Source organism: Amphiprion ocellaris, chromosome 18 (assembly GCF_022539595.1).
Source record: "Amphiprion ocellaris isolate individual 3 ecotype Okinawa chromosome 18, ASM2253959v1, whole genome shotgun sequence".
NCBI classification, from domain to species: Eukaryota; Metazoa; Chordata; class Actinopteri; family Pomacentridae; genus Amphiprion; species Amphiprion ocellaris.
The window spans coordinates 27,413,986-27,646,166 of NC_072783.1; the positions used below are offsets into that span (position 1 = coordinate 27,413,986).

The 232,181-nt window shown below is 39.4% G+C and overlaps 1 protein-coding gene across 5 annotated transcripts; it reads left to right on the forward strand.

Moving 5' to 3' along the window:
• Positions 1-3,034: 3,034 nt before the first annotated feature.
• pcdh15b (protocadherin-related 15b) lies at positions 3,035-224,271 on the forward strand. Of its 5 annotated transcripts, XM_055004449.1 has the most exons (43): positions 3,035-3,105; positions 3,265-3,547; positions 3,734-3,850; positions 7,469-7,589; positions 47,728-47,878; positions 65,681-65,695; positions 66,218-66,283; positions 79,662-79,822; positions 80,330-80,485; positions 84,715-84,834; positions 85,585-85,695; positions 89,640-89,810; positions 99,457-99,565; positions 101,773-101,885; positions 104,380-104,586; positions 107,162-107,296; positions 110,500-110,649; positions 110,805-110,896; positions 111,586-111,687; positions 118,213-118,345; positions 119,667-119,746; positions 122,201-122,294; positions 130,368-130,496; positions 142,273-142,392; positions 142,546-142,731; positions 144,473-144,709; positions 147,142-147,258; positions 150,701-150,841; positions 153,995-154,107; positions 174,283-174,392; positions 174,672-174,812; positions 178,105-178,232; positions 187,256-187,486; positions 187,794-187,882; positions 189,529-189,705; positions 190,522-190,740; positions 193,610-193,720; positions 209,916-209,937; positions 210,607-210,645; positions 210,789-210,862; positions 217,366-217,495; positions 218,625-220,279; positions 222,883-223,020. In XM_055004449.1, the coding sequence occupies exons 5-42, from the start codon at positions 47,746-47,748 to the stop codon at positions 220,227-220,229; spliced, it is 6,267 nt and encodes a 2,088-aa protein (XP_054860424.1). In that variant the 5' UTR covers positions 3,035-3,105; positions 3,265-3,547; positions 3,734-3,850; positions 7,469-7,589; positions 47,728-47,745; the 3' UTR covers positions 220,230-220,279; positions 222,883-223,020. The 5 variants fall into 5 exon arrangements, with proteins under 5 accessions (XP_054860424.1, XP_054860423.1, XP_054860425.1 ...); XM_055004448.1 differs by lacking the exons at positions 3,035-3,105; positions 3,265-3,547; positions 3,734-3,850; positions 7,469-7,589 and adding an exon at positions 11,460-12,077; XM_055004450.1 differs by lacking the exons at positions 3,035-3,105; positions 3,265-3,547; positions 3,734-3,850; positions 7,469-7,589; positions 210,607-210,645 and adding an exon at positions 11,460-12,077.
• Positions 224,272-232,181: the final 7,910 nt, after the last annotated feature.

Consider the following 232,181-nt stretch of genomic DNA (forward strand, 5'->3'; position numbering starts at 1 on the left):
AATGCTTGCTCATATGTCACAAATACCATGTTATATGTTCAGTTTACATTGTAAACAACTGTGGGTCTCTGCTATAGTGCCTAGTCTTGTTATAGAAGAAATGTGCACCATATATCAGCCGCAGTGTTGATTTAACTGGCTGTCATCCAGGCTGTGTTTGGTGCAGAATCAGTGTATTTGTGTATCTACCTCAAAACTCTTTAGAAGATTGGAGGGAATGTCCCTGAATCAGCATACAGACCACATGACACAAAAGCTGACCACTCAAACCAATGCTAATTCAATCATTTGCTAGATAATTTAGACCTTCTGGAACTAAACACTGAAACTGGTACTTGTGTGAAGAAATGCTGCATGGCAGAATTTTGACCTTGGTTTCCTTTGAAACCTGCACTTGCATGGTTCTTTTGAAACAGCTTTTAGACCATGTGTCAAACTGTGCAGTGAAGCCAATATAAATGAATATCTTTCAGTCAGGATGGCAGCTGCTCTCAGCAGGATGGTCTGCTTTGCACAGTGCTTGAGGAAGCACTTGCATGCACTTTGGAGATTTCAACCTCTGATTATCTACTGTACATGTGCTTTAGTTGTTTTTTCATGTGTCAGAATGGCTGTGTATAGTAGAATACATGGTATATTGCGAGGTAGCAGTAATATGAACCTCTAGGTTCTGAATGAGTTGACATACACAGCTGTAATTTTGCTGTTTAAAACTAGATGGGCCATTTGTATTTCTTTTTATTTCACTGTACACTGTATCACAGTATTATGCCTTAGACGACCAATGCAACCTTTTACTTTCACTTAGCTTAATAGTTAATGTCTACGAGTGCTGATCACAAAGTTTGAAGACAGTACATGTGCAAAGAACACACATGAAACACGTGAGTAGTAACTGTAATGATTTAGAATGTCACATGACACCATGCTATGAACAGTGGGACATGCGTTACACTTATTTTTATGTAATATGTCAAGCACCATCTGTGATTAGACTTGAATCTCTAAAATCTCTCTATCTAATTTTAGGGAGGAAGAAGTCATCACAGGGAGCCAAATTTTGGATGTAGCACAGGTGGGTAGCAACAATTGCATTGCTGTGGTTACAAAAACAATGCATTATCACTGTGCTGTGGCCAAACAGCACAATGAAGTGCCCACATGCCATCTTTTGCACCAAAGGTTCTCCCTCAAACACCTCAGGGTGTTACAGTAAAACTCTGCCCTGACAGTCCGACCCTGGGGAAATCATTACGGTTGTCCGGTTTTGGAAACTGCAGGCTCTTCTACTTTGAAACCTGCTGTGTCTTCTCTCAGGTTTAACTGCACACTCACCTTTCATCACCAGTGATGATCCTTGACATGAAGGTTGGCTCGTCGCTAGTTCATGACAGACACAAGATGCGAAGTCTTTTCTGCTCAAGTTTGAGATCCGTAGAGAAATTACTGCATGACTTATGACAGTTACTGCTTGGACATGTTGCATATGCGCTCAGTTTACATGCACCCTGGTCAGTCCTGGAATGTTTTTGATCAGCCCTTTTAAAATAGTGTTTTAGCCATAGGGTTAACTTATCTCCAGGAAAGTAAAGAAAGAGGCAGCCTAGAGACACTTGCATCACACATGCGTCTCCCTGTGGCCTGTGGCATTTTTTTAGTGCTTGAAATTGTGAACCTCTGGAGCGCTTAGTGAACCAGAATCTCAAGCAGCTGTTTAAGCTGCTTTTATCTACTTATTGTGCTGTCAGTCAACCTGATAAAGAAACTTTGTCCAGGTTCTCTGCTCTCAGCTCTTCTGTGCTGCTGACTGACAGCTGGTTCTGAGGACCGAAGTGCCAAATGGAGGTCAAAGTTGCCATGGATTGAATGAATTGAACGAACTGAATGCTTGAGTGGTGCTTACATGCTCACTTCTAAGGTGGTTCCCCAGCTTGCCTGCAGACTACTTTCCAAAGTAGTGTTGTTAAATCTGCACTGTTTAGCTCAGGTTTTCATTCACAGGAGAGGACAGACAGCCCCTGGCAAAATTAACATTACCTTAGTGAAGAATGGGCTGTATTTTGTTTTATGAGGGACAAAGATCTAACTGTATGTAATATTCACATGGGCCCATTCTAAAGGTCAATACCCTGCTCACATTTAAACAGATAGCCTGAGGCCTAACGTCTGCAGTGGTTTTGTTAAATCTGCCTGGACGAACTTTTTTCCAGCGAAGAAGATCTGCTTTTGGCTAAAGTTAAACTTAGCCTACCTCATGGTATGTTACCTTTTGTTTTGTATCAGAGATAGAGAGGAATCTGGCTGACTGTGAGGTGCAGTTTTTTGATTGGAAAACACTTAAAATCACACGTTTAAGCCTCACTTGTTTTCATTGTTATTTTTTTGCATATTTCCTTGTATATCATTCAGACTATACATAAATATGGCATAACAGTTCTATCATTTTAACAACATCATTTACAGATGAATGGTTTCCCTTTAAAAGGAGCTCATTTGAGGATTTTTTCAAAATACTTCAGTTTGTGTGTGTCATATCAGAAAAAAAGAATGTCAGACATAAGGCATTTAGAGAAGTAAGTGAATTGCCTGACAGCTTGTAGAGTACAGTTTGAATGTCAGTTTTTTTTTTCTTCTTCTTCATACACATGAATTAAACAGAAGAACAGTAGACTTACAAGGTGCACCCTGATGACAGTTTTGCCAGTTTTAATTGAATTATTTGCAGTACTGCTAAGCTAAGCTGATGCTGTCGCAGGCGGTGAAGCAAACCAGTTATGATACAGATTCCTGTTAAATAGAAGGCTTCAGTTTAATTTTATCATGGAAAACAGCTCAGATAACTACTGCAATACATCACTGGGACGTTGGTGATATCATCAGACTAGAATCAGGGTAAGAATGTTGATCATTTAAAAAGAAATTTTGCAGTCATGAGGTGGTTTCTTATGTCTGTTTCCCCAACTGCAGCAGAAGTACAATGATCAACCACTACATTATTATTACCTGCCAAACATTGTCTTATTTGTGTTGCAGAAACAGCTCTGACCTGTTGAGACGCGCACTCCGCAGACCACTGAAGGTGTCTGTGGCATCAAGCACCAAAACGTGAGCATCAGATCCTTTAAGTCCTGGAGGTTGCAAGATGGAGCCTCTGAGATTTACTTTTTTTCCAGCACATCCCACATACATTCAATCTGAGTCAACACCTTGAATTTTTTGTGATGTTGCTCAATCCATTTCTGAACAATTTTTGTTGTGTTGCAGGGCGCATTGTCCTGCTGAAAGACGGCACTGCAATCAGTGAAGGTCATGAAGGGATGTATGTCGTCTATAGAAATGTTTACCTTTGTGGTTGTGTCAAAATAACAGCCACAAAAGCGTCACGCTGCCTCCGGTTTGCATTCTTCCCATAGTGCATCTTATACGCTATGGGAAGAATGAATCAACAAAGAAACCATGATTAGCCACACCAGGCCTCCTCCTCTCGTTGATCCATGGTCCAGGTCTGACGCTCCTGTGTCCATTGTACTGGGAGTGAAGGACAGAGGTCAGTATGGGCACACGGTGCAATGTACTGTGTGTTCTGACACTTTTCTATCTTAGATAACATCAAGGTTTTCAGTAATTTGTGCTCCAGTAGCTTTTTCTGATTGATCAGACCTCACAGGTCAGCCTTCACTCCCTACTCACATCAATAAGTCGTGGACACCCATGACTCTATGTCGGTTCACAGGTTGTCCTTGCTTGGTGGTGACTAATTACTGCACAGAGTGAACAACCCACAAGACCTGCAGTTGTGGAGATGCTCAGACCCAGTCGTCTGGCTGTCACCATTTGGCCCTAGGAAAAGGTATTTAGATCTTTGGGATTGCATATCTATCCTGCTTCTAATATCTCAACTTCACAAACTGTCTGTTCACATGTCTAATGTATTCCACTCTTTCTCAGGTGTCATTGTTATTCATTTTACCTGTCAGTGGTGCAAAGGTTGAACCTGAAGGACTACAAATACAGCATATAGAACACTACAGTTAACTTTTAGCAATAAAGTTTACTTACTATTTTCTATAACTTTCTGACTAACATGTTAAAGTTAAAGAAACACAATAGGCAGTAAAAAGGCAGATGGTTAAATGTCATAAGAAGGACAGAACGGTTTAAAATAAAGGTTTGGACAGACATTGTTTTGAGAACATAGCCAAAGAAAACGCAATTTTTTCTATTAATTGGCAAATGTCAAACAATTGTATGATGACACCTGAGTGGACTGTTTCACCACTGCTACGTGCAAAGCGAGAATAGCATGATGACACAGGTCACAACATATTTTAGCAAAAAAAAATCAGCAGGAGTGCAGCAGCTGCTGTTAGCCACAGCCAATCAAATTACCTGCATTCCTCTCTGGTCTAAAAAACACTGTGTGCCATGGCAGTATGACAGCTTTGTAGTGCAAATAAAAGAGCCAATAAAGTCTAGCAAAAACCTAATATCCTTGTCCTGGAACTGCAAAAATAGCTACAACAACAAATACACGGCGCCTAAAACTGAATTCAACATGTAGCCTCCCCTGTCCAGGAGCAACTCATCGCCCAGTGTGGGAAACAGCTCGTGGAAATCAGGCAAACAGGAGTTGTAAGCGCTGGGAGAAAGGTGGCCACTTGTCAGCCTGTGATAATGTATAAACTAATTGACCACACATCACCCTCCAGGCTCAGTTCATCCACTCTCACAGCAGCCACATATAGTGTGGGATGAAAAGGTGTGTCTTCTTTCCTCCTGTGTGAGGGGAAATATCAAAGTCAGTGCTATCATCCCTGAAAGGCCAGAGCGGAGCTGCACCTAGCGCCATGTGGCTTTGATGTGGTCTGAGCAGGCAGGCGACATGCACAAATCCCAGTAATCCTCGACACTAAAACTGTACTGCATTGCTTGATCGTTGCTGACACACCTCCCGCTGGGCCTCTCCGCCCACTAGGTGCTGTTGTTCGCTGCTCCCTTCTGACGATATGACATCACTCCAGGACACAGACAGTATTTATAAGAGATTCAGTTTGTGAAAAGCTCAAGCTGCACCAGACAGTTAGATTTTCAGGGCTGGGAGGGAATCCAGCGAGGGAGCCATAAAGGACAGAGTCCGGAGAGTGTTATTTTATGGGCCCAGATGTGTTTAATAAATCATTTTCCTCCAGACCTAATTAAACACTTACTGCCTAGCCCTGTTAAGCTATTAACATCTGCTGTACCAAATGAACTAGGAAGAGCTCCAGCACTAGATGGATTTAGTGGTGGCAGGCAGAATAAATATAGTGTTCTTTTATGTTGATCTTCCGTTTGCCATTTCCTCTGCTTCTCCCTCATTTCACTGCGTTCATTCCTCTCTTTCTGTCTTAGCATCTGCTGCTATTGCTTCACATTTTTAAGTTTTAAAAGCTATGATGGATTTTGTTTCCTCTGGTTTTTTTTTACAGACATTCAATGTTAGTCTTTTAAAATCCATGTAAAGTCGTCATAAATGTGTTCTGCGTTTGTCACCAAGAAAGTCGTTATTAACCACAGCCAAATTTGAATGATTTTTAAAAAATATTGGCAAGTGTATAAAATTAGGTTTCAAGTTTATGAAACAAATCTGCGATATTCTGTACTCTGAAATGGTGGGGGTGTGTCCACTGAAGGCACCGGTTGAGAGCATTCATAATAACTCAAATGAACCCTGAACACACCAAATCATGAACGCAGACTGTACAGAGTGAATATTTGTGAGCTAAGCTACTTCTCCTGTAATAAACCAACCGAACATGTGCTGCTCATGACTCCACCAGATGTAGGTGTGATGGGAGGAATGAGTACCAGAGAGACAGATTCACCAGTAATTGATTATTCATGAATCTCACTTGTGTGTGATGAAGTTTCTAAAAGTATTGGGCATAAAATGGTCACTGCAGAGGCGTGTGTTGGTGGTGGTTCTCTGTTGTACATCAGAAAATCATCTGAGTTGCAGAGAATTAAGAGAACCACTGAAGCCAATGTACTCTTGTTTGTATATCAGCATAGTATTAGGGTAAGAGGTCGTGCTAATGGAGTCTTGGCACACAAAATTCATAAAAAAAAGACAACTGAACAGTCTCAACTTCACAATTAAGCGCTGTACAGTTCAGTCTTTTCCATTTTTCAGTGTTCTTTTCTTACAGGGGTTTTAAATGGTTCATCAGAGGTTCGGCTAAGAAGAAATAATGATATTCAATAATTATTCTTTGAATTGGGGCTGCTATTACTTTGGGTCATGATACCTCTTGCCCTGAACACCCACATAGAACATGAGGGCCTCATTTACATGAATCATTCCAAACACTTTTGTGAAATTAAACACAAATCAGTCCTAGGATTAGTTACTTCTACCCAACCATATTATTTGGAAAAGCTTCGGAGCTTCTGCTACTCACCCCAATATGCACAATTTTGCAACATCCCAAAACGGAATATGCACAAATTTAAACCGACGAACAACAAAATCCCTTTTCAGACTATTTTTTAGTTCCGAAGCCTTAAATGTGGGTGTCTGTGCCGTAAATACTCACCAAAGACATTTAAGTGTTTGTCGTGTTTCTTGCCACACCAAACTTTTAAGGCCATTTTCTTGATATTTTAAATCAAACATTGTTTCTATCCAGCCTTCCTTCTTCTTCATTGCCTTTGCAGCAACATCAGTATGTGTCTTTGTGAGTTATTACATCAAACTGTTGATCTGCCAAATTTGTATTCACTCTCTGTAGTTGTCTCGTATTTGTGCACAGTCCAAACAAAAGGGGGAGACAGTGCTGCCGGTGGTCAAATCCTCCACTGGGTGCCTTTAAGTGCACTCTACAACCAAGAGGCAGAAGTGACAGAAAGTTTAATTGGAACTGATTGAAAGATTTTTCAGTGTTCACGTTATTTTTAACCTTTGACTTGCATTAGTATTAGTGCAGACGATAGCACATCCACAAATTAAGTTACTGTCATGTCACATTAATTTAAAGTAATATGAATAAGTAAAAATTTGACCCAACAGACTGAATAAAATGTTTTTTCTGAGGAAAAAAAGGCTGATATTCTGAAAGTGATAAATCTGTGTAAATATATTAAAAGAGCACAGGATTAAATTAAGAACCAGCTTTTTTTCCCGGATGAATTTATAAGTTACATCTTTCTATCTGTTTGTAATTCTACGCTACAGCGACTTTGCTTTCCAGAGACTAACAAGTGGAAACAGAATTTCACCTTTCTGGATCAGTAATATATAATCAGCTATGTGATGGTATCTTTATCCAGCTGGCTCTCCTGCTTTGCTGCACCACCCCTTTAGTTCCATAATGGTGTTATCACATATTCAGCATGACATCTACTAATTGTACCGACTCAGATAAGCATTAATAATCTCTGAATGATAATTCCTGTTTTTTTTTTTTTAATCCATCTTGTGCTTTTAAAGTTCTCTCGTGCTGCTGGTTTGTCATGATTGGTTCGGGCCTGCTGATCTTGGCTGCCGTCCCCTGAGCTCAATAGGATTTGGTGTAATCCCGCAGAGCAGAGCAGAGCAGATGGACACACAGGTAAGATCACAGTGGTATAGGGGCTATAATTGGCCTGGCTCCCTGCCTGGAAACCCCCCTTTTACTGGTAGTAATTTCAGTCTCTTAATTATGTCATCAGATTCCAACTCTGACTGTTTATCATTGACTTGATCAGTTTTTTTGAATGTCGTTTGGGAATCCTTTCCCTCCGAGCTGCTGCAGTCATTGTTGGATGGTGGATCAGTGACTGTGTACAGATACAGTCACTATACTGTAATCCTGCAGGGCAGATGGACAGTCGGTCAGTTGCACAGGAGCACAATCAGGTCGGTCGCATCTATCATAACTGGACTTTGACATCAAATTAAAAAAAAATAGAAGTAATTACTGGATGCACCGTAACATAATTGAGCAGATGGCTGTATTGTGGCTATCACTCTTCCTATCACGTAGTTTTGTTAGCAAAATATGAAGCAATGAATCAGATCAGTTGTGGTTGAGCTGCTCTGTTGTAGGTACAATGGATTGCTGCACGCCTCCTGCACAGCACTTTGAAATACATTTTGAATTTGTAGTAATGAGATTGTCCTTTTTTCTTTTTCCTATATGCAGGTGAAACCATTAAAAATGAGAAGAGGCAGCAGCATTGTGTCACAAATGTAGCCTCCTTAAACCAGATCAAGTTGGTTCCAAGCCTGGAGCAACAACATTCGACTTTTATATTGAACATAAAACACAAACCTAACTTAAGCTTTTGTCTTTACTCTTCCAGATTGCTGAGTAAATGAGGATGAAGATTTAAGAAAGATACATTAAAGTTATTTGTTGACAGGAATAGCCAATTGTAATTAGTTTAAATTCTTACTGCAGCTAGATTTGTCTTACACAAGGTGTCATTTGTATTTTTTTTTGTTTACAGTTTGCTCACAGTTAACCCTAAACCCTAAATACTTCAGATTTATACAATCAAATAGATTTTTCACTAAAGGAAGATTACATGGTTGTAACAAAAGGGGAAGAGGATTGCTCAATTTAAGATCCCTTTCCTTTAAATTACTATATTTTCCCAACCAGATGAGCTACCACACTTGAGTAAATTAAGTCAGTGTTACGCGTTCTTGTTGTCTTGTAGCTTATTTCTGCTGCTACATTGTTATGTTTCCTTTTATAAGTGCCAGTGTGTAGTTTGGGATAGTAGAATGACTCATGAAATAAATAACCCTTTGCAATTGCCTAGAAAGTAATCTCTTTTCAAAAACAAACAGTAAACAGATCAGCAGGCTGAGTAAAAAAAACAAACGCTCACAGAAGGATGTTGGAAACTGCTGAGCGGGGGACTGAAAAAGTTTTCTACAGAGACTTTACAGATTGATTAAATCACAAAGAAGATGCATTATTAAGTGTTTACAGATATTTTTGCAGGAGCTCAGCTTTGTTCTCTTAAATCTGCATATTCAAAGTAATTATTTTTAAAAGGCGCAAGCTGTGAAGCTTCTTTACCCAGCGTGTGTGCTGCATTTCCCCCTGTGCAAATAGACTGACTCCAACTTAAAACTTATTTGTTGAAATGCTTAATGTTATGTAATATTGTTAAGGAAGTTACAAACATTTTTATCCAGAATAATTATTCCAAAAATGTAGTACTAGGTGTGGTAGTTTATGGATGCTGTTACCCTCACTGGCTCTTAAAAGTTCTACAGCCTGCAGTGGAAAGTGAATGTGTTTACTCAGGCGTTGTAATTAAAGGTGAGCTCCACAAATTTTAACCATAAAAGTGTGTTTACAGGTCCTGGGAAGCACATGTGGAAAAAAGCTGCATGAAGCCGTTTATGGCTCTAGAGTGAGCTGCACAAAATGCTTCAAGGGGTGAGGCTGGAGACTGCAAGTTTGAAAGTGGAGGGGAAAAAAAGTGAGGGTCTGGGTGAAGAAATAAGATTACAAGACCTTTGCAGCTTTTCTCCTCACCTCTGCTTGGAGCTAGTAGCTTTAGGCTGCACCTTAAGCCCCTTTCAGACGCTCCTTTACGTTAATCCCACGGCAGCAGAACTCATGTTTGAATGAGCATCACGCTAATTTATCCATAAATGTCACAGTCTTTCTAGGATGGACTTTATTTTCAGCGTTGCATAAGTCTGAACTGCCTGCCATCGCATTACTAGATAAAAACGTTGTGCTTCCAGCTAGTTTTAGGAGTCTTTCCTCTGAGTTTATTGCATACGTGTTGATTCAAACTGGACTCATATAACCGTCTCTCAAGGAAACCCAGTTCTGCATATTTATTCATGTGGAACAACAGAAGCAGCTTCATTAATTAGCTGTTATTATCAAATATTGCTGACATGGAGACAGCTTTGTTCAGAATCTAATGATAAGTCACTTTGTGTACTTTTCTTTCTTCTTCATCAGGCAAATGAAACAGCCACATGTATCAGCTTTAGCCAGATTATTTGTTACACAGCAGATTTAGGTTCGGCCTTTTGTTTGTTTGTACATTATTATGTATAACATCTCAATGCGCTGTCTAGTCAGTCCAGTCTGTGAAGAACAATAACATTAAGGCAACTGATGTCCGAATGATAGAATGCCGTCACTTTAACAGAGTTGCAAAGCAGAAATGTTAAATATTCCATGTCTGCAAAGGACTATAAATTGTATATATATTCTATGTTCTGCATCAGCTGCTAGTAGTATAATACATGTGAATCTGTGACCAAACTGTGGGTGGCCAAGTTGCATTATGGGTAAACTAACTGGCAGGTTTTGACAAAGAGGAATGCATGGAATATAAAAGATGCATCTCTGATTCTGCTGCATCAGTCTTGACCTCTTCACACCTGTACATCATAGTCTGGCTGTGTTAAAGAAATGCAGTGCTTTACTGCATTTTATTCACTTTTACTGAATATTTACATTGTATGATTTTACACATTAAATATATGATAATTTCATAATAAATAGTGCGTTTTTGCCTTAAGTTAGACCACAATTACATAGACTGATAGTTAGAATTACCCCAAGCACTACAAAATAAGCTCCTATATCTAGAATTCTGGCACCATGTAATGTCTGCATAATGAATATTTAGAATTCTGAATTTTCAAGTACATTTAGCTGATCTGCACTTTATTTTACATGATTGAGGCTATAAATTTTACATTCTTTTTTGTCGCTGGCTGTTTTAAAGATCAGAGTTCCTCTTTCACCATTGACAGCTGGGATTTCCTCCAGACTCCCACCCCTGGACAGTCTTCACTCTCATGTGAATCCACTGACCTTTTAGCTTCTCACACATCCCACATCACAGTAAACCTCTAACAGCCACCACCACTGCAGGTTTTTATAGCCCATTTATAATCTCCCCCCTTTTATTCATTAGAGCTTTAGGTTCCTAAATGTATTACAGGGTTACTATTTTAAAGTGCTGCCATTAAGATACCTGAAGTATCTCAGTCTCATGTCCACTTTTGGCAGTTAAAGGGAGAAGTATGAGGAGACGTATCAGGTTTCTGGCAAAGAGGCTGATGGTCTTGAAAATATTGCGAGGAGCTCGCATGAGCAGTTAATCCCAAATAAATAGGGGGGATACTTTGCAGCTCCAAAGAAGCATGAAATCCGAGTATTAACTGCACACTGGCTTCTTTGACAATTAAAATTCACCTGGCCGTGCACCTTTCTGCAGCTGAATGGTGCACTTGTAGCAGAATCCTGGCCACAACTGCATAGAAAATACCCCTTTGTGCCATTTGTCATTGTGCATTCTGATCTTTTACGCAAAGAAAAGACAGTTTGATTTTATTTTAGTTTTGTAAGTGTGGGGGGGGGACACTGAAGAGTTAAAAAAAATTTGATAACACGGTGCTCCTGTGCGTTGCCTCTCCGCCATGGGGCGCAAAGACCAGAGCAGGAGCGCAACAGAGCGGAGCAGCCAGCCGGTAATCCGTGCGCCTTTTTGCCGTGGACATAATTAGATTACGGGGCACCGACATAGTCTGCGGGCACCGATCTCTGCTGCTCGCTCCTCCTGCGGTAAATGCGCAGCTACCTTGAGACAAAACCTCCTTTTTTCTGACTCTGCGTCGCCTCTTCCTCTCTCTCTCTCCCTCTGTCTCCCCCCTCCCTCCCTCTCCGTCTCTCTCTCTGGTTGAGAAAGCAAAGAGGGGGGAACACTAGAGCACATATACTGTTACTCTCCTACAGAGCTCGTAGTTCCTCTTTGCAAGTCCCACACTGGAGACTCCAACTAAAGAAGACAAGGGGAGATTTTTTTTTTCTGCCTCTTGGTGACTTCCTCGTCTTGAAGGCAGCGGAATTTCCTGCCTTCCCTCTTCCTTTCTCCCCTAAAAGAACCCCCAAAAAAGTGGGGTCGGTCCTTTTTTGTTGTTTTTTAAGCGGGTGGATGAGTTGTGTGGATGTTATTTCGTGGATTTCCACCCCGGGCTGTGTCTTCCATCGGCCCCGGAGACAGCAACAGTGTGTGGAAAAGTAGATTTGTTCGTTAAAACATATGGCTTCAACGAGGATAACGCGGTGAGTTGCACAATGTCGCTCTATTTCCTCACTGAAACATCTCCATTTCTCACTTTAGTGACCCAAAGCCACCTTTATATTCGTTCCATATCTTTCTTTCAGCTCATATCCACATCCCGTCCCCCCTTTTGGCACAAATTACTCGTGTGTGGAGGAAAAAACTCATTATTTCAGTCTGGACAGCAGCACTTTGGATAGTTTGTCGCTGTCCGTGGTGCTGAAACCGGCTCATGTGATTATTGCTTTGCTGGTTGTAGGAAAACTGGCGTCGACTTGCATGAATCCAAGTCAGCGCATTTATATTCAATGCGCAGGCTTTATTTATTTTTTCATTTATTTCTTTATTTGGTAGGGACAGTGCACATTATTGAATTTAATTTACCCCTCTAGCTGTTGATTATCACTGATGCTGCCTGATCGCAGCCATACAAGGTTCGATCATACCTAAACTTCACCTCTTTTGCTCTGCAACCTGCACCATCCTTACCTTGATATGCGGATTTTTATCTAAATTTAGTTGCATTTCTGTCAAATCCACGTGGTTTCCAAGTCTTCTAAGTGATCATGGGAAGCTGCAAAGGATTTATTTTCAACAAGTAGACAGTCCGAGCCTTCTTGCTCCACTATGTGGTCCCGTCAGAAGCAGGTTACCTCACAGCAGCCTCGGATTATCAAGAGAGAGAGTCATCCGATTACTTTAATTTACGGCAAGCTGTCGCCTCCTTCAACACAGAGCAGAAATCCAGGGGGAGAAAGTCAGAGGTGAAGTCAGGAGGAGGGGGTGAAATATGGGTAACAGGTTAAAGATGGTGCATTTTTCTAGCATTTTTCTTGCTTCTGATGCTCCTATAACAGCCCGTGTTTGTTATGAGATTAGCCTTGGACTGGGTTGTCCACATAGGAGGCTTCATATGAAGCTGCTCAGTCATGTGTGAAAGTGGCTTGTAACTATAAAGTGCTAAATAATCAGTAATGACTGAAGCTATATGTTGCAGCCCTGGCGCCTTATGGTGAGGCACAGTGTCCAAGTACCCAGTGGATTATGTGGCAATGCTTTCTACCTGTGTGTGGGCGGGTAGGATTGTGTGTGTGGGCTTCTGCACATGCAAGCTTGTGTGTGTGTGTGTGTGTGTGTGTGTGTGTGTGTGTGTGTGTGTGTGTGTGTGTGTGTGTGTGTGTGTGTGTGTGTGTGTGTGTGTGTGTGTGTGTGTGTGTGTGCGTTTGTATTTATATCTCGATGGGGTCCACAACCTGACAAATCACTCACGCCGTGGGGTCCAATTTTTCCCGTGGGGCCCAAAACCGGGGCCCCACAGGCACAAGCATTGCAATCAATAGAAAATGGCCTCCTGACATGCCTGGTGCAATTTTCTTGAAAAAAAAAAATGGACCCCATGGAGTCTGACTTCACACAAAGTGTGTGTCGGACAGCGTCCCCAGTGGTCATTGGTGGGTACTGCAGTGTGTAAATTTGCATCCGTGGGGTCCATTAACGGAGAGTGTGTGTAAGTGTGTGTGAAGAAAAAATTCATATTTCATACAGATTTATGCATTTTCAAGTGATTAAACTCGAATGTTATTGAATTACTTTGCCTAAAATCAATTCAGGAATCAATTTAATCACTATAGCATCCTGTCATAGCAGTCAATTCGTTTTATTTGCAGTATGTATATGTAAATATAAATACATATTTTCATATAAATATTGTCATAGTGATTTTAGGATCTTCTCACTATCCAATGTTAGGATGGTTGTTGTGCTGTTCCACTGCAATGTGTTCGGTCAGAAACACGAGGAGATGCCACTGTAGTTTGACGTCTTTATCGAGCACTGCCTCACATATAACACATTCCATGCATATTCTGTGCAGCTCTGTATCTCCCACAGCTTCAGTCTCCTCTCCACTACAGTCAGATACACTACCAATAGCCGTAACATCCTATTGGCTGTTGGCTGAGGTGACATGAGGGGTGAGCATGTCACTCACATGGGAGAGAGGATGCAACCTGGCTCACAAGAACTGCAATGAATCCTTTTTACAAATATAATGAATGTACTAGTTAAAGGCAAACTGTGAATGTCATACCTCAAGAAAGTCCTGAGGGAATTTCTTCACATTTATGCCACACCTCAAGAATTTAAACATCCACTTAGACTTGGACATTAACTGATTCGATTTTGAAGGTCAAAGGTCAAATGATGTCAAAACATGTTTTTGTCTATGACTCAAGAATTCACATTAATTATGACAAAGCGTTAAACAAAACCAACTGAGATAAAATTATTAAGTGATGACATGTATCCAAGGTATAACACTGAAGGTCAAAGGTCAGGCTCATTCCTAATAGTCAGATATTTCAAGAAAGGCTTGAGAGAATTCTTTCAAATTTGGCATAAATGTTGACATAGACTCAAGGATGAACTGAGTAGATTTTGATGGTCAAAGGTCAAGGTCACTGTGACCTAACAAAACATGTTTTTGGCTTTGTTTTATGAGATCACGTCAAATTAATTTGTTAATGATGACAAAACACACAAATGTCTGAAAGATTAAAGGTCAACAACAGAACACTGTCTCACAAAAATGCTATTTATGTCAGTTTATGGCCAACATCTCTCATGTTCCTATATCAGTTGACATGAGTGATGTCTATTTCTAAGCCTGTTCTCTTGGTTGTCCATCCTGGCTAATGCCTGATCTTCAGCTGACAGTGCCTGCTAACATGCTCCTGACACACCTGCAGCTCATCCTCACTAACTGCCACTCCCAACACCTGCAGTTTAAAGACCAATCTCTCCCTCCGCTCTCCACCAGTTTATTGTAAATCCACTCATGCTATCTGTTCAGTTTCTTTTCCTCGTGTGTTTCTTTCTGCTTGTAGCCCTGCTATTACCTCCAGTTCTGTAAATCCTCACTCAGACTGCTTCCCCATCACACCCCAGTGTTAGGATGACTGTTTTACAGTTGGATAAAACAGGAGGCTTGAGGCGAGATAAGATGCAGGTCAACCTGGCATTTGTTCACCAACATTCACATTAAAAGAACACAAATAGCAAAGGTGGTTAACTGGTGTGTTGTGTCGCTCCTTTCCTCTCTCCTCGCTCTCACTCAACTGCCAGTCTTTTATAGGCATCCCCCTAATCAGCCCCTCAGGCCTACCAACATAAGGGTTAACCAAAATAATCAAACACAAGAGTTTCCCAAAAACGCAATGTCTTTAATTTTAACTATAATAACAAACATTAAAACTGGATATCCATTTCCGAAAAACGACTACCAACATCCTCATCAAGCAATACATTTATTTTATCACCTGAAGAGATTTCTTCTCACCCTCTCCTCACCTACACTTGGTTCCTCCCGGAACCTTTAAAAAGATGTTCCAGCCCATGGGGACTCTTTGGCTGGAACACCTGCAGTGACAAAAGACAGGTGAGTCATGTCACACTTTTCAATTTATGCATTATCAAAACAATGCCCCACACCCACTTCTACAGGCATTCAGTTATAAATGAAGTCCAATCAATTAATCCTTGTACTCAAACTGTTGCTTTCTGCCTTGTAGGCCTCAGCAGGGTTTTCACCCAATGTTGCAAGGAGAAGCCACCAAACAGCACATGGCTGCACATGACAGCACATGCCAGCCTCAAACCCACACTCATTAAATCCATAAGACACAGTCATTGTTTTGTGTCTTATTGTATCTTGAATGTGAATTCCATATAGGTAATGAAGCTACCTTCATTAGACCCAGTTTTCCTCCCTGGATTTTGCCCACTTCCCCATCTCCTACTAAGCTCTGCTTTCCCTCAGTTATAGTTTTTGGTTTTTGTAATTAACTCTAAACCTGCATCCGTCTCTGTGTCTCCTTTGGGAATACATAATATCAATATCTACAAACTGAATTCGCAGTAAACAGAACATCTGCCCTCTGTGCCCTTCTCCTCCCTGACTGAGTATTCAGTATTTGTACAATGTCACTGCTTGTCTGTCAACAATAGTCACCTACAGTGTATATCAAAGTACGTCAAAGGAAAAGGTGAATCACTCAAAAAACTAAGCTGGGAGATTTAAAAAAGCAATTGGATATATCCTGGCCTTTTCCTTTACTTATTTTTAAACTTTTACACTGATTCATTAACTGTACCACTTTAACAGGGCTCTGCTTGAGTCACACTTGTAACTGTCTGAACAACAGCAATGATTCTGTTGCCTTTTGACCAATTTCTTAGTCTGATGTGATGTTGGAGGCCATAGTTATGCCCTGTTTCCCACATATTTCCTATATGTTTGCAGACTGACTCAGACTCAGTCCCATCCTTCATTTCTATCACAGCTGATCATCATCTGATTAACCATGCCAGGATATCAGTCACTAACAGTGTTTCAGTGTGCTGTTTCAGCAGTGGAGGGACTTGAGGGCATCACATTTCTAACCATTAGCATGAGGGTCTTCTGGCTCACTTCAAGTCAGCTACCAACCTCAATTGCATGTAGCATTTACCTGTCCTTTCCTGTGCAGTAAGCGTTATGCAAGGAACCCTGAAGCATGAACATTTTTTGAGTTGTTTCTGAATTTTGCTACCAACCTAGCATAGCCTTCATCTGCCAGCTGTGGTTGCAATGGTAACTTTGCTAATGTTTACCGAAATCTGGTGTGAAGTCTTTGGTTCCTATAAAATATTGTCTAATTATGGAACATAGTGGTGGGACCTCTGCATCTTACTCACTCCATTAGATTGGGATGCTGAGCCAAACTGAAGAAATCTATTTGAAATGGCAAGATGTGCTACTTTAGCTTGAGCAGAAGCAAACTCCACAAGGACAGGGCCTAGCTGTTCAAACAGGAGTGTGGGTCATAATGTTATGGGTATGAGCATGTCAGACAATTAGGACAACCAGGAAGAAGAGCATTTCAGATTTTGAATACAATGCTCTGGTAAAAATTAACCTTGATTACAGCTAGAGTACATGACCAACTACAGACCTCTCAAAAAGGCTCCTTAAACACAAATGTGGGTTTGTTATGGAAGTTGAAATTATACGCTCACACACATATGCACTGCTTGAATTTTATTTACCAGCTATATACGTTGTATATTTAATGCCAAAGTCATACATCATAACAGTAAACTATGAATCAATTTCAATGCTAGCTTGTACCTTGTATGTATCATCTAGCTATTCATACATGTATCCAACTGTATGTTATATGTTCCTTGTTCCCCTCCCCCCCTTCTCCCCTTTCCTCTCCCTCTCTGCCTCTCTTCCTCTACCTCTACCTCTCCACCTCTACCTCTCTCTCTCTACCTCTACCTCTCCCTCTCTACCTCTACCCCTCTACCTCTCTACCTCTCTACATCTACCTCTCTACATCTACCTCTCCCTCTCTCCCTCTACCCCTCTACCTCGCTTCCTCTACCTCTTCTGTCCCCCTCAACCCGTCCGGCCAGCAGCAGATGGGTCCCCCCACATAAAGAGCCGGGTTCTGCTCAAGGTTTTTTTCCCTGTTAAAAGGGAGTTTTTTCTTGCCACTGCCCCATTAGGACTGCTCTGGGGGTTCAGGCATATGGTTTCTGTAAAGCGTCTTGATACAATTTGACCTGTAATTTGCGCTATATGAATAAAACTGAATTGAAGTGAATTGAAATGGTTACGCTAATGGAGAATGACACTTTCATATCAAACACTTACTAAAAACAAGTACGCAGTCAACTAGTCTATTAAAAATACAAATGGACACACAAGCTGGGCATATTGATGAAGGTTATAGAAGTAAGAAATCTTTTCTCCAACCACAAATATGAAAATGGCAAATAGTAGAACATGTCCTTTACCAAAGAGACAATAAGCAGTGTACTGGTGTACTCCATTTGATTGCGAGATTTAAATGAAGCAACCAGAAAATTAGTTTGCACAATAGTTAGCAGGTCTTCAATCAAAAGACAAACAGAACAATCATTCTGGGAATGGCAGTGTATTGTTGTTAATTTGGGGGATTATGAACAAAGTGATGGTGTGGTGAAGAAGAACCACAAGAGGTTTATATTTTCAATAGGCCAGCTTTAACAGTTTACACTGTAAGTCAAGATGAATATCATGTAAACAAGGAGAGTCCTGACATGCCACTGGCAGAAGGGCATTCAGACATGGTAAAAAGATTGACTGGTTAATAAATTTCATCCACACCAAGTCATACATCATGCATTTACTGACATGAAAAGCCACATTAACTTTGAAGTTATGGCTATGGTTTTTACCTTTGACTGTCTTGCACAACTGGAGAAGTATAGCTTCTGTGCTGAAGTATATCTCCACTCATATTTTCAGAAAATGTTTGCATTAATCCTTCCTCTTGCAATGTTTTAAACAATGAGGTGCTTTGTGTACTGCCTTTTTGGCCAGTTGTTCGTTTTTCCACTCCATGTATGGCCATTTAATAAGTCCTGTTTGACGCGTTGAAAATACTGGTCACGTTCTGTGTGAATCTGCTTAATGCATCTCTTCATCTAACAGCTCATCCCCACTGCACTATGATCTCCTGCAATATTTAACTTGATCTGCAGATTAAACAACAGAAAATGGCCAAAAACTACATAACTAGACCCATTTTAACGTAAGTAAAGCACCAGTAATGAAGCTTTGCTAAGTTAGTGTCATAAACATCACATTTCCTGTTGCTTTCTTCATAACTGAAGTATCCCACTTGTTCCCTGATGGATCACTTTTATTGTGAAGGAATACCAACAGGAAATGTTAAGTTTTCCTTAACAGCAACTTAACACAGCTTTGCCATGTCATTACTGAGTGGAGGATGATATAGTCACCATGGGGACCACTAGACAGTAAAGGTGTGTACCAGCACCAAGTCAGAGGTAAGGGAGAAACACACACCTATAGCGGGCCCCACGCCGACCATGCCCATCCCCCATAGTCGGCATGGGGCCCGCTATAGGTGTGTGTTTCTCCCTTACCTCTGACTCGGTGCCGCAAAAGTCAGGAAGTGTGTACCAGCATCCACTCAGACATCAACTCCGCTCTGCTGTCTCTCCTCTCTGCTGTCTCTCCTCTCTGTCCTTTCCGCTGTCTCACCTCTCTGCTGTCTCTCCTCTCCGCTGTCCCTGTTGTCTCTTCTCTCTGCTGTCTCTCCTCTTCTCTGTCTCTCCTCTCATCTGTCTCTCTTCTCTGTCTCTCCTCTCTGCTGTCTCTCCTCTTCTCTGTCTCTCCTCTCTGCTGTCTCTCCTCTTCTCTGTCTCTCCTCTCCACTGTCCCTGTCGTCTCTCCTCTCTACTGTCTCGCCTCTCTGCGGTCTGTTCTCTCTGCTGTCTCTCCTCTGTCCTTTCCGCTGTCTCACCTCTCTGCTGTCTCTCCTTTTCTCTGTCTCTCCTCTCTGTTGTCTCTCCTCTCATCTGTCTCTCTTCTCTGTCTCTACTTTCTGCTGTCTCTCCTCTCTACTGTCTCTCCTCTCTGCTGTCTCTGCTGTCTCTCCTCTCTACTCTCTGCTGTTTGTCCTCTCCACTGTCTCACCTCTCCACTGTCTGTCCTCTCTCCTCTCTGCTGTCTGTCCTCTCTCCTCTCTCCTGTCTCTCCTCTCTACTGTCTCTCCTCTCTGCTGTCTCTGCTGTCTCTCCTCTCTACTCTCTCTGCTGTCTGTCCTCTCTGCTGTCTGTCCTCTCCACTGTCTCACCTCTCCGCTGTCTGGCCTCTCTCCTCTCCACTGTCTGTCCTCTCTCCTCTCTGCTGTCTGTCCTCTCTCCTCTCTCCTGTCTCTCCTCTCTACTGTCTCTCCTTTTTTCTCCTGTCTCTCCCTCTCTCCTCTCTGCTGTCTCTCCTCTTCTCCTGTCTCTCCTCTCTGCTGTCTCTCCTCTAAACCTCTGTCTCTCCTCTCTGCTGTCTCTCCTCTCTGCTGTCTCTCCTCTTCTCCTCTGTCTCTCCGCTCTACGTCTCTCCTCTTCTCCTCTCTCTCCTCTTTCTCTCCTCCTCCTCTGTCTCTCCTCTCTGCTGTCTCCTCCTGTCTCTCCTCTCTGCTGTCTCTTCTCTGTCTTTACTCTCTGCTGTCTCTCCTCTCCGCTGTCCCTGTTGTCTCACCTCTCTGCTGTCTCTCCTCTTCTCTGTCTCTCCTCTCTGTTGTCTCTCCTCTCATCTGTCTCTTCTCTGTCTCTCCTTTCTGCTGTCTCTCCTCTCTACTGTCTCTCCTCTCTGCTGTCTCTCCTCTCTACTCTCTCTGCTGTCTCTCCTCTCTGCTGTCTCTTCTGTCTGCTGTCTGTCCTCTCCGCTGTCTCTCCTCTTTGCTGTCTCTCCTCTTCTCCTCTGTCTCTCCTCTCTGCTGTCTCTCCTTTTCTCTGTCTCTCCTCTCTGTTGTCTCTCCTCTCATCTGTCTCTCTTCTTTGTCTCTACTTTCTGCTGTTTCTCCTCTCTACTGTCTCTCCTCTCTGCTGTCTCTGCTGTCTCTTCTCTCTACTCTCTCTGCTGTCTGTCCTCTCTGCTGTCTGTCCTCTCCGCTGTCTCACCTCTCCGCTGTCTGTCCTCTCTCCTCTCTGTCCTCTCTGCTGTCTCTGCTGTCTCTCCTCTCTGCTGTCTCCCCTCTCTCTCTCTTCTGTCTCTCCTCTCCTCTGTTTCTCTTCTCTGTCTCTCCTCTCCTGTCTCTCTTCTCTGTCTCTCCTCCCTGCTGTTTCTGCTGTCTGTCCTCTCCACTGTCTCACCTCTCCACTGTCTCTCCTCTCTGCTGTCTCTCCTCTCTGCTGCCTCTTCTCTCTGCTGTCTGTCCTCTCCGCTGTCTCTCCTCTCCGCTGTCTGTCCTCTCTGCTGTCTCTCCTCTCTCTCCTTTCTGTTCTTTCCTCTCCTCTGTCTCTCTTCTCTGTCTCTCCTCTCTGCTGTCTCTCCTCTCTGCTGTCTCTCCTCTTCTCCTCTGTCTCTCCTCTTTCTCTCCTCTTCTCCTGTCTCTCCTCTCTACTGTCTCTCCTTTTTTCTCCTGTCTCTCCTCTCTACTGTCTCTCCTTTTTTCTCCTGTCTCTCCCTCTCTCCTCCTGTCTCTCCTCTCTGCTGTCTCTCCTCTCTGCCGTCTCTCCTCTTCTCCTCTGTCTCTCCTCTCTACGTCTCTCCTCTTCTCCTCTCTCTCCTCTTTCTCTCCTTCTCCTCTGTCTTTACTCTCTGCTGTCTCTCTTCTCCGATATCCCTGTTGTCTCACCTCTCTGCTGTCTCTCCTCTTCTCTGTCTCTCCTCTCTGTTGTCTCTCCTCTCATCTGTCTCTTCTCTGTCTCTCCTTTCTGCTGTCTCTCCTCTCTACTGTCTCTTCTCTCTGCTGTCTCTCCTCTCTACTCTTTCTACTGTCTGTCCTCTCTACTGTCTGTCCTCTCTGCTATCTGTCCTCTCCGCTGTCTCACCTCTCCGCTGTCTGTCCTCTCTCCTCTCTGCTGTCTCTCCTCTCTGCTGTCTGTCCTTTCCGCTGTCTCTCCTCTCTGCTGTCTCTCCTCTTCTCCTCTGTCTCTCTGCTGTCTCCTCCTCTGTCTCTCCTCTGCTGTCTCTTCTCCTCTGTCTTTACTCTCTGCTGTCTCTCCTCTCTGCTGTCTCTCCTCTCTCTTTTCTCTGTCTCTCTTCTCCTCTGTTTCTCTTCTCTGTCTCTCCTCTCCTGTCTCTCTTCTCTGTCTCTCCTCCCTGCTGTTTCTGCTGTCTGTCCTCTCCACTGTCTCACCTCTCCACTGTCTGTCCTCTCTCCTCTCTACAGTTCTGTGTAGCTCTGTATGCACTGATTGTGCATGTTTGGTTGACATGTTGAGGACTGAAGAGATGTTGTTACAGTACTGTAAAGCTCTGTATGGACATATATAGTACTTAAACCATCTAGTGTTGTTAAAGTACCTTTCAGTTCAGCTGTTGTTGTGAAATGGCTGACTTATCACCATGGTTACTTATGAGTAACATGGGGGACAAAATAAAATCATAGCAGATTGATTTCAGAAGCCTGTCTTTTGTTCAGTAACACTTCCTTACAGAGAAGAATGATCCTTCTAATGGTCACAGGAGATGCTGTTCTCTCTGGTTCCATCAGTGGAGACCTGAAGAACTGCTTCTCTCTGCTTCTGTGAGGCTAACAGACGTAACATGACTGAGTGGTGGTGGTGGAGTTACTAGTCCCCATGGGGGGCTACAAATCTGACTGAGGTGACTGGACCCCAGAGGGGACAAAATTTCAGGTCTAAAATTTTTGTGAGAGTGTTTGAAGTTTCAAGTGATTTTCAACCTCACAGGAATTTTTAAAAAATTTAGGAGTTAAAATGGTGTCTCTAGACCATTCAGAAAGGGTGGATCCCATGAGGAGGGTCCTGGTCAGGGGGTCTCACGGGGAAAGAAATACAAGTATGTGTGTGTGTGTGTGTGTGTGTGTGTGTGTGTGTGTGTGTGTGTGTGTGTGTGTGTGTGCGCAGAAGGGGGGTCAGACAGGCAGAATGTGTTTTGTGAACCTGGGACCTGTCCATTCCTCACCATGTCAAATCCTGTTAGTCACGCTGGATGACAGAGGCACCAGCACTTCGATTTAAATAACTGCGGCTAAGTCCCTGCCTTTCAATGGGAGCTTTTCTATGAAGTCATGTTTCACTGTGCTTACATTTTCTTTTTTTTTTAAATTTTTTTACATAGTTATTAGTCTAGAGGAAGTGCCATTTACCCTTTTCTTATACTTGTTTAATTATGTACCTTGGTTTAATGGGCTAATTTTCCATTATTGTACCAACTGTAATTACCCAGGTAGAATCAACAAAAAATCATGAAAAACAACAACATTTTAAGGGTTACGAAAGGTTTCTCCAGCTTCTTTAAAGACTCTGAGTTCAGCTAATTCAATTCAGCACTCAATTAATTTGAAAAAACCATCATGTAATGAGTTTTTGATGTGTGGAAGTTTCAAAGTAACCTGGAGTAGTTGTGCAATTTCACCGAGAGAAACTCTTCCTATACTTCTACACTAAAAAAAAATGATGTCTGGGCTTAACAAAAACAACAAAAGAATAACACAAAGGTTTGCATCAATCTGTTTGTATCGTGACGACTTCTAATGAAGTTATGCTCAAATAACAAACTATATTAAATTAGAGAAATTAGCGTTTTCTTTATAACCCGAGGGATTTTGATAAACCAGGCTTAACTGTCTGTCCAGGCATGTTGATAGAGGAGAGGAGTGAACTTAAGGTGAAGAAAAATCAAGTTATCAAGCTAATTTTATTAAGTTACCTCAACTTCATTTTATCTTTAATTTAACTAATGGAGAAATTGGATTTTAAATTACACATAATATCAAGTTAATGCAATTACCAACATTATTATGGAAACACAAACCTTCACCATATTATTAGCCACTGAGAAGGTTTATCTAAATCTGTAAAATGTTATTGTTTTAAATCTTGCATTCATTTATTTAAAGACATAATGGGAAAAGTTCCCTTGAGTTACTTTTTAGAATATATGTTTCAACCAGACGGAGCGCTGCTTAGTAAAGGATTATCATCCTGCATGAGACAATAATTCATTGATAACTGTTGTTGCTCCTTGAGTAAATTTAAGCCGACTACCTGGCAGAGTAACGCCAGCTAATATGGCTCCTAAAATCCACTATAAGGAAACAATGCTTTTTCTGTGGTGTTTTATTTTGAAATTTATCCAAGTTTTATCTACTGTAAGAGCATCACAATGCTTTTAGACTGTCTCTCTTGTGGTTACATTTCTTCCAAAGTTTTTTCCTCAGTTTTTGACAATATAATACATTACAATAAATAAAACAACCCACGCTATTACAAATGCATTAAATGTCAAAGGTTTGCGTGTAGCTATTAGAAAATCAATATATGTTTCCTACTGTGCCCAGATGTGTTTTTCCCAAGTGAAGGAGCAGAAAACATAGTAGAAACAAATGGATCTTGAAAACATGGAGGGATACAGTTTCACATTTTAAGCAAAATGTTTGGTTCCGTTTGGGCCAACCAAACTTTGTAAAGCCTTCTAGCCTCGGTGCTAATTTACAAGCAATGAAAAATAGTCCTAACTGGCTATTTATTGCTAAATTCAGATGTCTTTGTAGCTAAAATAAGATCATTTGACAGTATTTGTTGCTTGGCTGGGGTTAGGATTATGCAGTGCTGCACCATGTGTTGCACAAGGAGGAAACTGTAGCATTGGAATGGTTCTTTTACTGTCAGTGAACTCTCATCTTCAAAGTAACAAACGTTAGCCATACAATTCAAGAAAGTTTACAGCCTCGGTTTATTAATGTCAGCCGGCCGTATTGCCTTGATTTTCCCTTTCTAGCAGCTGTGAGTGCTGTAGCTTCCTCTCAGGCAGAGTTACTGATTAGCCGGGTTTCCACAGAACTTGGCATAGCTGCTGGAGTCGTGCTCAGATTCCATTGCAGTCACCTGGAGCCGCCCCGCTGACAGTGGTGGAAATCTGTGACAATGATGGCACACACATTCAAAAATACTCTCACCTCCTTGGCAGCTGTCTGAAATTTCCTCCTCAGCTGTAGCTGCGGTCAAAAGTTGAAGAATAGTGCCTCAAAGTTCCTGTGATGATACAGTAAAAAGGCTTCAGCATTGGAACATTTTGACCTTGTGTGACTTAAGAACATGTAGACCATAATTATGCGGAGTTTGATGGATTGAACTGTTAGATTTGCGTTGAAAGACAGTAGCAGCTTTGTTTCTCTTCCCAATGCTGGGAGAAAATTTTTCTGTACGTCCAAAGCATGTTTGTTTGTCTCTGAAGTGTTTATTTCTGAGACGTGCCTTAAAATCTTATTTTTCACTTCAGTTATTAAAGTTTAACAGCTTTCTGCTTGTAATTACTAACACAAAAAACTCACAGATAGCCTTAAAAGGTAAAGGTTAAGACAGGTTTTTTTACTTTTTATTTTAACATTGAAAGCGATTGCAGTGAGCGGTGACACTGAGTTTTTGTACCCATTTCAAACAATCTGCAAACTAGATGCTAATTCTTATATGAATACATCTATTCGTCTCAGCAGAGACAGGGCTATTGTGTGAGACAGTTGCTGTCACTGCATCATGATTTGTGCCTCTCTTTGATCGTAACTGACATAGATTCCGGTGTGACATAACATCTGGTTCAGCTCTGATTTCCATACAGATTGTCTTTGGTTTGTTGTTGTTTTATCTTCATTATTAGTGAATATTTGAAGGTCCAGAGGATTTCTTCTTCTTTTACTGCCTCCTCTTCTTCTTTTAATCCCACCAACAGATCCTACTGGACTTATTACGAAGCAGATGCCATTATTGCAGCTTTATTTACCTTTGCCTCCCTCACACCTGTGATATTTTCTGCATCTGTTCCTGTCTCCTTCAGTAGCCAGACCACCTATTAGAAAGATGTCATATTGAATTAGCCACACTCACGTAAGCACCGCTAACTATTCTTATTGCTGAGTTCTTCAGTTTTCTATCTGAGTGCAGAAATATGTTCCGTCCTCGGAGGTTTGGGCCAATTCTGGGAGCATGAGCAGCATATGTTCTCTATCTGATCTTATTAAGCTTTTTGCAAATGGGCTTTCTCCAACCTGTGTGCATTTACAGTAGACCGGGGCCTATTTTACATCTACAAATTCCTGGTTTTCCTATATCTTTTGTTTCTGTTGCTCGACAGAACTCATAATTCTGAATAATTCCGTCTACCTTTTCCAACTAAAGCTTTGCTGGAAGGTGTATATGTTATGGCTTAAAGCTCACAACAAACAGCCTTACAGATATTCCATTGAGTTCGCTAGATCATAACAAAAAACATATTATTTGGTGTTATGAGCAGGTTTTAGTGGTTTTTATGTTGTATTTGTACATATCTAGAAAGGGAGTTGCTAATTTAAAGGTTCCTTAGTGGACAGCCAAACTACAACATACTTTTTTTCAGCAAACTGGAAACAGCTGTTCATAATTTCATATCTTCTAACAGATCTGCAAGCATTAATAGGTGTTTGTGTCGTTATTACGGTGTGCAACTTATGTAGAAAACTGCACACTGCAGTAGGTTAATGAGGAAATCCAACCTGGTGCCCAACATGATAAAATGTGTATTAGATTCCAGTCTTCTCTGTGATTGTTTTCTTTCCTCACAGCAATAAAGACGGAGATGGGAGGGAGAGTTTGCTTTGGTATATTTACTTTATTTTTCCGTGCTCAATTCACTCGGGGTGAAGTTTTGGATGACTAACAGTTCAGAAGTGACACTTTGTGCAGTTTTTGAATGCTTCTGTGTGAGGGATTGAGTTTACATTCAACAATACAACCGAGTTAATTGTTCCTAACGAGATTATCTGCCTGCTGGCCAAAACGCTGCCTGAAATCTGCATATCTGGCAACCCAGGCAGGAGGAAACAAAGAAGGCAAATTAGCAAAAGCTGCCTAACTTACTTTCTTTGTGACCATTTTTTTTTTCTGTTCATCATTTCTGAAAGGCATTAGGAATTGTATTGAACTGGGAGTAAACACTTTATATAATTCCAACAGGCAAACCTGAAGTAAACACTGAAGAAGGCAAACAGGTGAAAAGTAAAAGAAACTAGACTGAGCACTTTGTTGTTATACTCTCCTTAATGAACCACCCTAGATTTGAATTCAACCTGCGGTTCCTAAAACTGGGTTGAAAATGAGTTTTTGGTTGTTTATGGTGGATCCTCATACAAGGAGAAGTTTACTAGTGTGTCCCAGGGTGAGATTAAATGAACTCAATTTTAATCCTGTGTGGTAAAAGTTCTGAGAACCCCCTGCCCCAGTTTAATACCTTAAGTAGCTTTCTATCTGATCAGAGGCTCCTAAACCTCTTCAGTCCTGGACCAGTATGAGAAAGAATTAGTCAATGAGCCTTAGACATAGTAGAACCATGTAGATTCATCGTCTCCACTGTGGATGCTTACTCATAATTTGACATATTGAGGTAATGACACATGGCCAACGATGGTTAGTTCAATGACAATCTGTTTAGTGTGACTGGGATTGTGAAAGTGGGACATAACCAATGGGTACTGAGCTAATGAAGTTGCAGGCTTTCAGCCATGTTGCAGCCACATAAGACATCCTTTTTTTTTTTTTTTTTTTTTTTTGCCACTAAACACAGCTGCAGCGTTATTTAGGGCCAGAAACTGCTTTAATTTCCATCTACAATCGCCATGATAGGAATAAGATTACATTTTTATTGTAACTGGAGGTTATTTCGACTGAAGTGGACATCGGGTGGACACGATTGCGTAGTTAAATAAAATCAATGGTCACGGATCTATTCAGCTTTGAATTAACTAGTTGTTTTGATTTTTCACACTTTTCATTTGCATCGTGGTTCAGTTTCACCCACAACAGCTCTAGCAGCAGCGGATAGCAGTTTTTGGTTAATGAATTATTAACAGAAGCTGTCATTTATACTCGGCACCGCAAGGCAGGAAGATTCCCTTACCAGGTAAACAGAGTGAAGCATTTGCTAATGAGCCAGGTGTTTTTCTCAGAAGCTGGTGGAGACAAAAAGTGAGCTGAAATGAAATTTACGATTTAAATTTGACACATTGCCTGAGCTATAACTGCAATTTTAAAGCTTCTGTGTCTGCTGGATATTTTTTTAAAAATGCATCACCCATTCACTTTAAAAGCCCATAATATATCAAATTATTGGTGGTTTTGGAATATTGTAAAGAAAAAAATAAACTGCAATAAATATTTTTTTTTCATCTCTGCCTGTCAGGAGAAACCAGTTTTACCCTTTAGGTAAAGTCCCCCTTCGTCACGCCACAGTTATTTACACATCCAGCAGTTACAGAGCAACATGAGGAGAAGACCTGATTTGGCTCTATGTTTGGTCTCCCCCACCTCCTGAGGGAAATATCTAGCTGTTTAGCTGTTAAATGCTCCGCTGTGTTCACCAGCTAATTACCAACTGTGTCTGTCTGCCATTTGGTGCTGAGCAGGTTTTTCAAAGGTTCACACTGAAAGCATCTGTGTGCCGCAGCTGAAAATAACACTACAAGGCTGCTGACAGTAACAGTAGAGTCAGACGGTTAAACAGTGATGCGTTAAATATTGTCTTTTGGCATAAGCAGCATTTGCTTTTTTACCTTTAAGTGCAATGTGGCCATAAAATCCTGAATATATTGAGATAAATAATGCATCAACTGTGCATTGCTGTCAAAAATATGTGCATCCTATAACATTTCAGCTGTTATTGAGTGATGGGCAGGAGACACAATTATCATGAATGTGAGTTTTTGCAGGAAAGCGTCTTTTTTTTGTTAAGATACAGTATGTCTTATTACTATTTTTGCTTGTTATCTGTCTCAAAGTGAGCACTTTACTCAAACTTTATGTAACACCTGGCTATAAAATGGAATTTGGAACATTTTTTGGAGTCACAGATGACTGTGCCTGGAAGTTAACATGTCTGATTCAAGACCTGAGGATGCTCTGACACTTTTAACTAAACACACATGCACTCACACATAGCTGTCAGCAAAAATTTCCATTACAAATGGCCTTAAAAAAAAAGAAAAGCGAGTAAGAGTGAGCATTATTATTGTGTTTGGGATAATTTGTTGTTTCCTGTGCACGGGGCACAAGATGCACCTAACAATGCAGGGATATTTGTGTGTTTATGTGTGTGTGTGTGTGTTAGCGGCCACATGCTAAGCCGCATAAGGTTGCCAGTGTGAAGTCTTGCCTCTGGCTCAGTGTGTGGGTGAAAGAGGGAGGGAGAGGGAGGGAGATTACGGTGGCTATTGCCAACTTCAAAGTGTCTGCTGGTGTTGTGCCAGGTCAGCATGTTTACACAGGAGAATTGGTGTTGGGACACACACACTCATAGCTGCACACACACCCTCCTGCATGCACATGTGTAGACACACCTTATCGCCTGTTTGGGCTACTGGACATAGGCCACATACACACAGTGCCCGGAGTGCATCGGTCTTATCAGTGGTCCCTGTGAGTTCAGGGAGGCATTTAATCAGGGCCAACGTGCAGCTCTTGGCATCAGACTGATTCCACCATCTCTTCCCCACTCTCTCTCTCCCTCCATGTCTTTCTTTCACTCGCTTTCCCTCCACACTGAGAAGTCTGGTCGGCTAAATATTGCCCAGCAACAAAATTTTGTTCCAGAAAAGTTACAACTGGATCACTGCAGGCTTAAAATAGTTTCACACTCATAGATTTAGTTTCATAGATTAACTTTCTCCAGCTACTTTTGGGATGGAGTGCACAAGTGTCGCCAGCTCTGCAGTGTAAGTCACTGATTTGGAGCCTTGAGGTAAATGTGGTTTCAGTGGCAGTTAAAGGACCAGTGTGGAGGACTAATGGAATGGAATGGAGGCTTCATAATTGCCTTTTAATTGGCGTATAATCATCTGTAACCATGAGCTGTTGTGTTTTTGTTGGCTTACACAGGGCTCGTCATGTCAGGTCACCGTGTATCTCCAGTAGCCCAGGATGGACAAACCAAACACTGGCTCTAGAGAGTTTTTTAGTCTGTGCTTTTACACTAAAGTGGCAGCATAGACTCTCCTACATGACTGGAAAAGGACATGTGAGGAAGAGCTAGTCAACTGGTCGCAACCTCCAACCTCACTGCTAGATGTTGCTAAATTTTGCGTACTTTCACGGCCTTTAACAAGTAGTCTGACATTCAGGAAATGCATACATTTGATAAGATAGAGATTGTTTAGCTGAGATTAACACAACAACGGGACACAAGTAGCCAGGATCTGTTCAACAGTTACAGAACCGCTGAACAGCACCTCTAAAACGCTCTCTAAATTAAAATACTATATCATTTTTAATCATATCAGTGTAAAAACAACATTCTTTGTTAATTTCATATTCTATACCAAGAAGTAAATAGACATGTATCCTAAAATGTCCAGTTAACCAAAATGTTGGGTTCCAAGGTTGTTGGTTTATGTGTATAATATGATGTAAAGATGCTGTATGCAACATTCAGATGAAGTAGCTGTCGCTAGAACACCAGCATCTCGGTCACACTTCTGCACTCCTTTTGCATTTCATCTACAACTAGAAAAGCTGTGTACACAAGAGCTAGCAAAGATGATCTATCCACAACCATTAGCCCATGATAGCACTGTAAAATACGCTGTTGTCAGCTCCAGTAATGTCATCTTTTCTTGACCTGGCTCTACTTCACTTTTTTGTATCCAGTCCATGTTTTAACTGTGAGTCTGTGGCACAGCAGGTGAAACAGACATACACAGACTGGAGCAGAACAGATGAAACAGAGTGACGGTGATACGGAGAACAGCAGTAAGACAGGTTAAAAGAATGACAGAAAATCAATGTAGAAATCTACATTTTTATTATTGTATCTGGCAGCAGACACAATCCAGACAGCTGCTGACAGTGAAACGCTCGTGTCACTTGAGTTTTATATTATTCTCTAATCATAAAACCTTGTGTCCGATATGTTAGGATTAATATTATGACACAGTATGTGTTATATCGTTTTTTTAAAAAAAATCTCTTTAAATTCATCACAGCAGAGCAAATCAAGGTTTGTTATATAAACCCAGCAGCTCGTTTTTGCTAAAAGAAGTCCTTTGGTGTTATTTCATTAACTCGGGGATACAGTTTTGAATGTATGAGAGGTAACACATGAGTAAATAAACTGATGGGGACATAGTAGCAACTAGAAGCTGCAATACTAATGTTAACCACTTTTCTAACCCTATAGAACTCTGGTATGTGTTTATCTTAATAATATACACTATGTTAAACATGGTTGCACTGTAAACAGCATGTAAAACCACAACAGGTATCAAAGCAGCCTTAAGAATCAGTGGTACGGAGAATGAAATAAAAAAACTGGACAAGGAGGAGCTTCAGTATTTGGAGTTCTGTTGGCGACCATGTGGATTTCCACCCACGTATTGAGGTTGAGGATTTTTGTTGGCCACTGATCGACCTTTAGAGGGGGAAAGACAAAGCTTAGAGTCCCCTGATTAGACTTATCCCATCCTTACGAGAAAAGTGTTTAAGTCCTCTTTAGATGTCAGTTATAGTGACACTTTTTTCCCCCTCCTTGTAACATTTTGCCCGAGTTAAATGTGAAGCAACATCTAAAAAATGTGCAGTTTCAAGATTGCAGAAGATGTGGTTTTTGCTAGCAGCGTGGCTTTAGGGAAGCGATATCAGCCGAAGATGCCTCCTTTAGATTTTAATTATCTGTACATAGTAATGTAATAAGCAGCTCCGACTGGGATTAGCTCAGACTTTTCTTGAAAGAAAATGTAGCACAACCGGAATCCTTGACAAGCAGCACGATTTTAGTGGGATCAGTAGACTGTTATCTGAACTGTGTTGTCAGCTGTGTCATGTCAAAGTAGGCCAATGCTGGCTTTGTTTTCATGGTGGTTCATGATATAAGAACATAGTAGATTTATTTTTTTTTTTTAGGGCACGAAGAACTCAATGTTCTCTGATGCACACAAGTTGATGTATGTTTTATGACCATGCTGAGACTATGGCTAACTGAAAACACAACCATTCGTTATGTCATCTATTTATCATAATCCTCAACTTTCTCTTCTCTCGTCTGTTTTCTTCTCCTCTGCGTGTCTCCAGCTCCCTTCCCACAATGTAAAAACCGCCTTTAAAACTTTACGTCCAATTATTTTCACCGCTTCGCCGCAATCTTCTCCTCCTGTCCGTTCTTCGGTCTCCTCGCTGCTGTTAATGTTTAACAAAGCTGCCAGTTTTGAGGTTATTGAAGATGGTAAGTGTTTCTCTGTTGCTGTTTTTCATGATACCCACGGTTTTGGATGTCTAGGGAAGGTTCATTCAAGATAGCGTGTTTCTCGGTAATGCTTTTGGAGTTATGAAAAAGAAATTTCCCAATATGTAGAATGTTGAGGGTATTCTCATATTTATTTAATATCTTGGCTCCAAGGTGGAAAAAAGTGCTTCTGAATCTTCTCCTAACACTTACTCTGATCCAAGCGGTGCGGTTTTTGGCTTTGTTTAGACATTCTGTAATTCATTTGGTAATTTATGCAATCAATGCTTTGCTGGTTTTATCAAATAACAGCTGCGATCTTTAAAGAGGAGCTTTGTGCAGAAGCCCTGTGCTTGCTGAGCGGTGCTCTGCAGATCATTGGATCAGCAGCTTTGCAGCCAGACTCCGATGATGGCATTTAAGCAGCGTTGGCAGCTGTGAGCTGCATGCAAACCCTGCTGCCTGTTCCAGGGCAGTATGTCAGGCCTGCAGAGTGAGCGTAGGAATTAGTTCACTAGAGTGGCAGAAGCAAGTTTTATAAGTCTGACATTTTTATGCAGAGAATTCATTGAGAGCGGAGGCTGCTGGTTGGAGCTGGTAGCGTTAGATTCGGCTGTCAGGTACATGCAAAGAAAATGTGTTAGAAATGTGTAGTTGTGTCAATGTCGGATTTTACCAGATTGGCCCAAATTAACCTCAGTTTGAATGGTTTGAATTTGCAGGAAAATTTGGGGTTTGCTTTATAATTTTTCTTTGCTCGCAAAGAAACTCCAGCCCACAGTTTTTCTTCCCTCACTGCCATCTGTCATGACCTGCTAGACATTTGCTGGGAACAGATGTCACTCCGATGTGCACCCTGCAATAAATGAGTGGCAGTAGGTTCCTTCCCTTAGACATTAAAATATCGCTCCACAACTAGCCTGAATGAATGTGTTTGGGTTTCTTGCCAATTTTCAAGCAAGAAAAATATGGTGGGAGTTCAGAAAATGTCAATTTTCTCCCAAACTCTTTACCATAATCCATTTCTGAATACACTTCAGGCATGAGAAATTACACACAGGTGCAATCTCATACTTTGAGTAAATCTATATGGTACGATCTCCATAGTTTACAGACTGACAATCTGTTTGGTTCATACAGTTTGTTTGTTTTTTGCAACTTGAATCTCATTGCAGAAACAGATCTCCTGTGATGCAGTTTAGCCGTGCAAGAATAGAATAAACCGGATATTCATTTAGATATGGAAATCAGAAACATCTGCAATGCCTTTCCTCTATCAGCATTCTGACTAGGAGCAACAACACATGCAAAAAAAAGCTGCAGTAGATGGAGCTTTTCTGAATATTGGACGCCTCATTTTGGAACACGTTTCTCCATTCAGACTAAAACAGAAGAGCTAGTGCTTGTCCATGTGTGGCTTCTGTTGGAGAGTCTTTGGGGCCAAAATGTTGACAGCTGACTGCTACAAGCTCACTTATTGTTAGCTGGACCTTTTCCACAGAAAAAAAAAGAGAAAAAAAAGTATCAGACGAATTGAAATTGGAGCTGTCATGACATTAGAGGTGAAACCAAGCGCATGAAATGAGATGTGAGATTTATTGCCATCCATGCAGTTATGTGACTGTGAAATAATTGAGGCGCAGAGGGGTGAAGGCTATCTGACTGATCAGCCGTGGTCACCACTGGCAGCACAATCTGTCATAGTTAACACCTACTTACAACATGTTAACCGCTGGGCCTGCCTCATTATTCACTCCGCCACGTATGAATGGAAACATGTGACTACCGCGGCTAATCTGCGCTTCACGTACACATCCATACCGACCCGGCTCCATTGTGTGAGAGGCTGAATATCTCTCTGATGTTGTGACACCTGCCAGCGGAGCGATGTGCTCCGGAAGAGGATGGGAAATGAGTCATCGGGGCTTAATGGAGGACAGGAAATAGATGGTCAGAGCTTAACTGTGTTATCCTGGCTCGTTAACTACAAAGTGAGTGAAATGGGCTATGAGTTCACCTGGGTGTGCTGCTTCGTAAACTGACCTCGACCAGGAGAAAGTGTTCTTTTTTGTTTTGTTTTTTTAAAGCTGGATTTCTAATATGCAGAAAATACACCTCAACTGTTAACTTTATATGCTAGCTTTTGTATTCCCTCTCCTCACACTGTAACTTCTAACATGTGGCTGAGTCACCAAACCGAGTGTTTTTCTGTTGGATATGCTGCTACAATATACAAATGAAGGTGTGGTTAATATTAGGAAGAGATTGTTGTGTTCTTAAAAAAAAGAAGGCACAATGTTGATCTGTTGGTCTTAAAGTTAAAGAATTACGAGTGGGTGGATTTCCAGCTAGAATGAAATGGAACAAAATCCAGGCTTTTGGTGTCTTTGCTCTGCAGTAACTTTATACTCTGCAATTTGGGGCAGTTGCTTATTTGGATATTTTTTTATTCAATTTGCATTGCATTTACTTTTCACCCTTATCTCCACAAAATTATGTTTTGGAGGAAATGTATTTTCCGCTGGATTATGCTTATTTCTAACATACTGCAAATAAGTTTTTAATCAACATACCTATTTTATTGCTTCACTGTTGCTCCTATTCAAATATTAGATGGGTGGGAGTCATCATTGTTAACCAGAAAATTGAGGAAAAGCTTCAAACATGTTATGAAAGTGTCATATTTGCACCCAAAGCAGGATATTTTCCATCACAGAGCGTGAGCCCTGGTCTCCTGGGAGAAAGTTCTGTAGCAACGTACACCTCCAGCATCCCCTCCTACCTCCTTAAGCAGACTTTGAACATAAATGAAAATGCCCTTTAGTTGTATAGGCTTGTGATTTTGTGCAGACAGGGTTGCTAACAGATCAGTCCAGTATTCATTCATGATTCATTTTAGCTGTGATCTGGTTTCTGCCAACTCCCGAGGGATACATTTGTCACTTTGCAGCTAAGTGCTCCACTACGATACCTGGCTGCTGGTCGCTGTTTGGTGCTGTGCAGGTGGTGCAGTCAGTTTATCTGAGCTTTTCTGAACAAAGTTGCTCCTGGCTGTGAAAATTAGGGTGATTAGAGTGGTGAGGGAGGAAAACGGCAACATTGCGAGTTGAAGAGAGAACTGCAAAGTCAGGTGTAACTGTTTTCATGATAACGTAGACATCCACACATACAAAGTCTTTTGATCCATTTGTTGCCCTCTGGACATGAAAACCTCCTGAAGGAAATGCATGCTGTCTTTTTTAAAGATAAAATGACACTATTATCAAAGCCAAAACTTTGAAAACCAGTAAAATATTGTTGGATTTTCAACTTTCTGACTGTCCTTAAACTACTTGCGTTGACTGTGACACACATCTGCATCAAAAAAAAAATTAAAAATCACTGATCTAAGCTTTAAATAGTGATATTTCATCAAATTCACTTTATTTTGCATATCTTCTTTAAACTCTTGCCAAAAATTCTGTGAGTCTTTGGGCATTTGTGAAGTAATTAGTGGTTCAGCTGTTACTAAAAGTCACAAGACAAACGTTTAGGGACTTTTCAACTGAACTGCAGGCAGTGTTTAGGAGACATGTAAGCACACTAATTAAAAATGTCATCAGTATAATATCTGTAGTATGTAGAGTGACCATTTTTCCAGTATTAGTAACATCTGTGGGCACATGTAGCACATCTTAATTCCATTGTTCGGTTTGACAAATAATCTTGCTGTTTTGCCGTTTCCGTAAAGGGACCTTATGTTGCAGTGAAAAAAGAGCCCACAGGGAGCAATAATGTAACAAGCGCAAATGAACACACAGAAACTGGTTAAGGTACAGATCGTTGATATAAAGAAACATTGCCTACAGCAGCTTTAGACCTGTTCTTTTAAAAATCTGAATGCACAGGTGGCACAGAGTCGTCGCTCTTCATGACTGTTCCACCTTCCCGAAGACGTGACTTTATTTGGAAGCTGGGTTGTACCTCGAGCATTTCATTTCTCCTGGAGAGGTTGTCCAAATTGTCCTGTCACAGCAGGAAAATCCCATTACTATGGGCCGCTACCCTAAATACCAAACCATCACAACAGCTTGCAGTGCTCGCATTAATTAATCAAAAAGGTATTGCACCTGGTCGTCCTCAGCACCTTTACTTCCCACCAGGATGTCTGGAGAAAGATAGTTTCCTTCTTGGGTATTTATCAAGCATTAATGTTTGTCATTGTCAGCCCTGACGTCCTCAAGATTATTCATTTTTATACCAAGTAAACTTTGAATTAAGTTTTTGTACATCCAGCCAGCCTTGAGATGCTTCCCTATTCAAATAAAAAATGCACTGAAGGAGTTCATATGATTAAAAGGCCTTAAATGAAGCTAGACCTTCAAGTCTTTGACAAATATACTTGGCAGATTCTCAGAATAGGAATAAATACATTCAAAATGCTGCTAAATTGTTCTCAACTGACCCAACGTCATGTCTTTGTTTGTCTTCATTTCTGTTCATTTAAATCTCTCTTGCTTCCTCAGTCCTGCTTTGAATTTAAATCCTTTATTAGTATGACTGTTATACAAAGCAACATTGCTGTAAAAAAAAATAAGAAAAAGTGTAAATAAAACAAACAGTCATATTATGCCCCAGTGCTTTTATTTTTTTCACCCAGAATAGCAAAACTCTATGCTGTGATATTTATACTGTCTTTTACCATAACTTTCATTCTCTGTGTTCCTCCAACCATTCTTCATTATTTACTTTGCCATCAGTCCTTCCTTTTTTTCTCAAGTCCTTTCTGTGTTTTCCTTTTCTTCTCTTTCCTCTTCCTGTCTCACTCTGGTTTAGCTATTTTGGTGTGTGTTTCCAAAATGTCTCATATCCTTCTTTTTGCTTTTGGCGTGATGCAAGCGATCAATAAGATGTGCTTCCCAAATTTCGTCTTGTTGAACCCTCCATCGGCTCAGTAATAAAAATAGAGTGATTCCATTTTGGGAAAATTGAAGCCCTCTGAGGCAGATGTGAGCAAATCCCACAAATTGCTGCATTTATTTGGGAGCACTTGATGTAACGTACTCAGTGTCAGTTTTGTTGACATGACTGCATGGCGGCATAATGTTGCTACTTAGTATTCTGGCTTTAATCCTGCTTTCGAGTGGCGGGTGAAAATATTAAAATTTTGACTTGGGTGCAATTGCATGACTTAATGATGAGATGTTGTAGTCAGAGTGGGATTGTTCTCTAACAATGCTCAAGATGCTCCGACGTGGCACTAAGAGGGCATGAAGACATCTCCCTGCTATACTGACAATTAAATCCCTTCGCTTTGATCCATCTGCTCCTTTTGTTATTTTTTTCACTTTTCTGACATTCTTTTAGTAACTGCTGGTGGCCGTGAGAGTGTTCTTATGGAAATGACTGAACAATGGCCAATTGGCAGAAGGAACAAAATTATCAGGAGCGCCGAGTGGCAGCAGACGTGCCTCTAGAAACTTTTCAAAGGAAGGGTGGCCAGATGGGCCACTGAAGATCTTTGGGTGGCAAAACAAAGCTGAAAGCCTTAATTGAATTTCAGTAATTTGAATGAGACTGAAGAAAATCCAATACTGGTAGAAGAAGAGGTCCTTAGCAAGACACTGAACCCCGAGTTGCTCTCAAATGGCACCTTGCTTCGCCACTGGGGCGCATGTGTGAATGGGAAACAAAGTGAAGTGCTGAGGTACAAGATCATTTTGATATTTACCAAAAAAGTTCACCCATAGGCAAAACATCTGTTGTTATTTTTGATTTCAACACTGACAATTCTGCCAATGTGTGACAGCAAATGTGTTGTCATTTTACTTTATTGATTAGAAAATTCAAATCCGTCCGACATTCTGCTGTCAAAAATCTCAGTAATGATACAATAAATGGAAAAAATTAAATCTTTCTTCAGTACATGGATCACATGTTTACTGTTACATAATATTAACTGTGAACAGGACACAACATAATTTACTGTTAGATTGTGAGTCACCTCGTCTCCATGGCAGGGATAATTTGCAACTATAAGCATTTAATGCAGTTATCAATGTGTTGTGTTTAAACAAGGTCCCTTTTGGAGATCTGCAGATGGATCCTGCTGCTGTGTGACGCTGCAGGTATTCAGTTAACTCAGAGGAAGAACTCCTACAAACAAAAATTTGAGTTCTGTTTGTCCATCAAGATCAGGCTCTCACAGGCTGTTACAGTTACCTCGTGGTGCTTTCACTTACACTTGACACCACAGTTACATTCTTTGAAATGTGGACATCAGTAAATGAACTTGACCAGTGAGATTTCAGGGGTGGTGATTCTGTCCCCTCATACGTCACTGTGGAGGTGCCTCCTGAGGGCAGTTTGGTTAGACTAGTGCACAATATGTCACATTTTGAATTTATGTGTCACTTTCTTAAATTAAGCTCTATCTCTAGTTGTCAAGTTTTCACGTCAAGTCGGCAGCAAGAGAAGTGTGTATCAGGCCAGTTGTGGTTGGCTGTTCTAGTTTTATCGCTACTATCTTTTTTTTCTTACAATCTGTTCCTGTTTCTTTCCTCCTGCCTTTTTAAAAAAGTTTCTGCTTCAGAACCTGCTTCGTTTTTTTTTCTCCCTGTTTTTGAAAAATTTGTGGTCTGAGATGCAGAACTCGAGCATTAAGACCTGAGGCTGGAAAAACTCTTTCATGATTTATGCTTACTTCCCATCCCTCGCCTACTGTCTTTCTCTATGTGTGTGTTTCTGTTTTCCCTTCTGTTCAGTACTTGTGTGCAATCAGGGAAATTGTGTGGTTTCAGATGCTTCCTCTTCACACTCCTAGGTGCTGACTGTCTCTGTGACACTCAGTGAGATTGGCACAACCAGATGAGAAAAAGTGGCCCCACCATTAGCTTATTGGGCAGCGTGGTCAACACAACTGTGCGGGCAGACGAGTGCGTTTGTGCTTTTTGATGCTGCCAAGTGGAGGCAATTTTGTCCTCAATCAGCATGTCGCAAACCTATTCAAACTGGTTTAAAGTGTATTCATACAGAAACTTCAAGTGCAGCGGTATGTAAATCAGCAAATACAGTTCGCTCTAACCTGAATGCATCACGTAATTCATTTTGACAGCATTTTGTGAGCTGTTTGTCACATTAAGGCGCACAAAGCCGACTGAAAATGTTTAGACACTCGTCTGCTTGTACTTGACTGTTTGCACCCGTTGCTGCATTTTGTGCTTCAAAGGCTGCTCACCTTGAATTAGAATTTCTAAGAAAATGAAAAGGTGAGATTCTCAGGGAAATTGGGAAATAAGTGGATGATACCGAGAGTCCGTTTTTCTGTCAGCGTGGCTCCATTACAGATTGTCCTGTATGAAAGGAGACACTTCACGTTGCTCTCTGTCCTGGCAAAACCCACTCGAACAAGACAATGAACCTAAGTTGCTCTGCATAAAGCTGTCAGCCATCTGTCTGAAATTAAAAAAAAGGATAAAATTTCCAGTCTTGTTTTGGCAGCTGAGCAGCTCTGAAAGATACAAAGCAGACAGACACTGACAAACAAGCAGACAGACAGACACAAAGGCAACGCAAACAGACGGACTGACAGGGAAGAAATAGACAGATGTCGGCTGTGACAGTACAAGGAATAATAATAAAAAAAGAGGATATATTTGTTGTATTTTCCTGCACACATGCATAACACAGTCGGTTTGAGTTACAGTTACAAGGTCTTATCAGTCACATGCAATGACAGGGAGCTGATCACAAACAGCCAAAGAAGTGAACAACTTAGAACAACATGTCAGCGTCTCTCACTTCCACTTAAATCTCCACGTTGTTACCGAGCCTCTTTATTTCACTATTTTTAACACACGCAGACACATATTCTCTATCAATATCTCATCTATTTAAAGGTCAAAGTTTGGTTGCTTTCCAAAGCTGCTCGTCTGATTTGTTTGTTTTTCTCGAGTGCCCTTCTCTTACTTTTCAATCTGTTCTCTCTTTGGCAGTTTGTTTCCTTTCTGTCCCATCCTCATGTGGCCTTTCCTCAATTTCCTCCTTGCGACTGTACATCAATGAAAGGTTGCTGATGCCTAATAAAACCAGTGGCCTGTGCAGGTCACAAACTCTGCCTCTGTCTGTCTGGAATTTTCTCGTCTCATTCTTTGGTTTCTCCTTTTTTCTACTCTCTTGTTGTCGTTTTTTTTTTACCTTCCACCTGTCTCTCCTCTTGTTCCCTGTTCTCCATCCTTTTCTCTGTTTCCACTCTTCTTCTGTTTCCACTGCATTTCCATGTTTCTCTAACTCTCTCCTCCTCATTTCCTTTATGTGAGCGTCTCTCTCTCTTTCTCCCTGTCGAGTGTATTTCCACTCCTCTCTGGAGGAATGAAACTTTTTGAAGTTCTACCAGAGGAGAAGCGCCTTCAGCCCTAATACACTTCATCCTGGTTACTGACACTTACAGCATGGCCTACTATTGTCTGCCACAGCGCTCTGTCAACTTTAACAGGGAATTAAACATGAGGCGGCAGCTCTGCCCAACTCAGTCTGAGAGCTGTGACCCAGAACTGGTTCTGACTGGGACCAGTTCACTAACGATAACAACAGGGGATTCTTGGGAAGTCATGTTTATTGATACATTACTCTTGACTTCCTGAGATTCTATATTGCTGCTGGCCGGCGTCAGATAGCGCAATAATACTGAAATGTCCAATTATACCAAAGGCAGAAGTATTATTGAACTCTATATTGTTTGATTTTCTCTCTGCTTTAGATAATTAATGAAAAAGTGTCTAGTTGTCTGGTGACGAATGCTATCTGCAGCTATTTTGGTTGCAATAATAATGTTTGTTTTGAGACACATTTCCCTAATTTACTGCTACTGTCTCTTACTCTTAAATCTTTAATTACATCAGTTTTCACATCACTGGCAGCTCCCAACTAAGGACCACACAAGCACAAAATGAGCTTCCAGCTACGTGTTAAAGCTGCCTCTCATGACTATTTTTCTATCGATTAATCTTTTAAATATTTTTGCTGTTTATTTAGTTAGTCAAAGTGAATTATTTTCCTCCAAAAAAGCAAAACTGCCTTTTATTCACGTTCATTTAATTTTGACAAACTGTATGCTAACAATGTCGACAGCGATTTATACAATGAAGTGCAAAACTGTGGGATTAAGCTTACTGGTAAGACATGATAAAAATACATTTAAAACAAAGAGGGCTTATTATTTCAGTCAGGAGTGTAACTCCAAGCTCTGTAGACATAATAAAGTGCAACATGAAAATAGTAAAAATGGATGAGCATGAAGCAGCTAAAGTGAATCCTTTTCTCGCTTTTGTGTTATTGTTATCTGTCTTTGGTAGGAGCCTCCAAATCTATGAAAATGTCCAGAAATTCACAGCAGTTGTTGTATTGAACTCGTGTGTGGTGAGTTTGTCAGAAAACATTGCGGTTTTAGCAGTGCAGACCAGCAAATTGGAAGTGACTACTGGTTCAGATTTCCTCCACTTTTCAGTCTCTACTTTATACTCACTGAAAATGATGTGAATGAGAACCGCTTTATTGGGAATTTGGCTGCATAAAAACACAGTATATGTGAGCACAGAGGGCAGGAGAGAAGCTAACAGATAGAAATCCTTCGAGTAACAACTGTATGTTTCTCTTCAGATGTTTGTGCATTGTGCTGGTGTTACTGTGGTCTGCCATCCAACTTGACACAAATCACTTTTTTGTTCTGCGATCATTTGAAGTATCCCCATTGTTTCAAAGCTTTGAGTCTTTGAAAACTTTTACACTGAACCGAGTCGGGCTTTAATGCAGCCGCTATATACTGAATCAACTAAGCTAAAAAATAAAAAATAAAATAAAATATATATATATATATATATATTTATATAGACAGTGATATGTTTTCAGTGGCTACATCATCGATTATGCCAACTAAGTGCGGCAGCTCCACCATGTGTGATTCAACATATACATGTATGTTCGTGTATATGTTGTATTTTTAAAAAATTACCGCACTTTTGGTCGAGTGACCAATTAATTCAAGTGTGGTGTTTGGAGTAGACAGCAGCCCTAGTATTTAAAATTGCAGCTATGCTTGGTAAAATGAAATTGTGATGTGAAAATACTTTCAGTAGTGGTTATCTGGTCATGCAAGATGGTAATAAAAAATAAAAACAAATGGTAGAATTTGACATAGGTATGCAATAGGTAGAACTCATGTAGAACAAGATACTATAGTAGCTGTAGATTCCAGTGTAATTTTATTTTATTTTATTATCAGAAAAGTTTTGCAGACGTTAAAATTCCGTTTTACAAGAGTGTCTTAGTGCAGATAGACAGCATATGGACAAACAAAATAACACAGATAATATGAAATATGCCTCATAATGAGGTTGACCAGACATGTTTGTGTTATCGTTTAAATCTCCAGAATTAGCTTTTGGCAGCAGCTTGCATGGACATAAATGCCAGTTTTGCCAGCAGAGTGCAAAACATACATGTTACCTCCTTAAATGTAGAAGCTGAACTATACACAATATGTGGGACACATTAACTTTATCAACATTATGAAGACATTGCTTTATAATGACTTGCAGCCCTATTTTCAGCCCCTCAATTTTCTCCAGCTTAATAATTCTAATGTACTATAATGGTCTGACTTCCCTTTATCTGCATTTCCCCCCTGTGATTGGTCTACATTTAATAAGAATAATCAGTAATCTGGGGTCACACAGTTTGGCAGAAGCAAACTACAGTAAGAGGAATATTAATTTACTGAGCCAAGCTTGCATTCAGGGACTCATCTTGGTATGTAGATAAACATCAGTGGATGCCTTTAGGCAAATCATATAAGGTTTAGAGAGCAGACAGCGAGAGTCTGCAAAAATTCTACTTCAGATCAATGTATTTTTTGCACGTAGTCTCATAATTCAAGGATGCTTTGCTTTCCCATTTAAGCAAAACATATCTGGCAGTATAATTTGGTAATAAAGGGAGCTCTCAGTTTTTGATACAATAAAACACTTTTGATTTCTGCTCCAAGGTCAGTTGTGAGCAGAGGTGCACATACCTGTCGTTTTTCTGTTCATCGCTGTCAAAAATCAATCTGGCTTTGTGTCGGCTCGTTACAACAGGCTACTGAGCCCCACTGAGATCAGGTCATTGCCTGAAAGAAGTCTGTTTTGGATTTGCTGTCATTGGTTTGACAAATTCTGATTATGAAAAAAGAGAAGTTCAACCCTTGAGGGAGTTTCACAGTTTGAGTCAGTGGGTTTGAACAGAATGTATGTTGAGTGGGCACGTATTTAACAAAGGGGAAAGCCTTCACCCTGCTGGTTTTTGTCGAGCTGAAATTGCTTTTATTGTAACAGTCATGCTACATTTCATTCTATACTTGTTGTTGAATGTTTGCAATATGTTCCAGTTTAAAGATGCAGCATTATTGCAAATATACAGTTGTATTGTATCTGCAAAAATCATTCATCCATGTTGGAAATGTTCCCCTTATATTGCTTTTCAACATTGAATCATGGTCAGTTTAATTGTGCTTGTTTGACAGGAGATTGCAACAACAACAACAACAACAACAAAAAATTATTTAATGTCAAAATGAAACATTTCTTCAAAGCATTGTCAATTAATTCTAATATATAAAAATATAAAACTTAAAATAAGTGACTGTTCAAATATTCCCCCTTTTCAAGTCAGTGGTTCATAGATGTACCTTTTAGAAAACACAATTAAAGCACTTCTCCATTGGATGGGAATGTGGGCTGCCACTGCAGAACATTCACCTGGTTGTGTTTAAACCATCTCTGTGTAGCTTTGGCTGTATGTCTCAGGTCAGCGGGCATTTTTCTACTGCTGATGAGACACATCACCATATCATGCTGCTGCTACCACCATGCTTCACATCATGATGCTGCCACCACCATGCTTCACAGTGGGGATGGTGTGTTTGTGATGATGTGCAGTGTTTGGGGTCCACCAAACATAGGCGTCTAGTCTGATGGTCAAAAACGCTCAGTTTTGGTCTCATCAGACCAAACAACTTTCCAGTTGACTTCAGAGATCTTTTGGTCAGCTGTAGTTGTGATTATATGTAGTTTTTTTTTTTCTTCAGCAGTGGCTTTCCCGTTGCCACTCTCCCATAAAGCGTTGACTGGTGAAGAAGCTGGGCAATAGTTGTTGTATGCTTACTTTCTCCTATCTCAGCTGCTTCTCCTTCAGAAGAATCATAGAAGTCTTGGTGGCCTCCCTCACTTTTCTCTTTCTTTTGTGATCACTCTTTTTAATGATGGATTTAATTGTACTCCAAAGGGTATTCAGCAACTTGGAAACTTTTCTTGTACTCATCCCCTGGCTTATACTGTTCAAAAACATCTTCACAAAGTTGCTTGGTGTGTTGTTTTGTCTTCATGGTTTAGTTAAATCCAGGATTACTGATTCACCAGTGACTGTATCCTCCAGATGCATGTTTATTCATACTACAGTCGCATTCACTGCACTCAGATGATCTCCATTTCAGTAATTGTGTAACTTTTAGCACCAATTGGTTGCGCCTGCGTTCAATTAGGCGAGTCACTTTAAAGGAGGTGAATACATATGCAATGACTTATTTCATCTTTTATATTCTCAGTAATTTACATTACTTTGTAGAAATCTGTTTTCACTTTGACATGAGTCTTTTGTTTTCCTGCAAAAAAGTCAAAAAAGCAAAAATTATTTGACATTGATTCAATGTTAGAAAGCAACAAAAGGGGGAAACTTCTAAGGGGTTGGGTTGATACTTTTTATAGTCACTGTTTATGTATATTCTTTTATTTAGAAAAATGTTTTGATGTTTGGAATTTGAAAATCAATGATAATAAAAATTTTAGCAAGGTTGTAATCTCTCTAATTGCGATTTGCCCCTGGTCCATCTTTTCTAATCAAATTGACAGGAATCAAACAGTTTTAAAAACAATAAAAAAATAATTTCTGTGTGTGTTATCCAAGATTTATTTTCAAGTTAGAATCACAGTAACATCACAGTCTGAATACAAAGCTAATGCTTAAGGACCACGTTTTAATTAATCAAAATGACTTGTGAGGTATCCTTCCCCTGGAGACTTTTCTTTGTAAAGGAAGATGTCCTTCTACAGGATTTTCACTTTAGTTTTTTTTAAAACAAAGTTGCAGTCAGCTATAATTTAATTACTCTCTAAAGCTGTTCACTTAAGCATAGCTCTTGCCTACGTAGAATATTGATATTCAATATACGCATATATTTTTTTCAAAAACAGACCTTGTTTTTAGAGTGTCTTACCCCAGTTAACACTATATTCATATTCCTGGCCTTGCAACATTGCTGCTCACATAATAAAGTTTTAAAGTTTGACACACTGTAACTGCATTTGGAGCTTCTAATGTAATTTTAAATACACTGATGAGCCAACATATGTGCCCGTGGTGCAAACTCAGCCTCGTGTGTCCATCAGTTTCTTGACTAGCAAGGGTTCCACACTGAGATTAGTTGCCTGGGGACTCAGCCTTATTTAAAAAAAAAAACCTACCAGAATTATTTATAAAACTCATCAACGGGACTGGCAGAACTGGAAGTTTTGAATTCATAAACATTTAGTGTCCCTGGTGATTCATAAAAATCAGCGCCACTGAAAAAACCCATCTGCTTCCCTGTTGAGACGGAGTATCTCTGCAATGTCAGCGGTGTTATCAGTTTCCCCTGCAGGCTTCCTCTGACACTCTACATCTTGATTACTGTCCACCACATGCACACCGTTATGAATAGATAGCAAGTTTAATATGTTAGACCCGGTTAAAAGCACGGTGCCATTGTGAGTCTAAAGAGTGTCCTTCCAATGAAGCCGCTCCTGGTTCAAGTCCCCGTGACTGTTGGATTTCACCTCTGGGGTTTGGTTGAATATCACAATTACATTTTCATTATCAGCCAGCTTCATCTCCATTCAGAGGGTAGGGCAATAGTAATCTGACTCTGTCACAGTAATCTCTGCCACAGGAGCTTCATAAATCAGTCCTAATTAAACAGGCAGCAGATTTTCCGTGACGGGAAGCAGTTAATGTTGTCCTTACTGAATAAGCCTAGCTGAGTTTAGTCTCAGTTAAAGTCCTACTAAGGATAATCTTTTGTTTAGGGTAAATAATATTCTCAGCATTACCGTGGAAATGAGCTAATGAGGACTGGAACAAACCAGTTGTCAAGGGGTTAAGGTGTCTGCATACCATGGTGCTGTATCTTGAATAATTCAGGTAATTGAATTTAAAGAAGAATTTCTTTTGGATATTAATAACATAAAAGTCAAAACAGTCTCCAAAATGCTGAAATGTATTCTTGAAGCTTACTTTCAATGTGGCAAATCATCATCCACTGCAGAAGTAGTGAGTAAATAAATAAAACCTTCATGATTTGAATGATTATTTATGAGTGTAGAAATCACTACAGCTGCCATGAATAAACTACAAGCACAGCAGACCAGTTTCTTGATTTAATTTTGTCCACAGCCATAAAACTCACCAATGCTCTCTTCTAAAATCACTTTCCAAACTTTATTGGACAGCCTCCCCTTTGGTCTGGCTGTGACATTTAGCCTACAAATGTCTGGGCAGGGGTTCTCAAACTTATTACTCCGAGGTCCACATCTGATTTTTATTTTAAGTCAGTGGTTTGGAATGAATGGTAATTGCCAAAGGACAAGTTCAAGACACACAAAACAGTCAAAACACATTCAAGTCCAGTGTTTACCTGCAATCCGTGGCATCAGTGTGACCTCTGATCTACATAGATGAATGAAAAAAAAAACCTGTAAAACATACATTAACATCCCCTTTGAGTGTGTAAGACCAAAAGATGTTCTCTCGTACTTTGTTTGAACTTTAAATTTGATGTTTCTTCTGAGTAAATGTGGAATATTGATGCTCTATGAGTTGTAACTCAACTACAAAGCAATGAAAGACCAAATTATAAACATGTACACAAAGGTTCAGACAGTAGACTATGTTTCTGTAACTTTAACTTCAAAGAAAACCTCTTCTCCCTTTAGCTGCATGTTCTCCCTATAACATGTAATTAATCTCATCTTAAGCGACATGCACATGGAGAAGCTACACACACACACACAAACAAACAGACATGCACATCAGCTTAATGTATTTTTCTCACTCTCTCTCTTCTGTATAGCATTTCAAATGTGGCAAATTTTCCACTGCAAGATCTGAGATGTTGTTGGCACCGCTGGCGTTTTACATTGCACAAAATATTTCCTTCTCTATCATCATCCGCAGGTTTCTATATTTTACATTGAGTCGGCAATCCCCGTGAAACAATCATTTACTTTGATGCATGAGCACAAAGATTGATCAAACATTTTAGATTGCAGCGGAGTAGCTGTGAGGTGCAGCCACAAAATGAATATTAAATGCCATCTGAGCTTTAGACTGTGAGGGCATCTCACCGTGGGGATGTATTTGCACTGTCAATATGGAAAACATCTTTTCATTCAAGGGTTTCTTCTGTGGAGATGGTGAGTGCAGATTTTGGGTCAAGTTAAGTGTGTTCTTCCTTACCTTAATCTGAACCCAACTAGTTCTCGCTGCTTCCCTGAATGTTCACCAAACCCTCTATGGCTGCTATCTGTCAGTAGCAGATGTCATTTTGTATGTTAGCATCTACTTCCACATCATGTTCAGTAAAAGCCTCGGCACAGGTGACGGCAGAGCCTCCAATACTGCACTTCAGTTTATTATGTTTTCTATTAGTGGACATTGCCGAACGAGGCCACCAGATGTTTTTGTCCTGCTGCTTTCACCGTTGCACGCTGCTCTACTGAATATGAGGTTAATGATTGTAACTAACCTGCGTTCCTGTGTTCCCTTCTCCCTCTCTGTCCTCGCAGCTGGATGCTTGGTGAAGCATGGTGGTGAAGATGGTTAGAATGCGCTTAATGGGACTGTTGTCATGGGACCGGGTCAAATGGCCAAATGTAATGGGAGCGGGAGTCCTTTGTCTGCTGCTGCTGTCAACTTGTCTCGGCCAAGACACAGAAGGTAAAGGAAGTCTTTCATTGTGTTTCCTCCTTCCTCTCCACTTTGTCTACATCTTTTTTTTTTTTTTTTTGCTCTGTCTCATAATTCAGAGGCGTATCAAGGATGCTCAGCAGGGATTTAATATCAGAATTGTGCACGTAGTGTCTTCTTGACTTGGGGCTTATCTCAGATAGTAAGCTGCAGTATGTTCCAGGATTTTTCTGCTTCATAATTGAACTGTGTGATATCTAAGATGAATAGTAAATTGTCTTGCAAGATATATTGTCAGAGCCTGTTGAGCACTAGCATCAGGTTTACTTTTTATTATACCATTTACAACAGACTTTTACGTTTTGTTCCTTTCCACATCCTTTTTCCCCCAAACATTTTACCATTTAAACTTGCTGCTTGAGCCACATTTACTAAATAAGTGATTCTAATTCTAGTAACTTGACTACATGGTACATGCAGTGTACCATGTAGTCCTCACTGTTCATTAACAAATACGTTTTCTCTCTGTTCTGCATAGTCTATAGTAAGTTACTAAGGCTAGAAAGTGGAGCTCGACTGATACTGGATTTTTTTCTGTCCCATACTAATTTTAAAGAGAAAAGAAACTGTGATATTGTTTATATACGCTACCAGTCAAAAGTCTGCACACATCATATCATTCAGTGTTTTTTATTTATTTCTATTATTTTCTACATTGTAGATTAATACTGAAGATTAACACTTTTTTTGTTTACAACATAATTCCATACGTATTCTTTTATAGTTTCAGTGTATTCAATGTTAATCTACAATGTACAAAATAATTAAATAAAAACCATTGAATGAGAAGGTGTGTCCAAACTTCTGACTGGTACTGGTACTGTATATATACATATAGTATGTTTGAGACATACTCAAAAGGGAAATTGGTAGGATTATTGTGTTGTATGAATGTCGCAGCAATGTATTTTATGAACTAGTTAGCATCTTACCATGAAGACTAAGCTTGACTCCGCACCGCCGTCTGCTCACCTGCATACTCTGCTACATGTGCTGCAGACAGTGCTGACAGTATTGTAAACGATGGACTTGGAGCTGCTCTAATGAACAAACCATGTGATAGTGTCGTTTCTGCATTACCTGGAGCATTTTCTCTGCTTTATGTTTTGTAATAGAAAGATACAACTGCTCAGTATAATATATATAATATAAAATAATCTAAATCCTCCTGTAGATTGGTTGCTCTTTAACAGTAAGATCTGTAGTGTCAGTGTCTGTGCAGATTCTTAGTCATCAAGGTCATGGTAATCTTGAGTAATTCAGTTGGCATTTTTAGCTACATCAGCTCCAGGGCTCAAGCAATGTCAGTGTTTGTCCAGATCTTTGACCCAGATTGAGATCTAAGCTGTTGAAGACATTACAGTGCTGTGTTTGAGGCACTAAAGGTATGCCGAGAATAGTTGTTACAGTATTTATCGGTTACCTTGATAGAATTAAAAAAAGAAAAATCACGTGGTGTGTGTTTAAGTACGCTCGCATGCAGGTGTTCAAAGCACATGGCAGGTAAACAAATACTTTGTGGAAGTTGTCACAGTTTGTTTGTTGCTTCAATCCATTCATTCAGTCCCAGTCTGACTTGATGAAGCTGAGATCAGGACTCTGTGGGGGACCTTTCCATCTGTTGCAGGACTCCCCTTTGTCTCTGAAGATAATTCTGTGTGGCCCCAGCTGCATGTGTGGGGCCGTTGTCATGCTGCAGAATATGAATTTGGGACTGATCAGACACTTTCCTGGTGGTATTGCATGATGGATAAGAATCTAAAAGTTCCTTTACCACAGTACTGTACCTCTAAGCACCACTGTGCCAGTGTGCAGCCTCACATAGCTGCTGGAAACGCTGGAGACTCTTAGTCTTGTTACCCTGACCTGACAAACCAGACAAACTTGTGCACCAAATTATAGTGAGATTAATGAAAGGATGTGCCTCCTTTAATGAATGTTGTGTCTTTTTTATATTTAAACTCTAACACACAATTAGAACATAATATATTAGTCATACAAGTCTGCTTAACTCATGGTTTGATGATCAGTTCAATATAAATGTTTAGGTCGATGTCACCATGGTGAAATCTGCAGTTTTAGCCTTCTCTCTCTCTTCACAACATTTGACAGTCGCAATAATTGATGGGAAAAAGATGTGGTGAAGATATTTCTATGTTGAAAAAACATCCACGTCCATATATCCCTGAACTGGGGGCAAACTGAGGCAAGGTAAAACAGAAATGAAGTCATCACCGATGGGAGAGCTCAGCGTAATACTCTCTTGACTTTCTGCTCGATTTATCAGAATATTAATATTCCATTTAACTCTTAGTCCTTGAGATTTATCCGGTTGGCATTTAGCTGACGGGGGGATGTAGCCAGAGGTGAACGCCCGCGAGTGTGTAGTCGTCTTAGCAGAGCTAGAAGCGGATCACACGTTAGCAAATCTGTAAGTGGGAACATGTAGGTGCTTTGTGAATTCAGTCAACTATGCATTTCTAAACAACCCTTTAATTCAGATCTCCTTGAGGCCATTTCTTTGTCCTCATCACATGCATTCACTTTCACCTGTGCTACCACTGGCAGGGTCTTGCAAACAGGATTGCAGGCATTACTCTGGTGGATCTGCACATAACAAGAATAGCATATTTTAATGAGCCTGGCTTTCCACTTGACAGACAATGTTTTACTCAGTTTTGGTCCCCTCATGACATGAGTGCTGGTGTGTTTTTAATGAGCTCTAGTCCCAGGACTAGCAGTTGATTTTACTTGTTTGGACCCCTGCGTGACAGGGCTACTAGTATGTTTTAATTAGCCTGGCTCCTTCGGTAAGACTGTATTTGCTCACTTTTGGTTTCCCACGTGAGAAGCCTATTAATATATTTTTAATGAGGCTCAATCCCAGGGTGAAAGAACGCACAATGTGTCAAATCAGGCTTTTGGGTATAAAATTTAACAGCTCCAAAACCTTTTTTTTTTTTTTTTTTTTTTTTTTTTTTAAATTTACACCTGTTTGTTTTCTTCCCTAGAAACTTGTGATGACTTCTGATTAAGATCATACTGTTTTAATACTCATTACTGGAATTAATTTGTGCTTGGAGGATAGAAATAGTTTCCTTTAGCTGCTGTCATCACATTCATACTTAACGTTTCTCAGTGTGACAGAGCCGAGTGAAAAACAGCAAGCTGAAATGCAAACCCTGAGCTCTGCTGAATTTCTGTACTTGAGTTGACTCTGATTATGAATAAAGCTGAAGCCAGTACTGTGTGTAGGTTGTGCTTCACTGGTTGTTTTAATTGAATGTGACTTATCTGTGGATGTGAACAAGACACAACAGAAGGGATGGAAAGAGTTCTGCTTGAGTTGTCATAGATTGAGTGTTATGTGTGTGGATCTCTGTGTTCTGGATGCTCTTTTCTAAAGCCTAAATGCTGGTGAGTGTAGTTATTGTCTATGTGAGTTCCTGTATGACAGTAAAGCTGCCAGATTGTGGATATGTGTGAATATACGCCTCTGGTTCTGTGACGCACAATTTTAAATGAGTGACTTTCTTCCCTTTTTTTCTCCGTCCTGTCATCTAATTGTAACTTTCTCTGGCCAGCCCGCTTTCGACAAGATGTCCTAGAGAAAGAACGAGACACTGTGTAAATGTCAGTAGAATGGTGATGGCCCTTTCCCAAACTAATTCTCCTTCACTAAACCTTCACCGCTCTGAATGGACACACAATTTCATGGTTGCTACCAAGGACATCTATACTGTACTATACTGTACATACTGAAAAACAATATTCAGCCTGCTCTGCATCGACTATTGTTTTATATCATGGCCATAACATTCAGCATACGCCATGAAATGGACAGTTCCTTATACCTACCTGCATGAGGATGCAGTTTGAATACCTTTACTTCCTCATGAATAACTTGCAAAGCTTTTACTAAATTGTTCATGAATGTGTTAACTAGCTAGCTCTTCTTAGCTGCACTTTGTTAGCGTGTTGCTAATTTTCTCAGAAGATGGCCACCCATGAATTGGCATGACACCTCACCTCACCTGTGTGACATCATTGTGGGTCCGCTAATGAATAACAAGCTGTAAATGAAATGGAACGGGCTCATTAAAACTTTGCTCAATAGCACTGCTAGCGAGGGAAAACGTGCTAGGGTACCTTTAATTAATTTTGGTTAAAAAAAGAGCCTTTAATGTGATGAGGCCACCACAGGAATGGGAAAACAGAAGCGGCAGGGGAGGGAGGTATTGGAGCCAGACTGGCACTAAGCCTATGGTGTATGGATTGCTTGTCCATCATTTGCTATATGGCACTAAACCAAATTATATTTTCCTACAAAAACCCTGTCCTGCATGATTCCAGGCGCCTGAACCCACATCCTTTTTTGTGCTAATTAAATGGAAAAAACTAAATCCAGAATGTTGCAATTATAATTTTATAGACCACCTAATAATATCTATTTAATGCTTGAAAGTTCTTTCGTTTTTCTGGCTGCCATTTCAGCAGCTTCTATCATTTTGTCATGTCTGTATCACATTGCATAGGTGTTGGTGACATTGAGTCCATCAAGAATATTTACAACTTTCCCAACAGTTCCTGAACACTTGGATCCACTTTTCTTTTCAATTCCCCAAATTTTTCTTCTTTTTTTTCCCCTCTTGGTAAGCAACTGGTTTTGTTTTTGGCTTCCTCTACTCTGTTAATTAAAGCTATGCATAACGTAGCAACATGATGCAGCCTAATTTGTTCGCTCCAAAGCCATTAATAGAAACAAGCTTGATTTTCATTTTCTTTTTTGCAACATTTCAAAGTTTCCCTTTAAATTTGTTTGCCAGTTGTATAGAGGCACCACTAGTGTGGTGGACTGCAACTTCAGATTCATTGCATATTTTGTGCCAGTATGTGTCAGTGTGGGTGAAAGAGAGGTTTCCAACGTGATTTAAAAATGTGTTAGTGCTTCTCTTTGTTATTAGATGTTTCATCTGAAAAGAATGTCTCTCACGGGTATGTGCTAGCTTCTTTTCTCTGTTCTTGTCCATCTTGCCCTTTTCCCCACCATTTCTTCTTATCCGTCCTTGTCATCCCTCCCATCTCGAAACTCGACTGTTTGCTTCTGGAACCCACCTCAGTCACTTTCTCTCCATCCCTGTAAATTCTTTCACACCAACTCACGTTCTATTCATTGAAACTAACTTTTACCAGTGCTTTTGCTTTTAATGCACACCTACTGTGCCTCAGAGTAACTCAGTCTGGTTAAACAGTGTACTACTGAAGGACACAGTCCTTTTCCTGCTGAATAGGAAGAGATCAAAGTTCAGATGAAATGGCTAAGAATGAAATCAACACAGCAAACAGGGCAGAGGAAAAGCTGAAAGATGATAAATGGTTTCAAAGAGATCATTTTTCTTTTGGTAAATACAGGAATTTATTTTCAAGGGTGTTGTTACATTACAGTTTTTCTCAATTGATAAGACACTGTTCCTGAAAAATAGCACACATTTCCCAACACACTGCACACTATTTTCTTTATTTGAACACAATTCACAAAGCACTGCACACTTGTGTCAAAAGCGCACTTTATTGTCAAAATTTGAACTTTGTTTTCAAAATGAAGACACACGAAGCAAAAGTAGGACACTGCACTGCTAAATACAAAACACTCTTCTCTCTGTGTTTCACAAGAAGTATAAAAAAATGATACAGTCCTCAAAAATGACAACTTAAACACAAATGCATCCTATAAATGAATCAGAGGGACCATTGCAGTGCCTGACTGTACATTACAAAATAAAAATAATGTTAGACAAAAAATACAGCACTGTATTGTACAGTATGCAGATATTTACAGCACGTCTGCATCAATTCTTTCAGCCTGGTCAGACCACAGGACCTCATCAACATCATAAGCTATGTTTTCTCTGGAAAGAAAGATCTAGTGTGTCTGATCCATCCCTGACATGCATCAGCAGAAACATCACCACATGCCAAGACCCCTGATTGATAGAGATTGTCCCAAATGTATGGCTGCTGCTCATATACCTTCCACCTCTATGTAGAGAAGAATTCTTCTATAGGATTCAGAAAGGGAGAATATGGCGGCAGAAAAACCACAATAACTTGAGGATTCATATTGAATCATTCCAGAATCAATAGTCCTCTATGAAAACTAACATTGTTCCAGACAACAACAAAAACTGTGTCTTCTTGCCAAACATCCTGCTGCATCCATGTCAGTCGGCCCTCACCAAGTCCATCTAGGAAAGTCAACAAATGCTGGGTGTTCTATGGGCCCAGAACTGCATGATGGTCAATTACTCCCAGATTACTTATTGCAGCACAGAGAGTTACGTTGCCTCCACGCTGACCTGGACGTTGACTTTAGCCCGTTGTCCAATGATGTTTCTCCCTCTTCTCCTCCTCTTGGCCAGGTTGAAACCAGCCTCATCCACATAGATTTATTCATGTATATCATCAGAATCCAACTGAAAAACTCTCTGGAACAAACACACACCAAACAGAGAAAAAGTCAGTCATGTACACTTTCTGTAATTTTACCAGCACTTGTGAAGCAGAATTATGCATTAGATTTTTTACAGTATTTCAGAATATTTCTGACTGCTTGTATTGTTCCAGTATAGACATGGCACTGAAGTGACAAACAACATTTACATACATGTAAAGTGGTCCAGGACCAGGTGCATGGGCAGGTCCAGGTCCAGGTCCAGGTTCTGGTTCTGGTTCTGGCTGTGGTCTGGGTCGTCCACGTCCTCTTCTTCCAACATGACCTCTTGCTCCTCTGACATCCATTCTGAACAGCTAATTCTGTTTCCCAGTAGGTTTTATAGTGTTCAGTTCATTGGCAAAAGTGTTTTCAGTTTTGACCTGTTGTGTATTAATTGTGACAGCAGTGTTGGAACAGTGTCCCAATTCTGCTTCCTAGTGTTCACTTTTTGAAAAATGTGTGCTATGAGTGAAAAAGTGTGTTCAAATGAGCAAAAAACATATTCAGTCTTTTGCAAAAAGAGTGCAAGAGTTTTGGAAACTGTGTGTAAACCATGAATAGTGTTCAAAATTTTGACAGCAGAGTCCTGTTTTTGAGAAATGTGTGCAGTCAGTTGGTGGCTGTATGCAGTGAATGGAATTTAGTGTCTTATCAATTGAGAAAAACTGTAAGTGCAGAGCTGGTGTCAGGAAGTATTTAGCCTGGCTTAGCATTAGCACCTAATACTGTCTTATTTACAGAATATATCTTTCTTCACAGTTTGGGTCGACCAGTACTTCCCACATCTGGCCAGTTTGTACAATCTGCCACTCTTATAAACACTGAACCTGTGCTTGTATTGTTGTTCCTTGTCACCATTTCAACTGTGTCACACAGCCAAAAAAAGAATGTTCTACTCATATGGAGATTTTCTTCCCACTTGGGGTCACTCAGCCTCATCATGACCACCCTATCCTACCAATCATGGCTGTGTATCTTCATCCACCACTATTTCCTGTCACTCTCATCTCCCTATAAGGAAATGGATAAGCCAAAGCCACAGTGCAATGTTTATATTTAATAGGGCTAATCCTGCTATAAGCCAGAGTGGCCTCATTTTCAATAACCACAGTCAAATTAATTTTAAGTTTGGCTTACAGTTGCAGGAAGATCAGATTAAATTGCTGGCTTGTGTTCTAAACATCAAAGGCATCTGAGCAAAAAGCACACAGCAATCACCATACCAGTATTTATCATGTATAAGGGATGTGAATGACTAGATTTCACCCTATAAATGCCATATTCTGAATATGATCAAAGCTGTGATGAGTCTAAAAAGTGGGATACTAGTTCACATGTCAACACAATCACTGATATAACAAGATTTTGGAAGTTTTTCCATAGTCACTGTGTGAACAGCTGTGATAGAGCCCTCATGCTAAGCAAGCTTAAACACATCCAGACTGTAGATAGACAAAGGTTTACCTTCAAATAGAAAAAACAAAACAAAATGACATTCATATTTGCTGTTTCTCACTAAATACAGAAGTTAATTGGAAATATCTATTGCATCACTCATAATATTTAATAGGCACTTGGGCACTGAACTGTAGCAACAACTGTACAGTAGTAGTGGCAGCCAGTGATACTTAAAATAGGATATATCAAATTAGTGTAGCCCAGTGAAAAATATTAATAAATATTTGTTCATGCAAAATAGGTAAATGAATAAATAGAGTCAAAAAGTGTATTAAAAAGTGATTAAATACATATTTTTGGTTTGTTAAAATTGTGTGTATAAAAGTTCATAAGAATGTTTAAAATGGTTAAATGTATTTTATTTCATTTATTTTGGAAAAGGAAATGCTAAATCTTTCTAGAGAAACGTATGTCGTCACGAACGCACTTAACTTTCGGTTAATTGGTTCACGTGAAGGGCATGCAGTGAGGGCGTGTGCGTGCATGAGGGGTGTGCGTGCGCATGTGGACGAGAGAGGAGCGGAGCCTGCAGAAGTGGATCGTCTTAGCGAAGTTTTCCAGAAGTTTTGCACTAAAGTGTAGTAACGTGAGTCTCCAGATTATTAGTAATGTAACCTGCAAAACCCGGAACTTTTGTACAGCTTTTGTACCGTTTTTGGGATTGTTTTCGGCCTGAAAACAAGAAGCAGCTGCCAGATAGCGCTCTGAGCTCCTCTGGAGACCTGCTGGACGTCACACCTTCACCTTCACCTGCATCCTGCTTCCTGCTTCTCTGCTCCCATCTGATGCTCTCTGGACCACACACTCACGCACATCTGGAGAGGTACTACCTGGATTTTTGTTGTTTTCACTCGTTGGAGGAGAAGTGAGTACTGATTTCAACGAACTAAAGTGAAACAGGCCTGCAACGGTTTATTTTATTTCAGTGTTATTTATTCTGCCGGCTTAGTGTAGAGTGTTGTGTTTATTGTTTAAAAGGTTAAAGTGTGAGGTGATTTGGATACATTTGAAAAGAAAATTGAAAGGAAATATTTTTATTTTTTATTAAAGTAAGGAATTATTTGTGTACTCTAATACTGTTTATGTATGTTGTTGTTTATAGAGAAATGGTGCAAGGTTTAAAGGTCCTTAAAAATAATGATAAACAATACAAAATAGATAAAGTTGTTTCTTGTGTTTACAGTTACTTTACCTACCTAAAATTAATGCTACATTGAATTAACCTGAGTTGCTCTATAAAAGTAAATATTGTTAAAGAACTCAGGGCCCCTTTCTACCTATTTAACTGGTAGACGGGCTACATTAGAATTAAAAATTAAAAATGGAATATGCTGAGAAAAGAATAAAGTAAAACATTGTGTTGACAACAAATAATGCACATATGGTGCCTTTAACGTAAACATAAAATTGAGATCCATCCACTACTTTTAATTTTTTCAAAAAGTTTCCCAAAATCTTGAACTAGTCCTTTAACCCTTTAGGCGCCACAGTTTTTTCAATAAAATATTCAGTTTTGATATCACTTTTTCAAAAGGTTGTGACTTGAAAATGATTAGAGATAAAGGCATACTGTAAATGAGTAAAATCATCAGTATGACCCAAAGTTTGTGATGGGAGTAAGTTCACTCATCTAATTTGCATATTATGACGTCACCAGGCGGCGGACATATGGATTACATAACTTTCACAGATGTTTATCGATCAAGATGGCATTGCTTGGCTCAGAATTTGTCAGATTCCTGTCTCCACGATACCCAGCAGGCTCATCTAAATGTCTGATCCACTTGTAATACTGTTCTTCATCTCTCAAGCAAACCCAGCAATCATCATCGTCATTTACGGCGGGGCCGTGAACGCCACTGCGGCCTCCGCCGCTATTATCAGTGCATTTTCTCCCGCGTCTGCCTCTATTTCCGCGGTTTTTTCCATCCCCGCTACCCACCTCACTATTAGCGGTGTTTTGACCACCCCTGCTACACCCACCACGCCACCCTGGACACGGTGAAGCAAAGCATCGGCTCCAGTATGTGCTGCTTGTGGACTGTCATGGCGCACGGACTCGCTGCCGTTACGCACAGACGCAGCGTTACTTTCTGTCTCACTGGACGACTGAACATCTTCATCAGAGGGTGAATATTCCTCTTCAGAATCTGAGTCAGCCATTACTTGACGAAGTACTTTGTCAACAGTGAACAAACCTCTCAGAATGGTCAGTTTTCTCACGCTGTCTTGCGCTCTGCTGCGCTCCGACTACGACCCTCGTCTCCTCGACCGGGAGGCGGTTTTCAAACTCTATAAACTCCAAAACTTTGAATGAAAACACGCCCACAAATGATGCTCAGATTGAAGTTCCAGATGTCGGCCATCTCCTCGTGTAAAGTAGTAACCATATGAGGCACCATATTTGCAGCTATAGCTTGTTATGTTCAGCAATGTTGCTTGTCGCAATATTGCGACTTTGGCACTTAAAGGGTTAAGCCTTCGCTGAGTCCACTCCTCCTTCTAGAACAGTCAACATCCAGACTAAACCCTCACACAGCACTCTGGATGCTACAGTTGCAGGCCACCACAGGAGCATCTGAGGTTACTCTACTGGATTGGTGTTTATGTATTTCCACCATGTGTCTCCTGAACAACTGCTGCCTGATTACCACCACTACTGCTGTCAGCTGTGCTCAGCCTTGCACCGTCTGGGAACAGACCCGACATACTGAGGCAGAGAGAGGGAGAGAGTCCGGATAATGGATAAGCCAGCACAGTGACAAAGTGGTGATCCCTACAGCATTGAGCCCGGGTGTACATCAATCTAACACAAGGTCACACTGTCTCTCTTCGACAATCCTCTCCTTTTACTCCTCTCCTCTTCCTCTCCTCTCATCATAACTCCCCATCCATCCGCTCATCACAACTCCGCTCCACCCCCCCCCACCCCCCTCCACCACCACCCTCTCCTCTTCCTCCCTCATTTCAATCTGTCCTTCTCTGCCGACTTTCCCCTCGGTTTCTCTCCTCTATTCCCCTCAAACTGTCTCCTCTCTCCTCACCAGTTTCGTCCCCTCTGTTCCTTCTCCGTCCTCCATGGATGACTGGATCGGAGGAGAGGATGGATGGATAGATGAACGGGTGATGGATGAATGGCTGGGCAGTGGGGTAGGGGAGGGAAGACAGAGAGGAATTGGACCCCTGGGAGATGTGTAGATTGGTGTACCTGCTGATGGAAGCTTTAAAAAGGACATGACACATGAGAACTTTTAGGGGGAAAAACACTCTTTCTCCACTCTGTCTTTCCCTGTATTTCAGCCTTTCACTACCATGTCTCTCAATTCACTTGTTTGAAAGATTGTGCGGTGTATTTTTAGAAGTCAAGCCTGTCAGCCATCCACTCTGTTCCGTAGCAATATTTGATGTATGTCTTGAGCTGTGCTGCAGACCAGAAACCAGGACATCAGATAGAAAAAAATTAAGAAAATTACTTCTGTAGCTTCACTTTTAACATTTTCAGTTTAAATAATGTGCTTTTAATAATTAAATTAACTTGAAATGGCACTCCGCATGTTAAGTAAGGTATATCAAAAATGCCCAATATGTAATTAACTTACAAACCCTGTGGAACTATTAATGGCTAAACGCCTACACACTCAGTGGGATTGCTGCACACATACGATATTGCTCAAAATATTAATTCACTGAGCTGCCATTAATCCTCATTAATTCCATTGTGTGCTTTTATTAGAGAAACCAATATGATATTTTTCCTTCAGATTTTGTTACAGCTTTTTAAAGGCTGTTCTAAAAGTTTAAATGACGTCTTCAGATATCACTTGATGCAGCTCCACACTGAAAACCACACTTTTCCATGTCATCTCGTTACATTCTCCATTTCACTTGAGTTTTGCTCATCAGAGTGGACAGTTTCATCATAAAATGTTTACTTTGCCATTTTTTGAGTGTGCCAGATCCAAATTATGTAGCCATCAATCAAACCGTGGGAGAGGAAGAAAAAAAAGCTTTTTTCAACCTCCTCTCTCTGCTTTAAGAGATAAATCCGATACCGAGACAGGCATCTCTTGAGATAGTGCCCGTTTATTTCCGCAGTGTGCTCACATATAACACTCCAGCATATTTTGGAGTTCACCATCATTGGGTTTTCCCTTTCGCGATCTAGACTCCAGGCAAAGTAGCCAAGCAAATATGTAACAGATGGTAACAAGCAGAATGCAGTCAAGTACAACTTGCTCAAATGAGCTCAAATTTTTCACAATATGGCACTGTAAAAAAGACTGATTAAAAAGCTCTGGAAACTTTTTTGAACTCAGGAAGAAAATGTTTAGCCTGAAATCAGAAAGTTAATAGCTGCTGTGCTGCTCTTCAGATATAATCTTTTTTTTTGCCATTAATCTGACGCATGTGTTTGTTTAACATTCTTGCTGGATATTGTGTCAGTATAAATTACTGTTCAAATGTTTGGGGTCACCCAGGCAAATTCATGTTTTCTATGAAATTGCACACTTTTAATCATATGCTAACATAATTGGACAAGGGTTTTCTAAGCATCAATTAGCCTTTCAACACCATTAGCTAACACAATGTAGCATTAGAACACAGGAGTGGCCTCTGTACCCCATGTAGATATTCCATTAAAAAAATGAGCCGTTTCCAGCTAGATTAGTCATTTACCACATTGGGAATGTCTAGACTGTATCTGTGATTAATTTAATGTAGTCTTAATTTTAAAAAAAAAATTTTCTTTCAAAAATAAGGACGTTTCTGGACAACTGTATAGCTCAATGAGTTAAGTGGACGACTCCTATCCAGGGGCTGGTCCTCGACGCAGCGGCTCAGGTTCGATTCTCCCTCGCGACCCTTTGCTGCATGTCTTCCCCCGACTCTTCTCCCCCGTTTCCTCTCTGTCTCTCACTGTGCCTATTGAATAAGGCCAAAAAATAACTTTTAAAAAAAAAGGACATTTCTAAGTGAACCCAAACTTTTGACTTTTGAACGGTAGTGTACATTATTAGGTATTAAATGCCAGAATATATTTTACCATGACTAACCTAATATAATAACTACTGAGCTTGGTGCTGGTAGGTGAACTTGGTATCTTGGGACAGATCTAGACCACCTGTTTTCCTTTCCTTTACTAAGCTAAGCTAACTTCTGATAGTCCTCATAAGACCGCCTGCTACTTTTCGCCTCCTTTAAAATATGACTCACTATGCATCACTCCTAGTCCTAATCTGAACCGTCATCTGATGAAATGAGTCAATTATTTCAGTGGAAGCAGGCCAGGGTGACGGCTCCAAAGGATCAGCGATGCCTGTGGTGTTCTTCACCGTCATTTGGGAAGAAAGCATCCTTGGCTGGGCAATCCGTCATGCTAGTCTGTGCCAGATTGTTGTGCCATTAGAGGATATGTCTACTGCTAATTTCTCATTGGATTATATGTACTCAAGCTATGATTAGTTTTCTGGTTTTCTTTCCAACATTTCCTCAGCATGTCCCATTGCTGCACTACACATGCGTTACTTGACTCTTCCTAAATATACGATATTTATTCAGAAACACTTGTTTTTTTGGAATTAGCATGGATTTCCTTTGTTGCAAATTGAAGGTCAAACTTTTGCATGGTTTGCCACCTCTGCAAGTGCTGTATGATAAGACTTTAGTGAATGAAATTACACAAAGACTCCTATTTTTTTTCCAAAATTTGAAGTGATGACGTATCCCACCCTCATGGTTCTGCTAGTATCAGATTCCAGATAACATCCCCTACACATTTATGAAAAGATGCCTTTATTAGCAGCATTTTATAGTTAGTTACATGTAAAACAAAACAAAACAAAACAAAAAAAACAAAAAATGAACAAAAAAAAAACAGAATGCCATTATATGTGACATTTGCTTTCCTTGTCACGAAAGCTAATGGAAAGAAAATGCAAATATTATATCAAGTGATGGAAGATATGGATAGCATAGAAAATATGATTTGTAGAGCTTGTATGACTAGATCTGGTAATGACCAAGATAACAGCTTGAACACAGAGGGAGTGAAATTACCTTGAAAACAATGTTATAGCGTTAAGAAATGTCAAACTATTCCTTTAATTTGGTCAAATTAACGCAACATTATAGACTGTATAGACCTGTTCTCTGTGTGGAGTGTGACTCATTCCTGCCTCAATATACACACAAGTTCACCATTGACCAGGTGCCCCATTGAGTCACAGCCCAGTCATGTATATTTGATGGTAACTTTAGCATGTGTGAGCCTGCGAGGGCAGACATGCATATGGGCTCCACTGTGTAAACTGTGAAGTGGTGTGAATGTGCACATGGAGTTGTGTGAAATGGCACCTAAGCACTGTGCATATATGTGTGTATCTAGGAGATAGTTGCTAAGCTGTGTGTTCTGAAACAGCACAGGGTTTGTTTTCCATGAGCTAGAACCTGTTTGGATTCTCCGGTGACTGTTATTGTCTGCAGTCAAAGTCACTTCTCTCCCTCTTTCTCTTCTTCCTCAGCTCTGTTTTTAATGGGAACATTTTTATTCCTGGCATCATTGGCAACCCGTACCTGCTTACTCCTGCTGCCAAATTTAGATGGACCGAATTTGAATAGTAAATAAAGAAGTTATTGATTGAAACACTCCTGGTTTAAATAAAGAGCCGTTGGAAGGATGATAAATCTGAAATGGAGCAAGCTTTCTTCATTCACTGCCTGTGATATTGTCTGAATGAAGAGGTCTATTATAAAGCCTTAAGTATATTTTTCTTGCTTTTTTTTTTTTGAACTCCACATCTTGAATGCTTCACCCTCATTCTCCTCACACAGCTCTCCGTGGAGCCTTTCATCAGCTCGACAGAAACCTGGCATTAGATGGATTTATTCACTTGCTCATTCGCAAAGTCATTTCAGTGATTATTTTTCCTCCAAAAACTTTGAAAGAAGCAAGTGTATGCTTAACGGAGTGAGTGCTTACGGGAAGACAAGCACTTAATGAAGGAAGAAATCCACAAGTAAACTTTTAAAGGTGAACATGACACTTAAGGGGCATAAGCACCTGCATAGAAGAGAACGCTAACTGTGCTATAAAGACCCCTTTATTGGGTGAAGAAACAAGCCTGTGACTTAGTGATAGAGCAGCAGAGAATTTGCATTTCTATGCAATTAACTCTTCATCCTGAATTGCTCCGTGTCTTGCAGGGAGAAAGAATTACTCTATCACATGATTAAATTTAGGAACTGCTAACAGCATCGCGACGGAATTGATTTCATCTGCACTTTCCGCAAATACTTGGAAGCATTAGTTTTAATCAGAATTTAACTTGAAAGAAATGTCTCTGCAATTTCTCCAAATTTCCCATAGACACACAGAGACAGACTTTAAATTACCTGTCTTTCTTTTTTTTTTTTTCTCCAACAGATTTAGTTCATTCCACTTGGAAATCACACCGTGCTCATGTGCCACTTTAAGTTACAACCTGGGCTGTTTACTGTTTCATACAATTTAATTTTCATTATTTGAGGGAGAAAATCAGACTGACAGGTAGAGAAGAGAGGCACAGGGGAGGGAAAAAACTGAAGGGGAGGGAGAGAGAAGCCCCACAGAGAACAAATGGCTGGTTAGTAATATATGAGGGGCATCAGCTTACACTGAAGGATAAAAAGGCAGTCAAGCAGGGGATACACATCTGTCATCTGCTGTTCACACACACACACACAGGCCAGCTGGTAGTGAGTGATGTAACTAGTGACTATTGTTCCATGGCTCATGCATCTTTCTAGATTGCTAACCTGAGATGCACCCTTGGAAAAGCTTCACTGGGGTTATGGGGTCAAATTTTGGCCCGTCAACTTTCTGACAAACAACATCAACAAAAATTCTGAATGCATCCGCTTTGTGAAAGTAGAATTTCTGGCAGAGCTGTTGTGCTGTATTGCATTAGAGTGCTCACTGAGTGCATATCTCATATACATATCATACAAAATGCTAGTTGTATTTTTGCAATGGAATGAGGAGACACCGTGTCTGCAAAACGCTCTGGCAATTAAAGCATAAATAGCATTTTTGTGAATATGTTTAGACAACTGAAATCACTTGGGTGGAGAGAGAGATTGTTGTCTTGGTTAAGTATTAAAATATTAAAAGCCTGACATGAGGCAAAAATGTGAATAGCTTGACACCCAGTGTATATTCCAAGGGTTGCATGAGTGGATCAGAACATATCATGTTTAGAGCTTTGCTAAACCTTTAGACTAAAGAAAAAAAAATAGCAGTACTGGCAAATGAGTGTTTTTACCAGAATGCCTACATATTCTTTTAATATTTAACCAAATTATCTTTTTTTTTTAAAGCAATTATTAGACTATACATAGCAACATTTGAGGTGCAGAAGGTAAATATTTGATGACCCCTGTGCTTTCTATGTCCAACCATCCACCCCAGTAGCCTCACTATGACTTTAATTTATTGCAGTTCATAGCTAAAGGCTCTGCTTCCCATTCTACTTTTAGAAACTGCTGGAACCATAAGTTCTTATTGGAAAGTTAAGTCCTCCATTAGGCTAATAGGTTGTATTTTGGTGCAGTAAAAGATTGTCAAATGCCCTGTGAAGAAACTGTGACGAAAGCAGTTGAGGTAGTGGTTATCAAAAAGGTATTTCACAAAGCAAACTGGAAACAAAACATTTAATATAGAAGATTGGGTTGACGAGAAACAAGAACGACAATGTGCTGGGTATTTTGATGAAAATTGGATTAGTTTTGTGATTTTAATTATTAAAAATTGTGTTAAAAATATGAATGTTGAAGGCATTATTGAATAAACTAGTTTTAGCTACAGTTTTAAGTTATTTATTTATCCTGTGGTGCTATCAGAGCAAATATCTCAGAATGCTAGGTAGAACAACAGTTTTCTAGCCTATTAATGTTCAACCTGGGGACAAACTAACAAGGAGCTAGTTCTACTACTGTGAAAGTAGGTATTGTTTCAGCAGATTTGCCACCAAATATCCTATACATTTAAGAGAGTAAAAGGTAAACTGAAATGGTTTTATGTGTGAACAAGGAGCATGTCTCCTTAGAAAACCAATCATTTTCAGCACTAAAATAAGCTCATCTGTGGGTCTCGGACAGTTTAACCTGTATTTGAGGACTTTCTCTACCATCTTCTACTAAAAAAGAGGTACCAACGAATCTGGAGATAATCTGTAATGTCACACAGCTGTAATGCTTTATCATGGAGTGGAAGACAGAGAGATACAGACTGGCAGAGGGAGAAAGTGTGATCATTGTTCCATGAAGTCTATTTTCTAGGTGAGCAGATATATCTTTCAGCCTTCCTCTGGGATTTTCCCAACCATCCTCGAGAGCTGTACAATAACGTTGGCCTGCGAATGTGGGTGTTCTTGTTTTCCTGTGTCCTGGCAAGGACAGAGGGATGAAAGAAAATGCTTGAATGTCTGTGGTGGTGTTTTTTTCTGGCTGAATAGGACCATTTTAAGCCTCCAGACGGGGTTAAAATACTTTCTCCTCATAGTAACACAGAAAGTGTGGGTGGCGGATGTGAACGAAGGTGGAAAAGCTTGTCGAGATTAATACACTTGTGTACTGAGCGTCCAAATGATACTCATAGTCGCCTATCTTTTTCAAAACTTGAAAATCTGCTTACTGCATTTCAAGTTTGACTCCTCTTTCTGCTGGTTGCTCTGGTGGTTCTTTCATGGCTATTCTTTCTTCTGCTTTTTCCTTCTTCCTATCCTTTCTTGATTGCTACCCTCTGCCCTCCTTCCTGGTGGGTTGCGGCTGTCTTCTTTCTGCAGATTGGCAGTACGAGGGTAAGAACAATCTCATTTTTCTTTCTCTTTTAACTGTGTTCAGTCACTGTGTTAGTGTATTAACCCTCCTGCTGGCCCTAGGGAGGTGGTTGTATTGGGTTATGTTTGTCGTTTAAAAAATGGGCATTAGCTTCTCTTCTCTGCCAGCTCTTCCCTCCCTTACCTCACTTCTTTTTCTACTACATTTCCTTCCAATAATTCGTCTGCTCTTTTGCTACGCAGTCCATTTCCTCTCACCACAGAGTGAAGAATGAAGTTTCTGAGCTATAGGCTAGATCATGTCTGCCAAGCTTATCCTTTATTTATCTCCACACATTTATTGCACTTGTATTTCCAGCATTTCTTAGTCATGGCACCAAAACTCATATGAAGGCACTGGAAATACTACTATTTTTGAAGTGATCACTCACAGGCTTCAGAGTAAAGATTCATATTTCAAGATTTTCAAAAATGGATGTGTGCAACCCTGAATGAATCAATGCCAACTTTATGTTTTTTTCTTTTTCTCTTTCGCCTCTCCAGAATGTAAACTCTCCCGGTCGGGTCCTCCTGCTACCATCGTTGCCATAGATGAAGAAAGCCCCAATGGTAAAGTATTCACCTTTTGCCTTCTTCATTCTAAGATTTAAACAAAGTTCTGTACTCAAGATGGGACAAGCCAGCTCTTCGTTAAAATTCACATTTGTAATACAATCATCACGTTTTACCATATGACAAACAAACACTGTTAGATGATCTTGACCTTTTAGCAGAGGCTGATTGGCATGGCATGTAGCCTACACTCATTAATATTCAGTATATCTGTGCCAACTGTGTCATAGCTGAAGTCTGATCTCTGTTGCAGAAGATTAGGACATTAGGTCATTGGGTTTGAGGTGAATTACTGAGCACGAGCTTCAGCCTCAAAAAAAACATGAATGTCATTGCATCTTTCCATGTGTACAGGGATTATGGGCTGTTTTCTGGTAAGGCACAATGACTTCCTGGCATCTCTGCTAGTTGCCAGGCAACTTCACGGTGTCAACAAGACCTTGGTTTTTGAGTTGTAGTGTGTTAATTATTGAACTTTGGAGGTGCTGGCTGGTGGATTTTGTTTCCAGACCTTATGTCATGCTAAGCTAGCAGCTGCTGGCTGTAGTGTCACGTTAAATGGATTGATATTTATGAGGTACATCTTCTCTCAGCAAATAAACATATTTCCCATGAAGTTTACTTTAATATAAATTGCAACAATAACTATTTTTTTTTTGGATTCAGTTCAGTCATCTTGTTCTCCCAGATGTGAAATTGGCTTGCAATCAGAAGCACAAGTTAAAAAAGATATCACCACAAATAGAAGAAGACAAACATTCCAAAACATAAAGTACAGAATGTTTCCCCGTGACTTACAGAGAACAACAATACAACAAAACATTTTCAAAAAATTACATGCAGGGCTATGCACTCCTTGAACCAGGGTGCTCTGAAGCTCCAGCCTGAAAGAAGAGCTGCAAACTCAAGGAAACAAAGTTTATTCATACAGGCTGACATAGATCTGACCTTTTAGAGAATCTGCTGGTCAATGAAAAGAGAATAGACGAGTAATTAGGCTTGAAATGGGCTTTACTGAGGGTTTTAAGCTGTGTTTTGATGCCTGGTTGTGATGATTTTGTCAGTCATTTTTTCAGTGATACGTGGTTTAAATCCAAGTTAATAGTTATTTTTATAGAAATGTATAAGTAATTGGTTTCTCAGACCCTGATGCTTTGTGTTTTTCTCTTCTCTTCTCTTCTCCTCTCTTCACGTTGCTTTCAAAAACCTTTTTATCTGAACACCAAAGGAGATATCTTCAATGTGTTTTTTTTGTCTCCAGCCTGAGCTCAATGTTTTTAAGACCTTCTTACCTCATTAGTGGCTCCTGGTTTGATCCCAGGGCCGTTTAGACTTTACAGAGGCGTATCAACAAACGCCAAAGTCTACTTCAGGGTTTGTTTCATCGCAGGCTTGTGTGTCTTCTGTGTCTATATTAACATCATTTTTGTGTAAAGAGGAGGTGGTTACTTGTGGATGGATTTCATTTTAGTTGGTTATTTTAATCCCTATGTTGATTTTGAGTTAATTAAGGCCTGTGCTGGCCTGAAAGAAGGATCGCGATTTTTTAGAAGGAAGGGTGTAGACAGACAAGTACAGTGGTGGAAAAAAAGTTTTTGGACACCCTTAAAATTTTACACAATCTCAAACATTATCATGAAATATTTTTGGAAAAATCCAATGCCTCAGTTCAGTCCTTTGCCTCGTCGATTACCTCTGCTTGTGTCTGTAATGTTCTGTTGATTTTTTTTGGCATTTCTGTTGATTAGATAAAGTTTATGTAGAATTCCGATTGTTTGATAGCCTGTTTAGTTTTGTTCTTCCCCGCTGCTCAAATTTCCTTATCTGCTTTTGTTCTCGTGAGTAAAATAAAACTAGTATTGCCTATTTCCCTCGTGCCTGCCAGTTTCTGTGCCTGCATTTGGGTTCTCAGACTGCCCCACATAACAGACACGAAGCACGGCAAAAAAAATGATGTCTTTTAATAAAAAGCACAACCTTCATCAGTGGATCACTGGTACCAAAATGACCCAATACTCAAAATTTGTCATGTATTTTTAAGGAACCAATCAATTTTAAGTTTTAATGGCTTTTTCAGATTTGTTTAGTGTTTTGGCTGTGACTGTACTAAAAGAAATTGCACTTGAAGACCTAAGAGTGATTCTTAATGCAATATTTCACAAATGTGTGGGGTGTCCGAAAACTTCTTTCCACCAATGTTTGTCTGCAAGCTTAAATCACTCTCTTATCTCCAGCCTATAGATTACCGCTCAAAGACCTGTCATAGTGTTTGCCATGTCCGCTTTTCCACCAAGTTTTTAAATGGTGAGACCTGATCACAGTAATCCTAACTGACATAAATAGAGATTAGCATAGCAACACCAGACGGAGAAGAGAGCTGGCATGTCTGTATTTGCTGATGGCTTAATGCATCCTTCAAAGCTATCTATCCTCTTATTTCTAATATTTCCTTTTTACTGTGTTCTTCTGATCTTAAGCGAGTGTTTGCGCACATCAGCCTTGAAGTAGTAATTACATCTTGGGCTTTGATTTGCATTTCCTGCTTGCCACCATTGTTGGCATTCAATGACAATACCAAGAAGATTCATTAATTACTTACAGTGCTTACAATAGGATGTGAAGAGCTCAAGGACGCCTCAAATTAAATTACTTATAAAAATGCCACATGAATATTATACGCAATATTACACCTCTCCTTCACTCATTTAACATTGACACAAGGGTGAAGTTTGCTTGCGTACTTGCGGGAGACATTAAATAGCAGAAAAATCCCTATTTTAAACCCTCTGAGCCCCAAAACCTGAACAGATTTGACAGCTATGTCTTTCAAAAAAAATGCCAAAATTACACCATTTATCAGAGCTGGAATCTGTGAAAACATGAGGATGATCAGATTTTCAATTTTCTAACAGTTCTGAAACCAATCTGTTGCGAAAATTAATCAAAACTAGACATAAAAAATGTAATATCTCATTCAAATCACTTCATTCTATGTCTCCAAGCCATTTGCAAAATAATTTAACTAAATACTCTAAGCAGGTTCTGTGAAAACCTAAAAAATCTGCACTTCCCAGTGCAATTGAAAAGCTATCACTGATTCAGCTTGCAACCTACAGTCATGTAACAAACATTCAGGCACTATTAAACTGAAATTCAAATTTTTATAAAAGAAGTAATAAAATACAATTATGAAATTTGTATTATCTAAAATTTATGGCATGTCATACTACACAGTTGACATTTAAGTTCTGTCTATTTCTAGTTATGGTCTGCTGTTTCTATGAAGGTGCAGGACTTTGTATTGCATTGAAAAAATGAATCCATGGTTAGTAAAAGTGTAACAGGAGCAAAAATCCCAGAAACTGCTTGGAGTTTAAAAGGTTTAAAAAGGGGGTTAAATTATGAAAAAAATGCATCTTAATTCCAACATGTTAAATATTTATACCTATAGATGACTCTTTATAACACAGCTCCTGATTTAATGTGTATTTTTTTTTTTTTGTATAAATCATGTGGCAGTTACATACTTCTCTGTTGGTAAATTGAATGTAAGAAAATGTATGTGGAACAAGGAGTTATTTTAGATGAAAGTAGAAAGAAATAATACATTTTCCAAAGTATTTTGTACATAGGTCTCCATGGAGCACAGTGTTGGGAGATAAAACCGAGGTTCGTAATAACAGCAGTGATAATTTACAGAATACATAAAGCAATAATGTGGTTGTTAGCGCTGTTGTCTCATAGGGGGCTCAGGGGGCTGGAATCTTTCTTTGCTGAGTTTGCAGGCCTGTATGGCTTTTCTCTGAGTGCACAGTCCAAAGACATGCACATTAGGTTGACTGGTGACTCTAAACTTACTGTGTAGCTCTTAATGTGAGACACAGGAGGCAGCAGTTGTTTCTTGTTGGAGTCACCATCGTTTCTTTTAATAATTACTGTAACCATGACAATGAAGAGCCGCAGTGTATATACTGATAGATGCCCATCTGTATCACGCAATAGAAAAATCCATAGAGAATTAGTCGGATCTATGAATAGGAGCAAAATGTATGACGTATTCACAGTTTATTATTAAAAATATGCATACTGTGTTATGTGTTTGATGCAAAGGGAAATTTTAAATCCAAACTGCAGCAGAGGAATATACATCAAACGGAGAATCGACTACATATTATGATGTTTGTGTGTCTCAAAGTCGATGCTGTGACAATACAGCAAGAAAAGTGTATGATTTTATGCACACTTCCGTAAGCAATTTAAATGGGGGAAAATATATTTAGTATACAGACTCCCTTTATATGTTGACATATATGTGTAACCTGAGCATCTTAAACCCAAACCATGATCTTTCCTTCAACCTAACCAAGTTGTTTTTGCGGGAAAGTCTGACCAAACCTTTTCCACAAAACTGTCTCACCCTAAAAGAGTGAATTATTTTCTTTTCAGTGATTTTCAACAGTTCATTAGTGAAATAACACCTTCCACTGGTACATTCCAGTGGGTGTTATCAGAAGGTCAGAACAGCTTTCACAACACTAAGTACATTGTCGTATACTATGAACGACAGTCTTTCGTTATTCAAAGATTTGACCTCATTTTCTTTGTGCCTCGTACTGCAAAAGTACATCACTATACTGTGCCATTGGTGGGTTTTCAGTCATCTTTTCGTGAACTCATAGCCCATATATTTTATGTGTTCTTTAATAATATGAGATTTTGTTCTTGTCAGATTCATACCACAAAATATTACAGTGTGACGTAGTAATATTGATCTAAACAACTTAGTATTATTGAATTTGTCATCAGCATGAAAGACATGAAAGTATATGCTGATACATAAAGATGATGCTGTAGGGTTGGAGTTTAGGTGTAGGTGGTGCTTAATGAAAATGAAGTAGTTGTATAGAAACTCAGATGTGAAATAATGGTACAAGGGTGTATGAAGACAGGGATGAGTGGTGTGTTGAGTGTTCTGGCCTTAGGTTGTTTAATTTGCGCAATTACTGTGCTCATCCGACTGCAGATATTCATGCCTGTGGTGATGGGAAGGTTTCAGCTCACCCTTACAAAGCTAATCAGCAGGAGCCGTGTTTCATAGTGCTGCTCAGTCCCGTCTTTCACTGCAGCTGTTAGCTTTTCCATATTTTCATGGTCTGATAACAGGTGGTCAGGTAAAATGTAACTTTCCGGTTTAGTGAGATCTCATTTTTCGGTGAATATTAAAGATGTTATTAGAAAGTTTTTATGGGTGGTTTTCACAGAGCCGGGCGCAGCTAGATGGATAGTGCAATTGAAAATGCTGAGGCCAGAGACCAGTGAGAGCTTCTTGATGACGTCTGAGTAGAATGTGTGTGATTGCAAGCTCTTTTTTTTTTTTCTCTTGGAAAGCTGGAAATAACAGTGGTATGGTGTTGATTGTGAACATGGGATTGCGTTAAAGTGGTTTTAGAGTGGCTTTCTACCATGCTAGCAGGATTGTTCTCACAGTTTGATTTTTGAAGTACTGATGTGTTTTTATAGTTTCATCAATAAGTACTAAGTCTTAAAGTGTGAGTGGTGAGGAACTGGGGAGTTTCCGTATGGTGTTTCCAATAGAATGCTGTGATTAACCTGTCGGAATTCGGGATCATTCCGAAGAAATAAACCCATTCTGGCTGTATGGACAATTTAATGGAGACAGTGCTGGATTGCTCCATCCATTTAGACGGTCTTCAATATTTCTCAAAACACTGGCAAAGGTTTGAAATTGAGAGATAGAAGATCTTAGAGATTCGATGAGACATGAACACCTAAATATTTAATTCAATTGGTGAATTTAAAAGTAGGCTTTCTGTTCCCAGCATCTGAAAGGGAACTCTTTGGAGGCAGAAGTTGTGATTTAGTCCGACTCATGTAGTATCCTCAGATTTTGGTATTTGACAGACTGTGGACACAACATAGCAAATGTTGTGGATCTGTACGGTTCAGCAGGATGTCATGTATGAGTTTTGAAATCAAGGATGCTGCCTGCAAGTAGATATATATAAACTGTTCAAATATCAGAATTGAGCATGCACAGCCTTGTCTAGTGCTTCAGGAATAGAGAAGGAAGTGAAATTTGACCGTTAATTATTGATTAGGCTGCCAGCCACTTATCAAACCCCTTCTTGCAGTCAGAGTAATTGCACAAACACTGTCAGGATCATGACATGCATCATCGCTGTTAAACGCTTTGTTTTGGAGACTGAAATATTGATCCTCACAAACTTTTCTTGGATGCTCTTTGGGTTTTGCCACCATTCACTCTGCCACTATGGCTGGCCACCTTTCCATCTCTAGCAAACAAACCACTTCTGGATAACGGTGGGCATTGATTGAAAACTTCGGCCTACTCCTAACTACATGCTAATAGGCCTAATCAGCACTGTGTCTACTCATTTGGGCAAGGCTTGAATGTAACAGACATTTATATGTAAAAGTCCTGCAGCGTCGCTTTAAGGATTTTATAATATGAGCCGAAATTGGGTCCAATAACAAGCTGCTTTTATACTGCAAGAAGATATGTTCAATTTCCCCCATTTATCACTTTCTTTCATTCAGGAATACTGAATACCAAGAGATGGTGCAGTATTTAGCTTTTGCATGAAAATGAATAGTCTATATGTGTTTTCTAAAAATTGCTTCACCATAATGAATCCATTTTGCTAAAAATGTTTCAAGTGCTGAATGATGGTTTTTTAGCCTAAGTGAAAGGGACTTGCTCACACTTTCAATATTTGCATTCAAGTTATGAATAATAATGAGATGTAATTAGCACATTTTGTTGGTTCTTTGTCAGGCTATAATTTGACAGAAGCTAAATTAGTATACAAGTGTTTAGGCTTTATTAAATACATTATGTCGCATTCTAAAGAATAAAAGCCCAGAATTATTTTGAATATTTAGCTGTGAATCCATGTTATGCTTAATATTTGACTTGTGTGCAATTGTAGTATTTGTTAGATAAGAATTAAGTGTAAAAACTGGAGATACAGTCATTGTAGCTTTCAGGCCGCAGGTACAACTTCCACTTATCAGAGGTTCAGACAGTATATAATCTGTACTGTAAGTGGCCTGAGAGGTGAAACAGTGGACAAAATATTTCCTGCACATTATTCACTGCTGCTCATTCAGCTTATTGCTGTAGGGGAACATAACGTAAGGCTACTTATATGAACAAATCTACCTTTTTATTGCCACTCATCTCAATTTCCACTGGACAGGATTTTGAAGTAAGATCCCTTGTGGTGATTAAATTTAGTGGTACCAGCTGAAAAGGTAGAAGTGGGGGGATTTTGAAAAATGAGGGGTAATCCTAAATTGCAGCTTTCCCTCACTGCATTGTCTTTAAACAATGCAGTTTAAGATATAGAGTTTGTGCGACATACAGTTTTTGGCCATTTGAGTCATTAAAGATGTAGATTTGATTCTTATAGTGTTTTATCAGAGTTTTGTACAATTGAGCAATATTACATTACCAACAAAGGCAGCTACAATGTGTGTAAGGACACGTGTATATCTTTGTACACACTGTACATGAGCGTTTGTGTCGTCATCATATTGTGTAGCAACAATGTGTGTGACTCACAACTCATCCCTCCTTGTGTACGTACCATATATACAAGTGTGTGTCTCCGCTTGTTTGTGCAGTAATCTTCCTAACAGGGCTGTCGAAGAATAATTTAGTCTTGAAATCGTTTGTATGCATAATGCCTTGTATTGCTGTATGGCTGTGAAATAGTGTTACGGATTTAATAGAGATTCTAGCTTTAGGGTGATTATCTTGGGCTGTTGTTAGCAGAAGGGATAGAAACTCAAGGAAAGACAAGAGAGGGAGAGGAACAAGATGCAAGTTGAAGAATATTTTACCCAGAGAAATATCATGAAAGAAAGAAATACTGAAATTTGGAGCATGGTTTTATTAATATCTAATACAATAGTGATTAGAATAGATGGGGTTTGAACAGTCAGACACACACTTGTATATCACATGTACATGCACAGAAAAATGCACACATTTAACGCAGGCTTCCTCACAATAATGTATATCCACAGTAATGTTTCTGTGATGCATTAAATGTATCATTTAGCCAATAATTCAAGCTGCATCAGTATACAAATTGCAAGTAACAATATATAATCGTCTTTTCTCACTGCTCTAATATTATTAGTGTGCTGCTGTAAATATCCTCAGCTTTGCTAATCTAGCTTGACCAGTTATAATGCTTTAGCTGTAAGAGAAATAAAATAATTATTTCATACAATACATGAGTAGCAGCCAAATATAACAGCTTATGGTTTGACGAAGGTTCTGTTACAGTTAGTTTCCGACAGCCTCGCTGGGGTAAAGGTAATCTTGGAAATACTTTTTAAGGAAAGCATCAGTGTCGGCATCACCAAAGGCAACAAAAGTATGATAAATAAATAATAAATTAAAAATGCCTCCACTTTCTCTGGGGGAAAAAAAAAACACTTGAGGTCTCTTCTTTACACCTTTCAGTTAATTAAACAAATAGTGAAAAGCCCTTGAGCCACAATGTATCACTACTGCTACTTGTGTTTACTTTCACCTATGCAGCATAAAATAGACATTTATAATGCCAGTGTGTAGTAACAAGACGAGTGCCTCTCATATGGGTTATCAATGGCAAGCACTCAGAGTATGAGCCATTTATTGACTTCTTTGTCCTTCATCTCCAGACTGCAAATGCAGCATGACACAAAGGTCCAAACCAAGTGATGTGACCGTAAATTAAACCAGAATAATATACAAATCTACACTGACAGGCCCGGTTTTATTGGGGCGCAGAAGAATGCATTTTTGCACCCTCAGTTGAAATTTGAATAATAAATGTCTCGTCATTTATTTGTGGGTGGTGAGTAGGACGAAGCATCTTGCAATGCAATCCTGTCTCAGTAATGTTACATTCCCTTTACAGCTACACTGCATTCTCAATTCTGGTTTTGGGGAAGCATAGTTTTGTCTTGAGCCAAATGTATTTCCTCACCTGCAACGTTGTAAGAAAGGTTTCGGCACCAAAAGTATGTAGTTAGATTTAGGAATATATCACACTTTGGGTAACGCTTTCATAACGACAACTACACCTTGGACGTTTTTTTGTAGGTTTTAGCACCAAAAATCCTCGGTTAGGTTTACAAACGTAGGATGGTCTTGGGTAAAATATGACCCTCTCAATACAAGTGTCAAGCCCCTAATCCATTTTCCGGGTTGCCATGGTGATAATTGGTTGGCAAACAAAAAGCAACAGTAAAGCAATACAATAAATGGCAAAGATATGATGATTAGGAATAGATTCGTTATATGTCACTAACAAACATAATCCAGCAGAAAATGTATTTCAATCAAAATAAATCTGTGGATGTTCTCAGTCATCCAGGTCATGATAAGTCTCAAGCAAGCATAAGTTATGGCAACTGGACTAACCTCGTGTGAGTCGAAAACGTTTCACCTCTCATCCAAGAGGCTTCTTCAGTTCTGAAAGCCTGGTGGGGAGTACCAGATATTTATCCACCAGGAGGGTGGTGGTGGTGGTCCACTTGTTTTTTACCACCACCCTCCTGGTGGATAAATATCTGGTACTCCCCACCAGGCTTTCAGAACTGAAGAAGCCTCTTGGATGAGAGGTGAAACGTTTTCGACTCACACGAGGTTAGTCCAGTTGCCATAACTTATGCTTGCTTGAGACTTCAATCAAAATGTAATTGAGAATTTAATATTGTGGAGATGGTTGTGTTCTGCACAATGTAAAATGCGAATAGAAATTGTGTAGCTCTGCTGCATCATGTTGGTCTACACAACTGTGATTTCCGTTCACCCATATTCTACAGAAACACTAGGAGAGGTTTCCGAGTATTTGTCCAAATATCGTTAGATGGTTCTTCAAAAATGGTTGGAAAGGTTGAAGTTGAACACCGACAACAGTAACATTACCAGCAGCAAAGTTATTAGAAAGACTCGTCCATGTGCCTCAGATTTACTCTTATTACCACTAGCTCACTCCCACCACATGATTTGCCTCACACTTTGGGCTGCAACTTGAACAAGACAACTCAGTAAATAAAAATCTGTGCAGGTGTGTCTAAAAACATACCAAACTTACCTCTACAATGAGGTAAGGTGTTCATTTTGTAACTCATAGTTTAAAAAACTAGACTAGAATATTCCTGCAAAGACACTGTCATACTTTGCTTTCTGAAATTAGCCATGATCTCTCTCGGACTTTAAGGATGACATTCTTACTCATAAAATAAACTATTGCTGAAATGGAACAACACAATTTACTCACTTACTACTCTTTAAAACTTTTCCAGCTTTGTTCCAATATAATCTCTTCATTGGGGACCATGCTTTGTGCCTATAACACACTATTTTTTTATTACTGTCACCACTGCTATTTTATACACAATAACCCATTTGGAAGCTAAACAAGTATATTTTACGTATCAAAACATATACACACTGGAAACAAACAATGCAATAGTATTGCCTCTCATCAAATAAATGCCATTCATGACTACAATATAAACTAAGCATTTCTTTAATTTGTTTCTTTGGTTACAAGAAATGTTAAAGGTTAATTAAAACATACCTTTGCTATTGATGGATCGTTGATGGAGATAAAGATGTGTGCATTTGCATGTTATGGTTGATTCAAACTGCAGAAGTATCTAAACTGGGCGATAATCAGTCACAACAATCCTTTTAAAGTGTCCTTAATAGTATGCATAATGTTCAGATGTACTCTAAGTATTTTGTTCAGGAACCAGGCCTGTGCACTGCAGTAAGCAAGTCAACACAGAAGAGTATAGCCAACTTTTAAGCTCTTAGAAATTGTACTGCATATTCTCTGTCCTTCATCAGAGTATCTCAGGTTAAATGGTAGATAAAACAGAGTTTATCTCGAATTACATTCATTTCTTCTGTGGTCCCATCTATCTACTGCTATTTGTCTTGAATCCCTCTTTCCTCCCCCACCAAGAGCTGAAGGAGGAGGCAGATGTGATGATTACTTTTCACTCCAGGCCTTGTACCTGGATGGCACTTCAGCAGTGTAGCCGTATTCAGTTAAGCTAATGTCCTGTAAAAATTCTATTAATGCACTGCCACAATGCTCATTTTCTCTCCATTTTCTCCTAATATTCTCTTTATTCTTTATTTTTATCACCCTCTCATTCAACCCAATCTTTTCTTGCCTCTCTTTTTCTTCTGCTCTCTCCCTCTCGTAGTTCTCTAATTGCCCTTTGTGCCTCTTTTTCTTGGACAATTCCTTCGGTCTCTCTCTGTGTTGCTACACACTCAGCTTCATGTGGTTCTGCCTGTATGCTTTAACACATGGGTCAATTTAATCAGGTGCTGCTGAGTGCAGTATTCAGTCACACATCCTATAAAGTGAGGTCACAGTGAAAAGAGCCCATTTATATTAGATGGTCTGCTGTATTAAATTAGACACAGTTACTGTGTAGGCACTATCTGTCTCTTTCTTCTTTGCCCGTGCTTGTGTTTTTTCTGTTCATTTTGCAAGACAGAAGCAAAAAAAATCAGAAGAGAGATAGCCATAAGATGGTAAGGAATGAAACTCCCCTAATGAATTCCATTTTCTATCCCATTTCCCATATAAAGAAACCAATTTCATTGAATTTCCTCATTTATTTAAAATCAGCAAATCACAGCAAAGCATTTGTCATGGTTTCCATGGCAGCACAGAAGGCCATGACCCAATTTTATGTCTGGCAGATCAGATATGAGACCATTCAGTGCGCGTGTGTTTATATTGTTGGACGTGCTCAGATGCTGGTGTGCACATGGACGGTAAATGTGAAGTTTTCTAGATGTCCACACACACATATAAGCAAACCAACACAATCCTCCCTGCTTCTCAACTTGTCTCCCCATCTGGATCTCTGTCTTTATGTCACATTTCTAAGTTTTCAAATTTTGCGTCCGTTCCTTTTTCTCTTACATACACACAACCTAGTAGTATTATGCAGGTGTTCTGATTTTTATGCATTATTGTGTGTTAAAGGTCAGATGTCCTTTGGTCTTTATTCACTAATCTATTCAGTCTACACATGTACACCCCCAGAAAACTGTGCCTGCAGACCAAGAGCCTGCAATGTTCAATAATGTGCTCAAGGATGGGACACAATAGTGTTTTTGATTAATAATGCATTGTGTAGGGCCTGGTAATGGGTCTCTTGTGATTTGGAGCTGTACAGAGTCAAGTAGTTACACTTTTTGCTTTTCTACAGATATTTTCCTTCTACATCCCTTCCTATCCAGTTATAATAGTGAGAAAACAAGTTTTAAAAATCACCCTTGATGGGTAATGGCTGTATATTTTCGCACCAATGAGCTTGAAAGCTTCAACAAGTACATATAAAAATACATTAAGACTAACTCTAAATTTGTGCTTGAAATCCTGAAGTATGTTTAACCCCATTATGGACCTGTGATGGAGTTTTAATAATGCAGCTACTAATGCAAACAATTTGAAAACTGTGTAAAGATTAACAGCCTGTTTGGTTTTTACTAATAATGTCAAATTAATAATTAAGTCAGGACATTTCTGTGATGATCTGCTTTCATCTGTTCTATACCTTTTCCTGGCGTTGTGCTGATTGAGAGACGATATGCCTAAAACCATCCAGCTCACTGCTACCATTCAAACTGTCTTGTTTCCTCAGTTTGTATTTCTATGACTCTGCCTTTGTCTTGAAATATTCCACTCAGTCCCAAATCGCTTCACTGCCCACAGTTGACTGTCTTAAATGAATCAAGTTTTATTCCATCTGCTCCATCTGTCTTATTAAAGTGTTTATTTTTCATTTATTCTGAGGGTGTTTTATTAAATCCATGCAGATGAAAGCACCAAAGCCATTAGAACATGTGTTGTTTTCTGGCAGACTGTTTCTCTCTTTCTCATATTTTTTTTCATTTATCTTGTGTTCCAGTTGGTCTTAAGCGTTCCAGGTACTGGTGTAGCAAAAGCAAACCAAGTTACCCCAGTATCCACTCTGCCTCACGTCAATAAATCTTACTGATTTCCATGTGCTTTTTACTCTCTCTGTCCCTTTGCCCTTGACTTTGGCATAACCTACATATAGATTGCAGGTGTATAATTAATTGAGAACATGAAGACAAACGGAGGACTCTGCTTGAATTGTCCCTGTTTCCTTTTCTTTTATTAATAAGTGTAGGTCTAGGACCAAACCACTTCTCTGTCTGCTTCAATTTAGCCACAGAAGTTAATTGAATCATACTCTACTTCCAGGAACTCTGTGCCTGTGCCTCTGTCCGTTCAGTTATTACACTTATTTTTTTCCTATTTTCTTCCAGGAACATTGTTGGTAGAGAACATGCAGATAAATGGAGTGGCTGAGGGCCCGAATCGTACCATCTCTCTCTCTCTAAGGGACAACCACAACTACTGGGTGATCCTTGACTCTTCCAAACAAGCCCTTTACCTAAACAGCACCGGACGGGTTCTGGATAGAGATGTAAGGCAACTGGACCATTTAATTTTAGCCTTGTTTGTGCTCACAGGATGCTTTTTTGACATTGACAGAAGTGTCTTAAGACTTCGCACTTTACTGGACCAGGTAGTAGCACCCTCTTTCCAATTAAGAGTGCACTGATTCAAGAGTATATTTTCAGCAGATGTTGTTTTTGGTTCCATATTTTTTCTTTTTCCACTCGACAACAAAGAATACACACAATAGAATTACAGTTTCATGATTTTTCTCACTCTTACCAGTGTTTACTGTTGCATGAAACCCAGAAAGTTTTAGCTCCATTCAGCAGTCCTGCTGTTTTGTTTTGTAAAGTAATCCATTGCCGCTTTTTGAAAGTCTGATTTGGCACGAAAAGTAAGTCTTTTGCTAGTTTTCTCTGCAGCAGAGTATAATTTTTCTTTTTCTTTTACGGTTAATGATTCATTTGCTTCTGTACAATTGTACCATTTCTCATTCTAACAATCTGTCTATTCCTTTGTTTCTCTTTTCCAGCCTCCATCGTATATTCAGTCCATTGTGGTTCAGGTTCAGTGCACCAACGAGCTGATCGGCCACGTGATTTTGCATGAGGTGCGCATTGTTGTTCGAGATCGCAATGACAATGCGCCGCGTTTCCAACAGCCGAGATACTACGTCGCCATCAGTGAGGTAAAGCACTCACATATGCACACAGTGTCATGCACAGAGACATGCACAACCCCTGACTGCCACAAGATAAAGCAAAGTCAGAAATATTCCATGAAACTCAGCTAGGTGGACTTACTTTACTGTCTTTCTCCGAGATCAAAAGCCATTTATTGGCCTTCTCCTGCAGTGCTGCTGTCTATCATGATGGCAGGTACTGGACTCTGTTGGGCGGCTGGAGGCCATAGAGAGTTACAGTTCAGTCCAGCATGAGTGCAGTAGATCAACTGCACTGTACCAAGAGTTCCTGTGGGTCATGTGTCAACGTTAAAGAAAATGTAGCCTGTCATAGGTGCATACTGCAATGCATTTAAAATAAAAACCTCCGCTAGTCTTGTGTGGGTTTTTGGTGTCAGACTAAAGTTACCAGGGGTGGAAAAAGCAGAGGTTTTGGGGCAGCCACAGCAAGGATTTAAATCTGTTATTCTGAGGCTTCCAGAATAATCTTTAAGATGCCAATCCCGCAGTTAGTTTGTCCTCCGGAGTCAGGGGAAGCAGAATTTAACTAGAGGAGGTTCAAACTTAAACTGGACAAGGATACATGTAGCTTGCTGCCAGCACAGACCGAGGCAGAACCAGCAGAAGATCTCATTATACAGTCTTCCACAGTCTGTCCAACTCTGTCTTCTCAACCTCTTTCTTTCTCTCTCTTGGCCTTTCTTGTGTTTTTGCAGCACTCCTCTTCCTCCCTCACACCGACACACTTATGCCCCCACACCACTCCCAGCTCTTCATTATGTCACCTTTTCTAAACCTCTCCACCTTTCCTCTGCCACACTCCATATATTTCTGGTTGCCTTTTCCTCCTCCTCCTCCTCCTCCTCATCCAACCCCGCCACCTCTCACACCTCTCCAGTTTCTCATTACTCCCACTAAAATAATTTACTCCATTCAATAACAGCGACCACCGTACCATTTGGAAGATGCATCGTTAAAAATATGACTCCTGTGCCAGGCCAAGGTAAACTGAGTCAGTTTGGTGGTGGTAATTTTTTTTTTTTAAAAATGGACACATTTATTCAAATGCAGGCAATAATTCAAAAGCAGGGCCAGATTTATTCAGGTTTGAGTGCAAGTCTGCTCATTAGGTGGACAGCTATTGTCTAATTCACTTCTATTGCCCCCAGAACTCCAACCACTCTAATGCAATACATTTAATATAGAGAAGAGTTCATTCAGCTGCATCTGCACTAAAAGCTGGTATAATGTAACCTGCTCTTAGTTGTCTAATGCTAAAATATATTGACTTCAAGAAACTGAAGCAGAAAGAAAGCGCACACAGAGACACTATGGTTATTTATAAGAATGTCTAGGACACAATTTATGAGCTCACTGTGAAAGTTTTTCAGTACAAGGTGAACCCTGTGGCTGATTTCATGAGTTGGTGCCGGTGCCCAAGTCTGGAGTTGTTTCATTAGAGCTGTATCCGAAAATGGGCAAAGTGACAGCATGAGACGTTCTGAAGACCATTGTTCGATCTGTGGGAGGCAGAGATAACCCTGTTGCGGGAAATGATGTAACAAATCATTGGTGCCGCAGCTAAATTAAACTTAATCGCAAATGTTTCTCGTGCTGTCTGGAGATTAGACTTCTGTTTTGACACCTAATCACAGATCCCTAGGCACATGGCTGGAAAAATATAGCACGGCAATTTATTGTTGGCAAACTTCTCGCCTTTCATGTGCTGTGGCAAGTGTTCAGCTCTCATGTTAAGAATTTCTCTCAGAAAAATTTGAATCAAACAGAATATCTTTCTGGATATCTGTCATCTCCTTTCTCTGCTAAAAAGAGAGTTATCTTGTTCTACAAGTGCAGGGAGAGGGAAATTAAATGAAAAATGGATTGAAAAATATTTCCCTTGGTTCATAAATCACACATTATCCTAGAGGCCAATATTCAGTTTATTCACGTCATGTACAGTAGGTATCCTATATCGTGCATACTATATATACACATGGCTACATTGGTTGAGATTTTTTAATGTGTTTCCTACCAGCTTTCAAATTCTAAAGTTGGAAATAATAACAATGACAGTAGTAATAACAATAAACATTATTTATATAGGATTTTTCAAAGCAGTTGTTACAAAGCGCTTCACACTTGCAGCAAATGAATCATTAAGTTTAAAGGCCAGAAAAAAACTGATTTGCATAAAAAACAGTGCAAAGTATGAAAGATAGAAAGATAATAACATAAAAAAACACGATCAAATACATTTCCAGGGTAGGGTGGTAAAAAGATTAAATGAACAAAATAAAAGACAGTTCAAGAAAATTAAAATGCATGAAAAGGCTCTCTTTAAATATGTTTAAAGAAGGGATTTAAAAGACATCACTGACTTGGCTGACCTGATGTCCTCGGGCAGATCATTTCATAGAAATAACATTAGATCATTAGTTCTTTTAGTATCTGTTTGATTTAACCTAAAATCAACATGGGATTTAACCACAGTCCATGTCTGAATACTGTCTGCAGCTAGAACAACACTGCTTAGCTGAACAACTGTGCAAATAAGTAGATTGTTTTTATGAGTGTACCTTGTAGTCGTGATAGGACAGATTAAATGCCATTTTCGTATAACTGCATTGATCACCTATTATTTCAGGAGGCCAGTAGACTAAAATGAGGCGTCTGCAGCAGAAGCAGCCTTGTCACTGTGGTGCTGTTAAAACAGTAGGAAACATGCTGTTACCTGAGAAACAAAACACTGGCATATACAGTTCATTCAAAGTTCAATACATTTATTTCTCCACTCTTAATTACATTTACCTTCTGTATAATTAGATTAGCTGTCATTTTTTTTCGTGCAAAACATTACATTAGTTGGGAATTGTCATGTACAAACTGTCAACCAGCTACAATAGGTTGCAGGGTTCGAAAAACTATTGTATGGGCATCCACCTGTACTCTCCAGGACTATTCGATTTGTCATCTGGGATGGTTGTAGGACGACAAGTGTAACTTTGAACCTCAGATCACATAAACATTCACATATCTCTTCCTTATTAGCATTACTGGGGATTGGTTCATATGTTGCTATACTGTAATATATTGTAGCTGCTATAAACCAACAGCAACATGATATCAGCACCATATATTGGCCATTGGCCCACCAGCTGTCAAAGTAATTGGAAAACCCCATATCATTTGGCCACTTTCTTTATGCTACTGTTACATTGTTTAGCTACAACTTAGTGATTACAAGAATGATGCTGACAAGTAAAAATGACATATTAAATTAAAAGACTCTTCCTGTAGCCCATATGTTAGATTAGTTAGAAGTGAATAAGAACATTGGTTAGCAATAATTGGCATGAGCATTGTGAAAAAGAATAATATTAATTTGAAAGCTGCTTGCGTAGCTGGCATACCGTTCATACGCTGGTTGCAACAGTTGGCTGCAAAGTCTGCTGCTTTTGAAATGCCTTTATTACTCAAAATACATGTACTGAAGCCAATTTTTAAAAAATGTATTCATGTATTTCAAAGCCAAAATAACATTTATGTCAAAGTAACAAAGAAACAGGAGGTTCAATAACACACTGTAGCATATTGGATTCAATTGTTTGTAGTTTGCTCATTAATTTTATTAATTGTATACTGTGAAAGGAGTAGGTGTAATAAGCTTTGAGTTCTGCCTACATCTTTCTTGGTCAGTGTTGTAATCTGCTTTGACACTGACTCATTATTTTGTAACTGTGAGCATTTGGATCACCCAATTTTCTACAGTTTTTTGAGATGGAATGATGAGTTGCAGCAAATATTCCCACCAGTGACAAAGACTGAGGCGCAGACTCCAGACAGACAGAACATTGTGTTAAACTGCGCTGCCTGTGTTTCATTTATTTCCAGTGTAACTGAAGGCACACAACCAGCTGCCAGCTCATCTTCCTCCTCAAGCCCCATCTGAGAACAATAAAGCTAAAACTGCAAGTCATTTTCTGTTTGTTTTGTGGAGACGGTGGGGCAGCGAGATCCCTTATAGCCAGATGCGTGTTCACTTTTTAATGCGTTAGTTGCTTCATCTCTGCACACAGCAGATGTTTGCATGGCGCTGTCAGGAAGACGAGACTCGGAGTACAGGATAGAAGCTGTTTAATGTCAGTGGTACAGTGAGTTTGAAAGTGTTTGACATCATGTGCTGTGAGATTGCAGACAAATACGCTGAAGACGTTCTCTGTTGTGTTTTTCAGCTGACACCAGTCGGAACTACCATCTTCTCTGGTTTCTCGGGGAACAATGGGGCAGCAGACATTGATGACGGACCCAACGGACAGATAGAGTATACCATCCAGTACAACCCAAAAGACCCGGTAGGTTATCCATCTACCTGTTTTATCTCTGTCAAGATACTCTAGCCAGAATATAAACTCATTATGTAGGCTAGTGGTTTAAGCCCAATCCTATGACAGTTAATCAGAATTCAGTTTCAGTAGTAGAAATAGGCAACTTTTGATTAGGATTTTGACTCTAATTAGAATACTGATCTCATTTCGTATCATTCCAGAGCTTCGGTTTCTCCACAAAAATATTGCAAAACATATGAAGGTTTGGACTCTTTGCATAAGTTACATCTGACCTCAGGAACAGACGGACTAGGCCTTTATTGTTCAAGGATTAGTTAATTATTAGCAACATTTGCATAATTTACTTTTTTCACAAGATCAGATCCAAGACACTTTCTCTAATCTATCATTCTCTGTGTTCCCAAGAAGTTTTAATGACACGAGAAGACCTTGAATAATTGTGAGAGCACATAGCAGTCTGTTAGTTTGAATCTCAGCTCTCACTTCTTTTTCTTTTGACTCCATTTTACAGTTTGTCTATATTTCTTTGTACTACATTTCGTTTGTTCTACTATCACTCTGCTAATCACTCCATCAATCTTTAGATAAAGAAATTGTCTATTTACTGTAATTTAATGCACTTACAGTCACTTCTACAGTGATACTGCTGTAATTTCTATACTTATTGCACATCTAGAACTCTAAAAATGTGTAAAAACAAGATGATTGCTCTGGAGACGTCTGATTGTGTTTGTAATGTGTCTGTATGTGTTTCAGACAGCCAACAGAACCTTTGACATCCCGCTGACATTGTTTGGCTCCGTAGTTCTCAGAGAAAGACTCAACTACGAGGAGATAACACGATACCTGGTCATCATACAAGCAAATGTAAGTGGCTTGTTTTTTATATCCCTGCCTTTGTATTCATGCACCTCTCTGTGCAGCAATTGGAGGAAAGGGAGGCTTTTCTTCTCAGACCTGTTATAAAGGACGGCTGCAGAAAATAAACCCTCTCCTGACTGAGTGGGAATATAGTCTGCAGCCCAGAGTGTTGTTACTTTTATGTAGATTTTTATCATCGTGGTGACTTTAATGTCCCTCAGCCTTTCTGACTATTTCTGCCGTATTGGGTCAGCCTTAAGGGATCTGTAAGAGCATCCTCAATTATTACTAATGTTTTTTTTGTTCGTTTTTAATGTAATTGTTTTCCTTCTATTTCCCAGCACTCTGTATTTTTTATTTATAAAAGTGGTTTATAATATGGTTAATTTCACTCAAAAGGCGAGGCGCACTCATGGGGACGCTGGTAAAGTTTGAAGGGTCTAAAACTGAGGAATGACAGAAAATTGTTTGCGTTGCCAATTGCGCCATTAAGGCTTTTTTGTTTTGACAGGAAAACCTTGCTTACAAAAGCTTTAGTTCTCAACAAAAGATTCTGCCAAATATTCATATGTCTCAAGGCCCATTTACCCTAAAAGCATTATTACAAGTCAACAGTACACTGAAAGATTAATGTGTTTCTGGATGCTTGAAAGGCTGACATATTCACTGTTCATCTGAATACAATATTAAGAGTGTTTGAGTGGCTGGGAATTTGCTGAATATTTATTCTCACCGAGGAGTTTGGCTTACAGACCATGTGCAACCAGTGAAAAAAACAAAACACTGGAATACATATGGCTGACCTTTTAGCTTCACTTTTACAGGAGGCAAATAAATGAAAACAGACATTAGTTGAGCTACGTAAACTTGTGTCCTTAAATAATTTATCTAAATGACAAAATCTGTTTAAATTTTTACTATTAGGTATTTCATCATGTGCCAAATGTTTTACAGCTTTAAATGCAAATGCTAATGATTAGAAGAGAAATAAATGCGTCAGTGTTTTGGGAAATATGCTGCTACAAAGCTAACGAGCAGCTGGACAATCTGGTTTAGCCTGGAAGTGAAGTGCTGCTAGTGAAGTGACGTGTTGCTGTTGTTGTTCTGTTTAAAGCTAACAAAATCTGTTTATCAATACTTCAAATGCTCCTTATTTAACAGAATCTATTCCGATGTTTATGCTAAGCTTGGCTAACAGAGTTAAGTTGTAGATTTGCATTGGACAGATGTGAAATTAGTATATCTAATCCTCAGCGATAAAAACAATAAATCCCCAAATGTCAAGCTGAAGTCAAATCAAAAAATGCTGAACTGTTTATTTTCTTTCTGTGACAAACAACATATGTGGTGATGAAATAATCTAAAGCTTGCAGTTTGGGTTTAGTTTGAATGAGGCTGTTTCTTTACTGTGAAGACTTTGACTTTCTAGTTAACATTTCCCCAATTATACTGCAGTACGTGGGGTATATAATTAGATTATTTATGGTTTTAGTTGCTGCTTGGGATTAACTGCTGTCCTGCATGGTTGTGAAAGATGCCCTACAAAAACATCCTGCAATAAAACGAGTGATGTCGCATGTTTTAAAGAGATTTCACTGTCAGGTGAGCATAATGTAATGCAGTGATGTGATATCACCATATGAGCGTTTCTTAGGTGTAATTAAATAACAGTAAATCAGGCACTTCAGGAAAATGTAGTTAAGATTTTATTCTTATCTTTTTTGGCCGTTGTTAAAGTTTGTGAAACCTTAGAAAGAGTTGTAGAAAGCTCTTTTTATCTGAAGAGGAACAAGCACTACCTGATATGCAGAGACACACACATCTAGACGACTTACACAAACGTGAAATAGCAGATATTATCTGCAGAGGGTTTTCTTCCTCTAAAGTAAAGCAAGTAAAGGGGTGGATATGTGATGGTTCCATTGACTATTCAGCTGTAGAGAGTTTGAGATTCCTATAGTTTCCCTGATTTGGCTATTTTGTTTAGAGAACTTTACAAAATGAAAAGTGTTTATTGTATATCTTAATTATCTTTAAATAAACAAACAAAACTGAAAACACAGCACTTCTATCGACCTTTCAGATGAATAGGCCTTTTAACTGTTTCCTGTGAATTTGCTGAACAGCTCCCTTTGTAATTGGACGCCGGATACTTCACCACAAACAGATCAACAAGTAAACAGCAGCACTGGGTTTAAAAATGTGTGCACACACAAAAAAAGATGATGGCACTTGGCCTAAGGAGAAACAAAAGTTTGGGAGAAGCTTTACTTGCAGTGTCTGAACAGGACTCTGTGCTTCTTATGAACTAGGTATATTGATATTTTATAAGGGCCTCGCTGAAGTCCAGCTATTTCTGCTTCAGGTCTGTTGAAGGTCTTCTTCTGAGTAAAAGCTTTAGTGTGTGAGGATATCCATTTTGTACGTAACAAGGTCATAAATTTTGGTTTAGTGTTTTTTCTCAAGCTTTAAATTGCTATACAATGCACATTTACAGCTGCACCGCTTATTCAGAGGAAATGACAGGAGCTGTATGTACATATTTGTTCAAAAAATCCATTATTCATGCAGTTTTTAACCAATATCTACATGATACAAATATTTTGATTGTATTGTGTAACTTTGATGGAGACTTCTGTGTGCCAACAATACAAATAAGAGCACTGCAAATGAAATTGACTAATAACCCCTCGAATAAACACAGTTTACAGTTCAAGCTATCATAGGATTTTGAAACTGACAGTTTGGAAAATGAGGGCAGAGTGGTGTAAAGAAGAGAGTCAACCCTTGCACTGTGTGGTTTCGGGTCAAAGCAAAACTGGCTTCGGTTTCAAGATAATTAACTGGCGATGTCAGAAGGTCATTAAAAAATTCCACTGTTCAAACAATATTTTCAGAATCCTCAAAGTCTCTCCCACCCATCCGGATGAAAAAATAATTTCAAGCATTGCTGGTTAATTAGCCTTGAGAGAAAACAGTGGTTTTACTTTTGAAATGTATGCTTATACCTGAGGGTATTCCATATAGGCGCACAAGGAAAACAAACACAAACCATAATTTTACCGCCATATAGAAGCTTTCAGTTAGAACAACATTATATTTGAACAAGAAAAGTTAGTTTTAGTAAGATAAAGTGAAATGTTTCTTATAAAATAAGGTATTATAAAAGAAAATATCTGGAAAAATACTATGAAAAGAGCTTAAGTATTTAATTTGGCATGATTTGGTTATCAGTATGTAATCAACAGGTGTGAGAATACAAAAATATCTGATACAACAATTATAATAAAACATTATTTTTGTGGCTTGCACAGAAAATCTGTTTTTTAAAATCAGATAATTAGTATATTTGTTTGATTTTAAAATCCGGCTGTTGAAGTTTTGGGGACTTTTCAAATCGTATATCGCACTGCAATACAAGAAAAATGGTTCATCATCATCTATTTAATATCTATCTAAGCCCTGTAAGCCTGGAACACCTGAAAGGGGTTAAATATTATTTGCTAATCATTATTGTTTTTTGAATTATTTTAGCCCTCACAAACAGCGACAGATGGGAGTGGGAGCTCTGTTATGTTATGCTTCCAAATTGTTATTCAAATTTTATACTTTAATTTGAATTTATTTAATCTGCTGTTTCACTGTCTGTTTTTCTTGAGTTTGGCTCATGCCAGTTTAAAAGATATAATGGAGTCCATTACAGTGTATTAGTAGAGTTACTCATCATCATTGCTTTGCTCTTGATGAGCTGTAAATGGAGATGAATGTGGTACATATTCAAATAGCCATCAGCTTTTTTAAAGCTCAGAGTTCCCTCACACTCTGTTCATTTGACTTTCTGAAACTGCTCCAAGGTTGTGGTCACTTTCTTTTCCAGGCGCAATTCAAGTGTCCAAATAAGAACGTGCAGTCTCAGCCAAAAATACAACAAAAGTTCTCTCTCTGTCTAGGATCGAGCTCCGTATCCAAGTGAGCGCCGCACAGCCACCACCACCCTCACTGTGGATGTTCTGGATGGGGATGACTTGGGTCCCATGTTTCTACCGTGTACGCTTGTGGGAAACACCCGTGACTGTAGTCCTATCACGTACAGAGCTAATGTGCTCGAGCTGACAGACCCGGTAAGTGTGTGCCTCTTATGTGCTCATGTTATATATTGTATTGGAGTTGTGCATATGGTGCAGAGGGCAGATTTCTATGTGTGTTTTGCTGCATTACTCTTTTACCTTCAGTGGAGTGTGCAGCATGCATGCTACTCTCGATTCTACATTTTTGCACTTTTGTGACATGGAATAGTTTCAGCGCTCTTCACAATTTTAAGCTTAGATGAGGGTTGACAGTCAGACCTCCTCTCATAGGAATCATCCTTACAATTTTGCTCTTGTCTGCCAGTTTATGCATATCAATATTTAACTGTTCAGAATTTCAAGACCACAAAGAAGTGATGCTTCTCCCGTATATCCACTCACTTTAGTAATATTTCATGTTATTTGTCAGCCGCTTGAAATCCAATGAAATTGAATTCTCTTGGCAGTTTGCAAATGGATTAGAAACTTCGGGGAAATCATCCAACTTTATTCTGGCAACTCTCATATTGCTCGACTGCGTCACCGTGGATATCTGCCTTTTTAAATCTCTGAGCTTTCAAGCAAGGTACAACAGTTAAGATAGCAATATGAAACCTTTGTTTTAAGACGCAGCTAAGTAATGAGAACAGAGGCTAAAATTATCTGTGTGGCCTAAAAAAATATGCATTGCTGTGTGTGTGAACTCTGGCAGAAACTGTTATGTTTTCACAAGCAATTTATTCAATTTTATTTATATTTCATTGATAACAACTGAACTTGTCTCAAGATGCTTGTCTTAGAAGGAAGCAGATGATCTACATACATCAAAATAACACATTACCATACATGCAGCGTATATACAAAGTGTATACTAGATGACATTATGCATACAGATGGTGCATGATGCATGCAAGATGGATGAAATAAAGGAGGTAGCATTCGAAAAAGGAATTGTACACCAGCTTAGTGGGTATACAGAGCACTCATGAGGTTACTGATATGAAGATAAGCAGAGCAATGAGGCAGAAAACGATGTCAATGATAATTGTTGTTTATATTACCATTCGGTGGCCTGGCACACAGTACGTATATGAGATGTATCATAAGCAGAGAACAGATTGTGCAGAACGGTTTGGTTGGAATAGGCAGCGGTGGATTTTTGCAAGTGGATCAGATGAAGCAGCAGCATCCCACTGTGGATATATACTGGAGTAGGAGGAGAAGAAAGCAGACAGAGAGAGTGGACAGAGCTAAGCTGACTGATGTGTAATGATAGGTTGGTGTGAGTTAGCAAAGGTCATACTGAGTGGCAGAGAACAAAGACAGTTTAATATACGGCATGGTAACAGACAAATAAAAAGCCTAACATGCATATCTCAGTATCTGAACACATCATTATCCAGATGTCTCACTTGATACAGACAGAAAAAAGAGGTTAAGGGTTGACTGGCATGTTGTGTGGGAGTTACAGTGCTTCAGGCGTGGGATCTTGATTTTTTAACTATAGGATGCACACAAAAGGAGTATTTTTAAATGGCTTGATAGTTCATCCACTTTTATGATTTTTACAAGAAGATTTTTCCACAGGATGAGAGCTCTGTCGCCTGTTGCGATTTATAGCGTCATTTGAAACAAAAACACGGATATTTTAATGATAGGAACATTTTAGTAGTCACATAATGTGGCCTGTGGATTGATGAACTTCATAAGAAAGATTTTATTGTGTCTGTACAAGTGAGCAATGGAAAGTGTTTTTTTTATTGTCTTGAAAATGTCTTGTTTTGGCTTCTGAGATAACACTTTCTGCTCATGTAACATTTTTACTCATCTCTAGAGAGAACTGAAAATGTCTTTCTTTGCCGTGTAACAAGCCTATAATGCCATGCATCACTTTTAATGATTAACAATTTTACAAAAATGGGGAGAAAAATGCAATTCACATGTTCAACATTTTTTCCAAGTGCCCACAGGTGTTACCAATACTGGAGAAAATGGTTGCTTTACATGCCGTATGAGATACTACTTAGATTTTTAAATGAGTTTCGTCCGTGTTTCCTCTCTGCATTGTGTAAACACAGCCTGCAGTTCAACGCAGTTCAGCCATAAAGTCCCACAAGTTTTGTCACATTACTGTCATTGAATGCTGAGTTACTAATTACTTCATGGTTGCGCTGAGCAGTGCATAAGATTTTGTTCGGTAAAGAATCTGGTTAGATCAAATGGTTTATTTTTGGTGATTTTTTAAAAATGAAACATGTAGAATAAAGTGATTTTGATGAAAAATCTCATTTTTAAGCTATGACTTGGTTACGTTTTTGATGAAACAGCTTGTCACACAAGAGTAGCTTAGGGACTAATGGAATGTTGGAAATCTGCAATTCTTTGGTGTTTTAATAGTTTCTTTCTCTGACTAATGGTGTAATTTTTAGCAACTTTTTAAAGAATACGATGTCTTTCGAACCCGCAAGTGAGTTTTGCACTTCAGGGGGTATAATGTCCTTCTGGTAAAATTCTGTGTTGCATATTTGACAGATCGAGTTGTAAATCTCTTGTGTATGAACAAGTGTCATAAGATCGAGTCGGCAACCCTGTGGTACATGTTTATGCTTACGCAGCTCTATGTACTTTTGCATTTGTATCTTTGGCATTTAGCTGATGCTGTTATCCACAGCAACTTACAACGCCACTTTGTCAACAAGACAAAGTTGCTGCAGGGAAAATCCTCAACTCTGACAAGTCAGCAGTGCATTCATCCCTTACCACACACAGACACACATGCACACACACCCTTGATGGTGACAAGCCGGCAGTGCGCTCATGCCTTAACACCCCCCATCCTTTTACACACACACACACACAGACACGCACACACCCGCAACAGTGTCAACCAAGCAGAGCAGTCATGCCTAACTGGACATTGTCTACTTCATCTCTTTATTTATACTGAGATCTTTGTCACATGCACACACACACACACATATGCTCACTTTACTCCCGACACACTGCCTTCAGACCTTTTTTTTTTCCATCTTCTCTCACTCACACATTCAGTCTTACAGTCATTCACACACACAGTCCCAGGCAAGAGAGACATGCTGAGGAACAACAGGAGTAAATCAACTTTACACCTCGTGGTTTTGAGAAGGAGCAAGTGTGCGCAGACAAGGACAGGCTTTAAAATGGAGAGGTAGTGAGAGGGGATGATATGGAGGGGTGAGGTAGAGGTGGTGGTGGGGGGGGTCAAACATGGAGAAAGATAGCGGGGAGGCAGACTCACAGAAAAAGGTTGTGCTGGGAAAATTCTTGAGGGGCTTTAAAAATCTGAAGTGATGTATAAAACACGCTGCATCAAACACAAAGATTCTCTCTCGCTTGTCAATTTGCTCCCAATACAGAACTGCTGCTGACTCCAGCTACTTCTCCGATTTCAGCTTTTATGATCTCACACCATCACAGCAATAGAAAAAATAAATAATAAAAAAAAAGTGGAGTCATACAGACAAAGAGCGGTTGCTGCCCTCTACTTTCTGTATGTTCAGTTTTCAGTGGCTAATGATGATTTTCACACTGATCTCTGTTCACTTTAGAGGCCAATATCTGTGCAGATGTAATATTAATGCTCATATACAGGAATCCATTTTCTTAATAGATCTTTTGATATAGCAGGAAAATACAAATGTAAAAAGAAAGACTAGATCCCATGCAGCTCTGCTAGTTCCACAATCCTCGTATGTCGACTCACTGGTTAGGTTTACCAATCCCTTAAATGGCCATTATTTTAAATCACTGCTTAAACCCAATCTGACAAGCTTGCTTTTATGTGATGTCATCTATTTATTTTTTCTTATAATTTTTTTATTGTGTAATTGTTTTTTAACTTTATATTTTCGATTTTTCATTTTCTTCTCTTTTACAGTTTATTTATCTACATATCTATTTTACTTAGATACTATTACTACTATTATAATTTTTATCATTGTGTTTATGGTTTTACCCTCTCTTTTTCCTTTGTTTTACTTGGATGTGGCATTCTATTATCTGGCGCTGTACTAATTTATTTTGAAAATCTTTTGCCATGCTTGGACTGACTAGTCTTCTCTTGCTAAATGTTCTTCCTGAATATCTTTCTTTTCTTCTTTGCTTGCTCTATAAAGCACTTTGTAAACTCTGTTTTTAAAAGGCGTTACATAAATAAAATTATTATACTGCCTGTCCAAAAAAATAAAAAATAAAAATTGCACACTCTAATATTTTGTTGGACTTTTACCATAGTTTTTTTTTTTTTTTAGTTTTTTCTTTCAAACGTAGCTTAATTTTTTTAAACTTAAATTTTGATGCTTTTCATAGTATTATTATTAGTAGAGATCTATACACAAACTTGTGTCAATGAGGTCCACAGCTCAATGATGCAACTTACATTTTTCATTACATATCTACAGTAGAATTCTCAAAACGTGTGATTCTTTTCATACCAAGTATCTCCGAACCCCTGCACCATTTCTTCATGCTTGCCTTCTTGTTTTCTGTTAAGAAAACTTTTACAAGATATCTTGCTCATACTGTACATTATTATGCATCACATTTCCTAAATATAGCACCACACAGGACCAGGGTAATACACAGCCTAATATCATTGTCAATTCTGCCCATGAATCATCCTAATATTTTCTCATTTTCTAACATTCCCAGAATACATGAGAGTGATCTACATTTTTCTCACCACGCGTCCCCCAGCGTGACAGTTGTGTAGATGAATATCTACTCTCTACTCTTAGGACTAATGAAAAATCTGACAATATTTTTCCAACGTAATTCCTTCCATAGCCTGGAGCTGGTGCTTGTTTGCTGTACCTTACATACACTGAGCCAGTCATCTGCAGATATTCTGAGTTCTATTTCCTATTTATCTCTAATGCGCAGTGTCGAGGTTCTTCTTATCAATTCTAACGCTGAGCAAAACACTGCAATCAACTCTACCAGCAGTGTTCTTGTATGCTTTGCACAGTGTCACAATCGCCAGCTTAATTTCATTATTTCTCTTGAAAGTTCACGTCAGCAGTAATTGCCTTCTCCACAGTGCTGCACCATATGCAGTACTAAACATGGAATGCACATTTGCACAGACTTGAGTCATAAAAAGTAGAGTGACTCCACATTTCCCCATCCCCCCCGCGGCCCCGTGATTCGCTTACTGCCAATGTAGAGTTCTCATTAGAATGAATGAGTTGGCTGTGTGTTTTGAGGGCGGTAATTGGTGTGCACAGCTCTATAGGAGGTAGCTGCAGTTTGAATGGTATCACAAGTCCAAGAACTAAAAAGCTGGAATATGCAGCACTAGCATATCCATCAAGAGAAGAAAAAGCACTCTCTCAAAAGGAAAGAACTGGCTGTGCTGATTGTGAAACGCACCACAAAAAAGTATTTTCTTGAACAATCATTTCAGGTCATTTAAGTAAATGTATCTTACGCCAACAGCATGAGCTCCTCTGTTATGTTTGCCTGAATGCACACTCATCTATTCAAAGCAGCTGTCTCTCATTTTGATTGATTAGGCTATTTTGAAGATGTCCAACATGAGCTAGACACACAGATAGGAAGGTAGATAAATGGGAGAGATAGAAATATGGCTTGAATGGAGAGGACAGCAAGGAGCTGCTGTTCTTGTCGTATGAGAAAGATGGGGAGGTGAAGTGAGGAGAGGAACGAGCAAGGAGGAGAGTCAAGGCACTATAATAGCTTGAGTCCTAATCAGACTGATAAGATATGACAACCTCAGAGCCTTAGAGCCAACGTAACTGTTCTCCCTCTGTGTCTCGCTGCCTCACATACACACCAAGCTGCTGGTCGTTTATGCCGAGGAGTCGGCTGTCAGGCCATGTTCACACATGCGCTTCAACAAACGCTGCTGCCTCTGCAACTCCGAAATTTATAGCAGTAAGAGAAAAACGGATTATTGAGCAGCACCGTAAACAACTCGCCCAGGACCTGACCAGTCATTTAGTTTATCATTACGTAATACTGGCAGCTGATTGGCTACAAGTAGCAAGTAGTAACAAAGCATCAAAGACCACAACTTTATTTTGCTGCTCTTTTCTGCACTCACTACAACTTTCCACTGCGGTGCACTACCTTGTGTAACAGCCATCTGTTATTTTTTCATGGGATAGGGGAGCGTTGTATCTCTGTTGCACTCATGAATGTCTTGCCATGCACTTTTGTGGAGCCCTGCACTTGACATGAGGGCTCACCTGACCAAATAACCTCTGGGGTTTTTGTCTCCTCTATTGATCTCCTCGCTGCTCCTGGGATCAGCCACCTGCTGGCACAGCTGCTGCTCATTTGCTCATTAGTTCCTCCACTATATATAAAAGGCAGTTTGTCAGCCAGTGTTGCACAGTTGTTGCAGTGTCTGAACCATTAATGTCTTCTTGATACCTGTAGATGCTAGTTTTAATGCTGATTCTGCAGCATTTGCTTGCTTGATTGTGTCGCCTGCATGATACCAAGAGTAAACCTTTGAAAGTCCAGCATATCAAAAGCCTTTCAGTGTTACCAGCCCTAGTTGCTGCGTCATCTCAGGGACCTGCATACTCAGCTTGAATCATTATATGAGTTCAGCTATATCATCTTCTCCTTGACTGATCTGGTTTTACTACACCAAAGATGGAGAGATAGAAAGATAGATAGAAAGCAAGCTTGGTAGATGATGATCTTCAAGAGTTTGCTTACTTGAACCCCTGTTGTGACCATGAAAGAAGCTGAAAACTACAATATAAAAACCGAAATTTTAAGCTAAAACAGGCCATTAGAATATACAACCCGTCTTTGGCAATTAAATTTCTGCAGAAAATGTGTGTAATCATTAGCTGCACTCCTGAGTCAAGTAGGACACATCAGTGAGTACAACACTAGCGCTCTGTCAAAGTTAAATGCACTCCAGTCAAAATAGCCTTTGTGCCGTCTCTTATAATGAATAGCCATGAGCTATACAGCACAAAGTAATGCAATTACTGCTTGCATAGCTGTAGATGAAAACTGGAGTTAGTACAATGTGTACCCAATCTAAAGGTTGTCTAAAAGTTCATTAAACATGATGAGAAATTTATGACTGAAGTGCTATATGTCTATATAGTCAAAGCCCTCTTTGAAATCGACTTCACAGTGTGAAGTACTTTGCTTTTAGTGCTTTCTGAAAAAGAGCATAAGCATATTTTCTCCACAAAGGTTGAATCATTCAAAATAGTTACAAGTGTCAAGGAGCCTCATTTACATTGTTTTTTAGCAGTAAGGAAGGTTAAACTCCTACTGGACTGGATAATGAAGGATCAAAATAGTTGAGTGGATGGCAAGCTTATGAAGAAATGTGTTATATTTAAGTCTTTTCTCTTGGCCAACTTTGTCAACAAATTTTTTCTTTACCAAAGGCTACCACAGTTAACGTGACAGAAGCATTTCACCCTTTTCAAATATTTTATTGTCCTTCAAACTTGACCCAAGAAATTTCTGGGTTTTCCTTGCCCCTGTCATATTTTCCTTCACTGAAATCTTTTATTTTTTACTGCAATATAAGTCCTGCACCTATGTGGAAACAGTGGAACCGTGACTAGAAGTAGAGAAAAATGTCTTCTGTGGAGCATGACACAGTTAGGATGTCATAAGATTCCAAAATACAAAAAAACTAAGTTGAATTCATGTTTTTAGTAATTTTCAGAAAAATGTTTAAAACCTGAAATTAACATCATTTATCTATATGCCCACATATGTTACCAATGCAAAAAAATATGTGACTGTACATACGATAGATATTATATAACTACTTTGTTCAAATTATTTCCACCCTTGTCTTTGCTTTGCGGAAACGAAGCCTGCAGTTCAACCCAGTCTAGCAGAAAAGTCACAGAATTTTTGTCATGTGACTCCAGTAGTAGCTTCCTAGTCTTCAGTTTGCACAACATTTTATTTTTTGTTTGTTTGTAGGGGATCTGATAGTAAAAATGGCAATACATCTATCTATCTATCTGAAATATAACTATCTTAGGCTGACATATGGTTATTTTTCCTGAGAAATTCAGAAGTCACACATGATTAATTCCAGTTAAAGTTGAAAACCTCCTGATTCTTTGTGTTTTCACAGTTCCTAGTTCTCATAAATGGTGTAATTTTTAAAATTTGACTCCATAAAGCCTTTGGAATTCAGAGGGTTAGAGAACTGTTGTTGATCCATCTTGAAAAAGCGAATAGCGGTTGTCAGAAACAGAGGTACTATCACTTTTACTATCACTTGCAAATTGCATTTTCCTGACTCTTACACTGCTTTTGTGCCACTACGTTGTTGTCATTGCTTTTCTTTTTTATCTATCTTGAGGCGTAGTGTACAATGTTGTCAATAACAGAAAGTGTAGTGATACTATCGCAGTGTTCTCAGTGACCCAACTGTCTTTCTCAAACACCCCCCTTTCTTCTCTGCTGCATTTACATCTCTCTCTCCTCCTTGTTTGCCCTCAACTCCTGGCAGATTCATCTCCTTTCTATATATTTACATCCTCTTTTACTGCACTTCATTACTGGCCATAACGTCGGCTCTGTCTCCCCCCTCCCCTCCCCTCCCCTCTCCTCCCTCACTGGCAGGCAGCAGGAGAGATAGCTTAGTGATGTCTTGTAGATTGTAGAAGTGTGAAGTATTGCAGCGTAGCAGGTGTAGGAGCGTACAGTCGTGTACAGATGCATACGTGTCTCAAGGGGGGATTGCTCAATGCTGTTGTGTACAATTTGAAGCCGGTGCTGTCTCGCTGCTCGTGCTTCGTTCTACATTTTATATGTTTACCGACTACTTTTTTTTATCCTATAGATATTTTTCTCTTGCCATTATACAGGCCACAGCATATTGCACTGTTGTAAGTCAACATTATAGCCTGACCGCTTCGCATACAGATGGAGCCCCACTTGCAAGCTGTGTGTGTGTGTGTGTGTGTGTGTGTGTGCAGTAGATACACATACAAACAGGTACAATATGCTGAATATGCACAATAGAAATAGATCCTAATTTTTATTGTGGGCGATGACTTTTTAATTACTGCGATAATTCCTCTTCTTTCCGGCGTAGATGTGCATGTGAGCCCTTCATGTGATTTAAAGTGTACTAGAGTGTGTTTTTGCTCACAATTGATTTTCCTGTTTTGCTGTTGAACTCTTGCTTGCTTTGCTGGCATGCTCACAGCTTGTTGTTACATCAATAAATAGCAAAGCTTTTTTTTTTTCCTTTATACCTTAGAACAACTGAGTTGGACAGACAACCTAGAATAATCTTTTAAATTTTTATATGTACCTTTTATATTCCTTCCTGTTTTAGCCGTCAGTTTAAGCAGCGGCTGCTTTTGTTGCAGTTGTTTGTTTTAAACTAAGATTAGGATCTCTTATCCCACAAATTAAAGCTGGCAGTGTATGGTAGGAAGTTGAAAGTGTTCCAAGTTTGCTTGTTTGTCTTGTTTTTGCTTCTGTCCTTTCTTGTTTTTTACACAGGAAATGGAGATACACATAAAACGAACACACTGTCATTTTGATGTCAGTTGTTAAGAACTGCATCCCATTGTTCCCAGTGGTTTATTACAACTACTCTGGTTTGTCATATTTGCAGGATATGATTCTGACCAAATGGTTATAAGCTGTTCATCTCTAATGTTCTAACTGGTTTTGTCTCCAGATTAAGGTGAATCCCCTCAATGTGACTCCAACCATACAAGCTGTGGACCAAGACCGAAACATACAACCTCCTTCTGACAGACCAGGGATCTTATACTCCATCCTCATTGGTAGGTCAAAAAATTTGGGGTTTTCAATTTTTTTGCCAGTCAAACATTATATACAGGAAGATGCTATACATTTGTCTGCCAGCTATAGAATTAATTGATTTATTGCATGGATGCAAAACCCGAAATGGTTTCTGTCAGTGATCATGACTATGGTCATGAAGTAGAGAGAAATGCCATAATCATGAAAAAAATAAATAAAAACTGAAATTGAACCTGTATATGTAGATATTATAGATATTTTACTACTTATATTTTAAGTTTGTTTCCATACCTGTCCGCTATTTGCTCTATGAAAACACAGGCTGCAGTTCAGTCAAAAAACGTCTTAATTTTTATCAGGTGACTGTTTGTCCCACCTGAGTCACTCATGACTTCACAATTGCAGTGGGGAACACAGATTTTTAGTTGATACAAACTGTTTGTTTTGGCAAAATTCTGAAAGAGACAACTATGATAAAGTGAATTTGATTTGTTTGGAGCCAAAACCAGATCTTCCTCTTTTTTTTTTCTTTTTTTTTTTTTTTTTTTTACGAACCATAAGACATTTTTAATTGATTTGTCCACAAATGTATAATATTGCAATAAAATGACATGGATTTTTAAAATGCATTCATTTACCTGATCACTATTACAGAAACATACACATTCTCCTTGTACTGTTTCATTTAATTAATTTTAACAAGAAACAGGCAAAATCTTTGTTTAAAAAAAAAAAATAAATAAATTGAAATACTTGTATTTGAATGTTTAAAAACAGAGAAACAAAAGTAAAACAGAGTCCCAAGTTCTGTCTCTTTAATTTAAGTCTGATTTGTAACTCAATAAATAAAACATTATTTTTTAACAGATTGTTTACAAAGAGCAATAAAACAAATTCTGTTCTGCACCAGCAGCAAGGTCTATATGTGTTCATATAGACCTTCATGGAATCAGATTTTGTCAAATGCAGGTCTGTGGTCTAACTGTTAATTGTTCGAATAGGTTTCTAAGGCTTGTTATGGAGCCACTTAAATGTGTTGGTGTAGGATCAGCTCGTCAGATTAAAATGTGAAGCAATTAACAGGATAGTAGTCGCCAGTTTGCAAAGAATAAGATGCTACAAAAATTACAGAGATGGAATTATCTGTGCATTAATGCCTTTTAAGTACTTAAGTTGAAAGGGGTTTATAAGGACAGTAGCTGCTACAAGACGTCTTGATTACTATTGGATGCAGAGTCACAGAATGTGTATAGTCTGTAGAAATCTACTGACATGACTTGGCACAGGCTTGATTGCATTTCCTAGACTCCCCCTGTAAAACTAATCTCCGTCTGAGTAAGGAATATTAGTATGACAAATGCCAAAAAAAAATCTGTTAGAACTTTGCATCTCATACAGTGTTTCTGATTATAAAATGAGTAAATGAATAAAAATAGCAAAACCCTTGATGGTCAGTTGAGGAAGATTTAATGTGAAATGCAGTGGTATTAGTTCCACTTCATCAGACTGTTGAGACGACAAAATATTCTTTAGACAGCGAATTATCCCATTATTTTAGACTGCTGGGATGCCCCAGTTGCCTAAAGGTCACAGTAGAAACCATTTAGCTGCAATTACCATGTTTGACCTTTAGTAGCACATCATGCCCAACTCACTCTCTCTGCATTTCCTCTCTACCTGTATTACCACGATCAATAAAGGCACAAATGACAAATAAAATAGCATTAAAAAAAGGCCTAAAGTTTCAGCCACCAGTTCGTGGAAGAATGTGAACAAACATCGGTAACCACACCAATCCTCAGTAGGAGCCGACAAATCAATACAAGCTATAGGAATGTTGCACACATACACAAAAATGCACACTTGAGACATGTGATTGTGCACATGTGTCTGTGCTGCTGCTTCTCTCACCAGAACTTGATTTCCCCTCTGAACAATGCAGCATGTCACAGTATCATATATACATGCATGTGTGGTACGTATGTGTGTGCGTCACTGTTTGTCAAAAGCTGTGGTGAGAAATCTGGGAGCATTAGCCATACCTTTTCCCCTCCTCACTTCCGTTTTTTTCTTTCTCCCATGACGTACACCAAACAAACATATATTGATTCTAAAACCAGTTACCGATGTTTCCACCTCTGTCTCTCACACGCAAGCTGGTTTAGTTTTTCGTAAGTGTTTTGTTTTTGCTTTGTTCTTACTATTTGTTGCCTGCGTTCTCTCTCAGGCAAACCAGACTCCTATGCAGAATATTTCAGCTTGAACAGAACCACAGCGGAGCTCCTGCTACTAAAGCCCATCGACAGAGAACTCTACCGTAGATTTGATCTGGTTATCAAGGTGAGAAACACTGCAGCTGCAAACACGACAGTTTTAACGCGATTTTCTTCCAAGAATGTTTCTCGTAGAAACACAGAAGCAACCTGTCACACCACTGCGCCACTCTTAAAAAACAAAAAAGAAAAAACAGCAGTCTTTAACCCTCAGACATCCATGAAGCTGTAAAACAAATCTGTAAGCGTAAATGAAGACTGAGTGTTCCTCTTTAGCTTATTTATTTGTTGCTACCTGGTATTCGTCAATTACAAGTAGCCTGCCCTGAACATATTAAAAGGCACTAATTGTGAAGCATTAGAACTACCCCATGCGTTAGGTGTTTTTGTCTCAGTTAGGCCAGTTAATGGAATTACACCACCAAACCTACATTAGGTTCCGCTCTACTGAAAATGAAAATGGAATTTCTCCTCTGTAGGATGTTTCTTGCTCTATTTGTTAACGTCGAGTGTTGTACTGATCCATCCATCCACCCCAACCTATGCGATTTTGTGGCCTTATACCTGCACTCACTGGCCACTTTGTTAGGTCCACCTATGAAATCTAATGCAATGCAAGGCAACAGCTCAGCCTTTAATCATGACTGTTCAAAGCTTCTACACCTTTAAGTTTGCTGACATCATCCTAAAGGGGTTAACTCTGCTTTTTGTTTATTTAGCTCATAGTAGATGGTGGTGGCGAACTGGATTGCTGTGCATTTTTTTTTCCCCACTCCATTAACATACACGATACAGACAGAATTCATGGCAGAGCTGTTGTATTGGACCACATTCAATTTTACAGGTGCACCTAAAAAAGTGTCTATTGATGTGCACGTCAAATCATCTGCTTCTCTACTTCCCATTGTGATTATTACAGCCACTAGAGGGCACTGTCTGGGTGAAATGTGTATAGATCTGGAAAAGCTGCTAACACCAGTGAGTTAGGGGTGTATTTTTTTGTGTGTGTGTGTTGTCACGTTTTTCAGATTACACACAGGGAGGTTGGGAAATAAAATATTCACTGTGTTTGTAATAGGCACGGACATTCCTCAGAACAAAGCTGAAAGAGAAAGCCAAAAGCCTCCCCGAGGCTTAGAGGGAGAGACATGACGCAAAAATACTGCGTGATGTATTTCAGTCAAAAATCATTCTCCTTTTCAAAGTGAAAACTCAGTCAAATCTGGGCCCATGGACATGAAACGTTTAATGACTTCATTCTGTGTGACTCACAGATACCATTATTTCAGCTGTCCATTACAAATAAATGTCCGTAAATCTACCTGGACATCGTGGGAAGATGTCACTCCAGAATTTCATGTTTTTAAGTTTTCAACGTCAAAATATGAAATAATAAGTGTCTGTATGAGATGCGATCAAAAAGTTGAGAGACAAAACTGTACCTGATTTAAATTTCAAAGTTGTTACTCTGTGCAGCATCTGCCCACTCCCAGCACTTCTGCCACGCTTGAAAATCTCCCTGGAAGTCCCTCTTTGTAAGTGTGTTAAGCAACATCTGTGACGCGCAATGGATCTTCTCCACTGTGTCTAAACGGCAGTCGCAGTGAGCCACATTCGGCAAGTAATGTGGCTCAGGGAGCGGCAATAGTGTTGGTGCATGCAAAAAAAAAAAAAATGTTTTCAATCTCCCATGAGCATTGTCATGATGGAGCACCCAACTGCCATCACACCACAGTTCAGGCTGTTTGCACCAAATGTTCTCCTTCAGACCCCTCAAGACATTGCAGTAGAACTCAGCCAGTCACAGCCAGGCAGATGAATTCATGGTGCACAACTCTGTGAATGTCGAAGAAAACAACAAGCATGTTCTTGGTGTACTCCATTATTCAGTCGTGGAGTCTGCAGGGTCTTTTGCCTGCCTGTTGATGGGTCTCTGGGTTGGAGCCATAGATCAAGTCTCGTCACCTGTGATGATCCTCAAAATAAAGGCTGGTTCAATCTGGGTCTGTTGACAGAGATTCTCCCAGACTTCAACATAGTGCTGCTGTTAGAAGTGGCCAGATATTTGCTGTGTAACATTCTGTAGAATCCTGCATGCGCTCTATTCCTGAACACTACATACATCAGTGGCTACACTGCAAATAGAAACTGTTAATGGCGTATGACGCTGATCAGTCTACCAGGATCTCAACACATATAGCCTGAATAAACAGGGCTGAAATTAGAATTTGCACAGTTGTGAAACTTGAGAAGACCTATGATCTCTATTTTTGGCTCAATGTATAAGCAACTGATCATAAACAGAAGATTAACAGATGATTGAGATATAAACATATGATAACCTAAGCTTATGATTGATTTTATTTTCCCAACACATATTTGTTTTATTATGCCCAAGATGTCTAACTGGCACGTATGCATACTGTCAGCATCTGCTCCATCTCAGTGTATTTTTTTTGTGAAGCATTGTAAAGAAATACCACCTTAGCAACAAGATCTGTGGCTGGTAAACTACAAAAGGTCCCCAGCTAAAATTAACAAATATTTTCTCCCCCCATTAGGCAGAACAGGACAACGGCCACCCCCTGCCGACTTTTGCCGACCTCCAAATCGAAGTTCTGGATGAAAACAACCAGGCACCCTACTTCCTGGAGACCAGTTACCATGGCTACATCAGTGAGGCCTCACCAGTCGGAACCACCATAGCGACCAGCACTAGCCTGTCTGCACCACTGGCCATCGTAGCTCTGGATAACGATGTGGAGGAGGTGAGAATAAATGCATACAGAGGTAGGATTCACAATAACAGGGTATGAGCTGCTGAATGCTCATGTTACTGGCAAATCAAGCTGCCGCAAAAACCAGATTAACATCGCAGAAGTTGCCTTTTGCAACATTTTTACAGTATTATTTACCATAGTTTATGGCTTTGTTACTCACAGTATTTGAATTTTTTTGCATCTACCTCCATTATAGCTGACATCTGGTGATACACCTGTAGGTATCAGCTGACTTCATTCCTTCCGTCTTTACCTCTATTTCTTGAATTCTCTAAATCTTGAGCTGCTTGATATTAACAAGGTCTGTGCTGCTGACAAGAAACACACAAATCAATTTAGTACAGATATTAATACTCACCGGTTAGTGTTTGATGGCCGTGCAACAATCTACTGTAAGAATTGTAAATTGACTCTAATTGACTTGACTGTTGATAGGCCTGTGAAGCTTTGCGTTCTCACATGTCACGTATGCAGTTTGCAATATTTGATGCTCAGAAATAATATCAGCTGTTAGATTGGTCTGGGATTGATTTTAGAAAGTAGTCAAGAAAACTAGGGTTCTTTCATCTAGAACATTGCAACTGTAGCTGGCAGCTTTTGACTGTTTCTTTGCTCCTGTTGCATTTCAAGTCCCTTAATTATTGCCACATGACTGTCGATTACTCGCTCATAGATTCTTGGTTATACCAAAGAGCACAAAATCTGGCTAAAGTAAAGGGATTTTTAACTGAGACATGTTGAGTGAAGTGCATAAAGTGTGATGAAATATCATGATTTTCAGCTTACATTTGGTTAAGTGTTCAGACCGAACTAACACGGGAGTAGTTTCAGGACTGTTGGAAAGCTCAAAATCCAGCTGTTATGCCGCTAAAGGACAGTGTAAATTTGGTGCTTTTTTGCCAAGACAACGTGTTTCAAACCTGCCAATGGACTTTAGGGTTCAGAGTGTTTAAAAACATGATCCTTTAAGTTCTGTGGCTGTCCTGTACTGTCCTGTACTGCTTGACAGACCTATCTTAGAGTTCCAAAGCTGACTGGACAATCGGTGGTTAGAGGAGGCTTTAAGCTCCCGACACACTGTGCTGGTACATCCATATTTTCTGGCTTAATAGGAAGAAACAGTTTTGCTCCCTGCTTTACTTTAGCAATATAAAATCCAGGTCTCAGTTGTGTAAATGGCCCAGCTCTCGCTTCAAAACAAAATTAAACCATCACATCAACAAAGCTAGCAGCATGGTGACAGTATTTAAACATACCATACAGAAATGAGGGATCGGTCAATCCAAGTGTCCATTTCCATCCTCCTTTTCGCTCTGCTGAATCTCTTCTTTGTGCCTTGCTTGCAGTGTGTGAAGTGCCCTATCTAATTTCCCTGGGAATCTGTATAGTAAAACCATTTCCCTCTTAAATTGCCTCTCAGTAATAATGTAAGAATTTACAGCGCTGCAACATTGTTATCGCCGATGCATTCCTGAGAGCTTAGTTTGTTTAAGATGTAGCTTAGGCATTTTGACAAAAACAAGCTTTGGTTCATTGCTTTCTAAAAGACGCCAACAGCGGGGAATGGGTTTAGGGTGGATAATGTGTGTGTGTTCTGTGTATGGTTCTAAGTCTTTGCATTTGTGGCGGTTGATATACATTGAGCTATTTTTAATATTGCCAACCCTGGTCTTTCCTCCAGCATTAAGCAGTGACAATTATGATTAGTCCTAATTGCTTTTATGTGCCGTCCATCACTTTTATTTATGTGTGTGCATCTGATTGTGTCTCTGCCTCTGGTGTGTGTGTGTGTGTGTGTGTGTGTGTGTGTGTGTGTATGTACATGCTTATTTATGACTCAATATCCACACCGGCTACTTCGACAATATTATCAGCCCTCCTACCCTGCTGAGCCAGCCTTATCTGGAATGAGAGCTCCCTCACACACCACACACACACAAGCGCGCACACACACATACACACAGATGTACACAACGCACGCACACTCACAGAAGAGATGACTGTGTAGGTAATGTAAGAGGAGGACTTGGATGAGGATTGCCTCTCCATCACTACACACATACATGGACACACACTAACATACAAATACGGTGCCCTGTTTGAAGAATTTTTATGTCCAGAAAACATGAGATGTTTTTCATTCATGTTCTCTTGTCCAAGCAGTTCTCTGATCTCAGCTGTTCTGCTTATGAAGGCTTTGCAATGTTTCACCACTGATTTATTACACACACACACACCCCCCACCCCCCCACCCCCGAAATTTGTATATAAATTTGTAATATATAATACTTTGAAAATGATGAAATATTGACACGGGAGAAGAAGTTAAACACCTGATTCTTCCCTACTTTCATTCATTCATCAAGGACTCCAAACACTGTGTATTCATTTAACAGATGCATTTTTACAGATTTAAATCCGTTGCAGCTAAATTAATGCGCATGTCACTGGTAGCTGAGTAAAATTATTCCTCCAGTGAGTAATTTAATAAAAAAAAAAAAAGAAATTGTGACTGTTGTAGCGCCTTCTTCTTAACCTCTCGATGTTTCTATCTCTTCATCAGACCCGGGATCCTCAGCTCCTCTTCTCACTGGACAGTTACTCTCATGTTTTCTCTGTATCTGCCACCGGAATCAGAAGATATCTCACCCTGGTGCAGCCACTGGACAGAGAGATGCAAGACTCCTACACATTCACGGTACTCCAGAGCCTTGATATTTTGTGCATATTATATACAAAATGTTTGCACAAGAGGCGGATGGTGATAGATGTGAATGCATTTGAATAACGCCTCTCTAGACCACTGATAAAACCAGTAGTATTGAAAAATGACTTTTATCTAAAGAAGAGATGAATACTAGAAGCAAAAGGGGAGCAGAAAATTAAAAAGGCAAGGCAAGAGAGAGATATAAAAGAGAGAATTGTGAGCATTATAACCTTATACCCAAGGTTGACTTTATTCTACCTTTTACCAGTAAGAAGGAAGGAGAAGTGAGACTAAAGTGAAGTGTGGATGTGAGTAAAGGGGAAGCAGGGAAAACAGATTCAGAAATAACAGCACAGGAAGTTACAGAGAGCACATACAATAGATAGACTGAAGATTGAGGAAGAAAAGGGAGACAAACAAGGAGAAAAGAAGAAAGAACAAAGATTGGATGACCTGTGCATTGTATTTGTGTACTTTTTATAAACACGTAGAGTCCAAGATTTCACTTACCTCCTCTGCTTTTCAATATTGGATTGAATTTTATGCCATCACAGTAAATTAGTTTGGCATGACAAGCAGCGCCTTCATTAATGATTGGATTGTTCTCAGCATTCAAGCCATTGCTCACTGCAGAAATAGACACTGAAAACAAGACTTATTACAGTGTCCTGCTGTACCTCCATCAGTTATTCTGCTTCTGTCTGACTCATTTCTTCACTCTCATTGTACACTTTCTCTCTTTCTATTCTTTTCTAGTTGTTCTCTCTGCCTTTGTCCCTCTTTGATTCTCTATCTTAGCTTCTTTATTGGTTGGGCACAGTGAGGCTGCCCATTGCCAAGCACATTATCTCAATTGGTGCGCCGCTTCACCACATGATGTACAGCAATGTTTGCTCCATACAGCATTCTGTTATCTGACATGTTCAACCTGGCAACACTGGCCCTGTGTGTGTTTGTGCAACATAATGTGGTTTGGTGTGTCCTTGAGTATGCGTTCGGCAATTTGGAAGTTAAAGATAAATAAAAGTAGAAGGTCTGCTGTATTGATTGAAAGCAGAGGTGTACAGTAATCATCATGAAAGCCTTGAAGGTGAAATTAAACTCGATGATAAAAGTGAGAGGGAGCGATGAGAAATGGAGAGGGATTTTCATTTGGTGGAGTCAGTCAGCGCCATGGCAGATGGTTTTGTGGAGAGGATTGGTATCAGTGAAGAAGCTTCTTTTCTCTTGATTCTTGAGTCACTGTGTTTGAAATCCGAAGCAAGGAACAATACATGCTTTTGTTAATTTTGGCAGTATAAAGTCATTCGTGGGAGACTGGAAGCAGCTGTTGGAAGAGATGGAAAAGAATGCAGGCACAGAAGTCACAAAGCAAAATATGATAAGCACAATAGCCTGCTCTACTAACATATTAAACCTCTGAAGGACAACTTTTGTTTCAGTAACATTTTTTGCTCACTGTGGGCTTGTTTTTCCAATGCAATACAAACTCCTGCACCTCAACTGGAACATCACAACTATAGCTAGAAGTTCACAAACTCAAATGACTTCTGTGTGACCAAAATATTGTTTACATAGTATAGATGCTTAATTATTAACATTTTACATTTTATTCTGTAATAGTTTCCTATCCGCTCTATGCAAAGGTGGCCAGCAGTTTAGCTGAAAAGTTTGTGAATTTTTGTCACGACTGTTGGTCCCAGAAGAGTTACTAATAGCTTCACAGTCACGCCGAGGACTTTATAATTCTAGCTTTTTACAAAATGTGGTCAGAGCAAGCCGAGTTACAAACCTAAGTGGAATTTTTCTAAAAGCCCAAATTGCATTCTTCATAAAGCCAAGTTTTCAAAAGCCCTCAAAAAGCCCAAAAACAAAACTCAAACTAAACCAAAAAATTAGGTTGCATTCCAGTGACTTTCCTCTATATAGAAAGCTTTGGAGCCAAATGCAAATCAGCATCTAACCAATCATGGATGTGTTCTTTTCAAGTTGTGGTGTTAAGCTTCACTGTCCAGGAGAGATCAGAGGCCAAATACCTTTAAAACTTACTCTTAGTTCATTTCTTAAATGTACAAATCCAATTGTTCAATATTTATGATGATCACAGATCTGAAATAACACTAATAACACTAATAAATGATTAAAATGACACCAAACACAACATGTTTATCTCATGTGGTTCCTGAGATTAGAATAAAATGTGTAAACATAAGAATAAACTTACAAATTGTAGTCTTTAGGTTACATGAAGGTAAATTTATAACATGGTTAAACATAAAAGCATATACATTCACTAATAATAAGAAAAAGAAGACATAGGGAGAATATATGCTTAGAGTGCCAAGTCTCTCTGTGTCTTTTATGGCTGTGGTGTGTGACAGACAGAGAGAGGAGGGGGTGTTTGTGTATCATATGTGTGCATCTTGCACAAACACCTCAGATTTGATGTGTTCTTCTTCCATGCTGGTCCTGATCAACCTGGTATCAGAAAGATTGTCACTCCGGTGATGCTGTATTTCTTTAATGTTCTAATTAATTCCTGCATACCAAGTTCTGTGTGTTAGGTATTGAGAGATTAGAAGGTCAGAATGCCAATCCTCTTCTGCAGAGGTGTGGTTTTCCTCACAGTTGACACTTTATGACCCCTATCAGATTCTAGTGGAAGCAGGAGGAATCCTGAACCATGAGTGGTCCTTTAGTAGTAAACATCCGATCAGCAGATGTTCCATTTGGAGGTAAATTTTGGGTTAGCTGTCTCCTGAAGTGGTGTCTTACCTAATTTACAGCTTTGGGAGAGGGTCTTTGGATCTTTGTGTGTTGCTCTGGAATGTTCTGCTCCTTAGTACGCTACAATATTTAGTGTATGGAGTGATATCAGTGTTCTTTGTGAGAAAGCAAATAGGCATATTTCCAAATGTTAATGTTAACTAAAGAGCTTTCAGTTGCTCCCACAAAAACACATAAGTAAACCCCAGAACTCGGATTTTGGGTGAAAAAGCACAAAGCTGTTGTATCTCAAAAGAAACAAGGAAACAGACAATATCAAGATGTCAAGAACGTATTCAGTACACAGTCCGCCCACCTTTCCCCCACAACCCCACCAGGATGCTCTAAATCATTGTACAAGATAGAACATTTTATGTCTTTGCTTTGTTTACATTGTTCTTTTTTCCTTTCTGTGTGTGTCTCTTCAGCTTTTAGCATCAGACGGCGTCCAGCAGAGCCTCCCCGTCACCGTGACGATAACAGTGTTGGATGCTAATGACAACACTCCAACTTTTCCCAATGTCTCTTATAATGTCAACCTGTTCACTGATATGATGCCTGGAGAAACTGTGTTACAGGTAAACACTGTCAAACACACAGGTTACTAACACAATTCAGGTAGTAGCAGCAACTTACTTGACTAAAGCATGTATAGGCATATTTGTGCAAATATTTGGACTCATGGAGCTTTTGTCTGCGTGTTTTTTTTTTTTTTTTTTTTTTTACTCCCTAGCTGTCAGCAGTTGATTCTGATGCCGGTCCAAATGGTCAGGTCTCCTATCGGATCTTAGCTGGTGACCAGGCACAATTTCTTATAAACAACAGGTAAATGGATCACTGACATTTGGCATTGTTTGGATTTTTTTATTGCAATGTTTAAAGAATAATTTGACATTTGGGAATTACACTTGAGTTACAGAAAAACACATACTACAGTCAGTAGCCAGTTAGCTCAGCATGAAGACTGTAAACAGGGAACAGCTTGACTGCCTTCATTTAATGGTTAAAAAAAAGGGGGGTGTCAAAGTGTAAAAGTGGCAATTTGTGGTTTTACAGGGGAGTTATGTAAAAGACTATTTCTCTGTCACCTCCTGGAGTCTTGTCTTGACCTTAAGGTTGCCAGGCAACCGGCGGAGACCGACTCCCGGCAAGAAAGTGCATAAGCATATTTGTTAAAATGTCAGACTATTTCCTAAACTAATTTTACAAATCCACTTGCAAAACTACACAAAGTGCCTCAGGTAAATGGATACAATGATTGTGTGGGCATGTGGGTGTGTGTGTATGGGTGTGTTTGGGCATGTTATTGTAGAAACACCCATATAGGTTTGTTATTTTGTTCAGACTATCATGTTAATTAATTGCCATATTTGAAAAGGGCATTCATGAGATAGTTGTTGGTCTATATAGTGGCAGGTTTTTGTGAAGAAGCCAAGGTGATGAGAAAACAAACAAGTTGTAGTGTGAAAGTATGGTGAGTGTTCATAATCATGTAAAATTACCTGTTTTCACAGCACCGGGGTTATTACTGTGGCGCCGGGTGTTGAGCTCACGGTTGGACGCAGCTATGCTTTGACTATAGAAGCCATGGACAATGGGCCTGTACTTCACAGAAGGTAGGAAGCTTTTCACTCCGTCTGCTTCGTCTGTCTTTTTGCTCTCGTCTGTCTGGAGCTGAGGCTTGAAAGGTCATCATCTTTACAGCTCTCACACTCTGTCAGACACACCACAGCACTGTCTATCACCCCCTCTTCGTTACTCCTTCCTTGCTACTCTCTCCATCTGTTTGCCATTTTCAGGTGAGTCGTTTTCTTTTTTTTTTTTTTTCTTTTTGGAAAATATGAATTCTGGCTTAAAAAAATGGAAAGTGGCTGTACAGGAGTCTTAGAGGAAAATGGATAGAGGTGTGACTGTAACGGAAGAAGTCAGACAGAGTGACATAAAAGTTTGCCTTGAATCAGATACCCTCCTCTTGAGAGCAGAAAGAAAAGTATACATCTGTATTTCAGAAAAGGGACAAATGCAGACACATGTAGTATCAAAATAAAACACCATAGAGAGTAAAAGCAACACAATGCACTGTGGCCTGTTGTATTGTCAAGAATAAAAAGGACTGATTTGACAAGGTGACATTTCATTTATTTTTTGTTTTCCCCTGCCTCCTGTCTACTGCTGTCTGCCCCTCTATCTCGACTTCATGAATTAAATCAATAAGGAGCCGTAACTTTGAGCGTCTCGCAATTTCCCCCTGCTCCCCCAACTCGTGTTATTTCATGCAAAAAGCAACTGCCCCGACTATTTTTGTAAACTCTCTGTGTATTGATTTGGTTGCAAAAGTCTGGGCACAGAGCACATTTCAGTTTTTAGGAGTAGCCATGCGATATTTGAGAACAGAAGCGTATCCAGCAATCGAACCCACAGAAACACGGTCAGCCTACATTGTGTCACAGATTGATGTAGCAGCTGCACTAGTGAAGACTGATTCCTTGGGTGTTTTTTTCCACAGCACCAGGCCTCAAGTTGACTCGAAAGACATCATAGAAAAGGGACTCACTGGGGACAAACCGTGAGCTTCTGCAGGTTGCAGTCCAGCTGACAGCTTTTGATGCATGTTGTTCCATTCTCTGCTTTCTGTTGTCTTGTCTTGTTGTATATCATCAAACACTGAAGCACCATGAAGAAAACATGTGAGAAACCGGCATCGGTGGGAAAACCAGCCTGAGCAGCAGCCTGTTGTTTTCCGATACTCGAAGCACACTTGGGGTGTTGCGTCTTTGTGTTTTGCACTCGGGAACAGCTCAACAAAAAGGATAAATTAACACTGCAACGTCCTTGCAGAAAGGACAAACAAGCTAAACAAGTCCTTGCTTCACAAACAAGACGCACAGAACAAAAGCGGCGTTCGGTTACAGACACACAAGCACATTTAATCAAGCTTTTTTTTTTTTTTTATTTAAAAGAGTCTGAGAAAAAGACACAGCATAGTACTGAGGTGATGGCCGCTTGCTAGGTAGGTCTGTGTGAAAGGAAGCCAATTTTATAAGTTGATATAGACCGAGCGGGTCAGTGGGGAGTATTTCTTCATCACCCTGTCATTATATTGAAATACACTATATAATATACTCGAGGATGTCACTGAGCAGTTAATTTGAGCTGTCAGTGGCCAGTGTTGAAGGTTTCTCTTCTGTTCAGTGTACTGACAAAAATGTAATCAGATTTAATATACTCCCTTGACACCTGATTAAATGTTGGAATATATATATTTTAAAAAAGCATGAACATTTTGCATGTGGCAGAGAAACGTCGGACTCTCTGGATAAGTTTCGAGATGTAAATACGAAACTCTTACAGCAGGCTTTACTCATTCATGCTGGACATTAAGAAATGCCAGCTTCATGCCGTTTCAACGAAATTGTTGAGAGACCCGCAGTTCTCATTCTGTGCAAATAAACAGTGCATTTTAAAGTTTATCTGAAGTTAATACAAAGCTGCGGCAGTCAGAGTTAGATAGTTCAAATGGGTAACTTCCAAAGCAATAGTTTTTTCGGTGTTTCCACAATGACTTGTGGTGGAGGAGCAGCAACACAGAGAGGGATTTATGTTCTGCACAAATACATTTTACCAGACGTATAGATTTGAGCTATGGGGCTGAAAAATAATTTAATGCCTGGAAATCTGCTCAATTACTCTGAATGTAGGCAAGGGATATGATTTAAGATGCGTTTCTCAAAGTTGCAGCTGGCGCTTTCATGAGTTCCGTTCGCTGGTGTCATCAGTCCCTGCTCATTTGCACTATGCAAAGGTGGAAGTGAAAAAGTAAAGGGAGGCTGCACTAATTGGGTGACTAAATTTGTTGCCAAACAAACAGTTTAAAAGCTGACTGCTTTTACCCTAATTCAGCATTTTAATTTAACAAATAGCCAGCAGTAAATGCCCACAGGGCTGGTCTCAAAAGCTAGCGTGGATTTTCAGACATGGAAACTGGCAGCACTGGTCAGTGGTCAACTCAGTATGTCTTTAGTGCTTAAATGTCAAATTTAAACTGATTTTTAATTGGGTACATTTTGCTTCGTGTTTAAAGGTATTTTATCAGTAGTTATGAAATCTAATCATTAAACGTTCTGAAACTCTCCAGCGTCTCAGGCAATCAAATGTCCAAACTTTATGAAGCAACACAAATAAATTTTTCTGTAATAGTTGATGCACGTACTGTCCTCAAATGTACCCAAATTAAATCAACATTCACTGTCTAATAAATTAATCTATTTAATTTAACAACACAGATAGCATCTTATCTGTGGAGCAAATGTTCATTGCTTACATTCAACTCTTCAAATTGTAAAATATATATTTATAGTGATCATTATTGCACTAGATTGCTTTTTCCAACAGTATGTGTCCGTCATCACAAAAACTAGAATCCTCTCTCCACCTGCGCTTGGTTCCAGCAATGTAGCTGCCAAATCAATACAGAATGTGAACCACTACAGATTGAGGTGGTTCCAGTGATTGGCTCACAGATTGTCCCCAAATTTCCCCAGACCCTCTGTTTATCTCAGCTGAAAACATAACCTGGATAACAAATCGATATCCATCTTTGCTACCTGATTTATTAAAACCATGGGTCAGTACCACAAATGAGCTGTGTCCCTCTTCTGGAGGGCACCAACAAAGCATAACAGACAGCATATTTTTTTAATGAACTTGAATTTGCACTTTTGACTATTACATCTATATGTTCGGGGGGTCTGGGACTTTCCATGAACCCTTGATATACATGTATCGTTCAGCTTCCAAGCGCTTCTGCATGGCCAAGATAGATGCACCCCCTAATACTGACAACAGCTTATGCTCAGGGGTCTCATTTATACTTTCATCAAAGTGGAGGGTAAGAGAGAAAAGAGGGCGCCACCAGAGAGGAGAGATAAGATGTTAGATAAGTAGCCAGATGGCGGAAAGAAAGTAAATCATTTTCACGCCACCATACAAGGCTTGTAGTGAACGGAGGTGTTTCAAAGTCGCGGTTTGAGAAAAATATAATGAATTGCTTTATGTTACTTTACTTTCGTTACTTGGCCAGGCAGAGGACAATATTTTTTTCCTTTTGCTATAGAGGCTTCTGCACCTACAAGCCAGCACATCCATGAATAATGTGTTCACTTAATGTAGTAATGAAGGATTACTGGGATCAGTAACTGTAATATCACTACTGAATTTCAAACTGTATTTTCCTAAGCTGGGCAGACACAGTATGGATCAGTGTTGACTTTAACTCTTAGTTTATCTTAGAATTTGATCTAATTTGAGTTGAAGTTAAAAACCATATGTTTTAATTCTACATGGCTGCATATTAACAGCCCAGTAATCTTCACTGCATTTTTGTGCATAGATTGAAAGGAAAAATACTTGAAAAGTAGCTTTAGGCAGATGTAGATGAATTTTTTGATTGAAATTTATATGTATGTTTGTCAGGCAGTCATTAGAAAAATGTCTGATAAACACAGCTTGAAAGCATCTAGGGGAAATCAGGAATCTTTGACAATGTGAAGAGCAGCACTTTAATGCAGAGAGTTCAGAAAAAACCTAAATATCACAGTAAAGTGCACTCAGCATCAAAGCCTTTTCACCTACCACTCACCTAACCCAATGATAAATTTTCTTGACCACCAAATAACTTTAAAAGACTGAGGAGAAGCCGGTTATTTATGCATGTGAGTGGTGGCTCAGGGTTGAAGTGAACAGCAGATGCTCACAAATGCAAGTCTGTTGGACTTTTGACTAGACAGCTTCATTCTTTCTAAGTTTGTCTCTACAAGAATTTGACATACAGATACATGATTGTATGTACAGCTTTTGTGAGTTTCTGTTTGCATGCATGTACTGTACAAGGAGGAACAGCTGCACACAACCATGTCTGTGAGACTGATAATAAATATTAAATAAGAAACACATGAGAGTGTTTTTAGAGAAACAGAAGGAGAAATAGGCTCCAGCTGCAGTAAAAACCACGACTGAATAATCTCCAGTCAATCGGTTTTCATCAATAATGCCATCTGAATTGTTTTAATAGAACACTGGCTTTCACTCTCTCCGGCGGCTTACATTTTTCCAGCCTTTATCTGTTTGTTTATTTATTTATTGTTGTGCACATAAACAGATTTTATGGGCTATTGTTTAGACCCGAGGTTCTTTGGCTTTTTCAGTCGATGATCCAGTTTGAGTGGAGTTAATCTCTCCCTTCTCGCTCTCCCCCTGCTGAAGCTCAGCACTCTCACCAAAGCAGGAACACAAAGCGAAATCCCTGCAGTTTCATACACTGGAATCCCTGCTGTATAAAACTTTTTTTTTTTCATCAAAACTATCAAATGGGAATAATCAAGCTTTTCCCAACCAGTTGACGAAAAGCTAATAATAACCTTCTGTAAGCCACGTTTGACACTGGGCCTGTCAATGCCAACTCATGATGTGCAGCTAAAAACTGTCCAATCTCAAACTAGGAATCAGAAAATTTTTCTAAGATTCTAAATTTGACTGAGGTTTGGGAAACATAAGATGCTCAGAATTTTTGATGGCTGTTGATGTCTTTAAAAAAGGTAACACTATAAAGCCTCATGTGAGAGTCTTATATAACTACTGAATAAGATTTTTCCAATTTTAAAACTAATTAAGAAGAAATTTGATAAAATAATATTAATATTCAATAAAGACTTGGTGTTTTGATGGAAAAAGTGCAACATTTTTCACAGGTCTGAGTGCATATCTGCTGATTTTTATTTATCCTAATTCATTTCAGTTCTCTTTCCTTTTACCAAAGCAAATTTGTGTACCATCCCCTCTCTTAATTGCTCTACCTTCCCTTGTTAATTGGTTCCTGTTTGTTGAATAATTCATACAGGTATCTACTAAACCAGAAAAACAGACACACAGCAAACTGATCGCTCATGAAATGAAGAAAAAGGAAAGCAGAGGGGAAAAAACTACACACTAATTATCAATGCTGTTATAGGAGTAGTGTAATATGTGAAACGTGACGCAAGGACACAAGCTGTTTTCTAGGAGTGTGAATAAACATCTCTGTCTATCGTAGGTCATTACTGTGGCGTACTGTCTTGTGACTGAAAAATGTGTGAATGCAGCTTATTGAACACCAAATGCTGTTTACCAGAGAGGACATAAACAATATGTAATTAAAACTTAATTTTATAAAGCGAAACAATCTACATTCAGACGCTACTCTCTGTGCTTTATAAATTACAAACTCAAAGTAGTTCACTGTTTTTTTTCCTTCCCTTAATTTTCTTTTCAGCCTGTTTGCTATATTTTATTCATAACATTTTCTATTCAGCCCTTATTTATGGAATTCGTTCTTCAGGCATTGTAATTAAGTTTGTACAGTTAGTTTAACTAACCTTGTTATACATGTGTGTCACCGTTCCATTTATTTTTGAATACAGTTCACAAAATGCAAAACAATAAAACCTTAACAACATAAATTCTGTTGGTATATTAAAGTTATATGTGTTTGAGTGCAGGAGGTTTAGTTTTAAGTAACATTTGAGATTCTGAAGGTCAGATATGCCACAGTGCATAATAAGGTACATTATACTGCATAATAAAGGGCACAGTAAAGGATGATCTAATATTGCCCTAATAAGATAGTGTCACCCTGGGCAGACGTACTTTTATTAAAATGAATGCGGTGAAAAATAAGCAGTTTCTCTCAGGAAAGTGCAGCCACCCTCGACGTGAACGAACCCAGTTAGTTTGTCAGAATCCACAATGGAAACCTTGAGCCCAGCAGAAAGACTGCTGTAAAAGCCCTGCAGCAGACTGACTATCTGCTGTCTTTGTCACTCAGACAGTTGTTGACTTTATGCTCATATTGATTAGTTAAACATGGCATGAAGTGCAAAGAAACAAACATCGGCCAGCCACTTTTAGCTTAAATAAAAAGCCCATTCACCCTCACGGACACACATCTCCTCCATCCTCACGTGCCTCCTTCTAGCTACCCTCTTCTTCCTTTTCTCCTCCACAACATTCCTCTGCTGCTTTATCTGCTTCTACGTTACCGACTGTTTCGCTGTCTGTCCGAGCTGCTTCATTCTGTTCTCTTTTGCCTTCCCTCTCTCTCTCTTTAGGTCATCCATTACTACAGTCTATATTGAAGTTTTGCCCCCAAACAACCAGAGCCCTCCCCGTTTCCAACGGCAACAATACAACCTGGAGATCAGTGAAGCTGTGAGGACTGGAGCTACACTGCTTAATCTGCAGGTTCAGACACGCACACACACACACACACACGCGATCTACTGTATACTGGTGGTTATCAACCTGTTTTGTCAGCCGTTATCACTGCAGCCCCTTGAAGATAAACTCAAGTAACTGCCTCTTCATCAGCACCACCAGTTAGGTTCAAATTGTGTAACCAGCTAATTATAGAAAGCCTTGTGTGGTCTCTCTTAGTAATTAACTGTTACACTTTCAATGTCCAGGTAGCAGAAAATGGATGTTTTAAATGTTCAATCACGACACTAAGGCCACATTTTCATTTTTTTCATTACTTTTTGCTATTGTGACCATTTCGACATTGCTAAATGGTTCCTCCACTACTTTAAACTTCTCGATCATTTTTTAAATTACTCTTAGCGAATAAATTCAACATGTTATCCGTTACTTTTAACTAACTAGTTGAAGGGTTTGTTCAGTTTAGCTCATTGTTCAAACTTAAAGATTTCAGAAAGTTATACAGCTCATTGTTTCAGTTAAAGTGCCAACAATGTCCCATTCAGACATGTACCCAAAGAAAACACTCAACCATATTAATCCAACCTCAAGTGTTCACTTCTAGCAAGACACAAGTACCATCAGAAATGTGAATCTTCAACTGAGTAAGTTATAATTTATTCATTATTAAATTAGATACTAAAATGCTTAAGTGAAAACACTACTGCCAAGAATATAAAATTACCATAAATGACAAAAACAGGACAAAAGAACATATTTCTAAATGGACAAACTATTAACCCACCCAAAGACAAACTACTTCAGAGCTGGGATCACACAATGCATAATACCCTGATGATACAGTACACAGAAAGCCCACTTCAAGCTAATGAATGCGAAGGTGAACACCTAAAAGCCACTTATTATACTGTAGTACAATAGCTGTAGTCACCCTGATGTGGGAGTTTCACAGTTTACACTAATATTACCTGGTTAATAGTCCTCCCAAACAAGTCGTACTATTAAAATCTAATGATAAATCAAAATAAAAGATTAACAGGTTCCCTAAATAAGAAAATTAGCAGCAGTCCAACTATAAAAATAAGAATAAAGCCATAACCAGGCAGAGCAGCACTGGCAGTCTTTGCTCTGAGGTGTACACAACACTCCTGTCCTTTGTCTGGAATGTCTTTTTCAAATTTATTGAGCTACTCTTTCCACATGCCCTAAGGACACTGCAGATATCCAGAACTGCTTATATCCTTGGTTTGGAATCACCACTGTACACTTCATATCTACAAGGAGATTTGTTAATGGAAAATAAAGGTATATGTGAGTGAATGTAGGTGTCTTTCTCTCTATTTTTAAGGCAGTGGATCGTGAGAGGGACCCAATAACCTACAAAATCTACAGCGGAGACGTCCAGGGACATTTTGCACTTCAGCAGAAGTAAGTTTGCACAAAATTCTGACATCATCATGTTTGATCAAAATTATGGAGCTTGTTGAAGTTAATATTTACCGAAATTAAAGCCATAAACTTTTTCTTACTAGTGTAAATATCTTAAATATATGTATATGTTTGTATATAAAATTATAATATATGAAATCCCCTTGTATGCTCGCTGTACATAGAAATATGTAGGTATAGTTTGTGTGTAGGGGAGGGATTGCACTTGAAAGCAGTCTAAATTATATCTTTCAAGGCTTGGACGTGTCTGCACTGAGGGGAGTCACATCCATACTCTTTCCCACATGCACCACATTCACCGCACACATACATACTGACTCTGAGGGCTTTTGTTGTATTTATTCATTTATTGCTCATTAAAAATGCATTTCTGTGCTGGAGTAAGATCCTATCTACATTTCTACAGGGAGGAAGAGAGAGAGAGAGTAACAAAGGGAAAGTATAGTGAAAGACTGCAAGAGAAGGGGGCAGCATTATAGGGACGGGGAAGAAAGGAGGTAGAGGATGAGAGTGAAGGCTTGCAAAAGAAAGAGATAAGAGAGCAGAGCAGGGACACTGTTAGAGAGAGCTGGGAAGGAAACAATGAACAAGGGCAACAGACAAATGAGGATTTCAAAACACACACTAAAAGGAGTAAAGTGAAGGAGCCATAGAAATCCATAGTAGCACCTATTAGAACCAACTGAAGGGCTTTTTATTTGTGCATTCTAGGAATATTTGATGGGTTGTGTGTGACATTGTAAAATCATCCAATACGTGCCAAAGTATTTCAGGGCCCCAGCTGTGTTTTCTGCATTATGGCACTGTAGCGACAAGCCAAGTTGTTCTCTTTCCACTACACAAATGCAACATGCCATGCTGCTTGCATTGGCACAAGATGAAGAGTTTCTTTTCCATTGCTTTTGTGCAGAATTTGGCTCAGTGTTGCAGCATTAGAGCACCAAAACAGACATAATTTGCAAAGTGTCTGGCATTGATGAAACACACACTTATGGTCAAATTACAATACAGAAATAAAAGGTCCAGCATTTGTTCAGAATGCATAAAATAAACTTTGAGGAGGCTTATTAGTGGTGCTTTTTGGATAATTTGGGTCATCTTCAGTTCACCCTGCACACTGGGATTTGCTGTAGGTCCTAGATACAAGTCATAGCAGAAGTTTGTTTCGAGAGCAGTAAGCATGTGAAGATAATGTGTCAAATTTGTGGCATAAATTAGAAAATAATTATGTGTCTGTGCATGTCCGCATGAGCACGGATCATCTTTTAGTTTGTTTAAAACAGCTTCACATCTTTCACTCCGTGGGCCACTTAACATCTGTGCACAGACAGACAGGTTTTTTTTTTGTACATCAGCACTCACATCCTTTCACACAGTCGATAGATGAAGAATATGGGCATCTCAGATGGTTTCTAATTTGTGAAAGTAGTTTAAATTAAAAACACTTCAATCATTATGCAAATCGTCACTGGAAAATAAAAAAGCTGTAGTCAATCAAGGCTAACATCAAAGATTTTAGTTTTAATTGGTCAAAAGTCCCAGACAGGCTGTACTGAAGCTGTTGATCTTCTCGACTACATTTTTACTGATGCTATAACTGTTTGCCCTTTAATTACACATTTCTCTTTGCTTCTGGTTGGTCATTTTGATTATTGAATTGTGTTCAATGAGTAGCTTGAGTTTGAGCTTATAAACCATTTAAAAAATTCATATCCTGTGCTCTAATGAAAATTCATCACTGATCTTACAGCTCTCCACTTGTTTAGTGGGCATGTTGGGCTTACATATTATAATTACATACCAGTAGATCCATATGCTGATGCTGTGAAACATTTTTTTCACCATCCATCCAGTGGAGTTTAATGTATTTAATGTGAAATAAATCAACATTAAGATGCAGAGAATATCTTGCTGTCGTTTTGAGGCATTTTGTCTTCAGTTTTGTGAAAGGACTGTTACCTAAGAATAGTGTGTTTAATGACACTTCACTGTCTGAGCCATTGCAGCAACAGCACCCAAGAGGATGTTCCTTAATGTCATAGTGGGTGAAGTGATAGGCATGAGGTGCCATCCGCAAAGTGCCCATAATTACAGTAAAGCTTTAATGCTGTGGAACCGTCTGAAAACTTGTCCCCAAAGTTGCGTATTAAGAGGAATATACATTTTGATAGAAGGAGCTAGTATAGCGTTAGCATACAAAGTGCTGACAGATGGCTTCAAATATCAGCGTAGGAGTGAGTGACATGATTGGCAAACAATGTTCTTACTTACACTTCTCATGCAATCAGTGTTTTCAGGTTTGGCAGCCAAAGTGTACAACACCATAGTGTTTGTATGTTTTTTTTGTTGTATTCCATTGCATTTACTTTGCTCTTTTGATTTATTTTTTAAGCTTATGTTAACCAGAACTCTGTGTGTGTTTGCTCTTTGCAGTTCAGGGTATTTGGTTCTGGACAATCCTCTGGACAGGGAGTCTTTGGATTACTATACCCTGCTGGTCACAGCCTCAGACGGACACCCAGATGGAGTAAGAAACTCAGCTGTACCACACAGATATTAACTGGTTGTCTTTACTTGAGTTGTTTCACATCCCCAGTGGAATTAAAGCGAAGGCTGCTGGAAGGGATTCTAAATCCTTCCCAGTGAAATGTCACAAACAACAACTGTGATATTGTGTTAAAAGCAGAATATTTGGGGCAGTTTTTGGAAAAACTTGTTCAGTAATGATAATAATAATGTTAACAATAATAACCATTAATCATTAATCAAAATAAAATGCCAAATACTATATTATGAACATGTTTGGATATATAATACTGGGCAAAACAGGCAGGAGCCCCAACAAATGTGAAAAGAACAACATGGATGGCTTAAGTAGGGCTCAGAAGTTATCCGCTGACTCACACTTTTTAACTGGCCAGCAGCTTTTATCATACATGCTAGTTTTACTGCACTGTCTCATATGAAACAACTGGGATTACACTGACACTAAGATGGATAAATCTGTCTTAACCAGCGTTTTTTTCACTCAAAAAGGAGCTCATCAGGGACACCCTCCAAAGGGGATAAATCCAAAAATGTCAGTGTGATGTAGCTGACACTTGGTCAGGACCTCTTGGCGTCACATTTCAATGCACTGGGTATTCCTTTTGCGTCAGTTTGCAGCATGCAGTGTTCTCTTCGTGGAAGAGTTGGTTTTAATACCAAGAAATTCCTTGCTTGGAGGCAGAAAGGGTGGTGCAGGCATAAATCAAACACACAACTATTTAAAAAAAAATTTTCTTTAGACTTCTCAGTCATTGGTTTTTAGCTGTTGTTCGGTTGGGTTTCTGAATAGATCACATTTTGTGTTAAAATTGACTGTTTCCACATGTTCAAGGTCACATTTCTCCTTTTCACAGCAAGCTTCTCCTGTATTTTCATACTTACCTCTGTGACAAATCCCACACCATCTAATATATAATTTGTTGCCTGAAAAATAGCCAACCATGGTGTTTATTTTCAACCTTGAAGAAATTCTGCAAGTTCTATTAAACTACCCTACATGTACAAGAATACAAGGGCATCCAATGTGTTGAAATGTGATGCAAAGGGGTTTGTATGTCATGAGTTGGGTGTGTTTTGTTGCCGTTGCAAGGAGCTTTTCAAAAATGGTAACAACTGTCTTTCTTGTATTTACTGCTTCACAGACCCCAAATGCCACGGGGCAGTTGGGGGCTGTGGAGCAGTAAATTTAAGAAAGACATTTTCTGTCACCTATAAACCCCTTTCTGTCATTTAAAATGTCAATGTAGCTGATTGCAAGCGTTGTTGTCATTCAGGGGGAACTTAGCACCCGATAAAAATCACCTCAAGTGGTTTTTGAGATCTTATTTTGTAACTAGCAGTGATGTACAGGTATGTTGTGGGTTGTAGCTATAGGTGCAAACCAAACACTGTTCTGACCTCACCCATCAGTGACAGTAGGTGTGGCCAGAAATGAAATATACTGTAATCCAAAGAAGGAATTCGGTGTGAAGTTAGGTTAAAGCTGTTTTTATGTTTATTTTGTTGGATAATTCAGTGATTGTCCATTAGTTTTGGGAGATGCCAGGTTGCTGATGGGATAGAATTTGCTGTGTCCTCAGTTCAAACATGGTCTGCAACATTTTTTTTACACACCTGACACACTTTTACTGTCATAGGACAGAGGTAGTTTTTAATCAATATCAACATAATCAATGTTTTTATATATATATATATATATATATATATATATATATATATATATATATATATATATATACGTCAGTCTTATAGCAAAAACCGAAAAAAAGAATGTTTTTCTTGGCTGAGACTTGACCTTTGGAGGGTGACTTACAGCCCAACAGAAAGCATGATCAGACCACGTTCAATGTGCTTTGTCTTATGTAACAGAAATATATGCATTTTTCTGTCATTTCTGGCCATTTTGATAGAAAACGCTTGCTCCTATCATTTCGCCACTGGTGATTTTTCATTGTTTATGGCAATTCTTCTATGCAGGAAGACCTGTGAAATGCATGAATTGGCCATATTAGCTAGTGGTCGAGCTGCGTAACAAGACTGCATCTGTCCTACTCCTTACCAGATGTGAATACGGTGAATGAAAAAATCCCACACACTGATAATCCAACTTTATTGATAATGTTTGATCCTTAAACCTTCATTTTCTTCTCTAACCATCTTAGTTTATGATCTAACTCTCCCAAGTGAAAAGTCTGTATTTTCCAACTGAAAGGAGACAAAGAAGAAGAGGCTTAAATGTTTCTTTTGACACTTCAGTACAGATGGGGAACACTTAAATGATTTACTGTAAATCTGAGCCATTTACGCAAATGAACTCTATCTACAGATTTAACTGACTTAACTCGGATTTAAAGTCTGTATGAACTGCATGTCAGATGGTCAGATAGCTTCGCAAGCCACCTCCTATCACATCTGTCTGACGATGGGTAGTGGGTGTCTGTGTTGCATTATTTTAACTTTCTGAAATTGAAAATCCCACATTTAGACTCTCAGCCAGGCGCTGCACTTATAATTTCAGGTTCTCCCTTTTTTATTTACTTTTAAGCTACTTTACGCCACTTTTAATGTGTAAAACCAAATGCAATATTATCAATTTGTCCTTGGAAATATTGTCTGAATATGTGCGCCATTATTCCTGTTTTAATAACATCGCATCTCCCCTATCTCTCCATGTTGGCAGGCTTTTTACTCTGCCTCCTCGTCTGTTAGTAGAAACTTGAATGAATGTGTGCAGTTTATTTACAGGAGCTTTTCTTGCAGGAATAAAGGAATGTGTGCCCTTTGCTCGTTTTATCACTAATCTAATTGATCACAGGTCACCAGAATCACTTTCTCTGTCGCTCGCTTTGTGTCTAGTTCTCTCACATGAAAGTCAAATGAGGACACTAAATGCTCTCCCCTCTTTCCTTCGTCTCTGCTCCTTTGACTTTCATCAGCTTACCTTTCTTCTTGCTCTTCTCTCTCTTCTCCTTTCTTCCCCTCTCCGTCCATTAGTCTAGCATTAAAACCGTCCTCCTCCCCCAATAACCCCCTTCCCCCACGTGTCAATTAAAACAAAAGGTAAAGTTTAAGATCCCTCTGAGGAGACAAAATGCTGATTATAATACCGTGACCTTCTCTGACACACAGCCTCACACACAATATGGAGAGAGGCAGCGAGTGGGAGGAAGTTAGAGGGAGGGAGAGCGATGAGAGAGGTGTTGAAGGGGCTGTTATTACCTTAACAATTGTACTGTGTTCATACACAAGCCTTGATACATACACACTCTCGCATGCACACACATACTTAGTCAATTGCTCTCTGGACCTTGACAATTAGCGTATTATCTTTGTGCCCCAAGGGTCTCCAAGTCAGAAAATGGCTAAAAGTAGTTTGGACATTTTTCTGCTTGACACTCCATTATATTTCGAAGGAGAGAGGGAAAAAAAGAATAGAGGATTGCGAATAGAGAAAGAGAGAGAGAGAGAGAAGGGGGTTTACAAGAGAGGAATGGAATCAGTTACAGAGAGACATAAGGGAAGACAAGGAAAGAAAGAAATAGAAAAAGGAGAAGAGAAGATTGGAGTGTAGTTGCCTTATACAGGCCCATTAATCAGCATCACCCGAAAGGCCTTGGGTTGTCTTCATATGTGCACACACACATGCACACACATCGGTGTCCCATATTATTAAATGTCCTGTTGGGAGAGTGTCAGACTACAAAGTGCCTAATTGGCTATTTGGCCAGTGAATCCATCATTCTGCCACAGATTGAGGACCCTACAAGTTGGTGCAGTAAACCGGCTCCACTGTAAGGACAGTGTGCATTGTAGGATGCAATTTAAACTTTGGTGCAGGACAGTATGCTGTCGTCAGATGGTTTGTATTGTACTGTATGGTGGCATCAGTGAAGGAACTTGCTTCCACAAAATGTAAAAATGCCTTTATTCAACAATTTCATGTTAACAAATCCATCAAAATGACTTCTTCTCATTCTTCTGACAACATTTCTAAATGCCACATAAGATGAGCACGGTGGTGGTAGTATTATGCTGTGGGGCTGCTTTGCTGCAAGTGGAACTGGTGCTTTACACAACGTAAATAGAATGATTAAGAAGGAGGATTACCTCCACATTCTTCAGGAAAACATGAAGTCATCAGCCAGAAAGTTGGGTATTGAAAGCAGTTGGGTTTTCCAACAAGACAGTGACCCAAAGCACACATCAAAAGTGGTAAAGAAATGGCTAAATTAGGTTAGAATTAAGGTTTTAGACTGACCTCTTCAAAATCTGGACTGAAACCACATCAGAAAATTGTGGACTGTGCTGAAGAAGCAAGTCTGTGTCAGAAAGCTAACAAATTTAGTTTAACTGCACCAATTCTGTCAATAGGAGTGGTCAAAAATATAACAGCAAGCTTGCCCGAAGGCTTTGGATGGCTAATAAAAGTACCTAATTGGCATGAAAGTTGCCAAAGGACATTTAACTACATTTCAGAATTGCTGTATGTACCTTTTTGACAAATCAGATTTTGTATTTGTTTCAGAAGACCTATAATAAAGTTACGAAAGCACCAAAATACATGATTGAAAATATCAATCATTCCATTATAGAAAAATAAGTGTCACAGGAGTCACTACTAAACACAAGAAAACATGGAATAAATGGTCTTTGCAAGTGTATGTAAACTGTTGTCCACACTTATATATACATATTTTAGTTGCTGTTGCGTTCGAAAAATAACCCTGTCAGTCTCAAAAAAGCTAGAATTCCTGTCAATACAGTTTTGAATCTGTGAGATTAATATAATCAGATTTCAGCTGTGACACTCCATATCCGGGCATCTCTCAAAGTAAACAGCTAAACCCTTAAAAAAATGGTGCCTCCAGGAAGGTGGGTGTTGAATTCTGGCAGCTGGCCACAGTATCTACGAGATAAACTCTGAGGTGTGCGACTATTGCAAAGTGATGTGTTAAGAGCCCCCACCGCAAAATGGAGCTGATTCTATCTCAGCCTTTTGTGTTTGTCTGTGTGTCTGTTTGCCAGCGTTGCTCACATCCTGCCTCTTCATTATATCAGAGCTCATTCTACTTTACATATATTGGCATTCAGATAAACCGTTCTGTCAACTGTGAGCTCTTAACCTCAAATTACTTGCATCACCGTGTGCCCTGCCAACCTCAATAGCCTGTTGTCGCCTCTGTGATTGTCACTCTCCCACACACACGCTGCTTTTTTCTCTTTTCATCCCACTGTTGTAAATCGCTTAGCTCTCCTTCATTTTCCTCCTCCTCCTCCCAGTTCCCTTCTTTAAAAGTCAATTCTTGGATGACTCTGTGTGTTCCACTCATGAAAGTGAAATTAAGAAATTGGTGACCTCCTTGAAGCTTCTCTCTCTGTCCCGATCTTCTGTTCGGACTTGGTGACATTTACTGGAAAACAAACTAGTGACATTTTCTGAAAGAAAAAAACTTTTTAATGGATCTCGTCCGAATCTTTACAAACATGATTCAAGGCTTCAGGTCGTCCGTTGAGTTGGCTGTATTTTCTATCTTTGTTGACAGAAGTTTTCAGGTTTTATGAAGCAGTTTCCTTAGAATGAGCATCCAATTCATGTCATGTTTTCCCCCCTGACAACACTGAGTATGTTGGTGAAGCCAAACCCCCTGAGTGAAAGCAGTAGTCAAGAGTTTAGCATTTTTTTCCCATGCAACACTAAAGGCTGAAATCAGTGTAAACACAGGCTTTCTTTGACCCTTGACTACCCTTCTTAAGTAGTTTTCTAATTTATTTAAGTATTAGAACGCTACAGTAAAGACAAACTGGAAATGTGGGGAAAGAGAGCAGAGCACTGACATGCAGGGACTCTCCACTGATGGCCTCTCTGCTGTCAGGTTGCCCTTAAGTAATTTTAACATTTTTCTTAATTATTCATATCTTAAAACCCCTTGAACACTCACCAACCCAAATACAGGCCAAGAGAACATTCTGAAAGTGTATTTTGAATACCATCGGCCCATTCTGAGTCATCCTTTGAAAGCACAAATCCTTGCTATTCAAATGGTGGAAATCATTTTCAGATACTAATATCAGAGCAACAATGGCAGCCTTACTGTGTAGTAAGAGTTTGTACACAGTAAAACCATGTCTCGTTACCATATTTTTTTCTAGCTCTACTTTTATTGTTTTGTTTTTCTCAAGAACAACAGCAAGGATAGCAAACGGGGTCAAGTGAAATGCTTGGTAATGTGTGAACAGGAAATAAAGGGAAGCTGCTTTACACTGCAAGGTCAAGGTCTGTGGGTATTTTTAAAACCAGCATTCTACTTACTGCATCCACAAAGGTCAGCTGGGTCAGAGTGATGTTAGTTTGCTGCCCAATTCGCAAGAGTCCACTCAAACCCTCTGTGAACTTAAGAGTGTGGCCCAAAATTAGACTACTACTCTATAATAGTGTGCATTCGGAAAAAGAACGTAGGTGCCGATCAACTGTGTACTAATCTTTTCTAATCTAGTATGTACAATGTGTCCTCCAAGTTCAGGCCAATTGCACTAGAAAGTAGTATAACAGCCATGTGGGCCTCCTTAAGGGACTATAAAGGCCAATTTATGCTTTCTGTAGGCACCAATTGATGCAGACTTTAAAACTGGACATGAGTGCAGTATTGTTGCTCTGCTATGTAGACAGTCACACTGACCTTCCGCAAAAAGGTTTTAACAGTCAAATTGACCCTTAACCCTCAAATGAGAAGGCAAGTTTCTTAACTAGATCCTTTACAAGACATGAGCTGTGCATTTCACACAAAAGCTGCCGCAGAACGCCAGGTTGACAGAGCTTCTAAAGTCAGGTGTGGGCTTGATTGGAGGCAGGGAGTTTGGTCTGGGCCAATCAGCTGTCAACACCAGAGTAGCATAGGCAGGACATTGAAAGCAGACCTACCAACTGGGGCACAATATTGAACAGAAAAAAACACATGGGTATTCCTGTGGATGTGTCTAAAAGGCTAGCTGTGACACTGGACCATTTGCAGGATTTAGTCACTAGTTACAGATTCCATGGTAACATCATGGCAGTGTGGTTACTTTGGAGCTTCTTCAAGCATGATGGGTGGACATAGAACAGGATTTCAGGAGAATTTGAAACGTACCACTGTGGTTGGTCATGTACAAATCAAAACACCCCCAAAGTCTGACAGCAACTATTTCAATTACAACTCTTTTTAATGATAGATAGATAGATAGATAGATAGATAGATAGATAGATAGATAGATAGATAGATAGATAGATAGATAGATAGATAGATAGATAGATAGATAGATAGATAGATAGATAGATAGATAGATAGATAGATAGATAGATAGATATTTTAGTAATGCTGAGGGAAATTCAAGTTACACAGATGTCGATAGCAATGAATCTTCTCATAACAAGCATTTGTTGTCAGCATCATTTGTTTCCCTTGTGCATGTGCAGTGTGCAAATGTGGACAGTCTACAAACTCACAAATTTTGAGCTGCTTGGAAACATCAATAGGGGATCTAATCCAACATCCAACTCTCATGGACTTTGGTGGATGATGAAATTTACGTCACGCGCAGAGCATGAATTAGCCTTTATCAAACCTTACCTTTTCTATCATCTGTAAGGGGAATATGTTGAATCACTATGTGCTACACTTTTCCTCATAAGAGTCCAGCAAACGTGGGGTGAATGCTAAAGGGATAACACAATCATACCTTTAAGCACAGGAACAGAAAGTGCACCAACAGTGAAGAGTTTTTCCAATGTATTTTTCGAGTAGATGTTTTTTACAAGCACAGAGAGATGAGGGAGCCAGGACCAGAGTACAGCTAATTACCAAGCAAAATGGGCTCTTTAGTTTGTTATATAAGGTAGAAATGGATGGTGAAATTAAACCTCTTTGAAGTTTGAAAACAGATCCATCCTGCATATTTTGATAATCTGTCACAGAAAAGGCAAAACTTTGTGACATCAATCAGAGGCTTTCTGAACTGACCCGAAAAGTAACACAAACTTCTCTGTGCGTGTGTGTGTGTGTGTGTGTGTGTGTAGACCTCCACTGCGACGGTGAACATTGTGGTGACAGATGTTAATGACAATGACCCGCTGTTCAATTCTTCACTGCCAGTGAACCTCACTGTCACCGAGGAGCAGGATCACGCCTACGTTGGACAGGTCAAGGTAGGAAGATGAACACACACACGAATACACATTCACACTAAATCATTCATAGACAACCAGCCACCACAAAAAAAGTCTCCTCATCTCACTGCACTGTCTGTTCTAAAGAAATTTTGTTGTCCTCGAATGCCTATTTAGTCTGTGTGAACATGTATGATTGTACCAAGCTTGTGTGTTTTATATGCTAATGTGTTCATTATACAGACACGCATGACTCTTCCTTTCACTAATCCTTTGTTATGATGATTAGTCATGACCAAAAATGGCAGATAAGATTACAGTTTATCTCACTCTATCAATAACTCCCTGATTGCACATGTGCAATTAAAAAGCCCAACACAGCAGCAGAGTGTGTAAAATGACAGATAAGTCTTATCTCTATTATTTTTCTAGTGGTACAGATCTGAAAACTGGTAACACAACTCTTGTTATTGCGGCACAAACCTTGTGTCTGTGGTTCTGGTGTATGGGGTCACTGCCATGAGAGACAAATAACTTCTCCAGAACTATATCGGAAGCTTTCAGAATTCATCATTCATTGATTTCTTTGTCCTTCACCTTAAACGGTAATAATTTACGTTATGGGGGCTTGCTTTCTGTCCCCAGCCGGGATGCAGGTTTCTGCAATGTGACTGTGTAAACAGATTAATGTCTCCACAACACAAATAATGCAGTACACTCACTCACACACAAACACACACACAGCACAGCACACAAAGATTCACAGAGGCTCTAATTAAATTCGGCTCTTATAATCTTTCACAATGGGGACCAAAGATCACTAACATAACTCTGTAAACTGTGGTAGCTTTGTAATTAGGACAGTATGTTATTATGCTCAGAGGACGTTGGGTACTTACTGAAGGTAGACAGGATACAAGGATTTTAGAAGTCCATGCAACACTTATGCGTGAGTTAGAAAGTTGTCTTAAAAGGGTTGAATGTTTCCTTATGATGTTAAAATTGCTGCTTCTTGTGAATGTAGTCATCTCTTCAGGGAAACTGATCACCTTATAGTTGCTTTAAGCATGGAACTGCTGATAATTATCATTAAAATATGTTTATTTTCATTCATTTTTTAGTTTTCTTTCATATCTATAGATAATGCAGCAATAACCTTTAGTACAGCAATGTTTTCTCTTAAATGGACAGTATTTTTGAGATGGAAAAAGCAAATTGTTACCGAAATGGAATTGTTTGATCCGTTGTTTTACAACCTATTAAGCCTTCAGCTTATAATTTCAACTACAATAGCAACATTTCAAAGTTATACTTAAGTATTTGATTACAGTAGTGTTTTGGGGACACAAGGGCTTTTTGGAGGCATTTTCAGTGAAAAGGGAGAGTTTTTTTTCATAAACTCTTGGTTACATTCTCTGTATTCAGTCCTGCATCTGCAGGAAAAGCCGTAAATATGAGAGGGGGAGAAATAAATAAGACCGCATATGGCAAAAAATAAATCTAAAACTGAAATAAAAGCTCTAAAAAAAGCAAAACTAAAAATTTGTGGGATATTTTTGCACCCGCGTCAGCACCTTCGTCTTCACGTAGCACAAAGACTGCTGGACTTGTTCCAGACCCAATAACTGACTTATGTATTCCCCAGACAGGGGCCATGGCTAAGTCTGACACTTTGATAGGCTCTGATCTTTAAAGATGCTCCCTCAGTTGCATGCTTGCTTGGATTTGCTCCAAGCTTAATTCATAGCCTTTATACACCAGTGTCAGGGGGTCTTTGATCAGTCTGACACTTTGCCAGGTTCTAAATGTTAATCATGCTTCTGTGGTTCGCACTAGGACTACTCCTAAGATAAATATATGGCCCTCGCACACCCTTGTCTGGGATTTTTGAACAAGTCATACTTTTAACAGGTTACAAACTTAAAGGTTCAATATATTTTCTTGTTTGGACCATTTGGCACAATTTCAAACTTGTAAATCCACCCTTATCCAGAAAGCGGATATTTCTTTCCAAGCATTCCAAATTTTAACTCTCGCTCAGACCTTGGGCTGAAGCCAAATTCAATGTCCAAAAACCCACCTTAATCTGTAGAGAGGGCACTTGAAAGTATTCCAATCCTGAACTCCCTACCTTTCAAGGATCCTTGGATATTTTCCAAACCAAAACAGACGGCGTGATTCCTCAGCAAGGCACGACTCTGGGCCTCCTTCCAAACTGGGGTCCGTACCTGTAGCTATTAAACAGATTTCCAAAAGAATGAATGGAGCTGACCTTGGTTTGCTGATGCTGGTGAGGTAGAGAGAGAGATATGGAAAGAAGGGAGGAAGAGAGACATGCTTGAGTGGCAGAGAGAAAAGGGGGAAACGTTGGAGAGGTGTAGAGAGAGAAGAGGGGTGATGACAGCTGAGGGAGTATGGCGGCATTCTCAATCTGACTTTCATGAGTTTAAGACATGGTTTCTATTTTAAACAGAGAAAAAAAGGAATAAGTAAAAGGAAAGAACAGGTGAATTCACAGAGAGAGGTCATATAACCATCAATATATACTTATATAGTTGTTAAAAAATCAACAAATGTATAAATTGTTAAATCAAAAATAATGTTATAACCATGAGCACTGAATAATTCTGATTGGTTGGAAGATGTGGAATTTTTAGTTTTTAGAATTTTATAATTTTTAGAACAGGCAGTTGAACCAGAGTTCTATGTTGCAGGTGTTTGTTATAGATTAATAAGCCTGTTAAATATAGATAGTTTCAGAGCAACAGCTGAGCCTTAAAGTGCTTTGAGCTATGATTAAACAGGACCTGAATGTGGGGAACTAAGTAATATTAATATTAGCTGGTAGCCTGAGTGTGAGGAACAGGTGTAGCAGAAAGAGAGGAGAGAACATTTGACAGGAAAACTGACCCAAACGTCACTGAATATAAAGAGACGTGGAGAAGTCACAGGTGAGAGCAGAGAGGGGAGGACAGGACAGGCTGTATGTATGTCAGAGCTTATCTGCAATGGACAGACAGTTTGAAAATAATATAGTGTAGAAAGCACTGCTACTCTGTTCTTGAAATTGACAGAAATCAGTGAAAACTTATTTTTTCCAATCTTGTCAGGATTATAAAGTTCTGGGCCAAGCCCTAAGCCCCTTCCTGTTTAGCTACATGTTGCCGAGCAACACAACTGTTTTCTGTTGTGTTTTTTTTTTTTTTTTTTTTTTTTTTTTTTTTTTTTTTTAAATCCATGGAGTTCTGTATTTGTGAAACTTTTCCAGGGTTGAGAAAATTGAGTTTTATTCCTATGACATCACCGTGTAAATTCTACCAGACTGGATCACTCGGGTGGGCCAGACGGGAAACAATGAAATGCATTTGGAAGCAAACCTAGAAATTAGAAAACATTTCTGAGTCATGCGCCAGTTGAGCATATTCATTCATTTTTATTTAAACACAGAATCAACTCAGGAAGCATCAGTGCGATAATATAATGTTCTGATGGCAGCATCGCTGGCATTTTTTGTTATTGTTGTTGTTGGGTTTTTTTTGCTCATGAGTAATTTTCTCTACTTCTTTTTCTTTCTTTCTTTTCATGAGACTTTTCTCAACTCTTCTTACTTTCAAAGATCCAAGATCACTTGTAGGCACGTACATTGATTATCACAGAAAAACGCATTATTTGAACATTACTGTCACGTTAACCTCTGGTAGCTCTGTAGTGGAGGTATTTTCACCTGAGGGAAAACTGCACACATTATTTTCTACATTATTTCCATGCATACATATCTTCAGCTTTGCATATGTCATGATAAACTGTTAATGCCACCTATTTGTTTCTTAAAAACACAGTCATCTCAAGAAGGTTAGTTGTGATATGAAGATGTTAAAACACTAAAAGTAACTCATGAAAACATCAGTAATTTCATCTGATATTTAAGCAATTTTTTTGACACATCTTCCTTAATGACCAAATAAACAGATCACAGTTGACAGAATGATCATTATACATTTCAAATCATATATACAAATATAAATAATCATATATACAAATATTTAAAAAAAAAATATATATATACAGATATGCTGCAAGTAGAAGTCCAGCACAGTTTTTGTACTTACATTGTAGATTACTACTGAAGATTAACACTTTTTTTGTTTACAACATAATTCCATATGTATTCTTTTAGGGTTTTGATGTCTTTGGTATTAATCTACAATGCTTATAATAATTAAATAAAAACCATTGAATGAGAAGGTGTGTCCAAACTTTTGACTGGTAGTGTATATGTACCTGCCAGGTGAGGAAATCTCATTCAACTCAGTGGGCAATATCAGCTCTCCTTAATATATTCATGATATTTTTCCTGACATAATGTGCAGCCCCACATTGGTTCTTGGTGTATATCAATACCCATACTATCATACTGTATAGTAGGCCAGAGAAAGATTTGGTATGTCCCAATATATACTACGTCAGATATAGTATGCCAGACATACCAGGGTGTTGTATTACATACAGTCTGATTTTACAGCATTCAAGCTAGCGTAATTTTCTCTCCAATCTGACCCACGATCCTCTGCACAGTTACATCACAGTATGTCGTGAAAGTATAAACAAGCCTCAGCCGCTGAGAGTACACAGACAGACGACAGCTTATTCCACACTGCAGATTGTGACGGTCAAAGTTTAAGACGCGTATTTATGAGGAAATAGTACGTCCCGATTGTATGCATGCTGGGATAAATAGGATGTACTTTGTGAGCACAGCTGTAGCACATATTTAAGAAAAAAAAGGAAAAGTATGCAATTTGGAACACAGGTGATTTTACTGGTGGTTGCATTTGAACGTGCAGCATGTAAATCTATTTTTAAAATAGAGATGGAGGCAAATATCTCAGAATGTTTGTAGCAGGATGATTATTTTAAAGCGTTTTTGTTGTAATGTTGACAGACCTGCTGATGACACTCCATCACTGGGCCTGCAGTTGTACCACTTGCCCTTGATGCTTATCTGGTGGCATTTGTGCTGAATCAACAGGACATTATGTCATGCATAGCTTGAAAATCAAATACTATATGTCAAACTAGCAGCACACCAAAGTAGCTCTTGATCAGTTATCAGTTTGCTTTATCCATCAGCTGCAGGGTTAAGCAGTCATGTGTCACTGAGGACTGAGAAGCTTTTCTTCCCTTCCAAACAAACACTCGATGATTTTGCTGATTGTCACGCTTTCAATCTCAGAGAGGGGAGTGAATCAGTGAAATCGTCTGCTGCAGTTAAATGTATTGGCTGTTTGTGGCATGATTGCCTGTCCCTACAACATGGTTGATAACTTTCAGTGTACTGTAAGTGGAAAGATGCTGCACAGAACCGGATTTAAAAAATTAAATTTTTGGTAAATGGTTTTGAATTGATTCATAAACACTTCAAAAAGAAAATAGTTTGAGAAAGTCGACTACTACATCAACCGCTCTTCATGCTGTTGATACTCTCTTCATACAAATAGTGTGGTGAATCATGTTTCCATTTTTCAATATGGTGTTTTACTATAGAAAATATATTCTGATTAGGAAGAAAGCCTGAAAAAATAAATAGTTTTGTGGAACATAAATATCTCCTTCATTGCCATTCTGTTCATCATCTTGCAACCTCTCAGATTTATCTGGTATCTATTTATGGAGTTCTCAGCTCCAGATAGGAGAGCAACTACTTGAAATCATGCACAAATACATTATGTATTTATGTAGGTGTGTATGTATGTCTTCCCCCTGCAGATAAGTATATTTTATGACTACCAAATTATCATTTTTGGGTGTAGTATGTTGCCTGATGGGAAATGAAGCTGAAAAAGAAGGAATAACAAATAGAAAAGCAGTCACACAAACATAAACACAAAATATAGGGGTAAGATTATTAGCGATGGCTGCTTTGTATGTGTAACTTACTTAGAAAAGACCCCCACACCGCTGTAATACCTGACTATATGGTTTTATTAGTGCAGCAAAAAAAAAAGTGCACAGCGGCAGGTGATAAAAAAAAATCTCTATAATTTAGTTTCAGTCGCAGGTACTTCGCTTACCATATCTAAGAATTAAATTGGAAGTGGAGGTGTGAAAGTGTTGAAAAAGAGAAGACACTAAAAGGGGGGAAACTGAAGGAAAAAGGGTTTGAGCACCTGAATACGAAAAGCAGATCTCATGATTGTAGAGATAGTGTGTATTTCGGGCTGCAAGCTACTTTTTTTTTTTTGCCAGTGTGTGTTGAAAAGCCACAGACGTAAAGCAGCCGAGACATTAATTCTATTGTGTTCCTGGCTTTTAGCTGTCTGGCAGTGTAATTATGCTGAGGGAACTGTGAGAAAGACAGTGAGGGAGGGATAAGACACAAGCAGGAAGAATAGAATAGAAGGAGGAGGATAAAGGCTGAGAGAAAGTCATGCACATGTACGCTCACTCTCCACCGTCCCTAACTGCAGTCATCAATATGTTTGACATCAGGTGATTAATCCACCCCTCTATGCAAAGGATTTAATCCAGTTCCTAAAATGCAGTGCTATGACAACTTTACAGTAGGCAGTTCGAAGTGAGGTTTTATGGAAAATAACATCTCACTGTCATATATCAAATATCCACCCTTTTCGTATATTTTATTTTTATGTGGCAGGAGAAAATTGCCGACCGTTTATCTTTTTTCATTTTTTTTTCTGTCAGCTGACGTCACGGAGGGAAATTTTTCATGTCAAAAATAAACCGAGAAAATTACAGAGCGTTTTACTGCGTTACTCAGCTATTTCATTTTCAAATTCATGCAAAAACTGTCAAGGGTCCTGAATACCCCAAATCTATACTCAGTGCTGCTGACAGCTGGGAAAATGTGTCCCTTGAAGAAGTGGTTGAACATTGATGTGGAAATACTTGCTTTCTTGCATTTGTCCAGTAAATAGAAAGGTACAATCAGATTCCGATTAGCAGAGCTTTGCATAAAAACAGGAAAAACAGGGAAACAGCAGGTCTGGCTCTGTTCAAACAGCAAAATTTGCCCTCTGAAACCCCCTAATTAACACTACACATCTCGTTCATTTAAGCTATACAAAAGCGGAAAAAGGACAATTAGGAGCAAAGTGGTTGTATGTGTCAGATCATAGCCCTATTTGTGGCCCCTATTCAAGTAATCTGAGGGCTCTAAATGGAGATTTCGGACTCTTCCTAATCATCATCATTTTTGGGTCAACATCATCATTAGCTGTTGAGCCATTTTGGCATCTGTAAAACACAGCAGAGTACATGGAGGGATTGTTAGCAGAAACTAGTGTACATGCCATGGACTGTTAGTTGTCTGGCAACTGTTCCAGCTGAAAAACAGCCTTGTAAGGCGCCCAAAAATAGCTTGTTGCTGATTTAATGTGTAAATTAGGGAGCTTTTTCTGTAGGCCATGTCCATATCATGTTGGAATTATTGTAATTACAGATTTCAGACTTTCTGTTAGAATTCACACCAGTATCCAAGTTATAATTTTGAGTGGAGATTTTGTAAAAGCTTTAATTATATCGGACTGAGCAAATATAAATGCAGCATATGGGCCAAAAACATGTCGTTTAATATAATTAAACTAGGACTTAATGGATTTGGTGCGGTATTGTCGGTGTTTTAATTTTTATACTACCATTTTTGTAATTATAGAGCAGTTGTTTCCTCAAATATTCCAATTATCCAACATTATATAACATAAGCATGCTACTTGTTTCCCCATATTTGCAGTCATTATGCTAAGCTAAACTATTTGTCGCATGGCTTTAGCTTCATATTTAAGAGAGCGGTCTCAGTCGTCTCATCTGCTTCGCTGCTTCATTCGGTTTCAACACAGCACACGGTTGCAACAGCATATTGAACAAACACGCACAACACGCTTGCTTCTCTTTTAGTTCAGCTGGTTTCCTTCACCTCAAAATATATTTATTTCTATCCAGCTTCTCTCATTTCTTAATTTCCCTCTCTTTTCCTCACTCTCTCACGCTTATTGTCCATGTTTCATTTATTCTCTCTCCTCTCCAAACAATCCACGATAATCATCTAAAAAGCTGGATGCCCCATTAAATTTGGTAACACAGTTTTATCCCCAGATAGCAATAAATCACTGAATACAAATCACATGAAGAGGACTTCATTTCTCTTTCTTTGTCTACGCAAAACTGGCAAGACGGAGTTTAATTTCCATTAATTCTAATAGTCACTGTATGAGAAAAGATGAAACTTTAATGATCCAAAATTGGGGAGACGGGCTAAAATGGGTCACTGCAACAGCAAGTAGTGACAGCAGAACAGCAAAAAAAAGTGGAATGTAAATATTGCTGGAGTAATAAGGTTAGACAAACATATTCATCTGACAGTGTTGACAATTTAACTGCTGAATTTATATGCCGCATGTACATTATGATGTATAGACATCATTATTCCGCCAAGGAACACAGTGGAGTTATGTTACGATCTGTGTTGGTTTGTCCGTCTGTTTGTGTACCTGTTAGCAACATCACTCAAAAACTGACTGACGGATTTGGATGGAATTTTCAGGGAAGGTCAGAAATGACACAAGGACCAATTGATTCAATTTTGGAAGTGATGCAGCTTATAGTCTGGATCCATGGATTTGTTAAAGATTTCTGTATCATTGCGAGATAACGACACGGTGTCACTGTAACTATGACAAATGAACGCTGTGTCAGCTGCCTGCTGACGATCACGAGTGCAATCCTACTGCAAATCCACCGCTGTGACCTTTAAGTCGGAAATGATACAAGGAACAGTTGATTAAATTGTGGGTTTTTTTCCAAGTCTCATCAATTCCCGGCACCCGCTACATATTTAGGTCACGCAATTTGGTATTTGTACATAACATACACATCCATAACACACACCTATGCTGAGCGCAAAGTCATTTTGTTTGTGGGTACATCTGTATTTAATGACCACATTCTATGGTGCTGTGATTTCTGCCACAAATTTTTTTCAAGATTTCAGCCGTCGGTAGTGATACAGCGACTGAGCAACCTTGTCAAAGTACTGCGCTCTCTGAGTACTTTTCTTGTTAGTTAAGTGATAACGTCTCTTAACGCTAAGGTCCACTTATGTGCTTCTGAAGGAGCCTTCAGCCACTTCTTAAGGTCTTCATCCATGGATTAATTACAGTACAGTTAGGATTTTCTTTTGTCAAAAGACTATTTCTAAGCTCATGAATAACCTTTCACGCTCAAAAGAATGCATTTATTCCTGTTACATATCGTTTTCTGCATTTTTATGCATTCACATTAACATCACAATTGAGTTGACATCACTCACTGTTGCAAAAGTATCACTCAGTCTTTTCAGTTGATGAAATTTTCTCCTTAGTGTTAAATCTGGTCAGTCCTTCTATCTGCACCCTGCACTCAGTCTTCTATTCAAATGGGTTGTTGAGAAAGTGCACCCAGATCCTTTCTTCTTTCTTCTTTTTCGCCCTTGCTGCTTTCGCTAAATTGTCAGCGTGAGGATTTCATGCAATGCTAAATATGCTTGCTTTAGAGGTCCCACATTGTTCCCCTGTTCAGCAAATGAATGACAGTATCACATATCTCAAGAGTGTGTCTTTCAGTTCATCAGCTCAAAATTCCACATAAATGGTTCAGTTTACCATGACTGTAAATCCTGGTTTTATCGCTGTTCAAAATGGGCTGTTTGTAGCTTTAAATGTAGCTGAGCTGCTGCCGTCCACACCCCCTTCAGGAAGAAGACTCTCTCTGCCTCTGTAGTTGACAGCACATAGCAAAACGGCAGCCATTACAGAGACTAATCAGTTCTATGGCTTCTAACTTTGCCTCTAATTCGACATGGAAGTATTGCCAAATTCACACCACAGCCATTGTTTTTGACTTGTGCATAGTAAATTTGTCAGACAATGTCATTGGAATGTGGTGAAGAATTTCTTATCATATTGATCAAATACTCGTGAAACTGTATGTTAACATTGTTGCTTTGAGGATGTTGGCATACTCCTGATAGCATTTAGCTCAAAGCACTGTTAAATTAGAATCAAACAAAGCAGCTAGATGACTGTATGCTCTTGTTAACTGATAAATATCCTGCACTTCTATAGCACTTTTCTACCCTGGCGGTACTAAAACTCCCCTTTATAGTGTTTTCCTGTTCACATACACTCTCAGATACCAGTAGCAACAAGAGCTGCTTTGGATTTTACGTCTTTCCCAAGGACACCAGCATGTGGAGGAACTAAAGTTGGAACCACCGTTGTTCAGTCTTTTTTGCTTTTTCTTAATTGCTTTAACTTGATTTTAATTTGATTTTGTCATAATTTTTATCCCTTGTGAGCAGTATATCTTTGCTAATGTCACCTTGTTGTCAGAGTAATATCTTTAGTCAGAGAGAATGTGTGGTCATAGTTTTACTGACAAAATTAACGCCGAACCATAAAACCAAGTCTTCACTCTCACGCAGCTCTTTAAAATTGTATCAGAAATCAAGGACTGGCGAAAATGTCCTCACTACTTCCCAAGGTCCAAAACTCAAATTGGTCTGTACAAAGGCAAACACACAAGTAAGTGCACACAGTCTTCCCACAACTAAGAACAGGTGTGGAGCAATTACTTCTAACACTTGCTGCTATATCCCAAATTATATTTTTCTTTTGGAGACTTTGTGCAATAGCAATTTAAGCAAAGCCCAGCCCCCTGCACACTCAAATACATGCACACAAACCGTGTTAATATTTCTTCTGTTCTGCCTTCCTCTGCTCTGGTCTCATCTATTTTAATGCAGTCAGAATGCTGATTGGACAGGATGAATGTTCAGACAGGGTGAAAGGAACACCGGCTAGCAATTTGTCACCTTCTCAGCACCTTATTTTAATAGTTGGAAGAGATGATGTGGAGAAGGAGCCGGTGCTTGACTGCAGAACAGACACAGAAGGATAGTCAGATGAAAGAGGTGCGACAAAGGGAAGAAGACACTGTGCTCCTCTATTCCAAGTGAAAATTGAGACCCCTGTCTCATTAAGCCTGGAAAAGTTTAACAATTGCTGCTGGTAGAAAACTAAGTTCAATTCCTCTGGACAAGTTGCAATAAGGGGAAGAAGAGAGGTGACACCCGGGGAAATATGAAACCGAGAGACAAATAGAGAGAACAGATCTCTAAGGTCTGTCTTTATCACCTTGTCAAATCAGTGCCTAAAAAAAAAGGGAATTCCTGTGTGAAACCCAAAGACAGGAGCAATAACATGAAGACAGAAGTAAGACAGGGCGGGAAAAAAGACACAAGGGAAAGAAACTGACTAATTTTTCCTTGTAACTATGACCCTCTTGGCGTTAATTTAATTAAGAAGGTGGATTAAATATTGTTGGGTTAACAGTACAAAGTCAAAAGGTAATAGCTAGTAAAAATGAATGGTGGATGCATACCACTTTAAATAAAGGTCCCCGAGTGAAACTGTTAGGCAGAAAATGCTACTGATAATTCTCATCCGAGTCATTCTGCTTTATCTCTCCCTCACATATGCACGCACAGTCACTCAGCCACTTGCAAATATCCATTATTCCAAAAGAAAGGCAATGAAAATGTTACCAAAATTGAAAGGGGTTAGAGTTTTACCACTTACCTACATTTACAGCACTTGCATTGATTTGCGCATTTAGTTTGATTTGAGGGGAAGTTTAAAAATAACTTGCCTAAAAGACGCCCTGAAGATCTGCATGCATTACAAAACAACTGATAAAAACCTTTACTTCTGCTCTCTTATTGATTGTGTGCATTTGTGTTTTTTTTCTGTCTTGGTTTTAGGCTACAGATCCAGATCTTGGGGCGAGCGGACAGGTCCATTATCGGCTCATCAACCACCAGAAGCTGTTTTCCATCAATGCCACCGGAGCTATCAGAACTGCTGTGCCGTTGGACAGAGAGGTCAGAGGAACGCGTAGATTTGTTCCACATGAATGTCAGCTTGTCGGATGCAATACAAAACAGACAAGAGAAAACAGTGGCGAAGATGACAGCATAAATATTTGGTGCAGCTGCAGTTCTGATGTGTGATCATGACTCTCTATTATTCTGAAGGTGAAAGGTCATTATTTTCTCATCGTTGAAGCCTGGGATGGAGCAGTGGACCCACGGCGATCCAGATTAACTCTCTCTGTCACTGTTTTGGATGTTGACGACAACAGCCCAGTATTCACCCAACAAACTTACAATGTCAATCTTCCAGAGAACAGCCCAAAGGATACGGTCATATTAAAGTTAAAGGTGAGTGTATGGATAGATGGATAGGTCAGTTTGCAGCTGATGTTGGAGTTAGATTTGTACCTATTTCAGTTGTTCATTGCAATACGCTGTAAAGGCTTTCTAGACAAATGCCTGATGTGGTGTAAGTCAACCCTTTCAGCTACCAAGGTCTTACCATAACAGTAGATCATAGCAAATATATTGTCTGGACGATGTATCGGTTGGTTTTATCTCGAAGCAGATGTGCCTCTATTAAATGATAAACAGTGCAGTACAGAAACATATTTTTTTTTTGAGGAGAAAGGCTACATTATGTAATTTGTCCACCAGAGAAGTTTGAAAAATAGATTTTTCAACTGAACAAGGTTCCCCTCAATACAAAGGCCAGTCACAATTCTATGAAAAAACAATTTGAAGAGGTTCATATAGGCACCACCGTACTTTGTTAACTTTAGGATATTGAATCAAGGCTACAAACAACAATGAAAGAAAAATGTAATTCCCACTTCAAACTTTCCCTTCAACACAGGTTACCAATACATAGTGGAAGTCTGTGTTATGAGTTAATTTACCAGCCGAGTAAAGCAGATGCTGTCACTTTCCTTTGAGATATCGAGCTAATGGCTAACAAACTAGAAAGCCCTGACTCTTTCTTGCAGCCTTTTATTTCACAAAGTTCCCTACTACGACTAAAAGTCAGTCCGAGTTTTAGTCTTGTCTGACTTCTTACTTGGTCACCTTCTTTTTTCTTTTCAGCTTCTTCCACCAACATCATTTGGGTCTCTGCCTCTGCCATAATGTTCGCATTGAGAATCTTATTTTTTTCTGTTTTATAGTGGACAGCATCCAGCATTAAAGTGATCTCTGTACAGAGACCCAAATACCCAGCTTGCTTTTTCTTATAGCTAGCTGAAGACCCATAATTGCTGGTGTGTGACATAGTGCTGCAAAGCGTTCCCTGTACACCAAAGTGCAAGAACAGGAGTTTGAGGTGTCAAGAAGCTGCCATTCTCCCTTTTACAAATCAGCGTACAATCGAAATAATTTTGAAGCTGTGATTTGAAGGTAAAATAGTCACATAATGTTGCTTGAACAGAATTGCCAAAACATCATGTAATAACAAGGGCACAATCCACTGAGTTCTTTTATTATACACAAAAGGGTTATCAGTTGAAGATGTTTATGACAGTTTAAGAAGGATATTAGATTGACTTTTTGCAGCACATTTTGTATTGTCACTGCCAACATATTTAGAACATCTAAAAACAGCTATTGTAATCCTTAACAAAATGTTTTAACAATTAATTGAAATGGCTGTTTTAAAGTTACTTGATATACAAAATTGTGAGACTGGGAAAACATACTTATTTAGCTATGTCTCCTTTGAAATGGCTAAATTGGTTTCATTTTACAGTCCTGTTAGTAACAAAGGTGTCTCACAAAGTCCAAATTATTTGTGCTCAGAGACACTCAGTGACTTGTAGAAGAATGTACACTTGAAAGAAGAACTTTTTCATTGAAGCTACACAGTAAAATACTTGCAAAAGAACAAGTGAGATGTAGACCAGCAGCTCGACTACAAAGGTTGCCACCGCAGGCAATTCAGACACACCAGTTCAACACAGACCCACTGAAAATATTGTGAGCTTTAACTTGCTCCAGCCAATGTAGATTCTTCTCCTTCTGGCAAATATAAAAAATGTATTAATAATATGACTTTCTTTCCCATTTTTTTTGCCTTTCTCCCCGCTCTTTTCTGTAGGCAATAGACGCTGACCAGAGCTCCAACATCACGTATCGAATCAGAACTGAAGGCTTGGACCAGGAGATCATTCGGCTTTTCCGCATCAACCCCATAACGGGGGAGCTGTCAGTTCTCAAGGTTCTGGACTTTGAGGCTCTGAATGACTCAGAACCGACGTACACGTTCACCGTAGAGGCCTTCGACACTGAGGGAATCATGCCTCCTGGACTCGCCTCTGTTACTGTCAGAATAATGGTAAGTGTGTGGGTGTGTGTTTATGAGATGGTTTCTCTGTCTCAGCATAAGGAGCAGAGGTGAGGTCAATATGTCACTCTTTTAGTTAAGTGTCTTTTAGATTTGAAGGAGCATAAATTGGTAATGTTGCATAGCAGGCAGCGCAGGACTGACCTGCTGCAAAAGGGAGAGTTAACAAGATAGGAAGCTTAGTCTTGGCCTGTTATACTGTAGAAATCAACTAAAGGAATGTGTTGTTAATGGAGTGTCTGGGTTTCAGCTTCTGTTTGCTCTCTTCTTTCAAGATTGCTGCTGGACGCATTGTCAAAACAAACTGGCTTTTCAATAGCTTGCATGCACCGACTACGACCACTGAGGGAGTGGTGGAGACGATGACTCAAAATTTATTTGCTTTGAATGTGTCTGCACCATTAGGTAGTATTAAACAGTTACAGTGACCGAGTTGTGATTCACTGCCAGATTCAGATTTTAAAGTCGATAGGTTTTTAATGCCATTTTATAAGCTGTTTGAAATGTTTCCTTTGTGGTCCAATGGAGCACATTCCTAAAACTCACTAGGACCTTGACTTATTGACTGTTTGACTGACCTCTCAGTAAACTAAGCTGATGAGTAAAAACAGAAGGGTCAGAGGTCACGAGCAAGCAAAACTGTGCTAATTAAATAGTGACACTCAAGGATCTGGGAATCAGTATGTGAAAATATTTTTTGTTTTGCATGGAAGATGGCAAAATTACTAAGAAAGACGAGGTTGTTTTATGTTTTGTAAGAAGCTGTGTGACTCTAGAATAACTAATTTGAGGACTCACTGTCTGACTGACAGTGTGGGTCCCTGAACGTTTCTTATAACCTTTCCCTTAACATTTTTCAATTTTTCCCTCAACTTTTCCCTAAACCTTTAGCTTGAAAATCCCCTTAACTTTTCCCTTAACTTGGAGCGTTGCTTTCTTAACTTTTCCCTCAAGCTTTCCCTGAACTTTTTGCACAATTTTTCCCTTAACTTAAAGTGTGGAGTGTGGATTCCTTAAATTTTCCCTCAACTTTTCCCTTAACTTTACCCTTAACTTTTGTAGTCATGTCATGCATGTATGTCAAGTCACTTGTGGGTTTGTAATAATCATAAAGCTTTAGAAACATGGTTTGCTTCACTATCTGTTGATGTGATTCACCTTTTCTGGAAACCACTGGCTGTCCCCTCTGGTGAGGGTGTTACCTCCATAGAAAGTCCTTTGTGTTGTGTGTTTGCACACACCCCCCCCCTTCTTTATTCATTTCTTTTCTTTCTAATATTAAAATTCTTCTTTCTTGCAAAGGAAAAATGAAATCTAATTCCCTGTGCTCTTATTATTTTACATTACAATTATCTAATTTAAACTGTGTTCAGAGCTGTAATTTAGTTCACCTTTTCCCTTCTAAGTACCCATAGTGATCTCATTGTTCATGCAAAATTCTGAGTTTTTTTTAATATTGCACTGCTAGTTGTAAGGCTTATTGGCTTAACACCAATCTTACAATACAGGAGGTTCTTTATTCTCTAATAAAACTCTTTCTGATGGAAATTGCGTTTCACAGGTAGTTCAGGCAGATTTGTTTGTTTAGGTCTCAGTAGTGAATAGTAGATATACAGTGTAGTATGTTAGTATGAATATTAAAACACAATAGATGTATTGGCTTAAATTTGTTTGAACTTTCTAAATATGGCTGCTGATCACAAATTCAGATGCGTTCTGTCACTGACATTTAGAGGCCATATCAGTGTTTTTCACATTTCCTAAAGTTGCTATGGTTCACTGACCTCATGTTGTCAGTTCTGACATCAGAGTACTCAAAGTTGTAGAAAAAGAAACTGCTAGTTTCTGTCCCCTTTGCAACATCTTTGTTTACTTGTGTTTTTTAATTCTTTGTGTGAGTTTGTCAACTGTGACATAAGTTCTGAAATCCATAATTTAGCCAGCCTATGGGAAAATTAAAGTCACTATTGTTCAAACTCGCTGATGTTTAGCTGCACTGCTGACACCTGCTGTGATTAAAACCCCGCAGGTTTTCATGACCACCCTCTATTCGTTTACTCACTGCTAAACTGCTATTTGTCTTAATTCAACCCAAAGTCAAACAAAACTCTCAAAGATTTTCCGTGTAAGCATTAGCATAATGGACTCAGGGGTTATATTACCAGGTTTATGTGTTGTTTCTCTGTTGTGCATTGCAATGTTCTCACTTGTGGAGACCAGATGTTCCCAAACATATGAGAAACCCACTATAGGAGAGAGAAATTTAAGTATTATATTGAGAGCAAAGTCAGTTTGCAGATATTTACGCCTTTTATTTTTAAAAAAATATGTAAAGTTTTAAGCATTTAATGGGGAAAAACAGCTTGGCGTATTGTATGTTTACAATGCTAATGTCATGCTGTGTGTGTTACATCTCTCTCCAGGACATGAATGACTTTTCTCCGGTATTCAGCCAGTCAGTGTACCGAGGCATGGTTGCCCCTAATGCTGTCAAGGGAACCATCGTAACCACAGTGATGGCCAATGACTCTGACCCTGCGGTGAGCATTTCCAGCTGCTGCTATTCAATCAAACTGTTTTTCACAGCCTGTTCCTCAAATTGTGTACCGGAATGATGCAAGATAATGATTCTTGTCTCTAGTCAGCGTGCGTGGTTTGAATGTGTTTGCACTTCTTTCTCCAGTGCAGCCATTTTTTTCATCCCAGCGTAGTGCTTAGTGATACCTCAGCTGGGCTTTTAATGCAAAACATCTCAGTAATATTGGCTGGTTTATTCTGCTTGTTGTATAATGAAGGTTAGCTCACTTTAGAGTGTTCCACTGTGAGCCATCAGATAGTCTGGTGCCGTTAACCCCTGGTTTAAGAGGTGGTAACACGCTCACAAAGAGCACTGATCGCAGTGTGAGAGAATACCTTATGAGGATTTGCTGAGTCACACAGCGTTTTGTTTAGATGCACATCTGAAATGCTGCGGTTCTGTGAGAAATAGCTCTCATTTTTTCATTGGAAACAGAAAACAACCAACTGTTAAATTTGCAGTTTTACTCACCAAATAAATATTTATGAAAAAGGCCAGTAACACAGAAATATCTTTATTTTGCGTTACTGCTCAAGAAGCTTGAGCTTATTTCTCACTCCCCATCTCTATGCAAGATCTTCTACACCAGCGATGGTGCCCCATAAGCCTCTTTAAAAGCCTCATGTTCCTTTGAATAATATGCTTGCTGTCTCCTACATCAGCTGAATTGATTCAGACTTCAGGTTTAAGCATCAAAATAGTTTCTCTTGGGTCAAAAAGCAACATTATACTGTCCAAGCTATATGCTATAAAGGTGCTGCCAGTGCTCAGACAAGGTACTAAATAGCACATTAACAGCCTCGGATATATAGGTCTCTGGGTGTGAATGTCATTTATGCCCCCCTGGTTCAAAATTTACCTCTAAAGTAGAAATCCTTTTCAAGAATCTGTCACAGTCAAGTTTTGCTGAGTCACTTTGAGCAGTTATGTAATGAAATGTTAGATTGGAACAGACATCTCTGATTTACTGCTCTCAACTGCAGTGCTTCTAGAAAAAGAAAAAAAAATTCAGAAGAAATGATGGTTAGATTAAAAATGACTTTTACATGATATTAAACAAAAATCTTCATTTTACAAGTATGTGTTGAATGCAGGAGTGTTTTTTTAACTGTCTTTATACTGACACTATAACATTGTCAGTGGTGTAAAACACAAGTCTTTGTAGTTATTGGCAACAGGGGTTTGCTGCATCTATTACAATATTATAAAGCAATTACGACATGTAGCAAGATCCACTCATGTTGCAGAGGAAGCAGAGTACAGAGATGTACAGATGGGTGACAAATTAAAGGAAAAAACAACCACGATGTGTTGTAGAAAAGCTTCAGTGCACCTTGACGTTGGTTCTACGAGTTTTATGGAACTCCACTGAAAGGATGGCACACGAGATATTTTCCTCATTTGTTGTTTAGATGATGGTGGTGGAGAGTACTGTTTAACATGTCAGTCCAAAATCTCTCATAGGTGTCCACTTACGTTGAGATGTGGTGACTGCAAAGGCCACAGTGTATGATTCGTATTATTTTCCAAAAACACTCAGTGACTCATTGTGCACCGTAGATGGGGGCTTTGTCATCATGGATACCACTTCCATCAGGATAGAAATGTTCCATCATCGTAAAGCTGATCACTCAGAACAACTTTGTATTGATTTGCAGTGACTCTTGCCTTTTAAAGGGAACAAGTGGACCTGAAACATGCCAGCAAAATGTTCTCCTAATCATAATGGAGCCACCAGATCGTCTCCCTGTAGGGCATTCAGTACATGGGCGTGCACTGGGCAGGAATAGGGTGAAGGATGACTCATCTGACAATATCACATTTTTCCACTCTTTCTCTCTGGACCAGAAACTATGATTTTTGCACCACTGAACTCCCAAATGTGCTTCCATCTTCGTAATGAGGGGTTTATGCACTGAAACCTCAATTTCCCTCTCTATGTAATTGTCGATGGACTGTTCTTGCAGACAGTCTGATTGTGTCACCTAAGGAAAAAGTTGCTCTTCTGTTTTTCCTTATGGCACTAACCCATCAAATGTGCAGTGTTGACCACAGTTTTGACCACATTTACTGATGTTTTTCCCATAAATTCAAATGCAAGTGTCACTTTAGTGCCTATTCCTGTCTCTGTTTCTTGCTGTCTTGATACAAATGTAAGCATGAAAGATGAAAGCATCTGTTGTGTTTCTCTACTCATTTATTCCATTTTTTAATCCATTTGTCACCTATCTGTAATCTTAAGGCAAGAGAACAGTTGTAATAACAATCCAGGTTGTCCTACAGATTATCCAGTACACTGTCAGAAACTTTAGATTAGACACTGTTACTGAATATACTCTACAGACAGCCAAACTATCAGCTGGAAACCAACAAATACTTACGTCAGCTCTCAATATAGTGTCAAAATGGCCAGTCCTTCCAGATATATTGTCCAAACCAAATGTAGAAGAGAATTGCTGACATGAACAGTATCTAGGGCACAAAAAGAATCCATCTTTCGTCTTCCTTTGAAACACTTTCTTCTTTGAAAAGTGCTGCATTAGTGAATAAGCAACATTGTAAAGCATTTTGAGTAGCGCCAAGGTTAAAAAGAGCTATACATGCAGGCAATTTACCATTCTTTAAGCGTAGACGAGTGAAGCCATTCTGCAGCTGTTGACATGGTTTTAGAAATTTAATTCCATTTCCTGATATAAAAGAGAGGTGAATTTACTTTTTCCATCCATATATTTTCCATTTCTGTGCAATAATATGGCAGAGACACCGGGTTTTCTGCCTTTTTACCACACAGTTAACAAGCATTTTCAAACTGCTACTGACCTTAACTTGTCCGAGCCCCCAAATTGCTCCTCAGAGGAAGGTTTAAATGTAGAGGTCTAATTTCTTGAGACAGGTGCAAGTAAACCTTTGCTCCTTAGAACTAAATACAGTTCTTTTTTTCACTCCCTGAACTTGAACTCATTACAGAATATTGAGAAACTGTAGTATTCACCAAAAGCATATTGCCACGTATTGTCAATAATCCTGTAATTACATGTATTTCCTGACATTTGGAATCGTCCTGATAGTCATTAATTGTCAGCAACACTTAAGAGGTTAATTCATGACCATTAGAACTTGGGCTGCAGTGGTGATTTGTATGTTTGTAGCCCTTCATAAATGTTTGGATACAGAGACACTGTTTGACATTTGGGTCCCAACTAATTGCTTTGGATATTAAATATTGTGCAAGTCATTACTCACGCATTACTACAGTGTGCTTTAATTTGAGGCTGCTGGGCAAAATAATCCAAAAATGGCAGTCTTCCAGAAACCAGAAAAGAGACACTTCATTCTGTAATGCAAGATGCAGCTAAATGTGTGACCTTGATGCTCAAGCTTGCACTATTTTTTCCTTATCACAGGGTACTCCAGCAGGTCTGGTGCGCTACAGGGTGGACCAGGAGGCGTTTCCGTACTCTGCCAGCATTTTTGACGTAGAAGAACAGGCAGGACACGTGGTTACCAGAGTAAACCTTAATGAGGAGCCCAACTTGAAGTTTAGTGTAAGTATGCAAACAGTTTAACTTCCAAGTCAACATTTTTCCACAAAATGCATTCCGTTGTTTGCTAGTGATTCTCATCCCTGGCTTGGGGCTCCCACAAAGGTCACATGATGAATCTAAAGGCTTGTGAGAGGAGGGTACAATATTACCTTTCTTTTGTGACTCTGTGAGTAGAAAATTTTGCTTTTTTAGCCAAGCTTGCAGCATCGATCTATCAATCTGCCAGCTTGATAGATTGCCGTTTTACAGACATTCATGGTGCAAAGTATGAATTTTAATGACTTTGCTGATCAACCAAATTTCCTTCCACTGATGCTGTGAAATATCACGTGTGCAGATCGGATTTGGACAAACCTTGGTACAGATGTCCATGGGTGCTGTGACAGCCAGGGTCTGACTTAACTTTTGTTGATATTTGTGGTTTTTACTGGAACAACTATTGGATGGATTACCATAAAGTTTGTTCATGTTACGTAGGAAATACAAGCTAACATGCAAAACAGATGTGGTGAACATGGTAAAAATGAAACCTGCTGCACATCAACATGTCTACATTATCATTATGAACATAGCTGCATACTCTTGTGGCTACAATCAAATGCACAACATATGCAGACTGCTCTCAGAGCAGATGTTGCAACTCTGCACTTGCATTTTAAATGAATGAAAGTGGCTACAGCAGGTGTGTGAGCAGAGCATTGGGTCCTAAATTCTCTATATTTTTAGAAATTAAACTGTCGATATACAGGAAATAAAGACTTTGCATTAAACAAGATCTTGATCAGCCCCTCAACATTTTTTTTCCAATAGCAGCTGATAGTTTATTAAATTGCTTCCTTATGGAGTCTACTGTAATCTGTAGCTATCAACTGACCCATATTACACAAACACAGGAAAAAAGTGAAACTTTCGAGGCACTATGCTGGGCCAAGAAACTGCATCATATCTATGCATTCTTCCACTTATCTTGGGTTGCTTTGGCAGCAGACTTAGCAGGTCATTCCAGACATCCTTCTCCCCAGCAACGCTTTCCAGCTCCTTCTGAGGGATCCTGAGGTATTTCCAGACCAAATGAGATATGTAATCCCTCCAGCGAGCTCTGGGTCAACCCCGGGGCCTCCTCCAGTTGGACGTGCCCAAACATCCTCCAAAGGAAGGCGCCCAGGAGGCATCTGAATCAGATAGCCGAACGACCTCACCTGACTCCTTTCGAAGTGACTGAGGACAGAAAAAAATTAAAGCTTACCGTCTTGTTTTGCCACAACCCTACACTGTGTGTACTGCAGATGTAGCCACTAAAAAGATACTTTCAGTTGCACATATGCTCCGTGAGCAGTGTGCATACCATAGCCTAGATTAACGCAGTCATGTTTTTAGTGAAAGTCTGTACTAGATCCCGTGAGAATTTTTTTGTCAAATCACTATTTTCAAGCTGACAAAGTGAATCCAGATATACTGCATAGTTTCACCTGTTCAGTCACCCCTAAAACTTTAGGTCTGAGAAAGAAAAAAAAAATCTGTCTGTGACTGAACTGCCAACAATTATGCTCCCTCTGACAGAGGGTCACATTGTGAACCTCTGTAGTTTGCAGCATTGTGATTCGACTGCATTTACCTGTCACCAATCAGAAGTGGATGTCTTTTGCAGTATTATTTTTGTTTTCCCTTTGTTTTGTTTTTTTTTTTAAATTTTGGCCCTCATTTGAAACTTGTTAACACCTAGAAGGCACCAAAATTCTATTAATGTTTTTATACATTTTTCCATTGTCATCACTGGAGCGATAAGAATTCACCAACTGGAGGAATTTTTTTTTTTTTTTTGCATTATAGTAACACCTTCAATGCAATAAATGCAACCGTGTAGTATTGAGTCTTTTTGAGTCTAATTCCTTATCATTCACGCTAGTCTCTTCTAAGTGTAAAGATCATTACTGAGGCTGTAGTTCAATGGAGACATCATTACTAGTTAAGATGCATCTGATTTGTCCCTGTCTCACTTTACCTTCTGGCTTATTATATTAAGTGGGTGGAGGTTTGGGACAACATCACATGAAGTGAGTCATTAAAGAATAATTTGATCATCACTTTCAGATGTTACTTGCTTACTTGTGATGTTTTTGTCCATAAAGGTATGTTTGCACAGAGCACTCCCTGTCCCTAAGTATACTGCAGTAGCTTATTAGTTTGAAAACTGCCTTTTTCCCAGCTGCATTCCTCAATGGGGCTTTAAGCCGTGCTTATTTCATCTTTTCATTGGACTTTAATTAACACAACAAGGATTCAGCGTCCTCTGAAGATGTCACTCGGGGGACTAATTCTACCTCATTTGTTCCTAATAACTCAAACAAAATGAACCGATCCAACACTGTATATAATTTTTGGATTATGACTGAGAAAATAAGCAAGGTATCGATAGTGGACAGATATCATCAATGACAACATAACTCCTGCCTAAAGGCACTGCAACTTTTTTCAAAAAGCCCTTTTGGTGCAGTTCAGCCTTCATCAACAGTTGTGCCAAGCGACCAGTTCAAATATTCATTCATTAAGCTGGAAAAAAAGTTGCTATGAGACTGAACAAGGCACTTAACTACCACATGTTTCCAGTTCACAAGTTCCTAGCTGTGAAAGAGTTATTTATGCATTTAGCAGTTTGCTGGTTGAAGCCCGAGTTACTGCCTGAATACAAAGAAGGGCAGTGCAGCATCAGCAACAATTATCCTGACTAAATAAAAGGGAGGAAACGCAATATTTCAGTGTCTTGATATTTAAGGCTGGCCCTCATTAAGATTCCTTTGGGTCTGATTAACAGTGGTTACCCCCCAATTAAATGAAGAAGAAAGACTAAGCAGGAAATATTAAACACACCAGTGGGATCTGCACTCATTCTGTTCTCCTGTACCCATGCAAATAATGTGCATTTAAAGTGCAGGCAAAAAAAAAAAAAGATGTAGACATTTATTTTAGTTTATTATAGGCCTGTCATGCATTAGCTGCATTTAGCTGCTCCTGCGCTGTAAGGAAACTGTAAAAATAGTGTTAACAGATATATTTGCATTGTTAGAGGGTGTAAATAGGAGCAAATGTGTTGCAATCGTGTGGACATGTATGGTTTGTAGTGATGTTGTGACTCCGCCTCTCCCTGTGTGACAGCTGGTGGTGGTGGCCTACGATCACGGCGAGCCTGTAAAGGAGAATACGACTCTAGTAGAGATCACGGTGCTTCAGCCATCTGTTATTCCAGTGTTCACTCAGGAGGAATACAGGTACGCACACACACATACACAAAAAGAGTGTATACTTGCTGTCTGAATGTAGGAATGCAGCCCTTAAGTTGCTGCAAGAATGATAATCCTGTGGAAATTCATCTCAGTTTCACACACTTAAAATATCGGATGATACCCAGTTGCTCTTCCTCACTAAGACAAAGGATTTGTTTTTCATCAGGCAAATTATGGCTTTAGAATAGGTGTAATTAAAATACAGAGAAGATTTACAATGCAGCGAACTCAATTTACTGTTATAAACTTTCCTTTGATGAGGTTTAACCAAAGAGCACTTAATATGATTCCACCGTATTTCAGCGAACAACATTATAAATAGGGACACGGCTGTGCAAAAATAACACTACAGGAAATTTGATAACTTTTTTTGGACTGTTTTCTCAGCTCAGATGATCTGCCACACAATAACACAGAAGGTGCTAAGTCTGAACAGCATGATTGATGTTTGCCTCTACAATTCACTTTTGATTACCTCTCAAATGATGTGCTTTGGTGTACGCAGATTCCTGTAAAGAATAAAAACTAAAATTTATGAACTTTGGCAAAGTTTACAAGACGACCCATCCCACAGCAAATATTAACAGTTGCGTTAACTTTCCTCGGCAGCTTTTTTATAGACAAATTCTGTAAAAGCTCACCTGTACAGGAAAAACCCCATACTGTGCACTATGATAAACCAGCACTGATCATGTCATTTTCCTCTTTAGGAAACATTCTTATCTGTTTAATAACAATGTATAAGACTGCACTTATAAGTGTTAGCCTGCTATATTGTCTTATATCATAGATAAGTCATAAAACAATAGTGTGAAACTGTTTTTCTGTTAAAAATAAGTTTTTTCCTCCTCTCTATATGTACATAAACGCCTCTCCACTGATACACTGCACATGCTCTTTCCTTCACTCTGTGTTTTGTCTTGCCAATAAATCCAGCGGTTACACACTACGAACTCAGCCACCGTTAATGAACTACACTCTTACCTCGTGCAGGCTGATACACAGCCACTCTCAAGTCAAGTTCAGCTGCTGTTTGCTTTACGAGGTCATGCGGTCACCTCAGGGCTTTTTTTCTCTGTGATTGTCTGTGTCAGATGTGAAACTGGCCTATAATCTCTCGCTACTATCTGTTTATCCTTATCTGTCATTCTTTCTATGTATTTTTCACTGAATATGAAATTCTTCTTTGTTATCCTGGTTTCTATCAGCCCTTCTGTATGTCTGGAATGAGTGATTGTGTCTCCTTACATTTGTTTTTTTGTCATGTTGTCTATCAGACACTATTGGAGATATCAAACTTAGATTAAAATTGTAAAAAACAGTGCTTTTAAATATTGAATTTTGAAAACACATTGAACTTTACCCATAGCATTAGTTTTGTTGCAGGTTTTCTTTACTTTTAGCTACTTTATTTCCTTTTTCTCTGCTCTTGTCAACTTTCATCAAAAACCAAAGCGATCTACAGTTTTAAATGCAGAATATGTTTAGGCATTTACTTTCATAAAGTTGATATGCTGTCTCGCCATGCATCAAAATTGCTGCCTCTGTGACAGCTCGGCATTCAATATCAAATTCAACATAAAATGTCACCTTTGACGCAGGTTTTACAGAAGTACGTCTACATTGGCATTACAGCTCCTTAAAGCCTGCTCGCTTTCTTTACTCCGCCACCTGACCACCATTAGCTCCAAGCTAATGAGCAGGGCTGGGAGGACTGTAATTGCAACTGCAGTGTCGATTACAGACATATTTTCCCTCTATTGCAGACCAAATTTCAAGATGTCAAGGTTCATCTTTCACACAGAGCAGTAAAGCTCCTCTCTATTTTTAGGAAAAGGGTTTACGGCAATAGAGAGAGAGAGAGTGAGATGTCAGCCAGCCATATTATACTGCATTTATGAATATGCAACATAGCTTCCAGCTACAAGAGTGTGTGTCTATGTGAGTGTGCACTTTTTTGAATCTGTGTGTATTTGTATTTTTTTGGTATTTGTTAATCATCACACAATTCACATTAATGCGTACACACACACATTTTTACATTTGCGCACAGTGAATGTCCCTTTCTAAGGGCATTGTCTATTGTGTTGTGGGTTGTGAGTGTCTCTTTGGATGTGTGTGCTTCATGTTTAGCATTTTTATCCCTGTAGTTTAATGTGTGTCTGTGTATAAGGCAGAGTGTTTTGTGCGTGTGTGCTCTTCTAATTCCATGTTGTATTCACAGAGTACAGTGTACCAGCTTTGAATTAATTATCCCAGCTTTATTGAATAAAAGCTAACCATTGTACCAGTGTGGCTTTAAGAGCTTACTAATGCAGCTTAATGATTTTGTATGGTTTCAGCAGACAGACTTGTAGCCATGGGGAAGTCTGAATTAGTAATATTGATTCTTATAATGAAAAGGAGGGTAACATCAAAACAGGAGAGGTGGTGAATGTAGCTACTTTTTGTGTTTTTTTTAATATATTTGTAAACTTTAGATGTTTAATAAAATGATTACTCGTCGTTTCAGCATTCATACTTTTGGTAGGAGACCCCTTAAAAAAAGACAATGGATTACCATTAAAAAAAAAAAGAAAACTCAAAAGGTTAGATTGATTTGATCAGGTTCTGTTGTGTTAATAGATGTGCAATCAAAAATGTCATTGACAAATGAGATGCTAAACTTTAAGCATTTTTTGGGCGTTTTTATTTCTTCATTCGTTTCTCTCATTTCACATTTTCACACACTTTGGACTCATTTTCCACTGCAATATAAAGTTCTGCACCTCTGTTGAAACAGCACAACCATGACTGAAAGTAGAGAGAACTGAACTCTCCTCTGCGCAGTATAACAAGATTAAAAATAATAAAGTGGAAAAAAGTTACATTTCTTTGATTGCTTATTGAATAAAAATAATAAAAAAAAAACCCTGGAATCTACATGTACAAAATTATTTTTTGTTCCATATTCCTACTGATGTTATCAATATTAGGATAAGATGTTGGTTCTTCATTCTATAGATACGTACTGCTTTTAGTTTGTTTCATACTTGTGTCCTATCTGCTCTGTTTAGAGACAGCCTGCAGTTCAATTGAAAACTCCCTGAATTCTTTTCACGTGACTGTTGGTTGCAGCAATGTCAGCAATGGCTTTGTTGCTGTGTTGAGGAGCACAGAAGTTTTTTACAGAATCCTGTGCAAGTTTTTTGAATTTTTTTTTTTAAATGTGAGATTCAGAATAAAGTGATTTTGATGAAATATCACAACTTCATGCCTAGATTTGGATAGGTTTCTCAACAGAGTGGCGCATAACAGGTTCTTTCTGTTCTTACAGTTTCTGACTTGGATAAACGGTGTAATTTTGGCAATTGTTTTAAAGACAACATGCCCTTCCAGCCCGCCAGCTGGTTTTGGGGTTCAATCTTGTTGTAATGTATTCGATAACTGTGAAACCTTGAGTGATTCGCTTTTTTGTTGTCTTGGCTCTGTCTCCAGCAAACAGCATTTCAGTGGAAACAGTTAAGGTTAAAGTCCTGACTTTCAGCTTCAAGTGTGTTTTAGATTGTTCGCATCTATCCTGAGTGAGCAGCGTAGGACTCGTAGCCCATATTTTTACCCCCAGGGCTTTGAATAGAAAGGTTTACAATTTCCTGCAATTTTTTGACGAATAACAATGGCTGAAAATCAGCAGTTAAACCTTTTATTGTCAGTGTTTCATCTATTCAAATCCAGGGAGGTGTATAACAGAGCCACACCATAACTGCCATCTACTTAGGGACCATAGACAGAGAAGGCTCGCAGTATTGCACATTGTTGAAATATAATACAACTTTTCTACATGTCAGGTCAAATTCACAGAAGGTGTGATTTTTATTACATGTATATCTACCTCTTTAATAATATAAGAAGCTATATCACATTGTCAACAGAGGATTTTATGCGCAGCAGACAGCATTTAGAAATTTTGACTCATGAATAATTTCCAACATTGTCTTCATGCTCGTCGACATGAAACAAGTTTTGTGTGTTTGGGGTGTAATAAAGGAATATTTTGGGATACAGCTGCAGTCCTGCTCACGTGCACATATTCTCACCTTAAACTGAGCCTGAACGACAGTGAAACACTACTTGCTGATTGTGCATTTTCACTCCATGGGTTCCTCATCTAGTAAAACCATTAACAAGCTCAGATTGTACGTTTCTTAAATCACTGTAACAACTGTGAGCAGAATTTCTCACACCCTCCCTCTCTCTCTGTCTCTGTCTCTCTCTCTTTCCTTCACTGTAGTGGCATCCTTGCACCTGCAGAATTAGTATGCAGTCAGTATCACATACACATGAAGAGTTATCAGCACCCAGTGGCAATTATCAGCATGAGGTTAAGTGAACAGAAAGAAAATATTGCCTTTTCAAAGATTACTCAGATCACTCCTACCACTGTTTTTTTCTTGTTTAAGCATTGGAATATGTGTTTCTGTGCATGTGATTGTATATCTCTGAATTCAGGCACAGGATCCTCCCTTCTCCCATGCTGTCAAAATGCCTCATAGCTTCTTACTTTGTTCATGAATCCAATTAGAAAGTGCTGAGAGAGTTGAGAGCCAAAATATCATCAAAGCTTTGTTTTTAATTGAGAACTTGTGTGATCAAAGATGGCAATATGTTGCTTTGTCTTACGTCATTACAGAGATGGAGATAACACGCAACACGATGGCATGAGATTTAGATAAATCAGCCTGTTATCTATCAGCTTGTCGCCGTGGATATACAGTACACACACTGTTCAAGAATCACAGGCAGCCAGGCGGGAGGTCACAGCTTTTATCGCTATCTGCCAGCTGGACAATTGCAAACCCAGAGGTGTCGGCTTCCCTTTGAAAGGAAATGATCCCATTTGTCTGCCATCAAAGTAACTGAAATAACAAGAAATTTACTTTTAGTCAGCTTCTTTATGAGGCATAAAGGAAGTGACAGCTGTGGTCGGATGCGTTGTGTTTCTGGACTGTTCATCTGGTCCATTCTTGTGAAATCTCATAAGGAAATATCTTCAGATTTGGCACAAACGTCCACTTGGACTCAAGAGTGAACTGATTGGATTTTATTGGTCAAAAGTCACTGTGACCTCACAAAACCCAATTTTTGGCCACAACTCGGGACCAGAAGGGGAGTTTGTGACCATATTTCACATTTGATTGAGTTGGTGACACCTTGAAACTGTGCCGATTGTAAAGCTCTTCTGTGCTGATGGATTGATAATTTGTGTGAAGCATCCACACTTGTAGCTCGTTTGCAGCAGCATCTATATTTTACACATTGCCTGTCACAGCTACAACTTTGTGTTCTGTCAGAATCAGCTCTGTTGGCCAAGCTTGTGCACACATACAAGGGATTTGATATTGCTGGAGTCTGGAGAGTTGCAAGTGGACTGGTTGGCAGAGCCATATAGCTGCAAGGTGGTAATTCTGTTTTGTTTTTTAAGAAAGTATGTTTTAATAGATGCGTACATTAACTTTCTTGTAAATTAATCTGGAGTTTCAGCAGTATAACTGCAAAGACTAAATTTTTAATCTTGTGCTGGGAACAGTCTGCTGGCAATACTTCTTCACATAATGCACGCAGCTGTGATTTATACACAGCCAGGCTTTTTATTGTCTTGTTTTGTGGAGCTGATGATCTAAATTTAAAGATTTGGCTTTTCTGATACTGGAATTAATTTTTCAGGCTTTATTTGTGTGGCATCTGACGTATTTGTTAGTGAAATTCCAAGTGCGTTAAACGTTTCTGGCAAGCTGATAATCAGTACTGATAACAAGGTGGTATAAATGCAAAAAGGAAAATAATGTGACAATGTTTGTAAAGGTTGATTTGTGATTATTTTTTAAAAACCTCAATAATGTAATGTTTAACGCAGTATTCTGTGGATTTGTGTGGATTTATTTCTCCCTCTCTGCGTTTTTCAAGCAGCCCCATGTTTCTGAGTTCAGTGTTGTTGAGATTCTTTCCCATTTGTGATGAGGCATTGCGATTTGCTATTGTTAATTTGCTGAATACTTGAGCTATGCAAATCTCATCACTCATCAGAAATGTTTTTTTCTGTAAACACAGTTGTGCAACGCTGAATCAACAATGAAAAGAATTTTCACTCTGATTTTATTATAGCGCGAAACAAACACAACAAAAACAAGAACAGAGCTTTGAGCAGCTCAATGCTTCACTGTTACAAGCTGCTCCTGTTGTAGTTACTCTTTTAACACCTTTTGCACCCTACTTATTTCTGAAGGATTGTTACATGTCTTTCCAGCCAGCTGTAAATTGTTTTTTTTAACTTCTTGGAGTGCTTGAGCCTGTCCATTTAATTATATATGACACTGGATATTATGAAAAATTCGATTCGTAATCATGTACAGTCAGTGTCTCCATAAAAATGTAATATTTAACTTTTACCTAACGGTATTGTGTGATTTTTCAACGTTCCTAAAACATGACAGTCTGTCAACAGCCTTAACCAACTATAGCTGTTGTGTTTTAGTCTATAAAATAACTTCAAAAAGTACAAAGCAGCTTGTGCAGATAGGTGTATCTGCTTATTTCATTATAAAGACGTGCTTGCTTTGGATACACTGATATAGAGTGCACTGAAAAAACTGTTTAATTTAATATCAGTGTAAGTGAGACCTATTTTAAGGATTTAACTAGTAAATCCAAAAATCTATGCGTGTACGCTTCACCTATCTTACCAAATGTACATCTGATTCGCATCAAACATGGTGGGTTTATTGCTCAAGACTTGGTGAAGTCCAATGTCGAGTTTAAAACAGATCAGATGAATGTGAATTTCGGACCTTTTGTGATTTTTCGGGGTCCTCAGGTTGGCCTGTGGCTGTGCCAATGTTGGCTGGTAACGTCACTAAAGGCAAATGAACAATATCACATTTTGACAGCAGGCACTGCACAAGTTAAAACTGATTTTGATCTGCTACATGAGGATGTTTGATATATTGTGTGATGTCTCTGATAAATGCAGCTTAGTATGTTGACAGCTATATGTTAACCAGGACCAGGGCACTCACTTCATCAGATTCACGAGTTGAACTGGAAGCTGCGGAGTCTTCAGCGGAAGCTTTTTCTCATATACGGGAGATCATTTTACAGCCATCAAACACTGAATCATTTCTAAATTCATCGGCCGTCATCATGTCAAGGGTAGAAGAGAGCAGAGCCAGCAGGGTAAGATGTTCCAACCAGGAAACACTTGACACGTTTTATTCAGAACTGCACTGACACTCTAGGCTACTTTTCTTTTAACATGTGTTCGTATTTTTGCCAAAAGCAACAGCACATACAATTGATTTCCTGAAGTCAATAGCCAGATTAAATTTGTGACCATTTATACCTCAATATGGTAATATTGAAAGCTATTTTGTGTGTTTAGTCAGGTTGATACATGAATGACTAACTGAATCCCTCATATGTACTGTTTATGTTATACTGGTAATGTCAGTTGTGCCACATAGTACCTGCTTTGTGATACAGAAATGTACTCATGTATTTCTTCAAAACTGTTTTGTACAGGGATGTCACAGAGGTCTAGAAGACATGAGAAGAAAAATGGAAGTGAAGGTGATGGAATAAACGTTGAGAACTGCAGCAAAAATTGCGATCCTGAAGAGGGCTGCTTGAAAAAATGTATGAGAATAAAAGCTTGCAAAAAAGCTGACACTGAACATCAAAACTGACAGCTAAATGCTGACCTCCAGAAGGCCAACAAGGAGGTTTTTATTGGAAAGAGGTGGCAGGAGAAAGTCAGCATCCTTGCAGAGGTCTTCTGGGAAGAAGACAAATTGATCAACAGGGTCAACCAAAAAAGACGCTGAAGCTGAATGAAGTTGAATCAGTTCTGAAAAGAGGAAATTGGAAGGTGAAGCTCTTGTGGAAAGACTCTGGCAGAGAGATAGAAGAGGCATTAGAAGGAGCTCCAACAGAACATGCAGTGCTTCCAAAATTAGCCCTCTGATAAATTAGTTTAATGCCAGAAAGGAGCGTTTCCAGATTTGTTGGGAGAAGGCGACATAGCATATGAAGGAGACAGAAAAAAAACCCTAGAAGACATCTTGCTTCCCAAAAAAAGTTTTAGCTCCACCAAAAAGCAGAGTTGAATGAGGAGAAAACATCCAGCTTCAGGTATGCAGTTTAAATTTTTGACTTAAACAAGATATTTCTGATGAAATTAGACCTCTTGATGTGAAATAAAAGCATTCTGCCTTTCTTTTTTCAGAAGCTCAAAGTGCAGAAGAAGCAGAAGAAAAACTTCTGAATTTGGACTTTCTTCCATTTTTACCCTAGCCCCATTTACCCTTCCTACCCTTTACTCTTCTCACACCAACCCTCCTCCCACTTATCGTTTGTCATTACAAAGACAAAAACAAAAAGTTCCACAGGGTAGCATCATGGGTCCACTTCTTGTTTTCCTTTACCTTTGAAGTCAGCTGTGATGTTTTGTTATGCAGATGACTGTGTTGTACTTGTCTTTCATGAAGAAAAAACAGTCACAGTATCAGTAAAGCTCTTTTTAATATGAGTATTTGGTTCCTTTTGCCTTACAGAAACACCTAACAGTGATATATTAAATCATTAATCAGCGCAATTCGCCGATAAATATGCAGAAAATGCATTAAATCAGTTAGCACCTATTTTAACATCATCATGAGTGATTACTGTGAGCTATATGACCTCCAAACAAAGCTTTTACTGTACACTGTGTACAATTTTAGTTGTTTGTTTTGGAACAGAATAAAATATAAATTCATTCTTTACAATTTCATTAAAATGTAAATGAAATCCATTGCTCAGTGAACTCATCAATAAACAAAACTTCAAAACAAAAATTCTGTTTGGTTTCCTACTGTGTTTCCAGTAATGTTTGGTTTTCTACTATTGATTCTTGTTGCCCTTAGTTTGAGGTTTACAAAGGGCCCAGAAAAAATGATGTCCAAGCAAGGATTTATATTTCAGCAGCATTGTAGCTCTTTGAAAATTGCCGGTCAAATTTTGCAGTGATGTCTTTTCTCCTCCAATCACCAAGTACAAAACATTATAATAACACCCAAAACAACAAAAAACAGGACAAGTCTGAGCATGTGACCAATCATCATCAGGAGTCGAACTGGTCAGTTAACCATTTATTTTGCGCTAAATTGTACAGAATCCAAGGCGCCAACAGCACCACAAATTTTCTAAAGTGCTGTGATCACATTGGTGATATTGTTGAGTTATGAGGGTGACATTTACTGATACATCATCTGGTAAATTTAGAGTTATACTCTTTCTTCCTAAAGGGAATCATGGGCCATTTATCAAACATTCTGTGGGATTTATCATTTGCAGCAGCCAGTAAATGTATATCTTTGGCAGTTTTATTTGCAAGTTAAGACACTCTATTGGTTGTACAGGCAATATGATCAGCCAAGAATGTGACACAAGGCTGACGCTTTCATCTAGTGAACTGTGTCAGTGGTGAGGTGGAAGTTTTCTCATTTCTGAAGGTGATATATACAGACGCTTCTCAGATATGTGCGCCGTAAGTGTATGTCAGAAGAAAAACATCCAAGCCGTGGCTATATAAAGCTGATAACTGATTCTGTTGAAGGTTACCTTGTTTTGTTGATGCACACAAACAGCCATGTGCACACGGAGCGCTCCTGGCAATGTTACGAATGCAAAAACAAATGGCGAACAACCACGGTGCTGTTATTTATAAGATTGCCAGCAAGGCAGGGAGGGGTTGAAGGTAGAGAGAGTGAGGAGACTGGAAGGACGAACTACAGACAGAGGAAGATGTTGAGAGAGGATAGTGGGGAGAAGCGGCTGGCATGAGTTTCAGATAGAGAAAGCTGAAGTGAAAGAGAGGAATGGGAGGGAACCCGCGGAGGGAGAGGACAGGGGGATATACTACAATAAAAGTTTGAGGCAAAAAGAAAACAAGTGACAGTGCTGCCAGAATATACCATTTCAAAAACACACTGAAGTTGACAGGCAGGAAGACAGACAGACATGCACAAGCGGATCAACATACAGGCAGAATAGTCTTTAAAGTGGCAGATGAGCTGGCAGGCTGACAGATTGAAGTAGATCGAAGCAAACAAGTAGGCAAAGACTCGAATGGAGAAATGCTGAGACGCAGATGGACAAGATGATATTCAGACAGTCAAATTGATAGACAGGCAGACTGACACTCAAAATATTCCACTAGCTGTATAGATAATGTTCAGAGTCAGCACTCAGTCAGGTAGACACTCATCTGTATACTTATATATTGTGACACTTTCTTCTGCTCTTTGTTCTTATTCTTGTGGCTTTAAAAGTGCATTTACATTTTGCTTCATTTCACCCCTCAAAACTTATGCATATACACATAATTCCAAACAAAAACATAAAAAATAATGCATGTATAGGATGATATTGGACGAGACACAGCAGGTGAACAGCTCTCTCCATTAGATCAAACAGATGGAGACTATAACATCCATCGGCTTGTGTTTGAAATATAATGAACCCAATATGAAAGTTTTAAAGCCTGAAAAATTAGAACCGTGGCATGAATGCACAAATTCCCATTTCTGCGGGTTTCCATGGCCTTAAAGCAACGCCAGAGGGTCACGTGAAACTCTTGAAAAGGATGGTAAGGTGCAGTCAGGCAGATTCAGCCTCCTTCATCTCCTCCCTTTTGAATAGGTTGATGTCGTTCTGCTGGGTGCAGGTTATTTTACGGCTCTCTTTAACAGCTGTACAGACAATTTTCTTGGCTTTGACACCCAGATTACCAAACCAAAAGATCAAAGAAAAACCTTAAAATGGGCTCACTGTAAACCCCCAAATTTGGACAGTTCCTTTAAACTGAAAATCTGTTGCTGACAGCGTTAGACTGCATATCTGCATTGCACCGAAAGGTCAGCTACTGTCAATTTCCATGTTACAGCTTGAAATTACCTTGATCTCTGGTTTCTGAAATATAGCTGCATTGCAGTATGAATATGAAAACAGAGGGGAGAAAATTAGGATTCAAAATTTGTTTTGAGCCAGCAACAAGCACAATATAGCTATTGTTTCCCAGATCCTTCTATATGTTGTGTTTTGTGTGATCAGAATGCTGAGGGAATTGCACGATTATTGCCTTCTGCTGAGATTTTCTGCCACAGATACTCATTTATTAATGTTCTTTCATGTCTGCATCGAGTTAGACTGTAATTTAGAATTGCAGACGCGATCCTTAGCGCCCTTTTTGTGGGAGACTTTTCAGTCATATAACGCTAGATGAAGGATAGTCTCCTTCCCCACCAAGGATAAATACTGTAAATCTAAGATACTTAACAAGGTCAAATTTTCAAAGGAGGACAGACACTGTTACACAAACCCAATGCCAACACATACTCTCAAAGAGAGAGGAAGATAAAATGACACTGATAATAAAATTAATGGACATGCTGAAAAATCTGGCCAGAAAAGAATAAATGACACAATCGAGTAATGCATTATGTGCAATTCTGTGTCATTGCATACTTATGTAAATGTGGGAGATAATCTAGCCTTGGGAGGCAATTAATAATAATCTTCCTCCTTATCAGCCTCGGGCATTTAGCAGCTGATTACATAACAATCAAGAGTTCAGAGAAGATACAATGAGGATGACCAAAAAGCAGGCAGCTTGGAAACAAAAAGTTGGCAGCTTTTAAATGATAGTAATTTAGTTTGCCTGAATAGCGTCTGGTAGAAACTGCATGTCAAGTGATTGGTCAAGGAAACAGAACCAAGTGTTTTCAAGCTGCAGACTAAAGGCTTGAGAAAATGCAACAAATCTTTGGCTCAGTTTGGTTCCTAGCATTGTATTATGGCCATTTGGTGATGATGGTATTAAGGATTACTTCACATTTCAGTCACTGTACACTGGCCATCAGGCATTCTGGACCTTCCACTGCTACTGGAAGGATATTTCATTGTATTATGCAATGACAATAAAGGAATCTGAATATGAAATGTCACGCATTTTAATTCCAATACCTCTATTGAGCATCACTTCTTACATATTTTTTAAGGCAAGGCCAGGCAAGTTTATTTGTATAGCACAATTCATGCACAAGGCAATTCAAGGTGCTTTACAGTGGCAAAGAAATACATTCAGAACAATGATTTAAAGGTAGACATACATTAAAATCATAGAAATAAAACATAAAAGTAGACATTAAGATCGTAAAAGTACATTAAAAAACAAGAAAATAGATTGAGCATCTAAGAGGAAGCTGCAGTAAACAATCTAGTTTTCAGGCCGGATTTAAAAGAGCCGACGGTTTGAGCAGACCTCAGGTGTTCAGGAAGTTTGTTCCACAGGTGAGGAGCATAATAACTGAATGCTGCATCACTATTTTTAATTCTGATTCTTGGAACACACAGTAAACCTATCCCTGATGGCCTGAGGGCTCTGGATGCTTCCTATGGAGCTAATAAGTTCGGGATGTATTTTGGTCCAAGACCATTCAGTGCTTTTTAAGAGTTTCTTAGAATTTTTTGCATCTTTTCAGTTTGTTTGTTGATGTGTTTGCAACTGTCAAGCACCTCAGAGCTGGAGACAAAAGATAATTAATAGAGGGGAAGGGAGATTAATGAGGTGGCGTCAATAAACTTGGTGTTTATGAACCAATCATGTGCTGCCTACTTCAATCAGAAAGAACAGCTTGTTATACTGGAGAGCTATGAAGAATCTAAAAATCTAAGAAACGGTAAAAAGCACTGCAAGGCAAATGATTCAAATGAGGAATTCTGGTAGAAAATTGTTACTCATGTAAGTTAATATATTTATTTTAGCACTCTGAATGCAACCGCTTATTTGTAACATGACAGCTGCACATTGGAGCTCTGAAACTTTACAATTCGTACACTTAAACAGGATACTCAAGAAGTGCATTTAGATCTAACACTGTGCCATAATGTCCCATAAGCTTGAATATGCATGTGCACAGACATTCACAGTTAAAGCAATACTTTTACCATTTAGTTAAATAGCAGTGGGAACCTTAACAATGTGTAGTCTAATATGTTATAGGGTGTAATAAATTCAACAGAAGAAGTAGAAGTCAGGGTTTCTTGTTATTCGTTAGACTTTATAGTTTCACATATAGTTTTCCTGCAAATATCTATGCAAGTGGTTGTGAGCTTGTATGCTTGTCAGTCTAGGGGAAAAGATGGCATCATGCTTGAGACACTCGCAGACGCACATATAGGCTGGACAAAATACTTTCATAGCAGTGCTGTGCAAATTTTTCTTGTTACAGCACACAGGCATAAGCATGTTTTATTTTTCCTCCAGCCTCATTCATTTTCCCCATTTCTTCCCTCTCGTGGCATATCTCTTCTTCTCCGTATCGCCTGTCATTCATTCCTGTGCGTATGTTTTATGTATTGGTACTTGAACATTGCTCTGCTCAAGTTCAGACTGTCTGAGAGGTGCTAAACCATTTGACTCTCAGTTGACAATCGCGACAAGACTGAAGCGAGAGGTGAGAGGAGGGCCGGGGAAAGCGAAAAAGAAATGCCGAGGTATTTGCTCACGGAATACAGAAAAGAGAGAATCAGTTGCAGAGATGGAGAGAGAGAGAGAGAGAGAGAGAGAGGGAGAGCTGCAAGACCGGAGAAAGAGTGATTGACGGAAAGAAGGAGTGACAAAAAGGGAGAGGTCGCTTGTGAACGAGTACAGCAGAATGGAGGGAGGTGGGAGAGAGAGAGATGTGGGATGTGGGATTAGAGAAAGGAGGAGAGTGCCAGAGGGTACAGAAAATGAATTTTTATTATTCAGACAGCGCTGAGCAGAAATAAGAAACAGAAAAAAAATAAAATAGATAGGTTACATGCCCTGGCAACTGTAATAAAATCACCAATTCTGACGAACTAACACAGTATTTAAAGTACTTGTTCTAATGTTATGGTCCACTCAGTCTATTTAAAACTTTAATTTTAATGCCTACTTTATCAGAAAGCTGTTATTTCAACCCTCATGCTCTCTAAGTTGTAAGAACATGTGAACTGAAAGTGGAAATGCTGCAAGTACTAAAAAGTGGTCACAGCATGAGAAGAACTTCTAGAACTCCAGCCAACCTGTAAAGGTTATTACTGCGGGCAGTTAAGACCTCTCCTTCAACAGTCTCCTAATGAAAATCCTGCAGTCACTTAGCAACCCTCTGAAAAGAAAGAAAGAACAAAAAGGCAAGGTGAAACATGTAAGTTGTGATTTTTAAGGTGATGCTTGTGTAGCTTGTACCTCAGGCTGCTGACCGCTAATACTCCGAGCGAAAGAGCATCTTATTGGTTATTTGGCTTTTTATACCAGGACGATATCAAAGCAGTTGTGAGAAGAGAAGTAATTTATCCCTCCAAATTGACAGGTATGTGGGATCATTTACCAATGAAAGTCCACAGACAAGTGACAGTAACAACATAGATGAATGCGTTCATAATGTTGACTGCCAGCGTCCAGTTCTCCTGATAAGCTGCATGACTTGACAACCATGTTTGATCCATTTCTTATCAGCTCACCCTGCCAGTAGCTGACAGAGAAAATGGCAATTAGGGAGCTTGAGGTGTCAACAGAAGTACAGCCACATTCCAACTCATGAATGACTGTTGTGCTTTTGCCGTATTGTGCGGCCATTTTAGAACAGCTATGAATGGTTTTGCCTTTAGATGTTGTTGGTTTTCAAGCTGGATCATTGACTAAGGTGCCAGCTGGTCTGACTACTATTTTCCAAGGCGTCGTGTGGATATTTTCCTGCTTCATTTAAAAAATAAATGAATTCTGTCTACTCATCCATATCAGATACCAGACAGAACTGTCATTTCATCATATCTGAAAACTTTTAGCCACAGATGCTGTTCTAAAGTAATATTGGCGAAGAAGATGCAGAAGGTTTGGCATGCCGTTGAAGTGGTGCAGCAATGCAGTGTAATGTTAGAAACCTGCAGCTGCTAGCACTATCTGTCATTGTTGTCGCTATTTCGGGCACAAACTCATTCCACAGAGCAAAAATAGGCATCTAAAAATGACATGTCACGCTGTTGTTTCCCAAACGCTCTATTTTGCATGTACACATGGATATACACAAACCAGATTTTCTCAGTCTTCACTTTGAAATGTGGCCCATGACCGAAAACGCCATTTGCTCATGGATCAGAGGAAAATTTGGCAAAATATACATATTAATGTAGAAAAGATCTTATTCAGAGTGAAAAATAAATTGACTTACAATGAAAGGTATTCAATCATTTCCATTGTCTCTTGATTTGAAAATAGGCCATTTCAAAGAAAAATTAGTTTTGGTCTATTTAATGTTTTATCTTATTGTTTGTTTATTGAATGGCTCCTGGCTTCTTGTCATTTTGAGCACTTTAAACCCTTATTTCAACCCTGCTGTAATCATCTCCACCTAATTCACAAAATTCTGCTGTCTGATATTGATATTTAGTGTGAGAAGGGTCACAATGTCTGGCTAGTTGCCTGAACAATTAAGGAGCCTGTTGTTTTACAGATTGATTTGTGTGTGTGTGTGTGTGTGTGTGCGTGCGTGCGTGTCTTACATTGTCTTGCAGTTTGAACAGTTTCACTTCTGATTTCCCACAGGGCTGCTCTCAAAAGACCCTTAATGAAACTGTAATGAGCTTGCTTTAATATTATTTGAGTGATATTTAACATATTTCGGCTAACTATAGTCTCGCCTGAGGCTGTGCTGTGAAATAAATAAAACTGAACTTTGCTACAAAGCAGACCACATTGTGTGCATCTTTCTAGCTATCAGCATGTACCCAGGCACAGTCTCCCACGCGTTGTATAGTATGTGATACAGTAGATCAAACATGACTGTCATATACAAGAAAAAAAAAGCCTTTGTGAAGTGTCGTTGGCTGAGCCCCACAGAACCAAAGCGATGCTTGGCACCGAGCATATTGCGGTTTGCTTTTGGACAAAGACGCACTGAGAAAAAGAAAGAGATCATCAGAAGTGACGGAACGAGAATTGCGGTGGAGAAAGAGAGAAATGAAAAGGAGCGGCGTGAGGAGGGACAGAAAGAATAATGACAAGAGGGCGGATGATGATGCATCATAAGGCAACAGGAGCTGAAAGAGACAGCATAGAAAGTGGGGGGAAAAAAACTGTAATGAGTGAAACAAACGGATGGCAGTGGCTTTGAGAGAAAGACCCACAAAGAGGAGGGTATCATAGCCAACATCTATCACTATCCTCATTACTCTGTCTGTCCTTTCACACTGCAGAAACTCTGAACGTGGCTCTGAAACGCTATGATGTCCTATAGCTGACATTCAGTCTGACTGCGTGTCTATTTATTTTAAGGTTAAGACCACAGCGCTGGTTGTAGGGTTAATGTTACAATTATGGTGGCACTGCAGCTAGAGCAAGAGTGAATGGATGTCAATACGCTGTCCCTGTAAGTATAGCAGTGCATGTGTGTGTGTTTGTGTTGTTATCAGTATCAGCCCAGCTTGCAGCAGTCAGGACAGCAGTGATTAGAGAGCACAGGAGGGGGGACGTAGGCTTGATAATGACCTGTATGTGTGCTTTTATCTCCGCTCCAACATGTCCAACACATGCAGCCTCGTGTACGTTTGTGCATCTGTATGACTGGACTGTGCATGTGCGCATAGTCCAGTGCATCAGCTTTCATGTGTTTCTGTGTGCTCTTCATCCATACCAAGTAGCCATTGTGGAGGAGTGGGAGCAAGAAAGGACAGTAAATAAGTAGAAGTAGCTTCTGGGATGTTGGTTTGAAGCAGAAGCCGGAGGGAAAAAAGAAAGGAGGGGGAGAGTGGCGATAAAATGCAGAAGGAGAAATGTAGATGGCCATGAAGGGAATGTAAGTAGGAAATTGAGATTTTAGAGAGGAAGCTGTGGAGAAAGAGGGAAAGCATGAATAGGAGTGGGAGGATGAGCAACATAATACAGCAAGAGGAGTAAAATAATTTCATGTTGAGCTATTAGACTGCAAAAAGGTACATATTTAGTGTGTATGCCTGAATTACTCCAGTATTATAACTTACCATTATGTAGCATAGAGTAGTTTTCTCATTTTAGGGTAGGAAGGGACTGTTTTACTGAAAAAAAAACTTTAATAAATTTAACTTTGACACATGGAGATGAGTTTTTAGGGCTCAAATCAATGACTGCAGACACTTTAACCCTCTGAATCCCAGCAATTTGGGCAGATTTTTACTTACTGTACAATATGAAGTCCTGCATTGTTACAAGAAACAGCATAAGCATGGCTAGAAGTCAGAACAGCTCAACAAGCTGCTTTGTTCTTTATAACACAGTTATAATGACGTAAATCAGAACGTTAAATTCCTTTGATTATATATTTGACAAGAATTGGGTAAAAAAAGCTGGACTCAACATGTAGAACATTCGTCCCACATGTTATTAATACTGGAAAAAAATGATGACTGTACAAACTATATATATTTAAATAATTACCTACAGTAGTAAATTATGTTCTCTGTATAAAGACAGCCTGAAGCTTTATCCAGTTTAGCTCAAGTCCCTCAATTTTTTCATGTGACTGTCACTAATGACATCTCTGTTTCTGGCTCTGATAAATGGTGTAATTTTGGTGAATTTTAAAAAATATTCTACTTTTTATACCTGCTGGTGGGTTTTGGGTTCAAAGAAAAAAAATACAAAGTTGTAAATTATGAATAGACTTTTTTCTTCTTCTTCTTCTGAATGTTACAGTCTTTCATTTTATTCAAAGCAGTATGAGGAATGTTCCTTGCACGTGGTACAGGTGAAATTCTACCCTGCTGTTCGGTTGTATAGTGATTACAGAAGAAAATGCAAGATTTCAAAAGCATGCAGCCAAAAAAAAAAAAAATGGAATGTCTCCTTTTTTTCCAGTCTGGCCAGGGGCCATTGTTAAACTTTCCTCTTTTCCCTCTTTTCCTCTTCACTTTTTACTTGCTGTACACTGTGTAATAGAGGGGGAAAAATACTTCAAATATATTGAAAAGGACATTTCGGCCATTGCTAAATTAACAGAAGTCTGGGGAGGCATTGTCCACAAAATAGGCCTTTTTCACAGAGGACATTTCGACATCTCACAGTGGAAAGAGAGGTGTGAATAATGAAATGAATGATGGCTGAATTTAATTTGGATGCTTCAGTTTCAGGGTTTTGCTGTTGTGCATGATGGCTCGCTGTCACACTGCCACAGCTAGATGTAATAGATCAGAGCCATCGCGGCTTTCATTAATAACACCAGGGCTTTTTTTTGGTGACTAACAGGTCAGTGTACCTGCTGCTTAAAAGTCCTACATATTAAACAGCTGAACTCGTATTTCCCAACACACTTCTTCTTCATTTAAATCAATATCCATTCAATGAGCCTAATATATGATTGCTTAGTGGAGTGTTTGTGGGGAGCAGGTGGTTAGAGAAGCAACTGACTGGACTGGAAGTTAAAATCTACACAAACACACTGACCGCACACTCGCACACAATCCCCCCCTCGCTCTCCAACAGTCCCATTTATCACGTAGCGATGACTTGATAGCTTAGCCAGTTGGTAGCCCATGTTATAATGTTTAGCCAGCTGTGACGGTTGGCCTAATGACTGGACTGGGCTTATTTAATGGAGCGAAACCTGCTAGAAATTTGAGACTTGCCAGATTTGAAGGAAATCTGTCAGGGTTGTAAGCAGCGGAAAACTGCCCACCATGTGCAATCAGAGGCAGGTGGACGAAAAAAAACAAGACCATGCACAAGCTCACTTTAAAAGCCATTGATGGTTTAATTGCACTGCTTGGCTCTGGCTGGGAATAAGGCCCGTCAGACAACCTGCTCCAAATGTGCTGTACGAGAGCAAATTTCATCCAGACATGTTGTATACTGAGTTACTTTTTTGTTTCAGACCATCAACATAAGTGACAACTGCAGGTGGATTCATCAGATACTAATTTATTTAATAATCCACTAGCTGATCAATAGAAAAATAACCCCCAGTTTTTTTTTCCATCCATATCATTACAGTGTTTTACTTTAATAACCCTCTTTTGAATTTATTTGGTTTTAATACCTTTTTCTGAAAGTTTCACTTCTTAAAGCATCTTTAATAGGCATCTATACATGAACAATAACTAACTGCAGTGTGAAAACAACCTGAAAATATGAAAGAAGTCACTCAGAGTGGCTAAACCTCTCTGAGTTATCATCTGATTTGGTGAAAAGGTCTCAAATTAATGAAAGTCTTGCATGTCCTACAATATGTCTTTCAATTTTTCAGCTCAAAACACAGCAAAGATGATTCATTTTACCTTTATAACCCCTGGCATTAGCCCATTTCTTAATGGGCTGTTTTAGTGTCCTTTTACTTAGCTTTCAGACCCTCTTCAGAAAGAAGACTGTCTCTGCATCCTTGCTTAACAGCTCAAATGTAATGTATACATGTAGATTTCATCCGTGGGATTAGATTTCATTGTTTTCTGACATTAAGTTGCAGGTAGCTAACCCAAACCTTAATGTGTACCATAATTTGTATTTATGAAGTTAATTTTGAACCTGTTAGCTAGACTGGAGTGAACTCCTCACCTCCTTTAGTTTTGCGTGCATCTCATGTCATCAATGTGGTTGTTTTGAGCAAAAAGTGCGGGAACTATTATAGCAATTTTTGAGTAACGTAATTTACATTTTGCTGGACGACAGCGAAGCACTTGACGATCTACGTTGTCCAAAAATTTAATTGCATACAACAACAAAACATGAGTTCTGTCAAGGATAAAAATGAATTTAATACCTGCATTCAAGAGGTTGTTGCTCAGCAGTGAACTCTTACTTTATCTGTAAGCACAGTTTTCAAGAACAACTTTCCTACCTGATTGCTATGCCCTCTAGCTTTCTTAAAATGTGAATACAGCTTGCATATAGTTTATCTCTCCAGGTGAAGTCAAGAAACATAAAGCTGTCGGCGGGAAGGAAGAAAAAAAAACTTGGAGATGTTTTACAGATTTAACCCACAGCTGTATTTAACTTGCCAAATTGCAGCCGCCCTTTGAGAGGAAGTGGGCCCACAGTCTACATATACATATTTAATTTTCTTATCGCTTGATATTGATTGACTGATCCGTTCCCAGGTTTGTGCCAGTGAGCGAGCAGGCTGCCGTCGGAACCCCGGTGGGAGTCATCATGGCAGCTGCTGTCAATCAAACCATCGTGTACTCCATCATCGAAGGCAACCAGGGAGGTGAGTCTGCTCAGAGCTGTTTAAACACACATTGTCCCTGTTGCGGTTTTCACTTGTGGACCAGCTTTTGACACTTACTGAAGCTTCTTATTTCTAAAATGTTCAAAGCACCTCCAGGTCAGACCCTCCCTGTCAGCAGCTCAGAGCGCACTGCTTCCTTTTCACTGTGTAAAGCTCTTCCCTATGAGGCAGCCCACTCGCTCGCCATTTGCTTTAAACTAGAAATTCACCCCCCTCCTTGCTGTCTTTTGTTATCACCCTGTCTCTTGTTCCCTCCAGGTGTGTTTGCATTAAATGAAACGACAGGGGTGATCTCCACAGCTAAGCCCCTGGACTACGAGGCCAATTCCAGCTACATTCTGAAGGTAGAGGCGGACTCTATGAGAGTGGTGTCCTCAAATCTCCGAGCTCCCTCAAAGAGTAAGTGCACTATGTGTTATAAAACTCCCCTCTAAGATTACAGGACTTACTTTTAACGTTAGATTGCGCTGCTGACTTCAAAGATTTTCTTCTAATCATACACACAGTGAAACGGCGCATTACCCACTACATGATATTGTTAAGGTAAACTTGCCACAGACTTTGGCTTTCTTTCTGTTGCACACTTGCTGCATCTCTTTTCTCCCTGAGTCATTCATGCTCTTTGTCTCTGTGGAGCTCACTCTACTTTTACCTTGTATAAGTCCTCCCCAGCTTCCTGCCTTGTCTATAGAGTTATATGTCTCAGAAGACATGTTATATTGGGTCTTGGCTGTTGTTGTTACGTTTTCAAGGAGCTTTTTCCTCTCTTTCAGCTGTCTATCAAACCCGTACACTATACCAGCTTGTTGTGTTCACTGCTGCAGTTTTTTTTTAAAAATGCTTGTCTTTTCCTCTCGCTACTAGATGTCGGCCTCATTGGCTATCACAGGTCTCTGCTCATATGCAATTATATAACAGTTCGGAATTTAATTCTCAAATGTCAGACATGTTTGCAATGATCAAAGTGGCCAAATAAGCTGGCGAGCAGTTTGGAAGATTGAAGATCTTTATCTATAAAGCTGTAACTTTTTTCCACTCTGTCTCCAACATTGGTACTTACTAATCTGTGCAGGTCAACTCAGTGTTAAACCGGCTGTAATCTAAATTTTTCTGTCTTTCATTTTCCTTAAACTGCATGCAAGAACAAACATAGACTAAAACAAGTTTTCACAGTTTTAATTGGCATTATAACTGAAGTGAAAGTGGCTCTAATTAATTTCAAACTCTTTTTCTTCTCTCTTTTTTCCTGCTTTTTCTTTGTCTTTTTCTGCCTCCACTGGTCTCCCTCTCTTTTTTCTTCTACTTCTTTTCAAAGCATATCTGCATTCTTCTTAATTGACACTCAGCTCCCTGGGTTTCTATTCTTTTCTTTAATTATAGTGTTTACCACATGCTGTTCTCATTTCATTTAAACTATTTGAATTTAAGAATTCTGCTGGGAATTAAAGCCACAAATCCTTGTAGTCATTAGCAAATCCCCTCCGATTCTTTTTCGGTGCGCATTTTAATCAGCTAACAAATCAATAGGATTCTAACAATATGTTAATTTTGCATTCTAAATGACAGTTTGGTTTGTAACCAGACGGTTAGGATGGTGTTACAAGGATTGCAGTTTTACATAAGCAGGTTAATGTTTGCATCCGCTTGTTTTTTGTGATTATTCTCTCTTTCTTGGAGTAAAACTTGAGTTGTTGACAATCCTGGGATTTGTTCTTTCTTTCTGACACGATTCATTCCTTTTTGCAGAGTTTGGTTGATGTATTGTGTGGCAGTTTTACGTAGGTGTCATTCAGAATTCCCTGATTGTGGCCAGATAGGACTGAATGTGAGTCATTCCAAGCTGCAGTCGCTGAATACAAATGACAGAGGCTCACTGGCAAAACATTTTCTCTTCTAGTCAATTAACAGCATGGTGGAATGACAGTAGGGCCTGTAATATGTTTGGTCATTCCAAATACATTTTTCCATGCGCATGTGCAATGCTAACTATTGTAAGTTGAATTATTAAGGCAAAACTTGACTTTTTTTTTTTTCTTTTTCGCTGGGTATTATGGAAATGTCAGGATGTCAGCTCTATTCTCAGTAGTCACAACCAGTCAGGTTTCTTGATGCATGTATCTCAAAAAATGTATCAGATGGCTCAGATCAGGATCACCTCTGCTACTGCTTTGCTTCCATATAGACACTGAGACTGTGAACCTAAGCTCACTCTACTACACACTTTTTTTAATCACTATGTAAACCCTTAAAGCCTCGAAAGCCTATTTTGTTTAAACGCTTCTCCCTAATCGAACATTGAAGACCCCCTCCATAAAAATGTAGTTTTTTATCTTCTTAACATGTCGAAAAATAGAGATCTGTGGTTTCTTACATAACAAACCTAAGAATCAGTCCTGTCAGCTTGCATTGTTCGGCTTTCAATATCATTATTCTTCTTCAGAATTGGTTTCCAGTTTGAACATCTATGGCCAAATTACTCCTATAATACAACGCGCCATTGTGTGGTGTAGAGTAATTTTACAGTGTCTGAACAGAGTTGTAGTTTAGCTCGTGAGGCCCAGATGTGAGGCAATAGAGAAGCAGGGACTATGTAGACTGTAGATCTTGATGAAGGAACTGTGTGGAGTTAAATCTAAGCCATTTTAAGATAGGAAGTGATTATTTTCCTGTAAAAAGCTTCCAAATATGTAACTCTGATACACAGAGATGAGATTTTGGGGGTTAAATCAATGACCAGAGGGGGGCTTTTTTCTCTGTACCCTTCTCACGTGTCCATCTTTATTAATATAGCTCTTAATCATAACACAGGTCAGCTCAGGGGATTTTATGTAGTTAGGTCATGACTTTTCACTATTATAGAGAGAGTTGGGAAGATTTCTCCTACTTCTGTGCACCAGTGACTTTAGGGACAAAACTGTCTTCACAGTTGCAGGGCTATTTGATTAACACCAAAACTGTTGATGAAATCTGATCAAACCACACACACAGTCCAAATAACACTGATAAGAATAGCTGAGGGGTTAGTTTGTTTTTATTTGATTTTACTTTCCAAACTTTTAACTGTAGCCTTTTTAGTCACGGCTGTTTAACTTTGCAGGGAAATTAGATTGGAAATTAGTTTTCAGGCTCTCCAACTTCTGAAAATGCTGCTCACCAAGTCATAGAAACAGACTGTAGTAACTTTAGCTCAGGATATTTCACTGTCAGACCAGTTTCAGGCATGCAGGTGTACATAACCTCTAGGAAAGGAAAGCAACAGCACCGGTTCAGACCTGCAATAGACATATTTGTGTTATCACCTACAGGCAAAGGTTGTAATAGCTGCTGCAGTTACATATGTGCCAGCTGCAGGAATTCAGCTGCGGCAGGCGATGCAGAAATCTGGCTGGCATGTCTATGTGTCTGCAGTTTCTTGTCGATATGTGGCACAGGCTGGACTACTGCAGGGACAGGCCTAAGTCCACTGGAGCTCTGAATCAGTGATTGTGATTGTCTACATTTTTATTGTTGGCTTTTGTTTTTATCCCTACAGTTTGTTCTTATGGTATAAAACATGTGTTTCTCTTAAGAAATCCCATATAGATCAAGCAGCTCAAGACAGCCAGCGGAGCCAGAAAATATTACAATCAGGTCTTGTTGTCATGCTAAAAGCAGCAGTGTGTCATGTGAATTTTGTGTGTCTGTGTTCCAGCTAACACAGCTAAGGTGGTGATTGATGTTCAGGATGAGAACGACCACCCACCAGTGTTCACCAGATCCCTTTACATCGGAGGAGTCGCTGAGGATGCCAAAACCTTCACCTCCATCTTGCAAGTGCAGGTACAAATACACCCAAATATGCATACCCATACACAGAAATGTAGTTATGTACACAATATGGCTGTCATCTATTTATCAGTTTGCGTCCGAAAAGTGAAATTCAACAGTTTTTTTCCCCCACCTCTACTTTTAGGCTTGTAATATTGTATGTATTGCAGTGTATTTTAAGGCTCTGCATTTATTTGTCGTCTTTTGTGTTAAAAAATGCCCTTTGAATATATTGGTGGCAAAAAATCCCAGCTTCCAGTCAAATCTCCTTCAACTCATGAAGGTGCTTTGTGTGGATGTGTGAGCTTTTGTTTGTGTTGTTTATATTAAATAGAGAAACTATTCAGTTCAGAAAATAGGATTAACCGCTAAGATTATTCTCTTTTTGTGTTTTTTTTTTCACTTTCTTTCTCTGTTGATTGAGAAATCTCTTTGTTCCCATTTCTCTTTACCTATCCGGGAAGAATTTCATATCACTGTAAACAACTTGAGCGACTCTCGTATTATTAAAATGTCTTTCAAGGACCCAAAATGGGTCACAGAGTCTGTCTCTTTCAGCCTGTATCTTAGAAATAGCAATATGTTTTAATGAGCCTGGATGCCACAAGAGACTCAGGCTGGGTCTCTGGCAGAAAAAGTATGCGCTTTAATATTTTATCACAGTTTTTAAGATCATTCTTATATATTCCTGCTTCATTAGATCATACACAGTGAGAGTGACAGGGAAGATGAGAGAATAAGGGACAGCCAGCATGCAACACATTTAAAATCACAGCTCCACAAGTGCAGAAAATGTGTTTTTCTCTCTCATGAACCGAGAATTTGAGATTGCCGTTCCTCTGCTGCAGGCACCTGAGGTGGTGGGTTTGCATATGGATGTTGTGTATGTTAAAATATATATTTGGTTTGAGTTGGTTTACAGTAACTTGGTCGACATCAGCCCTGTGTAAATGCTCAAACTGATAGGAAGAACTAATGCCTTGCTCATAGACTCTATCGCCCCAGGGAGAAGCAATAGATCTGGAGGTCGAAGGAAGTGAGAGGATTGATGGTTAGATAAAGATAACTGGCCTCCTGCTGAGAGACAAACTGACTGGACAGAAGAAGGCAGGGAAGACATGCATGATTCATGGCTGGATGAATAGATGGAGCAGGGGGGCGATGACTAGAAAGATGGACAGGGATGCTGGCAGCACACTTACTAACATCGAGATGAAAGAGTGAGTGAGACAAAAGATGGAAGGAAAGTTTGACAAATGAGCATTTTCAATCTCAGTGGTTGCACTCAAGTAAAACTAATTCTATCACATCTGTCTGAAGCATGCGCCTTGTTAATTAGTTTTATGTGTGTGTATGGGGCTACATTTTGTCGTTATCTGTATGTATTGCTTCATGCAGGGCTGCCATGCCTTCAGAGTGTACATGTTCAAGTGCACGTACAGGAGTTCATCTGTCTTTGTCCCTCAGAGGATGCCATAACACAGATATTGATTAGACTGCAGATGATTGCAAAGAGTCTTTTCTAAATTCATCGATGCCGCATTTGGTCTTTCCAAGATGTTTCTGTCCTTTTTTCCATCAAAACCAATGCAGCCTTAGAGGTCTACAGTGTAACCTTGTGTTTTTCCCCATTAATTACTCCCCCGAGTAATGCAGCGGAACTATGTGACGGTCTGCGTATGTTTGTCCTTCCGTCTGTTATTCCGTCTGTATGCAGCACTACACAAAAACGGATTTTTGGGCTGACCCGAATATCCAAATATTCGGTTATTACGGTGGTATCCGAATATTTATTTTGAGATCTGAATACTCGGATTTCACCCCCCCCCCCCCCCCCCCCCCCAAAAAAAAATGACACAAAGACCACCTTATTAGATTTTGGCAGTGATGCAGCTTATAGTCTGGATCCACAGATTTGTTAAAGATTTCTGTTTCATTGCAAAATAGCGGCACAGCGTCACTGTAACTATGACAACAAGTGAACGCTACGTTCGCTGCCTGCTGACGATCACGATTGCAAATTGAACGCTACGGACTTATCGGGACTTATCCATTGCAAATGATACAAGGAACAATTGATTAAATTGTGGGGGTGTTTCCGAGTCCCATCAATTCCTGCTGCCCACTACATATTTAGGTCACGCAATTCTGTATCCGTACATAATGTACACATGCATAACACATGCCTGTGCTCAGTGCAAGGTCATTTTGTTTGTGGGTACATCTATATTAAATAGCCACATTCTATGTTGCCGTGATTTCTGATAATCAATAACGAATAAACAAATGCTGCATTTCTAAAAAAAACAAAACAAAAATGTTGCATTTCTGACAATGCCATATAGAGGAATGAACAGCCTTGGTGGAGTACTGTGCTCTCTGAGTGCTTTTCTTTTTCCCTCTCATTTTTAATTACTAATTCTGACCTTTTCTTTTAACCCTCTGAACCTTCAGTAGTTTCTGGGGGTTTAAATCTTCTATCAAATTGTGACTCACCTACGGCTCATATGTCACTGCAATATAAAATCCTGCACCTCTATTGAAACAGTGCAGCAGTGGCAGTAGAGAGAACTCTGATTTGTTGTGCATTATGACAAAGTTGTCTTGTCATAAATCATAAGATTTTTATTGATTGATTGATTGTTTTACCAAAAAAAAAATGATACGCAGTCTTTTTCCATGTGCCCACAGGTGTTACCAAATTGGTAACACTATATAGTATAGATATGTCACTATTACATTTTAATTTCTTTAATTACTTTCCATACTTCGTTTCCTCTGCAGCTTGCAGTTCAACTCAGTTCAGCTGAAAAGTCCCAGAATTCTCGCCACATGACTGTTGGTTGCTTCTAATTCACTGATGATTTCACTGTTGCACCAGGAAGCACAGCATTGATTGTTTTCTGCAGAATCTGGTTAATGCAAATAACTTATTTTTCCACACATTTTAAATCACAACTGTAGAATAAGTGACTTTGATGAAATAATATGATCTGGTTCAGTTTTCCAACTGAACAGCACATCACAGATGATTAGTTCAGAGACTATCAGAAAGTTAAAAAATCAGATTTTTTTGTGTGTGTGTGTGTTTTTGCAGTTTCTAGCTCTAATAATTCTGGTGGGGGGTTTTTTGTAAAGGCTAACATGCCTTTCGAACCTGCTGATGGGTCTTGGATTCAGAAGGTTGAATTGTGTTTTGACCAAAAATTGCTTTGAAGCAAAGGGCTGTTTTGGTGCAGTATTGTTGCTCAAGGTATGGGTAAAACGATTATTCATTATGCAGAAAGTCCGGATTTAATAGCACATCAGTGATTTTCCACGCTTCACATCACAAAACACCACACGGCAAATGTACTCATCACAGCGACAGTCATTTCAGTATGATTCCAAGGTAAACAGTAGAGCTGCTCCACTCCGTCTGGAATGGAATGCTAGATTGCTGGATGACTCCGGCACAATGTTTTTCTTGGTCTGACTGCAGCCTTACTTACCAAGTGATGCAGTCATCTTGTGAAAATGCTTTTGAATAACACTCAGGTGTGTTGGTGAGTGCTTGCTTTTATTTTGGCTTCCCCATCGATTTCCTGATAGAACGGCCTGAATGGGAAGAGATTTTAAGGCACTGAAATGTTTGCAGCACATGCTGATGTTACAGAAGTGCTTCACCAGCGTATTCATTTGTGAGGATATCTTGGAGATTTTTTATCTTTACAGGAAGTGAAGTGTGTGTAAGGTGCAAACAAACTTTACAATATGACTGCAAAATAAACAGAAGTGTCGATATCTTTTGTTTTCTCAGATGTTCTTGTAGCTGCTTTAGTACTATTCACAAATTCTTTTTCAGCTGTGAGTCTCTCAGTGTCTTTTATGCACTGCATCATGGGATAATAATGTGCATCAACAGCACACTAAAGAAGAGTCTAAGTATATTTAGCATAACTACAATTTATGATTGAAAACTGTGCTCATTGAAAATTAGCGCCAAAATAGTTCTTAATCAAATTATCAAATTGGATTATATTGATCAGTTGTATAATCAGAAATAGTGAAATTGATTAACTTGAACTCCTGTTACCATTAAAGAAAATAACAGTAAGACAAAAGATTACTATACACAAACATTTAGTAATTAGTGCTACTAACAAGCTAACTAACACAACAGTGATGAAACAACACAACAAAGACAAAATAAAAGCACATTTGGGAATGAAAGCTCATCGGGTAGAATAAATAATTGATGTTATTGTCACTGGAAGCAGTTTGGAAAAACAGCAATAAATTTAGAATTCAAAAGCCATTTATAATTTCTAACTTCCCCTGTTTAGCAGTAAGAGAATGATCCTTGTGTAGTCCTTGAAGTAGCTGCAGGGTCAGCCTGGATTGTCAGGAAAAGGATGGTGAGAGAGAGACAGCAAGGTGGAAATCTGCTGTCTAAGGTTGATGCAGGAATGCAAAAATCATGATGGCATTTTCTGCACAGTTGCATCGGAAAAGTGTGCTGAGGGAAAAGTGGTAATCACCCATAGCTGCAAATAAAGGTTTTTAACGTTCCTGTCACTGCTCCTGGTGACCATGTGCCTTCCCTACTTCTGGTTTCACAACCTGCCAGTCATCTTGGTTGATTAGTCTGGAGCTTCATTCCTGTACTCCCGCCCTCATTCCTCCTCCTGCATATTTTTGTGACTGATTGGATCACTGCCCAATTCTGTGCTCCAATCAAGCTGCAGCAATCGCTAAATGTGGGTATAGGAGCGCATTCCATTACTCATACTGCCTTATTATATAGTGTGCCAGAAAAAGATCCAGCATGTCCCAATGCATAACTAGTCAAATGTAGTGTTCCAAAATTACTTGGATATCCTACTACATCTGGATTTTAATGTATGGTAGCGAGGTTGCTTTTTTTTCCATTCTGACCCACAATCCTCTGCATCACATACATGGCGATGTCTCTATAGTGCAGTGTTTCTCAAATAGTGGGGCGCGCCCCCCTAGGGGGGCGCAGAGGCATGTCGGGGGGGCGCGGGCGACTGGGAGGAAAAGGTCCTTCAACACGGAACTAATTAGCTGAACTATTGTTTTAACGTCGGCCTGTTTTTCGCGACGTACAACAATACTGAAATTGTGCTGGCCCATAGACTGTATATGCCATAGATATAAAAAAAATATTAATAACAATGATCTTCTGTATATATCTATGGTATATGCACTGGCCGTTCAGACTCCGAAGTACAGACTCCTGAGAACGGGAGAACGCATCGTTAATGTGCAGTCGGAACACAAGCGTACTTGATCACGTCACGTACTCGGCTCATCTCCTCCGATTGTTTTTACCAGCAATGTCAAACATACGGCCTGTGGGCCCACCAGACGGTCCATTTCGGCCCGCGGGCTGACTTTACAAATGATAAAAATTACATTAACTGTAAATTGTAAATTTGTAAAACTGTAAATTTAAAATAATTTCTAGAACTTGACAAGTTGTTCTGATCATGAAGTAAAATACTAGATTGTTCAGTTCCAGATACCTGTGACTGAATGTTTTGTGTTTTTGTAGATAAACTGTTATCTGGCAGTTACAATGCATGTGTAAATGGTGAACTGAGGCATAATAGGCTACTGTTGAAATTGAACTTGTTTTCCTTAAGAAATTTCAGGTTCATAATATTTTGTAAAAAGATAGTTCATTAAATGTGAACATTTTCAGAATGTACTTTTTTTGAACTAAAACAAAGGGGAAAGTTGGAGTTGTGGTTATTTATAGGTTATATTATGCTGTGATTTTACTGGTGGGGCCCACTGGAGATCAGATTGGGGTTTATGTGGTCCCTGGACTAAAATGAGTTTGACACCCCTGATCTTTACTGTGAAAAACAACAAAATGGAATCAGATAAAATAGCACAGCCCTGCATATTCATGTTTTCACAGATTTTTATTTTTATTTATATATATATATATATATATATATATATATATATATATATATATATATATATATATATATATATATATATATATATATATGTATATATATACATATATATATATATATATATATATATATATATATATATATATATATATACGCACAAAGTTATTGGGGGGGCGCGAAAGTTTTTTGTCCTCCGAAGGGGGGCCCGACAGAAAAAATTTGAGAACCACTGCTATAGTGTATAAACAAGCTTGAGCCGCTGAGAGTACACAGAGAGATGACAGCTGATTTTGCACGACAGACTCCAACAGTCAAAGCTTAAGGCGCAATATTATGCCAGAGCAGTCTGTCCTAGTTGTGTGCATATTGCATGAAACAGTATGTACTTTATGATGGCAGCTGCTATATGCACTTACAGTAGAAAGACAGAGTATACAATTTTAGTTGTAACCGAAATAAGCACCTAACCTGTCGATCTAAGCAGCCGTGGTTTAATTTAAACAGTTTGTGTGTCTCATGTTGTCTTTGAGTTTTCTTTGTAACACTAGATAGCAGCTTTGTGTTTCTCTGTATCTGCTAGTTGGTGGTACTACTACTATACTTGTTCCTCAGTTTCTTTGTGTCTTCTGTAGCCTCTTAAAAGTGGTTACTTGTAGCTCAGAGCTTTGTGATTTGTTGTTTTGAGGCATTTGTCTGTCTGCCTGGAACCTGATCCAAGCCTGGCTAATTTCACACACCTGCACACACTCATCAGTTGTTCTTTATTAGCTACACCAGAAGCAGAGGTGTTGTCACCCTTGTATTTCACTTTCAGTTTTGAGTTTAGTTGTTTTCTTTTGTAGTTTACTGTGCAAGTGGAACGCTTGTTTCACTGATTTAACAACACCCACAGGCCCTGTTTGTCCTTCCAGTGTTGCCTGTTTTGCCTGTTCATAAAGCTACTAAGCAGTGAATGACTTTACTAAACCAAAAACAACTGGTTTAATGTTGCTTCCCTTAAACCTAGCTGAGTTTGGGTCTAACAAAAGTTAATGAGCTCATGTTGAGAAAGAAACAAAACAACTAACAATGCAGACGAACTTCAGATTATCAAAGGGAATTCCAAAGTTAATTTAGAAACGCACCCACGGTTTAAAAATGAAATACAAAAGCCCTTACAAAGAAGCATGCAGCTGCTATATAATGGAAAATTTTGGAGATCAGCATCTCAGATCACAGATGTGTTCACTGGCAGGAGTGGCGTTGGCCTCCGTCTAGATAAATTGTCCATGAATGACCAGAGCCCAAATATTTGAACTGACTTCAAAATAATGTTCCTAAACATACAGAAATAGCTGTCATGACTGTAGGTCTGACAACACAGTATGCAAGTGAATGAATGGGGTCAAACAAGGTATGCGTCTTGTACAGTTCCTGAGATAATAGTAAAAGGGGTAAACATGCATATATATTGTGAAATTCCATTGTACATGATAGAAAAATGTCTAATATAATAGTAAACCTCCATATGTAAGTAAAATAGAAGCCGTAGGGCATACATGTTGAGGATAATCTCTGTGGGTTTTTTTGAATGTGATAGAATGGAAGGGTGTTTATGCTAATGTTGTGTTTTTTGGATTCCAGGGTGTTTTCTTGAAAACTGGTCTAACGACAGTGTGTGTTGGAATATTACATTATTATTATATGGAGTCCAGATTTGGGATCATCACTCCATTGATGTTGAAGTTCTTTAATTTCAAGTTTTAAAACTGTCTAGTTCATTCTTCTATGTAGCGTTCTGGGTGTTAGGAGGACAAGAAAGTCAGGATGCCGCAGCAAAGAATGCAACATTCTTTGCCTAAAAGATGAGGGTTGACGCAGAACTGACACTATGAAACCATTATTCGTTCCTTTTGAAGGTAAAAGATATCCTGTTGTCTCCAAAAGCTCATTAAATTGTGTTTTTGTAACACGATTCATCACTGATCCAAATGTTCCATTTGATTAGAAGTCTTGGTTCGCTGTCTTCTTCGATGGTCTTCTACCAAATTCACAGCTGTAAGAAAGAATCCTGAAATGTGGTGTGTGGCACATATACTTGCTTTGCTTTCAATTGTGAAAACTCTACACACCTACAACAAACCTGTTTAGATTTCGGACACATCTCTACCATTTCTAGGTGCAGTAGGAATTATTTAGGACTGTACTTCAAGCCTGTGCTGTTGCAGTTTGAACAGGTGGTTGTTACTACAGCACGTATTTATGTGTTGCTGAAAGTTATCCTGACTCTGCCATGCACCACTGCAAGTATAACACACCAGAAAAGATCTGTACATCTGTTCTCCCCTCAGTCCTCCCTCCCTAGCTTCTTATCTCGTCTTTCTCCTTTGTTGCCTGTATTCTTTCTTTCTTCCTTAATTCTATTTACTTAATCCCTGGCCATAAGAAAAATTTTTTTTTTTTTTTAGTCTCTTTCCATCATAGTGGTACCTTTGAAGTTTTTGGTGTCTCAGAGCTGAATCTGTAGTCTCTACTTCCAGCCCTTCTTGTAAAGACCCTGCAATAAATCAATGTCTGTCTGAGTGTGTGTCTGGGTGTGGATGTGAGGTTTTGCATGTATGTGTGAATGAGGGAAAGACTTCAGTTAGCCAGAGTGACAGAATAGATTAATAGACCTGCATATGGCTCAGAGCACCACTTTACCCCCTACTGCTGATTCAGAGTACTACTTCAAACACTGCAGGTGCTGAAAGAGTTAGAAGCAGGTTTCACCGCAAGCAAAAAAAAAAAAAATGCAAAAAAAGCAACAATAATATGTGACCTTTTGATAAATGAGACAAATGCACTATACGTCCTGAACAGTCAATAAACATGGCAGTTCCTGGTATTGATCAGCTGGTCCAACACCTGGAATCAGATGATAAATATGATGGAGGAGGTTAGAACTAACACAGTTATGATAATCACCGATTATGGAATTGGTTATTACAGTAATGACTTGATCACAGTGTTGTTTACATTCGTGATGATGACATTTCACAATGACAGTCATTATGATTATGCTGCTGGTGGCGTAATGATGATGATAATGATAATTCCATCTAATGATTCTTATTTTTCCAGGCTCTGGACAAAGACACTGGTAACTACAGCTCTATGATATACCGGCTCATCATCCCACCTCCTGCTGGTAAAGATACTAAAGACAGCAAAGATGGCTTTGTCATCGAGCCGTACAGCGGCGTGGTGAAGACAGCGATCATGTACCGCAACATGAGGAGGTCGTATTTTAAATTCGAGGTGGTTGCTACAGACAACTATGGTCAAGGACACAGCAGCAAGGCGGAGATTGTGGTGTGTATATATTATATTCATGATCATTTCTTCAAGGGAGGTTTATTTCAACAGTATATTATAAATTAACCTAAAACAGACTGGATGACAGGACTTGACATTATAGCACTGAGATTTAAGCTCTGAGAATGTCCTTTGTCACAAGCTTGAAGCATAGTTTGATGAGAAGTATCTGTTCTGCTGCCAACTTTTTTTTTCTGATTTGCCCTGTTAAAGTTTAGTGAAATGATTCAGAGCCACTGATGCTGTTTGTAGTTCAGTTTCAATGGTCCAACAGGTTATATTTGCATTTTTTTCTGTCGTCCAGGTGTCAGTCGTGAACCAGCTGGACATGCAGGTGGTCGTATCAAATGTTCCTCCAACTTTTGTGGAGAAAAACAAAAACAAGCTGCTCAGGTAATAAATGTATTTACCGTATAATGTACCCGTCATTCAAGTTAACAACTGCCATTTTTAAGATGTGGGCTGATGCTTTTATCCACAGAGTGAGCAGACTGGGTTCAGCATCATGTAGCTTCAACACGGCACAAAGCTGTTGATAGACACTTTATCTGTTAAACCATTGAACCTCTGCTTGCATAATATGCATTAACAGACTTTGATGGACAGACAGTTACCCATTATCCAGTTCTACTTACATTAAAATACTTTTAAACATGTAATTTCGTAGAACGGTGGAGTAAAATACACAAGGAGTCTGTCTGGTTGTCAAAATGTATGTCACTCTTTTGTACCAGCCACTGATTTTTATATAATCGTGCATTAACAGTCACACAGTATTGAAACTAAGATTAATTTGATGTAATTTTAATTTGAACGGTTATATCAGTTAGTAGGTTTCCTATATTGACTAGGAGCTGTGATGTCTCACAGAGAGGACTTAATTGCTACATGGGGAAATCAACAAGAGGTGATTTAGAGCACAAAGTGCTTAAAAATAGTGCTTTTATTATAATGAAGTGTCCCAGTAAGAATAAAGCTGCAAGTGTTGTTGTTAAACTAGACTCCACAGTGGGACAGTGACAAGGTCAGACCACCACTGACAGCTCAACCACACTCACAAACACTGGTAATTGTTAATGTAGTAAAGGGAATTTTATTATTTTTGTGTTGTCTTTTGTTGATGTGAATTTTGTTGCTATTTTAAGATTCAAAGAGTTTACAAGGATGACGAGATATTTCCACAATTTTCCACATAGTTAATTTTTGAAATAAAACCTGTTACCAGTTGACTGCTTTGTAATCCTCTCCTACTTTCTCTCCCTTCAAACTAGCCCACACTATTTAAAATATTCCTTTCTTTGCTGAAAAAATGACCTTAACACCACAGCGGCAACAAAAACTCACGATATTCTGGCTTTTCTCCACGACAGCTCAGCTTGGTTCAGGAACTGGCTTCAATCATGTAAAATCATCTCTGTCCACACTCTGGGAAAATGTGTTTTTTTTTCATTCATGAACACAAAATGCATAATTCGTGATATATGATATTATATTTCTGCCATGTGCACACTCACCAGTGGGCCTTTCCGCACCAACTAACAAACGCCGGGGCGCAGCGCAGTCAGGTTGCTGCTTTGTTTTGCATCGCATGCATAATTTGATAATGATGTTTTAAAGTACTTACCATCTTTGCTGTCCCTGTCACTTCGACACATGCATGCAGACAAACGTGCACACGCCTCAGTAGGAGCACTCCTGCTGTGAGCAGGTGTTTCTGGGGGACAGAAATCAATATTGCGCAGCACGAGTCTGCCAAGCTGGAAGGATTAAAAAAAGAAGTCTGCTTGGTGTGTGTGGTGTGACTGGTGTGTAGTCATGATGTTGCCTTTCTATGTATGGAAGTACATGCTTGTGTTTATAGAGCTAGATTTTTTTTTTTTTGTGTGTGTGTGTGTGTGTGTGTACTGCATCAGCAATCCCAAACAGACTAAATGGTAACTGGACTGCACTTCCATAACGCTTTTTCACTCGAGCAGACAAAGCGCTGAGAAAAGTGAGTGTGATGCCATGAATTAAATTCCAATAATTTCAATCCCCAGCATTTTGGAACGCTACGTCCAGGAGCAGATACCAGGAGCAAAGGTTGTCGTGGAAACCATTGGGCCCCATCGCCATGGTGATGGAATGGAGCAAGAGGACTACACCAAGTCGGACCTCATGATTTACGCCATCGACCCGCTGACAAATAGAGCCGTAGCGAGACAAGAACTCTACAAGTGAGAACTTTACCATCAAATCCATGACAAGTAAAATGCCAGCTGTCCAAAAGCTTAACATACTGATCTAAGACAGGACCCAGTAGACGCTATTTACTCAATTACGTAATTGCTAAATTCACTGGCATTATGCTAGTTTTCAAGTGCTGCCATTCACTCAAGTTTTCAGATTTTGTTCAAGGCAATTTAGTACTTTGTGGCAGTCCTGTGTAAGTTTATGAGGTTGTAGTTTCAGCAGACATCAGGAGCACATGATCCATCACTTGCAAAAGTCCCATTAATTGTCTGTGTAAGCAGCCATACATTGCTTTCTGGTAGCAGCGGATTGCATTCCCAGAGATGGAGAATCACCTTGGCTGCTCCTTATTTGCATAAAGTTGAAGTCAAGGCTCTTTTATGCAAAACCACTTGTTGTCTGTGGAGACTCCTGACAGACAAATGGCCCATTTCTCACCTCAGATGTTCTCAGAAACACCTGCTGAACTGTTTGTGTAATATTACCTAAAGTTTCCAAATGAGGTGCAGTGTTGATCTGGTTTGAAATCCAGGAACAGAAAAGTGTGCAGCCAGTTTTTAGAGGGTGAGGATGTAGTTTGCAAAAATTTATCGTGGCATCATCTAGTCGTACGCCCATTAAACATCCAATGCTGGGAGGCGACGCCATCCCTCACGTATAAAACCGCCCCCGTGGACATGTATTATTAGTGAGCAATGTGCAGCCTGTTGTGCATCCATAGCTCATCGAGAATCTTAGCTTCCATCATGTGTATTGCCACTTATACGTGGCCTCAATCACATTGTGTTTCTCCTGCCAAGGTTTCTTGATGGTAAACTCTTGGATATCAATAAAGAGTTCCAGCCTTTCCTTCCTCCTGGTGGTCGAATTCTGGAGATCAGAACCCCCGAAGTGGTGACCAGCGTAAAGAAAGCTGTGCAGAGTGTAGGCTACACAGAGGGCGCACTGTTGGCTCTGGCAGTTATTATTATCATCTGCTGCGTTCCCGCCATACTGATTGTCATCATCACTTATAGACAGTAAGTATGATTTATGTCTAATTTTAGTATAAAACTGAGCTTCAGTCAAGAGCAATTTGTACTTAATGACACTGTAGGATTCATGTCCCTTTGATGGGCTTTATTAATACACCAAAACCAACAGCAAACTGATCCAAATAACAATTATTGTTTAAGGTTGTCATAGCTATTGAGATGTAGCCCATTACTACACTGTAGATCTTCATAATTCATCTGTCAAAAAATGATTGACAACATGTAATTTCGCCATGCTGTTGCACGGTAATGAGCCTGGGCACTACAGTTTAGTTGGAGTCAGTCCTAGTTACACTGTCCTCCTGCTGTGTATTGATCCACAGCTGAAAATAGTCCCATACAAACGCAGTATTTACTCACTTTTGACGTGCCCAGCCATGTCGAGCTATATATGAGTCTTTTTTAAATGTGAAACGAAATATATTCTGATATTCCGCTGTAAAGTATTGAGAGACAGTGTCAGTTTTTAGCATATGTCAGCTACCATCAATGAACAACCTTCTTCCTTTTTCTAACAGCTCATATCCATCAGTCTTCATTTTTGTACCTGGATGTGTTTTAGCTCCACTTAGTCTTTGGAAGAAAAGGTGCATTAGTCAGATTTGAGTCATATGATTATTGCCCATAGGCAGCTATTAAATCTGTCGCATTTCAACGTAACAGCCCAGCCACAAATCCTATAATTTGAAGATTTTAATGCTATGTGTAATGTGCTTTTCGAGTGGTTTCTGGGTAAGGTATTCCAGCCATTGGCGTAATTGTTCTTGAAGTGAAACCAGCTACTTCAGCGTCAATTTAGTGTGACTAAAGGTATGAATTTGGGTCCTCAAAAGTAGTGACTCTCAAAAGGAAGATTTGATTTCCAGTAGAAATGGCAACAAAGACAACAAGCCATCTAGAAAACTTATGAATTTCAATTAGGGGCATGTAGACAGTCAGCCAAAGCTGACTGTCTCTCCCACAGGACATCTTTTAGCACTATTCATCATCACCTGGGCCAGACACTTCCCCAGATGATTCAGCATGGCAGCCTGCCCCTCAGTGCCAATTCTAATAGTTTGTTTAGCTAACCACAGTGAAAGGCTATTAATTTCGTCCGTGTCCCAAACACACATAAACAACCTCACACACACATTTCATCTGGATCGGTGCATTCTCTAAAGAGCTTCTCATCCTGCTGAGAAACGGGCACAAATAACAGACAGTGGAGAGGGGAGCTGAAGAAAGGAAAACATAATAGTAATCATTAGCATGATAATCACTCGTATCTGTTGGTAAATGACTTTAATGAAGACCAATTGTCCGACTTTGCTTGTAAATTACAATAAGTAAACTTGGGTAACAAGAGGGACTGTGTGATTTATGGCTCAAATAATCACCAATCTTTCTCTGTCTCTCATCTGCTGCATCTGTCGCCACCAGATTCAAAGAGTGAGTACCGCTTTTATATTCCAGAGATAAAATATTAATGTCATGACTGCCTTAAACGCCTCCCACTGTGATTAATCTGTTGACTTTGATTGTACAATAAAATGGATGAGATCAGAAGGGGCTATGAAACAGAGAGGACAGCGGACAATCAAACAAATGAATCCTGAAGAACATGGGATGGAAAAGTCTAAGAGTGTGTGTGTGTGTCTGTGTGTGCCTGAGTACACAACTTTAAGAGCTTTCATTCATTTAATGTTTTACCACCAGAGCTGTACTTTGTCTGGTATGCTCAGCAACAGTGTCTGATGTTGGGAAACATTTGCCATATTTTGCTGTGTAATTCACATTAGTAAGTCAGTTTGCAGACTTAATGAGTCTCCTCTGATTGTACGTTTTAGCCTGTCACACATTACCATTTCAGTGGATTGGGACATTAGCAAGAGCAGCATGATTTTAATAAGCTGCACCTCAGTGAGAAACAGATGTTTGCTGTTTCCAGCTTGTGATCCCACTCCTGAAGTGCATTCAGGTATCTTATAATGATGATCAAAGTCAAAACAGTCTTGGGGGAACAAAGAGGAACTCAATGTGTCACTTTCTGTCCACAATGGACAAAGTATAAAAAGACTATGTAGTTTCAGTATTCAAAATGTCGTGTGGAAAGGTAGAAAGGCATATTAAAGTGTTTTTTTTTTTCTATAAATCCTATTTTTTATTCTGTTTGAAGTCCAAAACTTTTAGGATATCACTGAGTCTACACCAACGCTAGAAACTCTGTAAGGCTGTACTAAATTCTAATTCTGACATGACATTAGGCTTCCAGTGCCAATGCTACCAGGCTAATGTTTAGCATCTTCTTTTAACGAGTTCATGTGCAGCTAAGGCTAATGCAGCATCATTAGTTTTGCAGTTAATTGGTGACAACACTATTGGCAGTAGAGGAAAACGTAAGCAAGCACCAGCACTGTTACACTTCATACTGAGGGGAACATGAACGTATGGACAAAATTTCAATCCATCAAGTAGTTGTTGAGACATTCAACTAAAAGCCAGAAATGTCAACCTCATTGTGGTGGTAGAGAGAAAGGTCAGGGGCCCCCAAATTGAATAGGCTGCATCCCCAGAGGGATCATGGGTGTCTGTAGAGGAATTGATAGCAATCCGTTGATTAGTTTAGATATGTCAGTCTGCACCAAAGTGGCCTCACATGGGTAATAACTATGCTATGCTGTCACAGAATGTGCGGTGTGCAATGTAAAAAAATATACACAAATGAATAGAACACAGACTTTAAAACTTTAAAAAAAAGTTCAAAATTATAAACCCGTCTGTCTGATAGTGACTTTCGGAATACTTTTTAAGGTTGTAATTTTGGCCAAGCTTTAGATAACTAATTCTGCGTTTTCCTCTGTGCTGTGTCCAGACGCCAGGCAGAATGTGCCAAAACAGCCCGTATCCAGATGGCACTGCCAACAGGCAAACCTGGGGGAGTCACTGCCAACAACCTGTACGAGGAGCTGGGTGACAACGCCATGTAAGTGAAGTGTGAAAGTGGCATTTACATTGATGATCCAAAGCAGAAGCATTAGCTCACATTCCGACGGCGGTTAAACTTCCGACTTTGGCAGCGTGACCGCTTTGAGAGCTTTGTGATGTCCGCGCATGGAGTCAGTCCATAACATTACATTTTAACTACTGAAATGAAATATGCTTCTGCTGTACTTGTACCCCTGACTATTCATAACACTGAGGTTAAGTCCCACGTTTTAGCAGTTTGGACCCTAGGGGCCTTTCTGAACAGCTGTGTTATCTTATTCAGCACACAGCAGGAATTACTGCAGATGCAACATGTAAAGTAATAAGGAGATAAAAATAGCAGAAATCCCATCATAAATCCATATTACAATGCACAAACATAAATGAAGTGTAACACCTGCAACCACCAGACCCATATCCTTAAATCAAAATCTTAACAGTGCCAAAAAAAAACTTGATAACCGCATGAGGTGATAGTAGAAGAAGCCAAAATGCAAAAGTGCAGAAGTGATGATCATTAATTAAAGCTTAATTACACAATTTCACATGCTCATATTTCATTACTTCTGCTCCTTGTGCGTAAACAAAAACAGTCTTAAGTGGAAAAGTGGACTCTGCTGGTGTTCTTCAGGTCACTGATCAACACTTATCCACAGCATTGCTTGACTTGTTCAGCAGCCATATTTAAAGTCTTGCCAACCAGAATTTGCAATCAGACTAATTAGTCAAAATCTGAAGCCAGTTTCATGTCAGTCTCATGTAACACTATTGTAGCTGAACATCGAGAAAAGATTGTTTCCCTAACTAATAATCTAACTAACTGAAATTTAAAAAATTATGAAATCATAAATCTGAAAGAGGCACGCTGAGTGTTTTGGTAATGACAGCTCTCAACCAGCCCCTTAACTGAAATGGTACTTGTTGATTCATCACACTTGACTTGCTTTCTTGAACTTTCTCAAATCACTCCTAAGCTGGGAGCCTTTGCAAGGATTTATGCGCTCAGTTAAAATAAATGCCCTCAGACTCTTGTGAATGTGGTCTTTCAATCTTTTTTTTTCTTTTTTTTTGTAGTCTACACACATTTCTTTTTCCTCCATTTTACAGTGACCACAGACACTGACTTTATGTAGAGATGATACAATCTTGGATTCATCAAGCCTCACCTCACATTGTGGCCTCACATCAAACTAACCCCAAACAAAGCCCAGATATGTGAATGCATTAACAAATGTAGATGAACCCTGCAATTTTATCATCTCAAAGATCAGTGACATTCAGCTCTTTCCTAGTCAGTTTTCATGTTGTAATGCATACCAATGTCCTCGCTGTATGAAAGATAAAATGAAGGTCACCAGCCAGCCCCTGAGAGAAGAATTCCCTTTGAGAGCAGCTTCTCAAGTTCACTTCAAGATTCTCATCCGTCGGGGGCTTTCAATAACTTCTAAATTACTGTAATCACTACAAAAACAAACTGTATATTCGAGATGCATTTATCAAAATGTCCAGGTTTCAGTCAAGTCCCTCAGAATGTATCCTCTGCCAATGACCTTTTAATTCATCAGCCTCTACAGCAGATTGTTTTTGTGAATATTTGCAAGACATTTATTTTTTGTGCAATTCAGTCATTTTCTCTTCTCTTTTTACCGTAGCTGCTCTGTTGTTGTCTGCCGGCAAACTGTGTTTAATTTATCCTCTTGCCACTTTGCTCGTTTGATACATGTTGATTTGGTTAAACAAGAGTCAAATAGGGACAGTACGTAAAGACGGCATATTAGCTTTTATCAGAAAGTTTCTATGACCACACACATACATGCGCGCACTCAAGGCAATACACAGATAGTTAATTTATAATTCCTTACTGGAGCGTTAAGAAGAAGTTGAGAGGAATTCTTATCAGAATTACATGCATCACCGGTTTCCTGTCTGTCCTTGATATGCCTCCACACTCCCATTAACATGAGAGCAATTCATATGCAAGATGGTAGGAACTATCTCCAAATGACAACAAGGGATTTCCAACCGTGTGTGTGTGTGTGTTTGTCAGTGTATATGTGTGTGCATGAGATGACTAAAGCCCAAGCGAGCCGCTGAAAAATGTGTGCGGAAATGAACTTGGATATGAGATAATTGAAATAAATGCAGCTCGTAATTTATAAAGACCACCCTGGGCGATAATTAATTCTATTGATAAACGGTAGAGCATGTTTAATTGTGGTGGGACGGTCTTCTGTGTGTGTGTGAGTGTGTGTGTGTGTGTGTGTGTGTGTGCGCACTTGCAAAACAGGCAATGTGGGATTTCATCTGCGATGCTTGTGTGTGTCTACATTCTAAATCACTGCTATCTTGTAGCGACTAAATAATTCGTAAAAACTATAAAACCTGGCAAAGTGTAAAAGTTTGCACATTTATAATTAAGGTCCATTATAAAAGTGCTCAGTAGACTGATTTTCAAGACTTTTTTTGTTGAGTTTAATTACCTTTGGCTGTTCTCTTGACAGGCTTAGGTTTTAATGTCTGTTTTCAATTACCTGTGAAAAATTAAGTGTTCTGTAACTTATTATTAGCAGCTCATTAAATGAAGCTTGATTTTTAAATGTTATATTAAAAGTCAAACTGTTTAGTTAAACAGCACGTCTTCTCTTGTGCTGGGTAAATAACAACGAAAAATATGTCCCCTTATTTTCAATTACTTTAATTACCATTTTAGTTTTAATGACTTCTTTTCTTTGTTCTTCCTCTGGCATGGGTGCTGTAGTTTTTGTGCCTTCCTCATTCTCTTTTAATGTCTCTAGTTAAATTTCAAATGACAGAAAACAGGTTGGACAGTCAGACTTTCAGCTAAAAGAACATTTAGAAGAACTGTAACAAAAGTTTCAAATAATTTACCTTTATATGCTTATAATGTCTATCTTGAAAACCACCAAAAGAAGCAGAAGATAGTGACTAAATGTTTTGATTTTTACTGTCCCCATTCAATTTTCTGTTGAAGATGCTCCAAAATGAGTGTGTTGAAATGGAATATTGTTTTTTAATTTAATGAATTTACAAATACACTGTTTGTCTAAATTGTGTTTTATTAATATGATTGAAGGCTATGATCACATGTTGTGGAGCACAAAAGAAACATACAGTATAAATAAAATAATGGCATACAGCATGGCTAATGTACAACAAATGTTGCTTAATTCACCAGTAAAGCTATGTTACCATTTCTTAACCTACTCATCTGTGGTGTGCTTTTTAGTCAGGAAAATGAACCAAATATAAGCTTAAAATATTTTTTTTCCTCAAAAACATTTACATTTTTATGTCATGTTTTTGTAAAATAAATAATCAACAACATTTTTATGATTTATGGCAGTAAAACTGTATCGTATTGCACAGAAGATATTTATGAGCTCTCTCTGTGATTGTACTGTTTCCATAGAGGTTCAGGACTTTATATTGCAGTAAAAAAATTAATTCACAATGAGTAAAAAATGTGACAAGGGCAAAAAAAACATCCAGAAACCACTTGTGGTTCAAGGGGTTAAGCAAAGGAAGGAAGTTCTCCAAAAGGCACCTAGTTTATAAATAGCTTTCAGCCTATCTGTTTCCACCAACAATATTAATTGAAACTTAGACAATTTAAATTAATTTTTCCTCTATATTTAATTATGCTTACAGTCTTGCATGCAAACAAAATATGATAATCTCCCATTCATCTCCAGTTGCCATCATAAAGGCTCCAAATCTTCTGGCTAGCCAACCCTTTATATCTTCCAGTAAACATAGCAAATCCAGTGTTATTCTCTCTAAAATTACAAATAGCCCATCTGTTCTTTTGGTTTTCATAAAACGGACACTTTTTCCATTTTATCTCTCATTTAAATTCTACTTAAATTCCACATGATGCTATACTTATGAGCTTCAATTTAGACTTCTGCAAGAACCAAAAGATTGTCGGTTCTAATCCCAGATAGGCCCTGAAAAATTATTTAGAATGTATAAAATGGTCTCCATTCTTAATTTGTAAATGTGTTAAAGGTCCCTATCCCCTCGGACAGCAGTAGATGGGATAAGGCATCTGTCAGGTGTAATTGTGTACCATAAAACTGACACAGTGTGATGAAGCAAGACACCACTAATGTTCAACCAGCAATCCCAGAGCACATTGGGTGTGTGGAAGTTACTTTGTCAAATAGCTGAAAAAATAACTAATTGATCTTTTTGCTATCATTTATGGATCTTTTCTACTACTGGATCACTTTGATATTACAACTTTGACCATTTTAACATCATTCTGTTCTCATTTCATCACTCTACTTTTCCTATTCTCTTCTATCTATCTTTATCTTCGGCTGACAGACAAAAGTGAGTAGGATGTTAAAAACTTCTTCATATCTGTTTAACATTTTGCTGGTAGTATCTTGCTTTAGTTTTGTGTTTGTAAGCTTGTAGATCTGGGAGCAGATTTGAAGCTTGACTTAGCATAGAAGTAGCCAGTCTTGTGCCATGAGAGTCTGCAGAGTTTCAGCACGATCCCAAACTACACCAGTGACTTCATCTGTTGAAATTCCTTCATATAATCAGTCTTTTGTTAAAAGGAAATCTGCACACTCTCAGAACTCCATGACACACAGTTGTGTATCCCTCCCCCGGCAGATGTGGCATTGTTTACAGCACAGCGGCATCTTCGTGGCGTATTTAAAATCTACTTGTCTTCTTTTCCTTTGTGTTTCACATCTTTTTTTAGTGCTCCATTTCATGTCCCTGTGGTAAAAACAGCAGAGAAATAATAAGAAAAAAGTTATCTGTTAAGTTCCCTCACCCATTTCTTCTCATTCCATTCTTCATTCATCTCCTAATGTGATGTCTGCTTTCAGTACATTTATCCAACCTCAGTTCTAGCAGACAATCTTTTGTTTTATCTGCCGTTTATGCCATTCTTCCTATATCCTCTTGTTTTCACTCCCTTTTGTAAAACATTTCATTTCATCGTTCAGTGCATTACCGCTCTTTCATTTAAATTTTATTCAGTCCTCATCTCAATCTTCCATTTCATTTAACTGTGATTTATGTAGTTGTGTCTCCCCTATTCATTATAGCTCTTTTCCTTCATATTTTATCTGTGTTTCTTTTAGTTCTCCCTTCATTCCATTTTCTGTCTCATTTTTCCATCTATGTACCAGCCACGGCAGTAGTGGCGGAAGTGGTGGCAGTTTGGACGAAAGTGACCGCCAACGTCTGATATCAGATTTTGCCACCCGAGCGATCGCTGCCCATCGTCAGTGCCTCGCTAATGGAGGGGTGATCAACAACCTCCCCAAGTCTGAGTCCAACATCACATTTCTCTCTGATGAAAACCCCCTCACTATCAAAAATCCCATCTACCATGAGGACGGGACTCTGAGTAGTCCGGACACTCTTGGAAGGAGCCAGAGAAGAAGGGACCTTCTTGGGAATTTCTCCCCTTCCAGGAAAGGCCTTCGAGACACTTGGCTGAGGCTCAGCTCTCCTGGATGCGATGTTGGATTTGGTGGATACAGTGGAAGTGATAGCGGATGGGGATCTGGAGGTGGACACAGCTGGACTCTTCCATCGAGGTTACATCGGAGAGAGATGTACGATGCTTTGAGGCGTCAGGTGGTTATGGATCCTGTGCAGTGGGAGTTGGAGCTCCTGAAGGCAGAATTCAAAGAGAGTAAAGATGCTGGTCTGGATTCAGGCTTTGACCGTGGACTGGATTCAGCTTTGATGGGAAGCCCGAGTCTGGAGCCCAAGCTGACGGTGAAAGAACAAGCCAGACAGTTTGAGCAACAGGCGCTCCAGGAAATGCGACAAAGACAAAACAGAGACTCCCGAGGATCTTTGTCACCTGATATTTTGCTCTCTGTTTTCCCAGAGTCTCCTCAGCACCACAAGCACAGCCTCCCCCATCATCATGTCCCAACTGCTTACATTAAAGAAGGTCCCCCAAGCATCATCGTCACCCACAGCGACGGAGGGACGCCTCCACCGAGTCACAAGCCGACTCCTCCTGTTCTGCGCCGCTTTGGGGCCAATTTAACAGGAAGTCAAAGTGCTAGTGACAGATTTCAGGTACATTTAGAGGTTATCCCTGATCCTCCTTCAACCCCCCCACCGCCACCTCCATCGGAACCACCACCACCACCTCCCACCTCTGCTCCTCCTCCACCCTCATCACCCCCTCTGCATCACCCTCCCTCCCCTCCTCCTCCTCCTCCTCCTTCTGTCCCTCCATCTTTACCTCACTCCAATCATACAGACAACCAAGGCCCTCCACCACCTCCTCCACCTCCACCTCCTCCACCCCTCCCTCCACCTGTGTCGCCATCGCTCTTGAGACCGTCCACGTTCGTCCTCCCGTCGCTGTCGGAGGCACCCGCCCTGCGGCCCGTCTCCCTCAGACCGACCCCGCCGCCCCTCCCCATGGAACCAGAACCTCCCCGAAAAGAGCTGAAAGGAATCTTGAAGAACATCCAAAACATAGCAGACATTGAGAAGTCAGTGGCCAACATGTTCAGTCAGATAGATCAGAAGCAGATCCCGCTCAAAAAGGTCATGAAGAGCCGGGCGTCTATTGATTCCCTGGATTCTCTGGATTCATTGGATGCATTGGCAGCTGGAGTAGCAGAGGGAGGAGAGGGAAGTAAAGAAGGAGCAGAAGGAGCAGAATTAGGAGGAGGAGACGATCCTCCACCTCCACAGGTTCAGCCCAACCCCAACATGAACTCCATCGTGGAAGAGCTTGAGAAACGATTCCCCTCTCAGTCTACAATGCTCTAGCCTTTTCTGTTCCGAGATGGAAAGCCCACAGAGTGGATTTTCTTAACATCGCTGTGTAGTTTGACATGAAGCTGTCAAGGGACTGATGCTCAAAATAGCCCAGTGGGATGCTGTGGTGATTTGGTGATTTTTTTTTTTTTTTTAACCGTTGCTACAGCTGTGCTCTTTCAACAAGACTTCCTGTTTTCTATATAAGAAAAGAAGGAAAAAGAACTAGGCCCAATAAAAACTCTATGGGCAGAAGAAAAATGTGTCTCCTCTCAATTACTCAGAAAAGAGAAAACAATGCAGATGATTAAAAAGTGGTGAAATATTTCCTGGTTAACTTTCACTTTGAGTAATGTCATTACCATTTTATGTCCATGGTGAGTAAATGGCATACTTGTCTACAACACAATCAGTCAGCTACAGTCATTGTTGTTCTCAGTGAAACCTGACAAGACACATGGTTGTTGACGGACACTTGCTGTAATGAGAAGCTGATTAGAAGTTCAAGTTGGCTTTCCACTCCATCTGAACCTCTGAACAAGTCGATTACAGATCTATCAGGTGTGAAGAAGAAAATCAAACCGAAGAGAAGAGGACATTGTTAAATCTGCAAACTGTTATTGAACTTTGCTGGGCAGGAATTCTTTGTATTTCCTTTGGATTGGTAGTTTTGCTACAGTTTTCCTGCTGTTACGGAGCTACAACCAGCGACGTCATCACTGCCACATGGAGTGTTTACTCTGCATTTGATCAGTATTCATGGTGACATAGACACCAAGATTGCATTCTTTATTCTGTTCAATTCTGTACATATTCTGTCTGTTCCTATCAGTAGGCTACTATCTGCAAACTATCTGTTTGTGTTTTCAGTGTGTTTTTAGTTGTTGTGTTTTATTGTTGGAGCCTGTCAAAGAAGAATTTCTGTCACTATTTGGGACAGACAGTATCTATCTATCTATCTATCTATCTATCTATCTATCTATCTATCTATCTATCCATCTATCCATCTATCCATCTATCCAAGCATATTTCCAACCTGATTAATTTGAGTCAGTGCACTGTGTGTATCTTTTCCAACCCTGTCTCAGAGGAATTATATTTACATATTGCTAAATTGTTTTCCAATTATGCTGTGCGAACAAATGCTGCATGATGCTCACAGACAACATTTTTTTCAAACAAATCAAGCCCTACATTTATTATACTCCAATGCAATATGTCAGCTGTTCCAGGTCTACATGGAGGTAGTTGGGTTGGATTGCAAGTGTGCAATACACAAGGCCAAGTTTGACTCTTGCTCTGGCTGTTTGGTTAGATTTGGGCAACAAAAGCATTTTGGATGAGGTGAGGGCAAGCTTGTGATTTTGGGAAAATTTGATAATTGTGGGAAATTATGATGCTGAAATGGCATTGTGAATAAAAGAGGGAAATTACAAGACATGTAAATGCACTCTGCTCACTTATGCAATTATTTGGCCATTGAGATCATACTAGAGTATGCATAATAATAGTCTTTCTTGCTGGTCAAACAAGAGAAGTCGGTCTGAGTTCTGATACTTACCAAAATGTATTATTTCAGTGTCATTCTTTTTGAAGCTTATATGACTAAAATGCAAGCATAACAAAGCACAAAAGAATTTTACCTGTATTACATTTATTAAAAATATGACACCTAAAATCTTAAATCAGTGCTAAATATGACAGCTAAATCCGAATAAACAGTAAAAAAGTGAAGTTAGGGAACAGAAAAGCTGTGGGGGAGTAAATCCACTGGCCCATCCTATGTGCTTGCTGTGTGTGAAATGATATGGAGAATTCTGTCAAGTGTTGTAAACCTCTTGAATTTTCTGTCTTCTTGTTGCTGCTTCCTTAGTGCTGGTTTACATGTTAGCCTACTTTAGTTCTGTGGTCTGTTATTTAAACACCCAAAGTTCTGAGGTCACAGTCAGACTAAATTTTGGTGCCTAATGGTTGAATGAATGGTTCCTAAGTTCATAATAGCAATGTGAGGAGATATTTTTTTCAAGCTGTTTGCAGACTGGATGGTCAAAGCGTTTGATGGGTAAAAGATTTCATGCTTCAGGACCAGGACCATACTGAAGATGAAGGGTTCCTTGTCTTGTAGGTCAATGTTTCAAGCCATAGTGAAAATTTTGAGTGTCTCAATAAACGTGGTGCTGGTTTTGTAAATTTAAGATCCTGAAATTCTCAGAATGTCAGGAGACTTCTCGATACATAATCATGTTTCATGATTCTCTTGGATTTCCAACTGTTCCTCACCTTCACCCAGTGCTGCCAGAGTTATACATAACTTTAAAAATAGGTGAAGTGGACGAATTCAAAGATCGGGACCGAGATAATTACATTTCATTACGTTTTGTGTCTTTCCAGGTTAGTTACTAGAGATTACTGTCATAAAACAAAATCCGTCCAGCATTGTGTTTCATTCAAGCATCTATGCAGATTGGTCAAATTTAAATACAGTTCTTTGGAGACCGGGTTGATCTTTTTATACTATTCTGATACCTAAGAGCATCAACATGCAGCCACAATCTCATGTCTTTTGTTTCTCTTCAGCTTTCTGTCAAATATTCATCTAGTTAGTGTTCATATATTTAGAAGCACACATTCTCCTCTAGGTCCCCAGGTTGATTCTTAGCTTTTGCTGTTCTATTAATGCCCATTTTCATTAGTGTCTTTAGTTAATTATATCTTCTCCCTCTGGGCCTGTATTGTCTCTCACTGATCCTGCATTTTCTTCTAATGCTCCACAAGGTCATGTGGTTTGTTTTTTCAAGGAGACAAGTGTAATGTGTAGGCGATTAACTAAAGTAAAAGAAAAATGTCGAAAAAAAAGTCTAAAACATTCATGTAGAGTGATATTTTTATTCACAGTATGCACTAACTTTTTACAAATATTTTCTAGGGGGGTTTATTGCTTCATGATTTTAATGAAGTCAACCTTGTTTTGGGTACTTAATATGAAAAATACAAAAAGGTTATTAAAGTGAATTTTCTCAATAAAATATGCGGTGCTACCTAAGAGAGTGCAAGGCTATTTTCATTTGACCAAAAGTTGAAATGAATTTCGAAAACTATAGTTTAAGAATACAGGATTGGAGGCAGAAATGACATTGTCTGTGTTGCTTCATGACTTCAATATTAGCTCTGCTGGTACAGAATCCTTATTGGAAACTCCAGCTGTGTATGTTTGTTCTGCATGATTACTACAGTACTTTTTACCCCCTTAAAAATAGTCTTAAAGTGGAGCAGAAGCGAAGGAAGAAGGTCCATATGCAAAGTGGAACATAGACTGTCTGATAATGATGTGCTATTGTTTCCTCTTGATGGAGTTGTGCCAGAAAAGCACACAGATGCAGTCATGTGCATAGAGTCCTACATTTGTAGCATATTAATGAGGCAACACAATGTTTCACTCGTTTCTGATACGAGATGTTGCATTTTATGAAGGTCACTAAGACACATTTTCTGGCCAGTAGCTCTAGAATAAAAGATGAAACATACATCTAAGGGGCTTCACTGCAGACTGAATGCCTGTCTTCTTATAAATTGACACAACATGCATGAAAAATACTTTGAAGTTACGGTGTATTGCTGTGACATTTAAAGAAGATGCCCTACCTCCTCTTCCTTGGGTGGAACTAAGCTCATGTTGGTGGATTTATTTCACTCCTAACTGGGCTGTTGCTTTCATGTACATATGTCTTTGCAGAAAAAAAGGGGAATAATTCATGCATAAAGCTTATGGCGTCTACATAGCATCATGTAAAAGTTACAAATAGCGTGCAGCGTGCTTATCTATTTAACAGTTTGTGCTCTGCAGAGCATACAGAGTAAGCCACATTCATGAGTTTGGCCTCTTTCTATTTGATATAGATTTATTTCATCTTTATACAAATGCAAATGGCACCAAAAGACATTTTTTTATTCTAATAAAATCTGACTGTGGTCTAGTGGGTGAGATTAATGGGATTTTTACAAGAAATGTCAATCTATTTTTCCCTCTCTTATGATAAAATACTATACCAGGAAGGAATAACATCCATCTGCTCTGTTGTGTCTAATTTGGTGACTTCTGTACAATAATCCAGCTCTGAAAACAGGCAGTTTTACTAATGATATGGAACTAAATTAGGATTGTTGCTCCGTCAGTGGCAGATTTAGCAGCCAACAGTTTCAACAAGTGATCCGCAGACACATATTGTCATCATTAGGTGACAGAATCATATCTGCCCCACAAGACTAACGCCCATGATCACGTCTGTACAACTGGATCATGATGTTCAGCCTACTAAAACAAACAGTGATGGACATATCTCTGACATTATGGGAGGATTTACGCTGTCAAACATCAAACACACACATATCTTAGTGGATCTGTTCTCCGGGGGAATCTGTTGCGCTGTAATTTCACAACAGAGTGAGCAGGACTTTTTTTTTTCTTTTTTCCTGCAGTCCGTTTCCCTTCTCTACACAAAATCAGGCTCAAGCTATGAACCTCGTCTCGTCGTGATGCGATTCTGTAAAAGGCTCAAAACAGCAACGCAATCACACAGGAGCCTCTGCTTAAACAGGAGTGTGAATGTGCGTGCACAAAATTCACACACGGCAACGTTAAACAGGTTGCAGGCAGCGCTAGTGATGCAGCTGACTGGGTTGGAAATGTTTTATGTCAAGATTAGCTTTCGACCTCAGTCTGCTGCGTGTCATTACATGTACACACACAGGGTATGTTCACTGTCACACACAATCTGTTTTTGCCCTTTCACTTCTCATTGTGTGCTTTGTGCCGGAGAACAGAAAGGTTCTGACATTGTTGGGAACGTGTATAGTCTTCGACATTCGTTTTAAATTGAATTGATAAACGGAGGTTCAAGGCAGGGCGAGAAAGAGGCTGGTGTGATTGTAAAGTCACACCAAAGATTATCATGGGAAATCTGTACCGTGAAAGCAGCAAATAGCCACTGGATACGAAGGGAGAATTAATGTGTTGATGGAAATAGTCCCCATTTGAACACAATGTGTGTCGAGCTACATCAGTGCAATCCATCATGCTGCACTCCAGACCTTAGGATTGCCATAATTTCTTTCTAAATTAAGAACATTGGGTACACAAAGTTAATTTACTGAAATCTGAGAATGTGGTGGCGTTAATAAAAAGAAGTCTGAGAGAGCTGTCAATCAGGTAATAAACTGCCAGGTTAACCACACGGTTTACAGGTCATCTTCCTGATTCTACTTTGACCCACAGTTCTTGCCATAGAGCTGCAGGTTTATTAACAAGCTGTCAAATCATCTCGCTGCTTATTTCTTGCAGCATCACTTTATTTGTGTTTCAAAACTAGTTGGAATAGCCACATCTACCAAAAATGAAAGTGATAAGCTGGGATTCTTTTTAACAGTGTCTTGTATTGTGGGCTACTCAGGATGCAAGTGTTACCTGATTACTATACAGATGTAAGAAACGATTGTAACTTGATTGTAATTTGATGTAAATCCACTGTTTTATCCTGATTTTTAAACATCAAGTCAGTCTGTTTTTGTAAAGCAGTAAGGCATTGCTTATTAACTCCCTGTATAAAGTAGTTTATTGCATTATTTTCACATTACTCTCAAATATTGCCTCATTGTCAAATTATTGCCAGTTCAGAAAGTCACAATAAACCTCAAATATGTCCAAAATATCTGCACAAATCCCTTTCAAAAGTAGGAAAATACAAACAAGATCTTTCTTTTTTAAGTTCGATTCAATTCAATTTCAGTTCAGTTCAATTCTAAACGCTTTATTTGTCCCATGTGGACAATTTAAAGCACGTAGAGCAGTTGGTAAAAAAGTAACCCAAAAGAAAAATATTGTGGTTAAAAGATGACTGAATTTCATGTCTAAGAGAATCAAAGTGGCAGCAGGCTAGCGTGCCTCCAAAGACAAATAGTAGCTGTAGCCATTAAGTAACTGTGATACATTACACATGTGAGGGGATTACAGTAATGCATTACTTTGTGATGTGCTATAAAATATCCCCAACTACAAGAAATGGGCTAACATGAGCGCAATGTCAGGATGAAATGAAACATTGAAAATGGGGATTAAATGTTAAGCTGCCTGTAAGAAATCTAAACCTTTAGATTTCCAAATCAAGTTCTAACTATGATGCTGACTAAAAATATAATATCAAAAAGGAAAACCATTTGTCCAAGACAACGTCCTGCAGTGACCCCTTTCTCTACCCACATCTACAACACAAAAGAGCTCCTTTTGGCTCTTCCTGCTGGTTTACTTCCCTTCAGAGAGATTTATTCTGGAAATGTGAAGAGACCTGGTTACTTTTGAAGTTATTTTCTACATAGCATGCAGCCACAATGAGAGAAGGTGCAAAACAATGAGAGAGAGAAATGGATGTGGCGAGGGAGAGAGTGAAAGAGAGGAGGCTGAAATAAGCAGAGGGTGAAACAGGTTGGAGGGAAAAGGAGAAAGGATGTAACTAATGAGTGGAGGAGTGATGGTGTAAAAGGGCGAGGAGCTACAGTAACTATGAGAGACACGACAGAGACAAAATGAAGACAGAAAATAGAGAGGAGAAGAAGAGTGTTATTGGGTGTCATAGTCTGAGTCTGTTCTTTAAGAGCTAATCATATTTCTCCCCTTGTGTTTCTCATACACACCAGAAGACAAGGTGGAGAGGACACAAAGAGCGAGAGTCAATCATGTCAGATGTGTGTGTGTTTGGTGGAGATCAGATAGCTGTCTGTGTGTTTTTGTCTCCAGAGGACCTAATAATGTGTCTGTCAGAGCAACAAGGGCGCAATGATAGACTTGTCTTCACACACCGACACACACAAACAAATTTTGACTATACACCCAGTGCTAGACGCATACTGTTAGCTGCTAAAATCTGGAGAGTCCACACACGCCCACGGTGAATATCTGTAGACCAACCAGAAAACATCCTCTTCATCCATGTATTCATCCATTAATCTTTCCATTCAGCCAGTATCTGTTCATCCACTCACATGTCCATCAGTGCTAATCTATCCATCCAGCCTTCCTCACCTTTATTTAACCGATAATCTGGTCCTTCTCGGAGCACAGTCATTCATTTAAAGATGCATTTTGATGCTGAATGAAGGGCTACAATTTCTGCTGTGTGAATTTCTGATGCGAATTTAATGAAACGCCCAAGTGGTTGAACACTTTGTGTGTCTATGTGTGTGCCTGTGTGTGTTCGAATAACAGAAGGAGAATCTGATGCGTCCTCTGAAATTCTGCATTTGTCGGGCTGCGATACATCTTCATTTTGCCACCTCATTACCTTGGTTTCACACGACAGTACATTCTGAGGCAACGTAGTTAAGACACATGGACAAAGAGGTTTTTGGTTGTTTTTCTTTGTTATTTCGTTCTTCAGCTTTTTTTTTTCTTTGGCCTTTTCCCCAGACTTTTTTCTTATTCTTTTTTATAAAGTTTTTCTGAGTCTCGGTTGTTTCTCGGTTTCTCTTTACTGACTTTTGTTTGAAGTTTGTTTTTTCATACCAGTATTAATTTCACAGCAGTGTAAACAATATTAAGCTATTAATACTGTCATCAACTCTGAAATCAGCTGTTCGAGCTGGAAACAGCTGATTTTTAATGGAATATCTAGGGGTTGAGGCCTATTTCCAACAACCATCACTCCTGTGTTCTAATGCTACATTGTGTTAGCTAATGGTGTTGAAAGGCTAATTGATGATTAGAAAACCCTTGTGCAATTATGTTAGCACATGAATAAAAGTGTGAGTTTTCATGGAAAACAAGAAATTGCCTGAGTGACTCCAAACTTTTGAAGGATAGTACCACTGTGGACAACAGAGCTGACATAATTATGTCTCTCCGATAAGCATCTTTAGAGCATCTTCCTTGGCCGTGTTTGTTTTTCTGTCTTCACTCCATGTCGAGTGCCTTCTTGGTTATGAAAAATCAGCCAGAACCTCTCACAGGAAATGGTCAAATATTTGGAAAGAATTTCAATTATTTCACTGTTTATTTGAGACAAATCTTCTCTGGTGTATGAGCATGCAAACAATAAAAATGACTGACATTTGTAGCAAAAACAATTTTGGAGATGCTTAAATAGTGATGACATTACCACATCTTGGCTAATGAAATTTCAATCGTAAATCCTTAAATTATCAATTTAGAACCATAGTAATGGTTTTCAGTGAGGTCTATCAGTTCCAAAAACATTGTCTATAAGCCTGAACACCGTCACTGCATCCTGGGCTTGACACCACCCAACATGATTATGATTGGTTGAATGAAATACAAACAATCCAGATTGTTTTTTCACCCTATAGCAGAATTATAATGCGGTGTAGTCAGACCATTCTTCATCATTACATCAAGCTATCAAAATGATATTTCTCACATTTTGGCTTTTATGTAGTTTTTTGTGTTTTTTTAATTACTGTTTTAGAGTAACCATTTACTTTCCTTGTATATCTTCAAAATCCAAGCAAAAAAAAAAAACCCAAAAAACTTCCTGCGCACAAAAAATCTAACTTTCTAAACTTAAGCAAAGCGATAGCCAGAGACCAGACCATTTTATTGGAGGCAGTTATTGCAGTTATTGTGAGTGGCCCGGGGCTAAATTTGGTTTGAGACCTCTGTCTTCACAAAAAAGACATCAGAAAAGTTTTGATTGGAGTCAGAGATCTCAGGAGTGAAAGTTTGTGAGAAATTTTCCACAGTGATTGACTGATCAACTATTCAGCACACTGGTCAAGATTCTTTCGTGCAGTGCTACTACACCTGAACTCACACCACTTGATATGTGTCAACACAGTGTCAGCTTCATGCCGAACAATGATTAGCATACACCGATCTTTCCTAATCTCAAAAATAAAGTCATAAATTACACATTAACTGAAGTTGGATTTTCTTGTTGTTATGGCTAACAAGGACATTGACCATCAACAGTTTTCTCAACAGCAGAATGATCTCATTTGGGTTTTAAATTAGATGTAAATCTTGCATATTTATGATGCTATAATCAGGATGTTTACCCAAATAAAACAACACATTACTCAGTAAATAACAGTGCTTGGATGCACATAATAGCATACTATTATTTCTCAGTTTCTATCTATTGTGTTTTGTCCTTTTGTCTTTCTTTCTTTCTCTCTTATGCAGTACTACCTCACTCTCTATTTCTCTCAACAGACACGTTAGCTCTTGCTTTCTCTTCTAGGTTAAAGAGGTTCTAGGTTAACTGTGCAATGCTACAGTAAATCCACAGTAAATCGCTTGCATCTACTGAAAGCACATCTTTAGTACATCAAGTGTCTTTTATGTAATGACAGGTTTTCTTGGTAATACTGGGCAAGTGGTCTTACTGTTTCTTTCTTTGATCTTCCAGGCGTGGATATGGCCAACATGAGGTAGGTGTTTTTCACTGCGTGCCTGCTACATTTGCATGTGCATTATTTTCTTTCTTTATCTTATTTTCTTGTGATGTTTTTTTTATGCCCTGCTCCGTGTTCTACTCTGTCTTTCTTTATTGTTTGATGCAGCCAAGGTGGATCTGCATCCATACAGTGCCTTGTATTTTCAGTTCATTTTACCTAAGTAATTGACTCACATGTGTAAAACCATTTACAATCCCAAGAGCTACGTAGCCTATTGATGGTGCATATAAAAATGTAAAAGTCAACCAGCCTATTTATATTCCAAGAAGTTGGCTTTTGCATTATTTAGCATCTTCTAAACAGTATATAAACACGCTAGAAAAGCTATTTCACCAGACGTTCAATATGTATTATGGATGTTGTTATTATATAAAAAGTAATTCAGTCACTTGGACAGTATATACATTTTTAAACTCAATTTCAGTTCCAAAGCGACTATTTGGAAAAAATACCTGCCCCAACTAATTGATTGGCAATATCAAATGAAAAATATACACAGACTGGATCCTGTGTATTCCAGAGATACTGAATTGGAAGAATCAGGTATTGCTTTTCCAAAATAGATGAATTTCACTGTGGAGGAGAACATTGCTCTTCTTCCATCTGTGTTTTTATTCACCACTTTTCTTTCCGCTCTGACAGACACAGCAACTTCTCCGACCTTCTCTGCTCAGGCCAGAGGTAGTCTGTCTCTCTCTTTTCTGAATACTTCTTTCTTCACCATGTTTTTTCTACTCGAGTGTGGGTTTATGGAAGTGTGAGTTCAGTCAGTGTAATCAATGCATGTGTGGAAAACTGCTCATAATGTTCTGTCAATCTATCAGGAGTTATCAATGGAGTCTGGCATTGACCCCGGACAGGACTACTACACACAAGACTATTACAACTATGATCACGGGTTAGTACATCTCTGCACATCCTACACATTGCTTTTGCACGAACAAGTTGTATGTCAAAGTCTGCTTCTCTGTCTTCACATATATCGACCCTTTATCTGTCGATGTTCTACGCTTATCAGGCTTTTCAAGCTTTACATTTTGTCTAAACTCATCACCAAATTAACAGCATTGCAGTTGGCAAATGCAAAAGAGCTTCTCTGGAGCTTTCTGTACCCCATGAGTTGCCGCGAAAATGTAGATTTTAAAATTTCCATCTTTTTTTATGCTCACTTAGAGGACGTCTGATCTGCACCATTGAGCCAAAAGATTATGACCACTCACAGATAAAGTGAATAATGTTGATTATCTCATCACAATGGTGCATGTCAAGGTCTGGGATATATTACGCAGTAAGTGGACAGTGGGTTCTTGTAATGGGCAGGTGAAAAGACCTGAGCCAGGCTTGTGTAATGCCTCTGGTCTGCAGCGGTGAGTCTGTACTGGAAGGGGAAAATCCACAAACTAGCAGCAGGGTATTGGGACATCGAAACCAACACATGCTATAAACCCTCTGGTGGACTAGTACATTCTGCAGAAAATGTATTGATGGATAATTGAAGATTGTGTCAACATAAATTGCAAAAAAAAAACCGCTGCTGCAGGGGCAGATCAGAGGGCTGATCCTGAGACCTACCCACCATTCAAAAGCCCCAAGCATTGAAACTGGATCTTTGACCAAAGAAATAACAGTGTGTTCATGCTGTTCACCTGGAGAAGTGATGGCACCAGGGTCCTGTGTGGGAAGAATAGAACCCAAAGGAAGGAGTGTGGAGCTGAGAATCCCTATGTCCATGCATTCACTGGACATCATCATGACGTGTGCAACAGATCTAAAGCTATCAAGAGCATATCTTCTTGGTAATGGTTTTCTCTACGATAAAGAGGGACAGTATAGCTTAGTAACATAATTAAAATAAATGGTAAATGTATATTAGAAAAATATGTGTTATGTCACAAACATAATCCTACAGAAAATATATTTCCCTTAGAACGTAACTGAGAATGACATTTAGTTGTATATGTAGTTTGTTTCCAAAACTTCTGCTTTCATTTCCATCTGGAATTTGCCTCATTGAAAGATTTTAACTTTGCCGATAATTCACAGAAAGACCCAACTGTGCACCAGGAAGTTGGCAAAAATAATTAGCTAACAAACTATTTAGTTGTTTGACTATCTCAACAGACAAAACGTGTAAATATCTAATTACAGTAGAAATTTGTTTAGGTAGTGTAACACACGCTAGTAGTAGTACACACTATGGCTCACTTAACTGGCTTCATATATGGCAGCAAAACCTGTTCCCTTATTTCTTGCCGTGTAATGCTCCATGCACCTGTTCCATAAAAGTAGACAGTAAAAACTGATTTGATTGTACTTAATAAAATGCATTTTGTTGCATTGAACACCAGGAGGCACAGTGTATATTATAAAGATTAGCAAACATCAAGCAAAACTATGTGGAAACAAGACGTTACTAATGAGAATCCAAAGACAAGTGTAACTTTGTAAAACATCAAAAACTCAGTAGATCCCATCGTTTTTCAAATGTCGTCAGTGACAGCTGCATAAACACAATTGTAGTAGTGGAAAAGTGATGTTTTGTTTTTTTTTTACAGATTTTTGTATTTTTCCTGAGCAGCATAGTGATTATAGAGGTAGAAAACAATGTATCACTGTACATGCCTCGTGTACCAATAATGATACACAGCTGAAAACATAATGCAAGCAGTGAATTCAGGACAACTCCTCTATGTTTCATCTCTGACCTCTAGCAGTGACAGACGGGGTTCACCACAACACTGGTGAAACATATTTCCACTAACACGAGTTTGGACCTCACTCTGCGCACTTTATCCAGCTGAGCTTCATGTCAGCTAAGTGGCAGCTTCTTTTACATCAAGCTGATGGCATCAGTCGCACAGTATGTTGGCTACTGTGAAACGTTGACACCTCCGACCTGCCTCATATCAGCCTTTGCACTCACGTATGGTTCGTATGTTTTTGATCTATGGGAAGCCGGCAGAGTCGGAGAAAGTGATTCTGTTCAATGTGTGTGTGTGTGTGTGTGTGTGTGTGTGTGTGTGTACAGCATGGATTCCTTGATGTTAAAAGAGCAAGAAATACTGTATAGGACTTTCAGTATATTAGACACACACATTAGATCAAAGCGTTCCTGAACAAGCCTGAAGAAGACTCACTGCATCCCTCCCAAGTGTGTGTTATTCTGTACGCTGCCTGACATCTGTTATGCATTGTGTGATTTTTATAATTTTAGCTGCAGACTCCCGGGAACTCGATTTTATACACCCACCTACACTCACACATAAACGCTCCGAAGAGGAGACGCACACACACAAATTCTCTGGCAAACACGTTCATTCACTCACTCATACAATCACTCAGAAACGCTCTCATGCTCCTTCTTTCACACACATGCACACACACACACACACACACACACACACACACACACACACACACACAAGCGCGCAGCTAATTCTCTCTGCTTAGCTTTGCAATACTGTAGCAGCTAATCAGGCAGCCAGCCGTGGAAGCAGACAATGGGCCAGATGCTGGTGGCTTAGAGCAACATCCACAAACTCATGTCTGACTCTGTACGCGCACAGGATCAGGAAATCAGACTTTGTGACCCCGTGGGACTGAGATCTAATCACTTTATTTGTTTCTATTGTAAATAAAAGATGCAGGTAGTCTCTGCTAACGAACACCAAACCACCCCTGAGGGTATAGACAACATTCCTGAGTTTGGAGTGCGAAAACACAGGCCACAGTTGCTACAGTATTTACCTCCATAGCCATAGTAATCAATCTGAGTCATGGTTCACAACCTTTTGACCTTCACTTTCATCCGTCTTCAAAAGATGAAAACCAAAATGGGATTTTGTCTGCATGTGGGAATGTAGCCATCTGCCACTGGCATGATTTTGATTGGATTTACACACATGCAGAAAATAACTTGAACCATTTGTTGCACAGGTCTGATGTTTTGATGCCTGTGTGAAAGAAAAAAAACAAAAACAACAAAACAAGCCAAATTTATTTTGCCCTCTAGTCAAGAGTAAAATACTCAGCCCATGCACGCCACGGAGCAATAAGGGATTAAATCTTGCTTTTCCAAAATCGTTACGGGCGTGGGTGATGAACAGTGTGACTGCTGCGTAGCTGATAGGTGCTGAGTTAGGGCACCCACATAAACAAATGTATCATGAGGACACTGGAAATCTGGCAGGATCAGCTCAGTAAAGACGTGATTTTTATTTTGCAATCACAGGAGGGACAAATGGAACAGTAGACGTCTGCATGTGCAGCTATTTTTGGAGCAGAGGAGCGTATAAAGAGGCAGGTTCGTCATAGCCAGGCTTTCTCTGTGTAAGCTGGCCAGACAAAACCTCATACCCCAGTCAGAGGTAATGGGTATCATGACAGTGGTTATCCTCTTTCTTTGTTAAGCCAGGCTTATTTCACCAGGTTCTGTGCATGAACCCATAAAAGGGGACATTTGATGCGTCATTTGACTGTTCTTCTGCACAATGTTTACCAATTGCGTGCCAGTTACCCCAGTCAGGAGGAACAGGTTGTTGTAATGAGGAGCTGTGAGGAATATGAAAATGTTTTACAGGTAATAGCACTGTTAATTCAAATGATGCAAGAGAGGAATGCTGGGAGAAAACTGTTAGTTGTTTCGCTTAATATATTTATTTCACCACTCAGTGCTTTCGGTGTAATGGCTTATTTCTAACATGACAGCTGCGCATTACAGCTCTCAACGTTTAAACGTCATACATCTAAACATGATACTCAAGGAGTACATGTAGGTCTAATATAGGCCTAAAATCAGGAATATGTTGAAATTACTTTAGTTTGTGGCCAAATTAAAGTTAAAATATTGTTGTTGATTGAATATATTCTGTGATAAACACCAACAGACCAATACATTTTCTAATTGGTGCTCTATTAACTGCAATACCAACACATATTTGTGAATTTTCTGCATCACCAGCTGAATGCATGTAGGTTGTCAAAGCATGTGGTTTACACTTCGGTAACTTCACAGCTTCGTTCAGTGGGATTAGATTCCCTCAACTGAAAATCTGTATCACTCAGAAAGAATTTTGTCAAGAAAAGAACGCCTTTTTGTAGCAGATTTAAATCCTCCCAAACTGTGAACAGAACCCCTTCTGGAGCAGGTTTGCTATACAGCATAAGTTACCATGGCGATCTAACAGATTAAAAGACACCCACCTTAGTGACATTAATAACTCTGGCTTTAGACTCAACATACCTCGCTAACCCACTAATCTCACTTCATAGTACACCCATCTGGTGCAAGATGTATAAAGACATTCGTTACAAACAGGATAATATATCAAAAGACTGCCTCAATATTTTGGGGATTTTTTATTTTTATTTTTTTGCTTGATTTTTTTTTGCTGATTTTAAAGCTACAGCCAGCAGCTAATTAGCTTAGCTTAGCATATGCCCGGAAACAGGGAGATTTAGCTGTCTCTACAATAGCTCCACTTTATGAATGTGGTCTCAATCTTTATATTTAACTTTATTTCAGGAAGACAGATATGTGTTTTTCCCAAAATGCTAAAGTGTGTCTTTAACTGGGGCAACCCAGTGACTGAGAGGTTATGGTTCATATCACATGGGCTAAATTATACCTTCAGCAGCTGAGTCTCGGGTTCAACTCCCAGTCGACTGGATCCTCACTGCATGTCTGGTCCCTGTTTTCCTGTCTCCTACATATTAACATTTCCGTACACCTTGCGCATAACTTAAAATAAGCTCAATTCTAGCAGTTAAGTGATATTGCATTAGCATAAAGTCGAGCATGTTTCAAACCCCCAACAACTGACATTTTCAATTTTGTCATCCAGATGTTCATGTTCAGAACAAAATTACTTCAAACTCCCCTTGTAAAAAAAAAAAAAAAAAAAAGGATAAACTTCTTTTTATTTTCTCTGCTTTATTTGAAACTAAAGTCACATCTAGACTCTGAAAAAATACAACCAATTATAGCATTTAATAAAGCAGCTTCTATTTTACTTGGTAATCAAAAAGTGACTATTTTTCTGCAGCATATGCTGTTAAAGCTCTGTCATGTGTTTTCATCTTACTGTATAAATGTGATCACACTTTCCAAGGCTGATCATTTAGCATTTGGTGAGCCACCCAGAACAGGCCAGTGATCCAGTTGGTTTCATTATATTTTCTGTAAACGCACGGCTGCAAAAACATGATGAAGTGTTGGCTTGTGATGCCTGATATCCTGGCAACTTTGAACTGTAAGAACCAGTTCCCGCGCTCAGTTTATTACTGCCCCCTGGTGGTGACATGCAGAGGTAGAAGAGTGATGAAGAAAAGGTGAAAAGAGAGAAAGAAAGAGGATGAATGTAAAAAAGAAATAAAGAGAAGCCTTTAAGTAATTAGATTGTGTGCACACTTCAGTTTGAGTCTGCAGTTTAATATGTGAAATTCCATAATCAGGTTTTAGTGGGAGGTTAAAACTCAGTACATTAGCTCGTAGAGGTCATACTGTACGGTTTTTAAATGTGACATTTATGTATTACCTGGTCTTTTTGTTCTGACCCCTCCATTTTTCACTCACTTTTTTCCTCTTTTTCTTGTATCTTTATTCTCTTAACACACCTCTACCTCCTTTTTCTCTCATCCACTCCCATCTGTCATCCACGTGCTGCTTCCATTTGTTTATTACTTGGCTGCTTAATGTAATGGGAGGACAACTTCTCCCACCGGTTCACTGTAAGCAGAATGACTACACGAGGCAACTTTTTTTCTATACAACTCTGTTAGCCAAGCCAAAGGACTTACAGCAGATTTGTTACTTTAATCACACTGGGACATATTGTTTTCAGGATAGCATTTGAAAAGATGTGGTTTTTGACCCACTGGCTGTCTGAGTTGCTTGCTGCAGGGCACTCAGCCCAAGTGGTGATACACAACACAGTTTTTTTTGGCCTGTGGAGTCAGGCAGCGCTCCCGGCAACAGGCAACAAAGGGAGACAAAAGGGAGGAAAATCGATTCCAGTGTTTTCTGCTAGCAAAATGTCTCCTGGCAACAAAATGCTCCTTTCGTGATTAAGGCAGCTTTGCTTAGGCAAATCATTAGACAGTGCTTATCATTGGAGTGAACCACAGCGTTGCCCAATGTGTTCTTGCTTTAAGTGGCTGTGGATAAGCATTAGCCAAGTGCACTAGTTTGTTTGTAAGCAGCTTTCTCCACTGCCTTTACTTCTGATTGGCTGAAGCTGCACCGTTCTGCAGCTTCCATTCATTTATTCAAACAAACATACAAAAACAACTAAATAATAACTCAAAAGTTAATTGCAGTTGCTTTGCACAGGTTCTCAGACATTACAGCTGTCCTGTAATGCCCTCTTTTTATTTTCTCCCTCCCTCTCTTTCTCTGTCCAGGTATGACCTTCCTCAGTACGGCAGTCGTAAGAAGCTGATCTCCCCCTCCGGCCTCTATGATGAATATGGAGAGGTTGTTGTTAATGATGACGGAAGCTACTACTACAGCCCACAGGAGTCTGATGGAGAGGTAAAGGCAGAAAAACACAGCAGAAAACAATGGAGAAATTGTTAGATATCCAGTAATACATGTCAGTAAGAGTGTCCATGAAAAGAAAACAAATTGTTGATGACATTGACAGAACATCCATTCATTTCTTATCTATACATCGCTTAATCCTCACTAGTGTCACGGTGAACTGGAGTCTATCCCAGCTGACTTAGGACGAAGGCAGGGGACACCCTGGACAGGTCACCAGTCTATCACAGGGCTACATATACAGACAGTCACACTCACATTCACACCTATGGACAATTTAGAGTTACCAATTAATCTCAGCATGCTTTTGGACAGTCCTGTGATAGACTGGCAACCTGTCCAGGTTGTCCCCTGCCTTTGCCCTAAGTCAGCTGGGATAGATTCCAGTCCCCTTGCGACCGTAATGAGGATTAAGATAATGGATGGATGGATGTTTTTGGACTGTGGGAGGAAGCTGGAGTACTTGGAGAAAAACCCACGCGTGCACAGGGAGAACATGCAAACTATCGACAGAACAGAAATGATTTATTCAAGGTCCACTTACTAGATGTTTCCTGGAGTAAGTTGGAATTTACTGGTATTCCCAAAATCAAACTAGTTTTTAAAATGTTAATTGTGCTGCTAGACTGCTATGGAAATAGGGGGAATAGATCAACATTTGTAGAAACAGGATTATTCACTTCATTGCCAATGGGTAGCTGAGAAGATTGATACCACTTTCAAGAGCCTTAAGATTAGAAATCAGTCAAACGACCTTGCCTTGCTCTGTCTAAAGGAAACAAAAAATACTTTATGCCTCCTCCTACATAAACAAAGTGTCTTGCATGACCTTCTCATTTATTTCTTATCAGAGAATGTTCAAGGTGTATACCCTGCCATCCACTGTACTCATATTATTTTTATGATTGCAAACTCCATTTGAAAATAAAAACAGTGAGCAATGAACACAAGCAGACAGACAGCTAACTAGTGCTAAAGACATGTTAAGTAAAGCCTGCTCCCAATAATACTCTTGAAATAAAAAGAAATAGAAAGTGCTTTGATGAAAAGAAAAATGTCTTGCTTATTCCCTGAAAAACTTATCTCATTTGTTTTTGGACTAATATCATCATGGTAACAGGTGAGGAGGCAGTTTCAAGGAGACAGATTAGCACCACCCTCATACCTTCAGCACCATCCTCTACCGGTTCCGCCCCCAAGAAAGACAGCAGCACCACCAAAATCCAAGGGCGACAAAAAACAAGAGGGTGGTACGACTGTGACCTCCAAACCTAAGAGTTCGAGCGCAGCTGCCAGGTTGAAGGCCGTAATGAGGATGAGTACGCTGCTGTCCTCGGCGGGGAAAACATCCGGACAGCCTCCTGCCATCCACCCGCCATGGAACAAAGCCAGAATCGGACCGATAGAAGAGGAGGGAAGAGAAAGAGTGGAGGAAAGAAAAGTAGAAGGAGAAGAAACAGGCTTTGAGGAAGGAGAGGCAGGGAAAAGAGAAAACAAAAGGGGAGGACGAGATGAGGCAATGGAGAGAGGGAGAGAAAAGGGAGGAAGAGGAGAAATGGAAGCATGGGGGAGAAGCAACAGAGGTGGCATTACAAACAATGGAATGAGAAATGCAGTTGGAAACGGCATCAGGCCAGAGCACAGGGGAGAACTCCCTGGTTTGTCGTCCTCTGGCCGGGCTTTAAGCCTGGACGGCAGCTTGGTCATCGATGGGAATTATTTCCAGACGTCCATTGAAGCAAGCAAACCCCAAGCAGTGAAACAAAAGCTGAACGAGGCCCTCGGTCTTATCTCCGTAACCAGAAGGCTCCAGGGACCCGCCAGGGTGGGAGATGAACAGTGGAGCGATGGCAAAAGCTGGGACAGAGCTGAGAAGAAGAGTAGGAAGATGCATAGCTCCATAGGAGATATGAGTGTCTCTGCATCAGTGTCGGAGAGAGACGCAAGAGAGGAGAGGAGGAGGTGGGAGTTTGGAGAGGAGAACAGCTCTTATGAGGGTTGGTGGAAAAAAGACAAAAGATTTCACGACAGCGTTGAGCAAAGCGATTCGGAAACAGGAAGCGGTAGCAAAGAGTCTCCATCAGAATTCAGTATCTCCGATGCAAGCAGCCCCACCTCATCTGTTACAGCAGAGCGAGACAGAACTGAATCTGATACAGAGGCAGAAAAGAATGAATCAGAGACAGAAAAGGAGGAAGGAAGCCAGGATGAGGAAGGAGAGGAATCTGAGAAGGAGTCAGGGTTAGAGAGTGAAGACGAGAGGAGAAAATCACGGAGAAAAAGTAGTTCTACAAGTAGCAGCAAAATTAGCAGTAAAAGCAGAACGAGACGAGAACGAAGAAGCTCCACCAGCAGCAAAGAGACAGACACGAGCAGCACATCTAAAAGTTCTAGATATTCAGGTTCCAGTTCCAGGCCTAAAACTTCAAGACATTCGCGTTCTTCACATGAAACAACAGAAGAAGAGAGCGAAGACGACAGCGAGGAGGATGAGGAAGAGGTTAAAAGCGCTGGATCAGAAAAGTCCTCATCGAGCAGGCGAACCTCCAGCCACAGCCAATCAGAAATCAGCTCAGGTGTGATTGACACCTCGGATGACTTGTCACCCATCATCGAGGACACTGAGGAGGAAGAGGAGGAGGAGGGGGAAGAGAAAAGCAGCAGCGATGGGGAAGATCAAGGAGATGAAGAAGAGGGGGATTTGGGGAGTGAGTCGGCTGATTGAAATGCAGATGAGGCCTTAGCCCCCACCAAGATTAAATTCTTTGCCACTGAGTAAGGTCTTGGTAAAAATGCCTGGATTGGGTGTGCAGTCATTACCTGAGTGGAATTTATTACTGTAATCTCTCTCTTTTTTCCTAGTTTGGTGTGATTTACATTCAGGAATTTAAATTGCTGGCATGTCCCCTGCTGCCCTCTCACAGTACCTCTTCTCTGTTTCTCCTAGTTTCCCTTTTTGCTTGTATCTTTAATCCCCTTTTTCCAATCAGCCCGTCTCTCCGCCCTCTCCTCCATCTGTCTCGTGAAGCAGTCGTCGGGTTTCCAATCCGTAGTTTCTTTCCTGAGCTGACTCGCCTTGTTTTCCCTTTTGTGAAAAGCTTCACTACCAGCTGATTATTTCTGCGCTGCTGCTCAACAACTGTTATGCGCTGACCTCTCTTTGGTGCACTTAAGGTTTTCCTCAAGCTTTATTCATTAGTCATTTCTCTTTCTGTGTCTATCATTCTCCTGTATAAGTCGGTTCTTCTGGTACCTGTTATCTGCAGGGAGAAAAGATGTTTTCTTTGTAATGGAGAATACATTCTTTCCTCCATACGATCAAGGTTAAATGGAAAAGCTGTGAGGGTTTCGTTGTGTAATAGCAGATCAGAGTTATTTCCACAGCAGCACTTTTTCTTCTTGCACAGTGTGTGTCTGTGTGCACAGCAGTGTTGACTCTAACTGAACAAAGAGGATGCTATACAGTTACATAGTGTCTTATATTATAAAGGGCTACATCCAATAAGAGGGATCAATACACAGTATATTTTTAAAAGCTTTTGCTCAGACGATCCAACGGCTGTTCTGGAGTAAACACTGCTGCACAAGCTTGTCTTTTGTGTGCACTGAGAGTGGGAGTGCTACTTTTATTCTGTGCATTTTCTTGTTTTTACAGGACAAACATCCAGTTAGGTAGAATGCAAATAAAACTGGATGCAAGTTACTTTTGAGCTCATAGAATCTTGTTGAGTCTCCTGACCTCTAGTGGTTAAAATTCTCAACTTGCTGCAGTCAGCAACCAGATAAGATCAGTGAGGAAATGCTTTCATCCTGGTGTTTGAAGGCCAGGTTTCACTTTTCTACCAAGTCTGTCTTAAATCCACAATTACATGTCCATATATACACTGAGATATTTATTAGATACTATATTTTATTCTTCAGATTTGGCTGTGGAGAGATCTCATCTAAATGCAGTGGCAGTGTAAGAGATGGAGGACAAACTTCTTGCTGTTATTTCTGTGCCAAAATACACTCCAAAATTTGATTGCAACTGAAATGCTGCCTCAGCCATCACAGTTTGAAATTAAGTAGATGTCCTCTGAAGGGTTTAATTAGTACCAGATTGTTTTTAATCAATGCTTGTGGCTGATTCTGGGAATGTCAGTGTTCAGGCAGAAACATCCCTTTGTAGATTCCCTCAGAATAAGTTAACTTTTCGACACCACTATTAACTCAAAATTTAACATTTGCCCAATACTGATATGGTGTTTAATAAAACACCAGCAAAATTCCCATGTCTGCACTGTATGTAGCCTCACTGAGCTGTTAGCATGACTGTAAATGCCTGTGCATTATTTAAATTCAGCAAGGAAACACAGCTCTTGGAAAAAGAGGGAAATGTTTTAATAAAATGACTTCAGCTAAACTCTAAAAGGTGTTTTGGGAGTACCGTATTAAGGCAGACTTGTGAACCTATCCTTTGACAATAGAATTTTACCACCATTAAACCTTATACTATTTAACACAGAAAAACAGCATCAGGGAAACTACTTACAAACTCAGTTTAATACAGTCAGTGGAATGCTTAGTCGTGATTGAAAAACATTTCAATGCAAATTTTTCAATGAAGAACACATGGCAAAAAATGCTAGTCATTTGCACTAGATTCTGTAAAAACCTAAGGATTCTGCGGACCTCAGTGCAACTGAAAAGTAATGACTGAGTAAGCTGTGAGCAACAGCCATTTGAAAAAAAATGTACTTACTTCTGAGATTAACTGCAGGCTGTGTTTATACAGGGCAAAGAAGAAATGGTGAGGGACATTGAGAGAAAAATATAATATAGTTGATCAATATAACTGATGCAGTGTAGTTAAAAAACTACAAACAGTGGAGCAAATTGTCATTAAGTTTTTAGAAGATACTGTCAGCATGGTGAAATATCTCATAGAGACGTCTGTCTACAGCATGTTCAGCTGTCTTTATTATAAATAACATATGTTGGCACTGGGAAAATGTGCATATAAATTAGTTTTTACAATATTTGAAAATAATTTTAGCAGCTCCATTTTGCCGTTTTCTCTACTTCTAGCCATGGCTGTAATGTTTTCATACAGGTGCAGGACTTTATATTGCAGCTTTTAAAAAGTCCACAGTTTAAATGTGACAGGAGCAAAAAATGCCCTGAAGCTGCTTGCAGTTCAGAGGGTTAAACTGTAGCAGACAACCAATGTGTGGCAAAGGATCCAGAAAACAGCTCAGACTTTTTATTTGCCCTCTATCTTTGCTGTGTCTTGCATTTCTCTTGCCTGAACAGAGTCGGAGCAAGTGAAAGAACATTAACGGCACCTTTAAAGGTCAGTAGTCTAATGCCATATTACTTGTGTGTGCTTTTTCCAGCAGGGCAGTAGAAAACGGCGGATCAAGTTGGTGTTTGACCGAGAATATGAGACCAGCTCCACCGGTGAGGACAGCATGCCGGAAACCCAACGCACCCGCCCACCCTCCACCCACAACAGCCACGTCAACGTTAACGGAAGCATCTACGTGGCCCAGAACGGCTCCATCATCCGAACCCGACGTTCAGTAAACGCTACAGGCCCTACACACACCACCACCACCACCACGAACAACAACCTCAAAATCACCTCTCCTGTCTTCAGCTCCCGGCTGGCCAAGCACTTTAAAAAGCTCGACAAAATGGCTGCCACCGTGGAGGAGCGGGTTCCCCTGAATAGCCCCAGAACAGCAGCAGACGGCGGGTGCAAGACGCTTCGCACCTTCCAAAGCTCGGGAACGGCCGCCTCTGCTACGGCCATGTCCGCTTTCTCTAACACTGACAACACTAAAACGCTGAATGTGTTTAACACTCGACAATCCAGTGTTTCTTTAGGGTCGACCAGCACCAGCAACACTTGCCCTGAGAGCGTAGCTTCGAAATCAAACCTGCTCAAAGCGGCGCAGGGAATCACGGAGCAGCCTCAGAGCGCAGCGGAGAGAGACGAGTCGAAGGAAGGCGAGAGAGAGTCGAAGGTAGACAGCAGCGCTGACGACGGACTGGTTATGAGAGAGCCGCTGGAGTGCCCGAGCGACAGAACACAGTCGGATGAGGAAGAATTGTGGATGGGCCCGTGGAACAGCCTTCACATACCCATGACCAAACTCTGACTGATCCTGATGCCACTGTGCTCGTTCATTGTTGCCAAGATCTTTAAAACATCATTTCTGTTCGTTAGTTGTGGAACTAATGGGGATGCTTCAATCTAAGAAATCTAATTTACAGATTCGGCTAAAGGTGAATTAATTTCATTCCTTACATAGCAGCTAAGGTAATTTCATTTATTTAAATTCGGAAACAGATGATTTAAAAAAAAAAAAATCTGTAAGAAAGAACACTTTTGCACTTATTGAAATATCTGTTCTGTAACTTGTCAGTATCCAAAACTGTGCATCCGTTAAGACCAGTGATCTCAGAGCTGCAAAACCTTCAACAAAACTGGACCTACAATGAGAGAACTTGTTATATTTCTATTTTGATAAGAGATAATGAAGGAAAAGTTGAAGAAAAAAGCATATGAACTTTTTTTTCTGGCCCTTTAAGCGACTGGTGTCTGTATGGGACTGAGCTTGTTTGATCAGTATTACGGCTACTGGTGTGACTCATCTTGGATTTGCCTGACACATTTCATTGACACATGAAGTCTTGTATTGTTCACATTTGCCTTTTTATCCTTGTCAAGTTGCTTGGCAGACTTTATCCAAATAAAATTTCATCCATTGAAATGTGGAGTTTTGTTATCTTGGTGCTTGTGCTGATGACTGCTGTGCAGAACTAAGAAGATGTGACCTTGGTGAGATGTGGGGAATTTCCTTTTCTGTTCTTATTACTAATATACTTATTGCCTGAGAGTTAGATGAAATGATCAATAGCACTCTCCTGTCCATTAAATATGAAAGTGCAAGGACTTCATGGCTCACAGTAGGCAAGAAATTGTTTCACACAACCCCCCCGCTAACTCGTCAATTTTACACTTGATTGGATCAAATAAGACGGAGCTTCAGAGATTCTGGTCAGTGCTGTAGTAAATGGAAAGTAAGCATATTTCCAAACATGTAAGTTTAATTTTGATTCAAATCTGTGAGATTCAGAGAATTCACACACATATTTACTTCTTCTTTGGCTTCACTAGATAATTGCATTTTGGCTTTTGAAGAGATTCTTTTTTAATTCCTCTGGGCCCCTGAGATATCCAATTAACAGAGTGCATGGATCCTTCTCTCCCTCGTCAAAGTTCACCATGATATAGGTAGGGGGAACTTTTTAATTGTGAACCACACTACAGTGAATTGTTTAATTTGAAATCTTGAAGAAGACGGACCATTAAGCTGTAGAATTACAAGGTTTTAAAACTCTCACATTTAATTTGACGACCGCATAATTTTGTATTAAGGGACTCAACAGAGGGTGCCGTACCAGTGGTGATATTTGAAAGTGAGTGCTGCTTATTACCTAGAATTAGCGGACTGTACCACAGAGTCAGATTTTAAACAGCCACTGGAAGGAAGGGCACGTCTGAGTGGCTGTTATTGATTCAACCAAATGAGCTGATTATGTCAGTGATTCCTGAGTCCACTGTACTTCACTGGGAGAAGACAGACTGAACTTGGCTCATTAAGTTAAGACACAGGCACAAAAGATTTAATTAGGAGCTGAAATGACATAAAAAATGATTTATGACTTGTGCTTCTTCCTAAATGCGAAGTTTTGCTCAAATTCGTTAAATTTGATATGAATCTAACTGACAGGTTGCATTAAGAACAAATGCAGAGTCATAAAATACACAGGTGTCTTTGTTTTCCTCACATGGTGTCATTCATTTTCATTCATTCATTCATTTACCAGATAAAGAAAGGAGATGCTTCAAGATTTTTATGTGAATAACCACTTATGAAGATTTATAGCAGATATTTTGCTTGTCATAGCAAAACATAGATGTTATTAACGCTGGAACGGAAGCAGCTAAATGGAATTCAGGTGTCATTAATTTCATTATTTACAATTGTGCCTCATGTCAAAATGTATTCTGTGATAAAATCTGAGAGGTATGTAATACGACTTGAAGTACAGACATGAATCTGTCGACTTTAGGTAAAATTAAACAAAATCATAAACTGCAGCTTGACTTTGACTATAGCATCAATTGCATGAACTGTGAAGCAAATATTAAACACTTTATCTTACTGACAATGGACAAAAATTAGAAATTTAAAATATATATACTAGTGTATGTATGTATATGTGTGTGTGTATCTACTACATTGAGTGAAAGGACCAAAAAAAAAAAAAAAAATCCAGTACACTGTCAGTCACTGAACTTATGTTCCTTGGTTAAAAAAAAAAAAAAAAATTCTGTTTCATGCACCTTTACTGATAAAGGTGTAAAAACTAGATCATTGGCAGTAAAGTTACAACAAATTATCAATACATACAGGATTCTTTTTTGGCTCTTCACTCTGTGGGATCCCTGTTTATAAAGCCACTGACTTTTAGCATTAGTAGAGGCTTTTCAAGAGATTGCTGTATTCAAAAATCATTTCTATTTCATTGCTTACTCCACAAGATTTTAATAAACTGAGTTTTTCGCTGTTTCTTTAATTTGATGCCACTGGCCAACAGAGGCCTGTACAAGTAAAATTTGGGGTCAAATGAGGTAACTTCAAGTTTTGCTCTGGGTTTGAAGAGCTACAATAGCAGTTCGCCTCTTACTAGGGTACACTGTCATGGTATGTTATGCTGCAGAGCTAACCTGCTCAGAATCAGGTTATGTTCCTAGTTGTTGGAACTGCAGGACAGCCTCCACAGCTGCAAGCAATCACATTGCAATGTCCCCAGTAAATGCAATCTAATCATGCAATATACCTTAGATTATGATAATCCAAAAACAAAGAGATTTTTTTGTACTTTTTTATTTTTAGGGTCCGAGCACCGAATGGTGCGAAGACCCTATTGGAATGCAAGGAATTATTTATTATTATTATTATTATTATTATTATTATTAGGGTCCGAGCACCGAATGGTGCGAAGACCCTATTGGAATTCGTTGGGTTTATTATTATTATTATTTTTTTTTTTTTTTCTTCTTCTGTCTTTTGAAATGCCTTTTTGGCGGCCTTATCATACCCCAAAACGTGTCAAAGTTGGCATGCTCATCAGGACTGGTGAAAAATTTGATATTTTATGGGAGTTGTGCATGTGTGTGGGGATATGGCTCCATAGCGCCCCCTGGAAAATTGGAAAATTGGTCATTAGGCCGACTTGCATGACATTTCATCTACAGCTACAAAATTTGGCATGCATATTCAGCACATCAGGAAACCCAAAAAAAGTCAATCATGGCCACGCCCTAAATCCAATAGGAAGTCGGCCATCTTGAATTTGCTGTAAATTTTTTAAAAGTAATAACTCATCGGGGATAAGTCGGAGAGACCTCAAATTTGGCAAATATATGCAAACACGCGATCTGATGAAAAGTTATCAAAATGTTCATCTCATTTCAAAGGGCATGGCCATGGCGACTCCCAAAAAAATGGATCCTTCGCCATGAAACAGGAAGTGGTGTCTAAGTCAGCTGTACATGCTCCAATCTGCGTCAAACTTTACATGTGTGATCAGAGTCCAGTCCTGATCACATCCATAGGCTGACATAAACTCTTGGTCGCAGCGTCATCTGGTGGATGTGCGTGGATTCGCCGACCAGCAAGTATGCGATGACCCGTCCAATGCTGCTTGCAGCATTAATTTTTAACTTGAGTTTGGAGTCGACAGTTTTTGTCAGGAGGTTGGACTTTAGGCTTTGTGCTGGAGGGTTGAACTGTGATTTCCAAGATGTTCAAAGTGTACAGATCTCTTGATTCCTGAGGAGATGAGCTTTCACAAAGTCTGAGGGCTGAAATTGTCGAAGTGTCACAGTAGTTGTCTGTAAAGTAGAATGTTCAGATAGTCGAAGGACTTGTGCCTTCTATGTCCATGTGTAGTTGTCTGTTAGTTTGAAATGTCAGATAGTCTGAGGACTGCAATGTGCAAAGTTTGTTAGTACTTCTGTGTTAGTTAGAAATTTATGTGTAATTGAAGCCTTAAAAGTTGTGAACATGAGTGTTAACTTCACATTTAGAGTATCCATTGGATTATTGGTGAGACGTTCACCTGTGTGCTATTTAGAAATGGTGAAGAAACTTTGATTGTATTCACTGAAAAGTATAGTTAGTGGTGATGAGAAGGTAACATTAGTTTGATCAATGATTGCAAGTATTAGTAGACTTTATGAGGGAAGCTGTTTTGAGAAAAGAGTTATTAGTAAATCAATTCATAGTGCAATCCAGAACTTTGAAAGAGGAAGTGTTTGAAGAAACAACTAGATGTTTTGGTTTCAGAAAAGCAAACGTTTTAAGATATGTAAAATTTTTTTTTTTTTTGTGGGATTTTGTAATTGTGTCTTCTGTGTAATTAGATAATCCAAAGTGTCACTGGTGTTGTACAAATTGTATGTGTATTTTTAGATAAATGTTAAAAGTTTAGTTTTGGTCTTTTGTCATTTTTCATGATTTTATAATATTAGATTAGATGTATAACTGTTTTGTCTTTTTAATGTGTAATTGTTGAGTGAAAAGTATTATTGGATGTGATGAGTTAAAATATTATTTTCAATATTAAATGTGTAAACTCTTGTATTTTGTAATGTGAAGAATTTGTAGTAGATTGTAATGGGTAATTGTATATTTAAAGATTTCATAGGAAATTGTGTTTAATTCCTAGTGACAGTGGTATTGTTTTTAAGGTGTTTATTTGTAAAGAAACATTTAACTATTTAAATAAGTGTAGTAGTTTCTTTCACTATTTGTTTGTATAGGCGCAGTGAGAGACATGCAGACAACGGGGTAGAAATAATAATGAGGCAAACTCATACAGCACGGGGTGTACAAGCGGGAATCGAACCCGGGCCTCAGCGGTGGGGACGTAGTACATATGTCAGAGACGTAACCCATAGAGCTATATGAGCACACATGTTGCCACCTTGAAAACGTGTATAAATCCAACAGAAAGTCAAGGTGTGGGGGATAGGGTTAATGAGCAAGGTCCTTACAGCTGCCAAAAATATTCGGGGAATTAAAAATTACACAAAATATTTTTAATTTTAAAACGGAGCAGCCGAATATTCTGAGAAATTAATTCGCGGTTTTTCCGTCCGCATCGTCGATATAGCTAACCAAAAGGTCTACCTTTTTCAACCACGATGCGGACGGAAAAACTACAAGTTTATTCTAGGAATTTTTTGGGTGTAGTGACCTATTATTAAATTATGGTCATATTTTATTTTTTGAATAATTCTTTTTTAAACAGTAGTACTGTCAGGACCTTTCTCTATAGCCCTAACCCTAGCCCTAGACTTTCTATAGGATGAATGCATGTTTAAATGCACATGACATGTGTGTACATATAGCTCTACAGGTTAAGCCACTGACGCACATACTAGATCCACACCGCTGAGGCCCTGGTTCGATTCTCGCTCGCAACCCCGTGCTGTATGAGTTGCTCTTATTCTTATTTCTACCCCGTTGTCTGCCTGTCTCTCAATACACCTATCGATCAAATAAATGAAATAGACTACAACACTTCTTTACAAAGTTACATTATTAAATAAACTTCTTAAATTACTTGGCCTTTTATTTTTCCCCTACTTTATAAAAGTCTTCTAGTCTCTACTTTTTCCCTTTCATTTAATGTCTTTTTCTTATGTCGTTTCTTTCTTGATTCTTCTTCTTCTGACAACATTTTAACCCCAACCAGGGGCAGATTGGCCATCCGGCGTACCGGGCGATGCCCGTTGGGCCGAAGCACATTTTTGGGCCGTCACAGGGGTGTCATAATTTCACCATCATATATAAATATACATCCTTTTTGTCGATCGCGACGGCCCATTGGTTGATTTTTTTGAAGGACATTGCACTAATCCAATGAAATGTCTCAGCCCTCCTCAGCCCGCCCCTCCCCGGCCTCTTGACCAAAGTCATCAAATTTTGCCGCTTGCGTTGGCCGTAAGTGGAGAGCAGCAAAGATGGACAAACGTCCCAAACGAAAGTGGGGCACTGAAAAATAGCGCGAATAAACGCTTAAAAGCCTGCAAGTCGATGCAGCAAAATGCTGCTAAATAAGTGACATGTTTGCCGTTGCTTCCACTACTTCACCTGCGGCAGCGACTGCTGCTGCCATGATAGAAAAAAAAGCCGAAGTTCAGGGGGAGTCGGAGGAAAAGGAGTAGGAGGAGGAGGAGGAGGAGGAGGAAGGAGGGAGAGACGTGACACAGCAGGGACACATCGACGAGGTCACATTAACTTTAAAACTATACCTTCACTAATTCCAGCCCTTTTTCTTTTCTTGATCATCTATGCATCTCTCTCTCTATCTTTCTCTCTCTCAATCTCTCTCTTCATACTTTAACGTTCCATTTTGGTGAAGAGCTCCACTTTAAATTCAAGTTGGTAATTTTGACAGTTTGTCATAACATTTTAAATAAAGTCCCTGTGACAAGTGACAGAGTGTATCTTTTTTTTTACAGGGTTACTCTCTTCCACGTAGGCTGCTGCATTTTTTGTTATTTTTTTTTGAAACAATACAATGTGCACATATATCCTCTGGTATGTCGTGTGGCTTCGCATATTGCATAAATAATCATGGTGGGCCACCATAACCAAAAATTCCAGAGCCATATTTTGATCCCAGTCCAGCCCTGGCGCCACCTTCTGGTAGCAAGAAATAGACATTTTTTACATTTTGATGTAATATTCTTACCACGTTGACCAAAATCACTTCAAATGTGCTGACATAAGCCTGAACACATTGATGATGATTCCCACAGAAAATGGTGACTCGTCATCAAGGGGCGTGTCTGTGGCGGCGCGGCGAATTTCAATTTCTCACCATGAAAATTGAATTATTAATATCTCACCTGGAAATGATCCAATCTGGACCAAACTTGATGTGATAGACACCAATCAGGTTCTGAACAAATCCACATTCATAAATTTAGAAATACTCATAGCGCCACCTATTGGCAACAGGAAGAAATTGTCATTACATTTGCACGTGCCATTGCCAGAAACTTTGTCATATCATTCAGATAATTGGTCAGATGACTGGTTACACCTAGACGATGCCACAGTGTGAAGATTTTGACGATTCATAAAACACTGTTGCCGTGGCAACGCATCATTGCCGTAATAAACAGGCAACAGGTTAAAAATGGTCATATACTGGCCAAAATTGCCACACTCATCACGACTGCTGAGATATTTGATATTTTAGATGAATTGCACATGACTGTTGCAAAATGGCTCCATAGCACCACCTGGAAAAACTCAAACACTTACTATAGCCAGTACATGTCACCTAGAATTATGAAACTTGGTAGGCATATGTAACTCATCAAGATGCACAAAAATGTAATTGACACCCATGGCCAAAGTCAAGCAGGAATTCGGCCATTTTGAATTATATGTCATATGTTTTGACGATTTGGGGTCATTTTTAGACATTTTCAAAAGCTACAAACTCAAATAGGGTAACACTGAGAGAGCAGAAATTTGGCCAGGATGTACTCCAGGCATGGGTGATCAAAAGTTATCAAAATGCTCCACAAAAGTCTGATGGCGTGGCCATGGCGACCTCCTGATTTTTGGTGCTTCGCCATGAAACATCAACTGCTGTGTAACTGCCCTAAACATGCTCCAATCTGCCTGAAACTTTACATGTATGATCAGAGTCCCACCCTGAAGACATTCCCATGCTGAAATACAGCCACAGTCATAGCGCCACCTGTTGGATTCAAGGAAATGTTCTATAACTAGCCTGTACATGCTCCAATCTGCCTGAAATTTTACACGTGTGATCAGAGTCTGGCCCTCATCGCATCCGTAGGCTGACATGCACTCTCGGTCGCAGCGCCGCCTGGTGGACGTGCGCGGATTCACCGACCGGCAAGGATGCGAGGACCCGTCCAACACTGCTTGCAGCTTTAATTATCTCTGTTCTTTCTTTGCTCCCAAGACCATTTAGCATCACCAGGGTTGTAGCAGAAAGAACAAGAAAAACTGTCAGACAGCGCAGTACTCCGCCAAGGCTGTTTAGTCATTGTATAATTTCTAACAGATGAATTCTTTAATAAAAACTTATCTTGCAGTGAGCATAGGCATGTCTTATACATGTGTACATTATGTATGGATACCGAATCGCGTGACCTAAATACGTAACGGGCAGTTGGAATTGATGGGACTCTGAAACACCTCCACAATTTAATCAATTGTTCCTTGTCATTTTTCCGACAAATAAATCCAGAGAAGTCCATATGTGATCATCAGCAGGCAGCTGATGTAGTGTTCACTTGGACTGGATCATAGACACCGGTTCGATTCCAGCTCATAGTCCTTTACTGCAGGTCTTCCCTGCTTTCCTGTCTTCTTCTTTACTTACCTATTGAATAAAACCAACAAAAGGGCCCAAAAACCAACATAGAAAAAAATGTCATAGGATGTTGTCCTAAATGTGTGTGTGTGTGTGTGTGTGTGTGTGGGGGGGGGGGGGGGGGGGGGGGGGGGGGGGGGGGGGGGGGGGGGGGGGGGGGGGGGGGGGGGGGGGGGGGGGGGGG

What these genes read in the sequence shown, in the direction of transcription:
- pcdh15b (XM_055004449.1), top strand. Translation starts at nt 47,746, where the DNA reads ATGGTGGTGAAGATGGTTAGAATGCGCTTAATGGGACTGTTGTCATGG. An exon ending in CAGACGGACACCCAGATGGA is followed by an intron (nt 122,295 to 130,367) that starts GTAAGAAACTCA and finishes GTGTGTGTGTAG; the next exon opens with ACCTCCACTGCGACGGTGAA. An exon ending in TCTCCGAGCTCCCTCAAAGA is followed by an intron (nt 174,813 to 178,104) that starts GTAAGTGCACTA and finishes TCTGTGTTCCAG; the next exon opens with CTAACACAGCTAAGGTGGTG.